Source organism: Peromyscus eremicus, chromosome X (assembly GCF_949786415.1).
Source record: "Peromyscus eremicus chromosome X, PerEre_H2_v1, whole genome shotgun sequence".
NCBI lineage: Eukaryota > Metazoa > Chordata > Mammalia > Rodentia > Cricetidae > Peromyscus > Peromyscus eremicus.
The window spans coordinates 129058482-129346839 of NC_081439.1; the positions used below are offsets into that span (position 1 = coordinate 129058482).

General features: G+C 41.2%; 3 protein-coding genes and 1 pseudogene across 10 annotated transcripts; 2 read left to right on the plus strand and 2 right to left on the minus strand.

The window, feature by feature from the left end:
• Positions 1–15888: 15888 nt before the first annotated feature.
• LOC131900224 (forkhead box protein K2-like) lies at positions 15889–17937 on the minus strand (annotated as a pseudogene).
• Positions 17938–29200: 11263 nt separating this feature from the next.
• On the plus strand, positions 29201–119144 carry Mtmr1 (myotubularin related protein 1). 2 transcript variants are annotated; one of them, XM_059250256.1, is made up of 16 exons: positions 29201–29497; positions 34448–34553; positions 48286–48309; positions 54962–55037; positions 61136–61230; positions 61567–61674; positions 64606–64707; positions 64949–65032; positions 65708–65857; positions 66687–66875; positions 74206–74391; positions 75894–76100; positions 91509–91601; positions 97119–97232; positions 100178–100354; positions 116634–119144. In XM_059250256.1, exons 1-16 carry the CDS (start codon positions 29343–29345, stop codon positions 116796–116798), a joined length of 2031 nt encoding a protein of 676 aa, XP_059106239.1. In that variant the 5' UTR covers positions 29201–29342; the 3' UTR covers positions 116799–119144. The 2 variants fall into 2 exon arrangements, with proteins under 2 accessions (XP_059106239.1, XP_059106240.1); XM_059250257.1 differs by lacking the exon at positions 48286–48309.
• An 863-nt stretch (positions 119145–120007) lies between these two features.
• On the minus strand, positions 120008–205311 carry Cd99l2 (CD99 molecule like 2). 4 transcript variants are annotated; one of them, XM_059250063.1, is made up of 11 exons: positions 205197–205311; positions 157400–157462; positions 156478–156546; positions 150564–150638; positions 141255–141326; positions 140644–140730; positions 138075–138140; positions 130245–130283; positions 129232–129351; positions 124025–124090; positions 120008–122704 (listed from the first exon to the last, which is right to left on the minus strand). In XM_059250063.1, the coding sequence occupies exons 1-11, from the start codon at positions 205261–205263 to the stop codon at positions 122640–122642; spliced, it is 789 nt and encodes a 262-aa protein (XP_059106046.1). In that variant the 5' UTR covers positions 205264–205311; the 3' UTR covers positions 120008–122639. The 4 variants fall into 4 exon arrangements, with proteins under 4 accessions (XP_059106046.1, XP_059106047.1, XP_059106048.1 ...); XM_059250064.1 differs by lacking the exon at positions 157400–157462; XM_059250065.1 differs by lacking the exon at positions 124025–124090.
• Positions 205312–279529: 74218 nt separating this feature from the next.
• Hmgb3 (high mobility group box 3) lies at positions 279530–284467 on the plus strand. Of its 4 annotated transcripts, none has more exons than XM_059250269.1 (5): positions 279530–279633; positions 281743–281897; positions 282091–282230; positions 282864–283038; positions 283472–284467. In XM_059250269.1, the coding sequence occupies exons 2-5, from the start codon at positions 281748–281750 to the stop codon at positions 283607–283609; spliced, it is 603 nt and encodes a 200-aa protein (XP_059106252.1). In that variant the 5' UTR covers positions 279530–279633; positions 281743–281747; the 3' UTR covers positions 283610–284467. The 4 variants fall into 4 exon arrangements, with proteins under 4 accessions (XP_059106252.1, XP_059106256.1, XP_059106255.1 ...); XM_059250273.1 differs by lacking the exon at positions 279530–279633 and adding an exon at positions 279655–279813; XM_059250272.1 differs by lacking the exon at positions 279530–279633 and adding an exon at positions 279678–279860.
• Positions 284468–288358: the final 3891 nt, after the last annotated feature.

Genomic DNA, 288358 nt, shown 5'->3' on the forward strand with positions numbered 1-288358 from the left:
CTAACAACACCATGCACTTCAGAGACAGCCCAGAGACCCCTGAGCTGGTACTGACATGAAAGACCCATCCCTGATAAGTAGCTTTCATGGTACCAGAAGGCTCCATGCAAGCTTCCATAGGGAGATAATAAAACAGTCCTACCCAGGTATGATGCCTATAAACCAAATCAACAACCAGCATGGCACATTAACTTTAATGGTTCAGTAGTGGCACACTAGGTTGATGGTAACCAATGGCTCTCTGAAGGAGACTATGCCTGATGCTGGAAACCTAACTAACTACTCAGTGCTAGTGAAGTCATGGATCTTGGAGGAAAACTTGCATCAACCACTTTACTAAACCAGCATAATCCCTAACAATAATCTAAACATTTGTCCTATCCACTGATCCCCTCCTCAAGGAAACTTTTATTTGAAAACAGATGGAGACCATTGTAAAAAAACCACAACTAATCAAAATGCAGAGCAGTGGAACACTGTCACAATAGATATATTTATAAGCCACCACCACACCCAAGACTCAGGAATATTGCAGAAGAAGGGGTAGAGAGATGTAAGAATCCAGGAGATCAGGGAGTTTGATGTGAGATTATGTCTCCTAGTAGTATCAAAAGTTATATCCATAAAGTCTTACTAACATGACTACACAAATGTGAGCTGAATGGAGAAAAAGTCCATGAGGCTTCAAATAAATACAAACAATTACAGGCAACTGAAGAATGAAGAAAATGAGAGAAATAGTTGTGCAATTGGTTGTGCAGTGTGCTTAACAGGCCAAACAATCAGCCCTGAAAACACACATACAGGTAGTATTATATGGATTGAACAGGTTATATTTAGGAATACATATACATGTATGCATACATGTATATGTATATAATTTTTTAAAAAGAGGCCATGAATTTGAAGAAAAGTAGGGAAGGGTATATGGGAAAGTTTGAAGGGAGGAAAGGGAAGGGAGAAATGTTATAATTAAATTATAATCTCAAAACGTAAAACAAAACAAAGTATAACAAAAACACTTACTAACAAGAACAAGAGCAACAAAAAACCAACTAAGGACAGACTGTTTCCTCTGGCCAAAGCATTTCCGGCTTCTAGTCAGGACAAAACCAGACACCCCCAGCATCTAGCCAGGACAGAGATCCCTGCCTAACTGCCTGACAAGTTTCTTTATCTTAGTATCATTATTCTACCCTCTAAAGAGATAATGGTAATTGCTGCTAAACAAAATGGGCAATGCATGTTCTAATTCAAGCTTGTGGCAGTTAGAGAACCCCTCCAGCATGCCTATATAGGATACCTCAATACAGCATCCATGGTTCCACTTGTCACACCACTTGGAGTTTGGTGGCTTCTATATGAAAAGAGATGAATTTGATGAAGAATGTCTCAGGTTAGGATAGGAAAAGAATGTTAGTGGACTAAGGAGGAGACCAGCCACAGGATCCATAATTGTGAATTGAGCCAGTTACCTCATGATCGCAAGACTCTGACCTCTTATTTTTGGATACTGGAAGCCTGAAGTTTGTGAGCCATATCTCTGCCTTGAGGCATCTCGTCTAAACTTTCATAGAGGTCTTGATTCAGCATCTGGTAATATGTAAGATATTTTTAGTCCTCCAACCATTCCAGTTTTGGCTCCAGCTGCTATACCTAAGCCAGCAAAAAGTGTATCAGTGCGACTGATCTCTTGTGTCTAATATGACTTGTTAGACATGCTGGCAGGGAGAATGTTAGGAGCAATATCAACAACAGTGGTTAAATAATCAGGTACAAGTTCTTGTCCAGTTAGAGGGTAAACAGAGATAAGATTTTAGTTTACATATAAAAGAAAAATCCCCTGTCTATGTAAGCAAGTAGATAGAAAACAGATGTTTAAAGTTATATACACCCAGTGTCTTTGGCTCATTTCTCCAAACGAAGATAGAACTTGCCAGAGCAGCACCAGTAAGCAGTTGTTGACCAGCCCCTCATCTCCAGGATGGAACAATAGTTGACCTGTGTCAGCCTTGGGTCATATATCAGTGCTGCAATGTTTGTTAAAACTGAGCCAAACCCATGATGTCCCCTGTCTGCATAGCATTTTCCCCACCAAAAAGAAAATCATTAGTGAAAAATGGTTGCCTATATAACATCACATAATGACTTAGTGCCTGGGGAGAGGGATGTGATCCTTTAGATTACTTAAAAAACATACTAGTAGTTTTATTATATATGCATATATATATATATATATATATATAAACTATTTTATTGTATACGTGTGTGTGTCTGTGTGTGGGTATGTGCACATGAATGCAGAGGCTTGTAGAGGCTAGAGGTGTCAGATCCTCTATAACTAGAGTTACAGAAGGTTGTAAATCACCACTGTGTGGCAGGAATGGAACTCTGGTCCTCTGTAAGAAAAGTCTAACTTGTAGCTACTAAGTCATCTCTCCAGCCTTCAGTTGTCCCCTTTTAGAAGTCTCATCTAAATCATTTTGTTCTGTATTTTACTGATCATTTTAGTCTTTCTCTATCCTTTCCTATGGGATGTTTAAGACCAGGTAAGGTGCCAAAAACTTAACAATTTAAATTTTTACTGTTAAGACTACTTGAAGTTTTTTAGGAGTTAATTCTTAAGTACTATTTGAATTTCTTTCAATCAGTTCTGCCATCTACTGGAATTGGTCTGTAGCTTTCCAATCATGTGGCTTTTCTCTAAAGCATCCTCTGTGTGGATCCTCCTCTTTGTAAAATGCTCATTGATTATAGTACAACCTCTGTCATCAAGAAGACAGTGTCTTACTGGAGAGCTATAGGACCTTTTGAGAAGTGTCACATCATCTCCTAGGGCCTGGCTCACCTAGGGACAGACACTGAAATATTGGCTGTCCTTTTAGCCCCATATCCTCATTGGCCTTGGACTCCAAGATTTGATAGTTGAATGCTAAGAACAGTTTTATCAGTCTTATAGTTTTTACTTTTTGTGCAACATTTACCAGACAAAGAAACAAGCAAACCATGCAAACAAAACACTTTTGAATAAATCCCAATTTTGTTAAGAGTCAGTTTCCCAAATAGCGAAATACAATTATCTTGCTTAAACATAATTCTTTATAAATCCAGTTGTTGTAAATATCACTCTGAGAAGATCAAAATAACCTTAGAAATTTTAATAAACTTTGGTTATCATACATATATTGTCTTTAAGTTTCATCTTTCAAAAATCTTGTAGGACTTATCTGACCTTCTATGATGTACTTAAGCCTTTCTGGTTTGTGTTCTCATCTTTCCTTTTTCATTCTTAGGACAAAATATTACTTTGCCATATAAAAATCCTTCCTTACCTAAAATATTCTGTCTTCTTTTTAATTCTTTATAACCAAAACATATTCTCATACTTACATCCTTCTTAATATCTCTCTGTATATCTTACTGTTTCTTTTTTACTTCATTTCCTTTCTTAATATCATGAGATGTAGAAACAAAAACAACTTTACTTTTTGTGGCTTAGATGTTTTTAAAGGCTCTTTTAGAGGTTGGAAAGATAGTACAGTGGTTTAGGCCTGCTTTTAGTTCCCAGTGTCACATGGTGGCTCACAACCCATAACTCCAATTCTAGGGGATCTGAACCCTTTTCTGACCTTCAAGCATGCTTGTGGTGCACAGATACTCATGCAGGGAAAACACTCATAAAGTATTAATTTAAAAATTTATAAAATAAATAACTAAAAAAATAAAAAGGCTCTTCTATACTCATCCCCCTATCATGACCTCACATATCTGAGAGTTAGAAAATGTACATTACAGCAAGAATTAACTAAGATATCAATGACTTTGAACACTGAATACTCTTTTGTAAACAAGAAAACCAGTGGGGCAGGAAGAGGATTAACCAATTCCTGTCACTACACTTTTAGATACGGAAGGAACATTGATCAACAACAGATAGAAAGCAGTCATTTCTTCCCTTAAAGTGATCATTCCTCTTAAGGCAAAGCTACCAGAAAAAAAAAAATGCTTGGTTTTGAAAGCCCAGCCTCTGATAGTTTAAATTTTCAAACTGTATGGAAAGATGAGCTATCAGGCATGACTAAGGGAATGGGTGAAGTAAAGTTCTCCTACTTACAACAGTATAATAGCTGAGAAAAATTTGTGGCTAGGGACTTTCCAGATATCCCACTTTATGGTAATTTGGGGTGTGTAGTGGAGGGGAAGCCAAGATTAGAAATAAGGACTGCTATCTAGGAAGAACTCCACAGGTTTTCCTTCAAAAATTGTGTCAAGCTTGTGTCTAGAGATGACTATCCAAGATATGGACATTAAGGGCATGCCTTAGGCCCTTTCAGTTCATTTGTTCTATTTTTGGACCATAAGGAGGGCCTCAGCATTTAGAGGCCTTTGATAATAACAATATTTGGATCTTCAGTATCTTCCCAAAAGCTGCAACATGATTAGAGGATTTTTTTTTCTCTTTGGGGCATCTCATTTCAGGTGGCCTCTCTGCCCACAGCTAAAAGAGGCAAAAGTTTTCCTTTTGTCCTCAGGACTTGGACCCATATTAACTTACCATAGTGTGTCTACACGGACTGTAATTTCCCTCTTGATTTCTTTGTCCTTTTCCTTAATGTCCTCCTGATCTCTCTTACAAAAGATCTTAGTAGATGTTTTAAAGAGGTTATCTAAAGGGATTCAAATCCTAAGAATAACATAATATTCATCCAATCTGCTAGGTTTTCCTGCTCCACTTTCACAAACTAGTCACAGACAATGTGAAGTTTCAGTTCTGTAAGCATCTAGTGTTTTATTAATGTATAAATGGGATCCAAATTACCACAGTGTGTAAGATAACTAAAAGATAAAATTATAACCACTTTAAAAACAATGTCCTAGGCAGAGCTTCAGGAGTCTAAACAATGAGAGAGAGGAGGGATTCTATGAGCAAGGGATATCAAGACTATGCCTGGAAAAAGTACAGAGACAACTAGCCAAACTAGAGGAAACACATGAACTGTGGACAAATAGCTGAGTAGCCCCCATGGTACTGGACTAGGCCCTCTGGATAAGCGAGACAGTTGTTTAGCTTGAACTGTATAGGGGGTCCCCAGGCAGTGGGATCGGGACCTGTCCTTGGTGCATGAGCCAGCTTTTTGGAACCTAGTGCCTATGATGAGACACTTTGCACAACCTTGATGCAGGAAGGAGGGGCTTGGACCTGCTTCAACTGAATGTAACAGGCTCTGCTGACTCCCCATGGAAGACTTTGCCTTGGAGGAGGTGGAAATGGGGGGTAGGTTGCGGGGGAAGGCTGCGGGGTGGGAGGAGGGAAGGACAGGGGAATCTGTAGTTGGTATGTAAAATGAATAGAAAATCTCTTAATAAAAAAATATTTTAAAAAAGTATTTTTGCAAGTACATACGTCATACAATGCACAATGGACAAAGGTGTATTGGTACCACAGCGCACAGTCTAGGAGACAAGCCTCTAACACAGGAATTTAAAGTGCTTATGAATGAAGCATCAGTATTTGTTTGTAATCTAAATACTGTGGGGTTTCTTCCCATATCAAATTGAGCCAAAACTGAAAATTTTCAGCTTAAAAACTATTCAAACAAATCTAATTCATTTTGTAACATGTCACTGAATTTAGCCTTCAAGAAATACAAGCACACAGAAAACAAAAATATCTAAAAAGACCCAGAAGGAGTTGGTATACAAATGTTCCCTTTTTCTTTAGCTTGTTTGTTTATGGTGCAGCAGTTGGAAAGCAAAATGAGGGTGAAAACTTAGCAGAGAAGTGGAAAATAAGGTAAAAAATTAAAGCAGGAAAGAAATGGATATGTGGTCTATGTATTTAGCCCTTTTGTATTCCTTTTCTCAGCCAATGTGCCAAACTGAAATGGGGATTGGAAGTTGGAATCCTTAAAAATGATGGACATTTACTTGTCTCATGTGGGCTTAAGCCAAAGACTAGTGTTCTGAGTGTTTACAACCCTCATGGAGTCAGTGGCTCCTGGTCCTTTGTCTCAAAACAAACAAACAAACAAACAAACAAACAAAAAACAAATGAGGTTTTTAAACCATGAAGAGTGTGTCTAAGAAGTTTAACTCCTACCAACTAATGCTGGCATTCATAGTTCTGGAAGGTAGTATACATGGTTCTGGAGAAGAAAAGTAATTGTCAGTCTCACCCAGCTATGAACCCTGCAAGCTACAATAGCAACCTGCCTACAAGATATACTCAGTGGTGTAATAATGGAACAAATATTATGGGAGTAACCAACCACTTTTTTGGGGGGGAGTTGGATTCAAGGCCTACTTTATGAGAGAGAACCCACAACTGACACTATTAATGAGGCCAAGTACCTGAGACTAGTCATGAACCTAGGGGAAAACTTACTACCATTATTCTGCCAAAAGAACAATCATAAAATTACTCCTAATGACACATTTATATACCCATAGATCATGGCATTGCTCAGCTGTCATCAGAGAAGATTATTCCTGAAGGAGATGAGAATTAACACAGAGACCCACAACTGAACAATGAGTCTTTGGACTGCTCAGTCTTGAATTAGATGTCTTTATCATACCCTTCTACTCAAGGTTTGGGCATGTATGTAGAAGAGGCTGCAGAAAGATTTTAGATGGTTTTAAAGAAACAGCATTTTGCAGACATAGCAGGACTGATCCACAGATGAACTCACAGAGACTAGGACAGCACACATAGGACTTGGTTAAGTTCAAATGAGACAAAATCCCAAGCAAGAAGGTGAGGAATAAACAGTCATACACCTAATCAAGAAGCCATTTTCAATTGATAGCTTCTGGGAGAAAGAAAATCAGTTTTCTTCAATGGAGTGACACTGGATATTATCAATCACACTGCAGGTCAGTCAATCTTCATGCGCAGGAATAATTTGCCAACACAAAATGGACTGCATTTGTGTGTGAGTTTTTTTGTATGTTTGGTTGGGTTTGGTTTCTTGATGCAGGGTTTCTCTGTGTAGCGCTGGCTGTCCCAGAACTCACTTTGGAAACTAGGTTGGCCTCAAACTCACCGAGATCCACCTGCCCCTGCCTTTTATTGTTTTTTGTTTTCAAGGTAGAGAAAAGAACAAGTTAGGTGAATGGAAGGGATCTAGGAGGAGTTGAAGAGGGGAAAGAATATGATCAAAATATATTGCATGAAAAATTTAAAAGTATAAAATAAAATAAAATAAAATATTTTAAAATAAGTATCATTATAAAAAGAAAGCAATTAGGGTTCCTTTATAGCAGGACAGACTCCAAGAGAAGGTTGCTAGAAATAGTAAGACCCTAAAGGAGAATGACTACTGACAGGTTTTTTTTATAAGGGTAAAATAGGCATTTTTACTAAGGAAGTAAATTTGTCTTTGAAATTACTTGGCTGAGATATCAATGTTGGCCTGGTTGGTCCAACCATAGATGCCCAGAAGGTGTCCATACACCTCTCCATCCTGTTGACTCGACATTTATGTAAGAAAAATTGCTAAATGGTCTTATTAATAAAAAACCTGGGCCAGATATTGGAGTAAAAATCTGTGAGATTAGAAAAATAGGACAAGCCACAGACAACCTTGTAGATGAATTTCTAAACAGTCTTATTAAATAAGAAACACAGAACCAAACTCAGGGGTAATAGCCAAAGAGATCAGAGAAATAGCCACCGACTAACCTTATCTTACCACCTCGCCATAGCTTCCAAAGAGAGAGCTTCTTCCTGTCTAACCTGTCCTTTTATTGTCTTCCTGTTTGCCTTCTCATTGGCTCTAAGACCAGCCACATCACTTCCTTGTCACTGCCTGTCTATACAGACCTCCAAGTCTCTATGGTTGGTACTGGGATTAAAGGTGTGTGTCACCATGGTTTGGCTGCCATGTGGTCAGATTAAGGGCATGTGCTACCACTGCCTGACTTCTGTTTATGGCTGGCTATGACCTCTGATCTCCAGGCAAACTTTATTTATTAACATACAAATAAAATGACACCACACAACCTCACCTCACCGACACCTCAGTCTCCAAATAGACCAGTCTTCCTGCATACCCATGCCTATATGCCTTTCTGTTCTGCCATCTCATTTCTTCTCTCCTCCAAGCTACTTCACTTCCTCTTCCTGCCCAGCTCTATCAATTCCTGTCTGTCTGTACAAACCTCCAGACCATTATGGTTAGTGCTGGGATTAAAGGTGTGTGTCACCATGCCTGGCTCTGTTCCCCCATTGTGGCCTTGAACTCACAGAGATCTGATGGAACTCTGCCTCCCGAATGCTAGGATTAAAGGCATGTGCTATAATTGTCTGACTTCTACATTTATTATAGTGGCTGGCTTTTTCCTCTGATCCTCAGACAAGCTTTATTGGGGTGCACAAAGAAAAGATCACCACATTTCCCATTTTTTGTGTCAAAAATTAAAAAAATATATAACTAATATAAGAAAAACTATATAAATAAGTATAATAACTATATGTAATATATACAAGCAATAAATACATCAACAATGTCTAGTCCATTTGCATTTGACAAATTAAGAGAAAATATTCCATTATCTCTCCTATTTTGATGAGTCCAAAATGTATCTAATTCACTTTCTATCCTAACTTACATTACCAACTGAAAACTATCTTATGATGTTTTTCAAACTTATACACTTTACACCTCTTAGTGAGTTTCTTTTCTAAAATTATTAATGAGGAAAACTGTAACTATAACTATCCAATCTTCAACTCCCTCAGAGACCTGAGAAGGAAATAATATGACCTAGTAAAACAAGAAGTGCAAACAAGCAACTTCCAAAAAAAATGTGAGTTATAACAGAAAGAGCCAGCCTCCTGGACAGTCACCTGATGTTTCTCTGCAATGTTGGGGCATCATCTTTAGCCTACAGGCTTAGCATATCTGACAAGCACATTTGTGAAGCAGGATTTTTTAAGAGCCTTCCTAGCTTGTCTTGGCAAGGATTGGCTGGCCTTTGTTTTGTGACCTGCTTGTCCATTTTGGACAGCATACTCTCAACAGTCGATGCCTAGGGCATTTTCTTGCCCAGTGGCTAAATTTGACACAGTGAAAGTAAAGTCCATATGGACTTTCTTCAATGCCCATAATTTTCTCTGAATTAGATTGGTGCTGCCAGGAGCAGACATGTCTCATAGTCATAAAAAAAGAAAAAAAATCTATGTTATTAAAACATCTTAAATGCCATATATATATATATATATATATATATATTATAATTAACTTACTTTCACATATCAGCCACAGATTCCCCCATCCTCCCTCCTCCCACCTCCCAGCTCTCCCCCCCAATCCATCCCCTATTCCCACCTCCTCCAAGGCAAAGTCTTCCCTCGGGAGTCAGCCCAGCCTGGTAGACTCAGCCAAGGCAGGTCCAGTCCCCTCCTCCCTACTACAAGGCTGAGCAAAGTGTCCCAGCATAGGCCCCAGGCTCCAAAATGCCAGCCCATGCACAAAGGACAGGTCTCAGCTCCACTGCCTGGGGGCCTCCCAAACAGTTCAAGCTAATCAACTGTCCCACTTATCCAGAGGGCCTGGTCCAATTCCATGGGCGCTCCTCAGCCATTGGTTCACAGTTCATGAGTTTCCACTAGTTTGGCTATTTGTCCCTGTGCTTTTTCTAATCACGATCTCAATATCTCTTACTCATACAATCCCTCCTCTCTCTTGCCAGTTGGGCTCCTAGAGCTTCACCTGAGGCTCGGCCGTGGATCTCTGCATTCACTTCCATCAGACACTGGGTGAGAGTTCTATCATGTCAGCCTGGGTGTTCAGCCATCCGATCACCAGAGCAGGTCAGCTCAGGCACTCTTTCAACCATTGCCAGTAGTCTACAGTGGAGGTATCTTTGTGGATTTCTGGGGACCTCTCTAGCACTCTTCTTCTTCCTATTCCCCTGGGGTCTTCATTCATCATGGTATCTCCCTCCCCATTCTCTCACTCTGCTCCTGATCCAGCTGGTACCTCCCGCTCCCCTAAGCTCTCTTTCCCCTGACCCTTGCCCTCCATTATCCCCTCCCCAGTTTGCTCATGTAGATCTCATCCATTTCTCTGTCCTTGGGCAATCCCTGTGTCTTTCTCAGGGTCCTCTTTACTAGGTAGCCTCCCTGGAGTTGTGAGTAGCAGTCTAATCATCCTTTGTTTTACAACTAGTATCCACTTATGAGTGAGTACATACCATGTTTGTCTTTCTGAGTCTGGGTTACCTCACTCAGAGTGATTTTTTTTCTAGATCCATCCATTTGCCTGCAAACCTCATGATGTCATTGTTTTTCTCTGCTGAGTAGTATTCCATTGTGTATATGTACCACATTTTCTTTATCCATTCTTCAGTTGAAGGGCATCTAGGTTGTTTCTAGGTTCTGACTATTACAAATAATGATGCTATGAACATAGTTGAGCATGTGTCCTTGTGGTATGATTGAGCATTCCTTGGGTATATGCCCAAGAGTGGTATAGCCGGGTCTTGAGGGAGGTTGATTCCCAATTTTCTAAGAAAGTGCCATATTGATTTCCAAAGTGGCTATACAAGTTTGCATTCCCACCAACAGTGGAGGAGTATTCCCCTTGCTCCACATCCTCTCCAACATAAGCTGTCATTGTTGTTCTTTATCTTAGCCCAACTCAGCCCCAGTTGCCGGCCAGCAGGCAGGGCTCCTGCGGGAAGCCTCCCTGTTCACCAAGACCCCTGAGCAGAAGACCCTGCAATCCACACACCCTGCCCCCAGCCACTTCCTGAGGCTTGGAAACCAACCCCCAGCTCTATCCAGACCTAGAGGTTAGTGACTGTGTTCATACCCAGTGACGCTCGCCCCTAGGAACCATTTCTGGGCCCCATCTCTTGCCCAGGAACACCCACCCAACTTGGCCCCAGTTGCCTGTTTACCAAGACCCCTGAGCAGCAAACCCTGCAATCTACATGCCCTGCCCCCATTCCCATCCACCCAAGACCCCAGCTACTTCCTGAGGCTTGGAAACCAACCCCCAGCACTATTCAGACCTAGAGAGCTCTCATTGGGCCTAGAGAGAGAGAGCTCTCATTGGACAAAGGGCTGTTTTAGCTAGAGTTTTCCTGCCTGGCCCACAATCAGGACAAATCTCTATCACCTGCCAGTCCCACAGCCACACAACCAAGTAAACACAGAGACTTATATTGGTTACAAACTGTATGGCCATGGCAGGCTTCTTGCTAACTGTTCTTACAGCTTAAATTAATCTATTTCCATTAATCTATACCCTGCCATGTGGCTTCTGGCTTACCGGCAGCTTCACATGCTGTTTCTCATCATGGCGGCTGGCAGTGTCTCTCTCACTCAACCTTCCATTTCCCAGCTTTATTCTCCTCCTTGTCCTGCCTATACTTCCTGCCTGGCCACTGGCCAATTAGTGATTTATTTATTGACCAATCAGCAACACACTTGACATACAGACCATCCCACAGCAGGCTGTCATTGGACTAAGAGTAATCTCAACAGACAGGGAATCTGCCAGCCCTCATTAGACCAAGAGTGGCTTTCTGAGAAGTAGAATCTGGCACCTCTCATTGGACCAAGAGCGGCTTCCTGAAACACAGAATCAGTCAGCTCTGACTGGACCAAGAGTCCTGAGAAGACCAAGAAAGCATCTGTGACTCACAGAATCAACTAGCTTATGTTGACCCTAGAGCAGCTCCCTGAGACACAGAGTCTGCCTGCTCCAATTAGACCAAGAGCTAACATTAGACCCAGAAGGGCCCCCTGAGACACAGACACAGCAAGCAAAGAGTGGACCAACAGCAACTCACTCAGACACAGGCACCTCTTATACCCATTAGAGGAGGAGATGGGCAGACATCAAGGCAGAAGTACATACAACAACATAAAGAGCAATACAGTGTCACCAGAACCTAGCCCTCCTCCAACAGCAAGACCTGAGCATCACAAGGTAGTAGAAGCAGAAGAAAGTGACATTAAGAATAGCATCATGAAGATGCTAGAGGTCTTTCAAGAAAAAATGAAAAATGAAATGGAGGAAAAGATAAAAAAAAGTGGAAGAAATCAATAAAGAAATTGAGAAAAAGACAAACAAAAAATTGGAAGAAATAGGGGAAAAGACAAATAAATTGGAAGAAAGCAATAAATCCCTTAAAGAAAACTATGAAAAAGCAATTAAACAGGTGAGGGAAACTGTTCAAGACCTCAAAAGGGAAATAGAAACAATGAAGAAGATACAAAAAGAGGGAATGCTGGAAATAGAAAATCTGAGTAAACAAACAGAAAACACAGATGCAAGCATAAACAACAGAATATAAGAGATGCAATAGAGAATCTCTGGTGTAGAGGATACAATAGAGGAAATGGATTCGTCAGTCAAAGAAAATACCAAAGCCTAAAAAGTCATAACACAAAATGTCCAAGAACTCTGGGACACCATGAAAAGACCAAACCTAAGAATAATAGGGATAGAGGAAGGAGAAGAATACCAACTCAAAAGCACAGAAAATATATTCAATAAAATCATAGAAGAAAACTTTCCCAACTTAAATGCCATATTCTTTTTTTCAATTAAAATTAATAAAAAATATTTTATTGAATTTCAGGAACTTGGTACTTTTTAAAAATTTCAAATCTTTGCACACAGATCACCACTCTGCTTACTCTAGTAACAGCAGATGCCTGGACTTCACGATTGTCACTTCTCTCCTTGTGTCACATAGTGTAGAAAACCCAAGTCCTGACACTCCCCAACCCCTTCTGAACTACTCCAGCTACTCTGTGACAAGCCCCCACCCCCAGCTGAGGACAAGGAAGTGAGGTGGGCTATTTATGGAGACTTGCTGCTATCTGTGAACACGTTCTGCAGTGTGGAGAATCCATCTATACAAAGTATGCCACACACTTTCTGGAATGCACTGTACTCAGGAGACAGGTAAGATTCCCTTTGTGTTCTGTGTGGTTCAAGCCAAAGCTACTGAAGTTATCTAGTCCCTGAGGGAGCTCAGACGTTTGGTAAAGGTCAAAGAGAGACTCCTTAAGCATTCAACACTGAGGTGGCACAGTGGTCCTGGGAACTGCGGCAAGATACTTGTGGTATCAGGGTCTTATGTCCCCACATCAGACATCTGTTGGGGGGTAAAGCACATGAGCCCAGCCCTGGTGTGTGGAGGGGCTTCTGGGAACTCAGATGAACATAAAATAAAACAGTGCCTTGAACACTGGGAAGAAAACCTGGGTTCAGTACTGTGTTAATCTACAGCTTAGCTTCTGCCCTCTCCTTGACAGCTTTACATTCCTATATACCAAAGCAGCAGCATGGCTGATACAGCAGCAAGGGGTAAAGATGAGTGCATGCCTGCGGCTGCATAGGAACACTTCACTCACTTGAGGCTGAGAATGTGGCCTTAAAGAAAGAAAAAAATCCTCCTTCCATCTTCAAAACTTTTCTATGATCCCCCAAAAGAAACCCCTGCAGACTCCTAAGGTCTCTTTGGAGCTCAGAGGTAATGAGTCTGCAGACTTCACTCACATAGGGAACATCTACCCAAGTCCTGGTCAAGCATGCTACACACAGATGTCTCCAGACACACAGTATGTTCAGTTGGTGGTGCCTGAGCCCACCTCACTAGGGTGGCCTCCTGCTATAGCACCACATTAACTGAGGCCCATTGTCTGGACCCACATGCTGGGCACAATACAACCCAAACTACTTTGCAAACTGCAAACCTTTAAGAAATACACATTCCAAGGTTACCTGTAAAATGGTAGAGGAGGCAGACTGCCACTTGGAGGGGCTCCAGTCCCCCAGGCTGCAGTCCAAAGGCAGACTGCTGTGGGAACACACATGTTCTCACTCACATGCTCACTCACGTGATGTCTCACCTTTATTGTTTAAGTGGCTGAGTTATATAAATCCAGCTTGTTAACTCCATTAACGTCAACACGCATCATCCGCAGTAACATTGTGACGGCTCTATACTGTGGGTGAAGCAATACTTAGAACAGACTTGTCATATTTGGTCTTTATGTAAATAATGTTTTAAATTGCCTAAATATACCATTCTGAGCCATTTCATTCTACCAGGAAAACACAGGGTTCCCCCACCTCTCTTAAAAAAATTAAATACCAAAATAACTACATTTAACTAAATAACGTTATGATGATATTTAAAAAAGCCTCACAATGAGACTAACACCCTCTGCCTGCTGCTCAGCTCTAAGTCCAGAATGCTCTGGAAAGATGAGCAGTGATCCTGAGTGTGGGCTAGGCTGCTGGCCTCCCACCTTTCCTCACCCTTCCCTCTTAAATTTTACTTATATGACATAAGTCAGACTTAGTGTGGTACTTCATTCTGAAAAGCCAGAGAAACCTCTTAAGAATCAGAAAATGGCCTGGATGCTTGATACTTGGCCACTGGGTCTTACTTCTAAGACCCTCAAGTTAACTGGCAACATCTCTCCAACAGCTCTTGCTGTGAGTGTGCCATGCAGATAACCAGTCAGATGCCAGAAGCCAGAGCTGACCCCTAAGACTCCCCAGGTTCTGGGAGAGATCTATGACCTTGGTCTAAAAAGGTGTGAAAAAAGCCTGGATCTGTTTCCCAAGGGAGGGAGGGAGGGAGGGGTCTGTTGCTTTAAGCATACACAATATGTAGGAGACTGTGTAGCTAGAGTTTTCCTGCCTGGCCCACAGTCAGGACAAATCTCTCTCACCCGCCAGTCCCACAGCCGCTCAGACCCAACCAAGTAAACACAGAGACTTATATTGCTTACAAACTGTATGGCCATGGCAGGCTTCTTGCTAACTGTTCTTACAGCTTAAATTAATCCATTTCTATAAATCTATACCTTGCCATGTGGCTCGTGGCTTACCAGCATCTTCACATGCTACTTGTCATGGCGGCGGCTGGCAGTGTCTCTGACTCAGCCTTCCACTTCCCAGAATTCTCCTCTCTCCTTGTCCCACCTATACTTCCTGCCTGGCCACTGGCCAATCAGTGTTTTATTTATACAGAACAATATCTACAGCAAGACTCATTTTACTGGAGTGGGAAATTACGCCGCAGACAAAGTCAACATAAAGAAACAGACAACAAAATCCACAAGAGTTATGTGCAGCCTGAAGGCTAGAAGGCTCCCGGGGTCCCTTGCCCCATGCCCCCTGGCCTCATGGGTCCATGCAGCCTCAGTCCACCCACCCTCTACAATGGCACAGGGTAGGTCAATTCATCAGGTAACTGCTCTGAACGGAAATGGGCAAGTAGGTATCCTTAGGGAGTGCCACCCAAACACAGGCAGGACAGACTAGAGCAAACCATCCCATGGGCTGAAAACAAACCACAGAAACAAATAGAATGACGTTCTTTCCCCCAAATGAATCTCAAATTTCCAGAGTAGAAATGGAGTGATATGAAATGTCCAAAAAAACCATTATTTAGTAAAGAAAGGACATCTCCAAGTATTCTAATTCCATATGTAGACAACAAAATACTGTCTTGTCTCTCAGCCGCAGCCATCAGGTCCTATGAGGGCAGCCAATGGCTGTGGCTCTGTCCCCTAAAGGAAAGTCAGAGAGATCCACATGCAGCATGTGCTGCATCCGCAAAAGAGACTCAGTCCTTCATGACCTGGAGTTCTTGCTTGTAGTAAAAGCTGAGCCCACAGATGACAGCCCAGCGAGTGCTCTGTAGGAGACACCACCTCTGGAACCAGGGTTGCTGTTGTGGGTCTGTTCAAGTGTAACTTGTCTTTAAATTAAGGAGTTTTAAGGCCACCTGGGTTCATGTTTTCAGTGCTAAGAGGTGAAGTCCAACCGCAGGGCCCTTTACCCACTGAGAATGTGCTCCCTGCTTCAGTAAGAGGCAGCATCTCCTTTTGGCACAAAGTTGATATCTGAAGAAAAGGTCTCCCAGCAGCTAGTTCTGGATCCCCTTTTCTCTCATAGCTGCTGGTGGTGCATCCACATTTAGGGCAATGACAATGCTCTCGCCATCTTCTGCTTTAATTCGCTTGAGCTCTGGCTGTTCTGCCTGGTCACCATTCTGGCGCTTTGTGGAAGGGATGCCGATGCTGATGCATGGGTTGCCAACATATGGAGAGGACTCGCCACTGCGTTGTTCACCTGGCTGTGCACTGCTTTAGGCATTGGTACCACATGAGTTCCATTTTGCGTTACAGTTTTTATTGGAAGCTGGTGCTGACATAAAGGCACCTGTTGTACTGTGGTCACTGTCTGAACAGGGGTACCCTATGATGTCTGGATGATTTGGCTAGCAGCGCCTAGTGTGCCTGGGCTAATTGCAGGGACAGGCTCTACTTTCACTTTGACTTCTCTGTGGTCGCCATTCTCTTGTGGTTCTGCCTTAGGAGGAGCCAGCACCGCAGCCTGAGTGACCACAGCTTGTCCAGCAACTGTGTATGTGTTTGCTGGGGCCAGACCAGCCACACTGGTCACTGACACTGCTGGTATCTGGTGGACAACATGGACCGTCTGCACAACAGGCGGCTGGGAGGTGGGTGTGGTCACTGAGGCTGCAACAGTGTAGGTGATGGGCTTAATGGCTGGGGGCAGCTGCCGCTGGATGGTGATTAGGACAGGCTGACTGGAGAGAGGTGACCCTGGTGAACACTGGGCAAACCGCGCCTCCTGGATGACAGCAAGTTTGGGCTGTGAGGCGCCAGGCTCAGGCTCCAAAGGGGCAGGGGAGCCCTCCCTCGACAGGCTCTCAGGGGTCTGGGTGCCACTGGAGTGAGCAGACAACACTCCCGCATGGTTGGGAGAGGCTGGGGCACTCCTAGAGGAGAGAGGTCCCAGGGGGCTTCTAAAGCAAGGCACGCCCCTAGGCCATCTCTTCCTAAAAGCCTGCTCTACCAGCTTGCTCTGGTATCCTCCAGAAGGAGCCTTTGCCTGGTTCTTCCTGGGAACGTGGCACTTCAATGAAATAACGGTTCAGAGAGAGATTGTGGCGAATTGAATTTTACCAGCCCTTGTCTGCAGTCCTATAGTATGGATAGTTTTTGGTGATGTGTGTATAAATTCCATTGAGGGTGAGCTGCTTATCAGGAGCCATTGCAATTGCTTGTACTATCAACTGTGCATAGGAGTAAGGTGGCTTTGAGTCATCCTTTGGGCTGTCTCCACCTGAAGCTTCCTTATCATTTTCTGGCTGTGAATTGTCAGCCATTAAATTGAGGTCAGATGGTATCTATCACACGGCCCATTTTGTACCCTGAAGATCCTGCTCCCCAGGGACTGGATGGGCAGGAGTTTGCAGCACTGATGGTTCCCGTGGGAGAGGGAAGGGGGCTGATGAGGTGGGTCATAGTGTCTGGAATGTTGATGGTCAGGGGTGAGATGTGGGGCTGCACAGGCTTCACGGGCGACTCTGGGGCTTCTTGCTTCTCTCTCTTCTCACTGGACAGGGCTGTGAATGTGATCTTGATATTTGTGCTCGGGAACCTGAAAGTGCACTACAGAATCCTCTCCAGGAATATTTCCAATAGAGCACAAAGCTGTCCTGTGCTTCTGCAACTGGGGATCCAGAGCGACCTTACGCGCGGGCAGCCGCAGCCTGCGCCACTGGAACACCCTGTCCACAAACACGCACGCCGTTCTTGCCGAGACAGCACAGGTAGAAGTCGCTGCCCGCGTCTGGCCCCGACTGCATGGGTTCTGGGCTGGCAGCGCTATGGCCGCCGCCCAGGGGCGTGAAGATCTCCAGGTGGCGCCGCGAGATGAAGCTAGAATGACCCATGCTCACATCTACCGAGCCCTGCAACGAGTTGCGCCCGATGGTCACCGAACACTTCTTCATGAGGTACTCGAACTCGCGGCCTCCGAGCCGCGCCACGGCCCAGCCGCCCTCGGGAGAGCCGCATGAGCCGAGCACAGTCGCCAAGACACCGGCAGGTGAGGAGAGCTGCGAGGGCCTAAATGCCATATTCTGTAGATCTCTGAAGTGTTTGAAGATGACCTGTCTAAAATATATCTCTGATTGACTTTGAAAACTTACCTAATATGACTATGAGTTCGATTGTAATGTCTAACTACTAACTTTCATTTCTTTATATCCTAACAGTTAGTGGTAATAACATGCAAGGATCAGCAAATTGCATTACATTGTTAAATGAACTGTATAGGTACAATATCTTGAACAAGGTTATAAATATATGTACAGCATTTTCTAACAATATCATTCTCAATATATATATATATAACTTGTATAAAATATATAAAAATCCAATCCAATGTAAAGTATTTAAAACTAGTAGTTGTCTTTTTAAAGTAGATTCAATAATCTACCTTTTTATCTATATCATGTCTATATTCTCTCTTTTTTCTTCTCAGAGTAGATTCAATAATCTACCCTTCATTCTATCATTGCTTTATCATTTTTTCAGAGTAGATTCAATAATTTATATCCTCTTTTTTCTTTTCTTTCTTTTTTTTCACACAAAAACCTTAAATCTAATCTCCTTTGTTTAGCCTCTCTCCTGACCATTAACAATAACAACTTGTAACAAACCCTCCTAAACAATGACAACTACCCCAAACCCAAAACCCACTGAAAGATCAAAAACCACCTGCCCTACCTCTTGGGAATATAGGCGTAATGTTCTTAAAATTACATTCTGCTGTTTGTAGGTGAAGACATCTTTAGGGAATCCTGAAAAGAAAAATTTTGGGTTAATTGTCAAGTTCCAGAATGGTACCTATATCATTTATTGTCCAGTCTCTGCATAATGCAAAAGGGACGGGCTTATCTCAAGTCCTTTTTAGAGTGGTCTGTAAAGCTGGATCATCTCAGCTAGCCATCTCAAAATTGTCCTGAGCAGTTTGTAGTCCAAAGCTGATCTTTGGGTGATGTTTGTGAGCTTAGTGGTATTATTATTGTTCAGGTGGAATAATCATTGTGGGTCCTCATCATCTTTTTGGAGACTTCAAATTTGCTGTTAGGCCTGGTCATGATTCCCTGCAGAAAACTGATAGAGATAAAACACGAAAACATGTACAGGCAGCTAGATGAAGCCTTTTTTCTAGAATTAATTAGTACTCAATATGACCATTAGTATAACAAAAGATTATGATATTACATATATATATATATATAAATTCATAAATTTTGATATAAAATTTGAACCTTAAGAAAAGTTTTAAAGAGTCAAAATTGAATGAAAGAATTATGAGACTGGTGACAATAGAATAGTCACTTAATTTTGGTTTTCTTCTGTCCCATATCAGATGGCTCTTATGACATGATGCAGAGATTTTGCATTTTCCTTTTAACAAATATGCTTGGGTTTAGAGAAGGAAAGAGCCATGCTCCAACTCCAAAGCCAGCTTTAATTTTTAATTAAACAGGGACTACATAAAGACTATTTGTGTTAAGTGTCTGTAGAGAAGAGCAGAAACAAACATTTAGGAAGACTTATAAAATTTTATATGTGATATACCAGTAGGCCAATTTACTCTTTTTTGGGGGACATTTTTTCTTAATGATTTGTCCTTTATCTTCAGATGTCTCATTTGTCCAGTGTTCTTGAGATTCCTTTGCCTTCATTCTCCTGAAAGACAAAAACAAAAACCCTTCCCCAACCCTAACTTTGAGGAGGTTCCCTTTTGGCAAGTTATATCTAACCAAGTGAAAAGCATTTGTTAGTGGTATAAGTTAATTTAAATGGGATGGTCATAATGGTTGATGAACTATCACCTCTTCTAATTAAGAGGTCTCTCTTGTTCAAACTGAACCTATATCAATTTTCATGGTATCCACAGCTTATATTCTCCTGTAGAAACAAAAGCAAAACCTTATCCCCAATGTAACACATATCCTGGTTTCCATTCTGAGGTCAGCACATATTTAAAGTATATAGGCGGATTTAATTCTGTAGGTTTTTTCTATTATCCAATGTCTCTCTGCAGCTGCTGTTCCTTTCTCATTAGCATTGAGAAAATTCGAAGTTAATAGAGCATTATGTAATCTATTTCTGGTTTTTCTTGTTACCCCTTTCTGTTTATTTAGTATATCCTTTAGAGTTCTGTTTGATCCTTCTATGACTGCTTGGCCTGTAGGATTATGAGGTTTACCTGTAATATGCTTTATATTGTAATAAGCAAAAAACTGTTTCATTTTAACAGAGACATATAATGGAGCATTGTCAGTTTTAATTTGTGCAGGTATACCCATGATGACCATAACTTCTAGCAAATGCATGATTACTGAGTCAGCTTTTTCAGAACTCAGAGCAGTTGCCCACTGAAATCAATAGGTATCAATGGTGTTGTGTACATATTTCAGTTTCCCAACTTCTGCAAAGTGAAACATATCCATCTGGCAGATTTCATTCTTCTCAGTACCCTTTGGTTTTCATCCTGCTGGTAGTGGAGTCTGATTGTAAAAAGAACAAGTAGGACATTTGCTTACAATTTCCTTGGCTTATTGACAGGTTAAGGAAAAATCCTTTTTTAAAACCCTTACTATTGACATGACTTTTTTTTATGAAATTCTGAGGCCTCTGGCACATTTCCTATCAATAGTTTATCTGTCTCATCATTACCTTGTGCTAGAAGTCCTGGCAGACCCGTATGGAATCAGATGTGAGTTATATATAAGGGATGCTTTCTATTCCTGATTATATCTTGTAACTGAATAAATAACAAAGGTAATTCTGAGTCATCAGGAATAAATTCTGCAGTCTCAATATGTAAGACAACTCTCAGCACACTGAGAGTCAGTAACTATATTGAGAAGTTCTGAAAAGTCCAATAATACCATCAGAATAGCATACAATTCTGATTTTTGAACTGAATTATAAGGACTTTGAACCACTTTACTTGAATTTTCTGATTTATAACCTGCCTTTCCTTGTTTGTTTACATCTGTACAAAATGTAGGGGCTCCAGATATTGCAGTTTCCCTTACAATACAAGGCAGGATCCAATCAGCTCTCTTTATAAGTTGAATTCTATCACTTTTGGGATATTTGCTGTTAATCTCTCCCAAAAAAATAATGCAAGCTCTTTGCTAAGGTTCACTTTCTGCCCATAATTTGTCAATTTCATCCTTAGTTAAAGGTACTACGTTTTCTGCTGGGTCTATTCCTGCTAATTGACAAAGTCTGAATTTTCCCTTCCAAATCAAGTCAGAAATCTTTTCCACATAAGTTTTTAATTTTTCACTCTGTTTATTTGGTAGAAATATCTATTCCAATATAATATCTTGCCTATAAAATTCCTGTAGGAGAATGCTTAGAGGGTAAAATAACCAAAATGCAATCAAGCTTTGGATCCACACAATCAACATGTGCATCCTGTACTTTCTTTTCCACCAAGGCCAATTCTCTCTCAGTTTCAGCTGATAATTCTCTTGGACTATTTAAGTCCCTATAACCCTCTATGGTTTTGAACAAATTACTCAGGTCATTATTTTTTATCCCAACAACAGTCTGTAGATAGGAAATGTCTCCAAATAATCTTTGAAAGTCATTAAGAGTCCATAATCCATCTCTCCTAATGTGCACATTTTGGAATATAATTATTTATAGATCTATTTTATATCCTAAATAAATAAAAGAATCTCTTTTTTTATCTTTTCAGGAGCAATTTATAATCCCCAACAAGGTAAAATTTTCTTTACTTCTTCAAACATTCTTTCTAAATTATCTGCATTTGAATCAGCTAGTAAAATATTGTCCATGTAATGATAAATTATATATTTACAAAATTGTTTATGTATTACTTCCAAAGTCTTTTGCATAAAATATTGGCACAGGGTTGGGCTATTTAACATTTCCTGTGGCAGAACCCTCCATTGATATCTCTTAACCCACAGAGAATTATTATAAGTAGACACTGTGAAGGCAAATCTTCCTCTGTCCTTTTCTTGTAAGGGTATTGAAAAGAAACAGTCTTTTAAATCGGTAAGAATAAGAGGCCATCCTTTTGGTAACAGAGTAGGAAAAGGAATTCCAGATTGTAGCAAGCTCATTGGCTGAATTACTTTGTTAATTGCTCTTAGGTCTGTTACCATTCTCCATTTACCAGATTTCATTTTTAATAACAAATACAGAAGAATTCCAAGGGCTGCTTGATTCTTCAATATGCTGAGCATTTAACTGCTCTTATACCAGCTCTTCTAAAGCCTGCAGTTTCTCTGTTGTTAAAGGCCTTTGTTGAACCCATACAGGCTTGTCTGTTAATCATTTTAAAGGTAGAGCTGTTGGTATCTTTGAAAGATCAGCACCTGTTGTGCCCTGGTCTTGTACAATCTGGATGGCTGGTGACTGTTCTTTATAATACCTCCTATTATTTCCCTCAGAAACATGTGTGAGTTTATGGTTTGTTTCTGAGGTTGGAGGAATGTTAATCTGGGTATTCCACTGTTGTAATAGATCATGGCCCCATAAATTCATAGCTATATTAGCCACATATGGCTTTCATTTTCTTCTCTGTTCTTCTGGTCCAATATATCGAGCCATCTTTCACTCTGTTTCATTTGAGATAATGTTCCAATACCTAAAAGCTGAACATTTACCTCCTGAAGAGGCCAGTTGGATGCCAAGATTCTGGTGCAATTATTGTCACATCCACACCTGTGTCTACAACACCCTCCAAGAGAATGTCATTTATTTGTATTTTTAATTTTGGTCTTTTTTCATTTATAGAAGTTTGCCAAAAAGTTCACTTTATAGTTTCTTTTTCTCTCTTCTACAGCTGTTTTATCACCCCAAGCTGTATGGTTTATTACAATAGGCATTTGGTTATTTAATTGCTATGAGAAGGGGTTTCTTCTATGATGTCAGGAAAAGACTGAACTGAATTTGCCATGGGGGCCTGCAAGAGGCTCCTCAGGGAGTTTCCCAAAGGCAAACACAAAGGATTACTTTGTCTCTGCCTTATTGATCTATACTTCTTAGTCCAATGTTTACCTTTACCACACCTTCTGCATAATCCAGAAGGGAGGTGCATTCTGCTGCCATTGTTCCTTGAAGAAACATTTTTTCTAGGAATGCACTGTTTACAGTCCCTTTTTAGATGACCTTGTTTACCACAGTTAAAGCATCTGACATTATTATTTTTCTTCAAACCTCTTGAAATCACCTCTCCTATCCATATATCATCATGGTCATGAGATTCACTATTAATTGTGTCCCTGATTTAATCCTCTAAGGGTGCTGACCTCACCTTTAATGGCCTGATTACCCTTTTATATGCTATATTGGCATTCTCAAAAGCCAAAGATTCAATTATTATCTGTCTAGCTTCTGCATTTGATATTATTCTATTTACTGCTGAAGACAGCCTTTGTAAGAAATCTGTGAAGCTTTCTTTTGGGCCCTATATAACTTTTGTAAATGATTCATTTTTCTTCCATGTTTCCTCAATTCTGTTCCACACATTCATGGCTGCCATGCAGCATAGAATTAGGGTTTGATTATCATATAAACATTGTCTTTGTATATCAGCGTAATTACCTTCTACAAGAAGTTGATCCTGGGAAATTTCCATACCTCTAGTCCTGCGTCTCTGTTCTATAGTTTTAGCCCCCTCTTTCCACCAGGTTCTCCACTGTAACTGTGGCCTAGCCTCTAAGACTGCTGTAACCCAATCTTTCCAGTCAGTCCTGAGGAATAATTCTATTATGAGTTAACCATGAGTTTAACATCTGCTTTTAAATGGAGAATGCATTCCATATGATACTATAGCTTCTTTGAATCTCCTCAAATCTAACATTTCCACTGGAGTCCACTTAGCTCATACACACCCTTGACCATTTGGCAGTTCCTGTAAGGTTAGCAGGTAGATTAAAGTTTCCTGTCTGGTAACCCGAGGTTGTTTCTCTGTAACCATATAATTCAATGCTGAAATAGATTCAACTTTAAATTCTTCTGTCTGGGTCTGAATTTCTCTATGATTCATTTTAACAGGTTTTTCTAAAGCATTTATCTTGGCACTCAAATTGACCGAACTTTTTAATGCTAAAATAAAAATGATAAAACAAATAATATTCATAATTGATATTACATACATCCCACCAACATTAATTGTCCTCTCATTTAATTGTTCCATTTTCAGAGTGCCTAATATGTTATCAAACAGAGACCAAATTTCTTCCATTGTAAAAATGTTTCCCATTTTTTAATATGGGGAAAAAAATCTCTTTTAAGTAATTTATCCCTTTAAGATATCTTAGTTGACTCACCAACTCTGTCGACTGCATAGAACATTAGAAGTCTGAGTGAATTTCAAAGCAGCTACCTGGTGTTTTAGCAGTCCGAAATGAGAATCCATGGAGAGTCCACAACCCACTAGGAGAGAAAAAGCCAAATAGACTCCACCCCAAGTGGGATGGAGATCTGGCTGCACATAGCTTGGGCCTGAGCTGGGGGCCTGTAAGGCCACAAGCAGCTTTTTTTAGGGAATTCTTGCCACAAATGTTGGAATATTGCTGTGACAGACCTGACCATGTTTTTGGGAGGATTGTGGAAGAACTTTGGAACTTTGGGCTAGAAAAGTCATTGATTGTTGAAACCTCAGTGGGATGTTCTGTGGGAACTTAGAAGATAAGAATATTAAAATATTGAGAGAAGTACAGAGGATGGAGCCCTAGCTTGCAAAGTTTCAGAGGGGAGTTTAAAGACTCTGTCAGAGCCATTTGCTATTTTGAATTAAGATCTTGTAGTTCTGGTTAGCTGCGGATGATGAATCAGCTGTGATTAACAAGATACCAGAACTATTAAAGCAAAATTTTGCTTTCCTAGGATACTTGATGCTGGTCGGCTGGAGCTAAGAAATTAGTGGTGATTAAGAAGAGACCAGCATCACTGAGGTGAAATCTTCTGGGAAGTGTTTTCTGAGATCACAGAGAAGCTGTGTTCCAGGAGCAGCCAAAGTTGTACTTTGTATTGTCAGCTGGAATTGGTAATGTGTAAGAGTCACTCAAGTGGTTCTGGTTTAAAGGCATGAAGGAGTCATGGAGAGTCATGAGGCTTGGCTCTATGAGAGGCCAGGAAGGTCAATTAGTTAAGGTGCAGCCTCGGTGTCAGTTGAAGTCCCAGGATTGAAGGGACCATGCAAAGAAATTGAGATGTGGCATCATAAAGAGAGCCTTGGAGAGGCTATTGGTAAAAGTGCAGCCCAGTTGCAGCAAGGAACCCCAGCATTTTGATGATGCCAGTACCATGGGATGACCACCAAGAAGAGTAGTAGCAGTGGAGTAGAGCAAGCTGGAGCTTAGAAGATAAACTGTGTGTGCTGCAGAGATCAGAGCTGGAAAAATGACCCAAACCCTCTGGAGGAGACCAGAAGATTGTGGCCGGATCCCAGATATTGGACAGTTGGAATTTTGTTTTGCTTTTATTTGATTGTGACTGGGCCCTGACTCTTCCATCTTGTAGTAAGAACACATTTTACTGGAGCCCACAGTTGAGCAACTTTGAATTTTAAAAGACTTTGGGTGTTTAAAAAGGTTGACTATTTTTTAAGTAACTGAAATTTTAGTGTGTTTAAATTTGTTAAGACTGTGGGACTTTTAAAGTTATTTAAGATCTTGGGGATGAATAAGAAAGGAAGGGTTGTGGCTTAATAGTGATGTGTTGGCATGTCAAGTTGACAAACGGTCAGTTGTACAGGGTGGTTTTGTGTCAACTTGACACAAGCTAGAGTAATTGGAGGAAGGAGACTCAGCTGAGGAAATGCCTCTTTGAGATCCATCTGTAAGGCATTTTCTCATCAAGTGATCAATGCGGGAGGGCCCAGCCCATGGTGGGTGGTGACATCCCTGTGCTGGTGATACTGGGTTCTATAAAAAGGTGGGATGAGGAAGCCATGGAAAGCAAGCCAGTAAACAGCACCTCTCCATGGCCTATGCAACAGTCAGATTCTACCTCCAAGATCCTGCCCTGCTTGAGTTCCTATCCTGACTTCATTCAGTGAAGAACAACAACGCTGAAGTGTAAGCCAAATAAACCTTTTCCTCCCCAACTTGTCTTTTGGTCATGGTGTTTCATCTCAGTAATAGAAACCCTAACTAAGACAGGGAGGAAAGAGCTTTATTTGTCTCACACTTCTAGGTACATTCCTCATGGAGGGAAATCAATGTAAGAACCTTAAAAGCAGGCCTAATTGCTATTTTTTTTTTTTTTTGGTTTTTCGAGACAGGGTTTCTCTGTGTAGCTTTGTGCCTTTCCTGGAACTTGCTTTGTAGACCAGGCTGGCCTCGAACTCACAGAGCTCCACCTGCCTCTGCCTCCCGAGTGCTGGGATTAAAGGAGTGCGCCACCACCGCCTGTCTCTAATTGCTATTTTATGCAGAATTACCTGCACCCACACATAAGAAGAATCTTAAATGGTTCTTTTAATAAAAAAAAATCCTCAGCCAAATATTGGGGTGTATACTGAATGATCAGAGAATTGGAACAAGCCACAGCCAACCTCACCTTGCCAACTCCTCAACTGATCTTGTTTCCTCAGACTGAAAGCCTCTGAGTCTTTACCCAAAAGTGTCTCCTCTGAACTGCTGAACTGATAAACTGCTGCTAAAAATCCTAAAAGCTTAAAACCTTCTAATTCCTGGTCCTCACTCCTTATATTCCTTTCTGCTTCCTGCTATCATTTCCTGGGATTAAAGGTGCATGTCTTTCCCAAGCAAGACATGAGATCTCAACTCCTGGGATTAAAGAGGTGTGCCACCACTGCCTGGCTCTGTTCCTAGTGTGGTCTTGAACTCACAGAGATCCAGATGGATCTCTGCCTTCAGAATGCTAGGATTAAAGGTGTGTTCCACTACTGTCTGGCCTCTTGCTGTGGGATATTCTGTATGGCAAATGTGTTGCTGATTAGTCAATAAATAAAACACTGATTGGCCATTGGCTAGGCAGGAAGTGTAGGCGGGACAAGGAGGAGAATAAAGCTGGGAAGTGGAAGGCTGAGTCAGAGAGACACTGCCAGCCGCTGCGATGAGAAACAACATGTGAAGATGCCGGTAAGCCACGAACCATGTGGCAAGGTATAGATTAATGGAAATGGATTAATTTAAGCTATAAGAAAAGTTAGCAAGAAGCCTGCCACGGCCATACAGTTTGTAACCAATATAAGTCTCTGTGTTTACTTGGTTGGGTTTGAGCGGCTGTGGGACTGCCAGGTGATAGAGATTTGTCCTGACTGTGGGCCAGGCAGGAAAACTTTAGCTACAGCCTCTGTGTCTAATTTAGTGGCTGTTCTGTTCTCTGACCCCAGAAAAGTTTTATTAGGCTACACAACATTTTGGGGGACACAATATATCACCACACCCATGGAACTCACTCCAAGTCAATGAAATACAACAGAATCCATGAAGGAATGCTGTTTGGTAGTTTGCTCATAGGTTCATGCTTAGCTAGCATTTTTATATAGCTCAGGCCCACCTACTTAGGGAATGGTGCTGCCCACAGTGGGCTGGGGTCTCCTACATCAATTTATGACAGTCCCCTACAGACATGCCCCCAGGCCAATCTGACTGGGGAAACCCCTCAAATTAGACTCCGTTCTCAGGATACTCCAGGCTGTGTGAAGTTGACAGTTAAATCTAACTAGGACACCCCTAACAGGGCTTTTGGTTTTCTTGGTGTATGCATATGGGAATATAAGATTAAGTTCCGTGGGATGGTCTGTACATGTGATGTTCTTCATGATGACACTAATTTGTTGCAGAATATTTGTCAAACTATGCAAAGATGCATTTGTTTAACTATGTAAAGATGTGTTGCATTTGTTTAACTATGTAAAGATGTGTTGCATTTGTTTAACTATGTAAAGATGTGTTGCTGTCTTATCTTGCCTGTCTAAGGCACCCGATTGGTCTAATAAAAAGCTGAACAGCTAATAGCAAGGGAGGAGGTATAGGTGGGACTTCCGGGAAGGGAGAGTAAATAGGAGGAGGAATTTAGGCTGGGGGAGGGGGAAGAAGAAAGAAAAAAGAGACACCAGGAAGACATCAGAGGCCAGCCAGCCAGACTCAGAGGAAGCAGAAAAGTAGGACATACAAGAAAGAAAAAAAAAAGGTAAAAAGCCCTGAGACAAAATTACATGAATTAAAAACAGGTTAAATTAAGTTAAAAGAGCTAGTGGGGCAAGCCTAAGCCAAGGCTGAGCGTCCATAATAAGTCTCTGTGTCTTTATTTGAGAGCTGGTTGACAGCTCAAAGAAAATTCCAAGGACATTAATCTATTCTGATCAGGGCCTTGCCTTCAGGACCAAATTAGCACCCAAAGTCCCCATCATCATATACCAGAAAGTTAGGACTCCATCATGGAAATTTGAAGATAATGTTACCATTTAATCCCTAATAATGAGTTAAGCATTTTGGCTGGGTTGTAGCCGAGTACTCTCTTTATATGTTCTTAGTCAGATCTAGGTCAGAGGTCTCCTGTCCATGTCTAATGCAACCACAGGCAAATGGCTCTTAATCCTGTACCCACGTGCAACAAAATCAAGCAGAAACAATAGAGAATAAGTTCTGGACATTGGAACCAAAGCAAAATGAACAGGGTAAAAAGTCTATCCTAGAAAGTGAATGTCCTAATTTATCAGATACTGGCTTGATTTTCATAGCGATGATTTGCATAACAGAAGTTAAATGTTAAACTTAACATAAACCAAGGGCAGAAGTTCTGAGGGCGTCTTTGGAGCATGTGGTTGTCCTACAGATGGCTGGGAGGTGGATTTGTGGAGTTGGAGTGGGGGAAAGTAGGATAGAGAGAAGAACCGAATGGAAATTGCTAAAACCCCATGGAATTGTTTATGCTTTAAGATGTCAAGACTAGAGGCACTTAAGGGCCCCGGGATGTCACCACCCAGACACTTCTGGGATTCAAAATTGAAAGAAAAAAAAAGTTTGTTTTTCAAATGTAGAGCTTCTTCAATCATTTAAAACAAAAACAAAAACCCGTATGTCTACAGTGTACCAGATTTGTCTGTAAAATAAAGCACGTCATACATAGGCACTTTGCAGTTTCTAAACCTCAGAGGTTGTAGTGTTCCCGTTGCTCAAGCAGGGTTAGAGGGGTTTCTGGGCTACCTAACCTCATTTTCCTTGGCCAGGCAGGTGGGCAGATAGCTGTTGCTGAACTGTGTTGCCCCAGGCGCCACGCACCGCCCTCCCCGAATCGACCCCGCCCCTCCCGCCCCCTCCTCCGCGCGCGGCCTTGTGGGTAACGTGGGGCCGCCAGGTGACAGCTAATGGCGGCCACCGCCTAATGCGAGTGGCCAAGCGGCTGAGCAGGGCGGCAGGGGGCGCGTCACGGAGCCTGGCCTGCCGCCGCTGCACTTCCGACTGCGGCTCACCAGAGGCGCCTGGCTTGACGAGTCATGGACAGGCCGGTGGCAGCGGCGGCCGCGGCGGCGGCGAGCTTCGAGGGCGCTGGGGGCCCGGGGCCAGGGCCGGCAGCTGGCTGGAGACCATCTCGGCTTGCGGGGGGCGCTTCGGCCGGCTCCCGGCAGCCCAGCATGGAGACCCTAGACAGGTAAGTAGGGCCCTGGACCCCACAGCCTCTTGGTGCCCAGCTCAAGGCCCAGTGTCCCCTCGCGGTTCCCGGCTCCGGGTCCAGGGCCAAAGCGGGGGTGGGCGGCTCCTCCACAGTCACTTCTAGCCTTCCCTGTCCAAGCTGTGCCCTAGGACCTGCTGGGGATTGGGCACCTGTTCCCTTCCACTCTGTGAGCTGACAGCTCCCTGAGGCCTTGGAGCTGTCAAACCGGTGCCAATACAGTAGTTCCTTGAGAACCCCTTTTCTGTTTGTGGCCCCGGCCAAGAATACTCTCAGAGGAAATTTCGCTTGGCTTCTTGTTTTTAACATCACCTTCTTGCCTAAATCGTGTGATTTTAAGATCCAGTTTCGCTGCTGCTGCTTGGGGTGGAGACTGGGAGGTGAGACACCCCTCCCTCCCTCCCATAGGCCACAGATCTGTCACTGATGGTAAAGATACACAGATCTGAAAAACTGAGATGGACCTCTTCTGTAATGCTTATGAGACAAGAATACAGTTTTGTACTTTACACTTTGAAGGACACAGTTCTTTTTTTCTTGGGTACATCAGTCTCCTATTTGTGAGGTAGATTTAAAATAAGTCAGTTAAAGCATACCTGCCATGTTCAACTAGGAAAGGCCACCACCCAGTCGAGTAATAACAAGAGATGGCTGGAACATCCAGTTTCCCCACTTAGATCTGCACTTGGGCAACAATTGTGAAGTGGTTTAGTGCGTTTGAGCTGTTTACACCTGCCTGTCTTAGTCATTCCAGTGTGCTGAACTTTTGGGAGTTTCCAAAGACGGGTACAGGAGCAACAAGCAGCACTATCTCATTTTTCTAGTTCCGTGTTAATTACAGTATATTTTAATACATTAATCACTGAACAATAGGTTTCACTAAAACTAACCACAGTTAAGACATCCCTTAGAACCACGAGGACTTCACTCATCCAAAAGTATTCATCAACACATGAGTTCTTGACCATTCAGAAAATAACAAATATAACTTTACTTTTGCTTGAAGACTGATAATTGAAATTGTATGTGGTAAGTGCTAGGCTATTGGTAAACATAGAAGTATATTCAGGTGGCAGCATAGGTCTGAATCATTTGAAGTAGCTGGAATATGTCACCCCAATATGTCTCATTCAGTGTTTATTAGAAACTACAAGTGATCAGGTCCCACCCCCAATAATTTTGAATTGAAAGATTTAGGGCAGGTCCAGGAATTTGTATTTTTAAAAAACTCTATACTTCAGCCTCAATAGTGACCCATTATGCTTTGGCTATGGGGACATGTGGTACTTGATTTAATTTGAGGATATAAGATGTTAATGACGTGGGCAGTATGGAAGGAGGCCAGGCATTTGAATTGAGGAAATAATGGAAGTTACCTAATACATGGAGTAGGGAGAGCACTTTGGCCGTGAGAGCACAATGTGTACCTTTTGAGGAACTGATAAGAGAGATGGCCTGTTATCTGTGAGAACAGGCAGACTACTTTCCTAAGAAGTTGTGTTATCATCCCTTCTCAGGATGTGTATGGTTCTCTTAACCTGCATCAGAATCATCCCAGGTGAAAATACAGATTCTTGGAGACCACACTAAATCTAGTCTGGCTTGCAAACCTAAACCAGAAGGTCTTAGCCACCTATCTGGGGCTTCAATTCATAAGGCAGGAAGAGGACACAGAAGATGGATGCAGTTCAGGGAAGAGGAACCGGCATGGTAATAAGGCCGGGAGGATTTTCAAGGTACTTAGCACTTAACAGAGAAGCAGGTGAGTCTTACGCTGTGCGGACTCTAGGTGTCTCTGAGAGGTGGGCATTGTGCCCACAAGTGTCAAGGCTGCTGAAACCAAGCTTGTGAAGCAGATTTCAAAGAAAGCAGTTTAAGACATACCTGCCATGTCCAACTGGGAAAGGCCACTTGAGCATGGAGGGCAGTTGCACAAGATAACAAGCAGGGAGAAAAGAGAGCTCAGTCCTGACATCTCAACAAGCACCCATGCATGCTTTTCTTTGAGGAGTGACTCCCCCTAAAGGGAAGTTGGGCTCTGTGAGCTTGTCTTACATGTGGTCCTTGAACCTTGAGGCCTGTGTAGTCTTCAGAGTATTTCACTTCTCTTTGAGAAGAAGCTGTGGTCCTGTGAGAGGATGTGGCTTCCTAAAGGTCACAGATCTAGCTGGTGACAGAAATAGGACTTGAACCCAGACCTCCTGTTGGCGGGCCCATTATACCACTCTGTGTAACTGCTCTGACACAGGCCACTTCCTGTTGCTGATGGCAAAAACACATCAACACCAATAAACCCACCCGTTTCTCAAAAAAGCACAATCAACTTTAAGCCACAAGGGAGATATTTGGTTCACAAAACCAATCAAGAGAGGAAGAGATAGGAGTGGGCATAATTGGAGCCAAGGACTGCCTTTGAAACAGTGTTGTTAGAACTCTGTATCTCTTGTGTTTGTGTCTTTAAAAAAAATCTCATTTGTTTTATCTCTGTGTGTTCTTCAAAGTGGTGGGAGTAGGCCTCTAGAAGTCCTGTGGCAGATCCACAGCAAGGACCCAAAAAGAATCCTGGGGCTACCTGGGCAACTCATTTATTAGTGGGGACAGGAAGAGGTGAGTCAACCCCAGGAAGCAGTGAATTGTAAAGGGGAGTGTCCTTATTACAAGAAAGTGGAGCAGGATCTACTCAGCAGTTGATTTCCTCTAGTTGATTTTTATATATTTGCTGTCAGGGATGGGTACTAATGGTAAAAGGGGTAAAAAAGGAAGCTTGGTGTGGTGGTTAATACCAATAAATACAGCACTGAAGAGGCAGGATTGCTGCATATACAAGGCCAAGTTGGTAAATATAGAGAGTTCCAGTCTAGCCTGCACTGCAGAAAAAGACTGTTTCAAAAAAGAAAAGTAGTAGTCAATAAAGGGGACACTGACATTTAACCCCAGTGCAGGAGGATCTCTGTGAGTTCAAGGCCAGCCTGGTCTACAGAGCGAGCTCCAGGAAAGCCAGTACTACATAACTACATAGAGAGACCCGATTTCAAAACAAGCACACACACACACACACACACACACACACACACACACACACACACACACAGCACGTGCAGAAAAAGAGAGAGTATATAATATTTCTCCCCTTTTCCTTATGTCCCCTAGAAATTGTGATTGAGTTTTGACTTCTACTAGGATCATGAAATCCTAGTGTATCATAGGAATTTCTACCTATTCAGCAAAAAAACCGGGCCACCTTAATCAGAGACTACAATAAATAGATGTTCTGTCTTTCAAACACACAGGTGTGGATGTGTAATGTAAATTGCTGGTTTTTTTTCCCTGATGAAAGTTTACTTCCTAGTAAAGGTCCTAAGTGTCATTGGTTTTTTTTGTTTGGTTGGTTGGTTGTTTTTTTTTTTCTTGTTTTGACAGATCTGGAAAGGAGTATAGTTCCTGAGGGCAAATTTTAAATCTCTCACTGCCTAGTCTGCCTATTAGTCTATTAAGTCAGTTGAGCACAGGCCAAACATTCACCAGTCATGTGACCATGGACAAACCTAGAAGCTCAGTTTTATTTTCTGTAAAATGGGTCACTGGGAGGCTGGGTAAGGCTGCCTTTTAGACCACCAAAGGGTACTATTTTCTTTGCACTGTTGTGTTTTCATATAGAGGCAGTATTTACAACATCTGTGGGACCATCTTTAGCTCAGGATATCAGTCCCTATCAGCTGTGCTGGTCCTGGAGTGATGGCTACATTCCTGGATATGGTGTTGCCTCAGCACATTCATTTCCTTATCTAGTCAAGTTGGCTGGTGTCTGTTCTGCCTTTTTGTCATAGCTGGTTATGAAGCTCTGACATAACAACTGGAAGAAGCTTTTGTAAGTTAAAGCATTTACAGAAATGTAATGTAGCATCATTGCTTATACAAAATACCTTTTCTAGTTTGTTCTATATTAATTTATCATCAGCCTTACCCCCACTAAAAGTATACTATTTTCTAGATTTTAAACAGCCAACTTGAATTTGGGTGAATTTTGTTTGAAAATCATATGTTTGAAGGTAAATATTTCATTTTGGAATTAATTTTCTATATGCATTATGTTAATTTTCTGTATATACTATATCTACCATATAATTTTGATAAAATAGAATTCTGTGATATGTTAGAGAGTTACCCACTTAACTAAATAAGTATAATCATTTAAAAATTATTTATTGTATGTGTATAGATGTTTTGTCTGCATGTGTGTCTGTGCACCATGAACATGCCTGGTGCCCACAAAGGCCAGAAGAGGACATTGGATCCTTTGGGACTGGAGTTACAGAAAGTTGTGAGCTGTCATGTGGGCAATGGGAATATGAAACTGGGTCCTCTATAAAGATGGCAGTGCTCTTAACCAAAGAACTTATCTCTCCAGCCCCAACACCTACAATCTTAAAACTTTTTGGAAAAGGTTGATTGGTTCACCTAAAACTAACCTAGAACCTGTTTTATTTTCTGTTTTCTCTATATTGATTCTTATATTAAGTAGAAAAGCAACCAAATAGTTTAAGACATTGTGGTGAATATCTATAATCACAGTACTTGGGAGGTAGAGGATGGAGGATGGAGAGTTCAAGGCTATCCTCAGCTATATAGTGAGTTAAAGCCAGCCTGGGCTGTACATGAGACACTGTTTTAAAAAAATAGTATCTGAGCCGGGTAGTGGTGGCACACACCTTTAATCCCAGCACTCAGGAGGCAGAGGCAGGTGGATCTCTGTGAGTTTGAGGCCAGCCTGGACTACAGAGCGAGATCCAGGAAAGGCGCAAAGCTACACAGAGAAACCCTGTCTCCAAAAACCAAAAAAAAACTGTATTTATTTATTCTTACCCAGGACACTTTGTTTCACATTAGGAGCCCAGGTTTAAAGATTTTTAATCACACTATTTCTTTTAGTCCTACAGGGTCACATGTTGAATGGTGTAAACAGCTTATAGCTGCTACAATTTCTAGTCAGATTTCAGGTTCAGTGACATCAGAAAATGTGTCCAGAGATTACAAGGTAAGTAACATTGAGTGTTTAATTCATTATTGGTATAATAATGTACCCAAGAAGCTTTGTAGTTTTAGTTTACATGAGCCTTTGATTGCTTGATGTTAAATTACCCTTTGGGAGTGGCAAGGACAAAGGTACTCTAGTGTTCAATCTGAAATATAGAAGGAAAATATTACCTATGTCTCTTGTTTGTGGTTATAGTTTTATAATTGACACGAAAAATTGTCCTAAGGTTTTGAATAATTAAAAAAATCAAGCTCTGTTTTATCATGTGTAGTGGGCATAATAGAGCATGCTTGTGACATGCCAACAGTTGCAAGAGAGTTTGAAGCTAGCCTATTCTCTACAGACAAAATTCAAGGCCAGGGTGGTTACAGAGTGAGACTCCCATCAATCAGCAGGCAAACAAAAAGAAACATATCTGCTTACTTTGTTATTATTTTGTGTAGAAATCACATCTTGATGGACATTCCTTTACTTCACAAACATGTTTTTGTATTTAAGTATTGCATTTGAGTATTCATTAATATATGGATACTATCATTCTAAACCACTTACAGCACAAAATGGGACAGCCTCATTTTTCATGCCTTACTGGTGTGAGAAGCCTTTATTTATTTTAAAAGTTGGATTCCCTGCATAGTCTAAGATTAAGAGTGAGAGGTTTCTTGGTGGCACAGACTAGTTCCTAGCACTGTCTTGGAGCTTAATACATACTCAGTAAATAGTTATTGAACGAAAGAACAAGCAAAAATCTCAGGTATTCCATCTTTGTTCAACCTACAAACTAATGTTTTGATTCCAATAAGCTGTTAACAGATACACTAAGTGAAACTGTTGATATTTTCTTTGTGTTTGCTTGAATTTTGTTTTGGTTTGATTTGGTTGTTTTTGCCTGATAGGATTGAGTGAATGTTTCACAAGCATACATGGAATACATTCAGTTATCAGTGAGCAGCTCTCAGAAGCTAGCAAATCTCACAAATAGTTCAAGAGCTTCAGCCAACATCCTACTTCTTTATAACTGCTCCTTGTTGAGGACTTTTTAACATCCTCTCCTTGTTAGATCAGAACACAAGTTCAGAAACAGACTCCAGCACCTGTGGTTGAGATTTGCTCTTATGCTGTCCACTTCACCAAGCCAGCAGTTGCCATTGATTATGCTTACCAAAGGTTGTAGACTAGTAGAAATGGGATAACCTGCCACTCGAAGACTGGTAGTATATCTCTTAATAGTGTCTCCAGATTCTGATTTTCATGCATGGTGACAAGGGAGTATCTGAGGCTGTTGGTCTTCAAAACATAATCAGGAAGCCACTCTGTGTACGGTTGGGAGATGCTGGTAGCCTGTTGCCCCCACTTTACCTGAAAGTGTCCATTGAAGGACCCCTGTCAGCAGAGGATAGTGCTCATACTTTGGGGTGATTTTCTTTATTGCCTATTAAAAGTTAACTGTAAAATTTTCATTATGGCTTAATGGTGTCATGTGGGTTCTGCACAAGAGTAAATGCAGCTAGTTATGGTGGCACACTTCAGTAATCTCAGCATTTGGGGGGCTGAGGCAGGATGATCAACTCTAGTTCAAGGCTGACCTGAGCTACATACTGAGTTTACTGCTAACCTGGGATACTGTCTCAAAATACTAAAACAAATAACAAATATGATTGAATGTTGACTAGCTTTCTAATGTATATGTTCACTGGATCTTTTACATGAAATAACTAAAGTTTTATCAATTTCAATCAATTTACAAATTTTGTGTAGCAGAATCAGCTCATGCTAAAATGATTTAATAGTTGCTTTTCATAAAAAATAAGGTTTTCATACATTTTGAAAATTGAAGTTTAAGTTCTTACATCAGATCATAGTCAAAGCTTTTGATGGATTATTGTAAAATAGCATGTTTTATAACTAAATCTACAAAGTTGACGTTAAGTTTGTAATTTGTGAGTTATATCTTCTTCAAAGAATTATATTTTAAATAATAAAAGCATAAAATATTCCTAAACTACACAAACTCTTGTACATACTACTGATAAAACTCAGAGTAACCATTTGGGGTTTTGGAAACTCTCTGGCATAGGAGTCATGGCATAGAGTTTGACCTAAAGGTTCAAATACAATTTCAGGAGGATTGAAGTTGCAGCCATTAATAGATAAAATTTGACATTATTTATTGTGTAAATATCTTACTGAAAACACATACAGATTTGGTGCTGACTCCTCTCTCCTCCCTCCTCCCTCCTCCTCTTAGCCCTTCTCTTCTTTCAAGTGCCCTCCCCTTCTCTATTTCTTTCCTCTCAAATATACTCCTCTTTCCTTCCCTCCTTCCTTCCTATCACTTCCCCTTCCTCCCCCTTCTCTTTCTACTCCCCTCCTCTCTTCTCCCCTCTATCCTGTCTTCTTTCTGTTCTCCCCTTCCCTCATCTCTCTTCTCTTTCAGTCCTTTCCTCCCCTCTTCCTTTTCCTTCGTTCCCTTTCCTCCTGTCCTGTCTCCACTCCCTCTCTTCCCCTCCCTCCTTTCTTTCTCTTCCCTCTCTTTCCCATACTCGCCTTTCCTCTTCTCTCCCTCCCCTTTCTCTTCTGTTTCTCTCCCTCCTTCTTTCTCTCCTCTCCTCACCTCCCTTCCCTTTCCATCCATTTCTCAGTGTACCTCCCTCCCTTCTTCTCTTCTCACCTGTTTACCCTTTTCTCCCATGGGTCTCCATTTGCCTCCCTTTTCTTCTCTCATCCCTGTTTTCTGTTTTCTTTTCTTCCTCCTGCTTCTTCATCCTTTCTTTTCCTTTCTCCTCCCTCTTCAATCCTTTCCTAGTCTATTCTCCCCACTCTACCCCTCCCATTCTTCTCTACCCTCCTTTCTGTGTTTAGTTCCTTCTGCATCTCTCCTTTCCCATTTGTTCTTCCCTTCTCCACTGCCTGTCCTGTCCTTGAATCTTATCTCCACATTTCCCTCTCCTTTCCCCTCTGCTCTTTTCCTTTCTCTTCTCCTCCCCTCTTTAGTCCTCCTTTCCTCCTTTCCTATCCCTCATCCCCTCCCCTTTCTCATGCTCTCCTCTCTCTCTCCCTCCCAATTTTATTCCTTCTTCTCCTCTCTACACAAAGTCCACATCTTCGTGGCTCTTCCCTCTAGTGTATTGGGAGTACAGATGTGCTGTACTATACCTAGTCTCCTACAGTTCTTATGCACATGGAAAGACCAGTGTTACAAGTGTTATGTAGTTACAGCAAGCTCAATTTGTAGAGGTAGAATTGTGAAATGAGAGGTATTTGGCAGACATTGTCACCTGAAAAGGTAGACAGATACTACTAGTTAATAAATGCTTACATTAATACCAAGCCATCCTAAAAAATTAACCTGATAATTAACATTATTCGAAGAAATGTAATAAAATGTTTTCTTTTTTTATCCTCCCTTTGCCAACTTGATTGCTTTCATTTAACCAGGCCAACATACAGAAAAAAATCTTGAGGGTGGGTTTGTGAATATGATCAAAATACATAGTATGAAATTCTCAAAGAATTAATAAAGACATTATTTCAAATTTTCTCCTTGAATTTGTAAAAAAAAAATAATACTATGATCTGAATGTAATTTTCATAGAGTAGATGTCATAATACTTTTAGAAATTATACTGAAATATTTCCAGGGACTCAAATATTCTATTGAGTAGAAATGACTCAACCAATCATAACTTCCATTATTTGGAAAGTACAACTTGTGCAGGAAGAGGGAGTTTTATGGAGTAGTACAAACAGTACTGGCTAGCTCTGTGACCTTGTGTAATCTCTCAGTGTGCAAACTTGTATAGTCTTTGGGGTTTCCTTAACTGTAATGCTGAAAGATTCATGATCAGATTTTAAGTATCTAAATGCCTTTATTTCTAGAATGTTTTTCAATTATGTTTTGTTCAAAAGGACTTGATTCCAGTCTGCTTCTACCAGTTAGTGTACTATGTGACCATCTTGCTTCTTCTGGCTCTAGCATTATCATTATCACTTCTCTGTTCCTCTGCTGTCTTTTTACTCCCCTTACCCTGTGCACACAGTAATCCCTAGATTTCATCTTTAAATAGTGTAAACTATAAAAAAAGGAGAAAATTGGGAGGGCAGTACATAAATTTTCTCCACTTTCTTAGTTTAGACTATTTGGCAAAGAAATCTAGGTATTGTTGAACCAGGAGTGTGCTATAATTAGTCTCTGGATCTTCAAAAGAAATTTCCAGAAGGACTTTGGAGGGAACTGGGAAACAGTATATGGGGAGCACCTTATTATGCTTGAATTAGGTCTTGGTTCATGTTTCCTGAGTTGGGTGCTAGTCTATGAAAATGGAAGCTTGAGCATGCCCTTTCAGGATCCACTATCATAATCTATGGCTGAAAACCTGGCTACATGACTTACTTATTAATCATAGTTTGCAGACTCAGATGCCTACATGGGACAGTTAACAAGGAAGGCAAGTATAAGAGAGAGATGTGGAGAATTGAAGGTATAATATGTCCCTATAGAAGCATTTTTACAAAGCCCCATTATTATCTGTCTGAACAATAGCTGTCTAGTTTTAAATCACTATAGTAGATGAGAAACGATCATTCTATGAAAAGGAATTATGTTTTTAAAATGTTGAAACTTGCTTTTCTGCTTCTGCAAAGGTAGAGCAAATGAATTTTTCTTTTTCACACTGAATATAACTAAAATATCTGGAAATGGTCTATAAAATAACACAAGAACAACCTGAAGTACAGTAAAGTAATGAAGAAAAACTGGCCAGAATTCTCAATACCCCCAAATTGACAAGCTACAGAACAGGAGAGAGTATATTTGGAAACCTCAAACTGATAAACAATAATATCTAGAATACATAAAGAATACTCAAAACTTAACAGTGAAAATGAACAAAAGGTATGAGGCCTTTCACTAAAGAAGCTCATGAAAAGTTCATCAACAAATGTGTAATAGAGGTAAGGGGTGGACTTGCAAATTAAAACCATGCAGAGATATCACCACATGCCTGTCAGGATGATTAGAATATTGGTCAACAATAAAAAAACAAATAGTGATATACTCCTCAACTGGGATGAATCTTAAGAGAATTACATTGACTAAAAAAGTACAGTGCTCTTTTGTGAAAATGAAGCTCCCAAGACATACACTGGGAGACTACCTAGGCTCCTCCTGACTTAAGGCACTGCTATCTCCTCTGGCTTACATCAGAATCTAATTCCAGCAGGAAGGAAATTTCTATGTGTATCTGAAAGGGCTCATTTCAGGAGAAGAGCAAAGGGAGCCAGAGAGAAACATACCCCTAAGACTTTGAGGCAAGCCCATGCACACCTCCTAACACTCTCCTGTCTTGGTCATCGAGGATTTATAGCAGCTTAAGAATCATGTGAGCTTAAAAATGGGTTACTGTCTCTTTCCAAACTGTCCAGCTATTTTCTTCCAATAGCAAAGACACTAACAAGAAGTTCTGCCATCTGTCTGTTAGACTCTGCCTCTATTTTGTTCTACAGTAGTTAAAAAAAATTATTGTGATGGCTTCCTTCTAGTGTTCATTTCTTGCTGTTTGTCCCTTTACCAAGAATTGGGACAAATGTGAAAATACTACAACATACTGGAGTAGATGAGTTGAGATAGAGGAAGAAGAGAGGTGGCTGACAGGGTGCTGTTGGTTTCTTCAACAAACCTAAATCAAGTTAAGAGATCCTATGTGTACTGCAGAGAGATCAAAGTGGGCTTTCTGTGTTAATTGTCAGATCCCACACTGAGATCCCAGATAAGGGCAGAGTTGTTAGGGGAGCAGATGTGGGGCAGGAATACCAGGGTTTAACTAGCAGCTCTGCTACCTTAAGTTTAGTCAGTTTTTTCTTTTTTTTATTTATTATTCTCTCATACATTACATCCCTACCACAATTTCCCCTCCCTCTTTTCCTCCCAATCTTTCCTTCCCCCTCCCTTCTCCCCAGGATCCACTCTGTAACATGAATTGCTAAACGGTCTTATTAATAAAAAACTCAGAGCCAGATATTGGGGTTAAAACCTGAGAGATCAGAGGAATAGTAAAAGGCACTCCAACCTCACCTTACCAGCCCTCAATCTCCAAAGAGACCTATTTCCTGTATACCCATGTCAATATGCCTTTTTGTTCTGCCATCTCATTTCCTCTCTCTGCCCAGCGATAACACTTCCTATCTGTCTGCACAGACCTCCAGACCTCTATTGTTAGTACTGGGATTAAAGGCATGTGTCACCATGCTTGGCTCTGTTCCCCAGTGTGGCTTTGAACTCATAGAGATCCAAGTGGATCTCTGCCTCCTGAATGCTAGGATAAAAGGCATGTGCTACCATTGCCTGACTTCTGTGTTTAATATAGTGGCTGACTTTTTTCCTCTGATCCTCAGATAAGCTTTATTGGTGTACACAGATAAAATATCACCACATTTCCCATTTTTTGTCTACTATAAAAAAGTTCTAACTAATATAAGAAAAACTATATACAATAAGCACAATAACTATATACAATATATACAAGCACTAAGTACATCAACAATGTCTAGTCCATTTGCATTTGACAAATTCAGAGAAAATATTCCATTATCTATCCTATTTTGATGAGTCCAAAATGTACTTAATTCACTTTCTATCCTAACTTATATTACCAACTGAAAACTATCTTTTGATGTCTTTCAAACTTAGACACTTTACACCTCTTAATGAGTTTCTTTTCTGAAATTATTAACAAAGAGAACTGTAGCTACAACTATCTAGTCTTCAACTCCCTCAGAGACCCGAGAAAGAATTAATGTTATCTAGTAAAACAGGAAGTGCAAACAAGCAACTTCCAAAAAATGTCAGTTATAACAGAAACAGCCCACTGCCTGGACAGTCACCTGATGTTTCTCTGCAATGTTGGGCATCATCTTCGGCCTACAGGCTTAGCATATCTGACAGACTCATTTGTGAAGCAGGATTTTCTAAAGAGCTTTCCTAGCTTTTCTTGGAAAGGATTACCAGCCCTTTGTTTTGTGACCTGCTTGTCCATTTTGGACAGCATACTGTCAGCAGTCGATGCAAAGGCACTTTCTTGCCCAATGGCTAATTTTTGCCGCAATGAAAGTAAACTCCATGTGAAAAGTGCCCATCTTCTCTGAAGTAGATTGGTACTACCTGGAGCAAACATGTCTCATTGTCATAAAAAAGGAAAAAAAAACTATGATATTAAAATATCTTAAATGCCATATTCTATAGATCTCTGAAATGTTTGAAGATGACCTATGTACCTAAAATATATCTCTGCTTGACCTTGAAAACATACCTAATATGACAAGTTTGATTGTAATGACTAACTACTAACTTACAATTCTTTATATCCTAAATAGTTGGTAATAATAACGTTCAAGGACTAGCAAATTTCACTACATCGTTAAATGAACTGTATAGGTACAATACTTTGAACAAGATTAGAAATGTATGTACAGTATTTTCTAACAAAATCAATCTCAAATTTGTATCCATAAACATTTGTTATATACAATATACAAAATCCAATCCTATATAAAATATTTAAAATTAGTAGTTGGCATTCAGTAATCTACTTTTATATCTTTTTTTTTTTTTTGGTTTTTCGAGACAGGGTTTCTCTGTGTAGCTTTGCGCTTTTCCTGGAACTCACTTGGTAGCCCAGGCTGGCCTCAAACTCACAGAGATCCGCCTGCCTCTGCCTCCCGAGTGCTGGGATTAAAGGCGTTCGCCACCACCGCCCGGCTACTTTTATATCTTATCATATCTATATCCTCTTTTTTAAAAAACAAGAACCCTGAATCTAATTTCCTTTGTTTAGCCTTTTCCCTGACCTTTAACAATAACAACTTGTAGCCAACCAACCTAAACATGACATTTATCCAAAACTCATAGAATGACCAAAACCACCCACCCCACCTCTTGGGAATGTGGGTGTTGTGTTCTTAAAATTACTTCCTGCTGTCTGGGGGTGAAGGCATCTTTAGGAGATCCTAAAAAGAAAAAAATTTGGGTTGTCAAGTCCTGGGAGAGGTAGCTGTATCATTTGTTGTCCAGTCTCTGTATAATGGAAAAATGCAGGGCTTGTTTCAAGTCCTTGCTTGAATAGTCTGTGAGGCTGGATCATCTCAGCTAGCCATCTTGAAATTGTCCTGAGCAGTCTGTAGTCCAAAGCCAATTCTTGGGTGATGTTGGTCAGCTTAGTGGTATTATTATTATTTATGTGGAATCATTGTTGCGGGACACTATCATCTTTTTTGGAGACTTTAAATTTGCTGTTAGGCTTGGTCATGATTTCCAATAGGCCAATTTACTCTTCTTCTTGGGACATATTTTTTTCTGGATGATTTGTCCTTTTTCTTCAGATGTCTCATTTGTCCAGTGTTCTTCAGATTCCTTAGCCTTCATTCTCCTAAAAGACAAAAATAAAAACCCTTCCCCAACCCTAACTTTGGGTAGGTTTCCTTTTGGCAAGTTATATCTGGCCTAGTGAAAAGCATTTGTTAGTGGTATAAGTTAATTTAAATTGGATGGTCTTGCTGGTTAATGAACATTCACCTCTTCTGATTAAGAGGTCTCTCTTGTTCAAATCAAACCTTTAAAATTTTGATGGTATCCATAGCTTTTCTTCTCCTGTTGAAACAAAAGCAAAATCTTATTCCCAATGTAACACATATCCTGGTTTCCATTCTGAGGTCAGCAAATCTTTAAAGTATATAGGCTGATTTAATTCTGTAGGTTTTTTCTATTATCCAATGTCTCTCTGCAGCTGCTGTTCCTTTCTCATTAGCATTGGGAAAATTCAAAGTTGACAGAGCATTATGTAATGTATTTTTGGGAATTTTTGTTACTCCTTTCTGTTTATTTAGCATATCCTTTAGAGTTCTGTTTGATCCTTCTATGACTGCTTGGCCTGTAGGATTATGAGATTTACCTGTAGTATGCTTTATATTGTAATAAGCAAAAAACTGTTTCATTTTACCAGAGACATATGCTGGAGCATTGTCAGTTTTAATTTGTGCAGGTGTACCTATGATGGGGTAACTTCTAGCAAATGCGTGATTACTGAATCAACTTTTTCAGAACTCAAAGCAGTTGCCCACTGAAATCCTGAATATCCTATGGTATACATATTTCAATTTTTTCAAATTTGGCTAAGTGAAACACATCCATCTGGCAGATTTCATTCCTCTGAGTACCCTTTGGGTTACATCCGGCTGGTAGTGGAGTCTGATTGTAAAATTAACAAGTAGGACATTTGCTTACAATTTCCTTGGCTTGTGGACAGGTTATAGAAAAATCCTTTTTTAAACCTTTACTATTGATATGATTTTTTTTATGAAATTCTGAGGCCTCCAGCACATTTCCTATCAATAGTTTATCTGTCTCATCATTACCTTGTGCTAGAGGTCCTGGCAGACCCGTATGGAATCAGATGTGAGTTATATATAAGGGATGCTTTCTATTCCTGATTATATCTTGTAACTGAATAAATAACAAAGGTAATTCTGACTCATCAGGAATAAATTCTGCAGTCTCAATATGTAAGACCACTCTTTCAGCCCACTGAGAGTCAGTAACTATATTGAGAAATTCTGAAAAATCCATTAATACCATCAGAATAGCATACAATTCCAATTTTGAACTGAATTATAAGGACTTTGAACCACTTTATTTAAATTTTCTGATTTATAACCTGCCTTTCCTTGTTTGTTTGCATCTGTATAAAATGTAGGGGCTCCAGATATTGTAGTTTCCCATACAATGCGAGGTAGGATCCAATCAGCTCTCTTTATAAGTTGAATTCTATCACTTTTGGGATATTTGCTCTTAATCTCTCCCAAAAAATTATTGCAAGCTCTTTGCCAAGATTCACTTTCTGCTCATAATTTGTCAATTTCATTCTTACTTAAAGGTACTACAATTTCTGCTGAGTCTATTCCTGCTAATTGACGGAGTCTCAATTTTCTTTTTAAAATCAAGTCAGAGATCTTTTCCACATAAGTTTTTAATTTTTTACTCTGTTTATTTGGTAGAAATATCCATTGCAACATAATATCTTCCCTCCCCATTAAAATTCCTGTAGGAGAATGCTTAGAGGGTAAAATAAACAAAATGCAATCAAGCTTTGGATCCACATGATCCATATGTGCATCCTGTATTTTCTTTTCCACTAAAGCCAGTTCTCTCTCAGCTTCTACTGATAATTCTCTTGGACTATTTAAGTCCCTGTAACCCTCTATGGTTTTGAACAAATTACTCAGTTCATAATTTTTTACCCTAACAACAGTTTGTAGATGGGAAATGTCTCCAAATAATCTTTGAAAGTCATTAAGAGTCCGTAATTGATGTCTCCTATTTTGCACCTTTTTTGGTCTAATTTTTTGTAGACCTATTTTATATCCTAAATATTTAATATAATCTCCTCTTTGTATATTTTCAGGGGCAAGGGTAAAAGGCATGTGCTACCATTGCCTGACATCTATGTTTAATGTAGTGGCTGGCTTTTTCCTATGATCCTCAGATAAGCTTTATTTAGGTACACAGATAAAATATCACCACACCACTCCTCCTCTGTTTCCCTTCTGAAAAGGGCAGGCTTCTCAGGGTTATCAACTAAATACAGCATAACTACTTATACTAAGACTAGGCACAAACTCCCATATTAAGGCTAGATGAAGCAACCCAGTAGGATGAAAAGATTCCACAAAGCCAACAAAACTGTCAGAGAGAGCCCCTGCTCCCACTGTTAGGAGTCACACAAAAACACCATGCTACTCAACTGTAGCATATATGCTGAGGACCTAGGTCAGACCCATGCAGGCTCCCTGATTGTTGCTTCAGTCTCTGTGAGCCTTTTGTGAACCCTGCATAGTTGATTCTGTGGGCCATATTCTCATAGTATCCTTGACCCCACTGGCTTCTACAATCCTTCTTCTCCTCTATAGTTCACCAAGCTCTGCCTAATGTTTGGCTGTTGGTCTCTGCATCTGCTCCCATCAGTTGCTGGATCAAGCCTCTCAGGCTTCAGTCTACAAGTATAGCAGAATATCATTAGGAATCACTTCATTGACTTTTTAAATTTTTTTGGCCAGTTTTCTTAACTGTGCCTTTCTTTTCTCATCAAAGAACTGGGATAAGGAATAGTTATTATCTCTCAGCTAGCCTAAAAATAAAAAGTTAATGTTTATCAGGTGTTCAGAGAAGTGGCTTGAACATAAAAGACTCAAGTGTCTTTATGACAGAACTCCTGCTGAAGGAAAACACTGGAAGAAATAAACATGAACTTTAGACCCATAGAGATTGGGAAGAGGGAGGTAGTAGCTTGAGAAAGTTTATTTTCTCATCTGAAAGGAGAGATCAGTAAACACTGTTTTAAAGTGCTATTATCAGGAAGTAAGGCACAGTCAGTGATAGTGATGGAGATAATGGTTAGAAGAATTAGAAATATGCCTAGTCAAGTGGGGTGGTCCAGAATGAAGCTCTAGGTGGGGAGCCATTCAGTTTTGAGGCTTTTATTACCGAAAGCCTCATATTCCTTTTATTTACTTTCTGCCAACTTTGTTGAGGTACAGTTAAGAAGTGATAAACTTTACATATTTAAAGTATATAACGTAGTAAATTTTGATATTTGAATGCAATCCCTCCAAAACCCAGGTTGTTTTTAAGCTTCTTAACCCAAAAAGTCTCTGCTTAGGAACTTAGGGGCTTTAATTCATTTTGAAGAATTTCATCAGTTAATTTAGAACACCTTTTTAACTGCAAGATTTTTCTTTCTTGTTAATCTTTTGTTTTTGAGAATTCCAATGTATAAAATGGCATATGATCACATCTGCTTCTATCTCCCTTCTCCAGCTCCTCCCCATGTACTCCCAACCACATGTCTTTTTTTTTTTTTTTTTGATAACTTACTATGGGGTAAAGGTGCTCATAGATACATGGTTGTGGGGTCATCCACTGGAGCATAGGATACTTACAGTGGTAATATCCTCAATGAAAAATGATTCTCCCTCCCTCAGCAACTATTTACTGTTAATCTCTCTGACAATTTGGTGTGGGGCCTGGAGATCATCTGCCACATCCATGGCAGTATTTTAGTTGGCTTTACCTTGTATAAGTCATGTGCAGGTAACTGTGATAGCCATGTAATGTCCAGAACACAGCATTTAACAGCACTCTTTTCACCCTCTCAACCTCTTACATTCTTTCCACCTCCTCCTCACAGTGTTCTCTGAGCCTTGGTGGCAGAAAGGGGTATGGGTAGAAATAGATGTCCTATTCAGGGCCAAGCATTCAGTATCTTATTCTCAGCACTTTGATCAGTTACATATTGTTCACTGCAAACAGAAGCTTCTCTAAGGTTGAGAGCAGACTAGGTCTATGGGTATAAATATAATACTTAGAAGGCAATTTGTTAGCATGACCACTTAGGAAAAGAATAATAGCAAGTTCTACATTAGGGCCTATAAACTTACCAGCCATGGGATTTTGACTAGGATTCCAGAACCAAGAATGAAATTCCCTCCTGTGGAGCAGACCTCACATCTAATTAGAAAACATTCAGTTACTCCATAACAGTCATGCCACTATTGCACTAGTGAACATATCCTTTTTAGTAACTTGATACTTTAGTATGCTGGGTCCAGCACTGGGTAATTTGATGTCTTTTTTCCCCACATCATCAGCCTGCATAGCACCTTCTGGCACTAAGGAAGGAAGTTTTCTGAGAGTTTCAGAATGATTTTTTATGTTTTACAGCCAGAGTGTGTGGTGTTCCCATTCAGGTGTTCTTCTCTCTCTTTAGTAAATCCATAAAGCTAATAACCTGGCAATTTTTCTTTTTGATGACATGTTTCTCATTCAACATCTAGTGGTTAGATACTAGCACTGGAGATTTTGCAACAGGGTACAGAAACATTAAACTACTACTGAAGACCGTTACAACTGTTTGTTTTTCTAAGGTTCTGTCCATGTGTGTTGTTTCTTTTGGCTAGAGCTTTCCCACACACAGGCTGCATGTTTAGTTAGAATTCACAGGCCACAGGCACAGGAATAATACTGCCGAAGTCAGTGTCTTTCAGTTAAATAAAGCAGGATTTCACCTCTTTTTCAGGGACAGGCACTACCTCTTCCTCCCTTGAACTTCCTCTTTGCTGCCATGTCCATCAGAGAGGGCCCGCTGCTTCTATTGGGGTTACCAAATCAGAGAGTTGAATCCTAGAGTCCCAGTCAAAATTTGAAATTTAAATAGAAATCAGATTAAGGTGTGTGATTATCTCACTGTTAGGATACTGAGTTCATATATAGCTAAACCATGTTCTGGATCCAGTTTGGGGTTTTCTGGTTTTGAGGGCTTGTCTAAGAGCCTAACTCCCTTTTTATATCATTGCTTCTATATGGAAAATAGCTTCAGTTTTCTAGACAGGAACAACATTTACTTTTGAAATGCAGCCTGTTCACAGTAACCTGTGAAAACACTTGCTGGAAAAGATTTGTGTTTAAAACAGCGAGGGAGATACATTTCTCCAAATTAGGTACTTCCCTGAAAATCCCAGGACAAATGTTTTAGGATTGACTTACTATTGAATGAAACTTTGAGAGTAAATATGTTATAGAGGATTAAAATATGTCTTAGGGACTAGGCTGTTGAATCTAACGGCATCTTTCACAGGTCAATAAGAACATTTCTACGATGATGATGTTCTCTATTTTAACTAACAGGTTTTCAGGCGGCCTGATACCAGGGTAAGGATATTTGGCTTTTGGCAGATGGGCCTCCTACTTATACATGTCTGTGCTTTATGGAACACTTGGTCTGTTTAGTGTTCTTTACCTTCTCACTGGTTTTTATGAGTCACTCTGATCAATTTGTTCTGCTGTGTCATAGCTTTAAATGTTCACCGGAAATGCTTTGTTTGCTACAGTTTTTTTAAATGTGCAGTAAAAGCCTATGTGTGTGAAGGCAGGATGCAAAAATTGTTACCAGTTTGCTGTACTGGCTTTCTTCATACCACATGAATTCTGACCCAATGGATGATCATGGCTGGTGTTATATGTCTAGGTCTATATGGGCCTCTTTTAAAAAATATACTTTTAATTGAAACAGAATTATGTCACCTTCCTTCCTCCATCTCTTCGCAACTATCATCCTTTGAACTTTTCCTATGTCCCCCCACTCTTTTGGAGTTGATAGAAACTCTTTTTCTTTGATTATTATTGTTTTACACACACACACACACACACATACACACACACACACACACACACACACACACACGCTTGTTGTGTGATTCATGCTAAAGAACTTAGCAAACAAAAAAGTGATCATTTGTTGTCCATCCAATCTAAGATTTTAAGTCATGCTTATGTTTGCATGTTCAATCAAAAAAAAAAGTTTAAGTGTTAATCTTGAAGCAAGATTTACAAATATCAGTATTTTTAAAAATACAGATATACTGAATTGTAGCTTATGTTTCTCTCATGATTTTCCTTCCCTCTATTTCAGAATATTCATAAAGCAAGACAAAGATTGATAATTTGCATGCATTTAATGCCTAGTGTCAGCCATGAAAAATTAACCTATTTTCATTAAATGGAAACAATCTGGATTTTCATAGTATGATTTAATTACTTCAATTTGAAATTTGTAATCTTACTGAAGCCAGTGAAGTTGTACAGAAATAACCAGGTTAAGTAAAATTCTTACTATACTAGTTGGTTTACCATCTTACCTTATTTTCTTTGGCTTGTGAGACTTGTTTTCTTTCATTGATTCACACAGTTAAATATTAGTGTTTGGCTTTGTATTTGCATGGACTTTGAAATACTGTATGAATTTTTTGAATATCCATTAATTTTTCTTTTTTAACATTTAAAAAAATCACAGAATGATTCTGTTGTCTTTGTATGTAAAAACGTAGGTATTTCAACAAAACAGGCTGCATTTAAAATCTACACTGCCATGATGAGTAGCTATAAATTCATTCTGAGTATAAAAATGTGTTCTGTAATTACTGAAATTTATTGACCAAATTGTAAATGTGTGAAGTAATAAATTATTTCAAAATTTGATACTTCTTCTGTTGCCTGAATAAATATAGCCATTTGAACCAGTTTCATAAAATAAAACTATTAAATTTTAATATTTTCACTATTAGAGATTTGATACCACTTTGAAAGAGGATTATAATCCTTTCATGTTAAGCAATCATGTTCTTTTTACCACCTGTTGAGTTAATAGTACAGTTTTTAAACTTTCAAAAGAGAATTGATTTTATGAAGAAATTAAGAAAAGCATACCTTTAAACAGACAGAATAAAATGAAGAATATGTGGCATTTAAATTTTTTTAAGCATAGTTTTGATACTGTAGTTAGAAATATTAATGTGATATTGATTATAAGTCACAGTATTTAATTAGTAATAAGTAATAAATAATACACATATGTATATATGTATATGTGTATATTATATATAAAATCTTGAGCATGTGTTATGTGCACGGGTGCAATGAAATTTACCCCGGGTAATACATTACTCCTTTAGAATATGCAAATACTTACTCTGTCTAAAATACCTATGTATGAACTGCCTTTGTATTTTGGCTTGACTTTGCCCTTTATGTGGTTTCTGTGGTGTACTTTATTTTCTATGAACACATGATGTGCCTGTTATATTCTTTGCTATTTGCTATGATGTTGCTTAGTTTTATAAAGGCAGTGCATTGTTTGAAATCCATGATGTTTTGTTGCTTTTTATTTTTCTACCCCAACACAAACACAGAAAATAGACACTACACTTTAGGCTGAGGATGCTACAGATGGTTCACACATTTTTTCCTTAACTCAAAGGGGGCAAGTGTGGTGATTTGCAAAGCCATAAAAGGTGTGTCAACTTTTACATGGTTACTGTCTCTTAAAAAAGAAATTCTGTCCTTTCACCTGTATGTTTGCACGTGTTTTTCTTTCTCTTCTCTGCCTTTTCTTGTCCATGCACCTGGTGCTGTGCAGGAGATAGAGGAAGAACACAATGGCTACCCTTCTGAAGCTGAAGCTGAACAGGTGGCAAGTTCTACATGTTCATCTGTGTATCTAGAAGCCATTTCATACTAGATATCTAGGCAATAAGCAAAGCTTTCCAGTTTTACCACTATAATGGTGCTCTCCTGTCTATATTTGGTAGATTCCATTATGACATTATCTGCAAGAATTGGTTTATCCAACATTTTGTCAACTAGAAATTGGTTCATTCACATTTCTTGATTTCCCAAGATAGGGGTACATGACTGCCACCACTGTAAGTGTAAGTGCTTTTAGTGAGGACCTAGATGGGTAAACACAAATGCCACAGGTTTTTTTTTTTATAAGGGTGTGGACTTTTTGTTATTCAAAGTTGCATAGTGGGGCTTGAGGTTAAAAGCAGTGGCTGCTCTTCCAATTCCCTGCACCCACATGACAGCTCACAAGTATTTATAGCTCCAGTTCTAGGTGATCCAATGTCCTCTTCTGGCCATGTGGTGCACATATAGGCAGAACACACATACACATAAAATAAAATTTAAAGTTACATAATTCATGCCTAACATAGCACCTTGTATTTTGTATTTGGGGAATGAGCATATTTATTTTGTTTTTATTAATCAGAATACAGAATCCTACTGTTTTCTTCATACTTCCACTAGTTTTCCAGATTCATGAAGCAGTAGTGCTTTTCCTGCTACTGATATAGAAACTTAATAGAATTGTGTAGAAGAGCAGTGCTGGGGATGCTTGGCAAGCCCCAAGTGCTCAGCCTTGCTTTTGTCCTCCATCACCTGCCCAGAACCATCCTCCTTCATTGACTCCAGAAGCATCTTTTAGGACACAATTAGAAAATCACTGCTTTGGGCATGCAGCTGGTTATATAATCTGTCCACTTGGTAGTTTAGAGTCACACTCATGAAAAACAGTGAAGAGGCCAGAGTCATCTGGGTGGTTTGGATCCCTCAGCGACAAAGTCAGGAGGTTGTAGATTTCAGTTAAACATTCAGGATCAAAGCACCAAGGTTGAGATGAGCTCCTAGGGAATTGCTCAGCTGAGCAACATTGTGAATAGAGGCACCAAGAGCAATGAGTGTGTTTATGAGATTAAATTATTTCATCTTTCAGTTGTGCTGAACAGCTGAACATAGGTTAGATAAATCAAGGGTCAGATCATGCCCTGTGCAACCTGATAGTTGCAGTAAACGCTTAATATAGCACAAATGTGAGTCCTATCTCCTAACACAGCTTCATAAAGGGAATCTACTGTACTCACCAAAAATGAGCCTTCTATTGTCTCTTGACTTCCTATGTTAAAGCTAAATGTATTCCTTTCTCTTATGGAAGAATCTGAAGCATTGGGGTCACTTCTTTGTGTTATTCTTTTTTTTTTGTTGTTTTTTGTTTTTTTTTCGAGACAGGGTTTCTCTGTGTAGCTTTGCGCCTTTCCTGGAACTCGCTTTGGAGACCAGGCTGGCCTTGAACTCACAGAGATCCGCCTGCCTCTGCCTCCCAAGTGCTGGGATTAAAGGCGTGCACCACCACCGCCCGGCCTCTTTGTGTTATTCTAATAGATGCTTTTTCATTGTTTAAAAACATGTCCCAATATTTAATGATCATTAGTGCAAGTTTTATCTCACTGTGTTTACCAACACATTCATGCCTCACAAAAATGCACAGATGTTTCCAGTCATATTTGACTATGAATATGGGACAAGAAGAGAACCAGTTGTTCCTTACTCTTTATCCTGAGAGCCTTGTGCGTTCTGGCAGGATTTCATTGACTATCCCAGCCTTGAAGTTTTGAAAATATTTGATGTGGCTTGCTCTAAAGCTGAATGGGTGTCTTCTCTTCCAAAATCCCCTCCAGATTCTAGTGTTTAGAGAAGCTTGCTTTCATAAATAGATTCCAAAATAATTTATCCTCAGTTATTTTTAAATATAAATTATAGAATCTCAGTTTTATAGTATAATATTTGCCCATTAAAGTAAGCTTTAACAATGTAACGTTTGAAGTAATTTACAGCTCTGACATTGATTAAAGTAGCTTTTTCACTTGGTAATTATGCCATGTAATTATGCCATAAAATTAGTCAGTACTTAAGATAGTAAATTAAGCACACCTTCAGATTAATGCTTCTATTAAGATTGTTGGTATTTAAGTATTTATAAAACCAAATGTTTAAAGGTATAAATATTGGATTATGCTTTGTTGCACAAAAGGTATATTCCCAAATCAGATATAAGTAAAAATGAATGTATAAATGGGGCTGAGGGCAGAGTTCAGTTGCTGAGCACACTTAAGGCCTTGGTTTTGATACTCAGGGACCAAAACAAGTATAATGAAATGCTTAAGGTGGTCATTAAGTGGAAAAAGAAAGTCAAGTTTATATTAAAGTCTTAAAAGTAATGTTAAGATGGGAGTGTGACTTAGTGATAGAATACCTGCTTAGCATATACAGTATCCTAGGTTTGATCTATATCACTATTAAATCAAAATTGTATAGAAATTTTTGGCTGAAAAATGCCTTAACCAATCTGTACTAAATTTCTAGTTGAATACATTGTTTGAATGTAATGATGAACCCTAATGTATATAAGATTTTAACAGTACACTTTTTGATAAGGAAAGGATAGACAATGTAATCTTCTGCCCTCTGGGTGGAAGAGATTTCACACCATGTCCTTGATCAGCATTGCCCACCCTGTTTTCTGATGCATGTTAATACCCTCACAAGTGTTAACAAGTTATTTCTGAAAAAGCCCTCCCTGATTGAGGAGATATGAGGCATGTGTTGTACTCTTGCGCCCTCTTGCCGATTTGGTGTTCATTAACACACTAAAGCCTAGCTCACTTTTTTCAAAAGCCTTGTTTAACACAGCATTTCCCTATTTTGTTTGTTTGTTTGTTTGTTTTTTAAACCTGTTTACATCTCTTGGGAAATTAATGTTCAATGAAATACAGCTTGGTCATTGCTAGGGTTTTGATCACCTTATTCTTATTCATGACACATTGTGTCAGATATGCCAAGGAGAAAATGACTGGTTTCCTTGGTAGCAACTCACAGGGTGGCAGTACCTTGGAATGGGCCCCAAGTTTAGGCTCCAGTCCTAGCTTTGTAGTTCAAGAACTCCATTTTCTGCTCCCCTGAGTTGTCTGGCACCATACAATGAAGCTTACAAGAAGCTGACTCCCAAGTCACAATATCAGCCTGATAGTAGAAATATGGGCATGAACTACCCAGCTATCCTTCTTTCAGCATCACTGTAGCCAATGAACCTTGTAACTCATTGGCAGTTTTCTTGAAGAATGTGAAATTAGTTTTAAAAATGAATTGGCCTTGGGAAATGTGTGATGAACACACCCTGTCCTACAGTATACACTGCAATACAGGTTGAGTATTCTTTATCTCAAATGTTTGGGACAAGTCTTTCAAATTTTGGAATTTTTCCTGTTTTGGAGTATTGGATGAGACCCAAATCTAAACACAAATTTTGTGTGTCTACTGCATTTACACACATAGACTGAAGGAAAATTTATACAGTACTTTTTAGTATATGTATAGTTTGATTGCAACCTTTCACATGAGGTCTGATGTGGGATTTTCTACTTATGGCATTATTTTGGCTATCAAAAGGTTTCATATATTGGAGCATTTACTATTTGGCATATTCACATTACAGATTTTCAACTTGTATTCTTATCTGCCAATGTTATCTCATAGCCTAGAGTAAAGAAACAGTGACATTCCCATTCTTTATGCTCCCTGACACACACACACACACACACACACACACACACACACACACACACACTTACTCACATATACGCACACACATATATACACATGCACATGCATACATGTACATGCTTGCAAGTAGCTGAACCTCAGTGAGAAAGCTTAGGGCTTTCCTTAGTTGTGCACTGTTCTGAGACCATTCTCTGATTATTTTATTCTGCCTTAGGGTTTCTCAAACTGTTTCATAGGCTGGATAATTTCTACTTTGGCTAAGTACCTCACCTCTAGTGTTTTTATTGGCATTAGTCTCATGGTCAGAAGATAACATTTTTTCTGACCTTATTTCCAAATTTGATGTCACCTTACAATAGCTATCTGTGTAGTGATTACAGTATCTATCTGTCCCGTCAAGCCATTTCTGTATTAATGCTTTCTAACTGTTAATTGTAAATATGTTGTAACAATTTGCTAGAATATGCAGCATGATCTCCTATAGTGCTGAGCTTTTATAATGTTAAAGGGGGAGGGGACATACATTTTTGCATGCTTCTATAGCCTTATCAAGAGATCCCAGAATTCCATCATTCTTCTCAATATAAAGATGGAAAGTTAGATTTATTCCTGTTTGGTTTCTTGCCAGGCTCTAAGAGATGGAAATAAACTGGCACAGATGGAAGAAGCTCCACTTTTTCCAGGAGAATCAATTAAGGCCATTGGTAAGTTTAATGTATATGGTTTGCTTATAGGAATCTATAAAATGAAGTGGTACTTTGAAAGCATAAGTGATGTTTATGTTGAAGGGCAGCTAGACTGATTTAATTAGGGGGAAAGGGAGTAGGGTACTAGGTCTCTTCATTCTTATTGGCATCAGCCTGACCATAAGAGATAGAATAATGTAGAGGATCCAGGTAAGTGGCAGCTGAATGTTTACCAAAAGAAGAGAAGCCTACCTGTTTCCATGAAATGAGAGCTGATTAGGCACCCAGTGTAATGCTGGCTTGCTACTTTGATTGACTGTTTCACCATAAAGTAATTTATCAGTAGAAGACCTCAATAGCATATCTTAGTAATAGTTTTGAAAGCTTCACAAATAATTTTTTTGGCTTCTGTGATTATTGAAAGTATAATTTCATTGGAAGAAAATGGCATGTACTGCCATCCTAGCTTATAAAGGAAATGACATGAGGGTTACAATACCTCCCATGATAAATTGCCATGCATCTCAAGAGATGATGTGTAGGAGGGGCATCTGGATACATCTCAGTTGGCTAGGTTGGAAAGTGGACTTTTCTGGACTATTTGCTTATTCTGTCATTGCTCTCTCCCAACATGGGCATTCAGTATCAATATAGTCATCTCATATTAGGACTGTTTGAATGGTTGGGCTGTCTTACCAGAGCCTCATTCCCTCCTGTTTGTGTCTCTTTTTTACTCTGGGAATGGAGCTTTGGGAGACAGAGGATCTCACATAGCCCTACACCTCTCCCAGTTATTGGAAATATCTTACAGGTACATGTTAGGGACAGCTGCACATCCTTAAGTTATATAAGTGTGCTTTAAATTCCTCCAGTGGCTTGCAAAGGGTAAGTAAATTAAGCCTTACTATTAAATTAAATATGTTCCTGGAGGCAAATTATTAAAGTAAAATACTCCCTATTGAGTAGTATTTTAGAACAGGATGAGTTTTGACATGGTATGCACTTGGGAAGCCATTTGTCACTCTTATGGCAAGGAATATATCCACCCCCACCGGGAGTTTTCTTATGCCATCCGCTTTTCATCTATCTCTTCTGTCCATTCCTCTATCCCCAAAAACTGTAGACTAGTTTATATTTTCTAGTACTTTCTATAAGTGAAATTGTAGGGGTTTTTTTGTTGTTGTTTAACTTTCTTCAATCAAATGTTTCGATATTCAACCACATTGTGACATCAGTTAACAATCATTCCTTTTTATTGCTGAATACTACTTCATTATAAGGGTGCATTCAAGTGTTGGTGGCTATTTGGGTTTTTCTGCTGCTTTTGCATTGATAGTTTACATCTTTCCAGAATTCTCCCATTTAATGGTAGCTGTGAAATTATTGTCAAAATGTTACTTACTACACTTTCTTAGTATCTGTATAGTTGGTGGTAATATGGTCCTTACACCTGTCCTACAATTGGCTCGGTGGAGGGGGGGATGTTTACCAATTGTGTTGGTAATTCTCAAATAATTAGCTTTTGGTTTCATTATTGTGTTTATTTTCTATTTCATTTATTTACAGTCTGATCGTTATTGCTTCCTATCATCTGCTTCCTTCATGTTCCATTCTCTCTTCTTTCCCTCTTTGCATAAGTGGGCAACTGCTTTCATTGATTTGAGATCTTTGCTCTCTTCTAGTTTGGGTGTTTGGATTTTCCTCTAATCACTGCTTTCCACCTCATCAATTATGATTTTTATTTTCATTTTCATGACATCCAATGCTTTTGATTTTTTCTTTGACTCTTGGATTATTTAAGTGTATGTTGTTTATCCCAGCATTTGGGAGTAGAGGCAGAAGGATCAGGAGTCCAAATTCTTCTGCAATTACATGGTGTGAGGTCAGCACATGCTAGATGATATCCCGTCTGAAAAACAAACAAACAAACAAACAAACAAACAAACAAAAAGCACCAACACCAACACCAAAATGAATAGTGTTGTTTAATTTCTGCATATTTATGAATTCTTGGAACACTGTTCTGTTGTTGATTTCTAAGTTCATTCCATTTCTGTTCAGGAAACATAAATATTATGATTTGAATATATCTCAAGAGTTGTATTATGGCCCTAAAAATGGTCTTTTGAGTGTTCTCTGTATTGTTGAACATGTGTTGTGCTGTTATTGATTGGAGTGTACTATAGATGTCAATTAGGTTGAATTCGTTGGTGTCATTTGACCCTCTGTGTCTTTATTCAGCCTGCACTTATCTCCTTTATTGTGAATATCTGTGTCTCATTGCAGAGCAATCACTTTTACTTCTCTGTTTTGAAGTTCTATATTGGTGAAATTATTAAGGCCACTCCATGTAGTTAAAAGGGAGGATTATTTTGTGGGGTAACTTACAAGTGAATGGATAGTTTACAGTCTGGGAAAGGCGTAGCACAGTCTGGCAGTGTTCTCTGGAGAACTCTGTTCGGCCTACCTCCAGCGTCCAGGGTCCAGGAACCAAGAGAGCCGGCGCATCCGGTTCTCGGGTCTTCAGGGTCCTCTCTTGGCCCCGCCTTGTATGTGTGACAGTTACCGAAGCCTCAATGAGGGTTGGAACTTCCAGATCAAAGCTGGAATGGCTACCCACTATAGTTCTAGGTACATAAATGTTTATGTTATTATGTCCTTCTGATGAGTTGACCCTGTGGTTAGTAGAAAATTACCTTCTTTATTCCTGGTAATACTTTTTGCTCCAAAAAAATTCATTGTTTCATATTATTGTAGATATTGTAGCTTTTTCTAAATTCACATTAACTTGATATACCTATTTTCAATTTCCAAATATTTATGTCTTTTTTTTCACATTAACTTGATATACCTATTTTCAATTTCCAAATATTTATGTCTTTTTTTAGCTTTGTACATTAGCATACAGAATAATAGGTTTCATTATGGTGTTTTCATACATATTTAGTTTTCTGAGACAGAGTCTTATGTAGTCCAGGCCAGACTCAAACTCTATGTAAATACAGCTGGTCTTGAACTCCTAATTCTTCGACCTCAACCTCTTGAGTTCTGAGACTACAGGTATACACCACCACACCTGGTTTATACAGGAATAGGGATCAAATCTAGGGCTTTATCCAGGTTAGACAAATATCCTACCAATAGAGTTATAGCCCCATGCTTTGATCATTTTCCCCACACTGCTCTACCGTTCCCCAGTCCCATTCCTGTTGGTGTCTTTTCTACCGACAACAGGCCCCATTCTGCTTTCATGTCACATATATTCTTGCCCTCTTTAGCCCTTCTCAACCACCAATATCTCTTTCTACCTTTTTATTTTCCCATCTAGTTTCATGGTCTATATCCATAGACATGTCCACATGTACACTTGAGTACACACACACACACACACACACACACACACACACACACACATTAAAATTTAGGATCTGCATATGATAGGAAGCATGCAATATTTTTATTTCTGAATTTGGCTTATTTTGCTTAACACACTCCATTTGCATTCATTTTCCTGTAAATATCATGATTTTCATCTTATTTATATTAGAGTTCCATTGTGTGTATGTACCATATTTTCTTTAGTCTTTCATTTTTCATGTAAAGCATGTTATTTTGGGCCATGTATAGTTAAGATCTTTTTTTTTGTCCATGATATGACAGTCTGTTCTTTGTATTTGAGATGTTGGGGTCATTAACATGTTATATTAATATAATGAATTTTAAATTCATCATATTATGTTTTCTTTTGACTCGTTTAGTTCTTGCTGTCTTGTTTATCTTTTGACTTGTTTAGTTCTTGCTGTCTTGTTTATCTTTTTGGTCATGTTTTGGTTTAATTGAGTACTTTTTTTTTCTTTCTTTCTTTGTTACAGTGCTGAGGACTGACCTGAGAGCCTAAATGCTTGTCAGGCAAGCACCCTGCCACTGAGCTCTATCCTCGTTAATTAATTGAGTACTTTCTCAGAATGCATTTTATCTCCTCTGCCTGTATAGTTGCTACAGTTCTTTTTGTTATTTTATTAGTTGCTTTACATGATTTATGTGTTACATTTTCAAGTTATTTTGTGCTTTTTTTGGAGACAGGGTCTCACTATGTAGTGCTGGCTGGCTTAGAACTTTCTATTTTGACTAGGCTGGCCTTGAACTCACAGAAACCCACCTGTGTCTGCTTGACTGTGTGTGCTATCATATCACACCCTGCACAGTTCTGTACTTCTTTATGTGTAGGGTAAGAACTATACAAGTGCATACTCTCATGTGTCCCCTCCAGCCTTTGTTATTCTTATCATCCATTTTACTTGTACATATGCTACAAACCCCACAGGGTATTGCTTTTATTTTTATCTTTTAAGTATAGCATACTAATGATGCCTTGACATTCAACAGATGCGTTTATTAGTACATTTCCCTGCTAACCTATCTGGCTGGCTTCATGATCTTCCACCTCTCTCTGCACTCTCTGATGCAGCCATAGTAACAAACTTCTAACAATTTGCCACTCTCTCCTCCCTCCTTTTCTTCTCCTCCCCTATCTGTTTCCATAATGAGTGAAGGTGATTCTTAATTGAAGTCCATCACTCTGTGTCCACATCATTATATTAGCATTTCTCATGCTAAAGTATAATGGTGATTTTCTGTTTCTAATCTCACAGGTCCCCTGCTCTTTGTCAATAGGGACCTGTCTAATTATATTATATCCAGAACCCCAGCAACAGAAGACATTCAGTACATATTAAATTATATACAAAATAAGGAAAGTTTCTTTGACAGTTGCCTGAATCATCCTACTATTATAAATTATGTCTGTAGCTATGTATGTTCTGGTCACTCAAACATTGCAGTGGAATGACACTTTAGGAAAGCCATAAAGATGCACAATCTTTATGATAGAGGCAAGCCTTTTAACAGTCATAGGAATTAAATATACTGTGCACATTTGATTGATAACAGAAACTTAACTTTGATACAGAAATTTTGTTTTTAGATGGTCTTACTATGGCTGTCCCGGAACTCACTATGTAGATCAGGATGGCTGAAACTCACAGAGATCTTCTTCCCTGTGCAAGTACTACTAAAGATTAAAGGTGTGCACTATCACACCTGGCTGATAAGGAATTTTTTTTTAAATAGGAATAGTATAACACCTTCATTTTGATTTATTTCATTTAAATATAGACATAAAATCAAATTTAATTTAGTGCTATGTACAGAATTTAAATATCAACATAATATAATTTTTTGTTTTTGTTTTTAAATTTTATTTTATTTTATTTTACAATATAATTTAATTCTACATATCAGCCACAGATTCCCTTGTTCGTCCCCCTCCCGCCCCCCCTCCCCTTCTCCCCAGCCCACCCCCCATTCCCACCTCCTCCAGGGCAAAGACTCCCCTGAGGATTGAGATCAACCTGGTAGACTCAGTCCAGGCAGGTCCAGTCCCCTCCTCCCAGGCTGAGCCAAGAGTCCCTGCATAAGCCCCAGGTTTCAAACAGCCAACTCATGCACTGAGCACAGGACCCGGTCCCACTGCCTGGATGCCTCCCAAACAGATCAAGCCAATCAACTGTCTCACCTATTCAGATAAGGAATTTTAAATAGCCCTCCTGGCAGGTAACCAGCCTAGGGTATCAGGCACTGAGCTATACTCTCAGCCCAAGAAAGAAGTCTTTATTTACTTCATTGATGATCTGCAAGTTTTCTTCAGCTGCAAAGCAGTTTCTCTTCAAAGAAACAGTGTTTAGCTTTTACTAGTTTTAGGTTGCAGCAATTTATAGAGTAAGAGTCTGGTGTCTTCAGAGTATAATTGATATTTTGAGCATTATCAACTTTTAACTAGGGAAAATATTTTTCCTGGAAAAAGGAAAAAATAAACATACTATAAGTTTGTTGTTTTTTTTACTTAAAGCCTCATTAAATATCAAATGAGAATTTTGTTGAACTATATCAGAAAACTATCTGTCTATGTCATTATGTAAAATAATAACTGATATAATTCTTTAAAGTTTTAAATTCCTACAAGACTGGATCGTGTGTATGTATTTGGAAACTCATACTGGAAGTTACTGAAATACAAGTCTATAAGAGTCATTGCTACTTTGGTTTTCTTCTTTCAGTGAAAGATGTCATGTATATCTGCCCATTTATGGGAGCAGTGAGTGGAACCCTGACAGTGACGGACTTTAAAATGTACTTCAAAAATGTAGAAAGAGTAAGTTTTTAAAATTATGCTTTGGTTTTAAAATCTAGTGAACAGTAAAAGAAGAAAGTAAGCAGTCCCCTGAATTCCCATCACAGGGACACTACATGACAGTGAATTTGAACAGACATTTGGTCTCAATCAAAATTGTTAAAGTTGCACTTAGATTTGGAGGGGAAGTGCACTGTGTTCTGGGTATAGACCTCCTAAGGTATACTATCTCTCAGAAGTCAGCTTCTTATCTGGGTCAAAGATAACTGCATTTCAAAGTAAACAATCATATGTTATAACTCTGGAGGAATGTAAAACATGAAAACCCGGTTTATTGACTTGAATTTTTAAACATAGGACCCCCATTTCATCCTTGATGTTCCCCTTGGAGTGATCAGCAGAGTTGAGAAGATTGGCGCCCAGAGCCACGGGGATAATTCTTGTGGTATAGAGATTGTGTGCAAGGTAGGCTGCAGACACAAGTGAACACTGGCATGAGGCAGTCCACTCTGAACTTTTTCTGACTCATGACCCTTATGGTCTTTGGAGCATAGGAACAATTTGTACTGTTTTCAGGGTAACAACTCCTTCAAATCTTATATCAATGAATGCAAACCACTGTATAAGGCATTAAAGCAATCCTTTTTGAAAGCTGAAATGTTTCTGATTAACCTGCAGCCTAAGGGCCGGCATTATTTGTCTCATCTCAGAGAAACCAAATGCAAAGTAGAGTTCAATGCCCTTTTTCACAGTTTCTTGTTTTAAAAAGTGCTTTTTAACATGGTAGAAAGTCAAAGACTTACCCAAGGGACAGTCTGTTCTAGAAATCTTGTGATTAAAGATTCTTGGCTATGTTGGAACTTTTTACCTTAAACTATCCTCATTTTTTTTTCTTTTCACTTCCTTCAAGACGTTAGATAGCAATGTGTGGGGTAACTTTAATGAATAGATTTTTATGCCTAGTGACTTTACCTCTATAACACAGTTTACTAAAAACTATCCTGTCTACAGAATTGTCAAAACCTCTTCTAAACTTGGGATTGATGCTCATATTGATGCTCATATTTGTTACATGCGTATTTCCTCACATGCACCAGAGTCAACAAATCCCAATCCCTCCCCTTTTCAGTTCTTTCCTAGGTAGGCAGAGCCCAGGGCTTCTCACAGCTCTACCACTAAGCTACATGCCACACTCATTGTATCTGCCCTTGCAGGGCTTAGAATGATTTTCCTTCCCTCTTAGCATTTCTAAACAGCAAGTTAGTTACCAGGGTGTGTACACAGCCAACGTGACTTGAGAAGCAAGCATGTCAGAAAACGATGCTACTTTGGCACATTTCCTGTGACTGTTTTACTAAGGTATTTTTATGGCTGGCATGGGTATTTGCTGACAGCTGATTTAAATGCTTCATAGCCTGGAATTACAAAGAACAGGCTCCCAACTCATGCCTGAGAACCTCACAAGGTATGAGATCTCCTTTTTGGTTTTTTTTTTTTTTTTTTTTTTTTGTTGTTAGTTTTTGTTTGTTTTCACAGTTAGTTTTTTAACTGTGTAGCCTTGGAAGGCCTGGTGCTCACTATGTAGACAGAGGCTGGCCTCAAACTCACAGAGTTCTGCCTACCTCAGCCTCCTAATTGCTTTGGATTAAAGGCATGTATCACCACACATAGTTTATTTTATTATTTTTTATATGTGTAGGTGTTTTGACTTCATGAATATCTTCCTGGTGCCCCTGGAGGCCAGAAGAGGGTGTCAGATCAGATCCTCTGCAAGTGGAGTTACAGAAGGTTGTGAGCTGTCATGTGGGTGCTGGAAATTGAACTTGGATATATCTGGAAGAACATCCAGCACTCTTAACTACTGGGTCATGTCTCTAGCCTGTGTTTTATTTTTAAAAGATGATTCCTAATTCAAAGATACCAAAGCTGTATATAGTAAAACATCAAGTCTCTCTCCCACTCTACTACTCTGTCCTACAGTTACTAATGCCTAATATAACTGCATAGATACCTTGTGCATGGAAACATTTCTTTGAAAGAAACAGTGAGCCACATGGTGGCACATACCTTTAGTACCAGCACTCAGGAGGCAGAGGCAGACAGATTTCTGTGAGTTCATGGCTGGCCTGGTCTACATAGCAAGCTCTAGGCCAGCCAAGGTTGTATAGTGAGACCTTGTCTAAAAATTAAATAAAAGAGGACAATGATAGTGTATACATGGCTCTGCACCTTTCTTTTCCTGTGACTGTGTATCTTGGAATTTCTTTTGACTGGTGCATATAGAGCTGAAGCTTCTTTTCAGCAGATCTTTAGCTGCCCTGTACATTATTCAGCTACAGCCTCTACTGATAGATATTTGGATTATTGCCATTCTTTTGCTGTTATAACACAATATCACAATAACTTTACTTCCCAAGATGCTGTTCTTTGTTTGTCATTATATTTATTTTCAAATTTCTTTTGATGGTAAAGAAGAATGATATTTTTTGTGTTTAGTTGACAGAAACATAGTTTTAAAAAGTTGGGAGGCGACGCTTAAAACACTGTCATGGGGAGAAATCACACCATTAAGAGCTAGGCTTGATGTATTCACTAGTCCTGCTAACTTGTGGTTGGGCATTTGGCCATCAGGAAGGGCATTGGGACAAGGGAGGGCATTTTAAGAAAGTGATCTTAAGAAACAGCATTATATTGCTACCAGGACATTACTGAGAACTATAGTCTCCACATGGAACAGACTACTTTCAGTGAGTCTGCAACATTTCTTTTTCATGGATGAAATAAATTATGTAGTTGGCTCTCTCAGCAACTTAACCTGAACAATAAATTCCATGGCCTATCTTTGGCCAGGAAATACACAGAGTGTAATGGCACATCTTTTGTGTGTAAACATTCTTCTTCTTTTTCTTCTTCTTTTTTTCTTTTTGGTTTCTTTTTTTCCCCGACATAGTATTTTTACTGATTATTTGTGAATTTTGTACAGTGCACCCCTATCATACCCACTTACCATTCCTCCCAGGTCCACCCTCCGATCCTTGTTCCCTCCTCCACCAAAAACATCCCATGAAGTCCAGTTTGTGTTGATCATATACTCATTGGAGCATGGTCAAACTTCCAGTGGCTAACCCCTTAAAGAAAACTGAGTCCTCCCCACCTCATCCCCTGCCAGAAGCTATGAACTATGAAGAGCTACATTTCAGCATTATTCTTAGTTATTTATTCTGTTGATACCCCCCCACCTCCTCTTTATTCTGATTTCCTTAATTTTTCAAATCTCATTGTAAGTATTTTTGTTAACTTGTCTTCTGTTAGTTGGAGAACTGTAGGGTACAAAATGATGGATAAATAAGTATTTATGACAGGGTATCTGACTAACAGGTGCTCATTGTTTACTAGGATATGAGGAACCTGAGACTTGCATATAAGCAGGAAGAACAACGAAAACTTGGAATATTTGAAAACCTAAACAAGCATGCTTTTCCTCTTTCTAATGGACAGGCAAGTACAACAAAGTAAACCTTACTGCATGCATCTATGGGTATCCAATAATTCCATATTTACACATTCCTTTACAGGTCACCTTTATTTCTTTGTGTTGCAACTAAATTCAACTATTTGGATTCTATCTTTTCTGTGTAATAATTAAGAAAAGCTTCTAATTTGCTACTTTAAAATTTGCAGATTAAAACAGGAGTTCTAACACAAATGCTGACATATATTTTATGGGTTTTATGTACAGGTGCTATTTGCATTCAACTATAAAGAAAAGTTTCCAGTTAATGGCTGGAAAGTTTATGATCCAGTATCTGAATATAAGAGACAGGTAGAGTATGTCACTTGTCATATGGAATATGATAGCTTAAATGTCTTTTTCTGTACACAAATTTGGGTTAGATATGTAGTAGGGGAGTAGAAGCTGTATGACAAACATAGACCTAGCTTTTCTAGCATGTTGCTTCTCAATTCCCTGGGTGCCCTCTTTTGTGACATATCTTTGACTCCATTGCTCTTTAGCCATCATTTTCCAGAGGGATTAGTAGGATGTGTGGACAAGGGTTTGCAACTCAGATTTTTGAGAACCACCTTTCCTTCCTTCTTCCTTCCTCCCTCTTCCTCCTTTCTTTCTTCTTGCTCGCCTGCCTGCCTTGCTGCTGTTTTCATGCATGTCTTTTCTACCATCCTATCTGTCTTCTTCTTACCTGCCTTCTTTCATTTTTCCTTCCCCACTCTCCCTCCCAGGATTATGTACATACTAGGCAAGTGCTCTATTATCAATCCATCTGCTTCTATTTTTTTTTACAGATCTCATAAATAATTGATGAATTAGTATCCAAATTGCCATTATATTTTATGTGAAGCATTATTATTTAAGTAACAATAAACCAGTTATGAATGAATTTTCATTTAAAATAAGGAACAGATGTGATTCATACATTCTTTGTTTGTTTGTACAATAGAGATGAGTATTTTCCCTTCTTCTTTCTCTAACACTCTACAGGGCTTGCCAAATGAGAGTTGGAAAATATCCAAAATAAACAGTAATTTTGAGTTCTGCGATACCTACCCTGCCATCATTGTTGTGCCAACTAGTGTAAAAGATGATGACCTTTCAAAAGTGGCAGCCTTTCGAGCGAAAGGCAGAGTCCCTGTAAGTAATAGGCATTGATATTTAGATAGAAACAGACACTGTACTGTATCTAATAACAAAATGGAAAGTAGAAAATTAGCTAATAAATCTGACTATATCTTTGATTCTTAAGAAAAACACTCATTTGCTGTCTCACTCTTGTATATGTCCTATCTCTAAATGCAAAGGTACCTTAAATTTTGCCCTCCTGATATAACCAAGAATAATAGAGGAATACCAAGAATGAACATGCTATTGCACTACAGTTTACCTCATTGGTCCCACCATTCACTCTGGAGAAAATACATCCTTTCTTCCTGCTGTGTGCATTGCTGTAGCTGCATGCCCAGAAGGAAGTGGTGGTTTTTGCTCTGCGTTTACATAAGAATAATCTCATGTCACTTGACCACCGAAGAAAAATGGAAGATCTGGTGGTAGAGTTATAGTTTTTTTTTTTAAATATAAGACCTCAGTGGGCTATTTATGTTATTGTAGAGATACAGAGGATGTTTTTTATATTAGAAAATCATATGAAACTAGCTAGCTAAATAGAAATGGGACTAGAGTTTAGTAATAGTTTGGCCTCACTTTTATTTTACTTAAAATAATAGAATTTCAAAGGCAGAAAGGGATTTTTTTTAGAGAGTGTCAAGTCAAATTTCTTATTAGTATAACCAACACATTAAGTGTCATGGCCACTACAGTGCTATGAGTATCTTACCTACTCAGAGCTGTGAGAAAATTCTTTAGCAGAGATTGTATTTTTCTTACCAATTAATTAGATCACATGTTGTTTTATGAATGATATCTATCAGCAGATATTTTTTATTTGTTGTTTTCAAAATATTAGGTGTTGTCATGGATTCACCCCGAAAGTCAGGCAACAATTACACGTTGCAGCCAACCACTGGTAGGTCCCAATGATAAACGCTGCAAAGAAGATGAAAAATACCTGCAGACTATAATGGATGCTAATGCACAGTCACATAAACTTATCATCTTTGATGCCCGACAGAACAGTGTTGCTGATACCAACAAGGTACATGTTCAATAGCCTTGTAGAAAATTTGGATTTTTTTTTAACATACTTTCTATATGTCTTCATAGTTTTGGAACAGGCCACTGAATTCCTTATTATGTGAACTTTGAGTCTTTTGATGTAGTCTGTGGCTATCTGCCCCCTCTTCAATACTCTGTGGACTATGTTCAGCATCCTACATTGGCTGGTATCTTGTTGTTTTCATTACTTCTCCACCGTTTTGTCTGATGACTCAATCAAAGCCTCAGAAAGAGAACTGCATAAATGAATATGTATTTTAGTGAAAGAACCACATGCCCCTTGGAAATCCCTCTAATAAGTTTACTGATTATTTAACCAACTCATATCTTTTCATATAGTTTATATATTATTTTATATGTTTGTGCATATAAATATATATTTAGAATAGACTCAGCTATATGAAACTACAAATATATAAAATTTCCATAAGTCACATAAAGCACTACTAAATATGTGACATGTGATACAAACACATCTACTTGTGGCTCCTGTTTGATCTCCATGAGTTAAAAGGGGATGAGTCCTTTATATGCATAAAAACTTCAAGATCAAGCTCTTAGTACTTGTTATCCACATAGGGCAAGGCTTTGATTTGAGTCATTTCTCTTCCCCATGAACAGTTTTCCAATAGTCTGTAATTGAAGATATACCTTCAATAGTCAGAGGACTTTACCTCTCCTCAAGTAAAATTTCAATTGTTGGAAAACTGACAGGCCATTACCATCTCATTCATACTTGTAATGTGACACTTGGTTAACACAGCTAATGAGCACCCAGTAGGGACAATGTGCTGGGGGAGATAACAAAGGCAGACAGTTTGAGGTGCTATAAATAGGAGAAACTTGGTTTGCTTGGGAGGGGAAGGTGAAATGGCTAGTACTTACATAGACTTAGCTAGGGCTTTACAGAGTAGATGGCACTTGAGCTGGCTTTATATAGTCAGAAAGTTGGGCAGAACATTCCAAACAGTTTGAATACCTGTCCCAGAATGCGACAGGACATGGTTTTTATAAGACTGGCAAGAAGGATGATGGCTAGCACCATTATCATCTGACCTGTGTGTTTGTGTGTCCAACTTCCACTTGTCAGCTTGCTCCTTGTCTTTCCCTAATGTGTATTCCATCCTTAATTAACTACAGCTGCCAAAAGGTCAAACCTCCTACCTCTATAGTGGCTGTCATTGAGGAAGCATTCAAGTTTGCTGTCATCATTAATGACCTTAGATGGACCACTCCATTCTCTTGACTTTCATGGTTTCATAAACCTCTCTCACCCTAACCTCCATGTTCTTCTCAGTATATAGCCTGGTCTTCTTGCTCTAATTTATTGGTTCCTCTTCCTTTTCCCAATTTCCAATGGTAAAGTTACTTAAACTTGGTTTGAGCTTTCCTTTTTTGTTCTATAACAATCTGCCAAGGTCATCTACTCTGAGTCAGGACTTGAAACAATGTTTTTATGCTGAGTTGCACATGGCAGTGTCTCCAGCTCTGAACCCTCCTGAGGTTAGACCAAATCCCCATGTTTGACATCTCTACCACTGAGTTGGCCATTTCTGTGATCAAGGGTACCACCCAGAATTCTGACTTGGAGGCTAAGTTATGGAGTTGATTGCTAAGATGGGAGAATAATGGGGCTGAGGCTGTCATGGAAAATATCACAAGTCCAAAATCTCATAAAGTTGTTGTGCTTCTAAAGGGTCCAAGAGAGAGTCTACTTCTTACCTCCTTTAGTGTCTCATAGCCAAGGCAACACTCTTGAGCTTATAGCTACACACTGCAATCTACCTCATCTTCATTTGGCTTCCTCCTACTGTGTGTGCTTCTTTGTCTCATCTTCCTCTTTCTTCTAAGGATATTCTAATGACCTTCAGGGTCCACTTGAGGTAATCCAGGATTATCCCTCCAGCTTATGGTCTTTAATCACATTTTCAAAGACCTGTTTTGTTTTTCAAATAAGGTTGCATTCACAGTTGGCAGGGATTTATTGTGTCTTCAATGGGAGACACTTTTCAGCCTATTGTATTATCTCCTCTCTTCTCTTCTATCTTATCTCCCTCCTGCTCTCCTTCTCTACCCCTCTCCCCACTCTTCATTGTTTTCCTTAAATACTGATCTTCCTCATACTTCTGGCCTACTCTTCTGTCTTTACATTACACATTTTCCTGGAACACCATGCAGCATGTTTCTGTCTTCCCTTGTCACCCATCCATATGACAAATATTCCACATTTATGTTTACAGTTCATACTTCTTCTGAGTTCCAGTTGCATCCCATGGCCTATAAAAGTCTCCAGCTGAGTTTTGTCACAGAGTCATTTGGTCTTTGCTGTACTCAAAAGCAAACAAGCTTCCCTATAGAATATGTTCCTTCTCCTGTAGACTCTCAATAAATGATGCTACCATCTCTCAGGTAGCCTAGCTGAGAATCATAGGTATCACTTGCTCTACCCACTCCCACTGTTCCAAATCACCACTGTGTGCTTTCTCTCAAATCACATGTCCATGTAGGCCCTACTTCCTTCAGCCAGATGATTGCATCTCTGCGCTTAATCGACCTACAAAGTGTCTCACCCTCTTAGGCCCTTCCCAGTATAACCCCATTCCTCTACTATATGGCCCTCTTCACTCATGCCACCCACTCCCTGCATGCTCTCTGACTTCATCATTTATCATTCTTACTGTTGTCCTGGTATGCTCTGTGCAGAGCCTACCTTCATTTCAGGAAGCCATGTCCTTACCAAGCTCTGTGCCCTATTTGTCTTAGGTGTTCTTTTCTGTACTCTCTGATTTGTGCCTCTTTCCTTTTGGCTGTCCAGGTACCTGCCACCTCCTGAACTGTCTGTCCTAGACAGAGGACCCTCAGCCCTGTGCTGCCCTTGATCATGATCTCCTCTGCCCACCCCACCAGATTTGGAGAACCTAAAAGACCAGAGCCTCCACTTACTCATTACTGTCCCAGTATGAGCTAGGGCAGGACCTTTGTATATACTGGATAGTTGGTTGCAGGAGACGTAAGCCCCTACCCCCAGAACAGAAAACAGAGGGTTGGAGCCATGGCCAAGGTATCAGGGACTCTGCATCTTAGGGGAAGGGAAAATCAGGGCCAAGTGGAAGATCTATCAGGGAAAAAAATCTCTCTGAAAAAGCTCTCAATCCTTTTCACTGACCCAGTGAAGCACCAAGAAGTTTTCACTTCTGGTAACAAGCACGTGTCTGAATACATGTGGATAAGCACAACCCATTCCAGGGACAGTGCCAGGTGAAAAGTTTAATATTGACTCAAAAACCTCCCATGATAAAAGAGCAGAAACTTGATTTTGACCACGTGAATGAAACCGAGAGAGTAATGGCCACCATTGGCTGCAGCTTAGTTTTCTCCCAGACCCAGAAAGCCAACCTGGGGAATGTAGTGACAATATAGAGAAAGGCAACTTGGAAAATGTAGTCCATAGAGAAACATTGGCATTGTTAAAAGAGCTCATGGCAATCTTAAGATGCAGCTTCAAAAAATTAAGAAAGGGGAAATTGTACCCTCAGAAGCTTGCTGGCTGTCTGACTTTGGTGAAGAGTGTGGAACAGAGGAATGTCAGCTCCAGTGATGCTCCTCCAGAGGCCTAATAGCTGCACAGGAAGTTTTTTCTAAGAGCTTTATAGCAGCTCAGTACAGTAATTAATTACTCATGATTTGTGAACTCTCTTTGTCTTGTTGGAAAATAATATAAATAGTTCTTTTAAGAAATCTCTTCTAGATATTTGCTAAAGTTTGTAAAATAGTTCTATAGAATTTCCTTTTGAATATGTTTGTAAAAACTATAAAGTATGGTGATATTCATGTTAGTTGTAAATATATATAGTGATGTTAAGAGATCTTTTCTAGATATGTGCTAAAGTTTGTAAAATAGTCCTATAGAGTTTTCTTTTTGAATATAGGTTTGTAAAAAGTGTAAATGTTGAATGTAAGTTCATATTAGAATTGTTTTTATTACTCCATCAATATCTGTCTAGTCCAGACAAATTAGGTAACATTAATTTTTAAAGGATAAACCAAATCAATCACATTAGAAGCATCTTGAAGTTTTTATTACTCTGAACACTTTTTATGGTAGTCCAAGATATAATTTTATGGTCTCAATGGTCCCTGGAAAACTTAAGCAAAGATGTCATAATTAGGGGAGCTTTTCTCTCTTCTTCCTAAAAGTTTCCACTCCTCATCTGTTCCTGTTTAGAAAGGGGTAGGCTTCCCACAACTGAGTTAGTTTGTACAGAAATTCTACTGCTGTGGAAGGAACACATGTATATATCAGCTACTTAAACAGCTAAAAGTGTTTTTATAATTAGTATGGGGTTTTTGTTTACTTGAGTGGATACTTTGGAGTGTTTTGAAATGACTGTTTTCTCCTGGGAATCAAAATAGTCTCTTGAAAATTTTATTAAACATCTGTTAGGAGAGGGTTTTGATTTAGAAAAGGGCTTGGTGCAGCTAAGACTGCTGTAGTCATCTTAGACCCATTCCAATATGGGCATTCCATTTTTATTATCCTCTACTCCTTTACTGGGAGGTGTGGCGGCTGTGAAGATCACTGTAGCTATTTGCAAGCTCTTTGTAGGCACCTGTGTCAGAGCTGAGTTAAGCTCTGTACCCACTCTTGCCAGAGGCTGGTAGTCAAAGATGGGCAACTTTCTTCTTGATAGCTTCCAACCTAAGCCAGAGTATGCTCGAAGAGTATGCTTGATGCAAAGTATATCTTCATGACAGGTAAGGAAGATTATTCAAGAAGAATGACCTAAGACAGACACAGTCTATCTGAGGGGCCTGGGGGGGGGCTTTATTATATCAAGAAGGGGTAGTTGTGGAGGCCCACAAAGGTTTCCTACTGATGTCTGAGCTTGCTTTACTCACCGGGGCTGCATTAGAGGATTGCTTGACTACGTGTGTGGTTACCAGGTGATTGGAAGGGTCTGCACTTGGCTGTGCTAGGGGGAGGTCTTTTGTTCCACCCCTTGGCATTCCTATAAATAGCCCTTTAGAAGATACAGGAGGGGCCAGTGGATAATGATCCAGGTCCTCCTGAGGCTATCCTGTGTTTCTATCTGTTTCTCTTCCCTCTACCCTTCTATCTGATATATCTAATCCTTCTCTCCTCAAGAGTACACCAGGGAAAAGTGGGAGCTGGTCTTCCACACCCCGCCATACTTGGAGAGCCTAAAAGACCAGAGTCTCCACTTACTCATTATTCTCCCAGTACTAAGCTAGGGCAGGACATTTGTATACACTGGATAGTTGGTTGCAGCCTAAATTAAAAGCCTGTCTTTGTATTACATATATGTTTACCTTTTTATCAAGATAAAATTCAAGTAACACAAAACTCCTTAGTTTACACTTCAATGACTTCCAATATATTCACAGTACTATAAAAGTAGCACTACTGTCTGAATCCATCACCCCAAATAGAAACTCTGTACCCATTTGCTGCCAGTCCCTATTCCCTTTTCCCAGCCTCTGGTACCAATTAATATTATTTTATCTGTAGAGTTTCCCCTGAACTGGACACTTCATTAAAATGAATTCATACATTTAAGTACTCCTTTGTGTTTGTCTTCTTTCACTCATTTTAAAAATTAATCTATTTTGTAGTGTCTGTACTCCATTCCTTTTTATGGGTGAATAATATTCCATTATGAAGAGAGACTACATTCTCTCTGCCTATCTATCTGTTTATGGACATTTAAATTGCTTATAACTATTGAATATTGTGATACCACTCTTATATTCATGGGTATATAAGCCAAAGTACTCAGAACAGGTATTTAAATAAAACTTGCATACAAATGTTCATAGTGACTGGACGATATAGGAATTCTTTGTGTAACTTTCAATGAACTATCAAATTGTCTTCCACAGCAGTTGAAGCTTTTTACATTCCCACCAGTATCTCTGCACTCTCATCTAAATGTGTTTTGAATACTGACCTCTATAAAATGTAAGCTAGCTACAAACCATGTTTTTTCTATAAGCTCACTAAGAGGTAATTCTTATCTTTTTGTTACATTTATTTTCTCTTATTAAATTGTTAAGATAAATTTTGTGGTTTCAGAACTCCAAACTGTTTTATTATGCAGAAATTTTATGGTAGTATGGCATTTTCTTGGTAGCAGAAGGAATTTCAGTAAGAGCCAGTTGGTACTGACTTAAAAACCATAATGGGTAAAGGAGGATTATTAAGGCTTAAATTGTATCCTCAATAAAAGGATGCATTGAAGTCCTGACTCCTAGTACTTATGAAAGTATATTTTGAAAGATTCCTTATAAATGTAATCAAGTTAAACCAAAGACATATTAGATTAGGATTGGCCTTAATTCAGCATGACAGACTTGCTTTTTTATTATATTTATTTGTGTGCATGCTCATATGTACAGGCCAAAAGACAACTTTGCAGGATTTGGTTCTCTCTTTTTACCATATGGATCCTAGGTATCAATAAAACTCAGGTTGCCAGGCTTGGTGACAAGTGCCTTCTCTGCTAAGCCATCTTGCTAGCCCAACAGGTATTTTTTTTATAAGGATAACAGAAGCAGAGACAAAGGGGAGAAGGTCAAATGCAAATATGGAAGTAGAGATTAAGGCAATAAGTGTATAAACCTAGAATGCTTAGGGTTTCTAGGAAACAGGAAAGCCAATGAATAATAAGTATGCCCTGTGGTTGTAGGTCTTGATCATCAATCGATGGGATTTAGAATCGTATAGACACACTCTGGGTATGACTTTGAGAGTGATACCGGGAAGGTTCAACTAAGAAGGGAAGACTCACCCTGAATGTGGACAGCCCTATCCCTTAGGCTGGGATCCTGGGCTGAATAAAATGGAGAAAGTGATCATCAATGTGACCAGCTACCTTTCACATCTATCACTATTCTTTCTCTGCTGTAATGGACTATGTCCTCTCAGACTGTGAGCCACTTTGCTTCCTTAAGTACTTTTTGCCAGATACTTTGTCATAGCAATGAGAAAAGTAAGTAGCATATTCTTCTAGAGGCTATCAAGGGAGGCTGACCCTGTGGCACCTGTATTTCAGCCTTCTGGCCTCGAGGACTTAGATTTGGTGGTGGTAATGGTGCACTGCATTGAGAAGACACATTTCTGTTTTGTGTTGCCAGTCCATGGTACCATGTTGTGTTCTTACAGTTGTAGGGCAACCATACAATGGTATAGGAGTTTATTGCTTCTTTAGTGGTCTATGTCTGGTTACAGTAGAAACAGTAGAAAAGTTAATTTCAGAAGAAGTGATGCATAGCTTTTGCTTTTTTTATAGGCAAAGGGTGGAGGATATGAAAGTGAAAGTGCTTACCCTAATGCAGAACTTGTGTTTTTGGAGATCCACAATATTCATGTGATGAGGGAGTCACTGCGTAAATTAAAGGAGATCGTGTACCCTTCCATTGATGAGTCACGGTGGCTATCCAATGTGGATGGGACACATTGGCTGGAATATATAAGGGTAAATTAGTTCAATCTTTTATCTGCTTTCCAATTTAGACATGTGACATCTGTCATAAATATTTCTATTTCAAAGTAGTTTTTCCATACCACAGATTAATGCATCTTGGCTATATATGAGAGCTTTTGAGCATTCCTCTTGGAAACAGTTGGACTATGGTCTTTGTGGAGGGATTTTATGACAAAAATACAGTGTTTTAATTATCAATTAAAAATAATTAACTTTGAGACAGAGTCTCAGGTAGCCCAGGCTAGCCTCCAGATTTACTGTTTAGCTGAAGTTCTCTTGATCTTGTTTTTTTTTTTATTTTAAGATTTGGTCTAGCCGGGCGGTGGTGGTGCACACCTTTAATCCCAGCACTCGGGAGGCAGAGGCAGGCGGATCTCTGTGAGTTTGAGGCCAGCCTGGTCTCCAAAGCGAGTTCCAGGAAAGGCGCAAAGCTACACAGAGAAACCCTGTCTCGAAAAACCAAAAAAAAAAAAAAAAAAAAAAAAAGATTTGGTCTTATTTTTAATTAATTATATGAAGGTGGATTTACAGATGCAGATGTTTGTGAGCTGCCTGACTTAAGTTCCAGGAACCAAACACTGGAAGAGTATGCACGCCTTTTTTTTTTTTTTTTTTTGGTTTTGGTTTTGGTTTTGGTTTTGGTTTTTCGAGACAGGGTTTCTCTGTGTAGTCTTGGCTGTCCTGGATCTCACTCTGTAGACCAGGCTGGCCTCGAACTCACAAAGATCGGCTTGCTTCTGCCTCCTGCGTGCTGGGATTAAAGGTGTGTGCCACCACCGCCTGGCGAAGAAATTGGGTGGTGTTCTAACTGTAGGATATAGTTTTTTTATTATTATTATTTTGTGTTTTCGAGACAGGGTTTCTCTGTGTAGTTTTGGTGCCTGGCCTGGATCTCACTCTGTAGACCAGGCTGACCTCGAACTCACAGAGATCCACCTGCCTCTGCCTCCCGAGTGCTGGGATTAAAGGCATGAGCCACCACTGCCCGGCCAGTATGCACTCTTAACTGCTGTGTCATCTTTCCAGCCCAAAGTTTCTTTATTTTTTTAATAACAGAGTCTTTCTGTGTAGCCTGGGATGGTTTTAAACTCACTACATAACTGAGACTAGTCTGAATTTGCTTCCCAAATGCTGGGATTACAGGTGTGTTCCAAACCTAGTAAGTCAGGTTTTTAACAGAACCTTACGACCCTTCAATAAAGGACACCATTTGCTTTGATTGTTTTTCATAGTTTAAAAAAAATATGATGCTAACACTTCCTAGTGATTCTTAATTAATTTTGTAGTTTTTTGTTGTTGTTTATTTGTTTTGTGTTGTGTTTTGTTTGGGGTACTGGGGCTGGAGCCTAGGGACTCACTGAAGTAGAGCCTCAGCCCTAGATAGCATTCTTATATTGTTTATAGGCTGGAACATCCAAACTTTTTCACAGAATGATTTTATACAGAGGTTAACACTTAATGAAGACTTGTCTATTTTACCTTCTTTTCTGAAGGTGCTGCTTGCTGGGGCAGTAAGAATTGCTGATAAAATAGAATCTGGGAAAACATCTGTGGTGATCCACTGCAGTGATGGGTGGGACCGAACATCCCAGCTCACATCTCTGGCAATGCTGATGTTGGACAGTTACTACCGGACCATTAAAGGATTTGAGGCTCTCATAGAAAAGGAGTGGATAAGCTTTGGACACAGATTTGCACTGGTATGTTGATCTGGTTTATGTTTAACTGTTTTGCTATCCCACATACATGTACCTGGCATTTGGTAACATATATTTACACACATAAACAGGCTTGTTCCTTTGCACCAGACCTAAATTTCCATAATAAAATACCAAGGACCTCCATATTGTATATTCCTGATAGAGATTATTTTGTATAGTTACATTTTTTTTAAAATGAAGTCAAATCCATTTAACACAGAATTAACCACTTTAAAGTGCTCAATACAGTGTCCTAGACTACATTCACAATGCTTTGTAACCATTACTTTTTTTAGTCCCCAGACCTATTTGTCATTCCAAATGGAAGCCATTCCCTTTCCCTTCAGCCCCCAGACTCCTAATCTACTTCTCTAAAGTCCAATGAGGTACCTACAATTAGTTAATTCTGTGTGGATATATGAGTTTTTCCATAACAAAGTACCACAGACTGGGTAACACAAACCACAAATGTATATTTTCTCACTGTTATGGAGGTTAGAAGTCCAAAATCAAGTTCCAGTAGGGTTGGTCTCTCCTGAAGTCTCTCTTCTTGGTTTTGTAGATGGCCATGTCATCCTCTTCTTGCCTCTTCCCACATGGCCTTTCCTTGGTGAACATTTCCTTGGTATCTTTAAAGACAGCAGTCATATTGGGCCAGAACTTTAGTGACTGCTTTAAAAGTCCTGCCTCCAAATACAGTCACATTATAAAGTACTGGGGCTTTGGGCATGTCATTCAGCCTGGAAACTCTTGCTTTCAGTTAGCAGTATATACCTGAGTGAATTGATGGGTCATTTGGTGGGAATTTTGGAGCAGCCATTTGTGTGTGACTTAAACTGGCAGTGAATTCTATTCTATTCTGCAAAGTCTCTTGGGCTGTTGGTCACACAGCTGAGCCAGTATGTGAATAGGGCTTCAGGTCTGCAACCAGTACTTGCTGAATCTCTGTTCTCCACATTACTTGTAGTTTCCATGAATGAGCCTCTGAGTTCATCAAACTAATACCTGCTATTGCCTGCTTTTATCATCTGTTTCTTGCACATTATTGTAGAACTTTCTAGCTGATTTATTTTCTATCTTACTTCTGTTCCCATTGCTGTATAAATAGGCTGATATACCCTAAAGTACAACCCTTTTGACTTCATGATATCCTCCATCTATCATTGCAGTTATCTGCCTTCCTTTATTAGAACACTCATCAGAACTAGTTTATGCATATGTATTTACCACTGCCTTTCTCTTTTTTGTCTGTCTTGACCCCACTTCAACTGGACTTCCTTCTCACACTCATCTATTACAACTGGTCTTCACAGCCATTTTGCCAAACTCTTCCCTTACTTAGCCTGAGCATTTGTGTTGTTATTTCCTTCTTTCAGAAGTGCATTTTTTCACTAGGCTGTGGTTCTACAGTCATTTGCATTTTTTTCTAGTTTGGGCCCACCATCTCTCCAAACTCATTGTGGTGCTCTAGGGCTCAGTCCTGAGATTACTTATCTTTTCTGTATGCTTAATCTTTTAATGATCTCAGCCAGTGCCAAAACTTTGAGCCCATCTTCAGATCTATCATTCTCTTTATATCGCCACCACTTCTCCCTTAATTTTGGTATATTCATCCCTTTCAGAACGTCTCCTAAGTAGCTTTTTTGAAGTCTGTCCCCTTGCTTCCTGTTATCTCCCTGTAGACAATGGAGCATTCCAAGAAACATGTCTAATGTTGTCACTGCCCAGTATGAACTCTCTAGTCTCACCTCTCAACTTCCTCCTCTTCATTCATTCCCTGAGTATGAACCCTAACCACCCACTTACAGTTCTCCAAGTGCCCATCACTCTTTCTCACTGATTATAGCACATTCATGGATATATTAGGGAGCAGGTGTCTCCTTGCCATTCAAATGAGACCTCCATCATGACTGCATCGTAGGTGACTTTACTCCCTTATATGCTCCTCGGCCTCATCCTAAGATTGTTCACTCCTTCCTTTCTGTCCTCACTATACCCAATGCACATGCAAAAGCCCTTGCAGTAATGTATTACCCTTGTTATTTACAGGTCTTTACCCCCTTGATTACACCACAAATTAATTAATCCTCATACCCAGGCACTGTGCCTAAGTTGTCTTCATATCCTAGGTGTCTTGCCAAGGATTATGCCTCTTCCACAGCCTATTAAATTGCTTAGAATTCTAAGGGCCAGGCAGGATACCTTACACCAGAGGAGGTTAGTAGATGTTAAAAATAAAATGATAAAGACTGGAGAGTTGGCTCAGAGGGTAAATGTACTTGCATTAAAATAGGAGGGAAATTCTGACATATGCTACAACATAGATAAACCTTCAAGATATTATATTGAATGGAATAGACCAGAAACAAAATGATAAATACTGTATGTTTTCCATTTACATCAAGTAGCTAGAATAGTACAAAGTAGTATGCTTTTTGCCATGAATTATTAGGTATATGGTGGCCTGTTACTATTTAATAGGAACAGAGTTTCTATTTGAGAAGATGAAATTTCTGGAATGGATGATATTAATAATTATAAAACAATATTATTAATGCCATTTAACTGTACATTTAAGGATGTTTTTAACCATTGGTAACCTTATGTTGCATTTTTTTATTTTTTCGAGACAGGTTTTTGATGGAAGTGTCTTTTTGTAAGCTGTGAAAATATGTTGCTCTGATTGGTTGATAAATAAAACTGTTTGGCCAATGGTGAGGCAGAATAGGGTTAGGTGAGACATTCTAACTAGAGAGTAGGAAGGAGAAATGCAGAACAGAGGAGATGTTGCCAGCTGCTGCCATGTCTCATAGTCATGAAAAAAAGAATAAAATTCTAAGTTATTAAAACATTTTAAATGCCATATTCTGTAGATCTCTGAAGAGTTTAAAGATGACCTGTCTATCTAAAATATATCTCTGCTTAGCCTTGAAAACATACCTAATAAGACCACAAGTTCGATTGTAATGTTTAACTACTAACTTTCATTTCTTTATATCCTAATAGTTGGTAATAATAACATTAGCAAATTGCATTACATTGTTAAATGAACAAGATTAGAAATACACTTACAGCATTTTCTAACAACAACAATCTCAATATATATAATTTATATATAATATATAAAAATCCAATCCAATGTAAAGTATTTAAAACTAGTAATTGTCTTTTTAAAGTAAATTCAATAATCTACCTTCTTATCTATATCCTCTCTTTTCTTTTCAGAGTAGATTCAATAATCTACCCTCTATTCTATCATTTCTATATATCTTTTTTTTCAAACAAGAACCTTAAATCTAATCTCCTTTGTTTAGCCCTTTTCCTAATCAATAACAACAACAACTTGTAACCAACCCTCCTAAACAATGAAAATTATCCTAAACCTAAAACACATTGAAAGACCAAAAACCACCTGCCCCGCACCACTTCTTTGGGAATGTGGGTGTTGAGTTCTTAAAATTGCTTCCTGCTGTTTGTGGGTGAAGGCATCATTAGGGGATTCTGAAAAGAAAAATTTTGAGTTAATTGTCAAGTTCTAGGAAAGGTAGCTATATCATTTGTTGTTCAGTCTCTGCATAATGCCAAAGTTCAGGACTTATCTCAAGTCCTTGTTCAAGTACTCTGTGAAATTGTATCATCTCAGCTAGCCATCTTGTAATTGTTCTGAGCAGTTTGTAGTCCAAAGCTGTTTTTCAGCTTGGTATAATTATTGTCCATGTGGAATTGTGTTGTGTGTAGATGTAACAGTCTTATTAAATAAGAAACACAGAGCCAAATGCAGAGTTAAAAGCCCAAGAGGTCAGAGCAGTAGCTGAGAGCTGAGACTAAAAACCCTTTCTTACCCTTCACTGCCACTGCTGTCCTTCCCCTCCGAAAGAGAGCTACTTCCTGTGTATCTATCTTTTTATTGACTTTCTGTTCTGCCTTCTCATTGGTTGTAAACCCAACCACATGACCTGCTTGTCACTACCTGTCTATACAGACCTCCAGGTCTTCTATGGTTGGTATTGAGATTAAAGGTGTGTGTCTCCATGCTGGCTGTATCCTTGAACACACAGGGATCTGCCTGTCATGTGATCGGGATTAAAGGTATGCACCACCACCGCCCGGCTCTAGCTATGGCTTGCTATTAGCTCTAACCCCCAGGTAACTTTATTTATTAACATGCAGATAAAAATCACATTTCAGTACAGATAAAATATCACCATAGTTGTGGGGCACCATCATCTTTCTGGAGACTTCAAATCTGATGTTAGGCCTGGTTGTGATTCCCTGCAGAAAACTGATAGAGACTCTAACACAAAAACATGTATAGGCAGCTACATGAAGCCTTTATTCTAGAATTAGTTAGTACTCTATATCACCATTAATATCATAATGAAAGTTTCATATATATATATATATATATCATAATTTTTGATATAAAATTCATACCTTAAGAAAAGTTTAAAGAATCAAAATAGAACCAAAGAATTGAGGTTAGTGGCAATAGAATACTCCCTTAATTTTTTTGGTATTATTCTGTCCCATATGAGATGGCTCTTTCATCCAACATGATAGATTTTGCATTTTCCTTTTAACAACAAGCTTTGGTTTAGAGAAGGAGAGAGCCATTCTCCAACTCCAAAGCCAGCTTTAATTTTTAATTGTTACTAGGACTACAAAAAGACCATTTGTGTAAACTCTCTGTAGAGAAGAGCAGAAACAAATGTTTAGGAAGATTTATGAAATTTTATATGTGATGTACCAATAGGTCAATTTACTCTTTTTCTTGGAACATTTTTTCTAGATGATTTGCCCTTTTTCTTCAGATGTCTCATTTGTCCAGTGTTCTTGAGATTCCTTAGCCTTCATTCTCCTGAAAGACAAAAACAAAAGCACTTCCTTAAGCCTAACCTTGTAGAGGTTCCCTTTTGGCAAGTTATATCTGACCAAGTGAAAAGCATTTATTAGTGGTATAAGTTAATTTAAATGGGATGGTCATGCTGGTTGATGAACTATCACCTCTTCTAATTAAGAGATCTCTCTTGTTCAAATTGTACCTATATCAATTTTGATGGTATCCACAGCTTATCTTCTTCTGTAGATACAAACCCAAAAGCTTGTACACAATGTAACATATATTCCTGGTTTCCATTCTGGGTTAGCACATCTTTAAAGTATATAGGTTGATTTAATTCTGTAGTTTTTTCTATTATCCAATGTCTGTCAACAGCTGTTGTTCCTTTCTCATTAGCATTGAGAAAATTCGAAGTTAATAGAGCATTATGTAATGTATTTCTGGGAATTTTGGTTACCCCTTTCTGTTTATTTAGCATATCCTTTAGAGTTCTGTTTGATCTTTCTATAACTGCTTGGCCTGTAGGATTATGTGATATACCTATAATATGCTTTATATTGTAATAAGCAAAAAACTATTTCATTTTACCAGAGACATATGCTGGAGCATTGTCAGTTTTAATTTGTGCAGGTATACCCATAATGACCATAACTTCTAGCAAATGCATGATTAAAGAATCAGCTTTTTCAGAACTCAAAGCAGTTGCCCATTGAAATCCTGAATAAGTATCAGTGGTATGGTGTACATATTTCAGTTTTCCATTTGGCAAAGTGAAACACATCCATCTAGCAGATTTCATTCCTTTGGGTTATATCTGGCTGGTAATGGAGTCTGATTGTAAAAAGAACAAATAGGACATTTACTTACAATTTCCTTGGCTTGTGGACAGGTTATAGAAAAATCCTTTTTTAAACTGTTTCTATTGACATGATGTTTTTTTAAATAAAATTCTGAGGCCTCCAGCACATTTCCTATCAATAATTTATCAGTCTCATCATTACCTTGTGCTAGAGGGCCTGGCAGACCCGTGTGGGATCAGATGTGAGTTATATATAAGGGATGCTTCCTATTCCTGATTATATCTTGTAACTGAATAAATAACAAAGTTAATTCTGACTCATCGGGAATAAATTCTGCCGTCTCAATATGTAATACCACTCTTTTAGCATAATGAGAGTCAGTAACTATGTTGAGAGGGTCTGAAAAATCCATTAATACCAACAGAATAGCATACAATTCTGATTTTTGAACTGAATTATAAGGACTTTGAACCACTTTACTTGAATTTTCTGATTTGTAACCTGCCTTTCCTTGTTTGTTTGCATCTGTATAAAATGTATGAGCTTCAGATATGGGTGTTTCCTGTACAATGTGAGGTAAAATCCAATCAGCTCTCTTTATAAGTTGAATTCTATCACTTTTGGGATATTTGCTGTTAATCTCTCCCAAAAAATTACTGCAAGCTCTTTGCTAAAGTTCACTTTCTGCCCATAATTTTTCAGTGTCCTCCTTAGTAAAAGGTACTACTATTTCTGCTGGGTCTATTCCTGCTAATTGACGAAAGTCTCAATTTTCCTTTTAAAATCAAGTCAGAGATCTTTTCCAGATATGTTTTTAATTTTTTACTCTATTTATTTGGTAGAAATATCCATTTCAATATGGTATCTTCCCTCTGCATTAAAATTCCTGTAGGAGAATTTCTAGAGGGTAAAATAACCAAAATGCAATCAAGCTTTGGATCCACACGCACTCCACGTGTCTTTCCTGTACTTTGTTTTCTTTGTTTGTACAAGGCCAATTCTCTGTCAGCTTCAGGTGATAATTCTCTTGGACTATTTAAGTCTTTGTCACCTTCTAAGGTTTTGAACAAATTACTCAGGTCATTATTTTTACCCCAGCAATAGTTTGTAGATGGGAAATGTCTCTGAATAATTTTTAAAAGTCATTAAGTGTCCATAATCAATGTCTCCTAATTTGTACCATTTGGGGTCTAATTTTTTGTAGACCTATTTTATATCCTAAATAATTAATAGAATCTTCTCTTTGTATCTTTTCAGGAGCAATTTGTAATCCCCAGCAAGGCAAAATTTTCTCTACTTCTTCAAATATTCTTTCTAAAGTATCTGCATTTGAGTCAGCTAGTAAAATATCATCCATATAATGATAAATTATAGATTTAGGAAATATTTTACATATCACTTTTAAACTGATAACTGTAAGAGGCCATCTTTTAGGTAACACAGTAGGCAAAGTGATTCCAGATGGTAGAGAGCCCATTGGCTGAATTACTTTGTTAATTGTTCTTAGGTCTGTTACCATTCTCCATTTATCAGATCTCTTCTTAATAACAAATACAGGGGAATTCCAAGGGCTGCTTGATTCTTGAATATGCTGAACATTTAACTGCTTTTCTAAAGCCTGGAGTTTCTCTGTTGTTAAAGGACATTGCTGAACCCATACTGGCTTATCTATTAACCATTTTAAAGGTAGAGCTGTTGGTGTCTTTGAAAGATCAGCAGTTGTTGTGCCCTGTTCTTGTACAATCTGGATTGTTGGTGACCACTCATTAGAATAATATCTTCTAATATTTCTCTCAGAAACATGTGTTTGTTTATGATTTGTTTCTGAGGTTGGAGGAATGTTAATCTGAGTATTCAATTGTTGTAATAGATCATGGCCCCATAAGTTCATAGCTATATTAGCTGTATATGGCTTTAATTTTCCTCTCTGTCCTCTTGGTTCTATACATTCAGGACATCTTGCACTCTGTTTCACTTGAGATAATGTTCCAGTCCCCAACAGCTGAACTTTTGCCTCCTGAAGAGGCCAATTTGGATGTCAAAATTCTGGTGCAATTATTGTCACGTCTGCACGTGTGTCTACTAAATCTTCCAAGAAAACATCATTTATTCGTACTTTTAATTTTGGTGTTTGTTCATTTATAGAAGTTTGCCAAAAAAAATTGCTTTATGATTTCTCCTGAATTTTCTATTCTTTCTTCCTCATCTCTTCCATCACCCCGAGCCGCCTGGTTTATTCCAATAGGCATTTGGTTATTTAATTGCTCTGAGTAGGGGTTTCCTCTATGATTGCAGTAAAGGTCTGAACTGAATTTGCTGTGGGGGCCTGCCTGAGGCCCCTCTAGGAGTTTCCTGAGGACAGAGGCAAAGGATTACCTTGTCTGTCCCTTATTGATCTACATTCCTTGGTTCAATGTTTACCCTTACCACACCTTCTGCATAATCCAGAAGGGAGGGGTGTTCTGTTGCCATTGTTCCTTGAAGAAACATTGTTTTTAGGAATGCCCTGTTTACAGTCCCTTTTCAAATGACCTTCTTTTCCATACCCAAAACATCTGACATTCCTCAAACCCTTTGAAATTGCCTCTCCTATCCACATATTATCATGGTCATGAGACTCAATATTAATTGTGTCCCTGATCCAGTCCTTCAAGGTGCAGATCTTGCCTTTAATGGCCTGATTATTCTTTCGCAGTCTGCATTTGAGTTCTCAAAAGCCAAAGATTCAATTGTTATCTGTCTAGCTTCTGAATCTGGTACCATTCTATTTACTGCTGAAGACAGCCTTTGTAAGAAATCCATGAAGGATTCTTTCAGGCCCTGTATAACTTTAATGAATGACTCAGTTTTCTTTCCTGCTTCCTCAGTTTTTTTCCATGCATTCATGGCTGCCATGTGGCATAGAATTAAGGTTTGGTTATCATATAAATATTGTCTTTGTATTTCAGCATATTGGCCTTCTCCAAGAAGCTGATCCTAGGAAATTTCCACACCTCTAACTTTACATTGATTTTCTATTGTCTTAGCTTCATCTCTATACCACATGTGCCTCTGCAATTGTGCTCCAGGTTCCAGGACAGCCATTACTAATTCTTTACAGTCCTGAGGAATAATCCTATTACAAGTTGACCACGAGTTTAACATTTGCTTTACAAATGGAGAATGCATGCCATAGGATACTATGGCTTCAAAATCTCCTCAAATCTAACATTTCAACTGGAGTCCAATTAGTTTGTACACACCCTTGATCAGGTGGTTTCTATATGGTTACTGGATAAATCACATTTGATTGCTTAAAAACAGGCTGTCTCTCTGTAGCCTTATAATTTAATCCTGAAATGATTTTATCCTTAAATTCTTCTGTCTAAGTCTGAATTTCTCTATAATTCATTTTAACAGGTTTTTCTAAAGCATTTATCTTGGCACTTAAAATGACCGTCTTTTTTAATAGTAAAATAGGGATAATTAAACAAATAATATACATAATTGATTTTACATACATCCCATCAACATTAATCCTCTCATGTAGTTGTTTCATTTTCAGACTGCCTAATGCGTTATCAAACAAAGATCAATTTCCTTCCATTGTAAAGATATTTTCTCTTTTTTATAATGTGGGAAATTTTTTTCTCTTTTAACTAATTTCTCCCTTTAAGATATCTGATATCTTAATTGACTTACCAAGTCTGTATAGAACAGTACAAGTCCAAGGGAATTTCACAACAGCTACCTAGAGTAGTTGCAGTCTGAGATGGGAATCCAGAGAGAGAGACAGAGACAGAGACAGAGAAAGAAAGCACCTACTACCTACCAGGAGAAGAGAAAAAAGCTAAAAGCTAAAATCCAGCCACGTGCTCTGACTTGAGCTGTTTTGGGCCTGAGCCAGGGGTCTATAAACTCACAAGTGGTCTAGCTGCTAAGAGCTCCAGCCTTTTTAAGCTCTGGCCACGTGCGTTGGAGATCTGGCTGCAAGTAGCTCCAGCTGTGTGTATCCAGACCGCTTGTAGCTACAGTCACGTGCAGCTCTGGTTGTGTGTAGCCAGACCACTTGTAGTTCCAGCCTGGGCCTGGGGCCTGTAAACACTGGCCTGTAAGGCCACCAATGTTTTTTTAATGAATTCTTGCCATGTGGGTGCCAAATGTAGACAAATTTCTAAACTCTCTTATTAAATGAGAAACACAGAGCCAAATACAAAGGTAATAGCCAAAGAGATCAGAGAAATAGTGAATAGCCATGACTAGCCTGAGCTTATCACCATGCTGTAGCTTCCCCAGAGAGAGACCTTCTTCCTGTCTAACCTGAAGGAGAAAGGCAGAACAAAGGAGAGGCTGCCAGCTGCTGCCATGAGAAGCAAGATGTAAAGATACCAGTAAGCCAAGAGCTATGTGGCAAGGTATAGACTTATAGAAATGGAACTAATTGAAGATGTAAGATCTAGCTAGCAAGAAGCCTGAGCCATTAGGCCATACAGTTTTAATTAATATAAGCTTCTGAGTGATTATTTTATAAGTGGCTGCGGGACTGTAGACCATGGGAGCCGGGTGGAACCAGAAAATTTTCAGTCACAGGGTTTCTCTGTGTAACTGTCTGGCTGTCCTGAAACTCACTTTGTAGACCAGGCTAGCCTCAAACTCACAGAGATTCACCTGCCTCTGCCTCCCAAGGGCTGGGGTTAAAGGCATGCACCACCACCACCACCAGCATTTTTAGTGTATTTTTATCATAATTTTAAATCTTTTGGCCTCACACACATAATGCACATAAATAAAAATAGATAAACCTTTAAAGTAAAATAGAAACGGTCTCCCAAAACAGTCATCACCACAGCAAAACTAAACACCTACCCCACCAAATGAAAATAAGGTAATACTCTAAGAGGTTTTTTTGTGTGTGTTGGGGGTCCTTTGCGACAGGGTCTTGCTATCCAGCCCTGTCTGGTCTGAAACTCACTATGCATTGTGTGATATTTTGGATTACATTCTGATGCTCCCAAGACTACCAATAAAAATTTGCCTTTAATCAGAGGACAGAGCTAACTACTAGCTGACCAATGTTAACCATAAAGCTTTTGGAAGACTGAGGACAGATAGACAGGAAGTAGTAGTGTGTGGGTTAGAGAGGGTCTCAGCCTTTTTTGGATCAAGGAATGTGTGTGTATGTGAGAGGTTTATCCCATCTGAATCTGTCTTATTTTGAATCTATTGCTTTAAACTGCAATGTGGCTAGGATAGACACATGAGAAATGAAGTAGAAAGCTGTTTTTGTCTTCATTATTGTGTGTTTTGAAGCCGTTTTTAAACTCTTTTAGGCCTTATGGAAATTTGAGAGCCCCACATTGGTATGACATATGTAGTTATATGTTTGCTCTGGTCCCACCAAGGCTTTGCAGTCCCATGACCCGCTTATAAAATAATCACTCAGAAGCTTATATTAATTACTTCTTGGCCATTAGCTCAGGCTTATTACTGACTATCTCTTACACTTAAAATAACCCATAATTCTTATTTATATTTCGCCATGTGGCTTGGTACCTTTTCTCAATTCTGCCTTGTCATATTTATGGTGGTATTGTATTCCCCAAAATATTGTATACCTTAATAAACTTATCTGGGGTCAGAGACAGAACAGCCACTAGATATAAAGGCTAGAAAATGGTGGCACTCACACCTTTAATCCTAGCACTCCAGAGGTAGAAATCCTCTGGATCTCTGTGAGTTCAAGGCCACATTGGAAACGGCCAGGCATGGTGACACATGCCTTTAATCCCAGAAAGCGAGCCTTTAATCCCAGGGAGTGATGGCAAAAACAGAAAGATATATAAGGCGTAGAGACCAGAAACTAGAAGCATTTGGCTGGTTAAGCTTTCAGGCTTTCGAGTAGCACAGTTCAGCTGAGAGCCATTTGGATATGAGGACACAGAGGCTTCCAGTCTGAGGAAACAAGATCAGCTGAGAAGTTGGCCAGGTGAGGTTAGCTGTGGCTTGTTCTGTCTCTCTGATCTTCTAGTGTTCACCCCAATACCTGGCCCAGGTTTGATTTTATTAATAAGACCATCTAAGATTTCTGCTACACATATTGCTTCCTCTGTGTCTGGCTGCCGACTCCTGACTCAGCTGTAGCTAGAGTTTTCCTGCCTGGCCCACAGTCAGGACAAATCTCTCTCACCCGCCAGTCCCACACCGCTCAGACCCGACCAAGTAAACACAGAGACTTATATTGGTTACAAACTGTATGGCTGTGGCAGGCTTCTTGCTAACTGTTCTTACAGCTTAAATTAATCCATTTCCATTAATCTATACCTTGCCACATGGTTTGTGGCTTACCAGCATCTTCACATGTTGTTTCTCGTCGCGGCGGCTGGCAGTGTCTCTCTGACTCAGACTTCCACTTTCCAGCTTTATTCTCCTCCTTGTCCCGCCTACACTTCCTGCCTGGCCACTGGCCAATCAGTGATTTATTTATTGACCAATCAGCAACATACAGACCATCGCACAGCACTCAGCACTCCTCTTCCCAGAATTCTCCTCGTCTCTCACCCCGCCTATACTTCCTGCCTGGCTACTGGCCAATCAGCATTTTATTTATCAACTAATCAGAGCAACACATTCACAGCATACAGAATGACATCCCATAGCATATACACAATGTGTTTTGATTTTGCCCATTCCTTCTTACCTCCATCCAACTCCTCTTGGGACCCAACACCCTTGTTGTTAGATGCTGCCTTACTTGGTCATTCCCTTGTGTTTGTGTCCTTCCAGGTGGCAGTTTCATTGATGATTTTTCAAGCTTTCTATGTGGGGATTGAATAATCTGCTTCATAATCATTCCTTTCTTATCCTTTTGCTCATTTGAAGCTTATTTTAGAATGCTCTGTTTGGATGTCTTTTTATTCATTGAACTTTCAGTACTTCTAGCATATCTCTTTATATGATCAGGAATGTTACATTTAACTATGAATGCATTGATATAAAATATCAAAGATATGAAGTGTGATTCTGGACTTGCTTGAGGAAGGACACTTCCCCATTACCATTTAAAGAGTGAGATCTTGGGTTCTCAAAGTCGTGTAAATATGGATAGCACTTATAGGGTCTTAACCAATGTTTTCATTCTCAGACTTACTGACATTTTTTATTATTTGTGTGTATGATGTGTTCATGTGTGTGGATATATAGAGTTCAGACATTAACATCAAGATTTCTTTGTCTGTCATTTTCCACCTTTGAGACAGGTTTCTCACTGAACCTGAACCTTACCATGTAGCTAGAGTTTTCCTGCCTGGCCCACAGTCAGGACAAATCTCTCTCACCTGCCAGTCCCGTAGCCGCTCAGACCAAGTAAACACAGAGACTTATATTGCTTACAAACTGTATGGCCCGTGGCAGGCTTCTTGCTAACTGTTCTTACAGCTTAAATTAATCCATTTCTATAAATCTATACCTTGCCACGTGGCTCGTGGCTTACCGGCATCTTCACATGCTGTTTGTCATCTTGGCAGCTGGCAGTGTCTCTCTGACTCAGCCTTCCACTTCCCAGCTTTATTCTCCTCCTTGTCCCGCCTACACTCCTGCCTAGCCAATGGCCAATCAGTGTTTTATTTATTGACTAATCAGCAACACATTTGCCATACAGAACATCCCACAGCACTTCCCCCCTTTTTTTTTTTCAAAAAGGAAGGTTTTAACCTTAACAAAGTAAAATTACATCTAATTTGGGAATTTGGGTGTAGCTTCTCTTACTACTTCCTGCTGGAGGGGGGTGCTGTATCTTATGGGGACACAAAGAAAATTTTAGGATTATGGAGTAGTCCATGAGGGTGTATTGTCTGAGCCAGTCGCCTTGAAACGGTTGTGGATGTTGGATCATCTGGGCCATGGTGTCATCAGAGACCTTTCAGGAGGCCTTGGCTGGTCAAACCTGATGTATCTTAATCTAGAACAAATCCATAGCCTTTGGCTTTCTGTGGGAACAAAAGCAGAGACTCTTTTCCAAAGCAACATATCCTTATATCCAAATTTTGAAGTCAAGGTACCTTTAAAATATACATTTTGGCATAACTCAACAGCTTTTACAATCAAATGTTTTTCTGCAGTTAAAAATCCCAAAGACAACACAATCCAGATTCTCTGTGTAATATTCATCTTCACATGGCTTATTTTTTATATTAATTTTACTGTCTCTTCAAAGACTTTATTTTTTAAAACTATGTATTTGTTTCTATAACTGTATATATCACCTTTTTTGTCTCTTTCAAGCCTACGTATATTTTACACATATTGTAAACTGTTACATCTGAATCTGTCTTATTGTGAATCTATTGCTTTAAACTGCAGCAGCTGTGGCTGCTGGCTCTGCCCACCTCAGCTTCCCAACATGGTGGTGGTTTACCGCCAGCTCTGGGAGCTATCATGGGTCTATGCTTTTATCCAAGCAGCGTGTAGCCCAGAAACCTCTTTTTTTGTTTTGTACTAGCAAAGGCTAAATCCACCAAGCAGCTTAATGTGCCACTTGCAGAGGCCCCATTCCCACCATAGGGCAGGTCGAGCACGCATGCTAGGAACCCGCCAGTAGCTCAAACCAGCAGCTGCCGCTCATTTGAGAGAAACAATTAGGAAGCTGTTTTTAGCTCCGTTTTAGAATCTTTTTTCTCAGTTTTTAGGTGGAAACTTTTGCCACCACGTTGGGCACCATTTGTAGGTAGAGTTTTCCTCCCTGGCCCACAGTCAGGACAAATTTCTCTCACCTGCCAGACCAAGTAAACACAGAGACTTATATTGGTTACAAACTGTATGGCCTGTGGCACGCTACTTGCTAACTGTTCTTACAGCTTAAATTAATCCATTTCTATAAATCTATACCATGCCATGTGGCTCGTGGCTTACCAGCATCTTCACATGCTGTTTGTCATCTTGGCAGCTGGCAGTATCTCTCTGACTCAGCCTTCCACTTCCCAGCTTTATTCTCCTCCTTGTCCTGCCTATACTTCCTGCCTAGCCACTGGCCAATCAGTGATTTATTTATTGACCAATCAGCAACACACTTGACATACAGACCATCCCACAGCATTACCATTTATCCTAGATTGGTCATCAAGACTCTGAGGTCTTCCTGTCTGTGCCACCCACTATTGAGGTTCCAGGCATGTGCCACCATAACTAGCTTTTTCATGGGTGCTAGGGTTCTAAGCTCAGTTCCTCTGCTTGAGCAGAAAGCACTTTCCACACTGAGCCATCTCTTTAGCCCCCTTCCTGACATTTCTGAACTATATCCTACTTTGTGAACTCCTAATTAGGCCTCCTACAGAGGTATAGTAGTGGCCCTTGATCCCATCATTTGAACTGAAAGGTTTGCTAGCCAGTTCTCCATCTTTCTTGGTATCAACTATATTAAAGTGAAATTATAAAGCCATCACCATGTAAACATGGAGTAAACTGAAATATTATTTCCTAAAAGAAATGAAAATCCATTTAGTTTAATGAATTCTTATAATTATGTTGTCATTTTTTTTAAGTCATACAAAGTAGCGATTTTTGTTGTGGCATTTTCATACTATGTACCATTATGCTCCAGTGTGCTAATTCATCCTTCTTACAAACAATCTTGAGTGCCCATGATAAGCAGGAATTCTTGTAGGCATGATAAGACATGACTGGGCAAATTAAGTGACTTTTGAGAGGACCATAACACACATAAACACACACACACACACACACACACACACACACACACACACACACAAAAGATAATCTTTTGCTTCTTTCCAGAGAGTGGGCCATGGTGATGACAACCATGCAGATGCTGACCGATCACCTATATTTCTTCAGTTTATTGATTGTGTTTGGCAGATGACAAGACAAGTAAGAGATTTCAAGTATATTTCTGACCTGTTATAGTCTTCGATTTAAATATATTTCATAGTTGAAAATTAAATTTCCATTGCTATTTCATTCAAAATGAGGGTGTATATGTGTTAAAAATTGTTCCTTCTATTACTCAATACAGTTTGAGTATTCTCAAACAGAATTCTCATTCACTTAAAGATATGAACATACAAGTAGAAACAGTTTTCTTCTGCCAATGGTTTTGGTCAATCCTTTTATCCACTAACTGTGCAAATCAAGGCCCAAATCCACAGTTAAGTCTGCTTCTACCTTTTCCCCTTTGTCAGTCCTCTGCTGAGCACTTACTCTAGGATTTTATCCCACCTTAGAACTGTTATATAAATGTGTCATTCCATGGCATCTGAGAATCTTCATACTCTGCTCCAGGCCATAGCCCTTCACACACCAGAGTCACTGAGATAAATGAGTATCTAAGAGCCAATAACAGAGAGAAAGCTTGGGAGCTTTTTGTCCTAAGTTGTGGTTTTAGCTTTGTAACTGAACAGGGCTCTGGTAAGCAAGAAAAATATACAGGGATTCCCCATTCCTTGAATTAATCAGGCCCTGCAGCTTCACTTTAAATAGGGCCCATTCAGATATTCCCTAATCTCTAACATCCAAGCCTGAGATTAGAATCTTAGCGTTGGGATAGGAGACTGTGCCAGACACATGAACTTGGACCCAGAAAGGAGAGAAAAGGCAGAGCAGTTTTTCCCACTGTGTGCTGTTCTGCCTGGCTTGAGTGGGAGTACGTTGGAGACAGAACCAGGGCCTGTTCCTGTGCATCTGTGAGAAACTCCTGGCCATCTTCAAGGCTCCTCCAAATGCCTTGATTTTCATGTTGGATGCTCCTAAAAGCCTTTTCAAAATTCTCAGAGGACATTTATCTCCTCACTGTGGAAAGCTATGAATTATCATCCTTGTTTGCTCACTGTGGGCTACTATTACTGGTAGAAATGTGTTGGGATGACAAAATTCTCTGCTGCCATCATGGTATAGACTACTTCCCAGCAGCATCCCCTGGGAACTTAGTGGCCATACCAACTCTAGACTCACTACAGACCTGTTGATGCTCAAAAGTAGAGCCAACACTCTGGGGTTCCCAAGCCCTCCAGGCACTTCTGATGTTTGCGGGCACAGTGTTGCTTGAATTTTAAATGGACTTATAATAAAATCCTGGAGCCAGATATTGGGGTAAATGCTGAAAGATCAGAGAGACAAAGGAACAAGCCACTGCCACATCTCACTTCGCCAACTCCATGAGTCCTCTGACTTAATGCCTCTGAGTCCTCAGCCAGAAGGCTTACTCAGCTGAAAGGGATCCACCCGAAAAGGCTCTCAGCTGAGAAGGGCTTCAGCTGAAAGGCCTCAGGCAAAAAGCTTCAACCGAAAAAGGGGCTTTAGTTCCTGTCTCCTCACACCTTATATACCTTTCTCCACCCAACCATATTACTTCCTTCCTAGGGATGGGATTTAAGGTATGTGTGCTTCCCAAATACTGGTAGCAGAGTCATGAGATCGCAAGTACTGGGATTAAAGGTGTGTGCCACCACTGCCTGGCTCTGTTTTCTCTCCTAGACTGAATCAATCTCATGTACTCCAGGGTGGTGTTTAACTCACAGAGATCCATCTGGTGTGCTAGGTTTAAAGGTGTGTGCCACCACTGCCTGACCTCTATGTTTAATTTAGTGGCTTGTTCTGTTCTCTGATCTTCAGGTAAATTTTATTAGGGTACACAATATATCACCCCAGCACACTGCTAGACCAGCCCAGCTGGACCTTGAATCAGCACATGAATCTGTGGTGATATTGTGTTCCTCAATATAGTGGACCCTAATAAACTTGTCTGGGGGTCAGAGAACAGAACAGCCACGATATTAAACATAGAGGTTAGGCAATGGTAGCACACATGCCTTTAATCCTACCATTTGGAAGGCAGAGATCCATCCGGATTCAAAGCCACACTGGAAACAGCCAGGCATGGTGACTCACACCTTTAATCCCAGGAAGTGATGGCAGAAAGCAGAAAGGTATATAGAGCCTGGTTAAGCTTTTAGGCTTTTGAGCAGCAGTTCAGCTGAGATTCATTCTGGATGAGGACTCAGAGGCTTCCAGTCTGAGGAAATAGGATCAGCTAAGGAATGATTTTTACATGGAGCAAGCTAGTAACATATGTTTCCATGTAATATGATTTGTTTATTTTTCATTTGCTTACTGCAAATTGAGTTAAATCAGTATAAAGTCAGAAAAAAACTCAATTGGCAAGGTGAGGTGGCTGTGGCTCATTCTGCTTCTCTAATCTTCCAGCATTCACTCCAATACCTGGCTCCGGGTTTGTTTTTATTAATAAGACCTTTTAAGATTCATGCTACATGAACCCCCTGGGGTTCTTATTAAAATATCAGAATGTGAGTCAGTGACTGTATCCTGAAGTTTGCAGAGCTGCTTTTTTGATGCTATGAGTTCACAGACTGTGGCAAGGGTCTAGGATCAGCCCTACCTTTCAAAAATGAGAAACAAGGGGAAAGGATTTGGAATAGATCTTACAGGCCATCACCTGGAACAGGCTCTTACCTTTAGACTTAGCATCAGCAAGCTGACAGGCATCTTAATTTAACTGAGTTCCATGTCATAGAGGATTAAAAATAGTAGGTCTGAGGAGAGCATGCCCAAGTGAAAGGTAACAGAAACGACAGGCTGAGAAGGCCTAGATGCTGGATGGAAGTCCTTCTGTTTATGGTATCCTACTAATAACAAAACTCAATGGTTGTTCCATTCAATAAAAGAAAGCATGAAACACATTTAAGAAAAATTACCTTAAAATTTAAATGGAAAAAGTGATAACCATCTCATGGATATGAACTAGCTCATTTTCCCCAAATGCTTCTGAACATGCACATTGGCATGCATATGTGTGTCTATCCTTTCAAATTGACCTCCATTTCTCATACTGATTAGTGCTTATTTTTACCTCAAATCTGTTATTTTGTGCTGCTTATTGGTTTTTAAGAAAGAAAATAAGGGGTTTGGGTGGAATAGTTCAGGGGCTTCTCACAACTCTCTGATTCTGTTCATTAAATGTGTGTGTGTAATTTTCCTTAAAATAACATTCGTACCTAAGGAGAGGAGATAAGTGGTAAGGGTTTAGCTATAATTCAAAAAATGATTTTTACATGGAGCAAACTAGTAACATATGTTTCCATGTAATATGATTTGTTTATTTTTCATTTGCTTACTGCAAATTGAGTTAAATCAGTATAAAGTCAGAAAAAAACTCAATACAATGAGCTGTTTTGTGTATTGACAAACTATTACAAAAGGAACTAGGGAAAATGCTTGAGGTATTCTTTAGCATCTCAGAAACTTTGTAGAGCATCTATAGTTTAAAGGATAACTCTCGATTCTTTTGTTCCTCAAAAAGTATAGAATTTCAGTGTATATTATGATAGATTTTTGAGACTACATTTTAGGTAAATTATATAGTCTCTGGATGATGACAAGAAAACAAACTACAGCTTGTAGAAACAATCTTCTGTTTGCAATTCCCTGGTACTACCACTGTCCCTACTGAACTGTATTCTGAATTATTTACGGCAACAGTGCTCTTTGAGCAATAATTATCTTGACCCAGCCACCCAGCAGGTATAGATGAACTGAGCCTTGCCTATTTTGTCCTCCCACACCTGGCACCCAGTAGGCTATACTAAAGCTTGTAGTTATTGAACACACCTACTCAATCTTCCAGATCCGTAATATAGACTTCTAGAATAAATATGAATATTCAGTGTCTCCATTGGCTCAGGCTACTATCCTATGTACTAGTCTAACAACAGTTAGGAAACCTGTGTCAGTGATCTTGGTTGTCACTCAAGAGATGTTAAGATTAGACATCATAGTATGCAAGCATCACTCTGACTGGATACTATAAATTGTTTGTTTTTACAGTACTAGGGGGATTGAATCAGAGCCTTGCCCTAGACAAGTGTTTCATAACTGAAATACTTGCTCCCTGCCTAAGAATAGGTCTTTAGTGTAAACTGACTTGATGCGAATATGATAGGTACTTCTGTTTATTTGCTTTTGTTACAGCTTCCTTTGCTTCATTCAACAGAGTATATTTCAGTGTTTTAAATTACAACTTTGGCACATGGCAGGCACTCAGTACAGGCCTGCTGCTGAGATTGTTATTATTTCCAGATGTCTCATGGGTGCTAAATGGCTGTTACTGGCTGGAATCTGTTGGCAGTGCTAATAATCTGAATTTCACTGAAATTCTGAAAAACCACATTATGAATTGCCTAAAACAATTTAGGTGACCATGTGGTTTTTCTTCTTTAATATGTTAATATGACTAAATATTGTAATTGATGCTGTAGGATGTTCTGTATGGCAAATGTGTTGCTCTGATTGGTTAGTAAATAAAACACTGATTGGCCAGTAGTCAGGCAGGAGGAAGTATAGGCGGGACAAGGAGGAGAATAAAGCTGGAAATTGGAAGGCTGAGTCAGAGACACTGCCAGCCGCCACGATGACAAGCAGCATGTGAAGATGCTGGTAAGCCACGAGCCACGTGGCAAGGTATAGATTTATGGAAATGGATTAATTTAAGCTGTAAGAACAGTTAGCAAGAAGCCTGCCGCGGGCCATACAGTTTGTAAGCAATGTAAGTCTCTGTGTTTACTTGGTTGGGTCTGAGCGGCTGTGGGACTGGCAGGTGAGAGAGATTTGTCCTGACTGTGGGCCGGCAGGAAAACTCTAGCTACAAATTGATTTTTTTGTACCAGTTATTTTTCACTGTGAAACCAGCCTTACATTCCTAGGATAAACCAGACTTGGTCATGTAATATTACGTTTTTTTTGTACTACTAGATTCAGTTTGTTTACACATTGGTGATGATTTAGAAGTATGAGCTCATGGGGTTGTATTTGTGGGAGAGTTCTTAAGTATGAATAGTCTCTAACACATATATAGAGCTAGTCACATATTCTGTTCCTCTTGAATCACTTTTGATAAATGTTGAACCTGGAGAGCTCCTCCTCACTCTGTGGCCTGCAATGTGCCTCCAGGCAGAAAGCAGGTCCAATAATAGTGCTTTCCTCATTGACTTGTCTTCTCTCAAGGGCCACAGTTCCATGTTGCCTACTGCCAGTATCTAAAAGACATTTGTTTTGTGTATTTTATCCATCTGTCTAGTTCTTTCTGGCAGAAGGGTAACTCTGGGCTTTGTTCTACCCTGTGAGAAACTGGAAACTACCTAGTTTTTTGGTTACTGAAGAGCACAACAAATTTTGTTGGTTATAGTTGTTTCTTAAATAGATGTATCAGCTCAGACTTGAAATTCTCAATTAGTTAATTTTGCATGTACCGTTTGCTATTTAATCTGGCCATATACCATATTGTAGTCCATCTCTTTCTTTCACAAATAAGTAATATGATTTTGTTTTAGAAATCAAACTTCAAGACTAAACTTTATTTTTTTCTCTTCATTTAAGTTCCCTTCAGCATTTGAGTTTAATGAATTATTCTTGATTACAATTTTGGATCACCTCTATAGCTGTCTTTTTGGAACCTTCTTGTGTAACTGTGAACAACAGCGCATCAAAGAGGTAAGTATATTTACTTCCCCTATTCCTCAGGCACCTGTCCTAGTAAGGTCTACCAGAAGGGGGCCTGAATGGAGTGAGGACTTGGCTCCTGATCCTACTGCTGCTTGGAAATGGTGCAGAGTAGTAGGAGAGATGCCCTAGATGCTTTTCCAAGGTTTTGGCAGTCTGAGCATAGGTGTTTAATACTTGTAGAAGCAGGAACTCAACAAGCCCACAGCTCTCTAAGGTGTAGGACAAAATCCATACTTCCATAGCTCAGTTTGATAGAACCCTGTTAACTGTTTAAAAAAGATTTTAATTTATTTTTATTTTATATGTATAAGTATGGTGCCCTAGGGAGCCAGAAAAGAGCATCAGATTCCCTAGAGCTAGAGTTCTAGACAGGATAAGCCACCATGTGGGTGCATGGAACCAAACCTCCAGGTCCTCTCTTAGAGTGGCAAGTGTTTTTAACAGCTGAGCCATCTTTCTAGCCCTTCTGTTAACTTCTTAATTTTAAAAAGGGGGCATTAAATAGTAAATATAATGGCATGTGAACCAAATATCAATAAAGATGTTTAAAATAAAACAAAGGAAACCCACAACTGCAGAATGAAATCTATGAACTGTATCTTTACCAATTTTTATAAAATAGGGAGTACAAGATTTATTTTTCATTTCTTTGAAAAGAACTCAACATAGATTACAAAACACAAAATTTACTCATCTGAAGTATACAGTTCAGTACAATCTGATATTTAATTTCATAAATATTTCTATTACCAGTTATTTCCCATCCACCCAGCACCTAGAAACCACTAACTTGTCTATTCTGGACATTTCCTATAAATGGACTCATACAATAGGTACATATTTGGGAGTGACCTTCTTTACCTAGTATAAAAATTTCAAGTTTCATTCGGATGCCAGCATATTCCTTTTTATGGTTAAGCAATATTACTTTATGTGAATAGAGCACATTTTGTGTGTCCATTCATCAGTTGATAGATATTTCAATTTTTTTTTCTTTTTGTGGCTCTTTTGAATAATGTTGCTATAAGCATTCATGTACAAATTCCATTTCTATGCTGTCTTTTCTCTCAGGTATGTGCCTAAGAATGGAGTTGCTGGATCATGCAGTGACTCTGATTGTCCTTTTGTAGAACCCCCATTATTTTCCAAAGCAATTGCACCAATTTGCATCCTTAGTAAAAATATTCTACAAGTTTTAGTCTCCCCACATTTGCTGATACTTACTATCTTTCTTTTCAAAAAAATAACCATACTAGTAGATAGTGTGATGTAGTTTTTTGTTTACATTTCCCTAATGATAAATGATGTTGGGCATCTTCTCATGTGCTCATTTGACATTTATTTGTTTTCTGTGGGAAATATCTCTTCAGTTCTTTGCCCATTTTTCAATTAGGTTATTTGTCTTAAAAAAATCTTGGCTTGTCAGTTCTTTATACATTTTTATATACAAGTCACTTTTATATGATTTATGAATGTTTTTCTCTCATCTGTGGGGTTTTCCACTGTCTTCATAGTATACTTTGAAGCACAAAAGTGTTTAACTTTGATGACATCTGATTTTTTTGTGTTGTTTGTTCTTTTGTTATCACAGCTAAGACAACATTGCTCAAGCCAAGGCCACCAAGATTTGATCCTGTTTTTCTTCTGAAAATGTTATAGTTTTAGCTCTTACATTTAGGTCTATGATCCACTAAAAGTTATTATTTGTGCATAGCATACACAAAAATTCCAACTCTATTCCTTTATGTTGGCTGTCTAGTTGTCACAGTACTGTTTCTTGAAAAGACTGTTTTTCCCCCCATGGAATTGAGTTATCCTTGTTGAAAATCAGTTGAATGAAGCTGTGCATGGTAATGCATGCCTTTAATCCCAAAACTTGGAAGGAAGAGGCAGGTGAATCTCTGAGTTCAAGGCTAGCCTGGCCTACCAGAATGAGTTCTAGGACAGTCAGGGCTACTCAGAGAAACCCTGTCTCAAAAAACAAAACAAAACAAAAAATCAGTTGACTGTAAATGTTGCATGAATTAATTTCTGTACTCTATCTGTTTCATTGACCTGTATGTCTGTTTTTATACTAGCAACAGTGTTATTTATTATTATAGAAATCATGAGTCTTCCCACATCTTCCTTTTTCAAGATTACTTTGGCCACTCTGGATCCTTTGAATTGTTAGTAATGTTTCTTTTATAAATAACATATATAAATAATGAAGTAGTCATAATTCTATGAGAATCCTGTAGGTTTATAGTTCCTGTGAAAAATATACCTCATAGAGAGTAGGCAGTCCCATGAGCTCCAGAATGGTAGAACATTTACTTGGTTTTACTTTTTATTCATGTGACTTTTTCAACTTTTAATCCATTGTTTAATGGTTATCTGCCCCACTGTAACCACACATTTGGTTGTTTTTATTCAGATGAACAAATCGAATTGTTACAACATTTCTAAAGTATATACTGTAAAATTGAAAGGGAGATATAACGTGATGGAAATATAAAGCTTTTCCAACCTGCCACCATGGTGTTTTCCTGCAGATAGCCATGCCATTGCAGGGGATGCTAAATCCAAATTTGACTCACATTTCTGAATATGAAGAGTCACAAAAATAAACATCAATCAATCCAGAATAAAACATCTATTTGTTACTGATGATCCTGCTTATCCTGTAGAAGCTAGAAAGTTCTTATTCCACCTTCTTACAGATACAGTTACCATATATTGCCTAACTTCAACACCATGTTTTCCTGGGACAGCTCAAATGTCATATGTAGCACGAGGCTGTGCATAGCTTGAGGGGTGGACCTTAGTGAATGTGCATAGATTTTTCAGTGTTTGAATTCACTTCATTATCTAAATTCTTCCCTTCATGAAATATTAATCCTTGAGGCTATGGAGAAGAACTTATTTCAATGTACTGCTCTTTTCTTTTTTAGGATATATATACAAAGACTATATCTTTATGGTCTTATGTCAATAGCCAGCTAGATGAATTTTCAAATCCCTTCTTTGTTAATTATGAGAACCATGTATTATATCCTGTTGCTAGTATGAGTCACTTGGAATTGTGGGTAAATTATTACGTACGATGGAATCCACGGATGAGACCACAGGTAATTTTCTGTTCTTCTTTTCATAAGAGTATGTCTTTCTTTCAAAATAAAGTTAGTGTTATAAAAATGTGTATATAGTAGATACCGACATATTGAATGTCTTTTGCCCATAGAATTCAAGGTTCCATCTTTTGTGTTCCCATTCCAGGAGGTTCCTCACATACCAACCCTGATACCACTTGCTGAGTTAGAGTTCAAACACTTACATGTCTGCCTTATACTAGCAAAATGGTAGAAAGTATCATCTCTTGCTCTGTTTGGTTATGGATCTTATAAATTGCAGGGAGGTATTATGGGTGGCACAGTACCTCCCTTCGCTAGTGTAGATATGGAGGCAGTGAAGGCCTGTGAAAAATGCTCTGAGGTTCACTTAGAATGTAATAGAAAGAGGGTGTGTGATGAGTTGTAGATCAGGTACAGCTTGAAAAAGGAGTAAGTTTCCCCACCCAGCTACATTATTTCACAATAAAGTAACATTTTTTGAAATTGAAAAAAAAAGGTACAGTGCCCAATAGAGGCCAGTCAACCAAGCCTCTCACTGTAGACAAAATTCTAAATTGTCTTATTAAATAAAACTCATGGAGTCAAATATAGGGGTGAAAGCCTTAGATCAGAGAAGTAGGGAAAGCCACCAGCCAACCTTACCTCACCAACTCTGCATCTCCCAAATGCATGTTACTTCCTTTCTACCACACCTTTTTTGCCTTGCTGTTCTGCCCTCTCATTGGTTATCTTAGCCCAGCTACCTCTCTTCCTCTTCCTATACAGCTCTGTCACTTTCTGTCTATCTGTACAGGCCTCAAGACTGCTATGGTTGGTACTAGGATTAAAGGCATGTGTCATCATACTTGGCTCTGTTCCCTAGTGTGGCCTTCAAAACACAGAGATTCTGCCTGCTAAGGGATTAAGGGTGTGTGCTGCCTGACTTCTTGTTTACTTAAAATGGCTGGCCTTTTCCCCTGATCTCCAGACAAGCTTTATTTATTACCATACAAATAAAATATCACCACATTTCAGCACAAATAAAATATCACCATATTTCTCCCTTCTAATAAAAAGAAAAAAAGAAAAAAAGTTATAACTAATATAAGAGAAACTATATAAAATAAGTACAATAACTATAATCAATATATACAAGCAATAAATACATCAACATTGTCTACTCCATTTGCATTGAGAAATTCAGAGAAAATATTCCATTATCTATCCTATTTTGGTGAGTCCAAAATGTACCTAATTCACTTTCTATCCTATCTTGTATTACTAACAGAAAACTATCTTATAATGTCTTTCAAACTTATACACTTGAAACCTCCTTAGTGAGTTTCTTTTCTGAATTTCTTAACCAGTAAAATTGTTATTACAACTATCTAATCTTCAACTCCCTCAGAGACCCAAAAAGGAAATAATATTACCTAGTAAAACAGGAAGTACAAACAAGCAACTTCCAAAAAAAATGTGACTTGACAGAAACAGCCAGCTGCCTGGACAGTCACCCAAGGTTTCTCTGCAATGTTGGGGCATTGCCTTCAGCCTAAAGTCTTAGCATATCTGACAGACTCATTTGTGAAACAGGATGTACACAAGGTCTACAGTTTAACCTCACATTGGGTGTGAAAATTCCATGTACCAGATAAACTTGAATTCCACTAGTGTCCTATCATGATTCAGCATTTTAAATTCTGGAAATTGCTGATGTTTTTGGGATTTGGCTGCCCATTCTTATTGGCTTGTGGGTGGCTTCAACTCTTTTATTAAATGCCAGTCTACCATTGAGAGGTTAGACTCCATCAGCCTAGTTACTCTTTTAAGAATAACTGTTTCAGGTACTGTTCCACTGCATGCCAGATGCCAGTGGTCTACTGCCTGTTCAGCTGCCTTCAAAGAAAGGGGCACTGTACCTTTTCTGGATTGTAAAAGTCACTTCAGCAATGGTGTCATATTGTCCTGGCCTCAGAATGCCTGTTGCCAAAGCTACAACCACACTTGTCTTGGCAAGGATTGGTAGTCCTTTGTTTTGTGTCCTGTTTGTCAAATTTGGATAGCATACTGTCAGTAGTCGATACGAGGGCAGTTTGTTGCCCAGTGGCTAACTTTTGTCACAATGAAAGTTAACTCCATATTCAGTTTTATCAATGCCCATATCTTCCCTGAAGTAGATTGGTGCTGCCAGGAGCAGACATGTCTCATAGTCATAAAAAAAGAAAAAAATCTATATTATTAAAACATTTTAAATGCCATATTCTGTAGATCTCTGAAGGGTTTGAAGATGACCTGTCTATCTAAAATATATCTCTGCTTGACCTTGAAAACATACTTAATATGACCACAAGTTAGATTGTAATATGTAACTTCTAACCTGCATTTCTTTATATCCTAATAGTTGATAATAATAACATTCAAAGATTAGCAAATTGCATTACGTTGTGAAATGAATTATATAGGTACAATATACTGAACAAGTAGAAATATATGTACAGCATTTTTAACAATATCAATCTCAAATTTGTATCAATAGATATAATTTGTATACAATATATAAAAATCCAATCCAATGTAAAATATTTAAAACTAGTACTTGTCTTTTAAAAGTAGATTCAATAATCTACCTTTTTTATCTATATCTATATCCTCTCTTTTTTCTTTTTGAGTAGATTCAATAATCTACCCTTTATTCTATAATTTCTATATCTTTTTTTCAGAGTAGATTCAGTAGTCTACCTCTTATCTATATCTTCATATTCTTTTCTTTTCTCCTCTTCTCTTTTCTTTACATTACTTTTTTCTTTTTTTCCTAACAAGAACCTTAAATCTAATCTCCTTTGTTTAGCCTCTCTCCTGACCATTAACAATAACAACTTGTAACCAACCATCCTAAACAATGGCAATTATTCCAAGCCAAAACCCCATTGAAAGACCAAAAACCACCCGCCCCACCTCTTGGGAATATGGACATCGTGTTCTTAAAATTGCTTCCTGCTGCTTGTGGGCAAAGGCATCATTAGGGGATCTTGAAAAGAAAAATTTGGGGTTAATTTTCAAGTTCTGGGAGAGGTAGCTGTATCATTTGTTGTCCATTCTATGCATAATGCCAAAGTGCAGGGCTTATCTCAAGTCCTTGTTTAACTAGTCTGTGAAGCTGGATCATCTCTGGTAGCCATATCAAAATTGTTCTGAGCAGTTTGTAGTCCAAAGCTGATCTTTGGGTGATGTTTGTCAGCTTAGTGGTATTATTATTTTTCATGTGGAATCATCATTGTGGGGCCCCATCATCCTTCTGGAGACTTCAAATTTGCTATTAGGCCTAGTCATGATTCCCTGAAGAAACTGATAGAGACTCCAACACAAAACCATGTACAGGAAGCTAAATGAAGCCTCTTTTCTAGAATTAGTTAGTACTCTATATGACCATTAATATCATAATGAAAGTTTAATATATATATATATATATATATATATATATATATATATATATATATATATTTTAATTCTATAAATTTTGATGAAAATTCATACCTTAAGAAAAATTTAAAGAATCAAAATAGAACTAAAGAATTGAGATTGGTGGCAATAGAATAGTCCCTAAATTTATTGGTTTTCTTCTGTCTCATATCAGATGGCTCTTTCTTCTGATATGATACAGAAATTTCGCATTTTCCTTTTATCAAGCTTTGGTTCAGAAAAGGAGAGAGCCATTCTCCAACTCCAAAGCCAGCTAAAAATTTTAATTGAACTGGGACTACAAAAACACCATTTATGTTAAGTGTCTGTAGAGAAGAGCAGAAGCAAACATTTAGGAAGATTTATGAAATTTTATGTGTGATATACCAATAGGTCAATTTATTCTTTTTCTTGGGACATTTTTTTTCTGGAAGATTTTCCCTTTTTCTTCAGATGTCTCATTTGTCCAGTGTTCTGCAGATATATCAGCCTTCATTCTCATAAAAGAGAAAAACAAAAACCTTACCCCAAGACTAACTTTGTGGAGGTTCCCTTTTGGCAAGTTATAGCTGATTAAATGAGAAGCATTTGTTAGTGGTATAAGTTAGTTTAAATTGAATGGTCATGCTGGTTGATGAACTATCACCTCTTCCAATTAAGATGTCTCCCTTGTTCAAATCAAACCTTTATCAATTTTGATGGTATCTATAGCTTATCTTCTCCTGTAGAAACAGAAGCAAAAGCTCATCCACAACGTAACATATATCCTGGTTTCCATTCTGAGGTCAGCACATCTTTAAAGTATATAGGTTGACTTAATTCTGTAGTTTTTGTCTATTGTCTAATGTCTCTCCACAGCTGTTGTTCCTTTATTAGCATTGAGAAAATTTGAAGTTAGTAGAGCATTATGTAATCTATTTCCGGGGGGTTTTGTTACCCCTTTCTGTTTATTTAGCATATCCTTTAGAGTTCGATTTGGCCTATAAGATTATGTGATATACCTATAATATGCTTTATATTGTAATAAGCAGAAAACTGTTTCATTTTACCAGAGACATATGCTGGAGCATTGTCAGTTTTAATTTGTGCAGGTATACCCATGATGACCATAACTTTTAGCAAATGAGTGATTACAGAATCAGCTTTTTCAGAACTCAAAGCAGTTGCCCATTGAAATCCTGAATACGTATCAATAGTGTGGTGTACATATTTCAGTTTTCCAAATTCTGCAAAGTGGACCATGTCCATCTGCCAGATTTCATGCCTCTGAGTACCCTTTGGGTTACATCCTGCTGGTAATGGTGTCTGATTGTAAAAAAGTACGACATTTCCTTACAATTTTATTGTCTTGTTGCCAGGTTATGGAAAAATCTTTTTTTTAAACTGTTACTATTGACATGATTTTTTTAATGAAATTCTGAGGCCTCCAGCACATTTCCTATCAATAGTTTATCGATCTTGTCATTACCTTGTACTAGCGGTCCTGGCAGACCAGTATGGGATCAGATATGAGTTATATATAAGGGATGCTTCATATTCCTGATTATAACTTGTAACTGAATAAATAGTGAAGTTATTCTGATGCATCAGGGATAAATTCTGCAGTCTCAATATGTAATACCACTCTTTCAGCATAATGAGAGTCAGTAACTATGTTGAGAGGGTCTGAAAAATCCATTAATACCAACAGAATAGCATACAGTTCCGATTTTTGAACTGAATTATTATGACTTTGAACCATTTCAGTTAAATTTTCTGACTTGTAAGCTGCCTTTCCTTGTTTGTTTACATCTGTACAAAATGCAGGTGCTCCACATATGGGTGTTTCCCAAACAATTTGAGGCAGAATCCAATCAGCTCTCTTTATAAGTTCAATTCTATCACTTTTGGGATATTTGCTGTTAATCTCTCCCAAAAAATTACTACAAGCTCTTTGCCAAGGTTCACTTTCTCTTCATTGTTTGTCAATTTCGTCTTTAGTTAAAGGTACAACAATTTCTGCTGGGTCTATTCCTGCTAATTGATAAAGTCTCAGTTTTCCTTTAAAATCAAGCCAGAGATCTTTTCCACATAAGTTTTTAATTTTTTACTCTGTTTACTTGGTAGAAATATCCATTCCACTATAATATCTTCCCTCTGCATTAAAATTCCTGTAGGAGAATGCTTAGAGGGTAAAATAAATTTTGGTGTTTGTTCATTTATAGAAGTTTGCCAAAAAATTGCTTTATGATTTCTCCTGAATTTCCTGTTCTCTGTACTATAGCTGTTCTGTTACCCCAAGCAGCCTGGTTTATTCCAATAGACATTTGGTTATTTAATTGCTCTGAGAAGGGTTTTTTATCTATGATGGCAGAAAATTTCTGAACTGAATTTGCTATGGGGGCCTGCCTGAGGCCCCTCTGGGAGTTTCCCGAGGACAGAGGCAAAGGATTACCTTGTCTGTCCCTTGTTGATCTACATTTGTTTGTCCAGTGTTTTCCCTTACCGCACCTTCTGCATACTCCAGAAGGAAGGGGGCATTCCATTGCCATTGTTTCTTGAAGAAACATTGTTTCTAGGAATGACCTGTTTACAGTCCCTTTTCAAATGACCTTGTTTACCACAACTAAAACATCTGACATTATTTTTCCTCAAAGCTTTTGATATAACCTTTCCTATCCACGTATCATGGTCATGAGACTCAATATTAATTGTATCCTTGATCCAGTTCTCCAAGGGTGCTGATTGTGCCTTTAATGGCCTGATTATTCTTTTGCATGCTGCATTTGCATTCTCAAAAGCCAAAGATTTAATTATTGTCTATCTAGCTTCTGAATTTAGTATCATTCTATTTACTGCTGAAGACAGCCTTTGTAAGAAATCCTTGAATCCTTGATTCTCTAGGGCCCTGTATAACTTTTGTAAGTGATTCAATTTTCTTTTCAACTTCCTCAATTCTGTCCCATGCATTCATGGCTGCCATGTGGCATAGAATTAAAGTTTGGTTATCATATACACATTGTCTTTGTATATCAGCATATTCGTTTTCTCCAAGAAGCTGATCCTGGGAAATTTCCACATGTCTAGTCCTACGTCCCTGTTCTATAGTTTTAGTTTCCTCTTTAAACCAAGTTTTCCTCTGTAAATGTGGACTGGCCTCTAGCACCACTGCAACTAATTCTTTCCAGTACTGAGGTATAATTCTAATATAAGTTGACCACGGGTTTAACATCTGCTTTCCAAATAGAGAATGCATACCATTTGATACTTAAATCTAACATTGCCATTGGGGTCCAGTTTGTTTGAACACAAGCATCTGGCAGTTCCTGTAAGCATACCGGGTAGATTAAAGTCTTGTCTGGTAACCTGAGGCTGATTCTCTGTAACTGTATAATTCAGTCCTGAGCTAAGTTCACCTTTAAATTCTTCTGTCTGAGTCTGAATTTCTCTATAAGTGATTGTAACAGGTTTTCTAAACTCAATTCTGAGTTAGGTTCACCTTTAAATTCTGCTGTTTGGTCTGAATTTCTCTATGATTCATTTTAACAGGTTTTTCTAAAGCTTTTATCTTGGCACTTAAATTGACCAACCTTTTAAATGCTAAAATAAAAATGATCAAACAAATAATATTAATAATTGATGTTATGTACATCCCATCAACATTAATTATCTTCTCATTTAATTGTTCCATTTTCAGGCTGCCCAATGTGTTATCAAACAGAGACTGAGTTTCTTCCATGGTAAAAATGTTTCCCATTTTTTTAATGTGGGAAAAAATTCTCTTTTAACTAATTTCACCCTTTAAGCTATCTTAATTGACTTACCAATTCTGTTGACTGTGTAGAACAGTAGAAATCTGAGAGAATTTCAAAGCAGCTACCTAGTGTATTGGCGGTCCAAAATGGGAATCCAGAAAGAAAGAGAGAGAGAGAGAGAGAGAGAGAGAGAGAGAGAGAGAGAGAGAGAGAGAGCGAGCGCGAGCACCTACTGCCCACCAGGAGAAAAAAAAATCTAAAGAAATTCTGGCCACATTCTCTGGCCTGAGACATGCAACTGGGCCTGAGCTAGGGGCTCTGTAAGCCCACAAGAAGTCTGGCCATGTACAGCATTCAGCTCCAGCAGAGCTGGGGCCTGCAAGGCCACAGGCAAGTGGCTTTTTTGTGAATTTCTGCCCCACACTGGGTGCCAAAATGTAGATGAATTTCTAAATGGTCTTATTAAATAAAAAACATGGAGTCTAATATAGAAGTGAAAGCCTTAGATCAGAGAAATAAGGAAAGCCACCAGCCAACTTTACTTCATCAACTCTGCAGCTTCCAAATGCATGTTACTTCCTGTCTGTCCATGCCTTTATATGCCTTGCTTTTCTGCCCTCTCTTTGGCTCTCTTAGCATAGCTACTTCAGTTCCTCTTCCTACATAGCTGTGTCACTTTCTGTGTGTCTGTACAGCCTTCCAGACCTCTATGGTTGGTACTAGGATTAAAGCCATGTGTCACCATGCTTGGCTCTGTTCCCTAGTGTGGCCTTCAAAACACAGAGATTCTGCCTGCTAAGGGATTAAGGGTGTGTTCTGCTTGACTTCTTGTTTACTTAAAATGGCTGGTCTTTTCCCCCCTGATCTCCAGGCAAGCTTTATTTATTAACATACAAGTAAAATATCACCACATCCCACCTGTTCTGTTCAGTGGCTGAGCTCTTAATGCACATGAAGTACTGCCAGATAGAACTCCTGGAGTGCTCACCTGATTAGCTATATCAGGGTTTTGACCCAGCCTTTCTCCCCACCCTTAATCTTCTCCACTTAGGTAGCCAGGCCTGGTGGGATCTAGATGGAGGCAGCCTTCTCTTGAGATTTTTGTCTTTTCTTGAGTTTAATACTCTGGAGGTTTAAAAGACAGCCAAGAGGAGCATGCTGTTTTTCTTTAACATCACATATTTCAACAGCCAAGGACCAGAAACTTGCCCTCCTCGTCATCTATCCTTCTCACCTGGTGTCTTCACAATCTCCATTTCTTCCCTAAGCCCCAGTAGCTAGGGGAAAGTACAAAGTACTCCTTATTCTTTGTATTTGCCCAGGATGGAACTCCTGGCAGTACCAGCACTTTACTAACTCTTACCTAGACAGTGTACTCAGTTTTAGACTCAGCTGTGGGCTTCAGATTCAGACATGTACATATCTCTTTCCCAGATCTTCTGTTGTCTGACACTGCAGCCCAGGCTGATCGCATGTACCTCATTTTCTGATGCTTTCCTGTTACATTCCATTTGTTTCACATGGCTAGAACTTTCTTCCTCTACATTCTGAGTTACCCTACCATCCTTGGGACCTCAGAAATATTCTCTAGAACTATGTGGTCAGTACTGAGACCAGCATTTGTCATCCTCACAATGCCAGGCTCTAGGTCCAGGCCCTATGTTCTCCATGGCCTACTCCTCTACTGCCCCTTTTCCTCTTCCAGTGCTAGTGACTCCTGAGAGCCCCACAGAAATGTAAGTACAAAGGGCATGGCTGTGCTTCACTGGAATCCAGAATTACTTGTCTTTCTGACCTTATCAGTATTTTTGTACTGTGCTATTTCAGGATCCAATGAACACCTCTTTTTCAGTAAGTAGAATCAAATTTATGAAAAATCTGTTACTGTTTTATTGATTTATGTTATATAAAGGTACATACAGTGGTTTCATTATGACATTTCCATACACAAACATAATGTTCTTTGATTATAATAAGCTATCATTGCCCATTGACCCATTCACCCTTTCCCCCTTCCACAGCCCTAATAGTTCTCCTTTACTTAATATCTTCCCCTTGCCCAGATTTCTCATGTGGCTTAGGAGCCAAAGCTTGTATTCCACTTCCAGCAGCTTCCTCCTGTTGTATATTTCTGTCATGCTTAGGCACCTGACTGAGCAACAGAAAAGTTGAGCTATACCATGTTGGAAACTGACCACTTTATATTACTTAGAAAATGTTATCAAATAGTTGTCTTGATGACTCATGACTAGGCATGTAGAGTGGGAGGAATGTGTTTAATATTAGAGGAATACCCAGTCAGTGTACTCTGGGAACTGAGTGGCTTCTTAGGGACTGCAGGAGTTGCCCTCTGCCCATATTCTGTGCTTAGCAGGTTGCAAACTTGAAGGGTGGTGAAGCTAGGTAGAAAGCATCCTCATGGCTATATAGATTTCTTCTGCTAGTGCTTAGCAACATATCTTCATTGCACATTGCTGGGATAAAGGGGTGCCAGGAACCAAATCATTCATAAAACCTATAGCCTGGAAGAGAGTCTGTCTAAATGCAAAATGCAGACAGTTTCTTATAAAGGTAAGAAAACGTTTCAGTATGGTGAGGGCAATGAGGAGCCATAGCATTGCTGCTGTCTTGCATCTCTTACATTTGACTGAGCATATAATTTCACTTAATGTTCATGACAATCCTACACAAAGAGTGAAAGAAAATGTTAGAAAGAAACCATAACTCACCCAGCATCTTGCTGCCTGGTACATGTTGTCATAAAATGCCTCTGACTGGGGTCAAATTCCATCTTTATCAGTGATTTGCTGCCAGATCTAGAACAAGGTCCTGAACCTCACTGAGCCTTCATAGGGGCATATAAGTATGTCTGTGCCAAGTAGTATCCAGCACCATGATGTCATCCTGGGAAAGTGGCAGGTCAGGGAAGGCAGCATTCTATGTTTTCCCTACACAGTGCTATACAAACGGGAGAACTGAGAAGGCTATCTATGAGCCATAAATTTCTCCTCTAAATACAGCAAACACATATCAAACACATCCTAAATGTGCTGAGCACACAGTGTTTTGGGTGGCAGGCAGAACTTTGGTGTCAGCAAATTCCAGAGGGCCAGGTGGCGTTTGTATGACAAGGCCAGGTATGTGTTCTGAAAGATTGCTTCTCCACTGACAGCATTCAGATGGATGGGAGGGTGGGTGCACTGAAGGCTGTGACTGGGAAATATACAGATAGATGGTGTGGATATAAAATGGTAGGACACTGAGCCAACTGAAATAGAGAAAAGTGTACAGAATAAAGGAAGGACATAGGACATCAGGTCTCTGAGATAAGGAAATAGCAAGATTGGCTACTGAGGGCCTCCATGTCAGCATCCAGCAAAGGATGTGTATGGTGTACGACAGTGGGTATCCTCTTAGGGCCCTCTTGGCTTCAGTCTCATACGTGGTAGTTCCCAAGGGACAGACATGACTGGCCTTTTCCTGGGCATTTTCTCTAATATAACCATACTGTAGCTAAGCCTCATAGTTTTCTATTCCTTCAGGCATGCCTTTGCATACTTGTAGCTGAAAGTTTTCTTGTGTCCCACCCGGGCCCTGAGGTTGGGACAAATCTCTCCTACCCATGACCCGTAGCTGCTTGGTCCCAAATACAGACACACAGGCTTATATTAATTTTAACTGCTTGGCCATTAGCTCAGGCTTACCACTGACTAGCTCTTACACTTAAACTCAGCCAATTTATGTTAATCTATCTGTTACCACGTGTTCTGTGGCTTTACTTTGTGCCATTACATGCTGCTCTCTGGACGGCAGGCTGGTGTCTCCTGACTCAGCCTTCCTCTTCCCAGAATTCTCCTCATCTCCTTGTCCCACCTGTACTTCCTGCCTGGCTACTGGCCAATCAGTGTTTTATTTATCAACCAATCAGAGCCACATATATTCACAGCATACAGAACATCCCACAGCACCTCCCCTTTTCTGTCTAATCAAAAAGGCAGGGTTAAACTTTAACATAGTAAAATTATATATAACAAAACAGTTATCAAGCAAGAATTACAGTTACAATATCTAGTCTACTTGTATTTGGCAAAATTAAAGAAAATATTTTATCTATCCTATATTTGTGAGTCTAAAGTTTCATATCTAATTTATCTTTCATCATAACCAATGAAAATCATAATTGTAACTGTCTAGTCTTCAACTACATCAAAGACCCTAGAACAATATAATATTACTTAAGTAAACAGGAAGAGCATTGTAAGCAACTTCCAAACATCTAGAATGACAGAGACAGCTATCTGCCTGGACAGTCATCCAAAGTTCCTCTGTAACATTGGAATATCCGTCTTCAGCCCACAGGCCTAGAGTCTCTCAGTCACTTCTTTCTGTGTACTATAGAATATCTGGCAGTTTCTTCTGTGAAGCAGGAACCTGAAGGACCATTTTGTCTTGCAAAGTTCAGTGGTCACCTTCCTATGGGTCCTGAATGTCCAGTCAATACAACATTTTGTCAAGCAGTCTAGGCAAGAACAGTTTCTTGCCCAAATGGCTATTTTTGTCATGAAGAAAATAAACTCCATATGGAGTGTCTTTGATGCCCACCTTTCTCTCCAAAGTAAATTGGTGCTGCCTGGAGCAGATGTGTCTCACTGTCCAGAAAGTCTAAGTTTTTAAAACATTTTAAATGCCATATTCTGTAGGTCTTTGAAGTGTTTGAAGATTATCTACCTAATTGAATTATATCTATGTATATCTAGAAAACTTAACAGGACTATAAGTTTGATTATCATAGAAGACTAGTTATTAATCTGTATTTCTTAATTATCCATTACAATTTAAATGAGTTACATAAACATAATACCTTAAACAAGAGTAGAAATATACATACAGTATAACAAAATTAACTTAAAATTTGTATCAATAAACTAAAATCTATACCAATATAAAACATTTTTAAAAAGTTGCTCTTTAAAAGTAAGTTCAACAATCCATCCTTTTATCCTATCAGATCTATATCCTATATCTCCATATCATATCCTCCTTTCTTCTTTTAGAAAGAGATTGATTATGACCAATAATAATTTGTAACCAACAACCTAAACAAAGACAAACATCCATAGTCCATCTTTTGGGAATGTGGATATAATTTTCTAGGCTACTTTCTGCTGATATTCTTATGGGGACCCTGAGAAAATTAAGAATTATGGTCAAGTCCTGACTGGAGTAGTCTGTGAGGCTGCATTGTCTGAACCAGTTGCCTTGAAACCATTCTGGATATTGGATCATCTGGGCCATAGTGTCATCAGAGACATTTCATGGGGTCTTGGCTGGTCAAACCTGATCCATCTTAACCTGGAACAAATCCATAGCCTCTTTCTTTCTGTGGAAACAAAAGCAGAGCCTCCTTTCCAAAGCAACATATACTTAGATTCAAATTTTGAAGTCAAGATTCCTTTAAAATATACATATTGGTTTAGCTGAGCAGCCTTTACAATCAAATGTCTTTTTGTAGTAAAAAAAATCCCAAAGACAGTGTAATCCAGACTCTATGTGTGATTTCCATCTTTACATGGCTTATGTTTTATATTACTTTTACTTTCTCTTTAAAGACTTTATTTTTTAAAGCTTTCTATTTTTTTAATATAACTGTTTATATTCCTTTTCCTCTCCCTTCCAAGCCTACGTACATTTTTGCACACATTGTAAATCATTTAAAGTCTTATTCTATCTTAATCTGACTTATTGTAAATCTGTGATCCTTCTCTGACCAGGAGAGATTTTAAACTGCTAAACTGTGTTTTTAGAATGGAAGCAGCAGCCTTGGCTGCTGACTCTGCCCATTTCAGCTTTTCAAAATGGTGGAGGTAATTTCACCTCCAACTCTGAGAGCTATGCTCTCTGCTGACTCTGGGAGGCAGTGGGTCCATGCCTCCATCCAGCAGTGTTGTAGCCCAGAAACCTTTTTTTCCCTGTACTAGCAAAAGCTAAATCCAGCACGTAGCATACTGTGTGGCTTGGAGACACCTCTGTGTTCTGTGATGGGTACACAGCAGTACACAGGTCAAGCCCACACACTGTGAACCCGCCATACTGTAGCTCACGGCTTGCCTGAGAGACACAAGTAGGAATCTGTTTTTAGCTCCATTTTAGAATCTTTTTGTAGCATGAAATGTTAGAAGGTCTTATTAATAAAATCAAATCTGAGGCCAGGTATTGGGTTAATGCTGGAAGATCAGAGAAGCAGAACAAGCCACAGCTACCTCACCTTGCCAATTCCTCAGCAGATCCTGTTTCCTCAGACTGGAAGCCTCTGAGTCCTCATCCAGAATGAATATCAGCTGAACCGATGCTCTAAAGCCTAAAAACTTAACCAGCCAAAAGCTTCTAGTCCCTGGTCTTCACACCTTATATACCTTTCTGTCTTCTGCCATCACTCCCTGGGATTAAAGGCTCACTTCCTGGGATTAAAGGCATGTGTCACCATGCCTGGCTGTTTCCAATGTGGCCTTGAACTCACAGAGATCCAGAGGGATTTCTGCCTCTGGAAGGCTAGGATTAAAGGTGTGAGTGCCACCATTTTCTAGCCTTTGTATCTAGTGGCCGTTCTGTTCTTTGACCCCAGATTAGTTTATTAGTGTGCACAGTATTTTGGGGAACACAATACCACCACATCTTTTTTTTAAAAGCTTTCTCAAGTTTTAGGTCCCACGTTTTGGCACCATTTGTAGCCAAAACTTTTCTTGTGTCCCACCTGGGCCCTGCGGTTGGGACAAATCTCTCTCACCCACAACCTGCAGCTGCTTAGTCCCAAATACAGACACACAGGCTTATATTAATTTTAACTGCTCAGCCATAAGCTCAGGCTTACTATGGACTATCCCTTACACTTAAACTCAGCCTATTTCTGTTAATCTATATGTTTCCACGTGTTCTGTGGCTTTACCTTGTGCCATTACATGCTGCTCCCTGGACTGCAGGCTGGAGTCTCCTGACTCAGCCTCCTCGTCCCAGAATTCTCCTCGTCTCCTTATCCTGCCTATACTTCCTGCCTGGCTACTAGCCAATCAGTATTTTATTTATCAACCAATCAGAGCAACACATTCACAGCATACAGAACATCCCACAGCACATACTTAAAAATGAAGCTCACCTGTGAGAAAACATACAAAAAGCTACATGAAGTTATAAGGTGATAACAGTTCACTGAGCAGCCATGGGTCTCAGACCCTGTATGTTTTGCACCCAAGGTTACATGTGGGTTACTGATGAAGGCTTGATTGAAAAGTATTACTACCTATGACTGGGATAAATGGTCCCATGGGTGTGGCAAATAACACAGAGATCCTAAGGGAGAAATGGAGCATTTTCCCAGTACACAATAGGCTCTGGAACCAGCCTTTGCTATGTGCTAATGGCATTTCTTTCTTTTTCTGTAGCCTGCCAAAATGGAGGGTTGTTTTTTTTTTTTTTTTAACCTTTCTGTTGTTTGGAGCCACCTGGCTGCCTTTGCTCTTTCTCCTTCTGTCAGTCTTGCTGGGTCTCTCCCATCCCACTTAAGAGGGATAATTGCCAATAACACTCAGGATGGTACTTTCAAGTGTTTCAGGATGTAGAAGCAGGACCTGGTGAAAGGTAGGCTTGAGAGACAGACTGGGACCTAGAGGCCAAGCTCAAGATATTACTATTAGCCCTGAGGAAGTAGCCACTGAGGCATGTTATGTAGTAAGCCATATTGTGTCCCTGAGGCCTAGGACCAAGTCCAATAGCTGCTGTGTGTACAATGAATGGGAAAGGAAATAGAGCTCTCCAGACCCTCCCCATGCCTCCTTTGTCCCCAGATGGTGACCTTACTTGCTGCTCACTATCACCCCCAGTCTGAGAAATCTATAAGGGCATTTTTGTATATAAGGGAAAAGGTGTGTCTCCAGTCTCTGGGCTCCTAGTAGGTGCTGAAGATGTCTGTTAGTTTAGAAAGTTGAGCATGATGAATATAAATACTAGGACTGTCTCATCTCTTTGTTGTGCTCCCCCACCATCATCAGGTGAAAAGATAATCAGGGTGAAACAGTGAAAAAGTACTAAATGGGAAGCAAAGGACTGGCCTCCCTAGAGCCCCTGTGTTCTGACATTGCCCTCTAGGGGCTTTCTGCCAGCTCCTGTTCTGGTTGATGAAAATGTGGACCTCTATGTTGAAGAAAGTGCTGACTTAACAGAAGTGTCTGCAGCCAGTGGAGCTATTTATAAAAATGCACAAGTACAGGCATAAAGGAGCTGGGGTCTCATGAACACAGCTTAGTCCAGCAACTTGGGAGAAGCTACTTGCATTTGTGACTCCTCCAAAGGCTGCCTGTCTCTGAGTCTATACATGGTAGCCTTGGTTGACTTGGCTATACTTGAACCTGTTTGCCCCTTCCTGAGAGCAAAGGGAATAAAGAGTGAGGATGGCTTGCCTACCCCAATGCCTCTTCATGCCTAGCTTGTCCCCAGGATCTGCAGGACAGCCTGGGTAGCCATCAAAAGCTCCGACTTGTGGAGACAGAATCACTGTGTTAGTTAATATTATGTCAATGTGACACAGACTAGAGTTATCTGGGAAAAGGGACACTCAGTTGAGAAAATGCCTCCATAAGATTGGCCTATGGTGTTTTTTTCTTGATGATTGATGTCGGAGGGCAGTGCCACCCATGGGCTGGCGGTCCTGGGTTCTATAAGAAAGCAGACTGGGCAAGCCATGAAGAGCAAGCCAGTAAGTAGCATTCCTGCATGGCCTCTTCTTCAGCTCCTACCTCCAGGTCCCTGCTTTGAGTTCCTGCTCTGGCTTCCTCAGTGACTGTGACCTGAGAGTTGTAAGCTGAAATAAACCCTTTCCTCCACAAGTTATTTTTGGTTCTTGTGTATTATCACAGGAATAGAAACCTTGACCTTATAAGACAATCACTTACACTTGGTGCAAGATTGGTCAGTGGTCTAGGAGACTAGACACATAGGCATCTGGGTGGTGAAAGAACCATTAGGGTATGAGCCTAGCTACTGAAATGCTGTGTTTAGAGCAAACCATGCTCCAACAACAGTGTGCTAACAACCTTGTCTCTCTTCACTGCCAGATGCCCATTCACCAGAATCTCAAGGAGCTGCTGGCTGTCAAGGCTGAGCTGCAGAAGCGTGTAGAGGACCTGCAGCGGGAGGTGGCCACACGAACCATCTCATCTTCTTCTGAGAGGGGCTCTTCACCTACCCACTCAGCCACTCCTGTGCACACCTCAGTCTGATGGGCAAGGCCAGTGTCCTGGGCCATCCTACTGCTCTACTGTCTTCTAGCAGCTCAAGGACCTGGCCATTGATGCTATATGGTTCTGTCTTGTCATCTTAGGATTAGGCCCAGAGACCATTTGTGTGGCTAGCTGACAGCTCCTATTGTTAACAAGTACTTCCTTTGTGTGAACAGCTTGTAACACTCTTGAGGGTAGTCTCACAGAGGAGTAACATGTCACAGTCACCCTGTGAACTACCTTGTCTTATACAGGTAGCTTGGGAGAAACTAGATTGAATACAGTGCAATATTTCAGCTTAAGAGAATCTCATACCACTTCTTTCCAAGTTAAGTCCTTTGTTAGGAACAACCTGTTATGTACAGAACACATCACCAGCCATGTCACTGCTCTCAGCCTTTTGGCACAATTTGAAAACTTTAAATGAAATGTTAGTGTGGCAAATGGACCACTGCCACCTGTTCTACAGTTATCTTCATGAAAGAAGTCCTCCTGTACAATTGGTACAATATGTACTGCTGTGTACATACAAGGTATTTTTTAAAGAGAAACATACCTTTATTTTCCTATGTCCTTTTTTATGTTAGAATAGTTGTCTCAGGAGTCATCTGCTCAACTGTGATGTATGAGAAATTCTTGCCCAACAGAGTTCATGCTGACTTTCATGTGGTACATTTAATTATGATTTCAGATGTGTCATCTCAGTGGCAATGTAATATTGTCCTCTAATTCTCGTACTTGCCTTTTGAAGTGGCACAACCCATTCATTCCTTGATAGAGGTAGCAGCAGGTTCCCTCAGGATATAGCAAACTGAATGCTCTGTCCTCTGTCCTTGTTGCAGGTAAACTGAGGACTCAAGCAGTAATTCTATGTGTGTGTTGGCCTCCCTCTATGTCAGCTCTCTAAAGGATCAAGTCTTGGGAATTACTCTGGGCATTGGACCTTGCATCCTACCACTTGTTAAGATGTCCAGCACTGGTGTCAGAGCAAGTCTTTCACCTGTTAGATACCTGGACACCACATCTTCATTTATCACAATCTCTTCTCAGTTTATTCACATGGCTGCCTGTCTATACTTTAAAGCAACCAATGTGCTGAAGCTTTGGTTTAGAAAGCATAGCATGCTCTTCCTTGATTTTCCTTTCTCAGAGCCAGCCTTGGCTATCTAGGCCTCTCTCCACAGTTAACAAATGAGCTCTGCTACTCCATCAGTCCTTCTAGGAATGAATTTCCCATCAGCTCCTCTGTGTGCAGTACCAGCATCCCCATCCCCACTGCCATGCCCATTTTTGCATGTCACAAGGTCCTTCAGAGTTGGAGATGTGTTTGAAGCTGCAGAGAGAAGCACCTGAACACAGATGCATCACATCTTCTTCTGGTCATTGTCAAATCACTGGATGCCATGCAGTCCTACACGTTGACCTAGATTTTCAAAATGTATTCTTAAAGAGTTTTCTACAACTTCATACATAGAAAATAGATGATTTTTCAACTTGGAACCTTCGGATTCTTACAGAAAACTATCCAACCATAAGATAACCAGAGACATTTATTCAAAGTTTGATAAGCTAAGATCAAGTCTCCATTTTTATCATCTGGGGGATTTGTTTCTAACCTATAGTTTAAGTGATATTAGCTTTTGATTTATTCTCCTCATGTATACAAAACCTTATTTGTAAATGGATAAACTGCCATACCTGAGATAGGACTGCTGTGAGTTCATGGCCAGTTTTGGCTATATATTGAGTTCTAGACCAGCTGGGCTATATTGTAGAACACTGTCTCAAAGTCAATACCAAAAAAAATAAAAATAACATAAACTACAATATTTTTCCTTCATATACCTTTTAAAACTGGGAACATTTACCCATTTCCCCTAGAAATACTGTGTAATTCCCTAGCAATAACAGGACTATTAAACATAGGGTGGACTGGATGATGCTTTGACATCATCAAACCAGAACCAGAGAAGCCATGAGGGCTGCTGCTTGCTGAGGTCAGGTAGCCTGGTACAGATGGCTGGTGGAATGGAGATCTGGTTCCTGGTCAAGCCATGTCCTCCCAGCTGTGTTCCTGCAGCACCCCTAGAAATTTCCATTGGATCTTAAAGAAGCACAAGAGAGTATTTCCCTTTGTATGTTTCTAGCACAGAACTGTTTCTAAAACAACTTGAAGTGTAGTTTTCTTATCTAAGCAATTCTTTCATGTTTGTTTTATTTAAGTACTAGAATGTAAAACCTTTAAGGTTCAGATTTTTAAACAACTAGTACAATATTGTATTTGCCTCATCTGATGCACTGTATTCCAACCTGCAGTTAAAATTATAATATGTTTGCTCCTTGGTCTTTTTGTTGTCCCTCTCTATTAAACATTCCAATAGTTTTTCCCCCCTGAGGAAAATTAGTACTAATCAAGTACCATATGTTGAATGCTTACTATATGCCCGACACAGTTAATATATGTAAAGTGCCCAATGCTATTTGATTGACTTACTAAGTTGTCAGTAATTTATTGGGAGTCTTGAGTGTTTGGGCTGGAACAGGTAGGTGATCTGATTTTCAAATCTGAAAGTCCCCTTGTTCATAACCTTGAAGAAATGTTGAAGACACAAGACCTGGAATAACCAGAGGCAGTGGGTCCTCCTTATGTAAATGCAGTGTTCTCTTTGGTCCTTGACTACTCTATGGGACTGTACTTTTTCAAGGTTCTAAAACCTAGTGTGAAATTACACCATCTCCTGTGTGTCACCATTCTTTAATGGTCTGACGTTACTCATCCTCTTCATGTGAATCATGGCTGAGTTAGCAAGAGAGCCCAATATTAGGCATAGGAGGGTTGGACTACCTCCCAGGCTGCCACCTGTAATAGTGTCCCCATGGAAGAAAGCACACTCACTTTCAGGATTGAGCAGTATGCTCCAGAGCTACCTGGATGGTAGAGCCAATGCTGATCCTCCCAAAGGAACTGATGCTGTGGCAAGGGTGCTCTGCTCCAGCCTCTCCCTCATTCCAGTATGTCAAACATGCCATGCTGCAGTTCCTGTACCATGTGAGCCCTCCATCAGAAGCCCTGAGATTGGGGACTTTGTGGGAGGAATAATAGCAAAATGCTCAAGACGCACCTTTGGCTGGGGAGAGGGGAATGAAATCAGTACCATATCACAAATCACAACAGGAAAAGATGGATAGTATCAGAACACAAGGAGCTGTTGGATTCCATTTTGTTTAATGCAAACACTAGACCATTTACAATTCACACTTGGACACAAGCACATAAAACAATGTACAGGGATTCTGGCAGTCTCCAGCACATCTTCCTCAGAGAACTGGTACTAACCACAACCCAAGTGGCTGAGATAGTGGGCCTGTCCCACACCAGGGTGGGCAGCCCCCTACATCAAGCCACTTGAGAATGTTGAGCTTTTTTTAAAGTTCTTCCTGTCAAGTCACACTGATACAGATCTGATCTTGGCAATTGGGTCTTCTTCATTTGCTTTCTCTCTTCTATCACCTGGGACTAGCTCAAGTTGGCCAACTCAGCCTTCGGGGGGGACATAGTTACAAAACCAGTCCCAAAACTTCTACAGGCCACAATGCCCCAGCAAGTATAAAATGCCAGTGGGGAGGAGGAGCCCGGCCCCTGGGATGAGATTGTATGAACAGGAGGCCGATGGCCCGCCCAGGCCTGTCCAGCCACTTAGCTAGCGCCTGCGGGCTGAGTGATGGGTTTTATGCAGAAGGGCTTTATGCAGAAGGCACCGAGGTAGCTAAGGGAGAGCAAAGTAGCGCTCTTTTTTACTGGAACCAGTGCTATTGAGAAAATAGTTTCACAAGAGGGCATTTATTTTACATCATGGCTGTGGAGTTCAAGGGCTTTGCCATCAGACAGGCCTCAGCATAAAGGTAGACAACCCCGTGAGATTACCTTAGCTACATGTCAACAGGCCAGAGATACTAAAAATCTTCCTTAAGCCACCTCTAGCTCAGCACTGGCCAGAGGGTGGCACCACCATTGATGTCCTTGGTGAGGCCCAGTCCTGATGAAGTTGATAGCAATCTGACCAGCAAGTTAGGAGGTTCTGGAAACTGACACATCTTGCAAGCAATGCCTCCCTTGCTAATTAACTTCCTGAAGAATAAAGGGGGATTCCTGAGGCCATGTTTTTTTTTTTTCCATCTTGGTACCATTTCCCCAGTGTTCCAGTCTTCCTATCAGATCCACAGACCTAGTGTGTCTGGGACCAAAGGCCAATCAAAAGGGGTATCTCATAGTCCATAGGAACACTCAGGGAATGGGTGTTCAGGCTGCCTGGAGACATGATACCACCAGCCCTCCACCATGAATAGTCTTTAAACAACAAACACACTCAAGGCATGCATTAGACAGCACAAGATTTCAGTGGTTTCTTAAGGTAGGCGTTGCCTCATCCCAGCTCAGCGGATGTGAAGGAGCCAATTTACAGCCTGTGGAATATATGGGGCCATCATGTTGTCCAGAGGAGCTGTGAGTTTTGTTAAGTAGGATCTTGCCTTCCCAATGATACACTCTGCTTTCTGAAGTGCATTTTGACCTGGTAAATTATTAGTTCACATTACAGTAGCTTAGCTTTCAACTGCAGGGTTCAGTACAGAGCTCACTGGAGCCAAGGGCCAAAAGCCAATGGAACAATCCAGGAAGTAGCCAGCTCTTGCCCAAACTAGATGGTAGCAGGCAGCTCTGGGCCAGCCAGGTGAAGCCCTAGTCCTTGGGCTAGTTTCCTACATTTACCACTGTGAACATGGCCAGAGCCCTCTACATCATAGCAGACAGGGAGGACAGTTACATAACTACAGAGGCAGCAGGGACATTCCACTCAGCTGAGCCAGCTTCTTTTCCCCCACCCCTCCCCCTTCCCCAATCATGCTTCTGGTTTCCATGTTCATTCTCAGGATCTGTAGCTTTTGCTACTCAAATAAGATCATGTACAGGGCAGAGGTGAGCACCTACCCCCCAAATGGTAGAAAATTTGTTTCCAATGCAGAAGTTACCAGACCAGCCAGAGACCCTTATGGAATCTGATGGGAATCAAGCCTGCAAGTCACAGCTCCTACATTGTTCTCCAGATTCTTAAACTCAGGGTGAGACTACTGTGAGATGCATATTTGCACTAAAATAACTGAAGAGCCCCCACCTGGACAAGCTCTCTGGAATCTGAGCAATATAAAACCTGAAGTTGGAAAAAAACAATAAAATTTTTAAAAATGCCTAGGTGTTACGTGGTGTGTGTGTGTGTGTGTGTGTGTGTGTGTGTGTGTGTGTGTGTGTGATGAAGCTTGACGCTAGCTGATTTGCTTCTTGCAGGGGCTTCATATGTGCCAGATGCTAGCTGAGCATCCTACTCACAGCCCTTAGTGGTCAGTGCCACAGCAACCCCTCCAGCATATAGGTAAAGAGTCTCATAGTACCTAGGGATTGCTTAAGCAGAAATGTTTTCCTTCAGCGCTGTCTCCACCATCCTCTTGTTTACCATCACCTTGGTTCTACCTCCTTTTTTCCATGCTAAGGCTGGAGCAGACTGTCTCTATGGCCCAGCAACTTCCAATGCTGGTAATCTTCTCAAGGCAGGTCTCAAGTCTCAGCACCAAGTCTCTTCAGAGGACCTGTGGCAGAGTAGTCACCATATTCTGCAGGACAGGGCACAGAAACTACACTCACAAATACCTAAGGCTTGTCCAGAAAACTCAGCACAATAAGAAGCCAGTGGCATGGGAAGAAACTTGAGGGAAGGGTCAGCAAATGAAATCTGGAGCTGGGTCACAAGCAGTGGTACCCTTCCTGTGCACCTGCCACTGAACAGGGCCTCAGATCCGGTGTGGCTCGGGTGGTGGAGGCTCTGCAGACTGTGTTTCTTGTTTTGAGTATGTCACTAGGGAGAGAAGACATGTGTTAGGAGAGTTTCAACCTCGGCTCTACCCAAGTTCTGTTAGAAGTTTAGTTCCATATTTCATGGACAATTCAGCACATCCCAGGCCTGCTCAGTGCCCCCTGTAGGGACTGTTACAGGCCTTGGATGCCAAGTTCAGGGTGGGCCAAGGGAGAATAAAGGCAGAAGCCTGTCATACTGCACAAAAGAGTTCTGCCTCTATTTCCTCATCTAGGAAATGGGCATGCTTCTGTCAAAACTTCTGGATTACTGGATCTAAAGCATTCATCATAGCACTCTGTCCTTGGGTGCTCACTCAGTGTTGATTAAAGTATTAAAATTGTGGCAGAATGCTCCTATATAATCCACAACTCTGCATTTGCATCCAGGACCATTTCCATACCTTTGGTGCTGCACTACCAGATAACTTCTATAAGCAGTGGCCTGGGGAATCTCATTCTCCCTTATAGACCAGGTATAGCCAGGTCCTTCCTCAGCACCCAGGTTCCATAGCTGCTGTCCTGTAGCTCTGGTCTCTTCTCTACTCCTTGTCTGTGCCACCACAGGCTCAGCTGAAGGAGAGAAGGCTTATCACACTGCCTCATGAAGCCATGCCTTCCCATCAGCATTCTTGGACCACAAGAATGTCCATCTCCCTCTCATTTGGCCTAACCATATGTGGCCTCTAGTTTATGGTAGCCACTGAACCCCAAAAGTGCTCAATGACCCCAGAGAGGGTAATAGAAATAGATAGCTTTTAACTACGTGTCTCTTTGTCTTTAGTCATTTTCTAATTGAAAGGTCTAGAGACAGATGTGAACCCACACCTGTAATCCCAGCACTCAGGAGGTAGAAGTCAAAGCTCAAGAATTCAAGGCTACTCCCAACTACATAGTGGGTTTGAGGCCAGTTTTGGCTACCTGAGACCTTGTCACAAACATACAAAAATTTTAAAAAAATAGACTAGAGGTCTAGATGTGAAACCTTCCACAGCTCTGGATGAGCATGCCCAGGATATATGTGTGTCTGCTGGCAAAGAGGTAAGGTGTCCCAGGATCACATTCAGATGATTCAATAGTTGGAGATGAGCAGTAAAAGAACCTAGAAGTTATCACCATGGCACCAGTGTCCCCATTCTCAAGAAACAGGGAGGCCAGCTGACCAGTCACAGTATACAGGCAAACCTGGGCCCCTGAAGTTTTTTGATTAGCAGACATTCCAGAAGCCAATTCTTCTGGGCCTTCCTAACCCAGTTCTATTCAGTGCTGGAGCCACTGAATTTGGAAAGCCTTCAGCAGAGGACAGTGATGGAGAAGTCCTCACCTTGGGGTTCTTCACACACAACGGCTTCCAGGTTCTCCCCCTTCACGTAGTCTGCATTGAGGCCCTCTGCAAAGAGCCAGAGCAAAGTAAAGGAGGCACAAGGAAACAAAGGATCCCTCATGATTGAAAACTCCTGACTGAGTCCTCTTTGACAGTAAACTCTGCCAGCCCCCCTGTCCCTGGATCACCAACACATCATCTTCTTGACAAAGACTGGCCACCAAGGAGCAAATTGCCAAGAACTTCTCATCCCATCCTTGCAAACAGCATCATGCATCAAAGGCCCAACAAACCTACCCCCCTTCCATAAAGGACCACTGCCAACATGTCAAGACAACAGCAAAGAGGGTATCAAATGACAGTGCTCTGGACCATCCATAGGACCACATGAGGCCCAGAGTCCAGGGAGGTGGAGAGGGAGAAGGAGCCAAGAGCTAAGGGGATGACTGATGAATGCAGGGTACGGAAGGGCAGATATGGATGTGCAGGGCTCACTCTGGAAATGCCAGCATATGACCTTCCCAGCAGCACCTGCATGCACAAGGAAGCCAACTAGCTTCTCCTGACCACAGGAATGACTGATGTCTCCACCCATGCTTGGAGGGCCAGGGTCTACAAACAGCTGCTCTACTGTAGTTTGTGATCTGGCTTCCCCCACCCCCACATTATCCTCAAGGGCAATGAAGCAACTCAACAAATCATCCTCTTCACTCAGGGACTTGGAGCAGCCCTCCACCCCTGTTTGTATAAGTCTTCTTATCTTCTGTGTCTTCTCTCTCAATAACTGAGGGCCTGAGGGAAAATAGGTTCTGATTCTAACTGGCCAACTCACTGGACACAAGTCATTTTCCTGACTTAATAGCTGTTGGGTTCAAAGCAAAAGCCAGATGGGCCTGTGGGGGGAAAAAATGTAGGCAGTATTCTTCAGCAGGGGTGGATAACTACCATGCAAAGTCAGGCAGGTGATGGGCCCAGTGCCAATGGGTGGGAGCTGGAAGACATGCCCCAGGCTCCCAGACCACTGCCCATATTCCCAGTTGGCAAAAAGGAGATAGCCTTTTTCCTGTAGTGGCTTCTGGGATATGTTCACCCATGGGTATCTGAGTGCCTCCTCTCTACCCCATGGACATCCCTGACTCCTGCTATCTTGGGCCTGGAAATAGATGATGTGGCAGGAGGCATCCTCACAACATATCAGGAAAAGCTACAAATGGTATGGTCACAGGCAAGTTGGTGAATGCCAGGGAGAGAGGTGAGGTAGAGAGCAGGGAGAAGGGAATAATGAGGTTTCCAGGGCCAAAGCACAAGAAACATGAGTAAGTCAAAGCATATTGTTACCTTGCCCTTCTGCTGCATCTGAAGGCAAGACACAAAGCTTAGAACCCTGGAGTAAGATCTCAGCTCCAGGCAACAAACCCATTGGGTATTTACATAAGATTCACTGATACTTGGCACTGAGGGTGGGCAGGGAAACTGAGTGTTCCCAAAATGGGAACCCCTTTGGTAACAACAGAGGTCGGAGGCCAAAGAGGTAAGGGCAGGTCCTCCTAGCAGCCACCTGCCAACTCCCTGGAGCTTTCTATCTGCCCTTCCAGATCTCAAATCACTGGAGGCCATGGTTGACTCTAATCGGCAGCCCAGCTGGACCATAGAGATTAGAATCAAACACTAAAAAGTTAGCCACACACACACAAGCATCCTTGGAATCCTTCCTGATCGTGTACCATCACAGTGCAAGTGGCAGTCACACTGTCCCACAAAGTTCCACAATGGCCAGTCAAGACAAGTGCAAGCTTGAGTTCTAGCTACAGACATGGAAAATGCAGGCTAATCCAGACTTGAACAAGGTCAGCAGGGGGCACTGTGGCAGCACAGTGAAGCATAGATGATGCAGCCACAGACTGGCCAGAGAGAAAGCTCCTTGGAAGAGGACACCCCAGGCCTGAACCATAAGAGTAGAGAGGAGCAATGCAGAGAGGAAACAGCAAAAGCTGTACCCTGGAGAAGGCAGAGTATATAGACAGAGAAAATGGCTATAGGGAAGGAAAAAAAGGAGGGAAGACTTCCTGGGGACAGGGAGAAGCCAAATGGCCAGGACTTTGAATGCCAAGTTCAGCTCAGGGTCTGGGCTGTGACCTTGTAGTCATCAGGGAACCTGGGGAAGTCCAGGTATTTTTAAACAGGTTGCACTGAAGAAGGTGAAGTGTAAGGGAGACAGAGTCAGAGAGGTTGAAAAAGGCCTTGGCATGGATGGGCAACAGTAAGAGGGAAGCACTGTAGGACTCCAGACTTCTAGCTTGGGAGGACAGATACAGGAGTTGGGGAGACAATGAAGTCTAAGCTCTAAGCCCCACACAAGCAAGTCAGCTTGCCTAGCCTGCTTGTTCAGCTTGTCAGCCCTCCTAACCACCATGTCCTTAACAAAGCAAGTAGGCTAGATGAGGGTTTTACCCAGACTCTCCCAGTCTCTGTCCCTTCCTGTTCCACTATGACCTTGGCTGAAACCCCTCCATCACATGAAGCTATGCTAGGCTTCTCTCATCATTATCTGTGACCTCATTCATTAAACCTGTAAATGTTACCTTACCTGGGAGAGGGATCTTTGCTGACACAATTGAGGATCTCAAAATGACTGCATTCAAGATTTAAGTTGGAGACAGCATTAAAGCCAAGGAACACCTGTATTGCCTGAAAAGCTGAAAGGTATAGAACAGCACTTTCTCCAAGGTCTCTGCGGGGAGTGTGGTCCTATGAGTATCTGTTTTGGAGACAAGGCCTTACACTATAGCCCAAGCTGGCCTGTAACTCATTCTGTAGCACAAATTGCCATGGAATCACAATAATCCTCCTGCCTTAACCTTACTAATTCTGGGGTTACAGACATGTGCCATCACATTTGGCTCAGAAAACAAGTTTCAGTTGTTTGAAATCACAACGGTTCTCTGTCCTAGAAACCACAAGAAGCTTAGACAGCTGAGCTGGGTAAGAGTGCTCACTAGTGAACCTTTCTGGTATACCCTGATGGCTCCCAAATTGGGGCATGGAGAGAGGCATTGGGGCTGAAGGGCTTACATTTTCATTGCTAAGGCTGAAGCCTTGACTAGACTCCCTAACCACAGAGCAGGAGAAATTATGAGAAAACCATGTCACAAATGGACTGGATGTAGTACTTACAGCAAAATTAGACTTTTGTCACAAATGGACCTGATGTAGTGCTTCCAATAAAATTAGACTTTTGACACAAATGGACCTGATGTAGTGATTCCAACAAAATTAGACTTTTGGCAGTTATGAAGACAGAACCAGGCCTCTAGCTATTCCCAAGGTCTGCCCATCACTGTCTAAGAGCATCACTGAACAGGAGACTGGCTAGAAATTAATAAAAAAAAATTTCCTAAATGACACTAATGACTTTGATCAGTCATGCAGAGTAGCGTGTTTTTCTTAGTTAATTTAGCTCAAGTTCAAAGTGTTATCTTTTTATCTCTTCACAAGGCCATCTGTAGAATGCTTATCCAAACTCCTGCTTCCCCCTCTGGCCAGCAAGAAGCTGAGTTATTCTCCCCAAATACTGTGAGACCAGGACCATGATCTCTTCCTTGAGGAGAGTATATAGAGATGGCAGCCCCAAGAGCAGCCACGTGGGTGGACTCCCCATCTCATTGCCATCTGTCTGCTAGGGGAGAGGATGGGAGGAGAGCTGCCATGCCTCTGGAACAGAAACTTCCTAATACTCCCTCTGTTTTCTAAGGCACCAAGAATAAGGCTGGAAGAGATGGGGATGATAACCATCTTCCCATTTCCTTGTTCCAGGCACAGTCCAGGAAGGTGACACAAAGAGCTGTCTCCACATACCATGTACAACCTGGGCCCTTTGTGAATGTGTTCAAAAGGTCTCCCTCCAAATATTCTACCAGATCCAGGGTAATCGTTGGCCTCATCTAAGCCATCAGTGGGTGGGACCCCCATCCTTTTAGTCAATTAGAAAGTCCCTTTGCTTTACAGTTGAGGGGGTAGGCAGAGGTAGGAAAAATCTAGTCTTCATCCCCAATATTTCCTTGTTCCTAACCACCCTACCACCAAACTTGTGGATGCATGTGCATGTGGTATCCTTGATGAAAAATGTTCTACAAGAGCAAAAGAAAAAGGCAATACTATGGTCAGATGATGAAACAGTTGTAATGCCCAAACTCAAAGCGTCCCAGGAACCAGGTTAGTTTCCTAGGAATCTCAGGTCCAGGTGCCACCAAAGGCAAAGGCCCATAACAAGGACATGTAGAGACTGAAAGAGATGGCCCAAAGCTTCCCAGAAAAATCGAAGAATCTGAGGAAGGTGGGGAAAGGGGAAAAGTATGGCTGAGTCATGTACCCTCCCTTGAAGCATAACTTTCCAGCCCTGAAATAGAGACATTCTACTTGACATATTGATGCTGTGGTACTGAAACCAACAAATCTGGTCCTTTTTTTCTCCCTCAACAGCATCGTCAGAGGCTCCATGCCATGGGGTGAAAATAGCCTTCTAAGACTGGAGACCCTCTGTAACTATTTGATTTCCCCATAGGTACTGACTGCACTCATGGCTACAGCCTGCAACAAAAGCAATCTGCCCTCTAAAATTCCAGCACATAGGAATGAAAAAAAATCACTCTGATTTGTCTTTCATTACTACACCTTAAAATAACTTAGGAGTTCATACATTTTTAAATGATCTGACTTAAGGAGGAACAGAGGCATCCAGGTGACATATCAAGAAATTAAGATCAGAAAGGAGCAACACCAGAATCATGAGAGGCCTGAAGATGTACACTGCTGTGCCAAAGATACTCTAGTATACCATGGTATTCTAATTGGCAGTAGAAGGGGCTGTGACACCGGACCTCTGAAGGCCCAACATCCACTTGGATGAGATCTGAGGTCATAAGGATCTCTTGGGGTTCCTCCCAATCTATGGAAGTAAAACATCACAGTGTTCACTGAGCTTCGTTCCAACAGAAGTATGGCCTCTTCTAGTTGAAATGCCTGGAAAGTCAAGATCACATAGTCTGGCCCTATATGTTCTTCCAGACCAGGATACACTTTAGTTCAGCCTGAATTTGCTTCTAAAGATGTACAAAGTGTACCCCCTAGGAAGCCTACTGCTATTGAGCAGGTAGGGGAAAGGATGAGAACTTGCCTGGGCCCCTTTCCCTGCTTGGGTGTATACTTACGCTGAATGCTGAAGCAAAACTTCTTCTGCTGGTAGGAGATATAGCTGGATACAGCTCCAATCAGGGCCATGGCCAGGGCACTGGCAACACCTGCAATGGTGCCAGTTTCTGTCGACATGCCTGGATGTGGAAGAACAAATAGAACTGAGTAGACAAGACCCCAAACTCCAAGTGACAACAGTTCATTCAGGATTCTGCTGCTCTGATAGCCTCAAGTTATGCTGGCTCAGATGTCCATAATCTCCAAGTCCATGTAGAAGAGCTATGCCACAGATACCCAAGGCATGGCAATGACACAGTGGCCCCTTGGATTTACCAAGTGCTTCCAGTGTTCCATAAAGACTTTCATCTTGAGAAACATGAGAGGCAGATTGCAGTCCTCTCTCTTACAGAGACCCAGCCAGTTATCTGTGTCTGAAGTTAGTGGTTTCCCATTGGGCCACCTATCCCAGGGCCTAGAACTTCATGTTACTTCCACTGAATGGTTGCTCTTCTCTGCTGTTTGCCTCATGATTCTATTGGTAACTGTGGTGATTTAGATGTGAACTATCCATCTAAAAGCTCATGTGCTGAAGAATGTCCTTTATGCAGCAATGAGGAGCAATAGAACCTTTGAGATGTAATTAGATCATGAGGCTCCACCCTCAACAGGGGATTGAGTTGCAGTGGAATGAATTTCAGGGCTGCATTATAATAGCCAGCTATCTGTTTCTAAGAACCCATGAGATTAGGTGAGCAGCCTTCTCAGTCATGGGTGTCTGCTATGATAGTTCACTTCCCCACAGGCCCAAAGGCAACAGGGTCAAGTGACCATGCACTAGAACCTCTAAAACCATGACCATCATGTTTTATTGTCTTTTAAATTATATATTTTCAGTATTTTTCATGGTGATGGAAAGCTGACTAACAGAAACATTCAGGGAGGGGCAAAGAAAAGCAACTCTAAGACCAGAGTGGACCAGTGTTATTCTTCCTTGTGGTTCCAACAGAAACCTTAGGCCATAGATACCCACCAGATCCAGGGTCATCATTACTGCCATAACCACCACCACCTGGAGAAAAGACAAATATACTTAGTGTCTGCCATGACCCCTATGAACCCAAGACAAGTAGGCTTGGGCCTCCAGAAGGCCTCCTGAAATGATCGCTTCCATATACTAAGCTCTTGTTACATATAATACTCTCTAGGCTCTGGCTTCAAGTTTAATTCTTCATTATACACTAGGAGAAGTTCTCTTAGCATCCCTGTCTTACAAGGGAGGGAGCCAAGGCTTGCAGGCAGATGAAGGATGATCCAAAAGAAGTTAGACCTGACTGCAAACTACAATACCAAGTAGTATCTCCTGCACACCTATACCAAAATAGTTGAAACACAAACAAATGCAAACACATAAAACCACATCTAATATTTTCACATTCAAAATGTTCTTAAGTATCACAGAGATGCAGAATAGATTAATGCTAACGCTAATAGAAGTTAGGGAGAATGAGGGAAGAACATTAGCCCTGCTTATAAGGGTCATAGGAAAAAGAGCCTTGTGACAGAATGATTTATCTGATTATGGTGATACATTGTCACCACATGAAAAAACTGTAAGGCTAACACACACACACACACACACACACACACACACACACACACACACACACACTTCCTCAGAGAAAACCCCCTCCCCCAATTCCTGGAGAAAAACTCAATGACAAGCAACAAGAAAGATCCAGAATGTCAACTGGCCATGAGTTCATCCTGGGGCCTAATACTCACTGACAGAAGATGATGTTCTCAGGACTTGTTGGAAATTGGTAGGGGTACTATTTTAGGAGAAACTACTCTAGGATGTTGGAAGCAACAAGCACTGACATTTCTTTCACTAATCAAAGAGTCTAGGTTTACAAGTATTAAAATATTCCACTGTAGTGAAAGAAGGTAATGGGGATGAGCAGGTGGGATGTCAGAACTCTGTACTTTCCATTCGGTTTGCTATGAGCCTAAAACAATTCTAAAAATAGTCTATTTTTTAACAGTCTTGGCAGAGAAAATGAAGTTTGTTGTGTTACTATGTGGAGCTGAATCTTTCAGTTAAAAGCATTTCATAAAGGCCTCTGATTGCCTATTTACTAAAAGACGGGCTTAAGAGAACTGGCTGCTCTTGCAGAGGACTTGAGTTCAATTTTCAGCACCCACAAGGTGGCTCACAACCATTGGTAACTCTGGTTCCAGGGGATCCAGCACTCTCTTCTGGCTGCCTTAGGTACCAGGCATGCAAGTGGTACATAGACAAACAGGCAGAAAAAAACACCCAAACACAGAAAAATAAATAAATAATTAAATAAAATTTAAAACCAACAGCAGCATTTTCATTTTGTTTTGTTTTTGAGGCAGGGTATGCACTCCAGGCCAAACTGAAACTCCAGATCTTTCTGCTTCGGCCTCTAGAGCAGTGATTCTCAACCTTCCTAATGCTGCAACCCTTTAATACAGTTCCTCATGTTGTGGAGACCCCAACCATAAAATTATTTCATTGCTACTTCATAACTGTAATTTTGCTACTGTTATGAATCGTAGTATAAATATCTGGTATACAGGATATATGATATGTGACCCCAAATGTTGAGAACCACTGCTCTAGAGTGATAGACTTGGAGGCATGCATCACCACACCACACCCTGCTGAGCTCCAGCATTTTTGACAACACTGCACTGGAGAAAGAAGAGCAGGATAGAGTGCAGATTAACAAGCACTGACATTTCAGCAGTAAGTGTTTACAGTCCAATCTCCTCTGCTGTCCGAGAAGTGGTCATTGTCAAGGGTAAAAGCTAAGCATTCACATAGGCACACTTTGTGGATGTGTTCAAGTCACCAGCTTCCTGAAGTTTGGACTTAGTAATTCAATGTTTTCTTCCTTTCATCTCAAAACGGAGTATGGAAAGCCATCCTAGACAAATCTGTGAACTTCAGGCTCAGTGAGAGACCCTGTCTCAAAAATTAGGGTAGAAAGTGATTGACAATGACACTCAACATTGACACCTAGCTTCCACTTATGTGCACAATATACACACACAGACACACAGACACACAGACACACGTGTGTGTCTGTGTGTCTGTGTGTCTGTGTGTGCATATTACTCAGTTTAAATCTTTCTGTCCATTCAGTCACATGAACCTGAACCAAAGTGAACCACCTTGGTCTATCACTGGAATACTCAGGACAAAGTCATGGCCTTCATCCCTCTTTGGCTTCTGAGCTCCACTCATTCTCTCCAAGCATAGGCTGAACCAAGCTGCTCTACAAAATTCCCTGTGCAAAAGATAATATTAGGACAGATGACAAAGGGTTAGCTTTTAAACATGATCATAAAATCAGAAATGCAAAATAGAAAAGATTCTATCAAAAGTAAGAACTTCAGTAATAAAAGCATAAGCAAGATTGAGCAAGTGAGTGAGAGCAAATAAGAGAGACAGAGACACTCTTGTGCCTCAAAAAAACATTACAAATAAGTGCAATAAACTGTATGTGGTAGCACACACTTAAATTCCTGCACAAGGGAGGCTAAAACAGAATGACTATGTGTTCAAGGCCAGCTTGGGCTATATAATGAGACAGTCTCAAAAACAAAATAAAATAGTGAGATGGGGAGAAAAGGGAGAGAGAGACCTAGCATACCTATGAAGTGAAATTTAGATGTACTGTCATCTACCTGTAATCTCCACACTTAGTAGACTGAAATAGGAGAATTAGGAGGCAGAGGCCCTGTCTCAAAACAAACAAACAAGTAGAATGATAACTCCCCAAATACTGACAAATGTGTACCTGAGAAGGGACTAACTTAATCAGAAGAAAAATGCAAATGAAGCTCGGCGTGCCTTAACATCCCAACACTTTAGGAGGGGGAGGAAATGAAAAGAAGGGGAGAGTCTAACAAGGATATGGAGAAACTAGAACCCTCATACATTGTTAGTAAGGATGAGAAATTGCCCAGCTTCTGTGGAAACAGCTTAGTAGCTTATGGAAACATGAAACAAAGTTACGGCATGCACTAGCAATATCACTTCTATGGTTTGAATGTGTTCCCTAGAATTCAAGTTGCCAGAAGCTTGATCTTTAGGGTCATATGTTAATGGTATTTGAAAGTGAGGCCTTTGGGAGATAATTATGATTAAATGAGGTCATGGGGGTGGAGCTTTCAGGTTGACCTCTGGGTTTTATCAAAAGAGGAAGAGATACACAAGCCAGCATGCTTGCTCTGTCTTACAAGTGATCCTTCCCATCACATCTGGACCCAGCACAGAGGCCCTAGCAGATGCTGAGCATATGCCAATGCCCAGACATCCTTGAGACAGTTGAAAATTGTGCCCGTGTAAAAACTTCTATGTATTTGTATACAGATGTTCATAGAAACATACTTCATTCATTATGGCCTTTGGTACAGTGGTCCATGAACTGTCAAGTAACTAAATAAAATGTTTGGCAATATGTGGAAAAAGGCTCCATAATATAAAATAAATTGTTACAAAACAATGAAGAAAGAAATGGGTCAAGGACATGAACAGATCACAAAATATATTGAGTTTCTAATAACACACAGATTCAAGGAAATGAAAATATGTTTAGGACAAATGTTTTGTTCTGATTGAACTCACAAAGATTACAAAGCCATAATGCTTGCTGGACTGAGGTTAGTATTGGAGAAAATGGATACCTGCTTACTTCCTAGCGAGGCAAATGGAGGTTGGTGCCACCTTAATGGGAAATCATTTGGTAATGTCAGTTAGAGTCACATGTTTTTAAAATGTATGCATCTTATGACTCAGCAATTTTAGTGCTAGGAATTGGTCTGACAGAAACAACTGTGGCCTTTCATATTTGGCCCAACAGTGTTCAAAGAACTGTATATAATTGAAAAGATAGAGGAACCACTACACAAAATAGGCTAAAGGATAAATAAATTGTGGTATAATATAGTGTTAAGTAGTCACTGATGGTATTTCAAAATAATCTACATAATAGAGAAAAATATCTTGAGTATTACTGAATAGATACTGGTTTTAAAAGGATAGCATATGCTAGATATAGGAACACATACCTGTAATCCCAGCACACAGTCAAGCTTCCTGGGAGGCTGGGGCAAGAGGACTGCCCTGAGTTCAAACACAGGCCCAAATTTCCTCCTGTGGTGTATATTATACTGTAATTTGCTTTCAGGATACACATCTGCTCACACAGATAGTTATACAGAATACCTAGCTCTAGGGAACCTATCTGTAACTATAGTGACTGTCACTGCTACAGAGACTGTTACTGCAATGGTAGTATGCACTCCTATAAAAGGTCCCATAGAGATAGGGACCACATAGCTATAGCAACCACCATCACTTGGATGGACCCGGTAGAATAAGAGGCATTACCTCAGTAAGGAAGTTATGTGCAGTGGTTTGAATAAATCTTGCTCCATGGAAACTTGTGGTGAAAGTTGATTGCCACTGTGGCAGTCTAATGCTTTTGTCCTGGGACTAGGTTAGTTGCCACAACATTGGGTTGTTACAAAGAGAGCCTGCCCTTGTGTTTTGTCTCATGGGTCTGCGTTCATTTGACCTTTTGCTTTTCTGCCATGTTAGGGTGCAACACAAGGCATTCACTAGATGTAGCCACCAATCTTAGCCTTCTAGCTTCCAGAACTGTGAGGTAAATAAACTTCTTTTCCTTTATTAATTACTCTGCCTTGGACATTCTATTATAATGAAAGAGAATGGATTAAGATGTTGTGAATAAGCTCTGTTGTCAACAGAGGTGTCAGACTCCTAGTATCTCAAATACAAAGACAACAATGCACATATAGACGTCAGCCTTGAGTTCTACAGAGCCACTTACTGGGAGAGACAGGGACACAAGGCATGTGCTTGCCCTTCTCTGACGGCAGCTCAGTCCGTGGCTTACAGTGAGTGCCTGACGCAACCGGTTGTCAAGGACACAAAGAGTCATGGAACAGTAGAGTGATTATGCCTACAACTGTTGGGGAGGTATTCAAGTGTTTAAGGACATTGTGAGTGTCCCAGGCTTCCAACAAAACACAGCTAGGGCTTTTAGATATTTTTTAAAAGTATAATTTTTTAAACCAATAAATAAAGCTGTGCATGGTGGTGCCTCCCTTGAATCTAGCATCTAGAAGGCTAAGGCAGGAAGCTCATGACATCCAGGCAAGCTGGGGCTACAAATAAGACCCTGCCAAGAAAAAAAAAAGGAATAAACAAAAAAGGAAAAGACATTACTGCAAATGACTTACAGTTACCAAATAAAATCAAATGGGCAAACCATGTCGAAACATACTGAGTGCCTGGGCTAACCACCAAGGTATTCTCACTGTTGCAGAAATTCTCCCAGCCACATCTTGTCTATTCCCCACCACAGAACTGAGAATATTCTGTAGATAATCTGGTGTTGTCTTGTCCTGATCTGATATGGGACTTTAAAACACCCAATGTTACATATTAAGGATAGCTCACAATAAACCTGTATGTTCATGCCACACTCCCTGGTGTGTTGTAAGGACTTGAGGTGTCTGTCATGTCTCTACACTACAGAACAATAGAAACACTGGCATGTATTCTCTCATGTTAAAGCTAGAAAGATTGTGGAAATAAGTCCAAAGAAACCACTCTGGAACTTCTTCCATCCGTGTTAGGAAAAGAAGGAGGCTGCTGGCAAACAAGGGCAACAATCTGAGTCCAGGAAGGGCAAGGGAGGTGTAAGAGTAGAAGGTTTACAAACAACTCGCCTCAATAGATGCAAGAGGACCCAGTAACAAACTCATTTTGAGCCAGACACAGTCTGCCAAAATGTTGTCTTGAGAAAACAATACACAACAGATAATATATTACTTCAGAAATCCACTCTAGAATAATAACTGAAGCTATGTCTTGAAGACTAAAGCCTGGGAAGTGCACTAATTGAGTTTATAATTTATGTAAATGTGACGCTTTCCCTTCACCCCCACCCCCGCCCAATCATGAGCTTGTTTTGGTGTAAGGGATGGTGTCTGTGAATCTCACTCATGTTCCAGTTTCACCCTTTGATCTTCTTTCCTGACACCTATGATGACAGAGGGAGAAATTGAAGCCAACAATTGATTATTCTTTACAAGGCAAGCTTCAATGAGCCTAATTAAAGAATTCCCTAACACTTCTCCCTTGCCAAAACAAGTACTTTTAATGAAGAAAAGCCCCTGGCATGTCACTCAGACTTTCAATCTTGTACATGCTTACATATGCGACCACTGCTCTCATCTTCCCATCTGGAAACACCAATTGTCACCCAGGAGTAATTGGCTCATTTGCTGGTTTGCCCTTTAAATGCTCCATGTTCTCCTGACAACTGGAAGTTTCATTTAGAGGCTTTTAGAGCTTTTTCCTAGAGATGACACCACCTGGAAAGGTGTTTCTGGGGACAAATGTGACTATGGTACACTTTAAGCAAAAGAGAACACTGTTCCTATATGAAAGGCACAGTGCTTGCAAGAAAGAAGCAAATGCTTCAGTCAGGGCTTAGGGAGGGGGTCTTGAAGTATGATACCCAGACACACTCACAACTTGCAGCTTTCAGACCCTGCTACAATTTTCCATTGCAACAGGGAATAATAAGGAAAGGGTGTCAAACATCATGCCTTATCATTCTAACATCTTATCACAAATGATTGTAGAGGCCACAGTTGTAGCGTTTTACACCTATGGATTCCAACATAAACACACCCACAAGCCTGCTTATTTCTCAGACCCCATATTTAAGATCCAATTTGACATATGATATGATGAAAGGTTTAAATCATTAATAGCTGGGGGAACTACAAACATGTGACTTTGGGAAGGACATGACTATTCAGGGCAGCATGAGAAGTGAATGTATTATAATGTCTCCCCAGTTGTGGTGATGGTTATTGAAATCGACAACTATGATAAAATTTCACACACACACACACACACACACACACACACGCACGCACACGCACACACGTGTACATACACACCAGTGCATGTAAGATGAGATTTGACAAAATCCCCAGGTCAGTGGGTGACTTTATTGTACAGATGTCAGCTTCCTACTCTACGTAATCTTTGACTGTGGATTTGCAGTCAAGGATCCTTGGGAGAAGCTGGGTAAAGAGTATACAGGAGCCTTTCTGAACCATTTTAAATCTTCTACCAGTCCTAAACTATTTTTAATACAAAGATATTATTAAAAGATCTGATTTGCTAGGTGCTTCTTTAAAATATTTGTTATGTTTGAACCCTCCCACTGCATGGAAAACTGGATCTCCAAGTAGGGTGGGCTGTCTTGGTAATACCATGATACCTCCTGTGACTGTCCTACCACAGCCTCTTGGTGCTGCCTCATAAATAGGTGCCTGTTAATAGTGGGGACACTAGCCCAGGCAGGTCCCTTGGCTTAAAGAACAACAGGGCGCCGGGCGGTGGTGGCGCACGCCTTTAATCCCAGCACTCGGGAGGCAGAGCCAGGCGGATCTCTGTGAGTTCGAGGCCAGTCTGGGCTACCAAGTGAGTTCCAGGAAAGGCGCAAAGCTACACAGAGAAACCCTGTCTCGAAAAATCAAAAAAAAAAAAAAAAAAAAAAAAAAAAAAAAAGAACAACAGGGCAAAAGGGCAGCTTCTCCAGGATGGCTTACAAATGGGCCCCCACCCCCAAGAGTGACAAGGCACCTCCCAAACAAGTAGAAATATCTAAGGCTTATTTTTCAGAGGCTGAGTAAGAATGGCAGGCTTTACCTGGAGATTTGAATGGTAAACATCTGAATGAGAATTGTGTGTGGTTGGACAAAGAAATCTTCCTACCTTTATTCTTATCAGGTTTGTATCCCCCACCTCCCAGTATGTCCTCAAGATCCTTGTCTGACAAACCTAGAAAAAAATACATTTCAGTGACAAAACTATTTCAGCAGCAAAAAATAAATCTTGCCAATGACACTTGGATGTTCTTCATGGTACTGGGAATGTGGCTCAGTGATACAGTACCTATAAGGCCCTGAGAACCATGTCTGGTGCCAAAACTAAGGAGAGATGGGGAAAGAAGGAGGAGGAAGGGAAGGAAGATGAGAGAGAAGAAAGAGAATCCCACTGCCAGTATATATGTTCTGTATAACCTCCAGTCAACTTGAGTTTTTGTGTGGCCATAGAGAAAATGAATATAATCCTAGTGATTAAGTTGCATTATATGCCAAAGATGAAGAGATTTTTGTCAAAGTAAATTAAGAGCCTGACTTAACAAAGTTATCTCTTTCAAAGCTTGTTTTAGGCTTCCCTGAGCTCAGACATGGGAGCTCCCTGTCCTCTTTCTCCTGCTGGTCTTAAAGGAGCCACTATCTCTATAGCTGAAGGGAAATATACTCTATCAACAACCACATGACCTTGTTCTGAAGAGAACCTCAGCTCAGATAAGACCCCATCCTAGGACCTGGATTGCAGCTATCTGAGACTCTGAACAGTAAACTCAGCTTCTTAACTGAACAAAGGAAATCTTAACTCATTTCTTTGTGGGAGGCCAGCTGGGAGACCAGCTCCCAAATTTTACTCCAGCGTACTCTTGAGGAGAGAGGGATAACACATATTAGATAAGATAGAAGGAAAAGAAACAGAAACACAGGACAGTCTTGGGAGGGCCTGGATCATTATCCAACAGCTCCTTCTGTCTCTTCTAAAGGGCTATTTATAGGAATGCCAATGGGTGGAGCAAAAGACCCCCCCCCAGCACAGCCAAGTGTAGACCCTTCTAGTCACCTGTAGACCCTTCCAGTCACCTGGTAACCATGCACCTGGTCAAGCAATCCTCTAATGCAGCTCTGCTGGGTGAAGCAAGCCCAGATTTCACTAGGAAACCTTTGTGGGCCTCCACATTTCTATTTTCAAAAGTCTCCCTAACTTTCTTATGATTTGTGACACAACTATAAATAACTCACATGAGAAGCAGAATCATCAATTATAGTTCAACTATTAAGTACACATCTTCCTGAATGTCCTATGTGCTGAAATGCAAAGTGTGCTTAAACCCTTTCTGCTGTATTCCAAAGTACTAGAAGTGACTTACAAAAGTCACTTGTATGATTGTTTCAGTTCTAATTGATTTTATCTGCTTTGTGTCATAAGAGACCATTCTTGCTGGGCAGAATGAATGCTGTACCAACTTGATTATTTGGGAAGTATTTCTTAAAACTAAATGAAATGAATCCATCAGTTCAGGATAGTCACTAATGGTACTTGTCAAAAAGATTTCAAGTGAAGCCTCTATCAGCTACTGTGAGTCTAATAGCATCCCACTACATGAAGACTTTCCAATGACATTGGTGGTATTAGTACCAGATGTGGCTTTTGGTTTTTCATAATAAAGTGTGGCATTACACTGAAGTTTGAGAAATCTCAAGACAACATGGTTTCCCAAACAATTAACCTGCAATGTTACAAAACAACAAATGGGCAAAAGTCCATTGAATGGGTGCTATAGTTCAAATATGAAATAATCCTATAGGCTCACGTGTTGGAACACTTGACCCCCAGCTTTTGGAAATATGTCACTAAGAACTAACCTTTGAGCTTCACTAGCCTACTTCCTGTCTCTCTCTGTGCTTGCTGAGTGTGGATACAATGTGACCAATTGAGTTTTGTTGGGACCCAATCACTTCTGAAACCATAAGCCAGCCAAATGAATGAATGAATCCTTCCTCCTCTGCTTTGCTTGTCAGGTATTTAGGGCAACTAGAAAAGTAACAAAGGGTAACTGAGTGAGGAAAAGTTACTAAAACACTTTTATTTATTTATTGTTCATTTACATATTTGTTTTAATATCCTAAATTTAATTGTATTTAGTGTGTGTGTGTGTGTGTGTGTGTGTGTGTGTGTGTGTGTGTATAGGCATGCATGTGCCACAGTACACATGAAAGGTCAGAAGACAGCTTTCAAGCAGCATATCTCAATATGAGAATCCGGGTATCTCCTAGCAAGATGAGCATTCTAGAAAATTCCAAGATATGTGAAATAATGCCACTCTTCTCACTAAATTGTTTTTATCTTGTCACACATAGTAATTTCTCATAAACTGTGCTATTTGTGTTAATATGTATGGCTTTAGTATTAATCATTTTAGACTGATAATACTGTTTTTTTAAGTCTTAAATATACAGATGATAAACATTGAGGGATATGACCCACATAGACAAAAGGTATTGAGATTTCCAATAATTTCGGGAATCCCAAGATCAAAAAGTTTCAGCATGACTATTGTACAGTTCTCCTGCAGCTTGAAGTGGCCTAGATCTATAGTACTCTAAATGGCTCTCAATGCTATTACAGGTAACAAGACAGACCCAAGAACTGTAGCACTGGTCCGTAATTTCAAGCAACTAGGACTTACCTCCTCCTTCTCCTACATTTGGTTTTTTGCGGCCATCTATAACATTTTGATCATCCAAAGCATCAGCCAAGTTTAAATCATCTGGTTCTAGGGACCACAAAACAAAAGTAACAATCACTCACTGTCCTGGGTAGTTTTTATGTCAACTGGACACAAGCTAGAGTCATCTGGAAAGAGAAACCCCATTTGAGAAAATGTCTCCATAAGATCAAGGTGTAGGCAAGCATGTAGGGCATTTTCTTAATTAGTGGTTGGTGCAGAGGAGGGTCCAGCTCATTGTGGGTGGTCCCATCCCTGGGCTGGTGGTCCTGTTTTCTATAAGAGATCAGGCTGAGCAAGCCATGGGGAGAAAGCCGGGAAGCAGCACTCCTCCATGTCCTCTGCATCAATCAGCTCCTGCCTCCAGGTTCCTGCCCTGCTTGAGTTCCTGTCCTGATTTCCTTCAGTGATGAACAGTAAAGTGGAAGTGTAAGCCAAATAAACCCTTTCATCCCCAACTTGCCTTTGGTCATGGTGTTTCATCACACCATAGAAACTCTAACGAGGACACTCAAACAAGTAGATGATGTGGAAATCCTTCCTTACTTCTCTCCTCAGAGAGCTCGTCTTACCCACAGGATTTGATGGTGCTCTAGTTGTTCCTGGCCTTCTAGTTGTGGTAGTGGTGACATGGTCCCATCTCTCTGAAAATAGGAGGGAAGACAACAAGAGTCATAGGTTTAATAAAAAAAATGTATACCTACACTATAGTTTTAAAAGTCACACCAAAATAGAGTACTCTTGTCTTAGTGCTTGAAATCTATACGACCTCATAATCATTTGGAAAAAGATGCCAAAGAGATAGAAAAGGTTTAAGTGAGGGAGATTCTGATCACTCTTCTTTATAGGATGGGGACTGAGAAAAGAATGTAGCTCCACATCTCAAAACTTGATGAGTAGAGCTATAACATGAGCCCAGATCTCCTGGCCACATGGACTAAGGAGTTCTAGTGCTTAAGCATGATCCCCAAGACCTTCAAACCATGGTTTCCTCCACTATTAATCCGGCAACTGAACTACAGAAAATGCCTGGAGATTAATGGACTGGCATTTTCTACGATGTATAGAGAATTATAAACTGAAAGTGGTTAAAACAGACAAATACACACACACACACACACACACACACACACACATTCTTTTTGTAAATGGTCTTTGACTTACACAGATTCTTTTAGAAGTATGGGTTCCTTTTACATCAGTTATATGGCACTCATGAATTTTTCAATAGTTTCTTCTATTAAACTTTAGAATTTGCCATAATTATTCCTATAACTGAAGACATTCTAAGGGAAAGGTAATGACAGTGCTACAGCAAGCACACAAGAGAAAAATAGCATGAGCATAGAAGCAAAGGAGCAAAGTTGACCATCTATAAAAATCAACTAAAAATAGATCAAAGATCTAAAGATAAGAACTTTTTAAAAACATTTTGGAAAATATTTGTGACATTATATTTGGAGATATTTCCTGGATATGAAAGTATAAGCATCAAAAGAAATAATGGATATGAGCTCCAGAGATGGCTCAATGGTTAAGAGCATTGGCTTCTTGGATCCAGGTTCAATTCCCAGCACCCACATGCCTACTCATAGTTGTCTGTAACTCCAGTCCCATGGAATCTGACACCTTCTTCTGTCCTCCTTAGGCAAAAGACATTCACGAGGTACACAGAAGAAAACAAAAAAATAAAAACAGAGGAGAGAGGGGGGAAATCAAAACAAAGTATATATATATATATATATATATATATATATATATATATACTTGAGATGTCACAATGAATGACTGGCAAGACAGACAGCTTGGGCTTTCAATTTCCAAGGAGGAGGAACAAGGGGAGAGTTGTTCAGACCATGGAAAATACGAGACTTCAGCTAGATAAGACCTGAAAATAAATCAATGCACCAGCTAAAGAAGAAAAATCATAAACATCTAGAACATTTTATGAAAAGGGTATTCTTCACCAATTTGAGATTAAAGGAGAACTCCCTCAGTTTCAGGACTGTTCTCTAGAAAACAGTTAAAGACTGAATTGTCTTCCTGAAAGATCAGGTACAACGCAACCTCACTGTCATACAGTGCTGCAAGTTCTATAACTAAAAGAAGAGAAAATATGCAGATTGTAAAAGAAGGAATCAATCTGTCCATATTTGCAGATGACTTGATAATCTTCACAGAAAACTGAAAAGAATATAAACATGGGGAACTAGTGAGCAAATTCAGCAGGGTTTCGGAAATGAAATCAATAGCATCAACATGTAATAGTAATGAACATATGGAATCCAAAACCCACCATTCATAAAGTAAAAGAAAACAAATTATTAAAATATATACCTTTAAAACAGTGTGAAAAACTATTATATTCAGATAAAGTAAATCTAGAGATAGAAAGTTATAAAAATATAAACAAACAAACAAATAAATGGAAAGGATCTAAAAAAAAACAGAGATACATACTAAGTTCATGGACTGGAGAACTCAACAGAGTGGAAATGTCAGCTCCCACACTGATTTTATATATATAAATATATATCATGTATATGTTCAGTGCAAGCCTACAAAAGTCCCACTGAATATTTTTTCTAGAAATAGTCAAATTTGATCTAAAAATTTTATGGAAAGGCAGAAACCTTAGATTAGCTTTTTAAAACCTTGAAAAGAATAGTGGGATGAATCACTCTACCTAATATTAAGGCTCATTTTATAGTTGCAGTTGTCAAGATGTGGCAGATGGATAGATACACAGGGCAACAGAGTAGAATGAAGAGCTCGAAAGACTTCTGATATGCTCAAGTGATATACATATGCAAAGCAACTCAATGGAGGAAAGAATCTTTTCAGTAAAAGGTGCTGGAATAATTAGACTTCCAAAATAAAAAGCAATGGGTTTCATTTTATATAAAATCAACTGCAAATGGATGGATTATATTTGCTTAAATACAAAATCATAAAAATTTTAGAGGGAAGTATTTCAGAATTGAATGCTTGGTAAAGAGTTCACATATTTGACAACAGAATCATGACCCATAAGAGAAAAAAATGGTTAAAAAGCTGGAAAGACCAGTCAAAGTGGTGCATGCCCAACACTCAGAAAGCTGAGGTGGGAGGACCTTGCACTGGAGACCACCCAGGACTACTTATCAAGATAGTAAGACTCAGTCTCAAAAGGGGGAAGAGGAGGAAGAAGTGGCACAGAAGGATGTGGAGAAAGCAGGAAGGACAAAGAATTACAGAAAAGAAAAACAACAGGAAGTTTTAATGGAGTTAAGATTCAGTGGGCTGGAGGTACAGCTCAGAGGTAAGCATACATTTATTTACATTGAGGTCCTAGATTTGTTCCCTAGAACAAAAGGAAACAAAGAAATGGGGAAATGAAGGGAAGGAAAGCTTGAGTTGGCTTTTTTAAAAAAGTAAACAAAATTGAAAAATATTTCTGCTATAATCATTAAAAATTATAAATGGGAGAGGAGATATTGCAACTAATACTAAATAAATACAATGGACAACGTATTCCAACAAATTGTACCAAGTTCTAGAAGCACACAAACTATTAAGACTTAATTATGAAAAATAAAAATATAAACAGATGAATAATCATTTAAAAATTGAATAATCAAGACCTCCTAACTGTAGCAGGAATCTTAAAAGTTCTTATTAATAAAAACAAACCTGAGCCAGGTATTGGGGTGAACACTGGAAGATCAGAGAGACAGAACAAGCCACAGCTAACCTCACCTGGCCAACTTCTCAGCTGATCCTGTTTCCTCAGACTGGATGCCTCTGTGTCCTCATCCAGAATAAATCTCAGCTAAACTGCTGCTCAAAAGCCTGAAAGCTTAACCAGCCAAATGCTTCTAGTTTCTGGTCCTTACGCTTCATATACCTTTCTGCTTTCTACCACCACTCCCTGGGATTAAAGGCTCGCTTTCTGGGATTAAAGGCGTGAGTCACCATGCTTGGCTGTATCCTTGAACACATGGATTCTGCCTCTACAATGCTAGGATTAAAGGTGTGTGCTACCACTGCCTATCCTAAGTATCTGGTGGCTTTTCTGTTCTCTGACCCTAGATAAGTTTATTAGGGTACACAATATTTTGGGGAACACGATACTACCACACCTAACAAATAAATATCTGGGGAACAGATGGCTATAAAAATGAATTCTTTGAAGAATTCAAAGAAAAATTAAAGCTAATCCTTCTCAAATTCTTGCAGATTTGAAGAGGGGGGAATAATTCTAAATTCACTTCCTGAGACCAGCATGACCCTCATGCCAAAGCCAGACAAGAAAGCCACAAACAAGAAAACCTGCATGAACAGAGGTAAAAAAACATGAGGGAAACATTAGCAGAATTAACAGAATTGAATTAACAGAATTCAACAGCACATTTAAAAGATTACACACCATGATCAAAACTGGATTTATGCCTGGGACACGAGAATTGTTCAACAGAACTTAAATCAATAAATATTAAAAGTATGAAGCATAAAAATCATGCAATCATCTCAGTAGGCATAGAAAGAGAATTTGGCAAAATTGAACAGCTTTTTGATAAAAATTCTCAACACATTAGCTATAGAAGTTATGGTGGTTAATTTCAGTTGGTAATTTGATGAGCTCTAGAACCATCTGTGAGACAGGCCTCTGCCTATGCAGTAAGGGATTATCTTGACTAGTTTAATTGTCTTGAAAAGAACCACCCACAGTGGATGGCACCATTCTTTGGGCAGCAATCCCAGACTGTGCAAAAAGCATGAAGTGAGCTGAACATAAGTTGTCATCTCACTCTGCTTCCTAACTGTGGATGCATGTGACTACCTCACACTCCTGCTGCTATGTCTTCTCCATCATGATGGACTATACTCTCTCAAACTGAGCAAAAATAACCCTCCCTTAAGTTGCTTTTCTCAGAGTATTTTCTCACAGCAACTGGAAAAGTAACTACAGTAAAAGTAATGTAATTCAATCAAATGAAGGCAACATAGGCTAAGGAAACATGTAACACCACAGTTAAAGGTGCAACACTGAAAGCTTTTCTTCTAACACGAGGAACAAGACAATGATGCCCACTCTACCAATTCTATTCAACACAGTAGCAAGAACAAGAAAAAGCATCCAAATGTGAAGGATGCTAAACTGTGTCTGTAGGTAACAGGACTGTATGCATAGAAGATCCTAAAAAGTCAAGTGTGGTAGGGCACACCTATAATCCCAATACTTCAGAGGCAGACTCAGGAGGATCAGGAGTTCAAGGGCAGCCTGAACTATATAAGGAGTTTAAAACCAGCCTGGGCTATAAGCAAATACACAAAAAGAGACAAACTGAAAAAAGAAAACCCTGGCATATTCATGGTTTTAAAGATAGAAGAAGTAGCCATAAGCCAAAGAATGTAGGTGGCAAAAAGGGGAGGAAGCAAATTTTCCCATAGAGCCTACAAAAGGATTGCAGCACTGCTAGTATGATTATTGAAGGCCATCATATTCATTCTGCATTTTTTACCTCAACGGTTATAAGATAAATCTCTCTTGTTTAAGCAACAAGGTACGTGGTCATTATCCCTATCAGGGAAGCAAAAGGAAGCTCACAGAACTTCAGATTTCAAATGACACCCAGGCACCAACTAACATCTGGTTTGCTGCTTTGTAGGAGACACTGAAACAAGAATGTAGCTAAATAGGACCTATGATGGTTAATCCTGATGGTCAACTTCAGTGGATTAAGAAGTACTTAGGAAATGAGTAAATCATACTTCCTGGTGTTTCTGTGAGCGTATCTCTGAGGAACATTAACTAAGGAGGAAAGACCCTAAATGTTAACAGCGCTATCACAGAAGAAATAAAATGGAGGAAAGAAGAAAACTCTCCATCTGCTCCACTAAGATAGACAGAAATCACTGATTTGTCCTCTTTTAAGTTCAACATAGCACAGGACCACACACACACCAACATTTTTCAAATACAGAAAATAAGAAAATTTAAAAAAGGACATGGACAATTGATCTTTCATAAGATAGGAGAGACCAAAAGGATCAGTGGAAATAGAGAAAACTTACTTAACCTTAAGAGCAATAACTTTCTGGTTTGGGGCCTTACCCTGCATTTTTAACATCAATCAAGAAAGAGAAAGCAAGAGTGCTTACAATAAAAGTATAAGCCAGATGTGGCAGCACTTCATCTGTAACCCCATCACTAAGAGGATGGAAGTAGGACAACCTTTGAAGCAACTAGCCAGCCTAACCAAATTAATGAGTTCTAGGTTCAGTGAGAGAGCCTGTCCCCAAAAGTAAGGTGGAGAACAATCAAGGAAGACCCCAAGCATCAATCTCTGGGGTGCACATGCATGCACGCAGGTACACACACACACACACACACACACACACACACACACACACACACACACGGTCATCTACACATAACCAAATAAATATGTAAATACACCATACCACAAACACACATTCACACAAATAAACAATAGGAAAGTTTAGAGGTATAGCTTAGTGGTAGACTATTTCCCTACTATATATAAAGACCTGCATTCTATCCCTAGCGCTGCAAGTAAATAAATAAGAAGAAAAGATAAGAAAAAGAAAGCAAAATAACTAATAGATAAAAGAAGAAACCAAAAGTTAAGACATACTTTGACAAGAATGAAACAAAACCAGAACTAGCTAAAACTAGTAAGATATTGTCACTGTCACATCCATGCCTAAGAAGGAAATTCATTGCCACAAATGTTTTAATTAAAAAGAAGAAAGATCTACAATCACTACACCTTAACCTTTCACCTGGGAAACTGAGGGAAAGAAACTGAATACAGAAGTAGCAGAAGGAAGAAAATGAAGAGTGGAAATACAGAGAATAAAGATCAGAAACACAGTATATCTGAAACAAAGATGGGTTTTTAAAGATCTACAAAATGGACAATTATTTAGCTAGACTGAAAGATTTTTTTAAAGAGGGATATCAGTGGGTATACAAACAATACTTCAGGACAAGCCCCTTGACCAGCAGTAGATGGCCAACATAAAACAAACTCAATGGTATTTTGGAGGTTTTTGGTGGGTTTTGCTGTTGTTGTTTTGTTTTTTGTCTCATATTGATTGTTTGGTCATTTTTTTATCTTACTGATCTTATGCTTGTATATCATGGTTTCTGTTTTTGTGTTTTTATGGATTTTGTTTCTGTGTGTGTGTGTGTGTGTGTGTGTGTGTGTGTGTGTGTGTACTGTGCTTTTTTGAAGGGTGGATTTTTTGTTTTATTCTGGTTTGTTTGTTTCTTTTAATTTGCGTATTTTCTAAAGAAAAAAAAGATATGGAGCTGGATGGGTGAGGATGTGAGGAGGATCTTAAAGTAGACATGTCAGAGGAAACTGTGATGAAAATATATTGTATGGGAAAAACTTATTTTCAATAAAAAAGAGATATGGTTTGCTATTAAAATTAGAAATGGGATTGGAAAGACAGCATAGTGGTTAAGAACATGTACTGCTCTTGCAGAGGAATTGAGTTGGGTTCCCAGCACCCACATTAAGCAGCTCACAATCATCTGTAACTCCACTTCCAGAGGATCTTATGCCCTCTTCTGTCCTCTGCACTCATGTGCACACATAAATGTGTATATATATATATATATATATATATATATATATATATATATATATATACATATATATGTATATATATAAAATTTAAAATAAAAACAAAATCTTTTTAAAATTTAGAAGTAGAAGATATTACTACTGACCTAACAGAAATACCAATGATTTTAAAGGAATGTTTAGTCAAAGTATTAACTACATAGTCTGAAAATGGACAAATTTCAGAAAAGACACAAACTACTAAGAGTGACTCAGGAAGAAACAAAATATGAATAGACATAAAACAAAAAATAAAACAAAACAAACAAAAAATCTTCCAGGGCCTGGGGAAATTACCTATGCAAGTATGGGGAAAAGAATTTGGGTCCCCATCATCCACATAAAATCTCAGTGCAGTGGTATGCACTTGTAATCCTGATGCTGACATTGTCCTCTGACCTTCACACACATGCATGTTCCCACATACCCAGGTGTGCACTTACACACACATGAACACATACACATACACACAAAAATAGAATTAATGACAAAACACCTTCACATAAAGAAAAACCAAGGATCATATGGCTTCATTGGTGAATTCTATAAAACACTATGAATAAAGACCAATGCTTCAAAAAGTCACCCACTACCACATCTGAGAGGGTAATGGCCATTGATGACTGTTTGGGGAGGAAGGAGCACTTTTCTTTGGAAGTGTGGCTTCTGGTACGTTGTTCATGCCCCAGGGGATGGCCTCATACCCATGCACTACTAATTGGACAAACTTGGGAGTTGGGAGGGAGATATGTTATGAGGACTTAGGGGAGGATGGGGGAGGGTATAATCAAGATACATTGTATACATGCATATAATTTTCAAATAATAAATGTAAAACATTTATTAGAAGGGAAGCAAGTCACCCAGAAAATACAAAAAGATAATACTTTCAAACCCATTCAATGAGACCAATATTACTCAGCATTACTTTGATGCGAAAACCTGACAAAGACATCATAAGAAAATGCAGACATATATCTATTATGAATAAGTATGCAAGATCAATAAAACACAAGAACACCAAATACAACACAAAGGATCTGGTGGGTTTATAATCCCAGCCCTGGAGATGCTGAGGCAGTAGATCCCTGTGATTCTGAGGCCACACTGGGATATATGTATATATATATATCCCACAAGTACCAAGTACCAGGTCAGACAGAGCTATACAGCAAGACCCTGTGTCAAAATACACTAAGTGCACAAAAATGAGTTATATTTCAATTGATTTTTTTCAAAGTTTCAAAAGCAATTCAATAGAAAGATAGACTTGTGCACAAATGAGCAATTTGGAACAATTTGATGTTCACAGGAAATAAAAAGATTTTTAAAGAAAAAAGATAGGAAAATCTATGGGACCTAGTAATACACAAAGAGTTTCTAGCTCTCAGACCTGGCAGCAAAAGCATAATCAGTCAAACCTAGAACTGTTCGCTCCAGAGAAGACTTTGTTAATGGAACAAAAAGGTCAGATGAAGAATAGAAGGAAACCACATATGTAAGATTTAATGTCTAGAATATGTAAAGACTTCTTAAAACTCAACAGTAAGAAAGTCCAAAGTATGATAATATGCATTTGTTGACAGGGTCTCACTATGCAACTCATTTGTCCTGGAACTCACTATATAGACCAGGCTGGTCTTGAACTCACAAAGATACACCTGCTTCTGCTTCCTGAGTGCTGAGATTAAAGCTGTGCGCCACCACAGCCAGCATGTGCACTTCTTTGGTGTTAACTTTCAGTTGATTAGTGAAGTCTTTTTGGTTTTATGCTCTACATAATAAATGTCAATAGATATAGTCCACACAAAATCACTTGAGATCCTCAATAATTTAGGGAGTATTAAGACCAAAATGTTTAAGTGCCTCTGTTTGACAGTTCTCCTGTGGCACACAGGGCTGTTATAATTAATAAGACAGACTCAGGGCTGGATAGGTGATTCCATGGTTAGGAGCACTGACTTCTCTTCCAGGGGGCCTGGATTTGAATCCCAGCAGCCACTTGATGGCTCACAACCATCTGTAACTGCAGTTCCAGAAGATCCAATGACTTCTTCTGGCCTCTATAGGCACTGAATGCATGTAGTGCACAGACATGCATGCAGGCAAAAATACCTATACACATGAAAAATAAATACCACAAATTATAAATAAACCAATAAAATAAAATGAACATTTATAGAAACAGAACCACCAGAGAGCTACAGGGCTAGCCTGTAGTTTCAGCCAGTTAGGACTTACCTCTTCCTCCTGTACTTGGTTTCTGGCGCCCATCATTTCCATCACTTAATGCATCAGTCAAGCCAAAATTACTTCCTTTAGAGAGCCACAAAGCACAAAGGAAACAACAAACTGATTAACAACTGGGTGCAAGATTAAAAAACAAGCCTGACAAAATTTATTTTTGAGATAGGATCTTACTGTGTCCTGGAATTCACTATGTAGACCAGACTATCCTAAAACTCACAGAGATGTACCTTCCTCTGCCTCCTGAGTGCTGGGATTAAAGGTAGTGGTTTATGCCAGCAATCCTAGCTCAAAAACAAGTTGAAACAATACCCATGTTTCATTTGATCATTTTAAATAATGAGATAAGGTGAATTGAAAACTGGAAAATGCATAAACAAACACTCCACTTAAATATGTTGGACAAATAAGCATGTGAATCATAGGTTAAACCTACAATGCCACCAAAATGGTTAGAATGCCAACTAGTGAAAATACCCAAAGGTGGCTACAACATAGAGAAACTGGATCTCTCACAGAATGCTAGAGGGAATGGAGACTAACAGAATCTTCCTTGAAGAATCAACCACTTCTTATTTTTAAAAAAGTATGCAAATACCACCTGGTCTAGCAATCACACTGTTGGGCATGATTCCTGGAGAAAGGAAAGCTTATACATACAAATACAGCCACACAAGAAACTCCACAGCAACTTTACTCACAGTAGTCCCAAAATAGAAAAAACTCAGACATCCTTCCATACAGAAAGCACTATGCAAACTTTGGTACCTCCAAACTATGAAAAAGTCTTCATCAATAAAAATAAACTACTGATCCACCCAACAAGTTGGATGCATCCCAACTGAATCAAGATACATGAAAAAAGCCAATTCCAAAAGATTGTCTACTTTTTCATCACAATTACATAACCTTCTTGAAATGACATTTTAAAAATGGAAAATAGTTCTATCATGACAGTTAGGGTGTTCGGCCATCCAATCACCAGAGCAGGTCAGCTCAGGCACTCTCTCGACCATTGCCAGTAGTCTACAGTGGAGGTAACTTTGTGGATTTCTGGGGACCTCTTTAGCACTCTGCTTCTTCCTATTCCCCTGAGGAGGTAGGATGGGGGAATCCATGGCTGATATGTGAAATTAAGTTAATTATAAAATAAAAATATTTTTAAAAAATGGAAAATAGATTAATGGCAGCAAGGAATTAGGGAAGAGATGGGGAAAGGAGGACGGAACTGAAGGAAGGCTGGTATGGTTGTACAATGGGATCATGGAGTACTTTCTTTCTTTCTTTTTTTTTTTTTTTTTTTTTTTTTTTTTTTTTTTTTGGTTTTCCAAAACAGGGTTTCACTGTGTAGTTTTGGTGGCTGTCCTGGATCTCGCTCTGTAGCCCAGGCTGGCCTCAAACTCACAGAGATCCACCTGGCTCTGCCTCCCAATTGCTGGGATTAAAGGCATGCGCCACCGCCTCCCAGCCTGGGATCATGGAGTACTTTCTAACTAGAACAGCAGATGCACAAACCAAACCTGGGTAAAGAGAACATGGACCTTAATCTATGATGACCTGCAAATTAATTATTAGCATTAAGTATAATGGCACATGCCTTAACCTCAGAGGGAGAAGGGGGCAAATTGGAGGCTAGCCTTGGCTACATAGTAAGACTATAAAAAATGAAATAAGTAAAATTTTTCCCAAGCCAAAGCCAAATGAAAGTAAAATTTTAATTTTAAAACACTGGATAAAGACAAATTTGAGAATCATCATAGGGAAACTTAGGAAAAATTAAATTTTGTTTTAAATTGCTAAATGTATTTAGGGTAGTGTGTTTAGCAGTGCTGAAAAATTACTATAAAAAAGTAGAAATATAATTTTTATTGAAGTATGGCCTGGGTGTGATGGTGTACACTTTTAATGCCAACTAGGTGCATAGGCAGCTGGACCCTGTGACTTCAAGGCCAGCCTGATCTACATGGCATGTTCCAGGGCAGTTGGAGCTACATAGTGGGACCCTGTCTCAAAATAAATGAATAACAACAACAACAAAATAAATGAATAAAATAAACCTTTTCTCTGACACAGAAGTATGTTTAAATGGTTTGCAGAATACCCCAAAGTCACAGATTTACGAATTCTCAGCAGCATGAGCCACTTTTCTCTGAAGATAGTTTTCCTTGAATTACATAAACCAAGTAACACCTAAAGATTTTATTTAAATAACAACTATTACTCCAACTTGAATATGTATCAGACATTTCCTTACAAATGAATAGACTTTTCTATCACCTAAACACAAACCAGATAGTATCTGTTTTATTTGATTATTTTACTTTATGTCTGAGTGATCTGCCTGCATGCATATCTATGCAACACTTGCAGGACCATGAAGCTGGATCCCTTGGAACTGGAGCCAGTTGTGAGTTGCCTTGTGGGTGCTCACAAAGCCACATCCCCTGAAAGAGCAGCCACTGCTCTTAAGTACTGAACCACCCCTCCACCTTGATAGTATCTGTTGTCAATAAGAAAATTTGAAATTTAAACCAAAATACAGAATTTTCAAAAAACCTTTACTGGTGACTGTGATATGAACATCTTTTCAACAGCTAGCTGATTTTTAATTTTTTGTTCTATTGATTTATTTATTTGAATATTTCTTTACTCTTTGTTTTTTGACAAGGAATCTTGCTATGTAAACTTGGCTACCCTGGAATTTACAATACAGACCAGATTAGCTTCAAACTTTGAGTGATCTCCCTGCCTCTGCCTCCACAGGGCTGGAATTACAGCATATGCCACTTCATATGGCTTGCTAAAGGCTTTTTTTCCCCAGTGGGGTGGGTGGTAATATTAATCAATGTGATTTTGAAATATAATATAGTGAAGTATGGGCACTGTGTATTAGTCAGGGTACCAATGTTTCCAAGTGACCAGTGCATGGTGTTATGAAACCATGAATGGGCAGAAGATCCATTTAAAAAACAGGAGAGTCCAATGGGACTCAAAGAAGCTTAGCAAGGATGTATCACAGATATGATTCACACTTCACACATTTATTCTGGGATAAACAACCACTGTTTGGGCTTTGGTGTCCTGTCTAAGAAGAATGTCTCAACTGATCCCAAACCACATTAAGTTCTCTTTCCTTTTTCTACTGCATATCTACGTGAGCCTGGGTTCTCTTCATATATTTCACTGGACCTCAGGAGCTTACAGCACAGTACGAAAGCAGATATAAGAATCCAGATGAAGCCTGGCATAGTGATGTACATCTTTAGTCTAAAAAGGTCTCTGGCTTGAGAATAAAAGTTGCAGAGATGCTTGTTTGAACTAAAATTGTTAACTGCAAAAAGATTTTGGTTATGGATTTCTTCATATTTGGAAGGCTAGTGCCAGAATTTATCATTTGAATTTTGGGACTTAAGAAATGAACAATAGAGATTTAATTGCAATGGGACAATTTTGAGTTTACTTATAGTAATGACCTAGGAACTGTTGTCTAGAATTTGGTTAAAAATGGAACTGTTTAAATAAAGAAATTTATTGTTTCTACCTAGGGTCAAGATGTGTATGCATATATGCTTTATTAACTGGTGATTCATGAATTGTATTGTGGAACTGTTTATGTAAAAATGGAATTACTTATGGAACTGGTTTTGTTTTACAAATGGAACTGTTTAAACAGAAGTTTGGGTTTTATAACTAGGCTTGAGATTCTGCTTAAAAAATTATAAAAGGGAGAGTTAATATTCCTTAGTCTATTTAATTTAAAAAATATTTTCTTTGAGTGGATTAATGACATGTTTTGTTAGTAAGAAATGCAAATGGGGTATACTAAGAGACTACTTTTAAAGTGTGTAAAGAGTTTTATTAAACTGCTTTTGGATGTTTTGCTAAAAGTTTTCAAAGTATTAATGGTTAGATTGAGAATATTGCTTTTCAATATGGGTTTGTAGGAATTGTATAAGTTTGGGTTTTTTCTAACTAGGTTTGAGATTTTGTTTAAAAAATTATAAAGAAAAGGAGGAGTAATGAGTGAATTAAGGTTGAATGTATGTTTGCAGAAATTATGTTTTTTTTTTTTTTGGTTTTTCGAGACAGGGTTTCTCTGTGTAGCTTTGCGCCTTTCCTTGAACTCACTTGGTAGCCCAGGCTGGCCTCGAACTCACAGAGATCCGCCTGGCTCTGCCTCCCGAGTGCTGGGATTAAAGGCGTGCGCCACCACCGCCCGGCCAGAAATTATGTTTAATCTATTGGTATTAATGCACCCTGGTTTTGTGGAGTTAAGGAAATATTTAAGTTTGATGTGAATAATCGAAGTTTTTCCTACGTTCTGTTAGCAAGAAAATTCAAATGATTAAGTTAAAGTTGTAAGACGGAGAAAATTGTTAACTATATATAGCACCATATATGCTAATTCAAATGGTTCTGTTAAGAGTTTGCTTTGTGTTGTAAGATTGAGAGAATTGTGACTATGTATAGCAATAATTTTGTTAACCTGTTAATGGTAATGATGAAGCTAAGGGATTCTTTAAGTTTGTAGTCGCCTTAAGAGTTTTTGGTTTAGAAAGGGCTTGAGGCAGCTAAGACTGCTGTAGTCACCTTGGACCTAATCCAAAAGAGAAATGCCATCTTTATCATCCTCTACTCCCATATTGGGAGGTGTAACACCTATGGAGATTGCTGTAAGCCATTAATAGTTATTTTTTATATATTAAGAAAGGGGGACCTGTGGGAGCCCATTCTCGGGTTCCTCGTGGCTTTACCCAGCAGGTCCGCATAGAGGATGATTAGGACCACGGGCCTGAGTGCAGGTGTCTGAGATGGTCTGCACTTGGCTGTGCTGGGGGAGGAGGTCTTTTGCTCCACCCCTTGGCATCTCTATAAAAACCCTGGGGCAGAGACAGTCGGGCCGTTGGAAAAGGTTCCAGGCCCTCTCGAGGCTATCCTTTATTTTCTATCTGTTTATCTCCACAAGATTCTCTGCAATAAATCCTTCTATCTAATATTTCCTGCTGCTCACACTCAAGAAAACTCTGGGGAACTGTGGGGGTGGTTGGGTAAATGCCCCACATCCCAGCACTGGAGGTCAGGGGTAGGTCAGAGGCAGGCAGATAGATCTCTGTGAGTTTGAGGCCAGCCTGGTCTACCTAGTGAGTTCTGGTCTATATAGTGAGTCCCATGCTATCCTGGGCTAAATAGTAAGATCCTGTCTCAAAGCACCACAGACATGCACAAAGAGTCCAGGTGGATCCTATTCAAGCCAGACATTACAGAAACTCATAATGTCACTCTTTACTCTAAATTGTGTTTTCACCTTATAAGCAAAGTTATTTCTCATAAAAGTCTGCCACATATGCCAATACATATGGCTTTTTATTTTCTTTAGATTAATATCAGTTTTTCAGTTTTAAGTTCTCAGCTGAGAAATAGTTATAGATGTGACCCACATAAACAAATTCTCTTGAGATCTTCAAAAATTTAGAGAAAATGTTTGAGCATCTCCATTCAAGAGTTCTCCTATGGCTTGAGGTTGTCCCCTTCTGCCAGACCATGAATAGCTCATGTTTATACTATAGTTAATAAGAACAGACCCCACCAGGAAGCTACAGGGCTAGCTTGTAGCTTCAGTCAGGTGGGACTCCCCTCCTCTTCCTCCTTCTGTACCTGGATTCTGGCTGCATTCATCTCAATTACCCAAAGAATCAATAAAGTAAATTTCCTGTCTTAACATACAGCATAATAACCAACCAGACAGTATTCTGTTGAAATAAATCTAATATTCAGATGGATTTTTTGCTGGCTTTCATATATATATAAAACCTCTACATATATCATTCTGATATTGCCCCAGATGCCTCACTTCCCTTCTCAGAGGAATCTTGCCGTCCTCACATCCCATTTTAGGCAAGCTTGTTACCTGCTGGATTTGCTGGAGCTCTTGTTGTTCCTGGCCTTCTAGTTGTGGTGCTGAAGTGGTCCCATCTCTCTGAAGGGAGGATAGAGGACAACAAGAGGAGCAAATTAAGTAGTGTGTATGTGTGTGTGTGTGTGTGTGTGTGTGTGTGTGTGTGTGTGTGTGTGTGCTGCTTTATGGCTTGCAGAAGACATGTCATGAGGAGAATAGCCTTGGTGTCATTCCGTGAGGCCATTGTAGGTGAGGGTCTCCAAGGAATCACACTGAGAAGTATGATAAAATGACATGGGTTCTGGAGCTGGAAATATAGCTTAGTGGTTAAGAATTACTGTTGCTCTAGCAGAGGACCCAAGTTTGGTTCCCAGAATCCATATCAGGCAGCTCTCAACCATCTGTAACTCTAGCTCCAGAGTATCTGAACTTTTTTCTGGACTATATCATACCTTCCCTCATGTACCCATACACACTTAAAATGAAATAAAAGTAAAAGAGAAAATAACTTTGTAGATGATGTAGGTTCAAGCTGTGGTGTTGCATGCCTTTAATTCCAGCACTCAGGAGACAGAGGCAAGCAGATCTTTGTGAGTTCAAAGATGGCCTGGTCTGCACAGTGAATTTCAGGACAGCTAGAGAAAGACTCTGTTTCAAACAAAAAAAAAAATGAGAGAACTATAACAGGTCAAAGTTCTCTTTTTGTACAGCAGGAAAATAGCTAAGACAGATAGACATTCTCTCATTATTCAGTATACATTAAATGATAAAGGAAGATAACACATGTATGGCTCTACAACAAAAGCCCTGCACATGTAACAGAAAACAAACAGATAGACAAAGATGCAACTAATTTGCTTGCATGTGTCTGCTTTTCTAAAGGGAATACAGTGATCACTAGTGGTTGCTTTTCATGGTTGTTTGCTTGACTCACGCTTTACTGAGGAAGTTTCTTTTAGTGCATCCTCCAGATTAAAATCATCCAAGTCTCCGTATCCTACAAATAAAAAGATAATTTTAAGTTTAGGTGGTTTTTAAGGAAAACAGTAATACTGAAATATTTTCTTTGTCCTTACTATTATTATTTGTGTCTCTGAGAACTGAACCTAGAACCTAGAATGCACTGGACAAGTATTTCACCATTGAGGTGCACTCTAAAATATACTCTTGACATGGTCTTTGCTATTTAATAAAGGAGGATGGGAATGCAAATGGAAAACAAAAGAAAGCTAAAGTATCTATACTTACATCAGAAAAAATAGGCCAGAAGTCAAACACTTCAGCATGGTACAAAGAAACAGATCATTAGATAATGCAAAATGGCTAATTCATCAAAAAGGCAAAGTGCTTGTGATATATATGTGTCCATCATCAGAGCACCCAAATATATAAGGCAGTCATTAATAGATAGGACTAGACACTATAATACAGTAATAGCTTCCATCACCAAATAGATGATCTAATCAGATCAAGGAAATGCTGGGTTTTGCAAGAATTTACAGACATTCTTTGCAAATGAACACACAAAGAATATTACAGATTGTGCATTAATACACAACGTACATCCCATCAGTGATTGTAGAAGACTAGAATCATAACAAATATCTTTTCTGACTACAATAGCATGACAATAAAACTAAATAGTGAGAAAAAGCTTGAGGAACTCACAAATACATAGAAATTAAACATCACTCTTCTCGACAATTAATAAGTCAAAGAAAAAAGTCAAGAGGGAAATCAAACAGTTTCTTGAGACAAAGGAAAATGGAAGCATGATACGCTCAAACTGAAAGCAGTCCTACAGGAAAGTCTCCATCAAAACAGGCAATGATCTCACATGGTCTCATGTTACTCCTCAGAAAGCTAGAAAGTAAGACAAAGGAAAAGCCAAACATAGCAAACGGTTAAAAAAAATAAGTTCAGAATGAAAATAAACAAAACAGAAACCAGAAAAATGAAAAGATGGCTCAGTGGATGGAGTGCCTTTTGTATGAGTATAAGGACACAAGTTTGGATCCCCAGCAATCCTGGAGAAAAATGCATGTGATGACATGAGCTGCTAATCCCAGCCTTGGGGACACAGGGGTAAGACAAGCTGAAGTGATGGGCTCCAGAGTCTCATGTAGTCCAGGTTGGCCTCAAATTTCCAGTGTATCTGAGGCTAGATGTAAACTCCTGATCTACCTGTGGTTTTTTGTTTTGTTTTGTTACCTTTAGATAAGTTTTCAGCTACAACAACAAATAAAAATTAGAGAAGACTCAAACAAACTCAGAAATAAGAGAGGAGACATTGCAACTGGTATCACAAATACAAATGATCTTAAAAGCCTACTATTAACAGCTATTTATCAATAAAGTGGGTAATATAAAAGATATTACTGGCATTTCTTTACTTATATAATTGTATCTTTTGTTTGCATTATGTCTGTGCACTATGTTCATGCAGTGCCTGCAAAGGCCAAAAGAGGGTATCAATTAGATCCTCTGGATCTGGACTTATAGATGAATGTGATCTGCCATGTGAGTGCAGGGATTCAAACCCAGGTCCTCTGGAGAAGGAATCAGTGTTCTTAACTGCTGGACCATTTCTCCAGCCCCACAGAAGAAATAGTTGAATTCACAGAAACATGTAACCTTCCAAGATCAACCGAGAGAAAAATAAGAAATGTGAATAAATCAAAAACAACTAAAGAGAGTAAGCCAGTAATAAAAAGTCTCCCAGACTTCACCATTAATGAATTCTATCTAAAATTGAAAAGATAACCAATTTTTCCACAGCCCCCACTCTGGGGTGGGTGGGAACTGTTTATAAACTCATTTTTCTTGTCTCAAAGACAGACAAGGACACTACAGGAAAACCATGGGACAACATTCTCTGATTAAATACAAAGGCAAAATTCTTCAACCAAACATTATCAAATAAGATCCAACAACACATTAAAAACACCTTTTACCATTGTCAAGTAGGATTCATCCCGGAGATAAAAGAATCATCATAAATCAATACATGGAATACAGTGTACTAACAAAAAATACATGATACTAAGCAAAACCATATGATTATCACAATAATTGCAATAGTGCATTTGATAAAATTTAATATCTGTCCATGTTCAACACTATCATAGTGTGGAGCCCATGGTCAATGTGTTTTTACAGCACGAGTAAATATAGCCAGTTATAGAATCAATCTAGATGTCCATTAGTTGTAGCACGAATCTTAAGTGGTCTTATTAATAAAAACAAACCTGGAGCCAGGTATTGGGGTGAATTCTGGAAGGTCAGAGAGATAGAACAAGCCACAGCTACCTCACCTGACCAATTCCTCAGCTGATCCTCTGAGTTCTCAGCTGAACTGCTCCTAAAAGCTAAAAGCTTAACAGACTTACCTTTCTGCTTTCTGCCATCAGTTCCTGGGATTAAAGGAGTGAGTCACCATGCCTGGCCATTTCCAGTATGGCCTTGAACTCACAGAGATCCAGGCGGATCTTTGCCTCTGGAATGCTAGGATTAAAGGCATGAGTGCCACCATTTTCTGTCCTCTATATCTAGTGGCTGTTCTGTTCTCTGACCCCAGATAAGTTTATTAGGGTACACAATATTTTGGGGAACACAATACCATCACAATTAGTGGATAAATGGATTTTTCAAATGTGGTACACAGAAGAATGAAATCATGTACTTTGCAAGAAAATGGATGAAACTCAAGACTACAATGTCAAGTGTAAAAAGATTAATCCAGAAAGATGAATATCACATACTTTGTCTCAACTGGAGATTCTAAATTTTCCTTTTTATTTATTCTTACTTCTTAAAAATTAAGTCACGTGGTGTACACCTTTAAACCCAGCACTTAAGAGGCAGAGACAGGTGGAACTCTGTGAATTTGAGGCCAGCCTGGGCTACAGAGTGAGTTCCAGGACAGACAGGACTGTTAAACAGGGAAACTCTATCTCTAATCTATCTATCTATCTATCTATCTATCTATCTATCTATCTATCTATCTATCTATATATGTGTGTGTGTGTGTGTGTGTGTGTGTGTGTGTGTGTGTATGTATGTATGTATATATGTATGTATGTATGTATGTATGTGTGCTCTTGGAGGCCAGAAGTGGGTGTCAGATCCCCTGGAGATGGATTATACATGGTTGTTAGCTGCTCACCATAGATGCTGGGAACAACTCTTAATGACTGAGCCATCTCTCAAGCCTGAGTCTATTTTAAACAAATACCTGAGGAACAGCAAAAAAAGAAATCACAAGTCACAGATTCTGGGACACAGTTCAGAAAGCCCTGTGAGGCCAGTCTGGAAAGTGAGAGTGCCAGACATTGACAACATAAAGGCATCATACCCCTGATTCCAAACTACAGTTTGGGTAGTTAATAAAAAAAAATCAGAAATCCAAAACTATCTAAAAGCTGTGTAAGAGATACTCAATCTGTATGCTACAAAGCTGTCAGAAATAAAAGCAGAACAATAGTGGCATAAAATAGAAAACCCAGAAATAAACCCAAGTGTAACCCTTACAGACAGTTGCGTTTTGAGAATGTATGAAGGGTTAAGGGTTGTGTCTTCAGGAACTGCTGGTGGGAAAACACAAAAGAATAAAATTGGACCTTTATTCCAGTACAGTAACCAAGTCAAAATTAATTTTAAATCTATTAAATGCTATACCCAAACCTGTAGACCTACTAAAAGAAGTAGTGGGCTTTGGTCCAGCTGATAGTTTCCTGAAGAGCATTCCAAAAGCATAAGTAGAAAAGCCAAATGCAAGGGTGAGGTGTAGCTTAAAGGTTAAGTGCTTGCTTAGCATGTATGAAGCCCTGGGTTCAATTCCTGGCACCACAAAAACAAATACAAACAAAAGTAGACTAAAAGGGTTATGTCAAACTAAATTGCTTCAGCATAGCTAAGGAAGCAATTAGTGCAATTAAGAGACAACTCTAATTTCACAATAGCCAATTTCTAAAATGTACAAAGAACTCACAAGTCAGTATCAAGAGAGTAAACTAGTTGAAAATAGATAAGGGACATTTTCCCCAAAGAAATGATATTTATGGTCAACAGATGAATAAAAAGATAATGTGCAACTTTAATTTTTGGGGAAATGTAAGTTAAAAGAAATGAAGCTAGGCATGGTGGTGTACACCTTTAATCTTAGTACTCAGGAAGTAGAAGCATGAAGATCACCATCCAGAGGCTGCCTGTGCTATATAGCAAGATTCTGTAAATGAAAAGGAAAGGAAGGACTTCTGTGTACCAAACATGGCTCTACTAATTTATTGTTATTCCCCCATGTAAAATTTATTCTAATTGACAAATAATAGTTGTCAGAAAGATGACTGATAACAGGTGTTGGAGAAGATATAGAGAAAAGGAAATATGTATATACTTTTGGAAGGAATATAAATTAATACAGCCTAGGAACCAAAATTGGTATGTCAGAGGCATTTGCACTCTTGTGCTATTCCTAAGAGAAGCTATCCTCTAAAGTGGAACCATACACCCATCCCTGTGTCCTACTGAGTTTGATAGTTACTGAGTATCCTGGGTTCTAGGCCTGGTTCTAGATAAGTATAATTATATAGACTTATACAGAACTTCCTGCCTTTGCTTCCTAAGTACTGGGCCTAAAAGGTGTGTGCCACCATGCCTGGTATGGTGAGACCGTCTTTAAAAGCAACAAAACCATCAGAAACAAAATGGTACTTTACTTCTAATGGTCTTCTCACACTCACATATTCTCAGTATAAATATGAGAAAAACAACAGACAAATCCTAATTCAGGGATATTATGCAAAACATCCAGCTTGGTCCCCTTCTCAACTGTTCATGGAGACCAGGGAGAGTCTGAGAAAGTATCCCCTGCCTGTGGAGGCTATGTGGACGATGACTTCAGATAAAAAGTATGAGCTCTGCAGCACAATAGCCAACTCGTTGGGCTCCTAGACTGAAACCAGGGAAAAATGATAACATATGGATATTGCTTAATAATAGAGTATTAACACAGGTCCTTTACTTGAGACAAAGCTAATGTAAATGGTAATAACAGGAATGTAGGAATATAGGAATTCCCTGCTACTTTGTAATTTTTTCAAATCAAATTGTTCCAAAAGTAAATTTTATTTAAAATATCCTTTTCCTACAGCAAAAAAACTGAGTAATTATTGAATAAAATATATAACCTTAACATTGTTAAAGGAAAAAAAAAACAACATAAACAATGAAACTCAATCAAACCCATGAAAAACACCAGAGGGGAAAGAAAGGGCAGGGAACATGTTAAGAAAAATTATGAACTTTGGTTTAGGGATGTGTACAATCAGTGAAAATCATCCATAAAATAGACAAAATCCCCAAAAGCAAGTTCTCTCAGCACTGAACAAGTAGTCAGAGATATTTACATCTTGAGGTTACAAAAAATGATAATACTAAATCCAATAGGTACTCCTTGATTGGATTCTAACCTGCAAAGGCCATTATCGGAACTATCAGAGAAAGTGAATGAGGTCTGTGGACCAGATGGAAATTCTGGTTCTCATCCAACTGCCTGATCTTAATGGAAATACTGTTGTTGTCAAGAAGAAGACGCCCTTGTTTACAGCAGATGCATGTTGTTATATGAAGAGATCATAGGTATAATATCTGAAACTATCCAGAAATAGGTCAGGAAAAATATTTGGAGAAACACACATGCATGAGAGTAAAACACACAGAAAGTAGGACAGAACTGAGAAATGGAGGATGAATAATATGTGTTAACTTTTACACTGGACATTATTTGGGCAGCTGTTAAAATCTGAATGGGGGTGTGACTATTAGGCAGTAGTAATGTGATCAAGGTTAGGCTGGTTTCCTGACTTAGATGTTGGCATAGTGACATGTCCTGGCTTGCTCCAGTGTGCTGAGATTGGAGCAGCTAATGTATCAGGGCATCAGGTAAACAATGTACACTGAAGAGATTTGAGTTGGAGGACCAAAATCTTCATATTGTGTGGTGATATATCGTGTACCCTAATAAACTTTGCCTGAAGATCAGAGGACAGAACAAGCCACTGGATTAAACATAGAGGCCAGGCAGTAGTGGCACATACCTTTAATCCCAGTACTGGGAAGCGCCTGCTTTAATCCCAGCACTTGAAATCTCACACTTTTAGTCTCAGCACTTGAGATCTCACATCTTTAATCCCAGCACTTGAGACCTCACATCTTTAATCTCAGCACTTGAGATCTCACATCTTTAATCCCAGTATTTGGGAAGCACACAAGCCATTAATCCCAGCACTAGGATGGCTGGGTGGAGAAAGATATATAAGGTGTCAGGAGACAGGAACTAAAGCTAGAGGCTTTTCAGGCTGAGGAGTCCTAGAGGTAAGACGTGGCAGTGGCTTGTTCCTTTGTCTCTCTGATCTTTCAGCATTTACCCCAATATCTGATTCCGGGATTTTTATTAATAAGACCATTTAGGAATTCATGTTACAATATTGTACTTACAAATTTTCTGGAAGTCTGTAGTTATTTGAACATCTAAATATTTTATATGTGCATTTTCCAACTTAACAATGCCACTTCTATGTGTGTATTAGAGAAAAATACTTGTAACATGGACACAAAGAAGGGCATACAAAGACACCCATTGTTGATCTGCTTACAACAGCAAAAACAAATGCAGGCAAAATAGTGGTCAGCAGAGAGGAACAGCTGTGTGAAAGGCAGCTCTTCTACACAATGAGTTACTGAATTGCTGTGTTAGAAAAGAATGGGGAATGACTTACTGACATGAGATACAGTCTGAAATACAGCAAGATACAGAGAAATATTCTCTCATTTGTGTGTATATATCTAAATCCACAACCATAAAAACATTCTAGAAGTTCACACAGGGAAACTACTAATAGAGATTATATCTAAGGAATTGAGAACAGGGGTTAAGAGGAAGGAACTATTTCCTTTCAAGGTTACTATCTCCTTGCTTTTTAAAAAAAATTAATTATGTCTATGTATTTTTCTTATGCTAATTCAAAGTTCTGTATCAGTGTCTCCCAAACCTATCATTCCATTAGGTCTTCTTCCAATACTCTTCCACTACTTTCCCACCTAAGAACAATGAAAGTACACAGTCCACAATAGCATATTGAGCTAATAACATGTAGAACTGTCCATTTCTCTGCTAGCTCCTGACATATCTGGCCATGTCATTAGGTAAGGGGTGAAGAGCAATATGACACAACTTTGTAGTATTTATTAATTAATTCCCTGTTGACTTTGGACTCAACAGACCCAACCCATCTATGGATGAAACAGTCATCCTCAAGCTCAATCCTGAACTATTAAGACTTCTTCAAAACCTACAATTAGGGTAAGAGTGTAGTCCAATAGTAAGGTCCTTGAGGAACACACATGAATCCCTGGGTGCCATCTTCAGTACCATAAAACAACAAACACCGACAACTAACACCCAAACAGGCACAGATGTCCTCACAATAGACCATACACTGCAAAGGGTGTCACACAGGTGCTGCTCTTCCATACTCTAACTTTACTCTGGGATGCTGGCAGACATCCCATAGGCTCTTTCTCTGGCACCAACACATTTTAGGAAGCAGCTGATTCTTCTTAGGCCCAGTTCACAAGTCCTAAGGCCTGGAATCTGAGGGGCCAGTGTCGCAGCATTTAGTAGAAAAGTTACCTCATCCACTGCAGAAAGCCACTAAGAATTTTAATGGGAAAACCATGCCGTGAGCTGATGACACCAGTCTGCAGCTGTCTTCTTTGATAGAGAAGAATTTTGGAAATGTTCCCTGTGAACTTGTGTGTGTCCTTGAGAGGATCTACTGAATAAAGTACTGTTTCTATCCAAATACACCCAGATAGCCAGCGTCTGTCCTCTAGCACAGTTTCCTTTGAGGATAGAACACAAACTTGACCTCCATTGCAACCTGATTTACCAAGAGTGGTGTGGGAAGCCAAGGCTGCATCTTAAAATGAAGGTTGTAAAACAAGGCAAAGTAAGACCTTGTTAGGCAGTGATGTCATGAGCTGGCTGTATAACAGCACCTGCCAAAGACATGATGGATATATGTGATCCCAGAGAGACTACTGATGGGCCCTTAAGGAGCCTTACATATGGGTTTGATTAATTAATCACTCCTACTTCAGATGTTTCTGCCCGCTTCACTTTGTTCATCCTGAGTACCCTCTTCCAGGTAAGGGCTTATGAGCATCTTCTACAGGCATACCCTGTCCAACATGGCAGCCATCCACTACATAAAACAAAATAAGTGAAAATTCAACAAATGTTTAGGTGAGTGCTTTCTCCAAATCCAGTCTGCCCCTTCCCCAATTATCAGTGCATAGTTCTGGCTATGATTTGGTGACAGTCCATTTGAGGTTTAGACCAAAGGCAAATTCACCTCCACATGTGTCTCCTGACTGCTGGTTGGTTAAGAACTTCAGAGGCTGCTATGCCACCTTTAAGCCAAAGATTTCAGAGGTAATATATTGGGACTTAAGCAGAGAACAGCTTCTCTCAAGTGGCCAGTGACAGCCATTCCCCTTGCTCTCTAAGGATGACTTCTATTCTACTTCTTTGTTTTGTAAATGTAAGCAGTTTCTAGGTTTTCTGGAAAATAAAAGCCAGTATTAATCCTAACTGAATAAATATCTGAACTACTTCTGTTATAATATTTTGAAATCATGGCCATTTTCTGTAGATGTGACTAAGAAAGAATACCAGAGACATCTTAGTCTGGTAAAGCATAGATGTGTCATCTCAGCTTTTCCATTTGTCTGCCTTAATGGAGGTTCCATAAAACCTACTCTATACTTAAATGTGTCCATGAAAGCCATGATGCCACTCACTTGCCCCTCATTTGGGCTAGTATCTTTGTATACACAACTCCAAAGGTGCCAAGCTACATATCAAAAAGAAACAGACTTGATCAATCTTGATGTAATTAAAGTGCAAGGAAAGCTCACTATAAGAAGAATCAGAATCAGATCTCAGGGACCAAATCATGTGCTAGCCATTTTGCCTATGGCATAGCTTCTTGATCACTTGGGCTCAAGGAATAAGAACAGATTTGGAGAGCCAGGAAGCTGGCTCAGTCAACGAAGTGTTTGCTAAGCAAGCATGAAAAGCTGAGTTTAACTTTACAGATCCCACAAAAAAAGGCTAGGCATTGTAATACATGCTTAACTTCTATGCTAGGGAGGCAGAAACAGGTGGATCCCTGGGGCCTGCTGGCCAGCCAGCCTAGCCTAATTGGTAAGCCCCAGATCCCCACCAGAGACCCTGTTTCAGAAAACATAGTGTGTGGTTCCTGAGGAATGACACCTGAAGTTGACCTCTGACCTCCACATATGTATACATTTTCACAGGCATACACACATGAATACTCACATACCTACACACACCCACACACAATTAAAAAAAAAAAGAATAAACCTGGCCCCAATTTGTGGACTTGATTAAACCTGAAATGAAGCATATAAAATGGATGCTCACCATCAAACAATAAGGCTTCACCTCTGCAGCTGCTAGCAAAGCTTTGTGTCCCCAGCTCCCTGGGCAGAGGGCCACTGGGGCCACAACTAACAAAAGGAAAGGCTATTGAGGCAGGCAGAGGGGCTTGGACCTGCCTCTACTGAATGTACCAGACTCTGCTGACTCCCCATGGGAGACCTTCCCTTCTTGTAGGAGGGAATGGTGAGTGGGCTGGGGGAGGGAGGCTGGAGAGGGGGAGGAGGGTAGAGGGGGTTTTGTGATTGATATGTAAAATGAATAAAAAATTTTAATTAAAAAAAAGGAAAGGCTATAGGTCATTAAAACAAATTCACACTTCTTTGCTTTCCATGGGAACATTTGTGAAAACTGCTCGTGGGAAATCCATAAGACAAACCTACTAGAATGTATGATTAAATTCCCAAATGTTTCTGGTGCAAACAAGTAAGTATCTTCTCCAGACCTCATGTTGCAAAAGGCAAGAACAAACCAAGAATGTTAGTATCCAATCTACTTGAAATGTTTGCAGCATTTTAACTCATGTTACTCAATCCAGATCTGAACACATTGTTTTCATAAATGTATGTTTCTCCAACTCAAAGCACCCTGAGCAATTAATAGCCTCTGGGTTAGTTAGGGACTGCAGCGTAGCAAAGGAATGTGAAAATAGCTTGTCTCTTATTCTGCTTACTAAATGCATTTCAGCATTGCCACCTGAGCTCCAACTAGTTTCATGAATAAATGTAAACCACTCTCAGAGAGGACAATAATGACAGGAAGGCAGAGGTTCACTAGAAGCCAGGAGTCAGCACCTGACAGTCCAACCGCAGTGGCCACTTAGGATTGGAGCTGCCAGATGATTTCAAGTATGTACAGAGCACCCCATGCTCCAATTCCTGCTAGGGAAGGGGAACACTGGTAAACATGGCATCTTTCAGTTGCAGGCACCATGGCTGAAAGTCTTTTTGTATATTTCTAGGAGGCATCTAAGTGTCCTGTAGCATGAATCCTAAAAGTTCTTATTAATAAAAACAAACCTGAAGCCAGGTATTGGGGTGAACACTGGAAGATCAGAGAAGCAGAACAAGCCACAGCTACCTCGCCTCACCAGTTCCTCAGCTGATCCTGTTTCCTCAGACTGGAAGGCTCTGAGTCCTCATCCAAATGAATCTCAGCTGAACTGTTGCTCAAAAGCCTGAATGCTTAACCAGCCAAAAGCTTCTAGTTTCTGGTCCTCGCGCCTTATATACCTTTCTGCTTTCTGCCATCACTCCCTGGGATTAAAGGCTCACTTCCTGGGATTAAAGGCATGAGTCACCATGCCTGGCTATTTCCAGTGTGGCCTTGAACTCACAGAGATCTGGATGGATTTCTGCCTCTGGAATGCTAGGATTAAAGGTGTGAGTGCCACCATTTTCTAGCCTCTGTATCTAGTGGCTATTCTATTCTTGACCCCAGAAAAGTTTATTAGGGTGCACAATATTTTGTGGAACACAATACCACGACAGTGTCCTATACAGCAGGCTGTTTGATTTCCATTGCCAGGGAAGGATTTGTACAAATTGTAAAAGTCACTTCACTGATGAGTATGTAATTAAAAGGAAAGTCTCACTCTTTGTTTCTACACAGAAAACAAAATGTCTATGATGGATATTCATTCACCAAGGAAATTACAAATGTGCATTGAATGCCCACAAAGAGAACCTCCTGCTTGGAAGTCAGAGCTGAGAGCAAAAGACAAGTGGAGTGGGTGCTTGGGGCTGGAGGTGAAGGACTAGACTGCAAATTGGTATGAGGCTTCATTTTAGGGCAGCAGAAATTTTCTGGCACCAGATGGATGACTGCACTGCATAGTGAGTCTATTGAAAACAATGAAGTATAGGTGATAGAATCTCTAATTAGTGGAAAAATACAGACCCCCATAAGACAGGGAACTAGATCATCTTACAGTCAGGTTGCCTAGCAACAGGACATTGAGGCAGAGCCCTTGACCCTTTCACCCTGTAAACATCCTATGCAAACATCCTGTTAGCTTGCCCCACCTTATGCAGATGACAGCTTCTTGCTCCCCCCCCCCCACCCTGCAGGAACTATATAAACCCTCTTGGAGAAAAATAAAGTGGCACCTTGATCAGAATCTAGACTTGGTGTATTTCCTTGTATCTCCTGTCCCTATTATTCCATCCTTAGGGTGGTTGAGAACCCGTTGAAGCCCTGCAGGCAGGGCAACTGGCACCCAATCTTGAGGATTCAGAACGTCGTCTTCCAGAGGAAAGACCAAGGCCTTGGTGAAGTTGTTGGATCCCACTGAAATTGCCCAGTTCAGGATGCGATCCCGGAGGAGAGCGGAGACGATGCAGGTAAGAAAGTGACGAGCCATGGGACAGGCAACTTCGTCACAAGGTTTATTTATTTCTGGCCTAAATGAACCCCTCAAGATACAAGGAACTAGGGTAAAGAAAAAAGACCTTAAAGCCTTTGTTGATTATTAATGACATTCTCAGGGTCTATAAATATTCCCCTGACATACAAGAGCTTATTAATATAGGAGAAAAAATCTTCAAAGAAGCCTTTCACTCCCCCTCTACCTGCCCTAAGACACCCCCCCCCCAGCGCTTTCTGGTCTGCCTTCGGTCTGTCCCTCGGTTCACGACTTGCACTCTATGGAAGAGGGGATGCTCAAGACTTTTAAACCTAACAATCCCCAGGAGTCCCCTCCTGCCCGTCCTCATCCCTCTGTTAATTTGACCTCTGACTCCCCTCTAGACCCCACTGAGGAGGCTTCCCTAGAGAAAGGGGCGGCCCGTTACCATAATCCAGACTGGCCCCGGCAGTTCCCCCTTCCGCAATGCCTCCTCCCTATGTTTCTCTGTCTTCCCACTTTTGCTGGCCTATTCTTGATGAGTTGGCTCCCCCTGTCCCAGATCTCAGCTCACTGCAAAGGGCCCTCCAGGCTCGCAGGGAACATGTTGAGCTTTTAAGGGAATTGAAAACTCTTGACAAAGAACTTAAAGATCTTGCCCTTGAAGTGGTGGCTCCCGGTCCGCTAAAACCATCTCAAAAATCTAGTAAATCGAAGAGTAAGCCTCAGCCTGTCCTGGCATTTCCTGTTACCAGGAGCCAGACCTCTGGGGACTCATCTGAGGTGGCCGCCCAGAGCGGCCCCTCAGGGGGTTTGGAAGATCAAAATGAGGAGGGGGAGGAGGAGGAGGAGGAAAAGCCATCACCAGAGGACCCCCGCCAGGACAGACTTATCACAAATTAAATTTCCGCCTTGTTGAAAAGCTGAAATCTGCCTGTGCTCAGTATGGTCATATGGCTCCTTTTACATTAGCCTTGGTGGAAAACCAGAGCGAACATTGGTTGACCCCTAATGACTGGTATTTTCTTGCCCGTGCGGCTTTTTCTGGGGGTGACTTTGTCCTCTGGAAAACAGAATTTTACAGAAAATTGTGGAGAAGTTGCTCAAAAAAATATTAAACGGCCGTCCTCAAAAACTTGGACACTAAAAAAAACTCCTTGGCATTTCCCCCTATGATACAAATGCAGCACAGGCAAAATTTCCTCCTGGCCGTGAGACTGTTCGGGCCGGACAAAAACAAAAGTACCTTCCTTAAACACTTGGCCTTTGAAAACGCAAACCCTGCCTGCCAGGAACTAGAGCTTGGGGTAGCTACTGGTGCTTTCGGGATTTGCCGAGGCAACCATGAGTCCCCTGGGCGGCTAGAGGGGACAGGGTGCAGTTTTTCTCTAGATGGGCAATCACCTGGTGTACAAGGCGGGGGCCGTCTCTGAGATCATGTTTCTGCTCCAACAGAGTAAGGCCGGTCTGGAGGGGATGGTGGTGGAGGATCTCAAAATGTAGGAGATGTTGGCGATGGTTTGTCTTTATGTTGGGGTGGGGGGGCGGAGCGGGCCTTGGAAGTAGTTCCCAAAACTAAAGTGTTGGAGGGGCCCCATGCTTGCTGTTGTGGAGGGTTGGGTCTTGGTGGCACTGGGGGGAGGGGAGCTTGTGGGGCGTGGAAGGTGGAGGGGAGGGCCTTTCCACCCTGGTGCCTGCCAGCTCCTTCATTCATGGGGAGAGAGTCACAGGGGCCGGCAAGGGGTGGGGGAGTCTGAGAAGGCCAGCAGCCTTCTGATTCTCATGATGTGAGGTAGGAGAACATTCAGCATTAACACCATTGCTGATCATCACAGAAAGACTAAATCCTGTTAATGGTGCCACAAAAGAGATACACTCTACTCCCAGATAGTTGCCGGAACACCTGGTTAGAGCTGTAGATATACCTGATCTGCCCAGGAGAGATAGCCCCTCTCCTGAGGAAACTTCTTCTGTTTCAAATGCTGTCCCTCCAGCAAGCCCTCCAGGCTATTGTCCTCACCCACAGCAACCCCCACCAGCTCTTTAGCTCTGTTATCACTCTGCTCAGAGTTCCTGTGGGGGGACAGTGGGAACTTTACAGTAAACTGTGTTTGAGACCTTTCACACAGTATACAAGTCCCATAGTCAATCACGTTCTGGGCTGTGACACTGCTTGTCACAAATCCAGTCTGACAGCAGGGGTCATGTTTCCAAGGGCAGTGCTGAATTTTCATCCAAAGTGTCAGAAAGGCTTGTCGGACTTGCTGGCCTTGGTGTCACAGGCGGTCATAGCCGTGTTAGGCCAGCTTGACATAGCCTGTGGCTGGCAGGTAGCACAGCAAACAGGGTAGCACCAGAGATGCCACTCAGGGCACTTAGGTCCCTTCCACCTAGACTAACCTATTATTCCTCAGATCAATTCCTAGATCTCTAGGAAGAAAAGCCGTGCTGAGACGACTGCCTTGATGGGAGCCTGTTACTGCTATCACCTTAGCAGTCCTTCTGGGGGTTGGAGCTGTAGCTTAAGTTTTCCTGCCTGGCCCACAGTCAGGATATATCTCTTTCACCTGCCAGTCCCACAGCCTCTCAGACCCTACCAAGTAAACACAGAGACTTATGTTGCTTTCAAACTGTATGGCCGTGGCAGGCTTCTTGCTAACTGTTCTTATAGCTTAAATTAATCCATTTCCTTTAATCTATACCTTGCCACATGGCTCGTGGCTTACCGGCATCTTCACAAGCTGTTTCTCATCATGGCGGCTGGCAGTGTCTCTCTGACTCAGCCTTCCACTTCCCAGCTTTATTCTCCTCCTTGCCCCGCCTATACTTCCTGCCTAGCCAACGGCCAATCAGTGTTTTATTGATTAATTAGCAACACATTTGCCATACATCCCACAGCACTTCCCCCTTTTTTTTTTTCAAAAAGGAAGGTTTTAACCTTAACAAAGTAAAATTACATATAATTTGGGAATTTGGGCGTAGCTTCTCTTACTACTTCCTGCTGGAAGGGGGCGCTGTATCTTATGGGGAAACAAAGAAAATTTTAGAATTATGGAATAGTCCATGAGGCTGTGTCGTCTGAGCCAGATGCCTTCAAACCATTCTGGATGTTGGATCATCTGGGCCATGGTGTCACTGGAGACCTTCAGGGGGTCTTGGCTGGTCAAACCTGATGTATCTTAATCTGGAACAAATCCATAGCCTTTGGCTTTCTGTGGGAACAAAAGCAGAGACTCCTTTCCAAAGCAACATATCCTTATATCCAAATTTTGAAGTCAAGGTACCTTTAAAATATACATTTTGGCATAACTCAACAGCTTTTACAATCAAATGTTTTTCTGCAGTTAAAAATCCCAAAGACAACACAATCCAGATTCTCTGTGTAATATCCATTTTTACGTGGCTTATTTTTTATACTACCTTTACTGTCTCTTTAATGACTTTATTTTTTAAAACTATGTATTTGTTTCTATAACTCTATACATCACCTTTTTTGTCTCTTTCAAGCCTACGTATCTTTTACACACATTGTAAACTATTACATCTGAATCTGTCTTATTGTGAATCTCTTACCTTAAACTGCAGCAGCTGTGGCTGCTGGCTCCGCCCACCTCAGCTTCCCAACATGGCTACGTTTACCACCAGCTCTGGGAGCTATCGTGGGTCTATGCTTTTATCCAAGCAGCATGTAGTCCAGAAACTTCTTTTTTTGTTTTATACTAGCAATGTCTAAATCTACCATGCAGCTTAATGTGCCACTTGCAGAGGCCTGATTCCCGCCAGTAGCTCCAACTGGCAGCTGCCACTCATTTGAGAGAGACAGTTAGGAACTGTTTTTAGCTCCATTTTAGAATCTTTTCTCAGGTTTTAGATGGAAACTCTTGCCACCACGTTGGACAGGCAGCTGGCTGTTTCTGTCAACTCACAAGTTTTTGGAAGTTGCTTGCATATACTTCCTGTTTTTATTTTTTTGTTAGCTAATACTATTTCCTTCTTGGGTCTCTGAGGGAGTTGAAGATTAGTTAGTTATAGTTGATGATTAATTAGGATAGAAAGTGAATTAGATACAATAGAATAGATAATGGAATTATTTTCTCTGAATTTGTCAAATACAAATGAACTAGACATTGTTTAGGTATTTATTACTTGTATATATTGTATATAGTTATTGTACTTTTGTATATAGTTTTTCTTATGTTAGTTATAAGCTTTTTCTTTTTTCCTTTTTATTAAAATAGAAAAGGGGAAATATGGTGATATTTTATTTGTATTAAAATGTTATTTGTATGTTAATAAATAAAGTTGCCCGGGGGTCAGAGCTATTAGCAAGCCATAGGAAAGCAGGGCAGTGGTGGCGTATACTTGTAATCCCAGCACTTGGTATGCAGAGCTGGGTAAGTCTCTGTGTGTTCAGGGATACAGCCATTATTGGACACACATGCCTTTAATCTCAATACCAAGCAAGGAAAACCTGGAGGCCTATACAGACAGGCCGTGACGAGGCAGTCATGTGGTTGGGTTTACAACCAATGAGAAGGCAGAACAGGAACACTATATAAAGACATTAACACAGGGGTAGTGAGTTCGGAGAGGTAGGACCACTGCAGGAGGAAGGGTAAGGTTTTAGCTCTTAGCTCTGACCTCTTGGCTTTCTTCTTTGCATTGGTTCTGTGTCTCTTATTTAATAAGAAGGTTGGTTGCATCTACATGGAGCAATGGGAACAGGCACAGGAATTGCCTCTCTGGTCCTGTCCAACCAACATTACGCTTATCTTCGACTGTCCATAGACGAGGATATTGCCCAATTTGAACAGGGAATTTCTGCCCTCGAGTCATCCCTTTCCTCCCTAGCTGAGGTAGTTTTACAGAACAGGAGAGGCCTGGATCTCCTCTTTCTACAACAGGGTGGCCTTTGTACTGCGCTCAAAGAGGAATGTTGCTTCTTTACAGATCACACCAGGGTAGTCAGGGACAGTATGGAAGGTTAAAAAAGGACTAAAAAAAGAAAAAAAAAAGGAAAATAAGAGCTTGAGTGGTTCCAGAATTGGTTTTCCAACTCCCCTTAGCTAACAACCCAGTTCACTCACTTCCCTTCCCCCTCTCTGCCTCATGCTTGTGGATCAAACTGTAAAGCTCTCAGCTACTGCCTTGTTGCCATGTTCCCTGCCATGATGATCATGGACTTTCATATTGAAACTGTAAGAAAGCTACTCATTATAATGCTTTCTTTTATAAGTTGCTTTAGTCATGATGTTTTGTCATAGCAATAGAAAAGTAACTAAAATAAATATTAAAATAAAACAAGCCATCACCAAATCTATTTATTAATTCTGCTCACATCATAGTTTTCTAGTACTCAAAGCCACTTCTTTCCAAGTGCTAGTCCTCAGAGAGGTACACAGTGCCCTGTCACCCTGTTATTCACAGTCACCTAACTGGCACCCCCAGTTAAATGGAGAGATATGTGCACAGGCACAGTTCAGTAAAAGCAACATTTAAAAGATGAGGGTGAGAAATAAAACATTTCACTTCTTTCAACTCTTTAAGAGGACTTTTGAATAGTCTAACCCAGTGTAGGGGCAGCAAAGCAAACACATCCTCAAGTCTAACCATTTGTGTTGGGGCAGTGCCTCTGTCCTCACACTTTCTTACTTGTCACCTCAGTTTCCTCATATGTAATGTGGGGATGATGAAACAGTGCCTGCTACACAGAGCTCTACTGAGAGTTCATTGAGAGAGCATAGGGACCTGAATTAGATACCCAGAACTCATGTAAAAAAAAATTGAGTATGGTAGCACATTCTTATAAGCTCAGCATCGGAAAAGTATAGCAAGAAGGATGCCTAGGGTTCACTAGCGGGTTACTCTAGCCTAATCAGTGAGCCCTGGGTCCCAGTAAGAGGCTCTGTTTCATAAAAAACTGGTGGGTGACTCCTGAGGAATAAAATCCAATGTTGATCTCTGGCCTCCATGTACATATTCAGACATACACACAAATGTATGAGGCATCTGCACACAAATAAACATGTGCACCCACAAGATAAGTGAGACCATCAAGAGCCTTGAGAGGTTAAATCCTGACAGCTCTCAGTGCACTTCTGCAAAGGTGCACTCAGCTGGAAGGGGCCTCTTCCAAGTATCTCAGATGTTTGGACCTTCTCCCTCTGTGATTTCTTTAATAATATGCAATAAGGACAATAAAATGGCTTTGGGCCTTTTACTTATTGTTGTATGTTTTTTAATTTTAAAGTCTGTTTTATCTCATTTTTACTATATGTGGCACTGGGCACAGGGTCTCACATACATCAGACAATTGCTCTACCACTGACTTATACCCTGATCCCTGAATTAGACTATTACTTCATTTTTGACATTATAATTACATTTTCCCTTTCCTTACCTTCCTCTAAACCCTTCCATATGCCCCCAAGCATCATTGCCAGCCCCTCTTAATTGGAACAGCTCAGTGTACCATATTCAACCTGCCCAAAGCTACCAAGTCATGTGGGCCCTGTCCATAACCTGGCAATTACTGCTAGTGCCAAGCTTGTAAAGGCAGCTGAAAAGTCTATGAACTAAGGCCTAATAGGCAAGGTGCACTTATTGTTCAGTGTCCTTATGTAGCTCTTCCAAACCCTGAACAAGGGGCTCAGTATTAGCAATTTGAACTCTAGTAGCCTTCCCTCCATGGTGATACAGGAGAAATCAAGGTCTGCTTTAGGGTTCCTAGTTGCATTAATAAAAGAATTTATTATAAAATAATTTAAGAATAGACTCAAATGGAAGCACAAGGACAATTTTATTAGAGTTAAAAAAAATCATAGGACTGGTAAGCTGCAAAGCCCTGGCAGCTCCCCAGAGGAAGAAAATGGAGAAGGGAGAAAGCCATGCTCTTTAAGCTGGCATGGAAGTAAGGCATATGGCTAGCAAGCAGCCACATATGGGGGATGGAGGTTTTAGAGAAAATCCAAAATGCTGGGGGTAAAGCCCAAAGTTTTAAGGAAAGCACACTTAGAAAAGATATAGAAAGAAGTGAAAGAAAATGTATGCTTTTCCGAGTAATTCAGAAAAGCAGGCAGACTTATGGCCTTGACATGGCTATGGTCCATAAGCTTCTGAACTACGGGGCAAGGATCCTGGGAAGGAAAAGTACAGTTTCTTGCTGTGGGAAGTTCTGTATGGCAAATGTGTTGCTAATTAGTCGATAAATAAAACACTGATTGGCCATTGGCTAGGCAGGAAGTGTAGGCGGGACAAGGAGGAGAATAAAGCTGGGAAGTGGAAGGTTGAGTCAGAGAGACACTGCCAGCCGCCATGATGAGAAACAGCTTGTGAAGATGCCGCTAAGCCACGAGCCATGTGGCAAGGTATAGATTAATGGAAATGGATTAATTTAAGCTATAAGAACAGTTAGCAAGAAGCCTGCCACGGCCATACAGTTTGTAACCGATATAAGTCTCTGTGTTTACTTGGTTGGGTCTGAGTGGCTGTGGGACTGGCAGGTGATAGAGACTTGTCCTGACTGTGGGCCAGGCAGGAAAACTCTAGCTACAGTTTCTCATTTAAAAAAGCAATCATTCTGCTCATCTCTTTAGTAAAGTTTAAGGTGAGCCAATCCTCCTAGGGGTGGTCCCTTACCCAAAGAGATTGAACCAGTCTCCACTCAGGCCAGAGATTCTATACTCCTGATCTACACTAACAATACCAGGAACCTATGGAGGTAGCCAGCTCTCTCTTTAGTCCTGAGCCCAAAGTAGTGCTCAAGAGACATACACTCGAATGCTCACCCAACTTACAAAACAAGCAGTCCATTAAGCAGTTTTCCTATGAGATACTACTCTGGAAATAATGCAAAATTACCAGGCCTGTTTTATCACTTCACTCCCCTTGTCACATTCTGATTTATCTAATTACTGATACTCATAGCAAGATGCAATAATTGCTGGGAATTTCCAGTGTGTGAGCTGGATGCTGACTTAGGGGCAGCTAATTTGAAAGAAGAAATCTTTCCCCAGCAAAGGCAAAGAGTGACACTCTATACCTATGTTATAGGATGAATTGTACTCTTCCTCTCATTCATATGTTGAGGTCTAGTCCACAATGTGCACTTAGGAACACTTGGAGATCAGAAGAGGGCATCAGATCTCCTAGAACTAGAGTTATAGGCATTTGTGAGCCATCATGTGGATGCTAGAAACTGAACCCAGATCTTCCACAAGAGCAAAAGTGCTTTTAACCACTGAGCCATTTCTCTGGAGAAAGGATTTTAAGGGGAGTAATCAAAGTTAAATGTGCTCAGCAGTGTGGTCCAATCTAATGACACAGTATCCATAGGAGATGAGAAATAGCCAAGTCAGTGGCACACCTCTGTAATCCCAGCAACTGGGAGTCAGCAGTAGGAGTTCACCACAAATTCAAGGCTGGCCTGCTATATACCATGATTTCAAAGACATCTTGGTCAACATGTCAAGTTCTAGGCCAGCTATAAAAAACATATTTCAAAAAGGAAGAGATGGAGGAAGATACATAATGAAAGAGGACCTTTAAAGATGGAAGTGGACTGGAGTGAGGCAACTATAGCCAAGGAATGTCAAGGGTTTTAGTTCCAGTCTAGCTCCAACCTGCCACTTCTACACCTTGCCCTGTGACACTTCACTGCACACTGTACTCTTTCCTTAAGGATTCTTGCCATTTCTTGGGCTGAAAGCACCATTCTTCATAAAGCTGTTGATGCCTAATCTCTTCCTAGGCTCAGTCTAGGGAGGCTCACAAGACTCAGGAAACTCATGAAACTTAACAAAATACATCAGGTCCCTCTGCAAGGTCACAATCTTCCATGGATCTGTGTAACATGAATCTTAGAAGGTTTTATTAATAAAAACAAACCTGGAGCCAGGTATTGGGGTGAATGCTGGAAGATACATTTAGTGATCAAGAGCAGCAAGCCAAAAAAAGAGAACACAATGGGCCCCTGGCCTGCTTTTCCACATGGATTTCTCAGCACTGGGTCATGATTAGGCAGCTGTGTTCTTTGGTGGGTTGCTGGGGAATTTGTAGACAGTTTTATATGCTTCTATTTATTGGAGGAGTGAAATATGCACCCTCAAAACCCATTATCTTCAACCAGAACTTAAGGAGGTAATCATATTTGGAAAAAAGAGTCTTTGGGGATTAAACTCAAGTTAAGATGCAACCACTCTGGATTAGAGTGATACATACCTACAAGCCCTCGCATTCAAGACACTAAGACATGATGATCAGGGCTTCAAGGCCAGCCTGAGCTATACAAGACCTTGTCTCAAAAAATGTGGGTCCTAATCCAATGTGTTCTTACACAAAGAGAGAAATTTGGACAGATTCAGATGAAGACTGCACATGAAGTTGTGGCTGAACACTAAGGGGTAGTTAATGACTGATGATCACTACCAGAAGCTAGGAAGAGGCAAGGAAGGATTCCATCCAGAAGCCAAGAGACCAAGGGAGCATGGCTCTGCTGACACCTTGAACTCTGGAGAATTCTACTTTCCAAAATTGTGCAAAAATTGTTTCTTTTCAAATTTTAAGTTGTCCAGTTTGTGATACAAGTATCTCCTGCTTAAAGAAAAAAGGAATAGCTGGAGACATAGATCAATGGGTAAGGCTGATGGTGTGAAAGTCTGACAACCTGAGTTTAATGCCTTGAACCCAGGTAAAGGTAGGAGATAACTAACTCCATAGTTTTCCTCCAACTTCCACACATGTGCCATGGTACATAACACACACACACACACACACACACACACACACACACACACACACACACACATTAACTGATCAAAAAGAAATGCCTGAAACTAAAGCCAGCATTAATTGGGGTGGCTAGGTGGCTCAGTGGGTAAAGGCACTTGCTGCCAAGCCTAACAGCATGAGTTCAATCCCTGAGGCCCACAGGATGGAAGGAGAGAGACAATTCCTGAAAGTTGTCCTCTGACTTCCACACATGTGTTGTGGTATGCATGCACATGCACACAAATAAATTCAAATGCAAAAAAAATGTTAAAGAGAATTGACAAGTTTTGTTACTACCATGCCTAACACTCTTTTTGCAGTGCTCTAAATACATGTGTTTTCTTTCTAGTCTGAACAATATAGAAAAACAAATAAATCGGGGAATGGCTCTAAGAAATGTGTTGTCAGGCAATTTAGTCACTGTGACAACATCACAAGGTGTACTTACACAAATTTTGATGGTTCTGCCTACTCTATGCCTAACTCTGTGGTATATACTGGGTGGTGGTTTAAATGAAAATGTCCCTGTAGGCTCATATGCTTGCATACTGGTCCCCAGTTGGTACAACTCTTTGGAAAGGATCAGAAAGTGTGCCCTTGTTAGAGGGGGTGGTCACTGGGAGCAGGTTTTGAGGTTTCCCAGTGTCTCTCTCTACCTCCTGCTTATAGATCAAAATGTAAGCTGTCAGCTATTCCTGCCACCATGTCTTTAATCTGCCATCATAGACTCTAATCATCTGGAACCATAATCCCAATTAAATGCTTTTTTTTTAATTTGCCTTGGTCATAGTGCCTTACCACAGCAGTAGAAAAATAACTATTATATACTATCATATATGCAGTCTGTTATTGACCAAATGTTGCTATGTGGCCAGTTGTTAATGTAGTACTTTAACTATACTTTGTTACAGTAGCCCTAGGAAAGTAGTACAACACACATTACCTGTAGCGTTTAAACATAACCATGAGTAAGAAATAGCTACCATTAATCAAGCACAACTTCCTGGAAGCAGTGTGAATTAGCAAGTTTTCTAAAAGCAAGAAGAATAGAGACTGGCAAGGAAAAAGACAAGGGACAAATAGCATCTATATTTGGTCAGAGTATTGAATCTCTCTCTTGAGCTAGAACATAATGAAGACATACCACTTTATACCTATCCTGTGAGCAGAAATCACACACATGAATAAGGAAATAACACAGAAACTCACAGGTCCTGATGTGGGACATGAAGCCAGTCCCACTCCTGGGTCTCCAGAGGAAGATGTTCATATATTAATCATCTTTCCATCAACTTATGAAGGAAAACAATGTTACTGAAGCCATGCTCACTTAACTTCATCACCTTGGGCTTGTGGTAAGGTGGACAATCATGGCAGAAAGGCAGTAGAGGAAAGCTTCTCACCTTATGGTGGCCAGGAAACAAGAGAAAGGGAGCCAACAATCAGACATAAATGTATCCTTCAAAGGCACGGCCCTTGGATGTACTTCATTGATAGAGTGCCTGTCTAGCATGCACAAAGTCCTGGTTCTCACTCTTAGCACTCAAAAGAATGGAAAGGAGGAGGGAGGGAGGGTGTCATTTGGAACATATCACAAGACAAGTTTAAAAAATATGCAATTTCCAAATGACTATCTTTCCACCTTCTCTTTCTTCCTCAATGACCTGCTCCTACTCCACACTATAGCACTAATGAAAACTTATGAACAGATTGTAAGCACACAAACACGCATATCAAACCATGCTTTGAGGACAAAGCAAGTTATAATGTGGGTGGGTGGCTGAATATGTCTGCTTTCTAAAAACAAAGAAATACCACCTCCAACTAGTCTTCACTTCCAACCAGGCCTCAGGACCTCTCAGAGTAGCTACCACTTCCCAGCAATACCATCAGCTGAGGCCAATTCATGAGCATGAGTGGGACATCTCAGATCAAAATCCTAACACTCACTGAACTCCAGCCACAGGTAGGGAACTGCAGATAGTTGGGTAGGGTATTAAGAAGAAACTAAGAGAAATATGAATAGAGTATCGATTTTAATAGCAATCATATTCATATGAAATGTCAATAATAGGAATAGTGAGGGGATTATAGAATTCTATGCCATATCCATGTTTCTAGGAATCTAAAATGATTAATTTTTAATGATGAATGAGACTTTCCAGGATACGAGATTGAGGTCTTGAGAATGAACTTGTTCTGAAGTGCCCTGGTCATGTGGATGGCCCCTGTGAAACATTTCTCTTATAGTGTGGTATGTGAAGTTTTCCAGCCTAAGCCACCACACTTATGACACCTCCTGTCTATCACCAACCACTCCCAAACTGTCAAAGACAAGCAGATACTTCTGTCACACCTACAGCCACTACTCTGGGCCTCTGCCTCAGCATTATGGACTTCCTCACTCTCTAGTTCATTTCCCTTTTGTTCTTATCTCATACCTGTCTGTAATTTTAATGTCCTCATTACATTAGTGGCTTGTCTTCTTCAGCAGGTTCCTTTTGGACCTTCCCAGCATGCTCTGCTGCCCTAACAGAGTGCATGGAATATCTGCCAGTCCATAGTCAGCCTGTCATGAGAGAGCATGTGCTCCCAGCACAGTCAAGGCTGATGTTCCTCTCTCTCTCTCTCTCTCTCTCTCTCTCTCTCTCTCTCTCTCTCTCTCTCTCTCTCTCTCTGCCTTCCTCAAAAGCTACTGTATAGCCTTCACACTCAAGAGAGAGGAAAAGAGACTCCCTCTTTGGAGTGTTTTCTTTAAAAATATCTGTAAAAGCAAATAGACTCTTAAAAATTCTTTCAAAGGCATTTGTATCTTTGGCCTTTTGGAGGAAGGAGAGGGAAGGAAGAAAAAAGGACTGCTGACTGAGAAAGTTCTCATTCCAACTGCTAGTGAGGCATTTGATTTCCTAAGTATTAATCAAAATCACTCTTGATTATAGCAAAAACAACCTTTGCTATAATTTTAATGCAATTAACGAGAATATATGGTAATTCTGAGCAATCTTGCTCTTGAGATTAAAGAACAGCCTGCCAGGAAACATATGAATAAAGCCTTAAGATCAAAATTTGCATAATTAGGTTTCTTCCCTATGCTGCCCACCCCCACCCCCAGCTTCTCTGGCTGTGTTCTACTGGAAAAGATGTTTAAACTTAAGTTGGCAAGCCTCCAGCCCAGGCTTCCCCATGAGCTGGAACATCCTTTTCCAATAACATTTTTATGTTTTTCTAACTCATGCCTGCCAGACTAACAGATAGCCAATGATGGTTGACCTAATTACAGAGCACAAAGGTTTTGAGCCCTACTCTTAGATGTAGGAACAAAAAAAGCAGCAAGACCTTCTACATTATGAAACTGCTTCCTGCTACTTTAGCACCATACAAATCTGTGTATCCTGCTCTATGGAAGTATCATATCTAGTTTTGAAAAGATAGCCTAAGCAACACATTAAAGCCCCAAATGACAAGCTTTGTCTAAGAATACCAAACAGAAAGGCTCCATCTCCTATACTCCTCCTTCAACAGGGGCTGTGACAGTTAGAGCCACTGCCTCACCCCAGTCTACCACATGCTTACTCTACCACAAAAGCCCCAGTCCTTTGACCTAGGGTGTGTGCAGACAAAACATTAGCTAGTTATTTCCTGAGGATGTAAGAAGCAGGACAGTGCACACACAGTGCTACTCTCCCCGGAAGAGAGAACAATGCAAAAAGTGATGATGTCATCTGCACCCACTGGGCTGAGCACTGAAGGACCCAGGCAAACAATTCTCACCTCCTGCCTCCCAGCCTGTGGCTCAAATAGACCTTTTTGCATTTGGCCCCACCCTAAAAAGATCTTTAACATTTCCCATCCTGTAAAATGTCAACAGGCCCATTTCCCTTTGAAATGAGCTATTCTTGGCTATGTGGTAAGGCCATGACTGAAAGGTTAACAGTCTTTGATCAGAGGCTTGGAGGGAAAAGAAACAATTATTTTTGCTATCTGCTTCTTTGGAAAGAAAACAAGAGGAAGAAGTCAGAAAACTTCAAGCTGGACTCCACACACACCTGTATATTTAAAACATTGTTCTCAAGCATGCATATCTGTATCCTTGGTCTCTCCAAACCCCTGGGAAACAACAGAAAAAGAGCACATGGGTGTACATAAAGACCATGAGGACTTATGACTAAGACCAAAGAACATGAGGGGTTCCAAAGGGCTTCTACCATTTTATGCTCTCAGCAGCAGTACATGGAAATTCCATTCCTCTGTATTTTGTTCAACATTTAGTGGTTCAAAGCTCCTCTGAATGTGAGATTTCTGTTATTCTGATTTCAGCCACTTCTGTTTATCTGCAAGTTCATCATAATCTTAGGAAGAATGGGATTTGCCATGCACTGCTGCTGAGAGTATAAAATGGTAGAAGCCCTTGAGAAACCCCCAGAAGTTTCTAAAGCCATTAAGCATATATATGCTCCATAAGTCAAGAATGTCCCTCCTTGATTTCTTGGATATGTTTCACTTGTAATTACTAATAAAAAGAGAACAACCTGAACATCCATCTTCAGGAGAAACACATGGGCTGTAGACTCACAATGGGAAATTCCCCAACAGCAACAAAGAAGTTATGTTGGCCAATCATATACAACCATGCTTCACATGTGACACTACAAAACAGAGACAACCCAAACATCCATCTTCCAGCACATGAGAGGCAGAAGCAGTAGTATCATTGGTACACATCTAGTCTGGTGAAAGAAAGACAAAAAGAAGCAAGGAAGAAAAAGAGGAGAGAGGAGAGGAGAAAGGGACACAGGAAAGAGGAGAAGGGAGGGAAGGGGAGGAGAGGAGAGGAGAGGAGAGAAGAGGAGAGGAGAGGAGAGAAGAGGAGAGGAGAGGAGATCTAGCAAGGAACTAGTAGCCTGAACAGACCTGGCATCTAGAAGAGGTGCTGTTTGAAAATTCTCAACAGAAGGATCTCAAATTTTGGCCAAAAGACATTTAAGGAATTGTTCAACATCCTTAGTCATCAGAGAAATACAAATCAAAATGACAATGAAATACCATCTTACACCTGTCAGAATGCTAAGATCAAAAAGACTGATAACAGCTTATGTTGGAGAGGATGTGGAGCAAGGGGAACACTCCTCCACTGTTGGTGGGAGTGCAAATTTGTACAGCCACTTTGGAAATCAATATGGCAGTTTCTCAGAAATTTGGAAATCAATCTTCCTCAAGACCCAGCTATACCACTCTTGGGGATATACCCAAGGAATGCTCAATCATACCACAAGGACACATGTTCAACTATGTTCATAGCAGCACTATTCATAATAGCCAGAACCTGGAAACAACCTAGATGCCCTTTAACTGAAGAATGGATTAAGAAAATGTGATATATATACACAATGGAGTACTACTCAGCAGTAAAAAAAATGACATCATGAAAATTGCAGGCAAATGGATGGAATTAGAAAATATCTCCTGAGTGAGGTAACCCAGACTCAGAAGGACAAACATGGCATGTACTCTGCAGCTGAAAGTTTTCCTGTGTCCCGCCTGGCCTGTGGTCAGGACAAATCTCTCTCACCCGCTGGTCCCACAGTTGCTCAGACCTAAATAAACACACATAGGCTAATATTATTTTCAAACTATGGCCATGGCAGGCTTCTTGTTATCTAGTTCTTATATCTTAAATTAACCCATTTCTATAAATCTATACTTTGCCATGTGGCTTGTGGCTTACTGGTACCTTTACATCTTGCTTCTTCTGATGGTGGCTAGCAGGTCTCCCCTGCTCTGCTTTCTTCCTTCCTATCTCTCTCTTTAGAATGTCCTGCCTAACCTTATTCTGCCTCACCATTGGCCAAACAGCTTTGTTTATCAACCAATTAGAGCAACACATTTTCACAGCGTACAGAATGATATCACCCATCATTTCCCCTTTTCTTTCTATTCAAAAGGAAGGTTTTAACTTCAACACAGCAAAATTACATATAACAAAACAGTTATCAAGCAAGAATTATAGTTATAATATCTAATCTATTTGTACTTGGCAAAATTAATAAAGATATCCTATCTATCCTATATTTGTGAATCCAAGGTTTCATATCTTCCTTACTTCCTATCAAAACCAAGGAAAACCATAATTACAACTATCTAGTCTTCAACTACATCAAAGACCTCAGAAGGATATGATATTATCTAAGTAAACAGGAAGAGCATTGTAATCAACTTCCAAAAATCTAGAATGACAGAGACAGCTGCCTGCCTGGATAGTCATCCAAAGTTCCTCTGTAACATTGGGGCATCCGTATTCAGCCCATAGGTCTAGAGTCTCTCAGTCACTTTTCTCTGTGTCCTGTAGAATGTCTGGCAGTTTCTTCTGCAAAGCAGGAACCTGAAGGACCATTTTTGCCTTGCAAAGTTCAGTAGTTACCTTCCTATGGGTCCTGCATGTTCAATCGATACAACATTTTGTCAAGCAGTTCAGGTAAGAACAGTTTCTTGCCCAAATTGCTATTTTTGCCAAGAAGAAGATAAACTCCATACAGCATGTCTTTGACACCCATCTTTCTCTCTGAAGTAAATTGGTGCTGCCAGGAGCAGACATGTCTTATTGTATGGAAAGTCTAAGTTTTGAGCGATACTAGATGTAAAGCAAAGGATAACCAGACTATAGCCCATAGCTCCAGAGAAGCTAGCTAATAAGGAGGACCCAAAGAGGGATGCATGGATTACCCTGGGAAGGGAAAATAGATGAGATCTTCTTGAGTAAACTGGGGATGGGGGGGCAATGGAAGGTAGGGGATGGGGGGTGAGAACATAAGGGAATGGAATGGTCAAGTTGGGGGAGGGATAGAGTGGGAGAATAATGAAAGAGATAACATGATAGAGGGAGACATCATGGGGATAGGGAAAAACTAGGAGCTAGGGAAATTCCCATGAATCCCCAGGGATGACCCCAGCTTAGACTACTAGTAATAGTGGAGAGGGTGCCTGAACTGGCTTACTCCAGTAATCAGATTAGTGAGTACCCTAACTGTTATCATAAAGCCTTTCTCCAGTAACTGATGGAAGCAGATGCAGAGATCCACAGCCAAACCCCAGGCCGAGCTCCAGGAGTTCAGTGGAAGAGAGAAAAGAGAGATTCTATGATTAAGGGACATCAAGATCATGATGGGGAAACCTACAGAGACAACCAAACCAAACTAGTGGGAACTCATGAATTTTAGACCAACAGCTATGGAGCCTCCATGGGACTGGACTAAGCCCTCTGCATAAGCAAGACAGCTGTGTAGCTTGATCTGCTTAAGGGGCCCTCTGGCAGTAGGGTTAGGATATATCCCTTGTGTGTGAGTTGGCTTTTTGTATCCCATTACCTATGGTGGGACACCTCGCACAGCCTTGATGCAGGGAGAGGGGCTTGGACCTGCCTCTACTGAATGTACCACGCTCTGCTGACTCCTCATAGGAGGCCTTACCTTCTTGTAGGAGGGAATGGGGGTGAGTTGGGAAGGGAAAGCTGAAGGGGTGGGAAAAGAGAAGAGAGGGATCTTTGATTGGGATGTAAAATGAAAAAGAAATTTCTTAATAAAAAATAAATAAACAAATAAATAAAAGAAGAGGTAATGTTCACTTGTTACCCACAGCCCCAGCTTATAGCCTTCTTCCTAACCACTCTCATTTTCCCGTCCTTCAGCCCACCTCCCAGATGACTCTCCACTATAGAGCTAAGAGTGACTTTCAATTTCTGATCCTTCTGCTCGCATCCACCAGCTATAATCTCCATGGCTGGGAGAACAGGGGCCTTCTTTCAGGTACTATACCAAATGAACTATACCCCAATCCCATCTCTCAATTTTTAAGAGTCATTTTTAATTTACATTCCCATAGCTGTGACAAATACTTGACAGAAGCAACTTGAGGTATACTGACTCTGAGTCTTAGAGAATATAGTATATCATGGTTAGGGAAGCGTAATAGAGTGGCTGGATCCAGGGACAAGACATACCTTGATGGATTAGGAAGCAGAGAGTTCAGACTAGAACCAGAAGTAGTTATCACCTCAAGGCCTGCCTCTAGTAACCCACTTCTGCTACCTAGGTCATATGGCCCAAGAGTGCCACAATATCCCATAACAACAACACCAGTTTGAAACCAAGTATTCTAACACAAAAACCTATGAGGGACATTTACAATCAAACCATAACACCATATTAAAAAAAAGAAAAGTGCAGGACTGGAAAGACTGCTCAGTGGGTAAGAGTACTAGCTGCTCTTGCAGAGGACCTGGGTTTCGCTCCCCAAATCCACATAGCAGCTCATAAGTATCTGTAACTCCCATTCCAGGGGACTTGACTTCCTCTTCTGGTTTCTAAGGGCACCAGGCACACATGTGGTGCACAGACATATATGCATGCAAAACACCCATCCACATAAAAATAAAATATTCTTTAATTGCATTTCAAGATCCTACACTCACAAGGAAGGCAATGTAGAAAAAACGATTCTAGTCAGGGAACCAAGAAAAAGTCTGCAGCTCCCAGCTGAATCAGTGTTGGCCTGCATAATATGTGTTGAGAGTTGAGAAGAAGGATGAAAGATGGCCAAGTGCTCAGGGTATGAGATGGAAGACAGGCAGGTCATATGTCTTACAAACCGTAAATATACCTGGCTTCCAACCAAAGCCTGAGCCTGACTGCTCAAACATGAAACAAAGTGTGCTTGCTTCCAATTGCCAGTACATAAACACAAGAGACCTGGCCCTGATGCTATGATTCCAATTTCAGAAAACCCTATTCTATTTAAAACAGTCAAATGGGGTTGGGGAGATGGCTCAGTCAGTAAAGTTTCTGCTGCACAAGCACGAGGACCTGAGTTCAGAACAGCAGCACCCACATAAAAGCTGGATGTGGTGGCACACATCTGTAAATCTAGCAGTGGATAAGGATATACAGAGACAGGTGGAACTCATTAGTCACTCCACCATAGTCAACTGGTAAACTCTCAGCTCAGTGACCTAGTGTCAAAAACTGGGACTAGAGAGATGGCTCTGTGGTTAAGAGCACTCGTTGCTCTTGCAGAAGACCTAAGTTCAGTTCCCAGAACCCCATGTTAGGTGGCTTACAATCACCTGTAACTCCAGTTCCAGGAGATCTGGCGTCCTCTTCTGGTCTTTCAGGCACTGCACTCATGTGATACACTTAAATACACCCAGACGAAACAGACATAAAAAGTAAATAAATAAAATTATAAAAAAAAATAAGATAGAGAGCAATTGAAGACACATGACCTCTAGCCATGGCATGTACACAAACCACACAAGCATATGCATCACACATACACACACACACACACACACACACACACACACACACACACACACACAAATAATCTAAGGAGCTTTTGATTAACAGAAAAACTGTGGCTAATTCCCTTCACAGGATTCTTGAGCCAGAACATCAGCATGGATGAATTAGACACCAAAACCTCATAGTCTAACGGTAACCAGGTACTAAGGAGGAAAGAGGATTAGAAAGTGAGAGTTTGGTAGAGATATTGGAACAAAGGAGGCCATCCTCTGCCTTTCACACAAAGGAACAGAAGAGAAGGGTCTGAGGGTACAGGACACCTCCTGAATCAGGCATGAGCACTACAGGAGCCAATCATACAGCCTCCAGGGAGCCTGTGGACACAGAGTATGTGGCAAGGAATGGACAGAGAAAGAAAAGAAGGCAGAGAAGAAAGGTCATATTGGGGAGGGGTAGGAGGATGTGTGTGAGGGATGAAGGGTGAGAGTATAATAAGGATGAGCCTTGAAATTTCAGACTAGATAGTGACACCATCCACTGAGCAGAGGCTGGCTTGAGGAAGAATGTACATGGAAAGATGGAAGCTTTATCCTTTAGTGAATTTGAGGCCACTGAACAAGAATCTCTCTGTCCTGTGTCTCAATAATGAATACTTCCTCTTGTCTGACTCTTATCCTATGTTACTTATCACTTCAGTGACCTTCATGGATATGACTACCTTGTCAATGTAGGTGTGCCTCCCAAAGAGACTCCACTTGTCTCTATGATTTCAGTTCATGTTATCATGTTCCTCCAAATCTATGTCACCACATTCACAGAGGCATCTGAGCTCTGCACTGTGGGCTTCCTGCCAGGCATCTCTCTTGATCAATCAATCTTCCTGAGTACTGTTTAAAACACCACAAAGTTCATGGCCAACTCTTTCCTCCCTTCCCTTGGGTGCCTCCTTTCTGGACACATTATGTTTGAACTGCCTCTTGCTTTATATATCAAGTAGATGCCTCCAGGAATCCTGAGTGACATGATCTCAACATCTACCTATTTAACTATAGACTCACAGAATTGTAATAAGTAACATAAAGAGGTTTCTTACACTTTGCTCAGTTTCCCAAGAGCAAGAAGTGGGGGTGAGTGGGAAAACAATACAGTTATATTTTTAATTCAATATTAAAAATACTAATAGTCAGTATCTGTCATGGAAATTTAAACTGATCAATAATAATATCTTCAACGAATCACTGAAATAACAATATAAACCAACAACAATAACACCAAAATCTGGCAAACCCCTGTCTACTGCTGGTAGACTCAACAGTCTGGCTCTTCCTCACAAGTCTAAACATAGTGATGTCACATGATTTAGTAATTTCTAAATAAAAGGTAAGTTGGCAGAAAGTCCATACAAACCTAAGCCACATGAGAACCTGTACTGAATGTTTATAGCCATGTTAGTCACAACAGCCACATGGAGAAACAGCCCAGGTGTTTGTCCAGTGAGGAACAGATAGACATCTAAGTGTCTATCTTTGCAGTGGAAAGCCATTCAGCCACAAAGAGCTTTAGTACCAGTCCATTGAAATACATGGAAAAACCTTGAAAACTGGATACTAAAGGAAAGAAGTCAAACAAAAAAGAGCACAGAGTATATCATTATATTTATGATATGATATGCTCACAACAGGGAAATCCACAGAGACTGAAAATAATCTAGAGGCCACTAGGGGCTGGAGGGACCTGGGTGGTAGAGAGAGACAGCTAAAGAGTTAGGAGTTTCTTTTGGAGGTGATAATGCTATAAAATTAGATAGTTAAACAATAATGATAGCTAGGCAACTGTGTGAACATACTGAAAACCAAGACATTGTGCACTGTAGATGAGTGAATTTTGTGATATGTGGAAATGGAAGTGTTTTAATATGTGAGATAGGAACGAAAAACCAACCAGGTACACAAAGGCTTCTCCAGTTCAGAAACAGTAGATGTAAAGGTCCTGTATGTTGAGCCAGCAAGACAGCTCAGTGGCTAAAGATGATTGTTGCCAAGCCTGATGACCCAAGTTCAATCCTCAGAACACACATAGAAGAAAGAGAAAACTGACTCCTATAAGTTGTCCTCTGATCTCCACATTCAAATGTGCATGCGCGCGCGCACACACACACACACACACACACACACACACACACACAAATGGAATTGTTTTTAAAGATTCTCAAGTAAGAGCTAAGTCAGTCTTTAATCCTAGCACTCAGGAGGCAGAGGTGGTTGGAGCTCTGTGAAGTCTATGTCAGCCTGGTCTACTAGAGAGTTCTAGGGCAGCAAGGGCTACATGGAGAGACCTGGTCTCAAAAACAAACAAACTCTGGGAAGGGACGGGGGTGGCACATGCCTTTTATCCCAGCACTGTGGAGGCAGGTGAAACTCTGTGAGTTTGAGGCCAGCCTGGTCTACAGAGTAAGTTCCAGGACAGCCAGGGCTACTCAGATAAACCCTGTCTGGGAAAAACAAAACAACAATAAATAGAAAATAAAAACGGATACTTAGGAGAGAGCTGGGGAGATGATTCAGTGCGTCAAGTACTTGTCACAGAAGCATGGGGACAGGAGTTTAGATCTCCAACACTCAGATAAAAGCCAGACATGGCAGGTTGAGTCTCCAACCTCAGTAATGTGAAATGGAAACAGGCAGATTCTGAGGGTTTGCTAGCTAGACATCTATCTACAAATGTCCAGGTTCAGTGAGAGACGATCTCATCTCTCACATGCACTTGCACACACACACACACACACACACACACACACACACACACACACACATACATGTATGCATACATAAGATCAACTAACAAAACAGGCTAGATGTTGTGGTGAACATCATTAATCCTAGCACTTTGGTGACAAAGTGAGTTTGAGGCCAGCCTAGGCTGCCTGAAACTTTTAGAGGAAATGCTATAATGGAATTCACTACTTTCTATACTGTTCTATCTTGCTTCCTGTTGCTGTAATAAACACCATGACCAAAACCAACTTCAGGAGGAAAGGATTAAATTAGTCTTACACCTCCAACAGTCCATCACTGAAGAAAGACCGGGCAACAACTCAAGGCAAGAACCTGGAGACAGGAACTGAAGCAGAGGCCATGGAGGAACACTGGCTGGTTTACCCTAGCTTGCTCTGCTACCTTTCTTATATAGTCCAGGCTCACCTGCTCAGGGGTAGTACTGCCCACAGTAGGCAATTTGGCAATGAAGGCTGTCCCTGGGTTATGGGTTTTGTGCTTTCTCTACACTTTCATACATTTTCCAAGTTTATACAAAGACCACCTCTTATTGCTGTAACCATGTAAGTATTTGGTATTGTCAGATTTTACCACATTTGTAGCCACCTGAGAGATAGATGATTTTATCTTATTATAGTTTAATCTGCATTTCTCTGGTTACTAAAGAAGCTGATCCTCTTTCTATGTTTATTGTCTACTTTGATTTATTATTTTACAAACTGTCTGAACAAGTCTTTGGCTCATTTTCCTGTTTATAATTTTTTATTGATTCTCAAAAAATCAAATGTATTAAGAAGAATCAGTCTCTACCTTTTAACATGAAAGGTATGAGTTCTCTTTGGCTATCTAAGCAAAACAAGATCTGCCTAAAGGGTTTAGTGATGGCTGACCTAACCAGCAGGAGTTCAAAGCTCACCAAAGAGTCCAGGATGGATTCTGAGATCAGTGGAGCTGACACCAACCCACAAGGATGACCTGTGATCTCATTTCTTGTGAGAGGCCAGCTCCCACCTTTTAAAATGGTTCCTATGAGGAGAAGAGAGGATAAGAAACTTTCAGATAGAAAGATAGTGAAGAAGAGAAAGACAGAAACACAGGATAGCTTCAGGAGGACCTGGATCAAAACCCAACAGTCCCTTCTGCCTCTTCAAAAAGGCTTTTTATAACAATGCTAAGGGGTGGGGCAAAAGACCTCCCCCTTGCTAGATCAAAGCATACCACACAGCCAAGTGCAGACCCTTCCAAACACCTGGTAACCACGCCCATTGTCAAGTCATCCCCTTGTGTAGCCCTACCTGGTAAAGCAAGCTCAGATTCTCAGACCCTGAGTAAGTTCTCACTAGGAAACCTCTGTGGGTCTCTATAACTCCTCCTTTCTAATATATTAAAGGCCCCGTCAGACCCCTCAGATAGACTGTGTCTGTCTTATGTCATCCTTCTTCTCTAATCAGCCTTACCCATCATGGAGATACACTTTCCATCAAGCATACTATCTTAGGCTGGCATCTCGCAAGAAGAACTTTACCTGTTTCTGACTACCAGCTTCTGGCAGAGGAAAGTACAGAGGTTAATTCAGCTCTAACTTGGGTCCCTACTAAGAGCTTGCAAATAGCTGGAACAACGACAGTAATCCTTATAGCTGCCACACCACCCAGTAAAGGAGTAGAGGATGACCAAGATGGAATGATGTCCTTTTTGGATGGGTCTAAGATGTCTGTAACAGCTTTAGCTGTGCCAAGCCCTATTTTAAATCAGTAAACTCTTGATGCAAATGCATCAAATAAATCAATAAACTCCTGATGCAACTGTATCAAACCTAAAGACTCCCTTAGCTTCATCAAACCATGGTTCATCAATATCAACACCTTTCAGCTACAGTTGGCTGCCCAAAGTGTTGGCTTGAGTTTTCACCTAAAACCTGAGAGAACTTAATAAAAGATTCTAAAAGGGACCCAAAAACTTCTTACTTCATGTCTCATGTGGGCCGTGAGATGCCACAGCATTCAGGCTTGAGTGCAACATGGCAGATTCCTGCCTCGGTACACAGAGGTGTCTCCAAGCTATGCAGCATGCTGCATGATGGATTTAGCTCTTACTCATACAGACAAAAAGGGTTTATGAGCCAGCTTCACACTACCTGATGGCAGCATGGACCCCAGAGTTGGAGGGGTAAGCGTGACTCTCCTGGGTACCTCCATTATGTTGGGAAGCTGAAGTGGGTGGAGTCAGCAGCCAGGGCTGCCACTTCAATCTTAGCCACACTGCAGTTTGCAAGGATCAGAAAAGGATTATAGATACACAAAAGACAGATTCAGATGGAATAAACCTTTAAATGGTTTACATTATGTGTAAAAGTGTACGTAGGCTTAGGAGAGAGGAAAAGGAGGATAGACAGTTATATTGATAAATAATTTAAAAAATAAAGTCTTTAAAGAGACAGTAAAAATAATATAAAAAATTAGCCCAATAAAAATGGAAATCACACAGAGAGTCTGAATTATATTGTCTTTGGGATTTTTAACCATAGGAAGACATTGGATTGTAAAGGATGCTGAGTTAAACAGTATATTAAAGGCATCTTGACTTCAAAATTTGTGTCTAAGGATATGTTGCTTTGTAAAAGAGGTTCTATTTTTGTTTCCACAGAAGATGAGAACCTATGGATTGCTTCCAGGCTAACATGGTTTGATCAGCCAAGACCCATTGAAAGGTCTCTGATAACAACACCATGGCTCAGATGATCCAACATCCAAAATCAGCTTCAAAGCAACTGACTCAGACAATCCAGTCTCACAGTCTACTACAACCAAGATTTAACTATAATTCTTAATTTTCTCAGGATCCTGATAAGATTGTTAGCACCTCCAATTAGCAGGAAATAGTAGGAGATGCTATACCCAAATTCCCAAAATATTGTTTATAAATGTTTATTTTTATTTAAAGGGGGTTGATTATAATGCAATCTCTTTCTAAAGAAGAAAAGGGGATATAGATATGATAGGATAAAAGGGTAGATTATTGAATCTACTTTTAAAGAGCAACAACTCTTTAAAAATGTTTTACATTGCTATAGATTTTAGTTTATTACAAATTTAATTTTGTTATACTGTATGTATTTTTCAACTCCTGTTTAATGTATTATGTTTATGTAGCTCATTTAAAATTGTAATATATAGTTAAGAAATACAGATTAATAGTCATCTAGGTTAATCAAATTTATAGTAATGTTAGTTGTTTTTTAAGTATACAAAGATATATTTCAATTAGGTAGATAATCTTCAAATACTTCAAAGACCTACAGAATATGGTATTTAAAATGTTTTAAGAATTTAAGACTTTTCTGGACAATGAGACATGTCTGCTCCTGGCAGCACCAATTACTTCAAGGAGAATGATGGGCATTGAAGAAACCAATTATGGAGTTTGCTTTTTTTAAGGCAAAAGTTAACCACTGGCAAAAGTGTCCTTGCATCAACTGATTGACAGTATGTTATATAAACTAGACATGCAGAACCTATAGGAAGGTGACCACTGAACTTTGCAAGATGACATGGTTCTTCAGGTTCCTGATTTGCAGATAAAACTGCAAGACATTCTACAGGACATGGGGAGAAACAACTAATGAACTTTGCCAGAATGGGTGGAATAGCCCTTAAAATTTCCTGCTTCACTGAAAGCTATGCCAGAGACTCTAGGCCTATAGGCTGAAGATGGATGCCCCAACATTGCAAAGGAACTTTTGGTAACTGTCCAGGCAGCCAGCTGTCTCTGTCATTTCCAGAATTTTGGAAGTTGCTTACAAAGCATTTCCTGTTTAATTAAGTAATATTATATCCTTCTGGGGTCTTTGATGGAGTTGAAGACTAGATAGTTATAGTTTTCCTTGGTCATGATAAAAGGGAAATTAGATATGAAACTTATGACTCACAAAAATAGGATAGATGACAGAATATTCTTTAATTTCACCAAATACAAATAGGCTAGATATTGTAACTGTAATTCTTACTTGGTAACTGTTTTATTATATATAATTTTACTATGTTAAAGTTAAAACCTTCCTTTTTTGATTAGACAGAAAAGGGGAAGTACTGTGGGATGTCTTTCTGTATGCTGTGAATATGTATTGCTCCCATTGCCTAATAAATAAAGTTGCATTGGCCTATGGCAGGGCAGGATGGAGCCAGGTGGGAAAATCCAAGGGAAATATTGGGAGGAGAAAGGCAAAGTGAGAGACACAAGTCGGCTACCCAAGGAGCAACAAGATGTCAGTGGACCAGTAATGCCATGGCCATGTGGCAAAACATAGATTAATAGAAATGGGTTGAGTTAAGTTATAAGAGCTAGCTAACAAGAAGCCTGACCATATAGTTTATAATTAATGTAAGCCTCTGAGTGATTATTTTATAAATGGCTGTGGGACTGTGGGGCTGAGAGGGACTGGAGAAACATGGGACCACGTGGCCAGGTGGGACTGGAGAAACCTTCCAGCTACACTAGCATTAATATTACTATACAATTTTACAATTCTTACAAACTTACATTCTCTATAGAACTATTTACACTTTACAAACTTTAGCAAATATTCAAAAGAGATCTCTTAACAGAACTATTTACATTTTCTACCAACAAGACAGAGGGTACATGAATCATGAGTCATCACAGTTAAAATTGTAGGTGAACTCAAAAGTGTTCCATTTCTGAAGTTCAAAGTTCAAAAAGTTAGTTCTAACAACAGTCTTATAGTTCCCCTACAAGTGTGAAATCAGAACCTACTTTGTCAGTGGCTCTGAAGTCCCTTTTAGCAGTTCAAGTCATATGACTTTTAGGCAAGCAGTTCCAAATATGAGGAGTCCCAAATTCCTTGCAGCTCCCCTGAATGCAACAACTCAACTTAGTTCAAACAAGTGTCTCTGAAGCTTCACTCTTAGCCACAGAGGCAATTTCAGTTAGCTTTCCTTAGGAGAGCTGCCCTAGGACAAAGGTGGTTGCCATAGTAACTGAGCTGCTACAGAGCTCTATAGGAATTGTCTGCCCCTCCTGTCTCTGGGCCTGTCTGCCTAGAGACCCCAGTGTCTTGAGGCCCTGAGGGCTCTTGCGTGCCTTGTGCTGCACAGCTGAATGCTGGCCCACTGCTACAAGCTACGGTTCCTAAGTAGCCCTTCCAGGTCTGGGAAGAAGCCCAGCTGCAACCAGTTACAGCTGCTGCACCTCCAACTTTGTTTACACTCACTTGCACTATATTACCCTAGGCATCTGACTGTTCCGTTACAGGGAACATTTGAAAGCCTTGCACTTCCTCCCCTCTGCTAGCTGCTTCCCTAATACTAGCTTGAAGGGGAGACAAAGGACTAGTAGTGAGGGTTTGCCATGTTCTGGGAGGTTTTTGCACCAGGGCAATTATGGGTGGGTTTTCCATTCTGATAAACAACCCCCCAGATGAGTCTAATTCCATCCCTACAGAAGTAAGATGAGTACCCTTCTGAGAAGGAGAGACCTGAAGAGCCTCCAGTTTTTGAGAAAGAGAAATTACTAAGTCTCTCAAGCCCTTCAGTTCCTCCCTTGTCTCTTCCCAAGACTTCTGTTCCTTAAACTTGGCTTCATGGCCAAGAGGGAACTGACCCTGATTGAACAATGTTGCAAAAGTTCTCATCTAGCAGCAGCTCCAGCAGAGTGGAGGGTTTTGTTCTGCCCATAACTACCTCAGGGAAAATTACCCCCTGCCACTCAGGACTTAGATATAAGCTGTCCCAAATTAGTTCCCACAGGCCAAAAGCTTCCACAGGAATCTTTTCCAGCCCATGCTCCTCCTAATGTTGTTGAATTTTGACTCCAATTCTTCCTCAGGAGTCTGCGTCCAGAGTCCCATAGTCAGAAAGCCAAGGACACAGCTCCTCTACAAACTCTAAGAACCTCTGTACTTGTTACTGTTCTACATTAACTCTCCTAGTTTTCAAACTCTCTACAAGGAAATATACAAACATCTGCTTACTGTTTCCCTGCCCCATAGTGGCTCTTCTTTCTCAGACTGCTAAGTCTGCAGGGGCTGCTTATTCCTGGATGCTGTTTTCTGTGCCAGGCCCAGCACTAGGGAAATTCTATTCTTACCCCAAATTTCTTCCTACACATTATTCCTATACCTAAACACTGTTTTATTTTCTAATTTAATAGATAGAAATTGAGAGAGAAAGAAAGAAACCTAAAGAGAGAGGTACTTGCTGCAGCCTAACTTTTCTATATACAGTTCTTGCTCCCAAAGAATAAAATACCACTGCCTTAACCTTAATACAAAACCAGACATATCCAACTGCTTCTGCAGTGCTTCCTCCCCTACTTACTTCCTCTGCACCCAAGTTCCTAGTTCTGGCATCATCTGTAGGAGGCAAGATCCAACCTTTTAAAAGTGTTTCTGTGAGGAGGAGAGAGGGATAAGAAACTTTTATATAGAAAGATAGCAAAGGGCAGAAAGATGGAAACACAAGATATCTTCAGGAGGACCTGGATCAAAACCCAACAGTCCCTTCTGCCTCTTCAAAAGGGCTTTTTATAACAATGCTAAGGGGTGGGGCAAAAGACCTCCCCCTTGCTAGATCAAAGCATACCACACAGCCAAGTACAGACCCTTCCAAATACCTGGTAACCACGCCCATCGTCAAATCATCCCCTTATGCAGCCCTGCCTGGTAAAGAAAGCTCAGATTCTCAGACCCTGAGTAAGTTCTCACTAGAAGACTTCTGTGGGTCTCTACAATTTCTTCCAACACATCTATTCTGAGACAGTGATGAAGACAGAAATCTTTGATGACTTATGAGTAACTGGTCAGACAGGGGAACTCCAAATTATATATGTGTAAGCCATGTATGCTACCTCAAACCCTTAATCTCAGCATTTCAGAGCAGAAGCAGGAGAATTATGCAAGCTCAAGGCCAGCCTGAGCTACATATAGAGACCCTGTCTTAAAAGAAAAATAGCTGTCAAGGGCTGCGGTGTGGCTTGGCAGTGGGGCATTTGAGTAGCATGTACAAGGCTCTCATTTACTTCCCTAGCACCATACACATAACAGCCATCTTGGAAGGCATGAGATATACAACTGTGCCAAGATCTGCTGTGCTCCACCAGGGGATGTTCTGCCCTCCAGCACACACTGGGCACTCAGCAGTTATCTTCATGTGGCAAGACAGGTGAACAGGGTGCTACCTGTATCTGCTGGGTAAAGGTAAGAGATGGTGCCAAACATCTTATAGTGCACAAAACAATACTCACTTTCTCCTTGCCAACAAACTCTCCATTACCAACAACCAACTTTTCTTTTTCCGTTATTGTCCACACCCATTTCATGGAACTGAGAGCTTCTTATATGCTCCATAAGTTTCCTAACAATAAGCAACCCTCCCCACAACTTTCAGACCTAATTTCAAAAGCATGTGTGTAAGGAACTGCTCTGTAGTTCACGTCTAAGAACAGTTAAACCTCAGTAACTCTTCTTTGATGTAGAAAAGGGCCCCAGGCTGCCCCAGCTCATGAGATACTCTAGACTCCTGAAGACCAATGCTCTGCCAATTCCAAGGAAGCTGTCCTGCTGGACACTGTGCTCTCCTTAGGAAGCCTCCCCCGCAGAGAAAATCCTAAAAAAATCTTCAGAACTAACTGGCTCATCTCCCTCATTGGAAAGAAAATGTGACAACTGACAATTGGCACAGCATGGAATCATTCAAAGGGGTAGAAATAAAGAGATGGGCATGACACCAAATACATGGAATGATCATTGCTTTTTAAAGAACCAAAGAGACCAGCCTCATACTAAAGCTATGCACAGTTACTGCCAGTAGGGGTACTGCAGAAAGCTTGAAGGGGTGCAGCATTTTAGCTGGACCTTTACATCTCAATGAGTTTGTGTCACAGTTTTGAAATTGTGGCTAAAAATCATTGGACACTCCTACCCTTGCAAGGTAAAATATGTATTGTCACCTAGAACCTCAACTATCCTATGTGACTCATAACACACAGAAAGCAATGAAAGCAACATTTTGTGACTTCCAAGTCCAGTTGATTAAAGCCATACACAGGGCATGTACCCAGAATTATTGAAGAGTGGTGTTAGTGTTTCATACAACCCAGGCTAGCTTCAAATTTGCTGTGTAGCTGAGGCTAGCCTTGAACTCCGATTATCCTGCCTCCACTTCCTGCATACTGGGATTACAGATATTCACCTTCACATCCAATGGTGATCAAATCATCAGTCAATGAACCTCTGAGCAGACTTCTGGAAGGGCCGAGTCTAAATTAGAGGTCTAGGAGCCTCTGAGCCAGGCTTCCCAGGCACCCAAGAGCAGCAGAGGAATGACATTCAAAATGCACAAAGTTAACAGTGTATACAAAGCTGGAAACACAAAACCATCAAGTTTTACACAGACACAACTGGAGACAGGAAAGACAGCATATCTACAAAGTATATTCTCTAAATTCAATTAAGTTTTTGGTCTCTAGGCCCCTCTAAATTGCCAGAACAGGCCTTTTCATTGTCATCCCACTAAAGCAACTTCAGGCCCTTCCCTGGTACCCACAAACACTCATTCAAATGGCCTCTGTTCATTTGTTACAATTGCCTATTGTCTACCTTGTGAGAAGGGATGAAGACATGGCCTATAACATCAATGAAGGGACTGAAAACTTATCAAAGCTCTCAAGACTGAAATGTTATTTTTAACAAAATCTCAATCATTTGATTTTATCAATAAAGACTTGGGAGCCAGATGCTGGGGTGAAAGCCTGCTAGTTCAGAGTCAGAAAAAGCACCCAGATGACCTTCCTCTTCCACCAACATCCTAGAAGCCTCCTTCTCCTATGCTGTCTCCAACCACCCTCCTCAATTCGAATGTCCCTCCCTTCTACTTCCTGTGCATCTCTTTATTCATCCTCTTGACTCCCTTTCACTCTCTATGTTTTTTTTCTTAATCCTATGTTCACTTCCTGTCAACTGGTTGCTTCTTCTGCCTCTTGACCTATGGTTGACTTTATTTAATCCTGTTTACAATACTCAAGCAGAAAGCTATTGGATTAAAGGTGTGTGTGCTAGGGCTGAGCCACATCACAACTAGAAACAGGTTTTTCCAGTAAATAATGTAATCTCAAGGTTCACAGTGTGATCAAATACCCTGCAACACTGAAAGAGTCTCCAGACCCTGTGGAGGACTAGGTGCATAATGGTGACCCCAGAACTATTCAGGGAAAGAAAATTCTCTCTGTCCTCATGATGCCCACTTCCCAGGACTGAGGCAAGTAGGGCTAAGTAGCTTGAAATCAATCCTGCATACTTTCTGGAGCACATCTATCAAACCTGATACACCAAGTCAGTCCACAGGTTCTTGTTAGGATCCCAGCCTGGCCCACTCAGCACTACAGCACCTGGGGCCATTGTGCTCATACCCAATTCTTGACAACCAGTCCTAATGTACAATTGTGTGCACCTACTTCTAGTTGTTTGCTGAGACAGAAGGATAACCCCAACTCAAGATCCTCCTGCCTTGGCTTCTGGAACACTGAGATTAATAGGCATATGCCACCACACATGGCATAATTAGAAGATCATTTGTTTTCTTTTGGTGTGGTGCAGTGTTTTGGTTTGCATTGCTTTACTTTGGTTGGCTATAACCTAGACTAGCCTGAAACTCACCATGTAGTCCAGACTGCTCTCAAACTCACAGCAATCCTCCTACTTCATCCTCCCAAATGCTGGGATTACAGACATGGGCCACCACATCCATATTACTTTTTAAAACCTTTTTAAATTTATTTATTAATTCTTTCTTTTTGAAGTACTGGGGATGAAACCCAGGCCCTTTCACATGTTAAACACATGTTCTACCAATGAGCTACACCTCCAGCCATTGTGAATTATTTTAAACAAATATATAATTCACATACAACAGAGTCACCCTTTCAATGTGTATAATTCAGTGGTTTTTACAGTACTTTAAGGTTGTACAAGCATCACTTTTCTCTATTTCTAGAACATGTTGATCACTCCCCAAAGCTTTTATCCTTTAAGCAGTCATTTCTCACCCCTTCCCCTAATATATATATATATATATATATATATATATATATATATATATATATTATCATATATATATGTATATATATATTATCTGAGAAAATGTGATATTTATCTTTTCCCCATTACTTTCTCTTTTTCTTGCCACATTACTACTCCCCTACCTCTTCCCAACAATCCTGGTTTATCACCATGGCGTACAAATATAAATATAACATGCATACATATGTAGACTCAGCATATGAGAGAAAACATTTGAGTATTTGTCTTTCTGAGTGACTTATTTTGCTTAACATGATGATCTCCGGTTCTACCCACTTTCCAGCAAGGAATATAATTTTTTCTTGTTCACAGATGAATAAAACTCCATTATGGGGCTAGTAAGATGGTTCAGTGAGTAGAAGTACTTGTCATCAAGCCTGATGACCTGAGTTTGATCCCTGGGACCTACATAATGGAAGAAGAGAATCAACTAAAGGAAGTTGTCCTTTGACTTCCACATGTGCACTGTGGCATGTGTGTGACCCCACATACACACACCCTAATAATAATAATAATAATAATAATAATAATAATAAATGTACCACATTTTCATTAGCCATTTGTCAGTTGATGGACATCTAGACTAATTTCATATCATGGATATTGGGAATAGTATAGTAACAAACATGGTATGCAGGTATCTTGGTGGTCTGTTAACTTACAGTCCTTTGGTTATATGCACAGGAGTGGTAGAGCTGAATCATATGGGAGTTTTATTTGCAGAATTTGAGGAACCTCATACAGATTTCCACAGTGGATGCACCAGTGCTCATTCCCATCAACAGTGACTAAGGTCCTCCCACATCCTAATCAGCACCATTCTAATATCAAGCAATTTTAATTTGCATTTCCTTGAAGACTCAGGAGGTTGAACACTTCCTCAAATATTTATTAGCCGTTTATATTTCTTCCTTTGAGAGCTGTCTATGTACTGATTGGATGGTCCTGACTGCAGTGAGATGGAATTGCAAAGCGGTTTGAGTTGCATGTGGTCCTCATTGTCCATTGCTTTTCAAGACAGCAACAGGTCACTATGTATGTCAAGGGGCAGAGCAGGTCACAGTGTCAACCTTCCCAGGTTGGTACACTAGTATGTGTGATGCACTAAGAGTCTGGCTCATGGAAGGCCTTCCTAAAGTATAGCCCCTGTTAAGACTCTTAACTACACAGCTAAGGTCCTTCTCCCTGGTGCTTAGAAGAACAACTTCCCACACTCTGGGCACCTTCAGATGACACACCCATCCTCAGAAGTGGTTTCAGAAGCAATAAGATACACATTGAAGTTAACTCCCTTATGTCTTTAGAGAGTGACTTTGGGGGGGGGGGGTTCAAGACAGGGTTTCTCTGTATAACAGCTCTGGCTGTCCTGGAACTCACTCTGTAGACCAGACTGGCCTTGAACTCAGAGAGATCTGCCTGCCTCTGCCTGCCTCTGCCTTCCGAGTGCTGGGATTAAAGGCAGGTGCCCCCACCACCCAGCTGAGAGTGACTTCTTAACCATCCTTTCAACTTTGGGGAGCTAAAACCTGCATCTACTTCCTAGAGCCTGGAGGGACTTTACACTTTATCCCCAGATGTGCTTCTGGGACCTTTTGCATGCCTGCTGAGGTTGAGACACAACCCATTACTGAGGACCAGGAACAAGAATAAAGAGACACTGGCAAATCTCTCTGGACTGCACTACAGAAAAGTTGGGACCCTACCTTCAAAACAAAGCTACTTCTGGTTCAGTGTTCTTAGGTCAAACAAAACAATACAAAAAGATCACAGGATGGCACTCTTATCTGGGTTGAACCCTAGCCATTTCTTCTGATATGTGACCACAGTCCCCTTACTTGAAAGCAAGGATAATACCTAACCTGAACAGTTGTGGTGATTCAAACAAAGATACATGCAGAGGCAGGAGGATCAGGAGTTCAAGGCCAGATTTGGATATATAGCAAATTTGAGGCTACAAAATTGGGCTACATGAGACCCCATGTTTAAAAAGAAAGAAAAGAAGGAAGGAAGGAAGGAAGGAAGGAAGGAAAGAAGGAAGGAAGGAAGGAAGGAAGATTTTATACATGGCACACAGAAAGCACCCAGGAAATGGTAGCTGATCTAAGAAGGACACATTCCTGGGTCAAAGACACCTTTGTGATTGTTAGTCATTATATGGACTGATTGAACAGGTTTAGAGAACTCATTTTCAGGAAGCCACTGAAGGTTAGAAGTAGGGCAGCCTCCAGGTCTAAATTAATTATGCCCAGTGTTTTAAGATGGCTACTGTAGAGTCATAGAAGCCTGGGAGCAAACCCTAGCTGCCAACTAATCACTGTATGACTTCACCTCTACAAGCTTCCTCAATCTCTCTGAACTCAAAGCAGGAAAACCTGAGGCTTGGCCATTTATAGTATAGTTTCACAACCTCCATGTCTTAAGATGCAATTATCTAGCATGCAGGGTTTCGTGTTCCAATTCCAGCAAAGGAAAAAAAGCCACATTTGTAGTCTCGGGCACCTCCTGCAGCGTTTGGAACATAGCCCTCAAGGATAAAGTGGGTTACTGGATACTTTTCTCTACAAAAGCCCATTAGACAATAAAAATTTTATCCCCGAAGGAAAACTGAAAAAAAATTCATCAACTCTTTATCCTTGTGACTGTTTGCTTTCTTCTTTCCATAGAAGTCTATCACATAGATCTGATGTTGGTGCTGGTTTTCTCCCTCTACAGGGCTGTTGTTGCTGAGACTGAAGTCTTGGCTTTCATCACCCTCTGCATCATCAGTTCCTAGGGCCCAGACTGGCCATACCTTTGTAGCTTGCTAAAAGATTCTTCTTGTAGCAATTCCAGCAGGGTTGCCCTTAACCATTTCTGCATCTTTTGCATAACTTCCTGGGCTAGGAGTTCTCTTTGCTAATATTCCTTATATGGAACATAAACCTTACTAGGACCAAGTTTTGTCTGCCTAAGTCTGTGTTTTTCATGGTTAGAAATTCCTTGATTTTCGGAAAGCTCAAAGCACAATTCCTGCTCGGTTACAATTACAGCTTTTTCTTGAAGCCGTTTTAGGGTTTTGTTTTGTTTTGTTTTGTTTTTTTCTGTGATATGGAGATGGGACATAAATAAATGTAAAAAGACTCTGCTGGTGAATGTTTAAGATCCTATTTCCAAGCACAGACTGTATTTATCATGAGAATATGCTACTCAGACTTGAATGTGTTTGCAAATTACCCTGGGATCTGGTTACTACGCTAAATAAAACACTGAATTTGACTCTGTAGGTCAGGGTGTGAGATACTGCATTTGTAACAAGACCCCAGGTGATGACCAGGTGGCTGGGCCTGGTGCACAAATTGAGTTGCACAAGGTGGAAGAAACTTGTTCCCTTGATTCAGCACAATTTCTGTGTCCATCTCCTCCACAAAATATGACCAAAGTCTCTAGAAGTGTAGGGACAGACACCAAAACCACGGAAGGGCTCTAATAAGACCTACAAGTTACCCCCACCCACCCCCGCCCCATTTTCGCTCTGTCCCCGCTCCAGCCCCGCTGAGATCCTGATGAAATTGGCCAGGAAGTCTCCTGGGAAGCTCTCCAGATGCTTTTGCTGCAGATGGCCTCATAGCCAAATTTCAAAACGACTGCTTTTTCCAAGTTACAACCCTGGGGACAGCTGTTGTCACCAATGGTGGCATCTGCTTGGCCAGCATTTTAACAACCTAGTGTTCTAAGACCAGCATTAAAAAGGGTACCATCACTCATCTTCGACTATACAATTCACAGTGGGTTCAGTCCCTGAAGCCTCAGACCCTCACCCCTAGGCCGAGAATCACTAGGTCGCCTGATGCCCCCACTTCAGGCCCACCAGGCAGAGGCAGGGCCGCTCATGCGCAGAGCGACCCCCAGGCCACAGGGCCGGGTCCCTGGGTGCCCCAACCCGTGCCCACCTTACCTCTCTGGACCAGGGTGGCCAAGGAGAAAACGAGGCAAACGAGGAAAGCGGTGCGCCAGGCCACCATGGCTACGAGCAGGCGCAGGGGCCTGGAGGAGCACAGTTAGCGCAGGAGGGCGGGGGCGCGGGGAGGAGCTGGGGAGGAGGAGCCTGTCACAACTGCAGAGCCCCGCCCAGAGCTGGCAACAGTCGTCCAGCCCAGAAGGACAGTGGCGAGGCGCACCTTAATGCCCGCGCTGGGGGCTGGGGGCGCGACTCCTCAGGGCCCACTGGAAGAGACTGGGCGACACTGCCGTCCCGGGGCCGCAGTCTCGGGGGCGAGGCATGAGGAGAGGGCGGGGGCGGGGCTCAAAGACACCCCATTAGGTCGCGAGATCTGGATTGGGTGGCATGCCTACTCGCTGCGGCAGACCCCTTCCCATCCTGTTATCGCTAGGGAAATGTCAGAAGTGGCCTGCGAGCCCAGGCAGCGCGTCACCAGAGGCCAGGGACGGGAAGAAGCAGTGGAGATGGTGCTCAGGAATGGCCACCCGAGAGACCACTAAACATCCTAACCCAGAGCTTGGGTGCTGCCAGTCTGTGACCTTGGGCCGCACCTTCCTCCTCTAGTTCAGTTCTCCCAGTTGCGTGGCTCTCCAATGCCTCAGCCTTGATTGCTGCTCCCTGCTGAAAGCTGCAGTAAAATCCCTGTGCAGACTAAAGAACTCAGCTGTTTGGGCAGCTGCTGGTAACTAGAAGCCGGAGACGCCAATGCAGGCAACAAGGAGGGTGGGCTAGGTCTAGAGCCAAAGCTTAGGGGAATAATTGCCGAAACTTAGGTTAGAGACAGGGTTGGTACTGGAAAAGTTCACAGCCGCTCAATCAGAAAAATATGCCCCGTGACCAACAAAGGAGCTGCAGTCTTTTCCCATGAATCTCCGCAAATGGAGTCCACCTCCCTGGTGGCGAGAACGCAGATACCCTCACTGCTGCCACAACCAAAAGCCTACTGCAGCCTGGTAGAGAAAGCTCCCAAGAAGAGCCTGGCTACAACCAGCTCTCAGGACAAAGAAAGCGCTGCTGTTCACTGTGGCAGCATGGAGCCTGTCCGTACCTGGTTTTGGTCACTTCTAAGGATGGCTCCTACTCCCATTCCCAGTGTTCCTGGCCAGAAACAACACATATACATATACATGAATCCTCTCTCTCTGTCTCTCTCTCTCTCTCTCTCTCTCTCTCTCTCTCTCTCTCTCTCTCTCTCTCTCTCTCTCTCTCTCTCTCTCTCCCTTCCCTCTATCCCTTTCTCCTCTCTCCCTTCCTCCCCTCTCTCTCTTCCCCCTTTCTCTGCTTCTATTCTATGCACTGCACTAAATATGGGACTGAGAAACACAAACACACAAAGAGTAGACCTTCCCATGGGCAAAGCAGGGCTATAACTGGAGCTGAAGAGTAGAAATAGCTGATAGGTCTTTATTTCTCATAACGGCCTTATGTATGACCTCAATAATCAAGGAGTAGAAATGAGTGAGTGGGAGTGCCTTCTTTTTCTCTGTATCCCAGTCTGGCCTTGAACTCATGATCCTCCTATCTCTGCCTTCTGATTGCTGGGATCACAGGAATGTGTTTTCTTCCCCAGACCCCTAGATTGTTATAACCTTGCTGGTCATGTATTCCTGTAGCAAGAAAACTTGATATTTAGTGGATAGTCATAGTAAAAGAGCACAAATGAATTTTGGATGTGACACTAAATATCCTATATCTTAACTGTAGTGGCACATAAGTTACAGGTAATACATAAAAAGGGGGAAATGAGGTGATATTTTGTTTGTGCTCTTCAAAGCTTTCCTGAAGATTAGAGGGTAGAGCTAGCCATTAGTTAACCATAAAGGTCTGAAGGTCTGTACAGACAGACAGGAAGTGATATGGCTGTGTAGCCATGTTTTCTCTGGTCCTGCCCATCCCCCCACCCCCCACAGTCCAGACAAATCTCTCTCATAAATGGTCCTGCAGCCACTCAGACCCAAGTAAACATACAGAGGCCTATATTAATTACAAACTGTATGACGTATGGCAGGCTTCTTGCTAGCTAGCTCTTACAACTTAATTCAGTCCATTTATATTAATGTATGTTTTGCCATGTGTTCTGTGGATTTACTGATCTGCTGGCATCTTGTTGTTCCTTTTTGGGGTGGCTGGTGTCTCTCCAGACTCTGTCTTTCTCTTTCCTGTCTCTCTCCTTGGATTTCCCGCCTGTCTCTAAGCTGCCCTGCCATAGGCCAAAGCAGCTTATTCATTAACCAATGGGAACAACATATATTCACAGAGTACAGAAAGTCATCCCTCAGCATGGCTAGGTGGAAAGAGGAATATTAGGCAGGCAGAGACAGAAGCTCAGCCCCTCTTCATTCTAAAGAGTTATGGAGATAGATGACTTTGGCTGCTCCTTTACTTTTCTGATCTTTCAGCATTTACCCCAATATCTGACTCTGGGTTTTTATTATTAAAACTAATTAAGATTCTCACTACAGACTGGATTAAACTGAGCTATCACAGTGGAGGGAATGGCAGCTGATGAGGCAGGACCTAAAATGTATGCTTCTGTACAACACAAGATAAGCATAAAAGATAACCTGCCTAGATGCTGGAGCAAGAACCAAGAGAAAAGAATGATGTTATAATATATCAAATGACACGAGATAAACAATAACCCTTGTCAATCAAAATGCCTGAATAAGGCTATGAGATAACTACCCCTTTATAAGATGATGTATCTGGGGCCTAGTGTGTCTCTCAGTGTCTTATAAGTGAGGTTAATGTGAGTCCGGGAGGCCTGGTGAATCTTTCAGTTGGAAAGAGGTGCCCACCAGGAACTGGGTGAGCAACTCAGTCAGATCATTGCAACCCTACTGAATTCCAGCTGAACATGAAACTGATTTACATACAAGAAGTTCAACACTTACAAGCCATGATCCTCGCCCTGTCTGCTGTACACAACCTCCTTATTACCAATGCATCTGAATTCTCCAATGCCTGACCAAGTATCTTGTCAACACACTACTTCCTTCTCCTCACCCTGTATACCTAGCTCTTCCCTGGACTTCTCATGCTTCAAATATTGCCACCAACTGGAAAAAGCATTTAGCCCTTCTAGCTCCGCTCCTAAAATGCCAACCTTTTTCACAAGGAAGAAAAGTATGTCATTATCCACAAGAGCTAGCAGGCCATCCTAGGAGCACAGCAGTTGTCCTGAGTGTGCTGAAAACACTGCTAGTGACCCCAATGACTTTCTGGGTATCAGCCTGATGTTCAACCACTCCCCAGTTTTCTGCTCCTGTTGTTACATACCAGACCTGGGGAAAAACATGTGAACAGAGAAACCAGGATGTCTTGGAGGCCCTAGGCTTCAGCAGCTGGCCAGAACTTTGAAGTTCTATTGCTACCCAAATAAACAGCTGCAAAACCCTACCCACAAAATATCCACTCTCGATTCTATATACCAGCCACTTTTTCAAGGGAGCCTCCTCCACCCATGGCCAAAAGCAGCCTTAGTAGGCAGCATCTACCAACCAGGACCTTGACACTGCTGAAGATGCCCACCAGAGGAGCACTACTGTCCGTGTTGAAATTGCTCTTTTCTGGCGGCTGTGGTGGCTCATCCCTTCAATTCTAGCATTCAGGAGGCTAAGGCAGGAGAATTGCCACAATATCAAAGCCAGCTGGGGCTATATAGGAAAACCCTCTGTCAAAGTAAAGCAAGACAAACAGCACAACAGCAAAACCTTGTCCTTCCCTGATGTTTCACCCCTGCCACCAGTAACACTTGGGAACTGGCAGAGGAAAGCAAGGATGAAGGTCCCCTAGTCCAACTTGGGGTTACCCTTTATCTCCAGGAAACAAAAGGGACTCAATCAGTGCTCAAGGCTTTAGCTGCCTCCCATGAGTCTCTGCTACCCTCCCTTAGCCTTGGGCCCTAATGCCTGTAGGCCCTTACTGGATGGACACACACACACACACACACACACACACACACACACACACACACACACACACTGCTGCAGGAAGAGGGAGCGTTAGGAAAGGAAGGTCTCCTGTCTATGAACCTATCTTCCCACTAAGTCCCCTCCTCCATGGCTGACCTCACACTCAAGGTTCTGACCAGTTCTGTGCAGAGAAGGAAAAAGAAGCCCAAAACCCCAGAGTATTGACCTTTATTCTGCAATTGTGGACTTCGTTGATGTACAAAAGTTCTTTATTTCATGGGACATAGTAGTGTTTTTGCTGTGGGATGTATGGCAAATGTGTTGCTAATTAATCAATAAAACACTGATTGGCCGTTGGCTAGGCAGGAAGTATAGGCGGGGCAAGGAGGAGAATAAAGCTGGGAAGTGGAAGGCTGAGTCAGAGAGACACTGCCAGCCACCACGATGACAAATAGCATGTGAAGATGCTGGTAAGCCACGAGCCACGTGGCAAGGTATAGATTAAAGGAAATGGATTAATTTAAGCTATAAGAACAGTTAGCAAGAAGCCTGCCACGGCCATACAGTTTGTAACCAATGTAAGTCTCTGTGTTTACTTGGTCGGGTTTGAGCAGCTGTGGGACTGGCAGGTGAGAGAGATTAGTCCTGACTGTGGACCAGGCAGGAAAACTCCAGCTACATGTTTTGTTTAAAGTGATTACAATACAAAATTAAAAATTCAAAAGCCTGCTACTCCTCAAATTTAAAAAGAAATAGAAAACAAAAACTACCAGGCAAAATTGACACATATTTGAGCCTTTAGCCCATCAGGACCCAGATATATGGGAATTGGCAGAGCATACCCCATAAGTGAACAGAAGCTCTAGAAATGGAGCCTTTCCCCTCCTCCTATTTTTGACTTACAAGCCAATTATCCTCAGAGTTCCCACAACACTCTTCATCTCTCCTCTTATCATATGGCAAAGTTAGGCAAGGCCTTGAATGCCATGACAATGGCAAAGGTTTGATCCTGAGAACAAAAGGAAGCCATTGAAGGATGCTAAGGGATCTGCAGCATGACAAGGCTTGTAGTTCATTAAAGAATGGCCAGCATCATATAGGAGGAAAGGCTAAGACTGGATTCTCTGTGGCCACATAAAGGGGTTGAAGAAGTTGTCTGGACCTGGTTACAGGACAGAAGAAATGAGGAAATTCAAGGACACAGGGAATTGAGCCAGGAGATGGAGGCAGTTAGAGTCAAGGCCCTGTGTAGACAGTGGAACAACCCTTCCTACAGAGGATTGTCCTGTAGAATTGATCTAAAGAGAAAGTAACAGTTCACCCAGCCAAGAAGAAATAGTTCCCAAAAAAGGCTGAGGAGAATGCAGGTAATTTCTTGCATCTGCCTTTTTTCGTGGAACATGTTTCTGAGGCTTATCCACATTGTACCACATATTAGTCGATATCTATAGCTATAATGAAATATCAAGGCTAGGAAATATATGAAGAAACAAGGTTTAATCCAGGTGATGGTGGCACATACCTTTAGTCCCAGGCAGAGGCAGGCAGATCTCTGAGTTCCAGGGCAGGCTGGTCTGCAGAGTGAGTTCTAGGACAGCCAGGGCTACACAGAGAAACCCTGTCTCACAAAAGAAAGAAAGAAAGAAAGAAAGAAAGAAAGAAAGAAAGAAAGAAAGAAAGAAAGAAAGAAAGAAAGAAAGAAAGAAAGAAAGAAAGGAATGGAGGGAGGGAGGAAGGAAGAGGAGGAAGGGAAGAAAAAAAGAAAGAGAAAAAAGAAAAGAGGATTATTTAGCTCACAGTTTGGGAGGCTGAAATATTCAAGAACTGTAGAAATGTGAGGAAGGGGTTATATGGTAAGGCAGGCTTTTTTAAAACTCCAAGTTCAGTCTTGCTTTTGATTTTTTTCTCTTTCTTTGAGACAAGGTCTCCAACTCACTGTGTAATCAGGGCTGATTTTGAACTCCTGGTCCTCTGGACTCGACCTACCAAATGCTAGGATTTCAAGCATGTGATACCATACCCAGTGTATTAATTATTTTTCTTGTTGCTCTGACAAAAGTATATGAACAATTTAAAGAAGCAAGGATTTATTTTGGTCCATAGTTTGAATGTATAGTTAATTATGGTGGGAAAGGCATGGTGGTAGTACTGTTACATGGCTGGTCACTTTTCATCTGTGGTTAGAAATTCAGCAGTTCACTTTCTCTTTTTATAAAGTCCAGGACCTCAGCCCATGGGATGAGCACATTTAGGGTTACTTTCCTCTCCTCAGTCAAATCACCCTGAAAAACTCCCTCATAGACACAATAAGGGGTGTGTCTCTTAGTTGATTCAAAATCCAACCCATTTAAGAATGAAGATTAGTCACAACATCTGGCAAATCTTGCTCTTTTATAACAACACATTCCTGTAGAAAGAAACTGGAGTCCCACAGGAGCTGTGTTTGACTCTTCTGAGAGCAGTGTCCCAGTGACCTAAGCTAAATTTCATACTGGGAGCTAAGCTTTTAGTACACAAACCCTTGGGAACACATTCAAATAATATCTGTAAAATAATACCATAAAGTAGAATTTCATTTCATTTCTATGGCTTAAGAACATTCTTTGATATAATTACAGATTTTGTTTACTCAATCGGTTGTTTGTAGTTTGAGACTATTGTAGATAAAGTCGCTACATACATGCTTGTGCAAGTCCTTGTATGGACATGTGTTTTCATTTCTCTTGGCCACATACATGGAATTCTGGGGGTCAGGGAAACTATTAAAATTGCCATGTTGGGGCTAAACTCGTTTCTAATGAACTCAGCCTGAGGGAGATTAGGTATGTGTATTTAGCTAATGGATGTGACCATGACTTAGACAACTATAGCCAACAGACCAAGCTCTACCCACTATCTGTTTTCACTTGGCATACAAGCTAGGGATAGTTAAGACAAATCATAAAGACTATTTTGTGACATGCAATAATGCTATATCATGTAAGTTCAGTGTTGATACACTTTTATTGGCACACAGCAACATAGTACAACTTTAAAATTCTCACAGTCTTGATTGCACCCCAGTTGCAGACCAGCAGGCAAGACAACCAGCAGGCAAGATTGCAGCAGGTTGTAGGCAGGCCTGACCACCACCACCACTCATCGGACCCTATAATCTACAAATCCTACTCTGTCCTCTAAACCCACCCATCCCCTGAGACCATGGTTGCTCCCTGAGACACAGACTCTGCCAGCTCCGATTAGACCAAGAGGTCAGTGACTGCTCTCCCAGCTGGTTACCCCAGCCTCTAGGTTCTAGGCCCAGAGGCATAACCCATGCCCCCACACTCCCAACCATTGCAGCCCCAGTTGCAAGCAGCAGGCAAGACTTCTGTGGGCAGTCCTTCCTACCACCCCCCGCATTGGACCCTGCAATCTACAAGTCTCACTCTGTGCCCCAAACCCACTTATTCCCCAAGACCGCAGCAGATCCCTGAGACACAAACACTGCCAATGCTGATTGGAGCAAGGGCAGCTCCCTGAGACACAGACACCACTTGCACCAATTGGAGGAAGAGATGGATAGATACCAGTGTAAGAATACCTCCAACAACATAAGGAGCAATGTGGCACCACAAGAACCTAGCAGTTCTAAAATAATAAAATAAGACCTGAACATCACAAAGTAGAAGAAGAAGAAAACAACCTTAAAAATGACTTTATGAAGATGATAGAGGCCTTTAAAGAGGAAATGAAAAATTCCCTTAAAGAAAACAAGGAAAAGACAAACAAAAACTTAGAAAAAAACCAATAAATCCCTCAAAAAAGTAAAGAAAATCAAGAAAAAGCAATCAAATATGTGAAGGAAATAGTTCAAGACTTGAATATTGAAATAGAGGCAATAAAAAAGACACAAACTGTGGAAATGGAAAATCTGAGTAAATGATCAGGAACTACAGATGCAAGCATAACTATCAGAATGCAAGAGATAAAAGAGAGACTCTCTGGCACTGAAGAGATGATATAAATTCTTTGGTCAAAGAAAATGTTAAATCCAACAAATTCTTAACACAAAACATTCAGGAAATCTGGGACACCAAGAAAAGACCAAACTTAAGGGATAGAAGAAGGAGAAGAATACCAGCTCAAAGGCACAGAAAATATATTCAACAAAATCATAGAAGAAAACTTTCCCAACCTAAAGAAGGAAATACCTATGAAGATATAAGAACCTTACAGAACACCAAGTAGACTGGACCCCCAAAAAAGTTACCTTGCCACATAATAATCAAACCATTAAACATATAGAATAAAGAAAGAATATTAAGAGCTGCAAAGGAAAAAGACCAAGTAACATATAAAGACAGACCCATCAGAATAACACCCGACTTCTCAATGGAGATTCTGAAAGCCAGAACGTCCTGGGCAGACATTATGCAGACACTAAGAGACCAGAGATGCCAGCCCAGACTACTATACCCAGCAAAACTTTCAACCACTGAAGACAGAGTAAATAAGATATTCCATGACAAAACCAGATTTAAATATTGCATATCCACAAATCCAGCCCTACAGAAAGCACTAGAAGGAAAACTCAAACCTAAGAAAGTTAGATTCACCCACAAAAACACAGGCAATAGATAATCCCACACTAACAAATGCCAAACAAGGAAAACACACACACACACTACCACCAAAAAATAACAGGAATTAACAATCACTGGTCATTAATACCCCTTAATATCAATGGACTCAATTCACCTATAAAAAGATACAGGCTAACAGAATGGATACAAAAATGGGATCCATCCTTCTGCCACATACAAGAAACATACCTCATCTTCAAAGACAGACACTACCTCAGAGTAAAAGGTTGGGACACTATGAAAGCAGTGTGCTGTGGGATATCATTCTGTATGCTGTGAATATGTATTGCTCTGATTGGTTGATAAATAAAACAATGATTGGCCAGTAGCCAGGCAGGAAGTATAGGTGGTGCCAGCAGACGAGGAGAATTCTGAGAAGAGGAAGGGATGAGTCAGGAGTCACCAGCCACACACAGAGGAAGCAAGATGGCAAGGCAGAACTGAGAAAATGTACCAAGCCAAATGGCAAAACATAAATAAGAATTATGGGTTAAATTAGTGTAAGAGCTAGTCATTAATAAGCCTGAGCCAAGCAGTTATAATTAATATAAGCCTCTGTGTGTTTACTTGGGGGACACAAGTGGGAAAGATTTGTCCTGACCACCAGCTGGCTGGGACACAGGAAAACTTCTGGCTAGAGCAATGTTAAGAGGAAAGTTCAAAGCACTAAGTACCTACATAAAGAAGTTGGAGAAATCTCATACTAGTGACTTAACAGCATACCTGAAAGCTCTAGAACAAAAAGAAGCAAACTTACCCAGGAGGATTAGATGCCAGGAAATAATCAAATTGAGGGCTGAAATCAATAAAATAGAAACAAAGAGAACAGTACAAAGAATCAATGAAACAAAGAATTGGTTCTTTGAGAAAATAAACAAGATAGACAAACCTATATGCAAACTAACCAAAAGGCAGAGAGAGAGAGAGCATCCAAATTAACAACATCAGAAATGAAAATGGAGACATAACAACAGACAATGAGGAAATCCAGAGAATCATCAGGTCATTCTTCAAAAACCTTTACTCCACAAAATTGGAAAATCTAAAAGAAATGGACAATTTTCTGGCTTGGTACCACTTACCAAAATTAAATCAAGACCAGATATATGATTTAAATAGACCTATAACTCCTACAGAAATAGAAGCAGTCATTAAAATTCTCCCATCCAAAAAAAGCCCAGGGCCAGATGGTTTCAGCACAGAATTCTACCAGAATTTCAAAGAAGAGGTAATACTAATACTCCTCAAATTGTTCCACACAATAGAAACAGAAGGAACATTGCCAAACTCTTTTTATGAGGTTACAGTTACCCTGATACCCAAACCACACAAAGATACAACAAAGAAAGAGAATTACAGACAAATCTCCCTCATGAACACTGATGCAAAAATACTCAATAAAATACTGGCAAACTGACTCCAAGAACACATCAAAAAAATCATCCACCATGATCAAGTAGGCTTCATCCAAGAGATACAGGGATGGTTCAACATATGAAAATCTGTCAATGTAATAATCCACCATATAAAAAAACTGAAAAAAAAACACATGATCATCTCATTAGATGCCAAAAAAAGCCTTCAACAAAATCCAACACCCTTTCATAATAAAGGTCTTAGAGAGATCAAGAATACAAGGAACATACTTAAACATAATGAAGGCAGCTTACAGCAAGCTGACAGCCAACATCAAATTAAATGTACACTGCTAAGTTTTCTGTACATAAATATAATTACAAACTTATCTTCCAAAAAAAATTAAATGGAGAGAAACTCAAAGCGATTCCACTAAAACCAGGAACAAGACAAGACTGTCCACTCTCCCCATATCTATTCAATATAGTACTTGAAGTCACAGTTAGAGGAACAAGACAACAAAAGGAGATCAAAGGGATACAAATTGGAAAGGAAGAAGTCAAACTTTCGCTATTTGCAGACAATATGACAGTATACATAAGTGATCCCAAAAATTCTACCAGGGAACTCCTACAATTGATGAATACTTTTAGTAATGTGGCAGAACACAAGATTAACTAAAAAAAGACCTTTTAAAAGGTCTTATTAATAAAAACCCTAAAGCCAGATATTGAAGTGAAAGCTGAAAGATCACAGAAACAGAACAAGCCATAGCCAACCTCACCTCGCCAATTCCTCAGCTGATCCTGTTGCCACAAATCCTCAGACAGAAAGCTTCTGAGTCCTCACCCCTGAGGATCTCAGTTGAACTGCTACTAAAAAGGCGTTCCTGGTTCTCACTCCTTATATACCTTTCTGCCTGTTGGTTACGCTCCGGTGCTGCTCCAGGCTGGCGGAGGAGAGTGCTGATCAGAAGAATCACAGGCCATGATTACCTGTTTAGAGCTTTATTGGGAGACGAGGTGGGGGGGAGAGGGAGAGAGAGAGAGGACAGATGGAAGGAGAGAACAGAAAGAGAAGAAGGGGGAGCAAAGAGGGCCCACCCACTTTTTCGGCTAGAATGCCATCTCAGGATGGTGACATAATTAAGGACCGAGTCCTTACATCCCAGACTTTTGCATATTATAAAAAAGCAGGTAGTTGGGAATAGGGGCGTAGTTCCTCTCAAAAACTGCTTCCAGCTGAATTTTGGATGTCAGTTGGCTCTTGGGGGAATGGAGAAGGGGAGTCTTCCGAGGTAGACAGGCGTTGTGGGATGCTGTCTGTCATCCGTTTGTTCTGGAGACATGCATCCCTCTTGGATGTGGCTGGGAACTTTCTGTTTGACAAGATTCTAGTGACACAGAAAAAAAAACTTAGAGAAAAGAATCATTATTATTCTATGTTGACATTTGTCTGAGGTAGATCTGGCCTGTCCCTATGGATTTTGAAACATGTTAAGCTTTATCAGAGACAGATTATTTTAAAGCACCTGTTTCCTTTATTAGTTTGGCATCCAGGAGACAGGTGATCAATTGCTAAAAGTATCTCACAGTAATAGATGTTTACATTAAAGTCTTTTTTTGTAGTGCCCAGATGGTTTTGGGTCTGGGGGTGTAAATACCTTTAGCTGTTACAGTTTCTTACTTGATGATCTCTGGACTCCAGTTCTGTGGTGGTCCTGTATCATTTGCTGAACAGTGAGTTAGAACAGGGAACTGGGAAGAGAAAAGCTTGTGGTGTATGAGAACTTATTTTTTGGAATTAGGGACAAGGCAAAGATCAGGGCCCTGTCTGTATGCATGTGAGAAACACAGCCAGTGGATCTGGAATGAAGCAACGAGCTCTTATTTTAGGTGGAAATCTTTTTTTATTAAGTAACTCTGAAAGTGCAATTAAATCTGGTGGGATGGGTAAGGCTGTCCTCTGTACCCGACAATAAAGGAGAGGTGGCATCCCCAAAACTCCCAAGACTGAGTCAGTGGCTCTGGTGTCCAAAAGGACCGGTCTCACAGTCTCACTGGATAGAGGAGGAGGCAGCAGGCGGCAGTGGTCACAGCAGGTCCTCGGTGCTCGGTGGTGTATCCGAGTCATGACACCAATGTTGGTTATGTTCTGGCACTGCTCATGGCTGACCATCGCCTGCAGCGGCCATGCCGGCAGAGGAGAGTGCTGATCAGAAGAATCACAGGCCATGGGTTACCTGTTTAGAGCTTTATTTGGAGGGAGGGGAGAGAGAGAGAGGACAGACGGAAGGAGAGAGCAGAAAGAGAAGAAGGGGGGAGCACAGAGGGCCCACCCACTTTTTAGGCTGGGAAGCCTTCGCAGGATGGTGACGTAGTTAAGGACCATCACTTCCTGGGATTAAAGGCATGTAGCTGGAGAATTTTTCTCCAGCTCCCGCCACCAAGTCCCGCCAGTCCCAGAGCCCACTTATAAAATAAACACACAAACTCTTATATTATTTAAACTGCTTGGCCATTAGCTCAGGCCTGTCATTGTCTAGCTCTTACTCTTATATTTAGCCCATTTCTATTAATCTTTACTTTGCCACATGGCTCATGGCTTACTGGTACCTTACATCTTCCTTGTCCTGGCGGCGGCTCCAGGCAGTCTCTCTCTTCCCTTCCTGTTCCCTCAATTCTCTTCTTTGTTAGTCCCGCCTATACTTCCTGTCTGGCTATTGGCCAATTAGAGTTTATTTACATATAGCGATATCCACAGCAAAGGCATGTGTCCTTCCCAAGCAAAGACAAGAGATCTCAAGTGCTGGGATTAAAGGTGTGTGCCACCATGCCTAGCTCTGTTCCCAGTGTGGCCTTGAACTTATAAAGATCTAGATGGATCTCTGCCTCCTAAGTGATAGAATTAAAGGCATGTGTGCCATCACTGTCAGGCCTCTATATCTAATCTGGTGGCTGTGATCCCAAGATTAGTTCTGTGATCCCAAGATTAGTTTTATTGAGATACACAATACATCAACCACAGTAGCCCTCCTGTATACAAATGATAAATGGGCCAAGAAAGAAATCAGAGAAACATCACCTTTTACAATATCCAGAAATAAAATAAAATATCTTGGGGGTAACTCTAACCAAGCAAGTGAAAAAACCTGTATGGCAAGAACTTTAAGTCCTTGAAGAAAGAAATTGAAGAAGATATCAGAAAATGGAAAGATTTCCCATGCTTATGGATAGGTAGAACCAACATAATAAAGATGGAAATTTTACCGAAAGCAGTCTATAGATTGAATGCAATCCCTATCAAAATCCCAACACAATTCTTCACAGACCTTGAAAGAATAACACTCAACTTTATATGGGAAAAAAACAGTATAGCTAAAACAATCCTGTACAATAAAGCATCTTCTGGAGGCATCACCATTCCCGACTTCAAACTCTTATTATAGAGCTACAGTAGTAAAAATAGCTTGGCATTGGCATAAAAACCGACATGTGGACTAATGGAATCAAATTGAAGACCCTAACTTTAATACACACACTTATGAACACCTGATTTTTGACAAAGAAGCCAAAACTGTACAATGGAAAAAAGAAAGCATCTTCAACATATGTCACTAGTATAACTAGATGTCAACATGTAGAAGATTACACATAGATCCATATCTATCATCATGTGCAAAACTCAAATCTAAGTGAATCAAAGACCTCAACATAAATCCTGCTACACTGAACCTAATAGAGAAGAAAGTAGGAAGTCGCCTTTAATGCATTGTCACAGGAGACCACTTCCTAAATATAACACCAGAAGCACAGACACTGAGAGCAACAATTAATAAATGGGACCTCCTGAAACTGAGAAGCTTTTGTAAGGCAAAGGACATGGTCAATGAGACAAAACGACAGGCTACAGAATGGAAAAAGATCTTCACCAACCCCACATCTGACAGAGGGCTGATATCCAGACTATATAAAGAACTCAAGAAACTAGACATCAAAATACCAAACAATCCAATTTAAAAAATGGGCTACAGAATTAAACAGAGAATCCTCAACAGAAGAATCTTAAATGACTGAAAGACATTTAAGGAATTTCTCAACTTCCTTAATCATCAGGGAAATGCAAATCAAAATGACTCTGAGATACCTACCATCTTACACCTGTCAGAATGGCTAAGATCAAAAACACTGAAGACAGCTTATGTTGGAGAATATGTGGAGCAAAGGGAACACTCCTCCATGCTTGGTAGGAGTGCAAATTTGTACAACCACTTTGGAAATCAGTGTGGTGGTTTCTAAGAAAATTGGGAATCAATCTACTTCAAGACCCAATGGCACCACTCATTGGCATATACCCAAGGGTTGCTCAATAACACCACAAGAACATTTGCTCAACTATGTTCATAGCAGCATTATATGTAATAACCAGAATCTGGAAACAGCCTAGGTGTCTCTCAACTGAAGAATGGATAAAGAAAATGTGGTACCTATACACAATGGAGTATTACTCAGCTGTAATAAATAAATAAATAAATAAATAAATAAAAGTAAAAAATGACAATATGAAATTTGTAGGCAAATTGATGGAACTAGAAAATATCATCCTGAGTGAGGTAACCCAGACTCAGAAGGACAAACATGGTATGTACTCACTTCATAAGTGGATACTAGATGTAAAGCAAAGGATAATCAGATTACAATCCACAGTTCCAGAGAAGCTAAGAAATAAGAAGGACCCTAAGAGGGACACATGGATCACCTTGGGAAGGGGAAATAGATGAGATCTGGGGTTAAGGAGAGGCAATAGAGGGGAGGTGATGGGGAATCAGAACATGAGGGAATGGGGGATGGTGGAGTTGAACAGGGACGGAGTAGGAGAGCAATGAAAGAGATATTTTGATAGAGGGAGACATTATGGGGTTAGGGAAAAAACTGGTGCTAGGGAAATCCCCAGGAATCCACAAGAACAATCCCAGCTTAGACTACTAGCAATAATGGAGAGGGTGCCTGTACTGGCCTTCTCCTATAATCAGATTGGTGAGTACCCTAATTGTCATTATAGAAACTTCATCCAGTACCTGATGGAACAGATACAGACATCCACAGCCAAGCACCAGGCTGACCTCTGGGAGTCCAGTCAAAGAGAGTGAGGAGGGATTATATGAGCTAGGGGGGGTCAAGATCATGATGGGTAAATTCACAGAGACAACTGAACCCAACTTGCAGGAAGTCACAAACTTTAGACCAATAGCTTTGGAACCTGCATGGGACCAGACTAGACACTCTGCATGAGGGAGACAGTTGTATAGCTTGGTCTGTTCAACGGGCCTCTGGCAGTGTGATCACGATCTATCCCTGGTGCATGAGCTGGCTTTCTGGAGCCCAGTGCCTATGCTTGGATGCCTTGCTCACCCTGGATGCAGTGGGGAGGGGCTTGGACCTGCCTCAACTGAATGTTCCATGTGTTGCTGTCCCCACCATGGGAGGACTTACACTTTTGGAGGAGGGGATAGGGGATGGGCTGGAGGGGAAGGAGGGGAGGGGGGAGTGGGGGGAGTGGAAGAAGAAATGAGAAGGAGATCTTTGGTTGGTTTGTAAAATGAATAAAAAAAATTCTTAAATAAAGCAAACAAAAAAGAATCTAAACCTTTAAGAACTAAAAAAAAATTCTCACAGTCTTTAAAATTTTCAACACTCTAACTTTAGATAGGACATTCTCCTTTCTCTGTGCTTTGCCCTTCTATAAAATGCTTCAAATAATCTGATTTTTAAGATTCCTCATAGGAGGGCACAGCAGCTGTGTTTAGTTGATTGCAGATTCAGTCAAGTTAACAAGCAAGATTACCTAACACAGAAATGTTGAACAACATGTCCAATGCTTGATAAGCACCTTGCCACCTTCTACTTAACAGTTTTGGTACTCCTGAAGGGTCCCACACTAATTGTCTGTGGAAAACTTGGTGTCTTAGAACAATGGTGATTTTCTGTTTTATACTTCTGGAGGCCAAAGTCTGCCGTCAGTAGGTAGTGCAGCCTGAAGATTTGACGGGGAAATCCTCCCTTGCTCCTTGCAGCTTGGAGTGAGCATTAGGCAGTCCTAGGCATTTTCTTCCTATATGTGCATCCTTCCAAACTTTGCCCCTGCCTTTGCGTGACCTCCATGGCAACACAGAAGGGCTTGGATTTAAGTTAGAACCTGTGCTAACCCAGTACAATTTAACGTTAAGGAACTGAATTAGATCCAGAAAACCCTATTTATAAACAAAGACACATTCTAAAGTTTCCAGCAGGTGTGGATTCTAGGAGACAGTATTCAGCTTATCACAGGTGGTGATTACCAACAATTCTAATTGTCTGTATATATACTGAAAAGAAATAAAAGCAAGCATGCCACACATGCTAGCACATATTTGTTATCTCAGCTATCCAGGAGAGTGAAGCATGAGAATTATGAGTTCAAGTTCAGCCTGGACTACATAGCAAGATTCTGTATAAATGAGGAAGATGAAGAGGCAGTAGTGATATTGCTGACAAAGCTGAGAACAACGGTGCATCTATGCCTATAATACCAGCACTCTAGATGTGGTGGCAAGAGAATCAGGAATCCAAGGTCATCCTCATCTACTTAGTAAGTTGAAGGCCATCCTAGGTGTCCCAACAAAGTAGAAGAAAAAAGAGAGGGAGAGAGAAAGGGAAGAAAGAGAGGTGAAGAGAGGAAGGAAGGCAGGGAAGGAGATGGGGAGGGAAGGAAAAAAAAGGAAAGAACTCACATATTTGTGTGACCATGTTCATAGCAGCATAATTCATAATAGATATAAGAAGGAAACTGTCCATATAAACACAATAGCATACTAATCACACATAAAAATGAATAAAATTTAATATATATTACAACACAGATAGTCCTGAAAACATTATGCTTAGGTCACACTGGAGGATAAATACTGTATAACAATACTTCAATAGACAAACATTTAAAGACTGCAAGTGCATGATAGGTCACTGTGAGGTGGGAATGGAGAGGGAATGTTATGTTTGAGATATGAAGTCTCTCCTCAAAAGGCTCATGTATTGAAGGCATGGTCTCCAACTGGTAACACTGTCTTGAGATGATCTGATCATGATCACAAATTAATCCATTGATAATTTTGAAGGTGAATGGGTGGTTAAGAGGTGGGGCTTAGTTAGAGGAAGTAGGTCACAGGTGACTTGCTTTCAAATGGCATATGTTTTCCTTGGCCATTCCCCTCTCCTTTTTTTGTGTTCTCAGGCCCCCATAAATTGAGCATACCTGTTCTAATGTACCCTGTCCTTCATGGTGTTGAACCTCACCATTGGCCCAGAAACAATTTATCTATCATGAACTGAAACTATGGACCAAAACAAACCATTCCTCTTTAAGTTATCATTTCAAGCTAACCCATATGGGGATAATTACAAAACAGAGAGTTCATGTTGGATTTAATTCCAAAGCCTTGAATATACACAACAGTTATGAGCACACAGAACTGGGAGTCTAATTAGTGCCAGTCAATGTGCTCTTACAAAAAGTTAAAATGCTAAATATATTATATGTCCTTTACTGTTGGATTCTAATGGCTCCTCAGGGGAGGGGGTGATAAGCTTGACATCAACGTCACAGACACCAGGAGTCCATTGAAGGCAAATAATGAACTCATCTATTCAATAACAGGGACGGCCTTATATACCCTCCTCCCAGCATTCAGTCTGGCTGGGCACAATCAGGAACTCTGATATCAATCAGGAACTCTGACAGCAACTGTTGCTAGGCCCTCAGGCAAACTCCAGGTTGGCTCATAAAGAAGTACGTTATATGCATGCCTTGGCAACTGGTCTGAGCCAACTTTCTCAACTCTATAGGCCTGTCCTACTACACTTTACCACAATAAAAAATGCTGTTAAAATATGATTCAGGGATGGTGAGATTGCTCAGTAGAGAGAGGTGCTTGCCACCTGTTTTAGTTAGGGTTTCTATTACTATGATGAAACACCATGACCAAAAGCAAGCTGAAAAGGAAAAGGTTTATTTAGCTTACACTTCCACATTGTAGTCCATCACTGAAGGAAGTCAGAATAGGAACTCAAACATGGCAGAAACCTGGAGGCAGGAACTGATGTAGAGGTCATGGAGGGGTGCTGCTTACTGGCTTGCTCCCCATGGCTTGCTCAGCCTTTTTTCTTATAGAACCTAGGACAACCAGCCCAGGGATGACACCACCACAATGGGCCAGGCCCTCCTCCATTAATAACTAAAGAAAATGCCTTTTAGGTTTGCCAACAGCCCAGTGTTATGGAGGCATTTTCTTAGTTGAAGCTCTCTTCTCTCCAATGACTCTAGCTTCTGTTAAGTTGACATAAAACTAGCTAGTACACCCACCAAACTGGTGAATGGAGTTCAATTCCCTTCCACTCACATAGTGGAAGAAGAGAACTAATTCCTGTAATTTGTTCTCTGACTTCCACTCTCAAGCAAATGTGGTGCAAGCCCTCTCCAAAATTAAAGTGAACAAATAAGTGTAATTAAAATATTAAAAACAGCCTGGTGGTGGTGGCACATACCTTTAATGCCAGCACTGGAGAGGCAGAGGCAGGTGGATCTCTGAGTTTGAGGCCAGCCTGGTCTACTGAGAAAGTTCCAGAATGGCCAAGGATACACAGAGAACTCCTATCTCAAAAACAAACAAATAAAAAAATTAAAAATAATGTGATCCAAGAACTTAGACAGAAAAATTCTACAGAAACATGAGGACCTGAGATTAATCCCAGCAACCATGTAAAAAACTGAGCAAAGTGAGTGGCTCATGTCTAAAATCCCAGTGCTGGGAAGGCCAGGACAGGAAGCCTTGAGGTTATATTGGTCAGCAAATCTGTCCAAATTGAGTTCCAGATTTGATGAGAGACCTTGTTTCAAAAACTAATGTAGCAAGATTGGGAAGACAGCTCAGTGGGCAAAGTGCTTCTCCTTTAAGTTGCTTTTTGTCTGGGTATTTTAGCAATGAGACAAGTAGCTAATCCATCTTCTTTCTTTGACTGCTGCATAGCCACTTGGACTCTTAGGCATCACTTCCTACTCCATGTATTGCAACTCTCCTTTTGCCTCAACTTGCTTGTGGTGAATGCCCACAGAATCTACTAGAATCACTTTAAGGGCCCACCCACTGGCAGCAGGATCCCTGGAACTTGTCTTGCAGTGACATTTTCCATTTTGCAGCTGTATATACTCAATGACATGGTTCTGACAGAACACAAAGATTACCAACTAATTTCTGAAGTCAGGTTGATTTCCATGGTAGTTCAGCTCATAGAATGTCCACGACAACAATTACTTCCTGATTTAGATACAATGTCTCCATGGCTTCCCATTACATACAGGAGTGAGCCACATGCCAGTCTTCTCTGCCTCAGTGCATCCACTGTGACCTCACTGTGTGCTGACCAGGTCTCCTTGCCTTTACTGGTGTAGCTTCTCCTGCCCAGTGAACCTTGACTTACCTTTTCCATCCTAGTACCCAAAAGTTATGTGTCTTCAGCCCCAGCTCAACATGTATTAGGTTGCAGAGTATTGAGTAGCAAAATGAGTATTTGTATAAATTGTCACATATGAGGATGATATATGGGAAACTTTTCACAAGATTGAGTTTCAACTTTTGGAAATCAGGATGGGAAGAGAAATAATTGCATGAGTTAAAAAGGAAATGACTTCAGTTAACTTTGGTTGCCCTTTTCTAGGCTGTCTCTGTCCTCTTTCACCTTAGAGACCCAGAGTAGTACTAAATTCCACAACAAGTTGCACCTCTATTGAAAACTAAAGGCTCACACATGAATGATTATAGCATCATCCAAAAGAGCCAAAGTGGAAAAAAAAAAAAACCAAAATGCCTATCAAGCATTGGAAGACTTCATAAATAAAATGTGGTCTCTCTGTACAGTAGAATATTATTCAGCTAGAAAAGTGAATAAAGTCCAGGAACATGCCACAACATGAATATACCTTAAAGACATTATGGACTTTACTCAAGTGAAAGAAACTAGAGACAATAGATCATATATTTCAAAGTTCTGTTGTATAAAATACACAGACTCAGAAGTGGGAAAGGTACATCATCAATTAAGAACATTTGCTGTTCTTGCAGAGGACCCAGACTCAAATTCCAGCATACACATAGTGCTACACATCCATCCATATTCAAGTTCCAGGGATGCAATGCCCTCTTTTGACCTCCATAGGCAGCAAGCACATAAAACACTCAGATGTTGTTGCTCATTTTTGCTCTTTTGGGGGCCTGCCACCCAGCTCACAAATAAATCATACATGGAGGTTTATTCTTAATTACAAATTCTTGGCCCTAGCTTGGCTTATTTCTAGCCAGATTTTCTTGACTTTAAATTATCCCATCTACCTTTTGCCTCTGGGCTTTTTCCTTTTCTTACTTCTATAATCTTACTTTCACTCTTACTATGCGGCTGGCTGGGTGGCTGGCCCCTTCTTTTCTCACTCCTTGATCTCTTGCTCTTTCTCCTTTCCTCCCAGAGTTCTCTTTCTATTTATTCTCTCTGTCTGCCAGCCCTGCCTATCCTCTTTCCTGCCTTGCTATTGGCTGTTCAGCTCTTTATCTATTTTAGACTATCGGGTATTTTAGACAGGCACAGTAATACAGCTTCACAGAGTTAAACAAATGCAACATAAAAAAATGCAGTACATCTTTGCATCATTAAACAAAAGTTCCACAGCATAAACAAATGTAACACACCTGAAAACAATATTCTACAACAGTCACACATAAAATAAAATAAATCTTTAAAAAATTAAATTTAAAATTGACCATACGTGTTCATCATCTCACACTGAAACTCTCCACTGAATACAGACTCCCGGATACCCTCTAAACCTGGGATAATTTCTACTTCACTGTATGTCTTTGTGGGTTGAACTTCTCTAAGCCCCTCCTAGAAACTGGTTTTCTCGGTATGTCTTTTTCTGCCCAGCTAATTTTACTGAGCATCATGCTCTCAAGGGTCACCTATATTGTAGTGTGTCTTAGAATTGAAGACTACATCTTTCTTATGTGAGGTTTATCTTAATTTTATTTTTATTTTATATACATTGGTGTTTTACCTACATGTGTATCTGTGTGAGGGTGTAGAACACCCTGTAACTGGAGCTGTAGACAGCTAGGAGCTGCCATATGGGTGCTGGGAATTGAACCCAAGTCCTTTGGAAGAGCAACCAGTACTCTTAACCACTGAGCTATCTCTCCAGCCCTTATCTTAATTCTTAAAAATGCTTTCTGATGCATGTTTATGTTTCACCTTTTCATTAGCATTGGTTTATGGAAATGAGAACCAATCAAGCTCCTAGAACCTACCAGCTGGAAGTGGCTATCCTAATACACATGTCTGATATGTGTATCTGACTCCCATCTGCAGGTTCTGGGAACACAGATATGCACACAACCCAGTCTCCATCTTGAAGTGGATTCTAATAGCATGGATCACATAGGCCTTCAATGTTATTAGCAGATATTTAAATATACAAGAAAGAAAAATAGTTGCATTTTGAGGAGGAGTTATTCTAGATGAAATGGCCCACTGTAAGCTCCATAGAAGCACATGTGTTCTGAAGCCTGGGGAATCTTGAGTTCACAGCCTGCTTTGGTATTAGTTTTATATGGCTTATAAAAAATTGCCAAAACCCCAAAGGCTTAAAATACACACATTTATTCTGTTATTTGGTGGTTAACAACACTGGCTGCTCTTTCAGAGGACCCAGGTTTGATTCTCAGGAACCACATGGTGGCTCACAAAGAGGCCAACATATGTGTCATTGGGTTAAAACTATGATGTCTGGAGAGTCTAGAAGATAAATTGTTTCCTTGCCTTCTCCAGCCTCAGGAAGCTCATGAATGCCTTGCCCTACAGATCTCCCTTACATTATTTCAATCACGATTCCACCCCTACTTCCTTCTCTTCTTTATTATCTAATCTTTCTTTGTTTCCTTTTCATGAGGACATTGGGGTTTGACCTAGCTAATCCAGAGTAACCTTCCTTCTCAGTACCTTTAACATAATCATATCTGATGATCATGTTTCCTATATTAGGCAATATTCACAAGTTCCTCGAACGACAACATGGATATTTGGGGGTGGGTAGACACTATATGGCTAGATATATGTGTCATTATCTGTTAGCTAGGTTACCCTGAGCAATTCACTTCCAATCTTAGTACTTTGGTTTTAACATCTGAGGGATGGAAGTATCCTTCCCTACATTGTGAGGTGTTGTAGCGACTTGCTGCAGTGATATAGCAAGGCTAAACTTCCAAAAGGCATGGACTTCCTCCTCACTGCTTTCCAATAAGTTGAGTCTTGGAGGCTGAGTGTGTTCAGAGAATTTGAGAAGAGCTCTCAGACATTCCATGTTGAGCAGAAGGCATCAACAAAGACACAAAAGGGCACTGGGAGGCAGAGGTAGGCAGATCTCTGTGAGTTCCAGGACAGCCTTTCCCACATAAGTGAATTCCAGGACAGCCAGAGCTATATAGAGAAACCCTGTCTCAAATAAATAAACAACAACAAAAAATGAGAGCAATTGAGAAAAGACACTTGATGTCAGTCTCTGCCCTCCACATGCATGCATAACAACAAGCTTTGGGTTTCTGATTCCCAGCAATGTAAAAGAATAAATACCCACCTCTCTCTCTCTCTCTCTCTCTCTCTCTCTCTCTCTCTCTCTCTCTCTCTCTCTCTCTCTCTCTCTCTCTGTGTGTGTGTGTGTGTGTGTGTGTGTGTACTAGAGGTCAACCTTGGGTATTGTCCCTCAGGTGTTGCCAACCTTACTTTTTTGAGACAATGTCTCTCAGTAGCCTTGAACTCCCCAGTTAGTATAGACTGACTGGCCAGCAATAACCAGGGACCCTCCTTTCTCCCCCGCTTTAGTATTGGCATTCCAAATGAGTTCCACAATGCCCAGCACTTGTATGTGAGTTCTGGAGATTGAGCCCAGGTTATTATGCTCACCTGATAAGTGTTTTAAGGCACCAAGTTTTGGGGAACTGTGTAATTTAGTAGAGCAACCTTAAAACGCCAATACAACTTTCCTAGTGTGAGATGCTTGTAAAAGTTACGGCAGTCAGAGATGAGGACTTGAACATTGGTATCCAATGGCTCCTTGCCAAAGAGTGTGTATTGATAAGAGTTCTGTGAAAGACAATTTCCTAAATGTTCTTTAATTGCTAGATTGTCCCATGGACTAACAGGAGACATAAGAGGACCACAGTCTTCCAATCTGTTCTGTCAACTTGCCCAGGGCACAGAATTCTACCTGTTTTGTTTAGATATATAGGCAGAACTTGTGTCTTATTTATCTATATTTAGACATCTAACATTCCATCTGCTCTTCATGGCATAGCAGAGTGTGGTCAAAAGGGAGATTCATTCATCACTTGAGATAGAGTCTCACTGTGTAGCTGAGCTACTTCATGAGCCTTCTGAGTTCTCTAGCATTACATATGTGTGGTGCCATACAAGGTTAAAGGTATATTCTTTCATTGTCTAAATATCCCAACTCTGAGCTGAGTGTGGTGATGCAAGCCTATAACCCCACTCCTTGGGAGGTTGATACAGAAGACTTGTAATTTCAAGGCTAACCTCAGATACATAGTGAGAATCTGTCTGTGCTAAGACATTCTCTCTCTCTCTCTCTCTCTCTCTCTCTCTCTCTCTCTCTCTCTCTCTCTCTCACACACACACACACACACACACACACACACACACACACACACACACCTGTCATCTCTTTAGGATCTACTCCCCAAATTAATAAACACTCATGATTCACTGATTTGATTCGTGTTTCTCTTTTCTTCTGTTTCTTCCACTAAAGTAATTTGTACTGTTTAGGAAATCCTCAGAGCCTTGGTTGAAACTTAAAGTGAGGTGTCAGAGAAAGCAGAATTATGTGAAATGAAAAGAATACAAGAGAACCCTTAGTTCTGACTTCCCTATGATCTGGACCATACTGTAGTCTCAGAGGGTCATTGCTATATTGAAAAGGAAAAATGAGAGGAACAAGGGCCTGTGGACCTTAGAAATTTTGATTCATGGCCTGACAACATGTACACTTTGCCAGACTGTTTTGTGGATTGACCTTGGCAGGAGCCATGCTGGCTCTTCCCCAGGTACCTCTTGGCTTGTTCAGCAGTCATCATGCCTGTGTGGGCTTCCCTTCATTACTCTCCTTCAGCTGTTCTTGCCTTAAGATATGAGCCAAATTTGCTTATTCGTTCACCAAGCATTCATCAGGGGCCATTCTTCCCACCAAGTCTCTAAGGAAGGATCTGTCCCAAGGTTCTTTGCTAGACTATGGTGGCTGCCAGCAATTCTTGGTGTCGTAGATGAATCACTCCATTATCCACTTCTGTACATGAATACCCTTCTCCTTGAAGGTTCTGTGCTCCTGTTTCATTCTTATAAGGACAGCAATCATTGGTTTTATGGCCCACCCTATCTGGTATCACTTTGGCTTAAGCTGATACTACCTTCAAAGATTCCATTTTCAAATAAGAGCACATTCCCAGGTACCATAGGCTTGGATCTCAGTGTGTCTTTCTTGGAGGCGTGATTCAATTTCACAACACTTCACAAAATAAAATGTCTTGGTAATACCTTTCTGCTTTGAGGTAAAGCTGGCATTTCCTTCCATCCAGGGTCTACTATTTCTCACCCTCTACTTTCTTGGATGTTAAGGTGTGAAATAGCCATCTCTAGAGTCAAGAGTATTGGAGACTGTGAGATCAATGGAAACTAGCATAGCTGGGAGAGACTGTCAGCAATGGTGAGCATTGCTCTGCTCTAAGCTTTGACCAAGTGAAACTTCCTATACACAAATGTGTGTGTGTGTGTGTGTGTGTGTGTGTGTGTGTGTGTGTGTGTGTACATTCATAGCATTATCTATATTAGACATCTCAAGCAAAACAATTAAAATGGAGTAACATTTGGTTTAGAGTTATGAAAATGAAGTTAGAAAGCCATTGTCACTTAGATCTCAAACAGATAATCAGATAACATTTGAACAGGACTGTAGACATGCCTATCACAGATTTGAACTGACGTTTGAAACATTGTTAACTTCCAATGACTTTCCATGCAATGAAACCCTTGTCCTCTAGAGTACCCAGAAACTGAAACAGTAAACACTTTAGGACATGATAACTTCACTTTTGTCAATATTAATCATGATTTCTGACTTCAAAATGACATTTTGTTATTCATTGATGTAATCAAATACTTCATATAAGCAACTTATGGGAAGAGAGGTGTACTCTGGCTCAAGACTTAAATGGATAGAACCCACTACAGTGATGATATGTGGTGGCTCAGTCCATGACACCTGGTCATGTTGTGGCATCAGGTTGGAAGCAGATAACTAGACAGGATGTAGGGCCTGCCTATAACTCTCAAGGTCCATCCTACTCACATCTACCAGCTAGGTCCCATGTCCAAAAGTTTGCACAATCTCCAAAAACAGCACCACCAGAAGGAGACTAAATGTTCAAGCATGTGAGCCTGTGGAGGACACTTTACATTCAAACCATAATAGACATAATTAGAAACTCTCTTAAAACTGAAAGCTATAAAAGCAGAGTGTAGTCGAGAAAACTTCAGAATATACAGAAATTCTAGTAAGCTCCAAATAAATTAATTTTGTTTGTTCTCTACTATGTTGATTTGACTCTCAGTTGGCAGACAGTATAAAGGTAGATACAACCCCAATGTCCATATTGGTCAGTGGATGATAAGCAAACGGTGTTGTGCATGTACAGTGAAGTATATTAGAGCATGATAAGGAATGGCATAGCGTTCCATGCAAAAAATGGATAATACATTTTCAACTTTCTACTCCAAATGTGAAAGACTGCTGATTGTGAGATTCCATTTATCTGCAAGTCCAGAGCAGAGGCAAGTAGATCTCTTAGTCCAAGGCCAGCCTGGTCTACACAGTGAGCTCCAGGATAGCCAGGGAAACCCTGTCTCGAAAAACAGGGGGAAAAAAGTCTTTCTCTGACTGTAACTCTCTTTCAAAGACTCATGTGATGATACTGACCCTGCCTGAAAAATCCAAAATTATCTCCCAACTTGAAACCCTGTGTTTAATCAGAACTGCAAAAGTCCTCGACCATCCATGGCAGGCCGTGTAGATCCAGGGGATTAGGAAAGGGGCATCTTGTGGCTCTGTTATCCAGCCCAGTATACAGTGTTTCTTTTTACAGAGTATTTCAGAGACTGCAGTGAGATTTCAAAAGGGAAGAAGGAACCATCTCAGCCGTATTCTTTATGTCTTCTGTAGATGAGCCTCCCACTTGGATGTGCCAATTGGTACAAGTCTCCTGCTTCCCTGTGTGCATCTCCACCACTGGCAACTAGAGGGAGTAATTCCTTCAGTGCCAGAGAGAGTGTTTTGAACAACTTGTGTATTTGTAATCAGTAGCCTAAGGCTAGCTTGTCCCTAGCCCGGAGAAAGAATAAAGGTCAGTGTAAAGGGATCCCTGTGCTTGGACAGTTTCAAGGTCATCACTAAGGAATCTCCTTAACATCTACACACACACACACACACACACCCAACTCTTGTTTGGAGCTAATTTAAATCTCTTCTACCATGACTGAAGCCTATTTCATTTGCTCTTGTTTGGTTCTCAGGGCAAGTGTACAAAGAGCTTCTGAACAACAGATCTGCAGCTTGGAAAAGCAAAATTAATTTACTTTTGGACCTATTGGACAGGTGAGATCATTTCAGTTCCTCTTGAATTTCCTCCCATGCCCCACGCCCCATCTCAGGGAGTTACCCACATGGTGACCAGACTACTTCTGTTTTTCTAAAAGACTATAAAATCTCCCATGGTCAGCCAGCCCCTTACAGCAAATACATGCTAACCATCCCCTGGCTGATGTTTGTTTGTTTGGAAACAGGATCTAAGGCTGGTAGCAAGGCTTCAGCTTCCTCAAAACCAAGATTACAGGCATGGAGAGACTTGCCTACTTCTGAATTCTTTTTAAAGATTTATTTGTTAAAAAAAAAAGATTTATTTGTTTGTTTGTTTATTGTATATATGTGTACCTGCATGAGTTTATGTGCACTGTGCATGCAGGTGCCTGCAGAAGACAGAGGGTGTTGGTCACCTGGAACTAGAGTTAAAAGAGGTTGTGAATTGCCTGATGGAGCTGGGAGCCAAACCCAGGTGTTCTGCAAGAGCAGAAAGCGCCTTAACCACATAGACATCTCTCCAGACCCTACTACTGAATTTCTAATTCAATTCGATTGATCTATAGGTACATTATTATACCAGAGTCACGCATTTTATTTATTTATCTTTATTTTTGAGATGGGGGTCTAACTGTGTAACCTTGGCTAATAAGTATCTCAGTCCACAGACCAGGCTGTCCCTCGACTTGCAATAACCCTCTGTCTTGGCCTTCAGGGTGCTGGGATCTGGCTGATTCTTCCAAGTTTGCTTCATTGTAGGTGGCCCACATGAGAAAATAGGACCCCAGGATTAGAATGAGAAAGCACTGATTACCATTCAGCTGTGTATCTGCTGGCAATGAGGGCTTTGGCCAGACACCTCCCCTGCAGATACTGAATCTCTTTGAAAGGGCTGGGACTGGGGCTGGGGATGGTGTGGGAGGAGTTAAAAAACCTGTATGTAGCCCCTCCCAACCAAACGTGGATGTGGGAGACTTAGGCTTCTCAGGCTCCACTGGTAGAATTCTGCTTTTCTCAAAACTCTTGATCAACTTGTAGCAAGATGAACACTGATTGAACTTCACCTTCAGAAACTCAAAATGAAACAACTGCCTTAGGGAATGAGACTTTTAGCACAACAGAATGTAAATCAAAGCACCTATCCTTGCCATTAACTAAGAATGGATCAAAGACTTAAATATGAGAGCTACAACTATAAGACTACAAAAGTCTAACAAGAAAACTTAAGAGTAAATCGTTAGAATTGTAGCAATGATTTTCTTTGTATGATTAAAAAAGTATGAGTAATAAAGGAGAAATAATTTAGACTTAACAAATTAAAAACATTTATAGGTATGTTGGCAAACACCTGTAGTCCCAGCTACTCAAGATGCTGAGGCAAGGAGATCATTTGAACCCAGGAGTCTGAGATAAGTATAGACAATATAGTGAAAATCCCAATTTCAAGAGAAAAAAGTCTGCTTCAAAAAAATTGTCCTTAGAGGAATATTCTCCTGCCATCCTATCTTTGCACTTGCCCTGAATTAAAAATTACAGAGGTAATTGGCTGAAGTGACTCATATCTGTAATCCCAAACAGGGGCAGAAGGATTGCTGAAAGTTTGAGACCAACCAGCCTGGTCTACATAGTAAGATCTAGGTCATCTAGGGCTACATAATGAAGCTCTATCTCAATGAACAAAGAAGTAAGCTAATGAAATGAACAGAATTCCCAAAAGAAACACAAATGCCCTATGTGTGCATGCATGTGTATGTGTATGTATGTTAATGTTCAGTATCTTTATTCATCAGGAAAAGCAAATTAAACTTTGAGATTCCATCTCATCCCAGTCAGAACAGCTATGATCAAGAAAACAAATGATAACAAATGCTGGAGAGGATGTGGGGAAAGAGGAACTGTCATTCACTGCTGGTGGGAGTGTAAACTGGTACAGATACTATGGAAATCCCTGTGGAGGTTTCACAAAAAATTAAAAAAATAGATGCCATATGACTTAGCAATCCCACCCCTTGACATATGCCCAAAGGACATACACCCACAGAGATACTAGCATAACCATGTTTGTTGCTTCTATATTCACAATACCAAGGAAATAGAATCAACCTAGATGTTCATCAACTGGTGAATGGATAATGAAAATGTTGTATGGAATTTTATTCAGCTGTAAAGAAAACAGAAAAATTCAGGAAACTGGATGTTTCTAGAAAGTACAATATTAAGTGAAGTCACTCAAACACAGAAAGAAAAAAAAACTTTCATATATGGATCCTAATTTATAATGTTTATAGACATACATTCTTCTCAATTAGTTATTTCTCATTGCTGTGATAAAGCATTATGACCAAAAGTAATTTATGGAACAAAGAGTTTATTTTAGCTTATGGTTCCAGAGGGAGAGTCCATAATGTTAGGAGAAACATGGCAGCAAGTGGCAGGTATAGTGGCCAGAGCTGGAAGCTGAAAAATCATATGTTCAACCACAAATAAGAGATCTTATCTTCATCTGCAAACATGAAGCAGAAGTGAATGGAAGTTTGGCAAGGATATAAATTCTGAAAGCCTACCCTCTCGGTGACATATTTCTTCTAGCAAAGCTTCACTTTCTAAAGGTTCCACATTAGTAACACCATGTGCCCACTAACACTCACACAGTATAAACTGCTCAATGGCTTATAACTGGGAGTAGAAATTGCTCCACACTATATTTATTGAAGTGAGTTGAGACTGTGAGGGAATATGTAGTTATTAAAATCTTATCAAGGACACCTGGTTCAAGAATGTATCAGACACACCAGACAGACAGAGGAAACAATATAACTCCCTTATCTATTTCCATTTTTTTTTTTTTCGAGACAGGGTTTCTCTGTGTAGCTTTGCGCCTTTCCTGGAACTCACTTGGTAGCCCAGGCTGGCCTCGAACTCACAGAGATCCGCCTGGCTCTGCCTCCCAAGTGCTAGGATTAAAGGCATGCGCCACCACCGCCCGGCTTATTTCCATTTTTTAAAAAGTGGGTACCTAGTACTTACTGACAGCACCCTATGTATCTATCTGCCATTTGACCACCTAGTGTATTAATAAAGGAATCAACAGGCGGACAACTCCTGACTTTCCCTGGGACTATAGCACATCTGAATCTGGTGTAGATGCAGCCTGCTCAATTGCTGTCCTCTGAGCCCCCTGTTCACTTTTTGTCTGGACTCAGTCCTGCCCTTCTGCATCTTTAATTGCACTCATCACTGAAGCTCCCCTTTCAAACCTCTAACAGCAGCTCCTTCCCCAGCTTCTTCTATACAGGTTGGTTGGGTTGGTTCTTTATCTTATCAGTGTAGGTTGTATTTGCATTTCTATCAGCCCAATTTCTTACACCTGTTGAACTCTGCTGTGACCCCTTAATCCTATTAGCCATTTGTAAGTTAAATATATAGATATATGAAGGTATATTTACTGTGTGCTGTGTGGTCTGAGAGTTAATATAACTAATTAAGATTGGAATGAAATAATTTGTGTTCAGCTTGCTAGGATTATCAAGGAAAGCAGGATACCTGGCAAATTTCTGGCACTGAAACAGCTACACCTTGTGAACTTATTGTTAGTCAATAAATCCTGACATTGTGGAAAGACACAAACATGTTTGTCTATGTTTCTGACACAGCACATTCACGACATTCTGCCTCAAACCAACAACAACAAAAACAAAAATTAAGTATCCAGGTGTAGTGGCTTATTCTGTAATCCTAGCATTTGGGAGGCTGGGCTGAAGTACTGTCTCAATGCCAGTCTGAGTTGCATACAAAATTTCAGGCCAGCCTGGACTACTAGAGTGATACTCTGTTTCACACCCTCCATGTCCTAGCTAACTTTAATTATCAGCTTGACAAAAGCTAAAGTCATTTGAGAGGAAAGTCTCTATTGAAGAATTGCCTGGGTCAGATTGGCCTGTAGGCATGTCTTTGAGGGCACTGTCTTGATTATTGATGAAGAAGACCCACCCCATTAGAGATAATACTATCCTGAGACAAGTGGTTTTGAAATTATACAAGAAATCTACAAGTCTGAGCTTGTCAGTGAGCCAGAGAGCAACTGAGCAAGCAGCATTCCTCCATGGTTTCCGCTTTTTGCTCCTGCTTCAGTTCCTGCCCTGACTTTCCTCAGTGATGGACTGAGGCCTGGAAGTATAAGCCAAATCAACTCTTTCCTTTCCTAAGTTGCTTTTGGTTAGAGTATTTTATTGTTTTATAGTAACACAAAGGAAACTAGAGCACACTCCCCCCACTCCCAAATTTAGAAGTAAATCCTCATATTTATGGTTGATTGTGTACAAGTGAGCCACAATAATTCAAATTTTTTTTTGATTGTTTGCTTTTTCGAGACAGGGTTTCTGTGTGTAGCCCTGGCTGTCCTGGAACTTGCTCTGTAAACCAGGCTGGCCTTGAACTCACAGATCTGCCTGCCTCTGCCTCTTGAGTGCTGGGATTAAAGGCCTGTGCCACCATGACTGGCTCAAATGTCTTTTCAACAAATGGCTGGATATGCACATGTAAAAAGAATGTATTTGGAGTCCCTTCTTCATACAAACATCAATGCAAAGTAAATGAGAAGCATAAACATTTTAAAAACTGAAAGATAAAGGAACGGTATCTTCTTTTTCCCTGTGTCTGAGCTAAAATATGCCTGCTACTACAGATAGGAGACATTACTGCTCCAGGAACTGGGGCCTTTGGATGTTGTCAGACACACAGCAATCAGGAAATTTCTCAGCATCCAGAACTGCAGGAACCAATTCCTGTTAAATAGATGACAGACAGAGAGATGGTAGGTAGGCAGGTGGGTAGGTAGGTAGGCAGGTAGACAGACAGACAGACAGATAGATAGATATGGAGATAGATATGGAGAGACAGATGATTGATAGAGTGAGCATGTTCTAATGTAGACAGTGATAATATAATCCTAGATAGGGTATGGTTGTTATTCTTGGCTAAACAGGACTCAAGATGGAGTAACATTGGTCCTCAAATCTCTTCAGAACTGTCAAGGAGAAACATTTTCCTTGAGTTCTGGGCAATAAAACTAGGAGGACCAACAGTTTGCCCTAGGGAGGTGGATTCTTCTCTAGGTAAGGACAATCCTCATTGCTGCCCTCTCTCACTGCTGAGAATGGAAATCAGGCCCTGAGCTTGCTATAAAAATGCTTTACCTCTGAGCTACAGCTTCAACAGCAGTGGGGGGCTTGAGAAGGGGTGGAAAGGAAGGGCATTGCAGGACAATCAAAGTTTGAAAAAGTCCCTGGAGAAGTTACTGTGGGTTGGTTGGCTGCCCATTTGCATTTAGGCCAGATAACCTCTAAATCTTCAACCTTGAGAAGTTCCGTTTTTCTGGGTTGCACAGAGAATCCAGTTATGCCTCTGTGGGGAGGTTGCTACCATTGTCCATGAGTCTCCCACAGATTGGAGGAAAGCCAACTCACTTCAAGAAGGAAGGAGGCTGACAGGAGGCAGCAGACACCATTTCAAAACTGGACTCTGTATACTGGAGGAATAGGTCTTCAAAAAGGAGACCACCTACCATCCAAGGCAGCTGTGGACTTCTCCTGGGCTGACAAGCAGCTTCCTCTTGAGAAGGAAACAGGGAGCACTCCTTCTCTAATCCTTTGGGGACAATAGTCCAGGGTGAAGCAGCAAAGGCAAAGCAGGGCAGGTCTCTCAGGGCATAAGACCCTCATGCTTAAGATTAGGAAGAATCTAGGGCTCATAGGATTGGTCCCTTTCAGAACCCCCTTGATCATCTCTTCCAGAAGGCCACCCTCCTCTCAGTATGGAGGACCTGATACCCATCCTGAAAACAAGCTCCAGCTGTTTGGCAGTTTTCCTTTTGAGATGCTGACCAATAAAGTCTATCATATGATCCCATTCAAATAATGTCCACACTAGGGGACTCTGTAGACTAATAGATTAGCAGTTGCCAGAGGTCAGGGGAGGGGCCATCAGGAGAACAATAGCTTAAAGTATACCAGGTTTCTTTTAGGGGTGACAAAAATGTTCCAAGATTGACTGGTGATGATGCCACATACCTGTGAATATAATTTTAAAAAAACAGTGAATTTTACATCTTAAATGGGTGATCTATATAGTATATGAAACAGATGTCAATAAGGCTGCTTTTCAAAAAAGGAAAGCTAGTCATTGTGGGTTATTTTGTAGCTGACCTGTCTCTTTCAGTTGCTAAATAAAGCCTAGATGAAGGTCTGTGGGCCATGAGGCAGTCTGGCCTACTCCAGCACCATCTGAGAGACTGGTGCTGTTGGTGCTTGGAGCTCCTGCATTGAGCTAGGCACCTCATTGTGATTACAGATAGCTGGCCAGACATGCTGTGTGTATGCAGCAATGAGAGCTATCTGGAAGGCATTTAATATAGTGACTCATGGGGTCATGCTTGGAAAATTAATCCAAATTGGCTTGGCATCAAGCCAAGGAAAACTGTCTGAAGAGGCTGTAAACAGAAGGTAATGGATTGAGTTGAAGGAAGGCTAGAGGGAGGTGGAAGGGGGAGGCCCAGCCACAGGGCTGCCAAGGCAGCTGGGGCAGGGGCTCCCATGGTGGCTGGCACTGAGTGCTCAGCTGGGCATATTTCCTCTCTGCACAATGGAGTCCCTAGTACCTGCTCTGTTTCTTCTGCTAGTCTCTGGTATTCTTGCCCTTCCAGATGTTTAAGTTGCTACCATATCTCCCTACTGTGAGTGCCTTTAGAGCAGAGGGACATAGCTATAGACAAACAAATACACTTAACTGTGCTTATAGAACGGTCTCTGCTCCCAGCGAGTCTTTGGTGGGCTACCTACTGGCCCTGCCTTTGAAAAATCTGTATCTCATTGGACAAAATAATATTTTGCAGTGCTAGGTATGGAGCACTGGGCCTTCTGCATGCTAAGTAAGTGCTGTACTGCTGAGCTACTCCCAGCCCTAGACAAAAACACTAATATAAGCTTTATTTCTAGCAGTTTTTGCTGGATAAATACAAGTTTTCAAAGAGATGTTTTAATGCCTTTTTGTGATGATTTACTGAAGGATAATTAATAAATTATAGACATGCATAACACTGGGTGGTTTTGAGGAAATTTCTGGAGTTGGGCAAATACCACCATAATCACAATAGTGCTCAGAACACTTCCATTACTACGCAGGCTGTTTCAACCATGCATTGTCCCACTTTCTGATATTCTCAAGAATGCAAGATGTCCTCTTTCTTCCTACTCCTTGTACTGAGGAGCAGCTAGAAGCTCAGCCACCTGTATTCTCATTCCAGCTCTATCACTTAGATCTTAGGCAACTCTTTTCTCCTTTAGGGCCTTCTCTTGCCTCTTAGGAAATAAGAGGTTGGGACTAAACCATGGGAACTCATGCTGGAGGCTTTTCAGCTCAGGCATTGTGTGAGTTTCCTTGCCTTCAAAGGAGGGCAAGAAAAAGACCACAGCAGAATATCTCTGGGACCCTGCAGGTCTAGAGTCCAACATTTGGGCCCCAGTGGTGCCGGTTTTGCCAGGAGCCAGAAGAGCAGGCTGAGGATGCTTCTTGGCTGAACAGAGCTTCACCTGGTATTCCTTGCCTAACAGCAAAGCTACTTGGGAGGGCTCACAGCAATTATACCTTTCTGCCCTCAATGTTCCCCTCTCTGGATGAACAAATGTTTCCTGAATACTAGAAGTCAGGAGACAAGTCTCTTCAAGGTATGAGGGGATAAGATGTGAAAAAGACACAAATCAGACCACACATTCTCCACACTAGGGGAAATAAGGTATATACTCATTTCCTGTGACTTGTAACAGATTGTCAAAATTATAGTGGCCTTAGCACAACACAAATTGACTCTCTCACCTAGGGGTCACACGTCCCAAATGGGTCTCACAAGAGAATCAGTTTCCTTGCCTCTCCAATCTCCCAGAGACTGACTACAACTCGGGGCCTGCACCTATGACCCTTCACCTCTGTTTTTGTCATAGTTTCTCTGGCTCTTATCTTCCTGTGATCCTTATAAGTAATTGTGCTGAACACACCCAACTAAATCATTTGAAGGTCCTTACCTTACCACACCTACAGAGTCTCTTCTGCCATGAATGTGTGTACTGGGGACTAGTGCATAGATGACTTTAGGGGAGTCAGAAAGAATTTGGACAAAGTGCTGAGTGGCTGAAAAATTAAATCTTTTGTAGCAAAAATAAGAAGCAAATAATAAAAAAATCTTTGTCATCAAGTTTTTATATATTGCATGTGTGTATTGTGGTATGTGAGCATGTTTAAACATCTGTTTGAAGGCCAGAGGTCAACCTTAGCTATCATTCCTCAGGAGCCATCCACGTTGTTTTATTAATACAGGGTCTCACACTGGGACCTGGACTCAGCAATTAGGCTAGGCTGCCCAGCTAGTGAGCCCCAGGGATCCACTTGTCTCCTTCTTTCTCCCTAATATTGAGAATACACGTATATTCCACTATGACTGACTTTTTACATGGATGCTGGGGCTCAAATTCAGGTCATCATGCTTTCAGGCAAGCATCTTACTAACTGAGTAATAGTCTCAGCCCAAGCTTTCTCTCTCTCTTTCTTTCTCTCTCTCTCTCTCTCTCTCTCTCTCTCTCTCTCTCTCTCTCTCTCTCTCTCTCTCTCTCTTTTCTTTCTTTATTGTTTTTCTCCAAAGCTTTTATTGTTTTTCAATTCTGGGGACAGAATACCATTGGTATGACTTCTCCCCAGGAGATGTAAAGAAATGCATATTTACCCTTCCATAAGAAAGGCATTCTAAAGGACAGATTCAATCCAAACCCAGCTTTGTGAATGGAGTTTATTAGGCAGCTACCCCATCCAGAAGTTCCCCTGAGCAACTAAAAGTCCCAGTGCAGCAATGGTTTGCACCACTTACATAACCTTGGGGTATAGAGAGGCCTCTGAAAGATTTTCATGTGCCTGAGGAGCATCTTCTCCTCCCACAGGGGAATGTTAATAGGCCTACCCTCCTGAAATCACAGCTGCTCTACATAAAGATGGCAATGGTTACGCCCAACCTTGAGAAAACAACTAAACTACACGAGGGCCTTGTGCCTGCTAGGCAAGTGCTCTACCACTAGCCAATACCTAGCCCACTGTGATGGTTGACTGAAAAATGCCCTCTATAGACTCATGTTTTTGAACACTTTGTTCCCAGTTGGTGTCCCTGTTTGGGGAGATTAAAGAATCTTCAAGAGGTACAGCCTCGCTGGAAGAATTCCATCACTAGGTGTGGGCTTTAGGGTTTATAGACTAACCCTATGCTTGGTGCTTATGCTCTCCTCTCTTCTCTCTCTCTGCTTCCTCTGTGCAGATGAAATGAAACCAGCTTCATTCTCCTGCCACCTGGTACCATGCATTCCCTGCAATTATGGGCTTCTCCTCTGCAACTGTAAGCCAAAATAAACTCTTCCTTTAAGTAGCTTTTGGTCATGTTATTCATCACATCAAACAAAAAGTTAATGCACTGTGGTGGTTTGAATAAGAATGGTCCCCATAGGCTCATAGATTTGAATGTTCGGTTACTAGGGAGTAGCACTATTTGAAAGGATTAGGAGGTGTGGCCTTGTTAGAGCAGGTGTGTCACTAGGGGGTAGGCTTTGAAGTCTCAGAAGCTCAAGCCACTCCCAGTGTGGAATTCTCTTACTGCTGCATTTTGATCTGGATATAGAACTCTCAACTCCTTATCCAGCACCATGTCTACCTGAATGCCACCATACTTCTTGCCATGAGGATAACGGACTAATCCTCTGAAACTGTAAGCTACCCCAATTAGATGTTTTCCTTTATAAGAGTTGCTGTGGGGCTGGAGAGATGGCTCAGAGGTTAAGAGTACTGACTGGTCTTCCAGAGGTCCTGAGTTCAATTCCCAGCAACCACATGGTAGCTCACAACCATCTATAATGAGATCTGGTGCCCTCTTCTGGCCTGCAGGCATATATGCAGGCAGAACACTGTATACATAATAAATAAAATCTTAAAAAAAAAGAGTTGCTGTGGTCGTGGTGTCTCTTCACAGCAATAGAACACTGACTAAGACACACACCTACCAACAACTTTGTTTTCCCATTTCCTTTTCCTGTTTGGACTCCAATCTTAGGCCATATGCTGCATGCAGTTGTTACTCAACCTGGAATAGTTTCTCAGTCCTTCTGTGTTTTGCATAACCTCTATAGTTTTCTTGCTGTTTGATTTTGGGACATTGTCACACTATGCATCCCAGGCTGGAATTCTCAATCCTCCTTTCTCAGCTTCCTGAGTGTTTGGATCACAGGTGGCACAATTGTCACTAGGTTGGACCCTGATAGTTTGGAAGAGTATAGTCTAGTTATTTTGTAAAACCACCTTCAATTTTTGTGTGTTCAATGTCTGCTCAGGAACGTCTTAGGAATGATTTATAGGAGAAAGGCTCACTGTCTAATACACATTGAAACCAACACTATAGTACTGTGGATTTTTTTTCCAAGAAGAGAGTGCTTTATCACAGGTTAGCTGAAAGGAGAGAGAAAGTACTCTCATCTATCTCCTGGTCGGGTTGGTTGGAAAAGAATTTAAGTAGCCCAGGTTATTGGGAAACAGAATGCTCACCACAATAAGGAGGTAGCTTGGAGGTGACTAGATCATGAGTGTGGAACCCTCACAAATGGGATTAGTGGCCTTAGTTCCAGAAAGTGCCACTGCCCCTTATGTGTGGATGCAGCAAAGAAACAGTCTAAAGCCAGGGACGCACACCAGTTCCTGCTGGTTGGATCCAGAGTTTCTTGCATTGCACACTTTGCATGCATTTCCTTTTTTCCACAGTGAGAAACCTGGCTCATCTAATCCTCCTTGTGCTTACTTTTTCACTCATTTCCCAAGTAAGGTTCTAATCTCCTGACCACAAAGGCTGACTCAGCTATGACCCTGCTGAACCTGCCAGCTATAGCTGCTGAAGCATCCTTCCCTGGCACTGCTGAATGCTGGCTGTGCCAGCCAGCTTGCCTGAACCTGACATCAACACAACACCAACCTGGGAGATCTTGGCCGGCTCCTTTTGTCTACCCTGAAAAGGAGTGGCTTGGGAAAAGCTTGTACCTCTTCAGTACCCAGGTACAGAGCTGTGTGCGTAACTAGAGCTTAAGATGAAAGTGGTAGAGATTGGCATACCTGATGGGCAAGAACTCTGTTTCCTCTTGCAGCACAGGCTGAGGAGTCAATGCCTCTTTACTGTTTTGTGACAGAGTTTCTAGTAGCTCAGTTTGGCCTAGAACTCTCTAAATAGCCAAACTCCTGATCTTCTTGCCACCATTTCCTAAGTGCTAGTGTTATAGGGTACACCACAACACCCATCTGCACTGATGTTTCTTGAAGTGGGGTCCACAGAGACCTAGGGGATACTGCTGACAGTAGAGAGATGGGCAGGTCTTAGAGATGTAGAATAAGCATGAGGCCAGTTCCTGTAGTAACTAGAGCTCTGATGGATGGGAGTTGAAGATTAAAAGTCACATTTGCATTTTCTTTTTGAGTGAGACAAGGTCTCATGTAGCCCAGGCTGGTGCCCAACTATGTAGTCAAGGATGACTTTTAACTTCTTATCCTTCCAAGTGCTGGAATTACTGGTATTTGCCATTATACCTGGTTAAAATGTTACTGGAAATGGAAACCAGGGCTTCCTGCATGCATGCTAAGCAAATACTCCACCAACTCAGCTACCTCAAAATACCCAACTGTGACGGTTTCAATGAGACATCCTCCAAAGTTTCAGCATTTGAATATTTGGTTCCCAGTTAGAGGCAAAGTTTGGGTGGGTTTAGGAGGTGTGGCCTTGCTGAAGGAAGTACATCACTGGGGGTGGGCTTTGAGGTTTCAAAACCATGGCCTAATTCCCAGTTTGCTTTCTCTGCTTCCTGCTTGAGGTTTACAATGTGGGCTCTTAGCTATGACTGCTGCCATGAGTCGCTGCCATTACAGACTCTTATACCTCTACAACTGTAAGCCAAATAAGTCTCTCCCTCCATAAGTTGCCTTGGTTATGGTGTTATATCATAGCATTAGAAAATTAACTAAGACACTGATGCTTGCCTTTGTGTGTGTATGTATGGGTATCTTGACTGCCTGTGTATCTGTGTACCACTTGCATGCTAGGTACCCACAGAAGCCAGAGGAGGACCTAGGATCCCTTAATCTCTGAGCCATCTCTCTAATTCCCATTTTCATTTTCATTAGAGGCTCTGGCAGCTGAGTGACAGTTTAAGTGGGATGCAGGAGGGATAATGGTAGAGGCTGAATCTAATTAGAAGGCTGTTGCCAGAGGCCAGAGTGGGGACTGAGTATAGGTGGAGTGGACAGGCCTCAGAGATGGCCAAAGTCACAAAAATACCTCCAAAGAGAATTGCAGATAGAAAGGCCACGTGTTTTTCCAAATGGTGAAGTCTCAGACATATAAAGATTGACTGAGGCTGCGGATCAACAATAGGGAGAAGGCAGAGAGGGAAAGCAGAGATTCTTTTGATCTAGAAGTGACTGAGATCTCAAGGAGATGGGAATACAGAATATAGGAAAGACAGTCTACAGGGGAAAGCCATCAAGGCCACAGGAAGGGGGAGCTCTTCAAAGGACAGAGAATGTGACCCCCAAGTCCGTCACCTTAGGACTGGGCACTTGGGATAGTGGACAGATATGGCAGAAACAGAAGATCCAGGGCAGTGGGGAAAAGACCTGAGGGGGGAGGCAAGAACCCAGACTTCCTGGACAGTGGTTCCTCACTCTAGCTAAATGGACTCCTTGGTAGAGGTCTGGCCTGTAACCTTCTAAGCAGGAGCCCAACCACATCCTTTTGAATCTCTAGAGTAATCCTTGTACTTAAACTCCAAAGAATATTTGAGCTACCTAGAAGTTCAACCAGTCCTATATGGTTGTCGGCTCATCCATGCAGGCTATTCTGAAGCCAGTGGACTCTGCAAGCAGTCATTAAATACCCTTTCCTCCAGGCAGATGATCTAGAGTAGCAGGAGGCTTTGAGAAGTCCAGTGTTCCTGATTTGGTCATATGTCAATCCAATCTCAAACCTTTCTTTTACATCACACAGCCCAAGGAAAATGTCCCTGTTTTCCCAACAGTAACCTACAGTACCTTGGAATCAATGAGTGCTGATGGGGCTTGTATTAGTCAGAATTCTCCAGAGGAACAGAACTGATAGTGAATATATACTACAAAACCAATTTATTAGATTGGCTTACTTGATACAGGACAGGGTAGTACAACAATGGCTGTCTTCATATTGGAGAGACTGAGAACCTGGTTGCTGCTCAGTCCATGAGCAGTTCCAAACTGGTCCTGAAGACTTTGAGGATTCTTAGAGAGCCGCTACTCTTCAGTCCATGTTGAAAGGCAGAAGAAACTGGGTTCCTATGTTAGCAAAGGATGACAGTGGCAGCCGCAGCAGCAGAGAGGACACACTCACCAGACAGGCAAGCAAAAGCAGCCCTGCTTTTCCCTCAGACCTCATTAGACCTGGGCTGTGTCTAGAAGGCGCTGCCCACTCTGAGAGAGAATCTTCCCATCCCAATAAATCCTTTCTGTACATATCCTCATAAATCCACCGAGGGGCATATCTGTTAGTTGATCCCATTTCAATCGAGTTGACAACCATGGTTAATCATGACAGGGCTCCTTGAAAGACTGCTGATCAAAAGCATCCAGAGCTCTGTCTCCCTCTCAATCTAGACCATCTGGTATAAAGGAGCCCACAGGACAGCCTCTTCAGCAACAAGCCACCTTCGATGAATCCAGCTTTTCAGTGAGTGTGGGCTTTACAGAATGGCTACAACCAGCAATTGTTTGTTTCTACCTCTGAAAGCCATGTCCTAACACACTTAGCTGACTTGGGACAGTAAATTCATTAATCTGGAGACAGGCAGGCTCTCAAGCCAATGCTGAGCCATGAGAACAGCCAGGGCTGGCCTGACTAGCAAGACAAATTCACACTGTGCCTTCTTAAGGCCAAAAGTCATAACTGGCAATTCAATTTCACCTGCATTGCCTGGCAGGCCTCCAATGAGAGGCCCTGGGCAGATACCATGGGGATACAAGGTGAACTCCAGCCTCATCCCCATCCTCAGTTGCTTTGCTCTTCCAGGGCCAGGTGGGTAAGCAACCTAGAGGCATTAAGCCCACAGGCCTGTAGTTTTGCAAGGGCACACTTTGCCCATGTCAGGGAGCAGTCTCCTCCCTGAATCAGATGATAAACAGTCCACCCCTGTGCATTCTTCTCTGCAGCACAGGCCCATCTCACCTGCAGTCTCTGACTCCACACTCTTATGGTCCCACAAGTTCATGTGCCTCCACAGGAACACATGTGCCCTCCCTTTCATAACTGCCTTCATATGTGCATACTCACATACAAAATCCCTCATATGCATGATGCTCATACCTACTGTCATTCACATGTACATGTCTGCTCACACACAAGCCCATGTATATTCATACAGAGTAATACATGTATGAATGCACATCCATTCTGACGCACACCCCTGCAACACCTCCCACTCACTTATTTCAGCTATCAGTGTCTCCACAGCTCCCTGTGACCAGCCATCTAGGCCATTAGCATGTGGCAATCATCCTAATCTGAGTAACCTGACACATCCCCAGGTCGTGAAGAATAGTTTTCCTAAAGCCATGGGGAGAGAGAGATGGTCGCTAGGTTGAAAGAACAGGAAGAAATTGTCTTCCTTAACACTCAGAGAGTGTTTTATAAAAAAACATATATACCTTTCATCAAGCCTCTAATTCTCACTGCCAGGCTGCAGGAAATGTGCTTTTCTCTCAGACAGAAGGAAATACATTCACCCAGTTAGTCATTTACATGTCTGTTGTGGAATTGATCAATTTAATGTACTGGACACTCCTAGAGCCTGGGCATTGTTCTTGCAGCTGCTGTAACAAACTACCACAAACTTGGTGTCTTAAATGACAAAAATTTATTCTCTCTCAGTTCTGAGACCATAGGTTCCAAATCAAAGGTATTAAAGAACATTTCCTTTGGATGCTCAAGAGGAAACACTCTCCTTCCTTACTTTTCCCAGCTGCTGGTGGCTACACCATATCAGTCTCTGCTATTGTCTTCACACAGCCTCCTCTTCTGTGTATGTGTTATGAAATATCCCTTTTATGAAGGTACATGTGATTGCATTTACAGCCCACCTGGGTACCAGAACAACTTCACAACTGTGAACTTAACCCCATCTGCAAAATCTCCTTTCATATGTAAAGCCACATTCACAACAGGTTGCAGAGATTTAGACCTGTAGATCTCAGGGAGTCATTAACAACCTCCTGTAGCTTGAGTTTTCCTGCCTGGCCCACAGTCAGGACAAATTTCTCTCACCTACCAGTCCCACAGCCTCTCAGACCCGACCAAGTAAACACACACAGAGACTTATATTGCTTTCATACTGTATGGCCGTGGCAGGCTTCTTGCTAACTGTTCTTACAGCTTAAATTAATCCATTTCCATTAATCTATACCTTGCCACATGGCTCGTGGCTTACCGGCATCTTCACAAGCTGTTTCTCATCGTGGCGGCTGGCAGTGTCTCTCTGACTCAGCCTTCCACTTCCCAGCTTTATTCTCCTCCTCGTCCCGCCTACACTTCCTGCCTAGCCAACGGCCAATCAGTGTTTTATTGATTAATCAGCAACACATTTGCCATACATCCCACAGCAACCTCCCACATCCCAAGTACCCACCCTGGGGCCAGGCTCACAAGACTATTCAAAACAATGTTTGTGGGCTAGCTGAAAGAACTGGAGTTTCAACTCTAAGCTCTAAAGCCAGTAGCTTCTCTGTGTGGTTTAGAATCCCAAGCAGAGATTTATTTTAGAGCTGTTTACTTGTTCACAAAGAAAAATGCTATTAAAAATTGGTTATAGACTATAAGGATAGACAGATGAATTCAATGTCAAAGAGTACTGGGGTAGTTGGGCTTTTAGAGCCCTTTTTGGACCTTAATTTCTGCAACAATTAAATCAGATCCATGATACTTGCCCTGCTTGTCTTCAAGCACTGGTACAATTACTATGTGAAGGAGAATGTCTGTTATACAGATGGCCAGCATTGTTAGAAATGCTCTTACATACCTTAAGGAGAGAGAAAAGAGGGTAACACCCAGTTCAAAGGACTGTGTGTAATGATGGAATTCAGATCTGTGCCAGGCCTGCACAATCTGTGCTACCCAGTGAACTCTTCTGGCTGCCATTCAAGTGGCCCTGATATTTCAGCCACATCCCTTCAAAGCACTCCTGCTTGCTGAAGATGTCTTTCTGTATGCTGTGAATGTGTTGCTCTGATTCACTTATAAATAAAACACTGATTGGCCAGTAGCCAGGCAGGAAATATAGTATAGGCAGTATAAGCAGAGAGGAGAATTCTGGGAAGTAGAAGGCTGAGTCAAGAGATGCTGCCAGCCACTGCCATGAGAAGTAAGATGTAAAGTACCAGTAAGCCACAAGCCACGTGACAACAACTTATAGATTAATAGAAATGGGTTAATTTAAGATATAAGAACTAGATAGCAAGAAGCCTGCCATGGTCATATTGTTTATAAGTAATATAAGTCTCTGTGTGTTTACTTGGGTCTGAGTGGCTGTGGGCCCCAGTGGGACTGGAGAAATCTCCAGCTATACCTGCTGCCTTGGGTATTGCATATGGAGTCAGAGGCTACCTTGGGCATCCATTCTGATCTGCTACTAATTTGTCTTCTGCCTCCACCAACCACATATAGTAAACCATCGGAAGCCATGCCACTTGCTGCTGGTGCAGAGAGATGTGGAAGGCCTTTCTGTAGAGACTAGACTTCCAATTCTTAGACCAAGGCTTCTTCCTCTGGGCTGGCACACAAATATGCAATAGGAGAAATATGGCAATGAAGCTGTCAGGTAGCTTTACAACATGGTAGACAGACTTTTTCTTGGCATCTCAAGAAATGTGTCTTTTCTTCATTGTCCCTGTGCCTGTCCCATCCTACAGAGGACCAGAATGCTCTGAAAACTTTAGGGTGACTTCACTACTCCAAGACTGAGCTTTGACCTCTGGTCCTTCCTGCCCAGGCCTGCTTGCCTTTAGGCTCCTGTCACTACTATCACTACCATGACAACACCCCACTTCCACCACTCCTTACTCCCCATCCCGACAAACTAGTGAGCAAATTGCCCAAAAGTGTGTCTATTCCTAGTTGAGCTGTGGGAACTTTGCAAAGCACAGGCAAGCTTTGACTGCTGCTATCTTCCCAGTGGCAAGTGGAACAGCACACTCTGCTCCTTTGTCAGTTTCTGGACTGCTGAAAGCCTCAGGAACTAAGCAACCACTCACACATTAAGAGTTAATGTACCCTCCACCTCTTCCCAGCTGTGTCCCTAGATTGTCCACTGTCTGGTGCCAGGGCCCTTCCTCAATTGCTTTTTGGTCCTGCAACTTTTCCTTTGCATGTAATCATTAGGAATAAATCTCCTGTGGATAGGCAGAGCACAGACTCCAAGATGCCCACTGATCATCCAGAGCAGCCCTGACAGGAGATGATGTTAGGAATTGTATGCAGCTTGACCCCTAGATGCAGCAGTGGGCTGGTGAGAGGCCCAGTCTATGTGGGCATAGCAGCAGGGCGTCAGGTGGAGATACATAGCCCAGATGCTCCATCCATGTGGAAAATGATGGTTTTGATAAATGGCACTGGTGGTGGCACTGGCTACCAGTGGAAAAGTCATGGGCCATGGCCACGACTACCAGAGTTACAAAGAGCTTCATTAGAAAGAAGGAGGGGATAGGAGGGAGGAGAGCCAGGCCTGGAGAGAAAGAACAATGGCAGTAGCAGATCAGAGAACAGGGAGCAGAGAGGGAACAGAGAGAGAGAGAGAGCAGAAAGAGAGAGGGTGGGGGTCTGCATCTGGCTTTTTTAAGGTACAGATTGTGTGACCATGTAGTCGCCAGTGCCCTCTGATGATGTAAGATGCAAGACCTCAAGCTACCCATGTACAGGATTGCTGTGGGATGTTCTGTATGGCAAATTTGTTGCTCTGATTGGTTAGTAAATAAAACACTGATTGGCCAGTAGTCAGGCAGGAGGAAGTATAGGCGGGACAAGGAGGAGAAGAATTCTGGGAAGTGGAAGACTGAGTCAGAGACACTGCCAGCCGCCACGATGACAAGCAGCATGTGAAGATGCCGGTAAGCCACGAGCCACGTGGCAAGGTATAGATTAATGGAAATGGATTAATTTAAGCTATAAGAACAGTTAACAAGAAGCCTGGTATGGCCATATAGTTTGTAAGCAATATAAGTCTCTGTGTTTACTTGGTTGGGTCTGAGCCGCTGTGGGCCAGGCAGGAAAACTCTAACTACACAGGATCTTAACATTCCAGACTTTTTGCTTATTATAAAAAGCGAGTGAATAGGAATAGGGGCATCATTTCTCCCAGAAAAACTTCTTCCAGCTGACTTGGTGGGTGTCGGTTGGCTCTTGGGGGCGAAATATGGAGGGGAACTTCTGAAGTCCTGGGATGATGGGTTGTATGTCGTCCATTGTTCTGGAGTTGTCCATCCTTTATGGCTGGGAACTTTTTGGCTAACAGGATACTGTTGACACAGTAAAAACTTAGAGAGAAAGAATCATTATTATTTTATTTTATTTGGAGTATTCCCAGGCCAGGGGAGTTGGCACTTATCTGAAGTAGATTGGGCCTGTCCAGATGGATTTAAGTTGGTTTCTGGAGCTTGGGAAAAATTTTGAACATGTTAAGAAGCAGCCATGAGAAAATTAGTGACCATGGTAGTGTTTAGTACTCTGCTTAATTTTTACCTAAGACAAGCTTTATTAGAGGTAGTTTATTTAAGGCACCTGTTTCCTTCACTAGTTTAGCATCTAGGAGACACAGGTGATCAATTGTTGAGAGCATTTAACAGTAATAGATGGTTATATTAAATTCTGTTTTTGTAGAGCCCAGACACTCTTGGGTCTGGGGATGTAAATACCTTTTAGCTGTTACAGTTTCTTACTTGATGATCTCTGGACTCCGGTTCTGTGGTGATCCAAAGCAGCCAATAGCTGACCAGTTAATTAGAAGAGGAACTGGGAAGAGAAAATCTTGTGGTGCATGAAAACTTATTTTTTTGGAATTAGGGACAAGGCAGAGATCAGGGCCCTGTCTGTGTACATGCAGAGAAGAAGCACTTCTGACAGGTCTGGAGTTAGGCACATGGAGGGAGCAATGAAATGAAACCTCCTATCTTACCTGGAAAATCTTTTCCCATTAAGCAAACCTGAAAGTACAATTAAATCTGGTGACAGGGGTAAGGCTGTCCTCCCTACCCCGACAATAGGGAAAAGAGGAGAGGTGAGACCCCAAAACTCCCAGTACTGGGTTAGTGGCTCTGGTGTATAGAAGGAAAGAAACAGATCGCTTCCATGCCAGGTTCTGGGTTCCCTGCGAATGAGCCTGTGGCCAAGCCTAGGTCTGCTGGAGGTCTTAGCTTGATGTTCTCATGACATCTTGGTGCCTGGGTGCAGTCAGCTGACCGGTTGCCTTTCTAGGTGGCACTTTGAACAAGGCTCAATTGATGGCCTGGCAGGGCACGTACTAGCCCGTGTGGCCTCCCCCACCCTTGCCTCCCTGAACTTAAAACAGGGACCCAATGGCTTTTTGGAGCCAGCGTGTGCTAGCACTTGGCAATTCTGTTCTTGGACTTTTTTCATCTCTCCCCAGTACACCTTAAATGCCACAGATGAAACTGCCTGTAGGTCAAGAGTCTTGCTCTCCAGATGCTTAAGTTTTAGTCCTATGTCAGGAAGGTCTGGGAGGACAAGAGACCGATTTTACTCCGTGTCTTGAATTTTTTTTTTTTTGATGTTTGCTGGCTTGAGGACAGCTTTAGGAAGACCTGCCAGGAGGCAGACTATAAACTGATCTCTGGCTATAGAGCCATCCTGATTACTGTGATCTCCATGTGGGTTTTGATTGTAAACTTATTTGCATGGATCCTAGCCTGCTTTCAGACTCACCCGTCTGTGCTTCTCAGGGCAGCTTGAGAATGAATGGGAGGAGTTAAGGTGAATTAAAGCCCACCCAATTCTGGAGAGTGGAAAGCAGAAGTCAGATAGACAAAAGTGGTTGCACATGGCAGGGAAAGAATCAGAAATAGAGAAGGAGAAGGGTTCAGAGCTTCAGTAGAAAGCTTGGGGATAAGGTAACTCTTTTCCTTTGCCCGTTCACTGGCAGAAGTTAGATAATTCTGTGAAGCTGTTATGTGGCCAGATTTACTGGTATCCATCCCTGTGTCCCATAGCTGAGCTGAGAGAGAAAAAAATAAAAAATTACAATAACAAACAGGATCCCCGGCTCCTATCTCAAGCATCCTTGAGAATAAGCAGTCTGTGAATCGGCATTAATGGCACAGGTTACCCCAATCATCATCACAATAAGGGTAAGGGCTGGGGCATACGCACTGGAGACCCCCTGGGGGCTGGACAGCATCCCATACTTTGTCAAGATAGAATGTGTCATGGTACACAGCTGAGGACCCCCCAGGGGTCCAGGGTGAGTAATATAGCTCAGGCTGCAGCCACGGGAATTGGCAAGGGACTCACGTGTGGTGGGGGGAAGACACAGTGGTGGCGGCAGTGGTCATCGCAAGCACAGTCCTGAAGCCGTACCATGGTGGTGGCAGTGGCAGTGGGATGGGCAAATGTGTAGCAGGCAGTAGCAGGTTCTCAGTTAGGTTTCTGACAACATTCAGCCCCAGACGCTGAGTGCCCGGAATTTCCTATCCGAGTCATGGCACCAAATAATTGTTATGATAAACGGTGCTGGTGGCAGTGCTGGTTACAGGCAGAAAAGTCACGGGCCCTGGCCATGACTACCAGAGTTACAAAGAACATTATTAGAAAGAAGTAGAGGATAAGAGGGAGATAATAAGAGGATAAGATAGGAGAGCCAAGCCTGGAGAGAAAGAAAGATGGCGGGAGCAGAGCAGAGAGCAGAGAGGGAACAGAGAGATAGCAGAGAGAGAGAGGGTGAGGGTCCACGTGTGGCTTTTTTAAGGTACAGATTGCATGACCACGTAGTCGCCAGTGCCCATTGATGATGTAAGATGCAAGACCCCGAGCTACACATGTACAGGATCCTAACAGAAATGGTTTATTGTAATAGAGAGATGAAGAGGCAGAAAGACAGAAAGAGGGAGGGTGAGGGCAAAGAGAGAGAGGGAAAGACAGAGGGATAGAGAGAAGGGGTGAGGGGTTCAAGAGGTGCACACCTCATAGGAGGAAAGTGGGAGTGAGAAGAGAGAGAAATGGGCAGAGTTTTCCCTTAAGAATAGGCTTCTGCTGGGTAGTGGTGGCGCACACCTTTAATCCCAGCACTCAGGAGGCAGAGGCAGGCAGATCTCTGTGAGTTCGAGGCCAACCTGGGCTACCAAGTGAGTCCCAGGACAGGTGCAAAGCTACACAGAGAAACCCTGTCTCGAAAAACCAAAAAAAAAAAAAAAAAAAAAAAGAATAGGCTTCTACTGAGGGCATAGAGTGGAACCAAGGGGCAGGATCAGAATATTAACAGATGAGATCCTATGAGGTGAGACTGGCTGTTGACCTTCACTTTCCCCATCTCACACACCAGCAGTGGGAGAGGCAAACAGATGTCTGTTTATCTCAGACCTGGCCATGAAGACAAATCAAGGATTATTCCACTCAAATCTAGCTTGAGTTAGTGCAGTTACTTATAATAACATGGGTGATGGGTTACTTATAAGTGTATGAGTGACTCACAGGCAGCTACATGACTGATAATCCCACCCCAGCATCACTGACTGCTCACAAAATCTGTATCCCTGGAGCTCTCTGAAGATTTTCCAGCAGCTCTACCAAATAGTCTCCCCTACCCAATGGTTTACTGTTCATGTAGTCTCAGGGACATGATTTACTAAAAGTAACTTTTGTGGACTTACTGTGCCTTCTAAGTCTCCTTAGCTTTCTGAGTCTTTTGTGCCTCCAGCCTTCAGGCCAGAGGGAATGCAACAATTAGGAGGAAACAGGAAACAACTTCACAACAGATTCCATTCACTTGTTGGTCAAGGATGCATTAGGCACCTATGGTGTTGCAGACCTATGCCAGATAATGGGATGTAAAAGTGAAACAAATCCAGCTGCCTCTGCCTCCCAAGTGCTGAGATAAATGGTCTGTGCCACCATCACCTACAGATGGGCTGAGCTTCGGGAGTCCTATTGAAGAGAGGGAGGAGGGAGTATATGAGTCAGGGGGGTCAAGATCATGTGAGGAATACCACAGAGAATGCTGACCTGAGCTCCTGGGAGCTCACAGACTCTTGACAGCTAGGGAGGCTGCATGGGACTGACCTAGGCCCTCTGCATGTGGGTGACAGTTGTGTAGTTTGGTCTGTTTTGGGGCTCCCAGCAGTGGGACCAAGATCTGTCCCTGGCTCATGAGTTGTCATTTTGGAACCTATTCCTTATAGTGGCATGACTTGATGCAGTGGGGAGGAGCTGGCCCTGCCTCAACTTGATATGCCATGCATTGTTGATTCCCATGGGAGGCCTTACCCATTATGAGGAGTAGATGGAGGGTAGAAAGAAGGTGAGGGGAGGGAACTGGAAGAGAGGAGGGAGAGAAAACTGTGGTCAGGATGTAAAGTAAGTTTAAAAATTAATTTAAAAAAATTAAAAAGTGAAACAGAGGCTGGGCGGTGGTGGTGCATACCTTTAATCCCAGCATTTGGGAGGCAGAGCCAGGTAGATCTTTGTGAGTCCAAGGCCATCCTGGTCTACAGAGCGAGATCCAGGAAACTACACAGAGAAACCCTGTGAGGAAAAAAAGTGAAAGAGAAAGGGAGGGGTTGTGGCTAGGTGGAAGACTATTTGCCTGGTAAACTTTAGGCCTGAAGCTCTATTCTTAGCACTGAAGAAAAAGAAAGGAAATATAAGCAGCCATGGACTTCAAGAGCAAATGGGGCCCAGAGGGTTCTGGGGAAGAGGAACTGACATGGCAGAGGGGAGAGGCAAGGTTGAAGAGGCATCACTAAGACCTGACTGTGGAGCTGCATGTTGAGGGCAGAGTGAGAGCGTGGAGTGAGAAAAGGACCAAGTCCAAAGGGGATGAGGATATTTGTGTCTTGCTTAGTGATAAAGTATACACAACATAAACATTAGTATTTTAGCCATTTTAAAGTGTGAAATTCAATGATATTTATTCTATCCATGGTGTGTGCCACAATCACCTATACCCAGTTGCAGAATTTGCCCATCTGCCTGAATGGAAACCCTGCTCCTCATTAAGTAGTCACTCTTCACTGTAGCCTTCCCCAGCTCTGGCAACTCTCTGTTGGTTCTCCATCTTTATCAATGTGCCTCTTCAAGACATTTCATCAAAATAGAAATCATGCAACATATGGCCTCTTGTGTCTGGGTTCTATTCACCATCATCTTTTCAAGGCTCATCCAGGCCATATCATTAATATGGGTGAATAATAATCCACTGTGAATAGGTCACAAATTGCTTATCCATTCAACTGATAAATGAGAGGTATTTTAATGGAATTTGGGCTTTGGTTTTGCTGTTTTCTTTTGTTTTGAGACAGGGTCTTTTTAGAGCTCAGGCTGGTTTCAGATGTGCTGTATAGGCAAGACTGGCCTCAATCTTCTGATTCTCCCATCTCTATCTCCTGTTCTGGGATTCTGTGCATGTACTTCCACACCTGGCTGATGTACAGGCTATTATGTCTATTTTTCTTCTATTCTTGTTTGATTTTTTGAGACAGGGTTTTTGTATAACAGCTCTGGCTGTCCTGGAACTCACTTTGTAAACCAGGCTGGCCTCGAATACAAGGAGATCTGCCTGCCTCTGCTTTCTGAGTGGTAGGATTAAATGCATGCATCACCACCACCCAGCTATTATGTCTATTTTATATTACATTCTATTTATTTATTTTCTGTGTGACTGTGTGGGGGGTGCGTATGCATGTGCCACAGTTAGTTTTCTCTTTCCACCATCCACATGAGTCCTGGAGATCAAACTCAGATAATCAGGCTTGGTAGCAGAAGCCTTTACCCACTGAGCCATCTTACCAACCCCATTGTTTGTTTTATGGACAGGGTCTCATGCTAGTCTTGGCTAGCCTGGAACTCACTACATAGACCAGGTTACCCTCAAACACACAGCAATCATCCTATCTCCCCTTTCCCTAGTTCTGGAATTTCAGGTGTACATCTGTTGTTTCTACTTACTGCTACAGTATTGTTTCTAAATAGTGCTACAGTGAAATTAATGTGCAACCTTTGTTTGGGTTCCCTTTGTTGCAGGGTCCCAGAGTCTCAGTACAATACTGTTGAGTCTTTACTTAACTGGGTAGGTACTAGGACAAGTCTATGGTGAAGTTTCGGAAGAACTGGAAGTTTTCCCAAAATCACAAATGAGGTTCAAATTTCCCCCTTGTTCTCTGGCACTTGTAAGTAGCAGACCATAGAGGATGTGATGGAGGAAATCCAGGAGAAGCCAGAAAAGGAGGAGGAAATCTGAACTCCAGGAGGCAGCATGTGCCCCAGGAGGAGAGATTGGCTAGCAGTATCATTGACAGTATTCTCGACGAAGACAGTTGTTTTTGAAGTGGCCACCAAGGTAAGGGTGGCCCCAGCACTTGAGACATGGTGCGGAGATGAAGAATTGTAGAGGGAGGAGAACCAATGTGGTACAGAAAATGGCAGTGGTGGGAGGGACCTATGAAATATATAGAAAATCTGCATGCTGTAATTTGAGTTACTCCCTATACTGGCAGAGGGGAAAGAACTCTGCCTCGTTGCTGGGAGTTTGGAACCTATGCTAAAAGCCCAAGGCACTGCTGGCCTGACTGTTCGTTGAGGAAGAGGCTACCTAGAACCAGCCCCAGGCAAAACTGAACAAGTGAACTGGGAAGGAGAGAAAACAGGGATTAGGGAAAATTGGGAAAGTGCGAGCACTCAGATGAGTGAGTTCCCATCTGCCTCTATGGCAGACTGTCAGGTCTCTGTAGGAAAGTACCCTGAAAGCCTTGTCCAGCTCAATGCCAAGCCAGCTGCAAGTGAATGAGAGAATAGATGAATTGGTGAACGAATGAACGAACGAACGAATGAATGAATGAATGAAAACTTGTTTTAAGGCTTCCAAGACCCTATTTGCATGAGACCCTGTAAGCTCAGTGGAGAATGATGGTAGCAGCTAGTAGGTGCTAGACAATTAGGTCAACCTAGGAAACCAGAAGGCTAAGTGGCTTAAGGGTCACTCTAGCCATGTTCTCCTGCCCCTTGGTGGCCTGCCTTCCACTATGTGATGTAAGGTCCTAAGAAGGATCCAGAGCAAGGGTAAAATCCCAAAGCTCTGCTGGCAGTGTCTATGCTTGACTCCATTCTGCAGCTCTACTATTAGCAGGATTTGACATGTTCAATGTCACTAGTTGTAGTAGAAAGTTGGCTTGGCATTGCAGGAGCAACCCAGGCATTAAATCTCTGAATGGCCTGTAAATTTTGTCAGTCCTGATGCTGTTTCACTGGAAACTGGGAAGATGGGACTTCCGGAGATAAAAGTAAGCCTTGATGTATGGAGGGAAGGGCCCTTGAGAACTTCAGAGGAGCAGGCAGGCAGGAGGGGAGGTTCAGTTCAGAAAGCAAGACTACCCCACTGTGCGGCTTTCTTCCCAGCAAGCTTGTTATCCTTTCCAAAACCCTTCCCACCTACTTTTCCTCTCATCTGCTTCTGCCCTCATTTAAATAAAGCCCCAGTGCCTGTAAAGTCCAGGGCACCAAAGGCACTCCCGCCTTACTCAGCTCTGCTCTCACATTGGAAACACTCTGAGAAAGCCGCTTGTAGCCCAGAAGAGGCTGTTCTTGTTTCCCTCCCCTCTAACCTTGTCACCTCCTTTTACTGTACTCTCACTTTTCCTTCCCTTGTCCTTCCCTTCCCAGCATACATCCCACCTCTGATCCTCCTCCCCTCTACTGTGGAGATGATAAGGATAGAACCCAGTGAGTTAAAGCCTCATGGAGGTTCTTTCCTCTCTCAGTCTTCCTCCCTCCCTCCCTCCCTCTCTCCCTCCCTCCCTCCTTTCCCCAGATAGCAGCATCCTTTTCTTACAGTACCTTTTCTGCTTCCCCTCTCTCACCCTGCTCTGAAAGTCCTCTAGCTGATGCAGAGCATCACCCCCTTTTACTTTTGTGCCACAGGCCAGGAGATGTTCTTCCCCCTTGTCAAGTGAAGGAACATTATGGAAATGTGAGGACCACTGTCCACAGCTTTTTCAACAGAAAGTCAGAGGACAGAAACTGATAAAGGGAAGTGTGTTGATTTATTAATTCGCACCAGAAATGAATAGAGAGAAAACAATGTTCTTCTCTCCACCTGTAACCATGTTATAATTCTACAGAAAAGATGAAGCACACAATAGGAAATGTGCAAATGTTTATGTAGCTGAGATGGAGGTCTCAGAATTTCAAGATCTGATGGGCATGGTGGCATACATGTTTAATCCCTCAGAGGCAGGCAGAAGGATCAATGTGAGTTTGAAGCCAATGAGGTCCACATATCAAGTTTCAGGACAGTCAGGGTGACAGAGTGAGACCCTGTCCCATATACACAAATTATTTTTTGAGATCTCAGACTTCTAGAAAAGAAGCCCCTACTAGTGTCAAGGCTTGGATTATCCTCATTCCCAGTAGAGATTTCCTGGAGTTTTCATTCTTTAGGGATCTTTTCAAGGTCTGTGTTTTTCTTTCATTAGATGAGACAGAAGACCCTGAGCAGAGTCAGTTAACAAAAAGGGGTCTCCTATCTTGGCCATAGAATACCTGGTATCAGCTGGGAGAGGCCAATAGAGCTGATACCTTGCCTGCTCTTCCCCCTTCCTGCATACATCCAGCACCCTCTTGCTGCTCTAGAGGAATCACCATGTGGCAACTGCACTATTGTATTTGCATGCCCTCTAGATAGTGTTTGGCTTTCAGCAGGACAAACCACAATATGGTCATAGTGTTAGGAAACATGACTATGGAGCAGAACCTGTGGCTATGCCAAAGCACATATTCCACAGGACAATGGGAGTGGCAGATATGAAGAGAAAAGAATATTCACCAAGCATTCTGCACTTGGTCACTATCTCATGATATGACCAACCCCAACTTGGGCCTCAATTTTCTTCTCTGTCAGATATCTTGTCTGTCCTAGGTCCGTGGGCTCTTCATATACTTTTCTATCTTTTCCACATTCTTCAGAGCACTGGCAAGGTGGAGCATTCCTTTAACCAATGTGCTGGTCTTCACTATACATTTGAGCATGGCTCTCTAAGTATCCCCAGACCAGGGATATTAGCCACAGCACCACCCAAAGCTTATTGGGAAGTGTCCCAGATGTACTGGTGCCAAAAATCTAGGTGTGGCAATGTTGTGTAACATTCCATCCTTCAGGAAGCTCCTTAAGCAGGAAGGTAGGCCATTCTATTCAGGAAGTTCCTGAAATTGACCAGATTCACCAAGCCCCTCCCTGCTAGTGTAAGCAACAAAAGCTGAGAGTTAACCTCAGATACAAGAGAGCCAAGTGGCAAAGAAGACTCTGAGACTATCCCAGTTGCCTGGAAAAGCAGAAACAAGCTGAACTGTCTGGAAGAGGTTTAGACCAACTGAGTTACTTGGAAAGGACACTCTCCAACTTGTTGATCTGCCTGTAAAGTATGCAATGTGATTCAGGTTTCCAGCTTTGTGAGCTGTCATCCATGCTGGGATGGGTTTTGATGGTGCTTCTGTCTTTGAGTTATTTCTGCTCCTGTAAATAATCCCTCACTCATATTCCTATAAGTAATCCCAATAAAATTCATGGTTCACCAAGTTGGACTTTGATGTTATTTACACTTTGGTGTATCATGGGCTCCCTATCTGGGGTGAGTAGATGTGTTACATCACCCCAGGAAAAGTTTTGTCACACAACAGGTATCAGGAATCTGTTTTTCTGGTTTGTTTGTTGAGACAAAATCTCATGTATCCCAGGCTGTCTTCAAAATCACTATGTATCCAGGAATGAGCTTAAACTCCTGGTTCTCCTATGTTCACTTTCAGAGTGCTGAGACTATAGGGATGCACCAATATATCTGTTTTATGCTGTGCTGAGAGTTGAACCCAGGGCCTTGCACATGCTAGGCAAGCATTCTCTAAACTGAGATATATTTCCAGCCCTAGGAATCTTGGTTTTCACAAGCTCTGTCCTCAGGGTGATTTTAGTGCACACTGAAGTCTGAACACCATGGTACTGAACTGTTTGTATTAGCAGGGAGAACAGAGGAGCAGTGTAGAAAAGGGACCCAAGGTGACATGGACACTCAGTATATGCTCTTGCAGAGCCTGGTTGTATATATGTACAGCTCGCATACACTTGTGCCTTCACAGGCACAGAAGCCCTCACTCTGCTTCCTAGAGACCCTGCCCAGCCCACCCCTCTATTGGCAGCTTTGAATTAGGTAGATCGTATAACTACAAAATTAAGGATTTCCTTCCATTAAGGACATCACAAATAGAGTTAAGAGACAGATGACAGATGGAGAGAAGATATTTGCTGTTTAAAACCAACAAGGGATTAATAGAGGGAAAATACACAAGGAAATTCTGCAAACCAAGAAAAAGACCCAAGAGGAAAATGAGCAAAGCATGTGAATAGGCAATTACCAGAAGGAGACACCCAAAAGGCTATCGAGTGAATATGGAGGAGAGGCTCACATTCCAGATTCTTGAGGAATCGGAGGGATGCAAATGAAAACAAAGAGACAGAATTTGCACATGTCAGATTGGCAATAATCAGCTGCCTGATGCCAAGTCTTGGCTGGCGTAAGAAGAAAGAGGAACCACTATGTGTGACTGGTGGCAGCTGCTATGAAAAGTCACCTGGTGGCATTTAACTAGCCCCAAGGTACATGCCCACACTGCCTTGGCCGGTCCAGTCCTGGATATGCCCCAACATAGTCTCCATTGAGCCCACAAAACGGTTGCTGGAACAACTGCCTCCTGCTCTGTGTCTTCAAACAGCATGAATTAGCTGGATGTGATGATAGACACCTGTGGTCTTAGCATTCGAGCTGAAGCAAGAGGATCATGAGCTTGAGGCCAGCCTGGGCTACAACAACATTAATAATAATGACACCAGTGATACAAAAAGATAAACAGAAATGTATTATCATCTCAAAGTTCTGGACTGGAAGCTGGAAGTCCAAAATCAGATCCCTGAGTTGAAACCAAGGTGGCAGCAGGACTTGTCTCCTCCAGGAGGCTCCAGGGGACAATTAATTTCTTGTCTGTCAGCCAGTAGTTTGTGGGATGTATCATCTTTGTCTTCAAGGCCATGATCTTTGACTATTTCTCTGTTCTGCCCTCCAAAATTTACATTCACACAGAACCCAAGAAAAGTAACAGTCTTTGCAGATGCGAATAGTTAAAGACGAATTAAGAGGGTCTCTTAATCTAAGCACTGGTGGTCTTATGAATAAGAAAGTACACATAGAGACACAGAGAAAGCCATGTGAAAATAGGGGCAGTTGGCAGATGGGGACAGAGATCAGGAGCAGAGTGCTGGCCTAGCATGTGTGAGGCACTGGGTTTGATCCCCAGCACCACAAAAACAAAGGTGTTGAAAGAGGAAGAGTTTGGAGCTATTTTGCTACTAACCAAGGCACATCTAGGCCCACTCCAATATGGAAGTAGTGGGGAAGTATCTGCCTCCAGACTCTCCAAATGAAGCATGGCCCTGCTTATACCTTGATTTCACACTTCCAGCCTCTGGAGCTGCAAGGTTAGGCGGCTGTTTTTATGCCGTTATATATGAGGTACACACACTGTTATATCAGTCACGGGCCACTAAGTAAATATGGGACTGTATTTGTTACCCATCCTGACAATCAAGGATAATTTGCCCAAACTTACAATCCTTATCTTAATTATACTTGCAAAGACCCTTTTTCATGCAAGGTTAACACTTTCAAGTTTCACACATATGACTTTGAACATCATCATCCAGCTTATTATTGGGCTCTTGGTCAGGAAGCTGATCACACAGTACTTGTACTAACAGATGCAACCCAAGTTCTGACCACTGGGAAAAGGGGAAGTAATTGAGTGGTTGCAGGAGTCCAATTCAGGAACACACAATGGCACAGGCAGAACACACAGTGAGTAGAAAAGTCTTCAGTAAGAAACTGGACACCTTCTCCATCACAATCCTGAAGCTGTTAATTGGAAAATGACCGTGCTGCCTAGGATGTTATGCCACTGGTCTTTGCCTAGCATGCATAAGGGCCTGGGTTCCATCCCTCCCATGCTGTAAAACAAGCATGGTGGTCACTGCAAATTCAAGGTTACCCCAGCTTACATAACAACATAACAAGGTCTAGGCCAGTCAGAGCTACATACCAAGACTGGACACACACACACACACACACACACACACACACACACACACACACACACAAAGAGAGAGAGACAGAGAGAGAGACAGAGAGACAGAGAGAAGAAAGAAGAGAAGAGAAGAGAAGAGAAGAGAAGAGAAGAGAAGAGAAGAGAAGAGAAGAGAAGAGAAGAGAGAAATGATGGGAATCCTAAACCATGACTAGCAGGCAAATCAACAATATCAGCTGCCCACTCAAAGCTTTTAGGAAGGAACTCTCAGCACAGCAAATGGGAGACAATTGTAGGGTCACAGCAAATGGCATTAGTGTGTGACTTTTTCATTCCTTAGTGCTGCTAAAGAAGGTGTGGTCCCCTCACTCTAGAGCCCACAAAGTTCTCTTCTCAAGCTGAACAGGACTGTGAAGCTTACTGGCTGCCACCAAGGGCTGTAGCTAATGAAGCAGTGTATTGTCATACTTGGAAAGAACCCTTGCACACTTCATTCTTCTGTTTATTTTGGTGAAAACAAAGTAACACACACTCTTCTGTTCACAGCACCACTGTCAATGATCTTTGAGATCCCTTTCTAGCTGAATCTATCTAGTTCTTGTAGCCAATATTCTCTAACTTTGCTCCTACTCAAGTGGCCACTTTAGCGTGTACTCAAGAAAAATGTGTATCTGTGTGTGTTTTCACATTGAATTCTTTTCTCTGTTTTGTTTGTTTGTTTTAATTTAGTTTCATGTAGCCCAGGCTGGTCTCAAACTCACTATGTAGTTGAGAAGGATGTTGAATTTCCTCCTGCTTCTATTTCCCAAATGCTGGGATTACAGGAGGGAGCCACCATGCCTATTCATTTTGTTCATTCTCAAAACATACTCTCACCCCCTTCCTTCAGATACAAGCTTCCTGGACAGTGTTCTCGCTCCCTCTCTCTCCTTCCCTCCCACCTCCTCCTTCCTTCCCTTTCTCCTTTTTTTCCTCCTCTTCCGTCCCTCCCCTTCTTTTTGGTTTTGAGACATTGTCTCTCTCTTTAGCCCATTCTTGCCATGATTTCAATGTGTAGGTCAGGATGGTTTTAAACCTGTAGAAATCTTCTTGACACTACCTATTGAGTGTTGTGATTACCAGTCTAAGCCTACATACACATCTTGCCATACATCTTTCAATGATAGTTGGCAAAGTAGCAGAGATACAAAATATAAAGAAGCCAGTAGCCCTGAAAATAATCATACACTTGCCCTGAATTCAGAATCAGTTTGGAAAATGGTCCACCACTCTAACCCTGAGAAGAAGGCTTTGATCTTGTTTGTTTAATTTCCCAAAGGTTCCTTGGGATTCCTTGTAAAGCTCCCTTTGAAAATGCCATCCTATGTTGACTATGCTTGGGGAGGAAAGACAACCTGACTTTTAATGTTTTGTCTGTTAGTATCAAGGCCAGAGGGAAAAGGGGAGTAATATTTCATTGTAACCTTTCTCTATCCACCACAAAGGCCTGCCTCTTGGTAGAACTGACCTTCAAAACTTTTAAATCTAACAACAAGGAGAAACCTAATTGTGGCATTCTGCTGTGTTCTTGTATAGGCTCTCCTCTATCCACTTGAGGATGTATGTTTTCAGGTACACCAGTAGCTATTCATTCCTGACCACCTCCTTGCCTTACCCCACTATTATGGTTATATCCAGGAGACTAAGTATCCAAATGCAGGTGAGGAATGAAGCATCTCCAAAGATGCTTTAACAGCCTGCTCAAGGTCTGTATTCTTCATGAGAAAACATTTCATTTGAGCTTTGCCACATCGGACATACTTGGCAGTCTTTTGTTCAAACAGAAACGGGTACTAAAAACAAAATTCATCTAGAGACAGCAATGTATTCTTAGTTGTTTGCTTCGGATCCAGGGATAGGGCTGCACTCAGGTAAGAGGACTGCAGCTAATTACCCCACCCCCACCCAGCTCTAACTCTCATCTATACAGAGAGATGGTTGCAAATAGATGTGTGTTTTTACATCGTGTTGGCAGAAGGTCCTGGGAGGTGCCTCAGAAGCCACCAAGGAGATAGTTCCCAACGGGTGGAGATCCTTGCCTTCGTTATCAACCATCTTGCTTTACTTTCTTTACCTGTTGTCTGTAGAGACAATGATTTCATGGGAAGTGGGTGGGTTTTAATGCTTAAAATGTGTGGAAATCATCGGACTAGATAGGCTCACAGAACCTTGTGTTAATTTCCTGGGAATTGCCATGACACAGAACTACAAACTGGAAGGAGCAGATAGCAGAAATTTAATCTATCACTGTCTCTAGAGGCCAGAAGTCTAAAGTAAATATCATGGGGATGAAACAAAGGTGTTGACAGCCTCCTTCCTGAGGCTCTAAGAACAAACCCATTACTTGTTTCTTCCAGCTTCTAGTAGCTGCCTGCATCCCTTGGTACCCCAAATTTTAAGAGTAGCATCTTCAAATCTCTCTGCTCTACCTTTGCATTACATTCTCCTGTATGCACATCAATTCTTCCTTGTGTCCCTTGTTCATATATACATATGTTACATATGTATATGTATTATGTATATATGACTTCATTTGGGACCCATGCAGATAACCCAGCATATCTTCCCTGTCTTTGACTGTTTCATGTTGTTATACCTAAATACTTTATAAAGAAAATAGTTTTATTTAGCTCATGATTTGGTAACTAGAAGGTGCTAACAGGTTGTCAATATCTGGCTTTGTCCTAACATGACAGACAAGTGGAAATAAACTTCCATAAGCAGCAAAGACTGAGTATGTGTGTGCTTTTGATTTGTAGAATCCCATCTCCCCACACCCCCTAACTGACTCAGTCCTACAAGAACTACATTAATCCTTTACAAGGGTGACTGTGACTTCATCACCTCTTGTGACACCTTGCCTCTTAAAATCTTTTCAATACTATCATACTGGAGATAAGGCCTCTATATACTAAACCTTTCGAGGACAAACCATCACCAAACCATAAAGGTCTCCATGTCAGGATCTTAAACTGCTGTTTTTACTTCTGTAGAAGCTAAATGGGAGTTTGGAGTTGATTTTGCTTTGATTGGCCTTGTCATCAGATTATAACATATACCATGCATGTCCACAAGGAATGAAAGACAAAGAGCAAGTGCTAGTCCCAAGGCTGGATTAGAACCACAGTTTGAGGTCTTACCCATCAAGTGGGTTGCTAGCAACATCTGTCCCCCTTCTGAGGATGGGAGAATACCTACATAGAGCAGTTTTGGATTATGTTGTTGCAAGGATAGTTGTCTTTCTCCCTCTATAATACACTTTATTTTTGGCCATGAAAGTAAGCCCTCCTTTGTATAAAATAGTGTGAGGAATTGGAATAAGATTTTACTTAAGACTCCAGCTTTCTGTTACAATTACACTTACTGACTGATCTTTATGTGTATGGGACTAAGCACACAGCATAATTTGGCCTTTGCGTTTCTCAAATCACACCTCCTGATGAGGAGGTGAGCATTATGAAGCCATTTTATTGATGGAGAAACAGGCATAGAGAGATTCAGTGACCAGACCAAGAATGCTTGGCTACAAAGGGACAGAGTTGAGACTTGAACTTTCATCCTGCTGACTTCAAAGCCCATGCTTTTGACTTCCGCACTCACTACATGTGCTTTGAACATTTTGTGTTCATGACTTTCAAGACAGCATGACAGCTAGGCTGTATGTCCACCATGACACAGCACCAGCAGGATGTAACTTCAGCAGAATGCATGTATATTGTCTTGCCCAGATCTCTTTGCAAGGCTGTAATACCATGGAGGTAGAGTGCAGTTTGTGGAGAGCTCACACAGCTTTGAGTTCATCAAGAGCCTAAGGAACCTTTGCTCCTCACCTTCATCCATTCGGGAGGGTGGTATGTTCCAAGAGAGCCAGGTCTCACACTTGGCACAACAGGCAGTATCCTGGTGTAGTAGCTTTACTGTAATGTGGGATTATGGGAGATGACAGGCACTCTGTTCAGCCTGTACCTGGCGATCTCACCATCTCTGTCTATTTCCTTCATAGTCCTCAGAAAATGATATGCCTCCTTTTCCTTTGAAAAGAGCAACATGGTCCCCATCTGTTTCTAAAGCATCAGCAGCTTTCTGATCACCACTCTCTTGGGATAGGCTTTTGGTGTGGTGCAATGGCCAGAGCCCTGGGAAATGAGCCAGCATCTCTGCCATAAATGCCTATGTGACCTTGAATAACCGTTTGGCTCTCTCACGGACCAAATTTTCCATATAGACAGCTAGGCAGGAAAAATTCACTCTAGATACTAACAACTTTTACACCTGGGAAGTTGCATGATTTATAGGGTATCAACACTCTGGCATGTTAAGAAGTAATCTGAAAATCCACCATACATATTTAAATTAGCCCACAACATATACTGGCTCATCACTTAACCAGGATCCATGTTAAGGGAGCAATATGAGAAGACAGAGGGTAATGCCTGATTTGGTGTGCTCTTCCTTCTGTATCCCCACTCCCCCTAATCAAGTGTTCCAGAAGCTGGGCTTCAGTGTGTGCCTTCATCATCATTATCTTCACCCAGCTTTTAAGATGAAAGCCAAGAAGCTACTGGGAAGCACTTCCAGAAGCCAGCTGTGGCAGGAGGCAGTGACAGTGGCAGCAGCAGCAATGGCAGCGGTGGCTGTGGAGGCAGCCCAGGGCCACTGCAAATTTTGCTTTTTCTCTCCTTGTCTTCACCCCTACTCCCAGCAGGGATTTAGGATACTGCACTTACTATCAACCTCTGTGGCTACTCATCCCTAAACAGCATCAAGCTAATTCAGTTCCATTCCAGTTTGGCTTGTCTCTAGTTAGGACCAAATGGTTCATTTTGTTCTGGGAATGAGCAAAGAGCCACACACAGGCATGATTTTGTAAATTAGTGATTTATTGGGGTTACTTATAGGAGTATTAGTGACTCAATGGAAAGTGCATCATGAACTGTCACTGGGTATATCAACCTCACTCCAGGGCAGGCCCCAAGCCCAAGAGTAAATGACCAACACGAAATGAACTCCATGATTTTTGTGTAGTTTTTGTTTGAGTTACTTTGGGGTTTTGTTTGTTTATTTTTTGTCTTATTGGTTTTGTTTGTCTTAGTTTTCATGGTTTGTTTCTTTTTTGTTTTTCCTCCAGAGAGGGGGGGTTGTCTATTAAGCTGTAGAGGGTGGAGTTGGGTAGAGTTGGACAGAGGGAAAGCATATGATGAAAACGTGGAATTTTTTAATAATAAAAAATAAAAAGAGGGAACTGTCTCATCGAAAAGCCCATACCAGCCTGGTGAAGGAGGCTCATTAAAGCTACAGCCACTGTTCTCTTCACAGCTTCTAGACACCTCTATGGGATGTCCCCTAGAGCCTATCAGGAATCTCTCTGCCTCTTTCCCATTTTCCACAACAGCTGGATTGTCTCAAACACAGCTTTAAATACAGTTTTGAATGGGTGACTCCTTGTTGACTGCCATGAATGAGGTATCTGTGGATGACAATTGCTGCTGTGAGCAAGCTTGGCCTGCCACACCTGTGTCCCACTTCTTTGCCAACAAAGCAGCTCATCTTGTAAGCCTGATCCCATAACCTGAGTTTTCAGATTCTCCAGTGGATTTCAGGGTACTTTCACACTTATATTTAAGGGGTTGTGTTTTTCCCAATGCCTGTGGAAGTTTACACTTTTATTGCCTATAGAAGCCTCACAAATACTCTGTCTTTAATTAGAGTCTGTACAAACTTCCCAGACCCTCCTCTATCTATCTTTAGAATGAAAACCTTCTCCCCCTATATTCCCAGTACTTGGGAGGTGGAGGCAGGAGAATTAGGAACTCCAATCAAGCCTGGGCTACATAGCCAGTTTGAGACCAGCCTGGATTATATGAAACAGATCCTGTAAAAGCCAAACAGTTTGGGCAGTACTGGCACACACCTTTAATCCCAGCACTTGGAAGGCAGAGGCAGGCAGATCTGTGATTTTGCGGCCAGCCTGGTTTACAAAGTAAGTTCCAGGACAGCCAGGGCTGTTACACAGAGAAATAAAAACAAACAAGCAAACAGAAATTAAGAAAAAGAAAGCAAAGAAATGGGGTGGTATTTTAATTCGTGGTGCTGGCTATGAAGAAACCCCAAGACTTAAATGTGCCTGGTGAACTCTCAAGCCCTCTACCACTGAGTCCCACCTCCTGTTTCAGGAGTAGTATCTTTAGTTCCTATGCACTCCAGGTGGGTTATATTTGTTGGTGCTAGAGTTCAGAGGCCAGAAGACACTTCCAGTGTTGATCCTCATGTACCTTCTTCTACTTTTTGTTAGAGACAAGATTTCTTGTTAGCCTGGAACTTTGCCAGACCACCTAGTTGGTGACCTTCTAGAGACCTGCTTGTCTCTGCCTTCCATCTCATTGTCCCTGGGATTACAGGCATATGCAAGAGTACCCAGTGTTGTTTTGCTTTGTTTATTTTGAGACAGGGTTTCTCTTTGTAGCAGTCCTGACTGTCCTGGAACTAATTCTATAGACCAGGCTGGCCTTGAACTCAGAGATCTACCTGCCTCTGCCTCTACCAGTGCTGGGATTAAAGGTGTGAGCCACCACTGACCATCTTAATACCTATTTTTATGTGGGTTCTGGGGTTCTAAATCAAGTCCCGAATCTTGCCAAGTACTCACTGAGCCAGAGCCAAGAGCAGTTTTTTAAAGGTAACTCCTGAGCAGCATGTGGTGGTTGGTGTACACCGTTTGTTATAGCACTTGGGATGCAGAAGCAGGTGGGTCTCTGTGATTTAGAGGCCATCCAGAGCAACATTATACAGTGCAATCCTGACTCAAAAGAAGAAGAAGAAGAAGAAGAAGAAGAAGAAGAAGAAGAAGAAGAAGAAGAAGAAGAAGAAGAAGAAGCAGCAAGCTAGTCTTAGCCCAGGCAGAAACTGGCTCTTCTTCAGTGTCCTGCCACCACCTTTGCCTCAGGTGAAGAGAAACAGCTTTTTCTTTTTCTCAAGGAGCAGGGTGCTGGCCAAATAACTCCTTCCTCTGAGGGTCAGAGTTATATTTTATACATACCTTCAGGCACAGAAGGGCTGTGTGGTGATATATTGTGTACCCCAATAAAGTTTGCCTGGGGATCAGAGGACAAAGCCAGCCACTAGATTAAACATAGAGGTCAGGCAGTAGTAGCACATGCCTTTAATCCTATCACTGGGAGACAGAGATCCATCCAGACCTCTGTGAGTTCAAGGTCACACTGGTAACACAGCCAGGCATGGTGATACATGCCTTTAATCCCAGCACTAGAAAGGAAGCAAGATGGCAGGACACAGAAAGGTATATGAGGTATGAGTAAACAGGAAGTCTCTCTCTTGAGGCTGAGGATTTCATAGTGGTAAGAACGTGGCTGGCTTAGTTTCTCTGATCTTTCAACTTTCACCCTAATATGTGGTTCTGGGTTTTTTATTATAAGACCTTTTAAGATTCATGTTACATGTGGGGCCCAACATTTGTGGCACGAATTTACAAAAGAAGCCACTTGGCAGGGGCCTTGCAGGCCCCAGCTCAAGCCTGAGCTGCACACTGCTGGAGTCTGCACTCCACGTGGGCTGGAGTCCCTAACCAGCTGGATCCAGAAGCCTGGATTCTCTCATGGTGCATTGTGGGCTCTCCCTGGATCCCCATCTCAGGCTGTAACCACACTAGGTAGCTGCTTTGAAACCCACTTGGGCTTCTACTGTTCTATGCAGTCAGCAGATTTGGTGAGTCAATTAAGATTTCTTAAAGGGAGAAATTAGTTAAAAGAGCATTTTTCCCACATAAAAAATGGGAAGCTAACAGCGACTTTGAAGTCTACAAAAAGATGATGGAACCCCACAATGATGATTCTTTCAGGACAATGACAATACCACTAAGATGACAAACACCACCCAAAGATCAGTTAATGGTCAGGAAAAAGGCCAAACAAAGGAGATTAGATTCAGGGTTCTTGCTAAAAAAAGAAAAAGAAAAAAAGAGGATATAGATAAGAGGTAGATTATTGAATCTACTCCAAAAAATTATAGAAATGACAGGATAAAAGGGTAAATTATTTAATCTACTCTGAAAAGAAAAAAGAGAATATAGATATCATAAGATAAAAAGGTAGATTATTGAATCTACTTTTAAAAGACAAGTACTAGTTTTAAATATTTTACATTGGGTTGGATTTTTGTATGCTGTATACAAATTATATATATTGATACAAATTTGAGATTATTTTGTTAGAACATACTGTACATATGTTTCTAATCTTGTTCAAGGTATGTATTGTACCTATACAGTTCATTTAACAATGTAATGCAAACTTCTAGTCCTTGAAAGTTATAATTACCAACTAGTTAGGATATAAGAAATGCAAATTAATAGTCATTACAATCAAACTTGTAGTCATATTAGGTATGCTTTCAAGGTTAAACAGAAACATATTTTAGATAGACAGGTCATCTTCAAACACTTCAGAGAATATGGCATTTATGATTTTTTAATAACATAGATTTTTTTTCTTTTTTTATGACTATGAGACATGTCTGCTTCTGGCAGCAGCAATCTACTTCAGAGAAGATGATGGGCATTGAAGAAACTCCATATGGAGTTTACTTTCTTTGTGGCAAAAGTTATCCACTGGGCAAGAAAGTGCCCTTATATCAACTGCTGACAGTATGCTGTCCAAAATGGACGAGCAGGACACAGAAGAATGGACTACTGATCCTTGCCAAGACAAGGTAGGAAGGCTCTTTAGAAAATCCTACTTCACAGATGTATCTGTCAGATATGCCAGGCCTGTAGGCTGAAGACAAATGCACCAACATTGCAGAGAAACCTCAGGTGACTGTCCAGGCAGCCAGCTGTTTCTGTCATTTCTCACAATTTTTGGAAGCCACCTGTTTGCACTTCCTCCTTACTCAGTTAATATTATTTCCTTCTTGGGTCTCTGAGAGAGTTGAAGACTAGATAGTTATAGTTTTCCTTGTTAACAAATTCAGAACAGAAACTCACTAAAGAGGTGTAAAATGTATAGGTTTGAAAGACATCAAAAGATAGTTTTCAGTTGATAATACAAGTTAGGATAGAAAGTGAATTAGGTACATTTTGGACTCACCAAAATAGGATAGCTAATGGAATATTTTCACTGAATTTGTCAAATGCCAATGGACTAGACATTGTTGATGTATTTATTGCCTGTATATATTGTATATAGTTATTGTACTTATTGTATATACTTTTTCTTATATTAGTTATAACCTTCTTTTATTATTTTAGACAAAAAAGGGGAAATGTGGTCATATATTGTGTACCCCAATAAAGCTTCCCTGGGGATCAGAGGACAGAGCCAGACACTATATTAAACATAGAGGTCAGGCGGTGGCAGCACAGCATTTAATCTGATCATTTGGGAGGCAGAGATCCATCCAGATCTCTGTGAGTTCAAGGCCACACTGAGAACAGAGCCAGGCATGGTGGCACACACCTTTACTCCCAGCACTTGAGATCTCATGCCTTTGCTTGGGAAGCACACACACCTTTAATCCCAGGAAGTATGATGGCAGGGCACAGAAAGGTATATAAGGCATGAGGAAACAGGAACTCATGCTCTTGGGGCTGAGGATTTAGTAGAGGTAAGAACATGGCTGGCTTGCTCTGTTTCTCTGATCTTTCAGCTTTCACCCCAGTATCTGGCTCTGGGTTTTGTTTTGTTTTTAATAATTAGACCACTTAGCAATCCATGTTACAGGGATGCCACTTCAGCTTGTCCAAACTCCAGGGAATGTACCTGGAATTCCTGTGCTTGGGAAGCTGAATCAAGAGGATAGCAGCTTCAGGGATAGCCTGGACTGTAGCAAGACCCAGTCTTGAAATAAAGACCAGAGCTATAGCTTGGTAGTAGAGTGCTTATCTAGCTTGTGTAAGGTCTTGAATTTAATTCTCAGTACCACAAAACAAAATAGGCTGGGCATAATGGCGAACACCTTTTGAGCTCAGCATTTTGGAGCCTGGGGTTGAATCCCAGCACTTGGAAGACAGAGGCAGAAAGATCTCTGTGAGTTCAATCCCAGCCTGGTCTACATAGTTAGTTCCAAGACAGTCAGAGCTACATAGTGAAACCCTGTCTCAAAAAAACAAACAAAAATATTAATAACAAATAAAATAAAATAAAATAAAATAAAATAAAATAAAATAAAATAAAATAAAATAAAAAACATCCTTAGAGGGACCGGGCTCATTTGCTGTGCTATGGACAGGGGATTCAGATCTGGGTGTGATGGTCTTAACTAGGTCAGATACCAGCACAGTGAAGCAGTTCAGGCCTGGCAGGATAGGGCTGTTCTGGGAATGAAGTTGTCAGTAGAGGGGACCCTGTAGCAGTGTCCCTTCTCTGCTCTCCTCCCCTGGGCCTCAAGTGTGGGAGAGCAAGGCCTTGCAAATTTAATCTTCTCCAGAGGCCTGGCCTTACCCTCACTGGCCTGCTACTAGCCCTCAGGTTTTTGCAGATTAGGAGTATCCTCCACCCAAAAAGGTCCAAATTTAGGTAGTACGATGAGTGCTAGTTTCTCATGTTGACTAATTTCTGTTTGACCTTTCAGTCAACGTGAAAAGGGCCCTAGCAGGGCTCTTGTGACCCCTGTGATGCTCAAGAGGGCTGTATCATGCTAAATGACTGTGGCTTCCAGTGTTCTTTTCCAGTCGTCCCAAGAGAAGCGGTTTAGCCTAGCTGGAGTAAGGTCAGTACTATAGCAAGGAACTGCTTCAGCCACCTTTGCTGAAGCCATGGAATGAATTGCACAGAGACCCAGAGCTGAAGGCTTGGTTCAATTCTAGGCCAGTGAGTCTCTGGAGGCTGCAAGGTTTCAACTGTGCAGCAGGGCAGGAGAAGAGGCACAGTTCCGTCCCACCTACCTGGTTCCCAGTAGACTTCTCTCAAGCTGCTGCTCAAAATTGGGAACCCCTCTTTGAGAATTCTGGCTGCAGCTCCCCAAAGTCTTGTGCTTATGACCAAGCTTTCATTCTGACCTTGCAGGGACTTGGGTCCATCTCTGGCTGTTTGATGTTCCAGAAAGCTGGGCCATGCAGTCTTTGCAAGTGTACACACAGTTTATAGCTCCTGTGTTGCCAATCACCTCTGAAAACATCTTACCCACTAATGGGGAAAAGCAAATAGAAAGGCATAGGAGGGGAGAAGACCTGGACTCTAGGGGTGGGGATATTTGAGAGATGCAGAGGAGGTACTGAGCTGTTCTTGGTCACAGGACGATGACCAGGGTGGGTCAAGGGCTGGAAGGTTTGAAAGACAGCTAGCAGTCAAAGATACACTATTTGTTAAGATCTGGACTGATATATGATTGTTCCTATTGAAGGTCTTGCTTCATTGGAGATGTTCAGAGCCTTGATAACTTTTAAGTGATTGAACAATCCTAGCATAGCTTACCCCTTCCTGGAATAGGTACTCTGGCTGTGCTTTCTTTGCTCTTCTCTATTTTCTTTATGTGAGCCCTCGGATGGAACCCAGAGCGTAGCATGCACACACACACACACACACACACACTTCACTACTGAGCCTCAACGTCAATCTTCCATTGATTCCACAGGTTCTCACTATGTAGATCGGGCTAGCCTAGAACTCACAGAGATCTGGTTGCCCCAGTCTCCAGAATACTGAGATTAAAGGTGAGTGTTACCATACCTAGCACTTGTGCTTGGGTCTTGTTGTGAAGGCAGCTGACCATGAACTCCTGCTCCTCAGGTCTTAGCCTCTCTAGTACTTGGATTCCCAGAATGTGCCACTACACAAGACTTCTACTGATCTGAAAAGGAAACTGGCTTGCCAGGGCCCCATGAGGAGTCCCCTTCAAGTCCTGGGTACCCAAGTGAAAACTTTGGGGTCTGTGTGTGGAGGTTGGGTGGGGAGTGTGCCACAGGCACAGGAACTCATTTTTTGTTGAATGATGAAGATTCTGCTTAATGTTTTTGGGGCCTTCAACTGACAGGGATTGAAAACCTCTTTAAATAGCATTTGCCACACTTTATCCCATTTTGTATTTTCTTTTGATGTTTTCATAACTTCTCTCAGCAGTGAAGCAGCTTTAGGGATTCTGGTTAGTGGTTGTCTTTTGTGGATAGACCTTGCCTGGTTCTGAGCCTTGGAACTGACAGCTGGAAAGGCTTTCCCTAGAGGGCCATGGCTAAGGACTGGAGTGCCTTCCTGCTCCTAGGCCTGTGGTGATATTTTATTTGTGCTGAAATGTGGTGATATTTTTTTTTGTGTGTGTGCTTTGATAAATAAAGCTTGCCTGGAGAAACAGAGGAAAAAGAAAGCCATTATAAGTAAACAAAGAAGTCAGGCAGTGGTAGCACATGCCCTTAATCCCATCACTTAGTTGGCAGGGTCTCTGTGTGTTCAAGGCCACACTGGGGAACAGAGCCAAGCATGGTGACACACACCTTTAATCCCAGTACCAACCATAGAGACCTGGAGGTCTGTACAGACAAGCAGAAAGTGACTGAGCTGTGTAGGAAGAGGAAGTGAGGTAGCTGGGCTAAGAGAGCCAATGAGAGGGCAGAAAAGCAAGGCATATAAGCCTGGGTAGACAGGAAGTCACACAATTTGGAAGCTGCAGAGTTGGTGAGGTAAGGTTTGCTGGTGGTTTTCTGTATTTCCCTGATCTCTCTAAGGCTTTAACCTAAATTTCTGGCTCTGTATTTTTTATTTAATAAGACCATTTAGAAATTCGGCTACATGGGCTAGTTACTCACATGTTTAGTTGTTCTGGGCACTCCTTCCACTGTTACTACCAAGCCAACAAGTACCAGTTGCCATTTGCTACACACTAGAAGCACACTACCTTGTAGTACCTGAGACCAGACTGGGCTGTGCCTCTGGGAAAGATGATGTACATGTCAAAGTGCATATCAGGAAATTGATGATAGAGAGCCCTAAACCACTGATTTTCCTCTTCCTTCCTCCTAGTTCTACTCCCTCACTTCATCTCCTGCTATTTATTAGTAGGCATTTTTTTTTTTTTTGGTTTTTCGAGACAGGGTTTCTCTGTGTAGCTTTGCGCCTTTCCTGGAACTCACTTGGTAGCCCAGGCTGGCCTCGAACTCACAGAGATCCGCCTGCCTCTGCCTCCCGAGTGCTGGGATTAAAGGCGTGCGCCACCACTGCCCGGCGTAGGCATGTTTTTTTGAGACCGGGGGCTCACTGTGTAGTCAGTCTAGCTCTGGCCTCAAATTTGAAGTCTTCAATTCTCAGCCTTCTAAGTACTGATTATAAACATGTCATACTATGCCTGCCTTTTACTATGCATTTAGCATATACACATGGCTTTAAAGTATGAGAGTTTTTGTAAGACAGGAACCCACTAGGACACAGTCTGTTCTTTGGCACGTTATTAGAGAAGGAAATTAGGTTAGGAGGAGTTTCCACATAGGAGCCCAGGAGGAAGTGGGATATAGAACCATGGCAACTACCTTCAGATCTGACAGTTGGCTTTGTTTATTTGAGACAAGGATTTTCTATGTAGTCCTTGCTAGCCTAGAGTTCCCCATATAGACCAGGCTGATCTCAAACACACATAGATCTGTAGTGGTATTTATTCCTCCCATGACTGAAGGAGGCAGTGCTTTTTGCAGTTGTATGTGACCTCTTAAAAGGAAAGGGAGAGGGGTCACATACAGAGATCTGCCTGCCTGTGCTTCCCAAGTGCTGAGATAAAAGGCTTGTGCCACCATGCCTAGCAGTAGTGACTATCTCTTGAGCAGAGATAAATGACAAATAGACCCATCCTCTTTTGCAGTATATATACAGAAAGGAGGTCATCAGTGGAGTGGGGAAGGAGCAGGTCTGGAGGGAATGGGGGTGTGGGGAAGGAGGAGTCTGGGGTGGAATGGAGAAGCAGGGGTCAGGCTGTGTCATTGCTTTGGAGACATTCTTACTTCTTTGGTCTGACCTTCTGGAAGGGTTGACTTCCCTGTGTGGCCAGAATGCTGTACAAGAGAGAAGTCTTGTCTAATTTGAGTCCATTCTCAGTGTCAGGCCTACAAATGCCTGGCAACCATGAGAGGCTTTATAGGGTGTATTTAGAATCTGGTTAGAGCTCAGACTGTCTACCTGTGGGAAAGGTATGCCTGATCATAAGATCTATAAAAAGTGAAGGCTTGAATTGTGACACTAAGACTTTACTGTCTCCAAATTTTGTTAACTTTGAAAATATTCTTCTTTGCACCCTTCCTTTTTCGCTCACCTGTAGCTAGAGTTTTCCTGCCTGGCCCACAGTCAGGGCAAATCTCTCTCACCTGCCAGTCCCACAGCCGCTCAGACCCAACCAAGTAAACACAGAGACTTATATTGCTTACAAACTGTATGGCCATGGCAGGCTTCTTGCTAACTGTTCTTATAGCTTAAATTAATCCATTTCCATAAATCTATACCTTGCCACGTGGCTCGTGGCTTACCGGCATCTTCACATGCTGTTTGTCATGGTGGCAGCTGGCAGTGTCTCTGACTCTGCCTTCCACTTCCCAGAATTCTTCTCCTCCTTGTCCCACCTATACTTCCTCCTGCCTGACTACTGGCCAATCAGTGTTTTATTTACCAACCAATCAGAGCAACACATTTGCCACACAGAACATCCCACAGCACTTCCCCCTTTTTTTCTTCAAAAAAGAAGGTTTTAACCTTAACAAAGTAAATTTACATATAATTTGGGAATTTGGACGTAGCTTCTCTTATTACTTCCTGCTGGAGGGGGGCGCTTTATCTTATGGGGACACAAAGAACATTTTAGGATTATGGAATAGTCCATGAGGGTGTATTGTCTGAGCCAGTTGCCTTGAAACGATTCTGGATGTTGGATCATCTGGGTCATGGTGTCCTCAGAGACCTTTCAAGGGGTCTTGGCTAGTCAAACCTGATGTATCTTAATCTGGAACAAATCCATAGCCTCTTGCTTTCTGTGGGAACAAAAGCAGAGACTCCTTTCCAAAGCAACACATCCTTACATCCAAATTTTGAAGTCAAGGTATCTTTAAAATATACATATTGGTTGAACTCAACATCTTTTACGATCAAATGTTTTTCTGCAGTTAAAAATCCCAAAGACAACACAATCCAGATTCTCTGTGTAATATTCATCTTTACATGGTTTATTTTTTACATTAATTTTACTGTCTCTTTAAAGACTTTATTGTTTAAAACTATGTATTTGTTTATATAACTGTATATATATATCACCTTTTTTTTCTCTTTCAAGCCTACGTATATTTTACACACATTTTAAACTATTATATCTGAATCTGTCTTATTGTGAATCTATTGCTTTAAACTGCAGCATTTGTAAGACTGAAATGGCGCTATGGCTGCTGACTCCACCCACCTCAGCCTCCCAACATGGCGGTGGTACGTTTACCGCCAGCTCTGGGAGCTATCATGGGTCTATGCTTTTATCCAAGCAGCGTGTAGCCCCCAAACCTCTTTTTTTGTTTTGTACTAGCAAAGGCTAAATCCACCATGCAGCTTAATGTGTCACTTGCAGAGGCCTCATTCCCACCATACTGCAGGTCAAACGCACCCGCCAGTAGCTCAAACTGGCAGCTGCCGCTCATTTGAGAGAGACAATTAGGAAGCTGTTTTTAGCTCCGTTTTAGAATCTTTTCTCAGGTTTTAGGTAGAAACTCTTGCCAACTCGTTGGGCGCCATTTGTAGCTAGAGTTTTCCTGCCTGGCCCACAGTCAGGACAAATCTCTCTCACCTGCCAGTCCCACAGCCTCTCAGACCCAACCAAGTAAACACAGAGACTTACATTGCTTACAAACTGTATGGCCGTGGCAGGCTTCTTGCTAACTGTTCTTATATCTTAAATTAATCCATTTCTATAAATCTATACCTTGCCACATGGCTCGTGGCTTACCGGCATCTTCACATGCTGTTACTCATCGTGGTGGCTGGCAGTGTCTCTCTGACTCAGCCTTCCACTTCCCAGCTTTATTCTCCTCCTTGTCCTGCCTATACTTCCTCCTGCCTGACTACTGGCCAATCAGTGATTTATTTACCAACCAATCAGAGCAACACATTTGCCATACATAACATCCCACACCACCCACCCTTCTCTGAAAGTTGTGGAACTCAAGGATGCACAGCCTGAAGATATTTTTTAATACTTTTTAGTGGGGTACTATTGAAACCATCTACCCCCTCCCCCCCACACACATGAGTGCTGTACTGCTGTGCTACACCATCAGTTTTCTTAGATGGTTTTTAAGTAGGGCTGATACTTTGTCTGATTCTCCAAGACCATACATACCACCAAGCCAGTGCCATTTAATCTGTCGTTCCAAGTACTTTTTTATTCACTAGGGGATTGTCAGGAAAAGAAAGAAATGCTTGTGTGCATAGGGCAGTGATGGGAGTCCTTTGTTACTTTGTAACACTCCTTGCACACAAAACTACTTTTCTCACATTTTTTTTTTCTGCTTTTATCAGACTCTGTTTTCCTCTCCTAGCTATCCTAGCCCGATGTTTCCTCAACTGTAGGTGCTTACACAGAGGCTCTGGGAATTACTGGAAAAAGCCCCATTGAATGCTATCCATGAAGGCCTCCTTTGGGTAGGCATCAAAAGCTGCTGGCTTCTGCTAGGATGCAGTGGCTCTTGAAGCTTGGCTGGGCACCGAGTGAGGGCCTGCAGTCAGGCCCCTGCTGTGTCACACCTGGGCAGAGGTGGGCCATAGGCCCTGGCCAAATGACCCAGGGGGTTTCCTGGGGCAGGGGCTAGGGTGAAGGGTGGCGAAAGTGTCACACTGTGGGAGCAGAGGGCAGAGCTGCTGAGCTGGACCGGCTTTCTCACGCTAGAGGCTGAGGCCTTATGGAATCTCAGGGCCACCTCCCCAAAGCAGATAGCACCTCTGCTCCAAGAGGGCAGTGCAGGAGGGAGGTGGGTTTGAGAGAATATTATTATTCGGTGTTTTGCCTTCGCAGCAGGTGACCGCGGGTTGTTATGTTTAAATGAATGAGCCCAGAGGCCGCGCCCAATGAGCGCGGGAGGCTACTTAATATGCATAAGGCCTACAGCCAATGGCTGGGCGAGGAGGTTGTTTTAAACGGCGGAGCCCGTTGGCCAATCAGGCGGCTCTCGTGAAGGCAGCTAGCGCGAGGCTGGGGATTGCTGAGCCGCGCGTCGTGCCCTGCGCTGCCCAGACTAGCGAACAATACAGGTACGTCTAGCACCGCCCGCGCCCGCCGCCGCTTCTGCAGCTGCAGCGGCGTTCGCACAACTTTCTGGCCCGCGCCTCCGCGAGCGCGCCTCTACTGCTCTCGCTGTGTCTACTCCCGTGCCCTTGCCGCCCCTTCTCCTTCTCTGCTGCTAGGTGGCCAGGAAGGAAGAAGCAATTCAGGTGTCTCAACTTTTCCAGTGCCTGCGCTCCAGCCTGCTGCCTCTCAGGTCTCGGCCCTCTACGCAGAGCCGCGGTCGCCCCCAGGGACAGCAGCCTGGTGGCTCAGCAGCCGCTGGCCAGATGTTTCGCCGCTGAGGCAGCGCGGCGAGCGAGAGGCGGCTGCGGGCTCCAGTGGCGCGCGTCCTGGCGGCGGCGGCGGGAAGGGTGCTGGGCGCGCCCCAGCTTGGGAGCGACTCCGCAGGGAGCGGCCGTGCGGCTCGGGGCTGAGGCGCGGGCAAAGTTCGCGGGAAGGCCGAGCTGGACACGGTGCGGGTCCGCGGGCTGAGCCGGCGGCTCTTCTTGAACATGGCCGTCGTGGAGTGTCCGTGGCCTGGGGGGGGGGGGGGGAGGTGTCGCCGACGCAGCGGCGGCGGGATGGAGTAGGGCTGTTGCGGGGCTCGGGCGAGGCCAGCAGGGGAGCTGGCTGCAGGCTATGACCCTGAAGCCGAACAGAGTGCGGGACCGGGGGCGATGCCGCGGGCCCCGCTGCGTGGAGCGTCATGGCTGCATGGGCGCCTTTGTTATCCCGAATGCGGCCCGCGTCGGGGGCGGGGAGGCCGGGCTGGCGGCTCGGCGCCCTCGGGCTGCCCGCGTGGGGCGGGGCGGGGTGGGGTGGGGGCCGGCGAGCGGGCGACGGTGGCGGGGCCCGGGCCGCTTTGTTCGCCGCCGTCGCCGCCTGCGCCGGCCGCGCGCGGATCAGCCATTTTAGCGAGCGGGGCTCGGAGGCGCGGCGGCAGCGACTGTCGCCCGCCGGGCCCCACATTCCCCCCACCCCCCGGGCGCCGCCGCCGCCCCCGTCACCGCGCTGGGCCCGGGGGTGGCAGCAGTGGATTTCACGGGCACTTTCTTTCATTCCGAGGCTTTTGACAAAATGGAAGGTGAATTATAGGTGTCGGGAGCAACGGGGACTTGGCCCAACATGGGCTGTCTGCTGCCGGCCTGGAAGCCAGGACGCTACAGTGTTGGGGCGCGCCCCACCCGGGATGCCGCGGAGGGGCTTTAATGCAGCCCTGCGGGCCTTTGGTGCCAAAGGGAGTGCTTTAGTTTTACATCATGACCTTGGGTGTGGGAAAAGGAAAAGATGGCGGGAAGCGGGCGCGCGGGGGGGGGGGGGTGGCGGTGTGGGGAGGGGAGGACGGGGGACAGTCAGGATGACACACCACAGCTGCATTTTTATTTGGAAACTTTGGGGAAAGTGTTCCTGGCTAGACCTGCATTTCTGCATTATACAGGGGAAAGACTAGTTCATTGATGTACCCTCCCTCTTTTCCTGGTGACAAAGTGACAGATTTCAACTAGTAGTATGAAGGATGCCTGCTTGCTTTCCAGATCACTAGTGCTGTAAAAACCCATTTTTATAAGGCAAATATATCAGCAACTCTTGACATTTCACATCTGTTCCTATTTATGGTTTCATTTGATTTCCCATTTAAACGTAAGAATTAAAGAGACAACCACCTAGTCGAAATGAAGTCTATCTCCAGTCACCTACCCTCTCTACAAATGTGTCTTTCCATTAGTTCTTCAGACTTTTGGTTTTAGAAACTACAGAACAGTAGCATTTCACTACTGTGGAGTGCTCAGGAACCCCCTTTTAGGTTATCCCCATTTGAAGAACTTGGTGATCACTCTAGAGAAGTAACTTGTAAACCAGCGTGCTTCATGCTGGTCAAATGTTAAATGACAAGCGACAGTGAAACTGATTTCTTTCCTACTCTGCCTTCTGCAGCCACCATGTCAGGAGCTTAGGCTGGGGTGGGGGGTGAGGGGTGGGGTGGGGTGGGGAGTTCCTACCAAGAAACTTAATTTGGCTTTGCCTTTGGTTTCTCTTTGTACTTCTCAACGTATTTCATTGTGTTTTCTTCTGTTTGTCTTCTATCCATACATCAGTCAGGATGGCTAAAGGTGACCCCAAGAAACCAAAGGGCAAGATGTCTGCTTATGCCTTCTTCGTGCAGACATGCAGGGAAGAACATAAGAAGAAAAACCCAGAGGTCCCAGTCAATTTTGCAGAGTTTTCCAAGAAGTGCTCTGAGAGGTGGAAGGTATTTTGACAGTTCAGTTTGTAGGCTACCTTCGGGATTTGCTGACTTGAGTGGCTGGCTGTTTTCTTAGACTTTAAAAATGAAGTGCAACGCCTTTTTTTTTGTTTTTGTTTTTGCAAGGGGTTCTACAAAACCATTGGGCAAGTATGTGCTGGACTGTATCCAGGAATTTAACAAGTTCTGTTCTTTGCAGACAATGTCCGGCAAAGAGAAATCCAAGTTTGATGAAATGGCAAAGGCGGATAAAGTACGCTATGATCGGGAAATGAAAGATTATGGACCAGCTAAAGGAGGCAAGAAGAAGAAGGACCCCAATGCCCCCAAAAGACCACCGTAAGTGGCTATAGGATATGTGATAACAGTTGAAAGTTTTCCTTTTGCTTGAGAGCTTTAAAAGCTATTACCTTTTTTTAAAAAAAATGTTGAGACACAGGCTTCTAAACTCAGCTTTCAATTCAGTGCTTGTGTATGGTTGACTGTGTCTCTGGGGTTGTATAGGTTGACTGTTGGTTCTTCGCTAGGAAGGAGGCATCGTACTTAAGCACACCAGAACCCTTAGTTGTATTACTTTTCCCTTACGTACCAATTGGAAGACAAAGGATACTATACTTTGGCAGCATCACTAAACTCTATAAAGTCTTCAGATTTTTGTAGCATTGAATATGGTGATTCTATGTCTGAGAGGAGAAAACAAGGCAAGAAGTAATTGTATTTTGGTGTGGTATGTGTGGGCATACCTATCTTATAAGCCTAGTACTTGGAGGCCAAGGATGCAGAAATGAAAGTTTGAATCTAGTTTGTGCTACATAGCAAGACCTTATGTCTCAAGAAGGAATGTGTAGCCTCAAGGAACTTCTGTGTGTGTGTGTGTGTGTGTGTGTGTGTGTGTGTGTGTGTGCGCGCGTGTGTGTGTGTGCGCGCGCGCGTGCGCATGCTTATCTGGTCTATATAAATCTCTCCCCAAAGGTCTGGATTTTTCTTATTCTGCTCTGAATTCCGCCCCAAGATCAAATCTACAAATCCTGGCATCTCCATTGGAGATGTGGCAAAAAAGCTTGGTGAGATGTGGAATAACCTAAGTGACAGTGAAAAGCAGCCTTACATTACCAAGGCTGCAAAACTGAAGGAGAAATATGAGAAGGTGAGGGGACTGGAAGCTTCCTTGGTTGGTGGGGTATATGGCTGCTCTGCTAGATTTGACTGGGTGCTTACCTTAGCATGCAAGAGTCCAGTTCCCTAGAAGAAAGCAATGTGTGCTGATGTTCTTACTTCTGATAGTTCCCCACCCTTCTCATTAAACTCCATCCTTATATTTAAAACTAGCACTCTAAACTGCATGTACACCCACCCTTAGAGGGGAAAAGGGATTTGATGGGGTTATTAACATGACTTAAAGGATACTTGAATGCCCATTGATTTGAAGATTTGAATGAGCAAGGAACATATTTGCATATGGAAACTGTTACCCATTTGCTTTCTTAATTAAGTGAGGCCTATATGCTGTTTCTACCTGTTTTTACAAAGAGCTGTGAGAATTTAGCCACTCATTTCCCATGTGTCCCTGTTCCTTGTAGGATGTTGCTGACTATAAGTCTAAAGGGAAATTCGATGGCACCAAGGGTCCTGCTAAAGTTGCCCGGAAAAAGGTGGAAGAGGAAGAGGAGGAGGAGGAGGAGGAAGAAGAGGAAGAGGAGGAGGAGGAAGATGAATAAAAACTCTTGTCTCCTTGTGAATACCTTAGAGTAGGAGAGCGCTGTGATTGACACATCTCTTATTTGAGCTGTGTCTATTGCCCTTGTTAGGTTTAATTACAAGATTTGATCACGATCATATTGTAGTTTCTCAAAGTGTCAGTGGTTTACATGAAGTGGCCGTGGGTGTCCGGAGCGCCCTGAAACTGTATCAAAGTTGTACATAGCTCCAAACATTTTTAAAATGAAAAGGCACTCTCGTGTTCTCCTCACTCTGTGCACTTTGCTGTTGGTGTGACAAGGCATTTGAAGATGTTTCTGGCATTTTGTTTTCAACTCGTAAGGTAGTGTTAACTATATGGTTGGTTATTGGCTAGAAACCCTGAGTTGTCAGGTGTACATATCTATAGTTTGTAAAGAAAACAAAACAACCCAGACAGATACCTGATGCTCCTTGTTTGGCGTGAAGGCTGTGAGGGGAAGATGCCTTTTGGAGGGGGCCGTAGCTCAGGGCGTGCACTGTGAGGCTGGACCTGTTGATACTGCGGTGGGCATCCATTTAGCTTCAGGTTGTCTTGTTTTTGTATATAGTGGCATAGCATTCTGCTGACATTCTTAGTTGTGGAAAAGGGGGGAGGGGTCAGCTGGCATGAGAAGTGTTTGGATTTTTTTCTTTAGTTAAGTGCTGTAGATTTTAAACTCTTTTTAAACAAACTGTAGAACTCATCATTGTCAGCAAAGCAAGGAACTACTGCATCAATGAAAGTTCAAGAACCCTCTGTACCTAAATGCAATTTGCAACATTCTGTTATTTTTTGTATGTTTAGAATGCTGAAATGTTTTTGAAGTTAAATAAACAGTATTACATTTTTAAAACTGTTCTGTGTTACAACAGCCTAAATTTCTGACTCACCAGTCTTAGTGAAGCCACTTGCTTTCTTCTGCTTCTAAAACTACTAAGGTTTCTTCCAGCTAAGGACAGATGAAGGAGGGTGGTTGTTACTTGAAGTCCCATCATGATTTGTGTCTCACATTAGGGCGAAGCACTGATCATGCCATAGATAAGGTTTAGCAGCCTACAGAGATACAGGAAAGCAAGCCCCTAGGAAAAAAGCTGGTCTAGTCAGGTCCTGCCTCTGCCTGCCAGTATGACTGTGGGGCGTAAGATATCCCATCCCTGTTTCACCTTTACTCCAGCATGTGTATTGGGGTAGTTACTGGGCTCACAATCAGAAGTCCTAAGCCGCTGCTTTTGTTTCCTGGTCCCCATGAGGTGGTGTGGGTTGGAATGGCAATAGTAGAAGACATATATCCTCTATATGTGTATTTTACTCCAAAAAATCATAACCCCAGGGAAGATTGCAGGTTCCACCTTAGGTCTGCATTTGAAGGCTGATCTGTCGATGTTTACTACAGTATCATGGAGGACTGGGTTAGTTGCAGAGTTCGTATTAATACTTGAATATGTATGTTTAAAAGGAGGAAGAATTTGATAATGGTTTAGTGGCATTTTTTAAACAGCAGCTTTTAGCCTGGGATATTCAGGACATGCATGTCTAGAGATGTCCTCTCCATGTTCTCTAATCTGAAATTGATTGATAAGTCATAGTCTGGTCACAGCCCAGTCTCTACACACAAACATTCCCTCACATCAGAACAATTTGTCCTTTCTCCAATTCTTCTACTCATTAAAAACCCTTGATTATGAGGTTTGTCCAGAGGCACTTGCTTCAACCATGTCCATGTCACTCAACATTCTAACCTGTGGCTGTTGCTCCTGTCCAATACACAGTGTATAAGCCAAGAATGGTGAACCATGGCCAACCTCATCAAATAAGGAAGAGAAGCTCAACCCACCCACAGATGATTTTCTTGCTAAGTGGTGCTCACTCAGTCTACTTGAACTATGTAGCACCCATGGAAGGGCAACTAGGATATTTCTCTTAGTCTCTTCCAGTAGCCACATAGAAATGGCAAGGTATTTAGTTAAACATTTCTGAGATTCAGATAGTTGGACAGAAACTTGGGTTGAGGCTTGCTTGGTCTGTCAGCTGCTTGCAACAAGATGTAGTGAAGTGTTTATGCTATGGCGAGATGCTCAGATGCATGGTCCTCTGGAGCTTCTGAAATGCTATAATGTGCTTTAAGCTTAGCCTAGTTTCTGGACAACAGTGCATTCTTGCAATCCCAAATTGTTAACACTTTTTAATTAAAAGGGCAGTACCTGCTTCCTTGAAGGATCTCTCCTGCAACACCACCCTGTAAGGTAAGATGACATTTTATCCTTTGGAAAGAACTTGGCTGTAATGTAGTAGACATTGTCTATTGTGTGTGTGTGATCTGGTCACAAATAATGGTGGATGCATTCATTTTCTGAAATAAAATATCTTAATCAGTTTTTTCCCAAAAGTAATCACTGGGCTATCTGTAGTCTGTTTCTGGTACTGAGGTTTTGGATGTAAACACATACCAACCTCAGTAACCATTGATCTGAGGTGACATTTGATAGAGTGACACTATCACAAAGGTTCTAAAGTCCCTCTGTTAACCTTTTAGCCAGAGGAATACAGGGGTTTGGTTCTGAAACCTTGTGCCAGGATACCCATATAATTTGAAGGATGTTGATGGACTGCACCTTGATAAAGTAGCTAGGTGCTTAGAATCCACTGTCTTGTCAATCAGGACTTTTTTTTTTCCCCAACAAAGTCTTACTCTGTAGCCCAGGCCAGACTTGAACTCACGGTGATCTTTCTACCTTGGCTTTCCTAATGCTGGGGTTTTATGTGTGGGGAAATGAGATAAATAAATCTACATAGCATGTGCCACCATGCCCAGCTGGAGCTTCATCATTTTTTTTAAAGCTAAAGAGTTTTTGTATTCTAATGAATACTATACAGCGAATGATCCTTGACAGCTATACTTTTGCTTTTGAATGAGTAAGTTTATTAGTCATATAATGAGCAAAAGTAAAGGAACAGATAGCATGTAACAGATAGCAAAACATCAAATCAGGTGCTTACAATCTTCGATCTTCAGCAGACTCGACTGGGGAATGGCTCCACCTATAGAGAGCCACCTTAAGTTCCTGATTGAGAGTCCCACAGCATTCTCTATTTGTTTCTACCACTGGAGGATTTTGTTGTTTGTTATTTTTGTTTTTTTTAACCATGTGATAAACAACACCTGTTGACAATGGTTTACCTTTTAGCTGTTCTCAAGGATGCAATGTTAATACCCTTTCTCCTTGTCACAAAGGCAGGGTGTCAGTGTGCCCCAGAACAGGGAGTTTTGAAAGACACTCAAACCAGACTTGAATCTGAGGCAAGAGGGCCTATCTCTTATTCTCAGTCAGCTCTCAATAAGCACAAAGAGCACATGTTAATTTATCATTATAACTTATATTCTAAATACCAGCAGGGAAGTGAAGAAAATCAACCTATAGAATAAGAGAAAATATTTGCAAAACATGTATATAGTATGGTGTCCACAGTATGAAAAGAACTATTACAAGTCAGCAATAAAGCTAGGTATAGTAATGCCTGCCTGTAATTCCAGAAGTTGGGAGTCTGAGACAAGAGAGTCTCAAGTTCAAGGTTAGCCTGGGCTATCTACTGTAACCCTGTCAAAAAAGTAATAAATGTTGTAACACATGAAATTCAGAGAACTATTAAGTAAAAAAAAAAAAATGTTAAGGCTATCACAGGGACTGAGGATAGAGCTCAGTAGGAAAGTGTCTGTGAAAGCCTGAGGACTAGAGTTCAACACCCAGAACACACATATAAAGCCAGAGGGTCAAGGGAGATGACTAAGCAGGTTAAGAGCACTGGCACTTTTCTAAAGGATACAGGTTCAATTCCCAGCACCTACATGGTGGCTCACAATTGTCTGTAACTCCAGCTCTAGTGCGTTCTTTTGGCCTCCACAGACACTGCACATATGTGGTACTCAGACTTTCATGTAGGCAAAGCATTCATGCACGTATAAACAAACAAAAAACAAACAAATAAGTAAATAAATAAGGGGATGTAGTGGCACATGCTTGTGATCCTGGCACTAGGGAGATGGAAATAGGCAGTTCCCTGGGGCTCGTTGGCCAGCGTAACCTACTTGGTGAGTCCCTGGCCCTAGTGAGACACCCTCTTAGAAAATAAGATGGGCTGAGAGGTGGTGGTGCACACACTTTTGATATCAGCACTTGGGAAGTGGAGGCAGGTGGATCTCTGAGTTTGAGGCCAGCCTGGTCTACAGTGTGAGTTCCAGGAGAGCTAGGGCTATACAGAGAAACCCTGTATTGAAAAACCAAAAGAAGAAAAGGAAAGGAAAAAAAAAAGATGGACCAGGCCCAAGGAGGAGTGACTCCTGAGGTTGTCATCTGCTCCTCTGTCTTAGTTTGTTTTCTGTTGTTGTGATAAAACAGTGACCAAAGCCACTCAGAGAAGAAGTGTTTATTTCAGTTTACAGGTTAGAGTCCACTGTCCAGGGAAGTCAAGGCAGGAACTCAAACAGGGTAGGAACTTGGAGGCAGGAACTAAAAGAGAGCCATGGTGTCACTAACTCAAGGACACCTGTAATCCATGTTCAGTGCAGCATTATTCACAATAGCCAAGTTATGAAAATAATATATTTAGCTGATTCTTATTTATGTTTAGTCACGTGGCTTGGTACCTTTTCTCAGTTCTGCCTTGTCATCTTGCTTCCTCTGTGTCTGGCTGGTGACTCCTCATTCATCCTTCCTGTTCCCAGAATTCTCCTTGTCTGTTTATTCCGCCT

Excerpts from the sequence above, each read along its gene's own strand:
- Mtmr1 (XM_059250256.1), top strand. The coding sequence starts at position 29,343 with ATGGACAGGCCGGTGGCAGCGGCGGCCGCGGCGGCGGCGAGCTTCGAG. Across the intron at positions 61,231-61,566 it reads ACTTCAAAAATGTAGAAAGA|GACCCCCATTTCATCCTTGA; the intron begins GTAAGTTTTTAA and ends TTTTAAACATAG. Across the intron at positions 65,858-66,686 it reads GAGCGAAAGGCAGAGTCCCT|GTGTTGTCATGGATTCACCC; the intron begins GTAAGTAATAGG and ends TCAAAATATTAG.
- Cd99l2 (XM_059250063.1), bottom strand. The coding sequence starts at position 205,263 with ATGGTGGCCTGGCGCACCGCTTTCCTCGTTTGCCTCGTTTTCTCCTTG. Across the intron at positions 141,327-150,563 it reads ACCAAGTACAGGAGGAAGAG|AGAGATGGGACCATGTCACC; the intron begins GTAAGTCCTAAC and ends TCCTATTTTCAG. Across the intron at positions 138,141-140,643 it reads AAATGTAGGAGAAGGAGGAG|GTTTGTCAGACAAGGATCTT; the intron begins GTAAGTCCTAGT and ends ATTTTTTTCTAG.
- Hmgb3 (XM_059250269.1), top strand. The coding sequence starts at position 281,748 with ATGGCTAAAGGTGACCCCAAGAAACCAAAGGGCAAGATGTCTGCTTAT. Across the intron at positions 281,898-282,090 it reads AGTGCTCTGAGAGGTGGAAG|ACAATGTCCGGCAAAGAGAA; the intron begins GTATTTTGACAG and ends TGTTCTTTGCAG. Across the intron at positions 282,231-282,863 it reads AATGCCCCCAAAAGACCACC|GTCTGGATTTTTCTTATTCT; the intron begins GTAAGTGGCTAT and ends CTCTCCCCAAAG.